General features: G+C 52.7%; 21 protein-coding genes across 63 annotated transcripts in view; 12 read left to right on the top strand and 9 right to left on the bottom strand.

Moving 5' to 3' along the window:
- Positions 1-2,251: 2,251 nt before the first annotated feature.
- GADD45GIP1 (GADD45G interacting protein 1) lies at positions 2,252-6,370 on the top strand. Its single transcript, XM_002761789.5, has 2 exons — positions 2,252-2,612; positions 4,944-6,370. Exons 1-2 carry the CDS (start codon positions 2,263-2,265, stop codon positions 5,260-5,262), a joined length of 669 nt encoding a protein of 222 aa, XP_002761835.1. The 5' UTR covers positions 2,252-2,262; the 3' UTR covers positions 5,263-6,370.
- RAD23A (RAD23 nucleotide excision repair protein A) lies at positions 5,829-13,734 on the bottom strand. 3 transcript variants are annotated; one of them, XM_002807800.7, is made up of 9 exons: positions 13,560-13,734; positions 11,596-11,757; positions 11,249-11,430; positions 11,055-11,110; positions 10,794-10,921; positions 10,442-10,520; positions 10,193-10,326; positions 6,637-6,801; positions 5,829-6,555 (listed from the first exon to the last, which is right to left on the bottom strand). In XM_002807800.7, exons 1-9 carry the CDS (start codon positions 13,629-13,631, stop codon positions 6,442-6,444), a joined length of 1,092 nt encoding a protein of 363 aa, XP_002807846.1. In that variant the 5' UTR covers positions 13,632-13,734; the 3' UTR covers positions 5,829-6,441. The 3 variants fall into 3 exon arrangements, with proteins under 3 accessions (XP_002807846.1, XP_008985629.1, XP_035142514.1); XM_008987381.5 differs by having other exon boundaries at positions 10,193-10,323; XM_035286623.3 differs by lacking the exons at positions 10,193-10,326; positions 10,442-10,520.
- Positions 13,735-15,707: 1,973 nt separating this feature from the next.
- On the bottom strand, positions 15,708-20,207 carry CALR (calreticulin). The gene is made up of 9 exons (XM_002761788.6): positions 20,046-20,207; positions 19,584-19,685; positions 19,194-19,397; positions 18,641-18,735; positions 18,333-18,542; positions 18,134-18,247; positions 17,894-18,037; positions 16,582-16,674; positions 15,708-16,493 (listed from the first exon to the last, which is right to left on the bottom strand). The coding sequence occupies exons 1-9, from the start codon at positions 20,134-20,136 to the stop codon at positions 16,293-16,295; spliced, it is 1,254 nt and encodes a 417-aa protein (XP_002761834.2). The 5' UTR covers positions 20,137-20,207; the 3' UTR covers positions 15,708-16,292.
- A 4,910-nt stretch (positions 20,208-25,117) lies between these two features.
- Positions 25,118-36,011, top strand: FARSA (phenylalanyl-tRNA synthetase subunit alpha). 3 transcript variants are annotated; one of them, XM_035286618.3, is made up of 13 exons: positions 25,118-25,288; positions 27,910-28,047; positions 28,130-28,228; positions 28,305-28,423; positions 30,028-30,120; positions 30,211-30,339; positions 30,417-30,532; positions 32,898-32,982; positions 33,069-33,168; positions 33,264-33,432; positions 33,541-33,618; positions 33,803-33,917; positions 35,603-36,011. In XM_035286618.3, exons 1-13 carry the CDS (start codon positions 25,142-25,144, stop codon positions 35,739-35,741), a joined length of 1,527 nt encoding a protein of 508 aa, XP_035142509.3. In that variant the 5' UTR covers positions 25,118-25,141; the 3' UTR covers positions 35,742-36,011. The 3 variants fall into 3 exon arrangements, with proteins under 3 accessions (XP_035142509.3, XP_035142513.3, XP_035142512.3); XM_035286622.3 differs by having other exon boundaries at positions 35,528-36,011; XM_035286621.3 differs by having other exon boundaries at positions 35,525-36,011.
- A 3,276-nt stretch (positions 36,012-39,287) lies between these two features.
- SYCE2 (synaptonemal complex central element protein 2) lies at positions 39,288-56,270 on the top strand. 6 transcript variants are annotated; one of them, XM_017968055.5, is made up of 6 exons: positions 39,288-39,322; positions 40,519-40,634; positions 51,503-51,677; positions 54,394-54,582; positions 54,936-55,049; positions 55,662-56,270. In XM_017968055.5, exons 1-6 carry the CDS (start codon positions 39,308-39,310, stop codon positions 55,701-55,703), a joined length of 651 nt encoding a protein of 216 aa, XP_017823544.2. In that variant the 5' UTR covers positions 39,288-39,307; the 3' UTR covers positions 55,704-56,270. The 6 variants fall into 6 exon arrangements, with proteins under 6 accessions (XP_017823544.2, XP_035142969.1, XP_035142966.1 ...); XM_035287078.3 differs by having other exon boundaries at positions 54,939-55,049; positions 55,662-55,967; XM_035287075.3 differs by lacking the exon at positions 55,662-56,270 and having other exon boundaries at positions 54,939-55,187.
- On the bottom strand, positions 55,079-78,817 carry GCDH (glutaryl-CoA dehydrogenase). Of its 8 annotated transcripts, none has more exons than XM_078360679.1 (12): positions 78,618-78,817; positions 64,118-64,246; positions 63,990-64,025; positions 63,524-63,667; positions 63,317-63,379; positions 61,782-61,952; positions 59,839-59,968; positions 59,547-59,763; positions 58,958-59,061; positions 58,547-58,672; positions 58,113-58,273; positions 55,079-55,579 (listed from the first exon to the last, which is right to left on the bottom strand). In XM_078360679.1, exons 2-12 carry the CDS (start codon positions 64,206-64,208, stop codon positions 55,506-55,508), a joined length of 1,317 nt encoding a protein of 438 aa, XP_078216805.1. In that variant the 5' UTR covers positions 64,209-64,246; positions 78,618-78,817; the 3' UTR covers positions 55,079-55,505. The 8 variants fall into 8 exon arrangements, with proteins under 8 accessions (XP_078216805.1, XP_008985624.1, XP_078216807.1 ...); XM_008987376.6 differs by lacking the exon at positions 78,618-78,817 and adding an exon at positions 64,315-64,355; XM_078360681.1 differs by lacking the exon at positions 78,618-78,817 and adding an exon at positions 64,315-64,355 and having other exon boundaries at positions 59,033-59,061.
- KLF1 (KLF transcription factor 1) lies at positions 72,015-77,257 on the top strand. The gene is made up of 3 exons (XM_002761785.7): positions 72,015-72,162; positions 73,063-73,888; positions 76,665-77,257. Exons 1-3 carry the CDS (start codon positions 72,076-72,078, stop codon positions 76,838-76,840), a joined length of 1,089 nt encoding a protein of 362 aa, XP_002761831.1. The 5' UTR covers positions 72,015-72,075; the 3' UTR covers positions 76,841-77,257.
- DNASE2 (deoxyribonuclease 2, lysosomal) lies at positions 78,357-83,598 on the top strand. Its single transcript, XM_002761815.6, has 6 exons — positions 78,357-78,593; positions 78,730-78,910; positions 79,003-79,081; positions 80,879-81,034; positions 81,118-81,315; positions 82,569-83,598. Exons 1-6 carry the CDS (start codon positions 78,505-78,507, stop codon positions 82,910-82,912), a joined length of 1,047 nt encoding a protein of 348 aa, XP_002761861.1. The 5' UTR covers positions 78,357-78,504; the 3' UTR covers positions 82,913-83,598.
- A 257-nt stretch (positions 83,599-83,855) lies between these two features.
- On the bottom strand, positions 83,856-126,973 carry MAST1 (microtubule associated serine/threonine kinase 1). 5 transcript variants are annotated; one of them, XM_035287072.3, is made up of 27 exons: positions 126,810-126,973; positions 121,834-121,939; positions 119,645-119,733; positions 119,133-119,208; positions 116,621-116,699; positions 111,040-111,200; positions 110,791-110,866; positions 110,421-110,630; positions 106,556-106,657; positions 106,345-106,477; positions 106,197-106,264; positions 100,779-100,858; positions 100,481-100,689; positions 94,123-94,261; positions 93,890-94,022; positions 93,587-93,752; positions 92,954-93,055; positions 92,663-92,785; positions 91,971-92,080; positions 90,765-90,943; positions 90,439-90,686; positions 89,278-89,484; positions 88,838-89,067; positions 87,816-87,938; positions 87,590-87,726; positions 85,299-85,486; positions 83,856-85,200 (listed from the first exon to the last, which is right to left on the bottom strand). In XM_035287072.3, exons 7-27 carry the CDS (start codon positions 110,824-110,826, stop codon positions 83,939-83,941), a joined length of 4,185 nt encoding a protein of 1,394 aa, XP_035142963.1. In that variant the 5' UTR covers positions 110,827-110,866; positions 111,040-111,200; positions 116,621-116,699; positions 119,133-119,208; positions 119,645-119,733; positions 121,834-121,939; positions 126,810-126,973; the 3' UTR covers positions 83,856-83,938. The 5 variants fall into 5 exon arrangements, with proteins under 5 accessions (XP_035142963.1, XP_008985613.1, XP_054105195.1 ...); XM_008987365.5 differs by having other exon boundaries at positions 121,834-121,865; XM_054249220.2 differs by having other exon boundaries at positions 121,834-121,862.
- RTBDN (retbindin) lies at positions 126,237-134,804 on the top strand. 5 transcript variants are annotated; one of them, XM_008987369.5, is made up of 6 exons: positions 126,237-126,327; positions 130,875-131,061; positions 131,887-131,971; positions 132,076-132,186; positions 133,731-133,827; positions 134,355-134,804. In XM_008987369.5, exons 1-6 carry the CDS (start codon positions 126,316-126,318, stop codon positions 134,580-134,582), a joined length of 720 nt encoding a protein of 239 aa, XP_008985617.1. In that variant the 5' UTR covers positions 126,237-126,315; the 3' UTR covers positions 134,583-134,804. The 5 variants fall into 5 exon arrangements, with proteins under 5 accessions (XP_008985617.1, XP_035142973.1, XP_008985618.1 ...); XM_035287082.3 differs by lacking the exon at positions 126,237-126,327 and adding an exon at positions 130,179-130,267 and having other exon boundaries at positions 130,887-131,061; XM_008987370.5 differs by lacking the exon at positions 126,237-126,327 and adding an exon at positions 130,179-130,267.
- Positions 134,805-140,108: 5,304 nt separating this feature from the next.
- On the top strand, positions 140,109-140,415 carry LOC108589542 (large ribosomal subunit protein eL37-like). The gene has a single exon (XM_035285971.2). It carries the CDS (start codon positions 140,109-140,111, stop codon positions 140,397-140,399), a length of 291 nt encoding a protein of 96 aa, XP_035141862.1. The 3' UTR covers positions 140,400-140,415.
- Positions 140,416-143,998: 3,583 nt separating this feature from the next.
- On the bottom strand, positions 143,999-150,367 carry RNASEH2A (ribonuclease H2 subunit A). 2 transcript variants are annotated; one of them, XM_035284267.3, is made up of 8 exons: positions 150,151-150,367; positions 149,872-149,943; positions 149,621-149,747; positions 149,403-149,490; positions 145,893-146,030; positions 145,672-145,759; positions 144,320-144,443; positions 143,999-144,199 (listed from the first exon to the last, which is right to left on the bottom strand). In XM_035284267.3, exons 1-8 carry the CDS (start codon positions 150,275-150,277, stop codon positions 144,061-144,063), a joined length of 903 nt encoding a protein of 300 aa, XP_035140158.3. In that variant the 5' UTR covers positions 150,278-150,367; the 3' UTR covers positions 143,999-144,060. The 2 variants fall into 2 exon arrangements, with proteins under 2 accessions (XP_035140158.3, XP_035140164.3); XM_035284273.3 differs by having other exon boundaries at positions 150,117-150,183.
- Positions 150,368-150,430: 63 nt separating this feature from the next.
- THSD8 (thrombospondin type 1 domain containing 8) lies at positions 150,431-155,188 on the bottom strand. 3 transcript variants are annotated; one of them, XM_054249219.2, is made up of 3 exons: positions 154,977-155,188; positions 151,505-151,710; positions 150,431-150,567 (listed from the first exon to the last, which is right to left on the bottom strand). In XM_054249219.2, the coding sequence occupies exons 1-2, from the start codon at positions 155,179-155,181 to the stop codon at positions 151,511-151,513; spliced, it is 405 nt and encodes a 134-aa protein (XP_054105194.1). In that variant the 5' UTR covers positions 155,182-155,188; the 3' UTR covers positions 150,431-150,567; positions 151,505-151,510. The 3 variants fall into 3 exon arrangements, with proteins under 3 accessions (XP_054105194.1, XP_078216813.1, XP_078216812.1); XM_078360687.1 differs by lacking the exon at positions 150,431-150,567 and adding an exon at positions 151,081-151,211; XM_078360686.1 differs by lacking the exon at positions 150,431-150,567 and adding an exon at positions 151,204-151,340.
- A 197-nt stretch (positions 155,189-155,385) lies between these two features.
- Positions 155,386-159,875, top strand: PRDX2 (peroxiredoxin 2). Its single transcript, XM_002761781.7, has 6 exons — positions 155,386-155,446; positions 155,922-156,026; positions 156,116-156,269; positions 156,862-156,984; positions 157,164-157,294; positions 159,531-159,875. The coding sequence occupies exons 2-6, from the start codon at positions 155,924-155,926 to the stop codon at positions 159,614-159,616; spliced, it is 597 nt and encodes a 198-aa protein (XP_002761827.1). The 5' UTR covers positions 155,386-155,446; positions 155,922-155,923; the 3' UTR covers positions 159,617-159,875.
- Positions 159,876-164,336: 4,461 nt separating this feature from the next.
- Positions 164,337-166,172, bottom strand: JUNB (JunB proto-oncogene, AP-1 transcription factor subunit). Its single transcript, XM_002761780.7, has one exon. It carries the CDS (start codon positions 165,879-165,881, stop codon positions 164,838-164,840), a length of 1,044 nt encoding a protein of 347 aa, XP_002761826.1. The 5' UTR covers positions 165,882-166,172; the 3' UTR covers positions 164,337-164,837.
- Positions 166,173-178,209: 12,037 nt separating this feature from the next.
- HOOK2 (hook microtubule tethering protein 2) lies at positions 178,210-194,981 on the top strand. 13 transcript variants are annotated; one of them, XM_078360673.1, is made up of 23 exons: positions 178,210-178,397; positions 178,972-179,035; positions 181,192-181,277; positions 181,348-181,420; positions 183,892-183,942; positions 184,024-184,156; positions 184,268-184,335; positions 184,698-184,760; positions 185,445-185,525; positions 185,624-185,784; positions 185,872-186,012; positions 186,839-187,040; positions 188,456-188,566; positions 188,676-188,763; positions 189,110-189,179; positions 190,932-191,069; positions 191,155-191,242; positions 191,447-191,481; positions 192,377-192,459; positions 192,541-192,644; positions 194,209-194,319; positions 194,388-194,459; positions 194,553-194,981. In XM_078360673.1, the coding sequence occupies exons 1-23, from the start codon at positions 178,219-178,221 to the stop codon at positions 194,700-194,702; spliced, it is 2,352 nt and encodes a 783-aa protein (XP_078216799.1). In that variant the 5' UTR covers positions 178,210-178,218; the 3' UTR covers positions 194,703-194,981. The 13 variants fall into 13 exon arrangements, with proteins under 13 accessions (XP_078216799.1, XP_054105188.2, XP_078216801.1 ...); XM_054249213.2 differs by lacking the exon at positions 178,972-179,035; XM_078360675.1 differs by lacking the exon at positions 181,348-181,420.
- A 1,137-nt stretch (positions 194,982-196,118) lies between these two features.
- On the top strand, positions 196,119-197,430 carry LOC100398454 (tubulin-specific chaperone C). The gene has a single exon (XM_008987364.5). It carries the CDS (start codon positions 196,148-196,150, stop codon positions 197,186-197,188), a length of 1,041 nt encoding a protein of 346 aa, XP_008985612.1. The 5' UTR covers positions 196,119-196,147; the 3' UTR covers positions 197,189-197,430.
- A 5,023-nt stretch (positions 197,431-202,453) lies between these two features.
- On the bottom strand, positions 202,454-210,161 carry BEST2 (bestrophin 2). Of its 2 annotated transcripts, none has more exons than XM_035285898.3 (10): positions 210,003-210,161; positions 209,122-209,324; positions 208,194-208,288; positions 207,087-207,320; positions 206,841-206,995; positions 206,418-206,495; positions 206,109-206,261; positions 205,941-206,021; positions 205,586-205,740; positions 202,454-203,267 (listed from the first exon to the last, which is right to left on the bottom strand). In XM_035285898.3, the coding sequence occupies exons 2-10, from the start codon at positions 209,271-209,273 to the stop codon at positions 202,841-202,843; spliced, it is 1,530 nt and encodes a 509-aa protein (XP_035141789.1). In that variant the 5' UTR covers positions 209,274-209,324; positions 210,003-210,161; the 3' UTR covers positions 202,454-202,840. The 2 variants fall into 2 exon arrangements, with proteins under 2 accessions (XP_035141789.1, XP_035141790.1); XM_035285899.3 differs by having other exon boundaries at positions 209,122-209,281.
- Positions 210,162-213,902: 3,741 nt separating this feature from the next.
- GET3 (guided entry of tail-anchored proteins factor 3, ATPase) lies at positions 213,903-223,241 on the bottom strand. The gene is made up of 7 exons (XM_002761777.7): positions 223,072-223,241; positions 222,069-222,216; positions 216,435-216,583; positions 216,201-216,351; positions 214,921-215,028; positions 214,632-214,829; positions 213,903-214,253 (listed from the first exon to the last, which is right to left on the bottom strand). Exons 1-7 carry the CDS (start codon positions 223,230-223,232, stop codon positions 214,122-214,124), a joined length of 1,047 nt encoding a protein of 348 aa, XP_002761823.1. The 5' UTR covers positions 223,233-223,241; the 3' UTR covers positions 213,903-214,121.
- Positions 223,242-226,583: 3,342 nt separating this feature from the next.
- On the top strand, positions 226,584-230,565 carry TRIR (telomerase RNA component interacting RNase). The gene is made up of 3 exons (XM_054250145.2): positions 226,584-226,953; positions 229,787-229,864; positions 230,140-230,565. The coding sequence occupies exons 1-3, from the start codon at positions 226,609-226,611 to the stop codon at positions 230,245-230,247; spliced, it is 531 nt and encodes a 176-aa protein (XP_054106120.1). The 5' UTR covers positions 226,584-226,608; the 3' UTR covers positions 230,248-230,565.
- An 8,368-nt stretch (positions 230,566-238,933) lies between these two features.
- TNPO2 (transportin 2) overlaps positions 238,934-243,793 on the top strand; it is a 24,318-nt gene continuing 19,458 nt past the window's right edge. For 2 of the 3 annotated variants that reach the window (XM_035285292.3, XM_035285293.3), the window contains exons 1-4: positions 238,934-238,996; positions 240,506-240,617; positions 242,165-242,240; positions 242,324-242,473. In XM_035285292.3, the coding sequence (XP_035141183.2) occupies positions 240,519-240,617; positions 242,165-242,240; positions 242,324-242,473 (325 nt within the window). In that variant the 5' untranslated portion in view covers positions 238,934-238,996; positions 240,506-240,518. Of the gene's footprint in view, positions 238,997-239,458; positions 240,618-242,164; positions 242,241-242,323; positions 242,474-243,793 lie in introns of those variants that run through there. The other variant, XM_035285297.3, reaches the window with a different exon arrangement.

The raw sequence follows: 243,793 nt of genomic DNA, 5'->3' as shown, positions 1-243,793 counted from the left end.
GGATCACTTGAGGCCGGAGGATCACCTGAGGCCAGGAGGTTGAGGCTGCACTGATCATGCCAGTGTATTCCAGCCTGGGTGACAGAGTGGGATCCTGTCAAGAGGGAAGCGGAGGAGAGAAGGGAAGAGTAGGGAAGGGAAGAGGAAGGGAAAAGGGAGGGGGCAGAGGAGGGGGAGGGGGAGCCCAACAGTTCAAGATCAGCCTGGATAAGATAGAGAAACCCTGTCTTAAAAAAAAATTTTTAATTTAGGTGGAAGTAGTGGTTTATTCCAGTAGTCTACCTACTTGAAAGACTGAGGCAGGAGGATCACTTGAGCCCAGGAATTCAAGACTGCAGTGAGCTATGATCAAGCCAGTGCACTCTAGCCTGGGCAACAGAGCAAGGCCCTGTGTCAAAAAACAAATTTAATTTAATTTGAAAAGCAACCATGTAAGTCCTGCTTCCTTTGTTGCACATTATGCTTCTAAGAATCATCCATCTTGCTGTGAGCAGATGTAATATCTGCTCTTTCATTCCTGTGTACTAGTCCGTTGGCTGAAACAGCATAATTTAGGTGTCCATTCTACTTGAGATGGACATTGGGTGTGAGCTAGTTCCAGCTTGGAAATTACATATATATGTGATGTTCCTATGAACATTTATGTCTTGAGAAAAATTACAATTCTTTTTTGCAGGGGCAGAGAAGGTGTGCATGTGTGTGATTAAAAAAAAACAGGCTGGGTGTGGTGGCTCACGCCTGTAATCCTAGCACTTTGGGAGCCCGAGGTGGGTGGATCACCTGAGGTCAGGAATTCAAGACCAGCCTGGCCAACATGGAGAAACCCCATCTTTAAAAACAAAAACAACAACAACAACATTTGGCCGGGTGGTGGCTCACACCTGTAATCCCAGAACTTTGGAAGGCCAAGGCGGGCGGATCACTCAAGGTCAGGAGTTTGATACCAGTCCGGCCAACATGGTAAAACCCCATCTCTACTAAAATGGAAAAATTAGCCAGGCATGGTGGCTAGAGCTTGTGGTCCCAGCTACTCAGAAGGCAGAAGCTCGAAAATCCTTTGAACCCGGGAGGCGGAGGTTGCAGTGAGCAGAGATGGCGCCACTGTACTCTAGCCTGGGAGACAGAGCAAGACTCTGACTCAAAAACAAAACAAAACACAAATTCTTTTTCTTTATTGTGTATATTTTACAATATGAAACATACTATATTCTACATTATAAGCAATATTTCCCACTCCTCCACCCCCAGCCCCTGGTAACACCTCATCGACTTTCTGTCTCTATGAATTTGACTACTCTAGTTACCTCATATAACTGAATACAATTTTTATCCTTTTGTGACTGCCTTATTTCACTTAGCCTAATGTCTTCAAGGTTCATCCATGTCACAGCATGTGACAGAATTTTATTTTTTTTCTCCCAGGCTGGAGAGCAGTGGGGCAACCTCGCCTCCCAGTTTCAAGCGATTCTCCTGCCTCAGCCTCCCCAGTAGCTAGGATTACAGGCGTGCGCTACCACATCCGTCTACTTTTTGTCCGTCTCAACCTCTAACGTCAGGTGATGCCTGCCTCGCCCTCTCAGAGTGCTGGGATTACAGCAGTGAACCACTGCGCCCGGCCACATTTAAATTTTAAAAAGTAATAAATGCTAATATAAATGCATAAAAGTAAAATTAAAAATATTTTTTACCCAAAGAACACTGAACGCTTAAAAACACATTTTTTAAGTGTCAGTGTGCAGAGGAAAAAAAGTGAAAATTAAAAATGACTTTAAGGCCGAGCGCGGTGGCTCACGCCTGTAATCCCAGCACTTTGGGAGGCCAAGGCGGGTGGATCACGAGGTCAAGAGATCAATTGACCATCCTGGTCAACATGATGAAACCCCGTCTCTACTAAAAATACAAAAAAATTAGCTGGGCATGGTGGTGCGCGCCTGTAATCCCAGCTACTCGGGAGGCTGAGGCAGGAGAATTGCCTGAACCCAGGAGGTGGAGGTTGCAGTGAGCCGAGATCGCACCATTGCATTCCAGACTGGGTAACAAGAGCGAAACTCCGTCTCAAAAAAAAAAGACTTTAATAAGTAACTGTTTAAAAGTTAAAGCTATACTTGGAAATGTATAAAATCTATACTAACTCCTTCTCCTCACTCCCCCGAACTCAGGCGGCAGGCACGTCCCTCGCCCTGCCCTGGCCCCCACCTGGCCTCGCGCTCAGGCAGCGCCTTGAACAGCCCGGCCGGCGTGCGAGGACCCCGCACGGCCAAGATGGCGGCGTCCGTGCGACAGGCACGTAGCCTGCCGGGGCTGGCGGCGACGCTGGGCCTGGGTTCCCGTGGCTACCGGGCCCCCCCGCCCCCCCGCCGCAGGCCAGGACCCCGGTGGCCAGACCCCGAGGACCTCCTGACCCCGCGATGGCAGCTGAGGCCGCGCTACGCAGCTAAGCAGTTCGCGCGTTACGGCGCTGCCTCCGGGGTGGACCCCGGTTCGCTATGGCCGTCGCCGGAGCAGCGGAGGGAGCTGGAGGCTAAGGAGCGCGAATGGTACCCAACCCTGGCGACCATGCAGGAGTCGCTGCGGGTGAAGCAGCTGGCCGAAGAGCAGAAGCGTCAGGAGAGGTGCGTGCGTGCAGGAAGACGGGGAGCTGCCCTCTGTGTCCCTTGGGCGAACTGGGCCCCAAACCGTGCCTACCCCACTGGGGGCACCTCGCAGCATCTACATGTTGTACATTTATATATACGCTTACCTGGCCGCAAAACAAACTCAGTAACAGTCCATTTAGGCATTCATCAGCAAGTCGTTTTGTGTTTTTTTGTTTTTTTTTTTTTTAAGTCTTACTGTTGCCCAGGCTGGAGTGCAGTGGCGCGACCTTCGCCTCCAGGGTTGAGCGATTCTCTTGCCACAGCCTCCCGAGTAGCTGGGATTACAGGCGTGAGCCACCGCAACCGGCCATGATCAGCAAGAATTTACTGAGCGCATACCGTGTGCAAGAACCCGTCCCAGGCTGCACGCGGTGGCTCACGCCTGCTATCCTAGCATTTTGGGAGGCCGAGGCAGGCCCCAAAGGGCTCCTGAAGCCAGGAGTTCGAGACCAGCTTAACTAACATGACGAAACCCTGTCTCTACTAGATACAAAAATTAGCCGGGCATGGTGGTACACGCCTGTGATCCCAGCTACTCGGGAGGCTGAGACAGAATAGCTTGAACCCAGGAGGCAGAGGTTGCTGTGAGCTGAGATAAGGCCACTGCACTCCAGCCTGGGCAAGAGAGGAAAACTCCATCTCAAAAAAAAAAACAAAAAAACAAAATCCTGTCCCAGCAGGAAACAGGCGAGATAATATCAGATGGCCACAGTGGACTGCCTATTAGGAAGGTAAAAGAGTGAAGAGTGCCTGCCTGAGGGCAGCTTTGGTTCAGTACTCTCTGAGGAGATGATGATTAAGCCAAGACCTGAATAACCAGACTTAGCCATGGGGAGATCTCTTAGGTAAAGAGTTCCTGGTAGAAGGAATAGCTGAGGCAAATGCTCTGAGATAGGATATGCCTTAAAGAAGAGCCAAGTGGCCAGTGTAGCTGGGGAAAAGTGAGGGCAGGAAGGTGATGGGTCCTGGAACCAAGGGCAGAGGTCGGGTACAGAGAGGCAAGTCTGAAGGACCACAGGCTTTTTTTTTTTTTTTTTTTTGAGGTGGAGTTTCGCTCTGGTTCCCCAGGCTGGAGTGCCATGGTGAGATCTCGGCTCACTGCAACTTCTGCCTCCCGGGTTCAAGCAATTCTCCTGCCTCAGCTTCTTGAGTAGCTGGGATTAGAGGCGTGCACCACCACACCTGGCTAATTTTTTGTATTTTTAGTACAGACAGGGTTTCGCCCTATTGGCCAGCCTGGTCTCAAAACTCCTGACCTCAGGTGATCCACTTGCCTCAGTCTCCCAAAGTGCTGAGATTACAGGCATGAGCCACTGTGCCTGGCTGGATCAGGGGTATCTGTTACAGATAATGCCACTTCCTGGATGGCAGAGGGGGTAGGTCAAGTGTGTTCCTGGTATTTAACCTTCTGGTTTTCCCAATAGCCTTAAGAGGAAGAAGGGATTGCCCTAATTTTAGAGATGAGGAAACTGAGGCTTGGCAAAGTGAAGTCATGTGTCTGATCACCCAGGCAGGGAATGTTGGAGCAGGGACTCGTTTCTGCCCTTCCTCAGCCAGATGACCCTGTTATAGGGCAGCTTAATTCTTCACTTTTCCAATCCGTAAATGAGGCCATCATAAAAAAGAACGAGATCATGTCCTTTGAAGGGACAAGAAGGGAGCTGGAGGTTATCATCCTTAGCAAACTAACACAGGAAAAGAAAACCGAATACAACATATTCTCACTTCTAAGTGGGAGCTAAATGATGAGAACACATGGACACACAGGGGAACAACACACATTGGGGCCTTTTGGAGGATGGAGGGAAAGAATCAGGAAAGAGAACTACTGGATACTAGGTTTAATATCTGGGTGATGAAATAAATCTGTACAAAAAGTTAAAAAAAAATGGGGCTGTGACTGGTAGCTACAAACTCAAGTATTGATGGGAAATGTCTTTCTTGCTTTCACTCCTGTGCCTAGAATTGGGCCTGGCTACAGTAGGTACTCAGCAATGTCTGTGGAATAAACATGTGAAATTGTCCATGGGAGTGGCACTTGGTGGCTCAGTAGGTAGCTCAGTGAAATGTTGATTTGGCTTTGGCACATGGGGTACTGGGGCTTGACACACTCTTGTGATCAAATTCATGCACAAGTAACTCTCTTCATCTCTTCCTGTTTCTTCACTTGTCAAGGGCTTCTCCTGACAGTTAACCTTCTGGGGGAGTTGAGAAGGCTAGTGCGCAAAGACCTATGGGTGGGTTATGGTGGGTGAGCTCTGCCCTGGCTGAATGCCAGCGTCACGGCCCACTCTCCCTCCCCTGCAGGGAGCAGCACATCGCAGAGTGCATGGCCAAGATGCCAAAGATGATTGAGAAATGGCGGCAGCAGCAACGGGAGCGCAGGGAGAAGGAAGAGGCTGACAAGGAGAGGAGGGCCCGACTGCAGGCTGAGGCCCAGGAGCGCCTAGGCTACCAAGTGGACCCAAGGAGCACCCGCTTCCAGGAGCTGCTCCAGGACCTAGAGAAGAAGGAGCGCAAGCGCCTCAAGGAGGAAAAACAAAGACAGAAGAAGGAGGCACGAGCTGCTGCAATGGCTGCGATGGCAGCCCAGGACCCAGCAGCCTCAGAGGCACCCAGCTCCTGAGCCTTTGTCCTTTCCCAATAAAAGCCTGCTCCCTGGCAGTCCCCCTGAAGAGACCTGTGTCCCCTCAAAGTGTGCCTCTCTGGATCCCCTGGTTCCTCCCACAACACCTAGGGCTGGGCTGGGGAATCCCCAACTTGGCTCTACTCAAAAGGGGGACAGGGATTGTAGGCCCTGCTTACTGAAGCTTCAGGACGAGAAAAGGCGGGGGTGCAATGGGCAAATAATAAAGAAGCAGATGGCAGAAGAGAAGAAGGCTTCTGTTTACCAACATTCTTCTCCGGTAATTAGCCAATTATGGGGTGGGGGGGAGGGGAGAAGTATAGCCAAAACAGACTGTGGTGGTGATGGTGGGGGCCAGGGAGAAGCAGTCCTTGTAAGGCTGGGCTGGGGTCCACTGCCTGGAAATGACACACTGGGGGAGGAGACACTGGGAGCCCCAATCTGCAAGGACTCACAGACTCCTCTCCCACTTCCCGGCACCCATCACCACGCCTGCCTGTGCCCAGACAGCCCCCAGACTGAGACAGGCGGGCGTGGGGAGCCCCAGCAGGCACGGACCATAGGGCTGGTTTTTTAAACTTTATTCACTTCAAAACCTTTATTAGAGACACGGTTCTATTCTGGGGTGGGGGTAGCCTTAACACTGAGCTTATGTTAGCCCTTCTCTAGGCTGGAGGCCAAGGCCAGACTGGGGAGGGGGCCTTGAACCTTTCAGGGCTCACTCCAGATGGAAAGATTTGGGCTGCTCCAATGGAGGATCAAATTTTGGGGCTCCAGCTTCCCCTCATCCTAGAAGAGGATGGGGTGGGGGGTCCTCAGGGATTCTTCTGAAGATGGAGAAGCAAGCAGCCGCCTTTCCATCTGGTTGCAGGGAGCTGGGACAGAGGCCAAGAGGGGCCCATCTGTCACCTCCCAGTCCTGCCAGCTTCTCTGAGCAGGCTGGGCTGGGGAGGAGGGGACAGCTGTCTGGCCTGGGTCTTCTCAGAGCAAGATGGGAACAAGGGCCACTTTAGGAGGACGGGAAGCTGGGCTTTTTGCTCACTGTTGTGTTTTTTTAAGGTTTTTGATTCTTTTTCCCACTTCTTAAATAAACATGTATATATATATATATTTTTTTCTTTTATAAAACTTTCATGGAGTAGGGGTAGAGTGGGGGTTTGGTGGCCTGGCCTCCTGGCATCACTCGTCATCAAAGTTCTGACTCAAGAGGAAGTTGGCAGCCAAGTTTTCGTTTTTTTCACACGCGAAATAGGCCTGGATAACCAGGCTCTCTGGGAACCCCAGGGCCTTCAACTGTGGGAAGATGGGTAAGTGTGAGCAGTAGAAGGTAGGGGTCCTGCCCACCTGCAGTTCCCCCATATCCAGACCTCTTACCCTCTCTATAGCTTCTTTCTCCTGCGGCGTCACCTGGATGTAGTTCATCTGCGGGGCCTCCTCTCCTATGGCACCCACCTCTGCCTCCACATCTGAGATGTCCGCCAGCTCCCCAGGGGGTTCGTTCAGCATCTGGATGAACTGCTCCTGGTGCCGGCTAATTTGCTGCAGGAGAGGGTGGGGAAGGGAGGGTAATTCACAGCCCTTGCCCCCTCCTCTCCCCAGGTCTTCACAGCCCTTGCTTTTTCATTCAGTCAGGCAAATCTCCAGAGGAGTCTATTCTGGCCAAACACAACAGACAATGTAAGCCCTGCTCTGGTGGAGCTGACCATGGGCTTTAAGTGAGCCAAGAAATGGGCCAGGCCTACTGACTCATGCCTATAACCCTAGCACTTTGAGAGGCAGAGGCAGGTGTATCACTTGAGATCAGGAGTTCGAGACCAGCCTGGCCAACGTGGTGAACCCTTATCTCTACTAAAAAGAGGAAAAGTAGCCAGGTGTGGTGGCAGGCGCCTGTAATCCCAGCTACTCAGAAGGCTCAGGCGTGAGACTGAACGTAAGAGGCAGAGGTTGCAGTAAGCCACTGCACTCCAGCCTGGACAACAGAGCAAGACTATCTTGAATAAATAAACAAAATAAAGAAATAGGCCAGGCACAATGGTTCATGCCTGTAATCCAAGCACTTTGGGAGGCACAGGCAGGCGGATCACTTGAGGCCAGGAGTTCGAGACCAGCCTGGCCAACATGGCAAACCCCATCTCTGCTAAAAATACAAAAATTAGCTGGGTGTGATGGCACATGCCTGTAGTCCCAGCTACTCAGAAGGCTAAGGTAGGAGAATCCAGGAGGCGGAGGTGGCAGGGTGCTGAGACTGCACCGCCACACTCCAGTCTGGGTGGCAGACTCTCAGAAATATAAACAAATAAATACATGAGCCAATAAATGAACCAGACGACTACAAGTGCCTGGCTAGAAAGGAAATGCAGATGAGGACTGGAGAGGTCTGCAATATGGAGGATGCAGAGGGTTTCCTCCAGGTAAAGCAAACAGCAAGTGCAAAGGCCCAGGGGGGATGCATCTGGAAATCTCAGAAGCAAGAACAGAGTGAACACGGAAGGGAAGACGGATGAGGCAGATAATAAGACCAGAGCGGAAGACCCTTTGGTCTTCTCAAGTCAGACCCATTTTCCAGAGCAGTGGGAAGCCACGATGATGACAGTTATTCAGGAAAATATGTGGTCTGAATCTTTTAGAAAGGTGAACTTGGCCAGGTGTGGTGGCTCATGCCTGTAACCCTAACAACTTGGGAGGAAAGGCAGGAGGAACTGCTTGGGCCCAGGAGTTCAAGACCAGCCTGGGCAATATAGACCCTGTCTCTATTCCCCGACTCCACTCCCCCGAACCAAAAACTGTGAACTCATCTGCGTGTTGGATTTGGGTATGTGGAAGTTCATTTGTTTGTTTTCGTTTCTATTCTTTTTAAGACAGAGTCTCACTCTGTCACCCAGGCTGGGGTGCAGTGGGGCAATCTCGGTTCACTGCAATTTCTGTCTCCTGGGTTCAAGCAATTCTCATGCCTCAACCTTCGAAACAGCTGGGACTACAGTGGCCTGCCACCATGCTCAGCTACTTTTTTAGTAGAGACAGGATTTCACCATGTTGGCCAGGCTGGTCTCAAACTCCTGACCTCAACTGGTCTGCCCACTGGTCTCCCAAAGTGCTGGGATTACAGGTGTGGGCGCCACTGTGCCCAGCCTGGGTATCTGGAAGCTCTGATACAACTCTCTCTACTCTTGTCTACATCTGACCATTTTCACATTAAAGAAAGTGTTGGCCGTGCTCAGTGGCTCAAGCCGGTAATCCCAGCACTTTGGGAGGCCGAGGCGGGTGGATCATGAGGTCAAGAGATCGAGACCATCCTGGTCAACATGGTGAAACACCATCTCTACTAAAAATACAAAAAATTAGCTGGGCATGGTGGCGCGTGCCTGTAGTCTCAGCTACTCAGGAGGCTGAGGCAGGAGAATTGCCTGAACCCAGGAGGCGGAGGTTGCGCCATTGCACTCCAGCCTGGGTAACAATAGTGAAACTCCGTCTCAAAAAAAAAAAAAAAAAAAAAAGAAAAGAAAAGAGTTTTTCAGTCAATGGACTGTGGTACTGTGGAGTGGCAGAGGCCCTGGAGAAGCCTGCCAGGGAGCTGGAGTGCAGGGAGGGGCTGGATGGGGAGAAGAGACAGGACAAGGGGAGGGACCTCAGCTGGCCCCCACGGCCTGAGGCTGAAGCAACCCCAGGCTGGTCCTTGCAGAGATGGGGGAGAACTGGGGAAGTCTGTTCAAAATCTTAGAAGTCTAGTCTAGAGAGCACTCTGGGCCGGGCGCGGGGGCTCACGCCTGTAATCTCAGCACTTTGGGAGGCTGAGGCGGGCAGATCCTGAGGTCAGGAGATGAAGACCATCCTGGCCAACATGGTGAAACCTCATCTCTACTAAAATACAAAAAAATTAGCCAGGTGTGGTAGCGCACACCTGTAGTCCCAGCTGCTCAGGAGGCTGAGGCAGGAGAATCACTTGAATCCAGGTGGCAGAGGATGCCATGGGCCAAGATCTGCCACCGCAACAGAGCAAGACTCTGTCTCGGGGCAGGGGGTGGGGGGAAGCACTTTGATGGACAGATTAAGCCAACCATGGAGTATGGCACTGAGAGAGACTTGAGCTGGTTATATAGATTTGGGGGTCCTCAGGCCAGGCATGATGGCTTACGCCTGTAATCTAAGCACTTTGGAGGCCAAGGAGGGCGGATCACCTGAGGTCAGGAGTTCAAGACCAGCCTGACCAACATGGTGAAACCCCATCTTTATAAAAATATATATATTTAAAAAAAAAAAAAAGATTTGGGAGTCCCCATACAGACTGAAGGCCCCAGGACACTATGAGGGAGGACTGAGTGCAGATGAAGAACAGGACCGGGCAGGAGAAGCTGGCAAGGGGCTAAGAAATGAGAGAAGGGGCAGACAGCAGGGTCTTGGGTCAAGACAGGTGGGCACTTCACAGAGGACCCAGAGGAACCTGCACTCAGAGGCCCACGCCCCTACTCTTCCTGTGAACATTCAAAGGCCAAGGTTGAGCCTCACTGAGCACAGAAGTCCCAGAGCCAACTGGGACACAGCTGTCCTGGGTGATGTCATGCCACCTTACAGACATTTACGTAGTGCCATCTGTATGTGGAGCCAGAGCCAGAGCCCCAGCCCAGGACCCTGAGGCAGCAGGCAGACACACACTCTACCAGCTGTGTGGCCCTGGGAATGACAGGCTGTTCTAAGCTTCTAGTGTCTTCTTCTGCAGGAGGTGATGTTGACAGCACCCACACCTCACAAGGCAGTTCGGAAGACTAAGAAACCGTGGGGGTCGACAGGTCACAGGAAGCATGGGGGTGTGGGGGAAGAATGCGCTTAGTCCTGCTTTCCAGGATTAGAACGACTTCTGTATGTTATGGACTCTGGTGCCCGCAGGGAAGGGAAATGGTGGCTGCCCTGGTTCCCTCTGCCCCTGGGACCACACCTGCAAAAGCTGAGGGTTCTCCTGGCCCAGCTGTTGGAGCAGAGCAGGCAGCAGTGCAGGGTTCTGCTGAATCACCTGCCGCATGTTCTGGAACTGGGGCTGGTCCCGCAGGAACTCCAGGGGGTTCTCTCCTGCTGGTAGTAGGAAGGGGTGCAGTCAGACACTGCACTGGGCTCCCAGGAGCACTGCGGGGTGGAGTGTGGTGTGAGTCAGGTACCTGGAGGGCAGATGCCGCACGTGCACACCCACCTGCTTCCGTGGCCGGCTGCTCGGATACCTGGCTCTCCTGGACAGAACCGTGTTCTGGCTCGGGGCTCCCAGGAATTCCCTGTCAGGGGTCCTGTTTAGTTCTAATGCACAGAGCTCCTGTTGCCACCCTCCTCCATGCCCTGGCAGGACACAGCTGAGGCGTTGGCCCTGCCCTCCGGAGGCCCCCCCATCGCTCACATCCAGCCTCCTGTGGGACAGCGTTAGCGGCTGCAATCACTACCCAAAGGCTTTTCTGGGCAGATTTTGCCTCTCCAACTGCCCATGAGGGCAGTGAAGCCCGTGGACTTGGACTCCCTCAAGGCCTCCCCGGGAGGCGGCAGCCCCACCTCACCGTGAGCAGATACTCCACGGCTCGGTGGGGGTTGTTGTAGCTGGCTCTCAGGGCGGCCACGACCCGCTCCCGCTCATAGCCCATGGACATGATCTCCGTGAGCATCGTCTCATACTCAGAGCCCGTCACTGTGGAGGGAGCAGCAAAGCCTGGGTTACCAGGAAGAGGAAAGGGCAGCTCCCAGGCCCTCCCGCACCCAGACAAGGCCCAGCTGATGGCTGGGGCACCCAGTCACCTCTGCCCTAGGGACCACCCACCCACCTAGCGTGGAGGCTGCGTCTTCCTCTCGCCCGCTGCTACCTGAAGAGGGAACAGAGCTGCAAATTCAAGAAAGAGAAATCGGATCCTGCCTTCTGGCGGCCTGCCCTCCCTCCAGGTGTGTAGGACCACATATGTGGGCACTGGAATGTGCTGGAAGGACAGGGCCCAAGCTGGGGCTGCTGCCCACGCCTTACCCTGACACGGACTCTGGGGACGTCGTGGGGGCGGATTCCTCCGACGGGCTCTTGTCCTCTCTGGCGGCAGGTGGGGGATGGGACATGCCTGAGGTAGGGGCGGGCAGGAAGGATGTAGAGGACTCTGGGGCAGCTGTGGGTGAGGCCTCTGGGGGTGCTGAGGTACCCTGGCCAGCTTTGGTCTGCAACAGCAAGAAAAAGAGCTGGCATCAGCAACCCTATCAGACCTAACAACCCGCTCTGCCGTGGCCCCACCCTGTTCATAGCTAATCTCTCCTGGGCAAACAGGCTCTTTGCAAGCTCCCCAGCTCATCCACCCACCCTTCCAGCCAGCACACGTCACCCACCTTGGTCACCATGACGACTACAAAATTCTTCTCATCAATGCGATAGTCCCTGATGGGAACATCATCGCTCAAGATCTTGCCGGCATAAATAAGTTTCTGTCCAGCCACGGGGAAAGCATCACGACCTTTCTCTGCTTCTATCTTCTCCTTTAGTACCTTCACCTAGAGGGAGGGGTACAGACAGTCACTGGCGAACCCAAGATTCTCTCTTCCCTTCTAGTTTAGGACGGAGAGGCTGCAAGCCCTGACGGCAGAGGCAAGCAAGATTTTTAAAGTTTTCTCAGCATCTAAAACATGCTAGACTCGAATTCATTCAATCATCATGCCATTCAATACGGTATTTATTAATATTAAACACCTATTAGGTGCCAGGTGCTGTTTTAGACATGGAGGCCACAGCCCAGCAACAAAAAACACAAGTCCCTGCTCTTACGGAGAGAACACTAATGTGAAAAAAATGTAATTTCAGGTGGTATAAAGTATGAGAACAAAACAGAATAAAGGGGACAGCCCCCCAACCCCACATTCTACCTTGAACAATAACAGTGACTAGCAATTAATAGTGCTTTTTTTTTTTGAGACAGGATCTCACTGCTGTCCACAGTGAATTGCAGTGGTGCAATCATAGCTGACTGCAGCTTCAAACTCCCGGGTTCAAGTGGTACTCTCACTCAGCCTCAGGGGTGGCTGGGACTAAAGGTGCACATCACCACTCCAAGCTAATTTAAAAAATTTTTTTTGTAAATAGAGTATCCCTATGTTAGGCTGGCTGGTCTCAAACTCCTGGCCTCAAGCTATCCTCCTGCCTCTGCCTCCCAATCATTAGGATTACAGAGGCATGAGCCACCATGCTTGGACAATAGTGCTACTGTATATGTGTACCTATCCTACTTTTTAAGCTTCCTAACTATCAAATACGTTATCACTGGCCTCATTTTATTCATTCACTTTTGTTTCTTCTTTTTGCGGACAACAGGGTCTCGCTGTGTTGCCAGGATGATCTCAAATTCCTAGGCTCAAGGGCTCTTGTCTCTGCCTCCCTAAGTGCTGCGATTACAGGCAGAAGCCAGCAGGCGCCCGGCTCATTTTATATTTGAGAATGAGAAAACGGAGGCACAGAGAGGTTAACTTCTCCAAAGCCAAACAGGTGAGCTGATCAAAAAATGTGAGTGTTTCCCTTTTACAAAAAGTGGACTTCAATGTCTCCCTCACTGTGCAAAAAGTGCCAAGTACCCAACAGATATTCAGTATGCTTGAATTAGGTCCTAATTCTACTTTCGGCTAAAAGGGCATCATAATGTTTATATCGTGGACGCTCACACAAGGCAGAACCTAATTTGAATCCGAGCTCTACCATTACCTGTGTGTGGCTGTGGCAAAGTTCCTTAAGCCCTAGGTTTCTACATCTGTAAAATGGTCAGAGGTCCCCAATGACAAGCCCGTTTTGCAGAGCAGTAAAACGATCGGTGACTGATAAAAAGTAAACGGTCAACAAACACGAACCACCAAAATTATAAAGACTGAGACCCGTTTATTATCATTAACATCATTGTTGTCGTCACTACTCGGTATCTCCTGGTCATTACTCCTAGATTCGACCACCAGTGTCCCAAGGAGATGCCTGCAAAGCTGGGAACGTGGAGCCCCAGTACTGGAGAGCCTGGCCTGCCCACGAATCCGAGCCAATAGCTCCCGCGCCCCACGAGAGCGCTGACATTGGAGCCGCGGCCTGGCCAGCGCCCCGGAGGTGGGGCCTTGTCCGGAGACCGGCCCAGGAGCGCCGCGCGATCCGCTGAGAGCTGTGCCAAAGACCACCGTGGGGGGATCCAGTTAAGTCCGGCAGGTTGGGGGTCTGGGTAGGGCCCGGCCCGCGCCGTCCTCCCAGCCCCTCCCGTTGGGATCCCAGCCTCCCCGCCACCACCCCACCCCCAGCACCCGCCCCCGGGCTCCGGCCCGGCCCGCACCGTCTCGTCGGGCTCCATGCGGATCTTGAAGGTCTGCTGCTGCAGCGTTTTGAGCGTGATGGTGACGGCCATGGCGGGGCCCGAGCAAACGCGGCGGCCCCGGGATCCTCACACAACATGCAACTCACGCCGCCGCCATTTTAGCGCCCAGCCGCGCCGCACGCCGACCGCTTCCGGGGCAGGCAATGCGCGCGCTGACCACCAGCGCACGTGACCTGCGCTCGCCTGCCTCCTTGGCCTTTGTGGGCATGCGCACAAGCGCGTTCTCGAGCGGAGCATGCGCAGACTAAACTCCGCGCTGTGGAAGGGAGGGGGCTTCTGGCTCTGCCAGCACACACGGTCTCATGAGGGTGACGCCATGCCCATTAGCGGTGATATCATGGGGCTACAAATGACTCTGGTGTCCCCACTTACACGCTCAAATGAGTTTTCTTTCTTGATATTTAACACAAATTTTCATGTACTTGCACTTGTTATAGACATACATATTTCTTCTGTAAATATATTTTCTGCCTTTTCCAAATGAGTGTCTCTGTCACCCAAGCTGGAGTGCAGTATTGAGATCTTGGCTCACTGCCCTCTGCCTCCCCGGTTCATGCAATTCTCCTGCTTCAGCCTCCCGAGTAGGTGGAATTAAGGGGCCCCCAATCACGCAAAGATACTTTTTTTTTTGTATTTTTAGTAGAGACTGGGTTTCACCATGTTGGCCAGGCTGGTCTCAACATCCTGACCTCAGGTGATCCACCCGCCTGGGCCACCCAAAGTGGTCGAATTACAGGCCTTGAGCCACTGTGCCCGGCCCCCAAATGAGTTTTATTCTGGTATGGCCATCCTGGCAGCAACCCTGTAGAGCAAAGTGTAAGTTACTGAAAACTAGAAATACCTGAAAGGCCACCAAGAAGCACAGAAAAAAAAAAAAAAAAACCTTAAGTTGGAAGTGGGGACAAGGGGTCATTTCATACCCTCATTCTTGAGGCATTTGGGTTTTTTTTTTTTTTGAGACGGAGTTTCACTCATTACCCAGGCTGGAGTGCAATGGTGCGATCTCGGCTCACCGCAACCTCCACCTCCTGGGTTCAGGCAATTCTCCTGCCTAAGCCTCCTGAGTAGCTAGGATCACAAGCGTGCGACACCAAGCCCAGCTAATTTTTTTTGTATTTTTAGTAGAGACAGGGTTTCACCATGTTGCGCAGGATGGTCTCGATCTCTTGACCTCGTGATCCACCCGCCTCGGCCTCCCAAAATGCTGGGATTACAGGCGTGAGCGACCGCGCCCGGCCTGCATTTGGATTTTTGAAATGAACCTACAATTTTAGTTCCTGGGTCTCCTGCCAGTACTTTTAATATGACCCCAAAAAGTATTTAAAGATGTTAACTTTCAAAGCCTTGCTATATTAAATACAGAATTATTTCCATAAATCCCTTGGATGTACCAATCATGGAGGCTTCCCAGAGGAGCTGGGCTGAGCCACAGGACCCCAAAAGGAATTGAAGCATGAAGGAGGCCAGTTTAAGGGGCAAGGTGAACCAGACTGTGCCATTGCACTCCACAGCCTGGGCAACAGAGCAAGACTGTCTTAAAAATAAACAGAGCTCTCGGTGGCTCACGCCTGTAATCCCAGCACTTTGGGAGGCCGAGGCGGGTGGATCACGAGGTCAAGAGATCGAGACCATCCTGGTCAACATGGTAAAACCCCGTCTCTACTAAAAATACAAAAAATTAGCTGGGCACGGTGGCGTGTGCCTGTAATCCCAGCTACTCAGGAGGCTGAGTGAGGCAGGAGAATTGCCTGAACCCAGGAGGCGGAGGTTGCGGTGAGCCGAGATTGCACCATTGCACTCCAGCCTGGGTAACAAGAGTGAAACTCCATCTCAACAAAAGTAAAAATAAAAATAAATAGAGCTCAAACTTACCCGTTAGGTTCAAGCGTCCACTGAGTTGATACGTATTTACAGCAGCAACAGGCATTCCCTCGTTGGTTTTGAGAGTTGTGGGATAAATAAGGGACCCTGGAATTTTGTGGAACACTCAGCAACAGCTGAAAAAGGAGATATACTGGAAAAGCACCCCCTCCCCCACCGACCACCACTCCAAAAAGACCACTGCTGGCTTTCCTGAAGTCTTTCCCCAGAAGGAGACGCAGGAGGGAGACACAAAACTTAATTTAATAGAAATTTTGTTTGTAGTTCTTACATTCTCAGTGTGAGCCGATCTGGGACCCACTGCCCCACCCAGAAGTGGCCCAGTCCTGGGGGCAGGGGAGAAAGGGAGGGGTGAAATGAGAAGAGCCCCATTCTTCCTCAGTGCTGGGGGACTGGAGATGCCACCCCCTTCTTCTGCCCCCCTCTGGGCTCCAGGAAGGAGAGCAGATGTAATCTTAGGCCTGCGGCTTCTCCACACCACTGCCCCCCAGGTCGGAGGGGAGCTAAGAGATACGGTGAGAGAAGGGGACAGAAGCAAGAGAAGATGTTGATCAAGAAAGATGAAAACCGTGGGCAAGGGCTGAAGGAGAATCAAAGATAAAACACCAGTTAAAAAAGAAAAAAAAGAAAAGAAAAAAAAAGGCACGGGGATAGGAGGAGTGGGAGAGGGGAACAAAACCAAAATCCACCCCAAATCCGAACCAGCCTGGAAAAAAATGAAAGTTCTCGAGTCTCATAGAGACATTATTTGGCGCAGCCGGCTCTGCGGCGGGAGCGCTCAGGTCTCAGTCCAGCCCTGGAGGCAAGCCTCTACAGCTCGTCCTTGGCCTGGCCAGGGACATCTTCCTCCTCATCTTCTTCCTTGTCCTCCTCATCCTCTTCATCCTCATCTTTGTCCTCGTCATCGTCCTTGTCCTCTGCCTCCTCCTCCTCTTTGCGCTTCTTGTCTTCTTCCTCCTCCTTAAGCCTCTGCTCCTCATCCTGTTTGTCCTTCATTTGCTTCTCTGCTGCCTGCAGGCAGAGCACATACCTCAGGGCCTAGCCCCCGCCCAGCCCTGCCTGCCTGCCCCCCACCATCAGGACTGGGACCAGGCCTCACCTTTGTTACACCCCACGTCTCATTGCCAAACTCCTCAGCGTATGCCTCATCGTTGGTGATGAGGAAGTTGTCAAAGATGGTGCCAGACTTGACCTGGGGGATGAACGGGAAGGATGGTCAGAGGTGACACCCGACAGCCCTTGCTTTGGACAGGATTTCCACCTGTGGTCCTATAACCACTAAACCCTACTGCCTGCATCTGCAGAGAAGACCAGGAACACTGCTGACACTGGCAGCTAAAAAGATGGGAGAGACAGCCAGACACGGTGGCTCATGCCTGTAATCCCAGCACTTTGGGAGGCTGAGGCAAGCAAATCACTCGATACCAGGAGTTCAAGACCAACCTGGGCAACATGGTAAAACCCTGTCTCTACTAAAAAATATATATATATAAATTAGCCCAGCATCGTGTCGCATGCCTGTAATTCCAACTACTCAAGAGGCTGAGGCATGAGAATTGCTTGAACCTGGGAGGCAGAGTGAGCCAAGATTATACCACTGGGCTCCAGCCTGAGTGACAGAGCAAGACTCAAAAACAAAGATGAAGAGACTCAGGTGCTGGATGCCAGACTGCCTGGTTCAAACCCCGGCTTTGCAGTTTCCTGCCCCTATGACCTTGGGTCACTGACTTCACTTCTCTGTACCAGTTTCTGTTTCTCTCTCTTTCAGGTATGTACTACATGCCAGGCACTGTCCTGGGCACAGAAGGTATTTTAGTGACCAAAAAATTCAGTGCCAGCTTTTTTTTTGAAACAGGTTCTCACTCCATCACCCAGGCTGGAGTGCAGTGACACAATCATGGCTCACTGGAGCCTCAATGCCTCAGGCTCAAGTGATCCTCTTTCTTCCTAGATAGTTGGGATAACAGGTATGCATCACATCTGGCTAATTTTAAAATTTGTGTAGAGATGAGGTTGCCTCACTATGTTGCCAAGCAAGGTTGAGTTGTCAAACTCCTAGCCTTAAGCAATCCTCCTTCCTCAGCCTCCTAAAGTACTGTGATTACAAGGGTGAGCCACTGCGCCCAGCCCCAAACTTTCTGTGTTACCTGACCACCTTCTAGCTTTTTAGGGGTATTTAAAGAAGTTGATTTGCATAAAAGTACTAGGGGAAGTACTTGGTGCACAAAAAGTACAACCTCAAAGGGGCTGCTGTGAGGACTCCATAAGGACAGACCAGGAAGTACTGTTTAGAGAAGTACCATCTTGAGTCAGACCTTCCTGGGGTGTGATCCTACCCTGTCCCTTTCCTCCTGGGTGATGGTAAGCTCTCGAGGTACCCCAGGGATCCTCCTTTTCCCTCCAAGTCTCACCTGCCAGAGGTCCAGGCCCAGCACACCAAAGTTATCATAGGCATAGATATTGGGATCAGGGGAATACTCGGGATTGTCAATTTCTGGGTGGATCCAAGTGCCCTTGTAATCTGGGTTGTCGATCTGTCGGGGCTTCCACTCACCCTGCAGAAGGCATAAGGGAGAAAAGAACCAGAGGGTGAGTGAGGTTGGTGGACTCCCCACTGTGAGCTCCAGCCCTGCTCAGAACCCCAAACTCACCTTGTACTCAGGGTTCTGAATCACTGGGGGTTCCCACTCTCCATCCATCTCTTCATCCCAGTCCTCAGGCTTCTTGGCATCAGGGTCAGGAATATGCTCAGGCTTGTCCCAGTCCTGGGGTGTAGAAGAGGTCAGAGTTGGCCCAGCTGTCCTACACACGCTCCAGTGTGGAAAGCAGAGCCCCTCCCCAAACACCTACCTCAGGCTTGGAGTCTGTGGGATCATCGATCTTGGCCCGCTCATCCCAGTCTTCCGGTTTTGAAGCAGCAGGATCCTTTATCTTCTTGGGTGGCAGAAAGTCCCAATCGTCCTCCAAGGACCCCGACTCCACCTGGCTGTTGTCGATCTTCACCTCGTAGGTATTGTCCGGTCGCACAATCAGTGTGTACAGGTGTGTAAACTCATCATCCTGAAGAAGGAAGGAGGTGAGTGGGGCCCCCCGCAATCAGACCGACCTCTGAACTTCCCATGACAGCCATCATTTGCCACCACCACCCCCAGGCACACCTTGCAACGGATGTCCTTGTTGATCAGCACGTTCTTGCCCTTGTAGTTGAAGATGACATGAACCTTCTTGGTGCCAGGGCCACAGATGTCAGGACCTAGGTGGGAAACACATCCAGTTAAGAGTCAGAGACTACCCACCATTTCAAGGCCCTCTCCCCTCTTTACAAAAGGAAAACCTGGTTCTTAAACTTGGTCTGTCAAGGCTAAAAAGAGGGACTCAGACCTTGATGCTGTCCTGAATGAACTGTGGCTGGAGCCTCAAGTTTAAAGAAAAAAAATGAGCGTTCTAGAACTCAACATCCTCATTTGTAAGATTGGGAAGTAACTATATACAATCATACAAATTAAATTAACAGCCTAGATCTGGGATAAGGCAATAAATTGTTGCTAACTGTGACCTATTCTTTTAGCTCTCCTTCCAAAGAAAATCATGATTAGTAAATGCTTTCCATCCTCTCAAAAATCACTTTTCTGGGATGTAAGGAACTCAATGGGGTCTGAGTCTCCCTCCAACTAATGGGACAGAGATCAGCACCAGGAACCAGCCCCTCACCGAACATGATGTTGTATTCTGAGTCTCCGTGCATGTCCGTCTGGTCCAAACTACTAGGAAACAGCTTCACATAGCCGCCCCCACAGTCGATGTTCTGCTCATGTTTCACCGTGAACTGCACCACTAGTGTCTGCCCTTTGTTGCTAAAGGGCTCAAAACTGGCCGATAGAGCATAAAAGCGTGCATCCTGGCTTGTCTGCAAACCTGAAACGGAATAGCAGTGAGGTCACCGTTGGGCCCTGACCCCCGAGGACCCAAGACCTAGAGAATACAAACGACTCCCCTTTCCTCCACCTGCTCTCCTCCTAGGGGACTGTCCCAGCTGTGTGCAGACAAGGACTTCTGCCAGGAAGTCCTCCCGGATCAGAGCACCCACTCCTAGGCTCTTACCTTTATCTTTCTCCTGGTCACCGTAGAACTTGCCGGAACTGAGGGCAAATTTGCCAAAATCTGACTTGTGTTTGGATTCGATCCAGCGGGAAGTCCACCCATCTAAGTGGGAGGTTAGAGGGGGGAGGTCAACGCGGTTGTGCCGATTCCCCACCACCAAACATCTGCCGAGAATCAAAAACTGCTGGGGACAGGGAAGGAGATCCCCGACTCTCCCCACCCCAACCTCTAGTTTGACACCTCAGGTGCCTTAAGAGATCCTCAGGCGAACCCTAACTCCCGCTGCGGGAGGCCGCTGCGCCTCTGCGCTCCCCAGGGACGCAAAAGAGGAATAGCCCTCGGCTCTAGGCCCTGGAGGCCACCATGTTGGTCCCCAAAGCAGTAATTACGGGCAACAACGCAGATCCGGGATGGGGGCCAGCCGCGTCGGCGGGGCAGCCTCGAGGCGAAATCAGGCGTTACCTCCGTCCAGAAACTGCTCCTTGAAATAGATGGCGGGCTCGGCGGCAGCCAGGCCGAGGAGGCCGAGCAGCAGCGGCACGGATAGCAGCATGGCGGGCCGAGGGGGCGGCGGCGCGCTGGCCCTTTAAAACGACTTTGGGGCAGCGGCTCTGCAGTACGGACGGCCGCCGCCGCCCGCCTTGCACCTTTATACCCATCCGCCTCTCAAACCAACCTGACCAAGCCCTTGGGCCCGCCCTTGACACTTTATCATTGGTCTGCGCTCACGATTGTCTTTTTCCATTGGATCTTTATCGGTTCACCATGTTAGGCTGCGCCTCGGAACGCTGGGTTCCCAGATGGCCGATTTCTATTGGCCTCACCGCTGACCAATGAGAGTCGACCACGCGTTGTGGGGGACGCCCTCTGGTGGGGCGGGGGCCTCGAGCCCCTCAGGCCAGGTCATGTGACCAGATCTAAACCCAACCCCGCCCTCGCCCGCGTGCGTCTTTCCTCATCTGGGCGTTTAAAGCACTGGCGCGAGCGCAGGTGTTTCCACGCGGGACCGGAACCATGTCCCAACTTCTCTCCCTCTCATTCCCTCTACCTGGAGGGGCTGGGCAAGGCTTTTCTAGCCATTCGGGAACCAGTACCCTACAGCCGCTCCCCCATCTCCGCCCGGGATTGAACAGAGCTCAGGGGTTGTGGCCCTGGGGCTTCGCTGCACCCCAGTGCTACAGCCACGCGGGCCAATGGGAAAAATGCCAACTCTCTCCTCCTTCTGCCCCTAGTGCCCTGGCAGCCTATCGGACTGCTGCTGTGCGACCTGGGGCAAGTCACTTAACCTTTCTGAAGTGACAGACGCCCCTGAGCAGCCAGAGGGGACGACCCTCCCTGGTCAGATGCTACCCAGCCGAAAGGCTTTTAACGTTTTGAAAGCTGTCCTGGGACAAGAGGGAAGGAAGGCTTAAGGATGTGACTCCTGGGGTGGGGACAGGGTTATTACCCAGGTTGCAGCAGCCCCTTTACTCTCTTCTCAACCGGTAAATGAAGGGGGTCGATGTCTTGTGGTCTCCCACAAACGGCCTGGCTTTTGCAATTAAACGTCTATAGGCGAGAGGGCCGGGGGTTCCGTTTGGGGAGGGAAAAAAGACAGACGGTAGGGACGATAAGGTGCTAGGGAGATGGGCAGGACCCCCCCCCCCACCTCGACCTCGACTGAGTCTAGTGCCTTCTTCTGAAGCTAGAGAGACGTGACTGACACCAGCACCCTGCCCCCACGCTGCAGAAAGGAGGAAGGAGAGCTGGGGGTTTTCCAAAGTCTAGGCAAATAAGCCCTGGACCTGGGAACCCGGGAGTGGACTGTGGAAGGAGGGAATGAAGGGGATCCAGGAAAGAGGGCGGGGAGGGTTGCTTCCTAGCTAAAGATAGTCAGAAAAGGGAGGAAGGAACAAATTCTTTAAAAGGGAAAACAAAGTTGGAAGGGGGGGAATAATCTGGCAAGTGTTTTTGGTTAAAAAAAAAAGAAAAAGAGGCCGGGCGCGGTGGCTCAAGCGTGTAATCCCAGCACTTTGGGAGGCCGAGGCGGGTGGATCACGAGGTCAAGAGATCGAGACCACCCTGGTCAACATGGTGAAACCCCCGTCTCTACTAAAAATACAAAAAATTAGCTGGGCATGGTGACACGTGCCTGTAATCCCAGCTACTCAGGAGGCTGAGGCAGGAGAATTGCCTGAGCCCAGGAGGCGGAGGTTGCGTTGAGCTGAGATCGTGGTGGCTCAAAGTCTGTAAAGCCAGCACTTGGGGAGGCCAAGGAGGGCAGATCATCTGAGATCAGGAGTTCAAGACCAGCCTGACCAACATGGAAAAACCCCATCTCCACTAAAAATACAAAAATTAGACGGTCGTGGTGGCACACACCTGTAATCCCAGCTACTCAGGAGGCCAAGGCAGGAGAATCACTTGAACCCAGGAGGTGGAGGTTGCAGTGAGCGGAGATTGCACCATTGCACTCCAGCCTGGAGAACAAGAGCAAAATTCCGTCTCAGAAAAAGAAAGAAAGAAAGAAAAAGAAATGGTGGCCGGGTGTGGTGGTGGGTGCCTGTACTCCCAGTACTCAGGAGGCTGAGGCAGGGGAATCACTTGAACCTGGGAGGCAGAGGTTGCAGTGAGCCAAGATTGCAACACTCCACTCCAGCCCACCAGTCCAACTGATAGAGTGAGACTTTGTTTCAAAAAAAGAAAAATGAGGGCCTGGCACGGTGGCTCACACCTATAATCCCAGCACTTTGGGAGGCCAAGGATGGTGGATCACGAGGTCAGGAGATCAAGACCATCCTGGGCAACATGATAAAACCCCGTCTCTACTAAAAATACAAAAAATTAGCTGGGCATAGTGGCACGTGCCTGTAATCCCAGCTACTCAGGAGGTTGACACAGGAGAATTGCCTGAACCCAGGAGGCGGAGGTTTTTTTTTTTTTTCTGTAAAGATTCTCCTGCCTCAGCCTCCTGAGTAGCTGGGACTACAGGCACACAACACCATGCCCAGCTAATTGTTGTATTTTTAGTAGAGACGGGGTTTCACCTTGTTGACCAGGATGGTCTTGATCTCTTGACCTCGTGATCCACCCTCCTCGGCCTCCCAAAGTGCTGGGATTATAGGTGTGAGCCACCGCACCCGGCCTCAGAAAATTTTTTTTCAAGACCCAGGCATTGTGGTGCCAGCCTGTGGTCACAGCTACTTAGACGCTGAGGCAGGAGGATCAGGATCACTTGAGCCCGGGAGGTTGAGGCTGCAGTGAGATGTGTTCCTACCACTACATACTCTAGCCTGGGTGACAGAGCAAGACCGTCTCAAAAATAAATAAAAATAAGCCAAGCATGGTAGTTCACACCTGTAATCCTAGCACCTTGGATGCTAGGTTCACACCTATAATCCTAGCGGAGGCAGGCAGATTATTCAAGACCAGCCTGGGCAACGTGGTGAGGAACCTTGTTCTTACTAAATACACACACACACACACACACACACACACGCCAGACAAGGCCAGGTGCAGCGGCTCATGCCTGTAATCCCAGTACTCTGGGAGGCCGAGGTGGGTAGATCATGAGGTTAGGAGTTTGAGACCAACCTGGCCAAAATGGTGAAACCCCATCACTCCTAAAGACACAAAAAATTACCCAGACACAAGCCACTGCACCCAGCCAGCAGATCTAGGATTCTAATCTACCTGTGCTGACATAGTCACCACTGCCTACATGTGACGCCTGACCATTTGCAATGTGGTTGGTCTGAACTGAGATGTGCCGTAAGTGTAAAATACATATCAGATTTTGAAGATTTAGTATGAAAAGAAGTACAAAACATTTTATCAGTCAAGCTTTTTTTTTGGTAAGAGTCAGGGTCTGGCTGGCTTCGTGAGGTGGGTCACACCTGTAAAGCCAGCACGTCGGGAGATGGAGGCAGGAGAATGACTTGAGCCTAGGAGTTTGAGACCAGCCTGGGCAAGATGGTGAAAATCCGTCTTTACAAACAGCAACAAAAAACAAACACACACAAAGATTAGCTGGGTGTGGTGGCTCACACCTGTAATTCCAGCTACTCGGGAGACCAAGGTTGGAGGATCGCTAGAGCCTGGGAAGTCAAGGATACAGTAAGGGGTAATTGTACCACTGCACTCTAGTATGGGTGACAGAGCAAGACCCTGTCTCAAAAAAGAAACATGTTTTGCATTATATATACACACACACACACACACACACATATATATACACACACATATATATACATATAATTTCTTTCTTTCTTTCTTTTTGAGACGGAGTTTCACTCTTGTTACCCAGGCTGGAGTGCAATGGCGCGATCTCGGCTCACGGCAATCTCCACCTCCTGGGTTCAGGAAATTCTCCTGCCTCAGCCTCCTGAGTAGCTGGGATTACAGGTGTGCACCACCACGCCCAGCTAATTTTTGTATTTTTAGTAGAGAGGGGGTTTCACCATGTTGGTCAGGCTGGTCTGAAACTCCTGACCTCATGAATTGCCTGTCTTGGCCTCCCAAAATGCTGGGATTACAGGCTTGAGCCACCGCACCTGGCCTTTTATTGTTATTGTTGTTATTGCAGTTTTGCTGTGTCCCCTAGGCTGGAGTGCTGTGGCTTGCTCTCGGCTCACTGCAACCTCCACCTCCCAAGTTCAAGAGATTCTTTTGCCTCAGCCTCCTGAGTAGCTAAGATTACAGGTGCATGCCACCATGCCCAGCTAATTTTTGTATTTTTAGTAGAGATGGGGATTTCATGATGTTGGTCAGGCTGGTCTCGAACTTCTGACCACATGATCTGCCCACCTCAGCCTCCCAAAATGCTGGCATTACAGGCATGAGCCACCGTGCCCAGTTGGAAGGTTTATACTTTATAACTTCATTTCCAACTCTCTGCAGAACTTTGGGCAAGTCATACCACCCTCTGGGCCTCAGTTTTGTCACCTGTATAATGGAGTTATATCAGGATCTACATCGTAATGTTTTGGAGAGAAAATGAAATAATGCCCAAATTTGAAATTAGTACTTAGCCCATAACTAAGTACTACCACATAGGAGGTAGTCCACACAGATTAGCTGCAACCTTGACTTACTAGGTGAATCCCTTTCCCCTCTATAAAAAGGGATGGTCCCTACCCAGCCTACTTTTGAAATTTTAAAACTAGCTGACATCGCCAAAATGACCATCTCTGGAGCCCACCACCCACCACCCACCACCTCTCGGAGGGCAAGAGAGAATACCAGAAGGGCAGAAGTTTCTGTACCCAGAGAGGGTGAAGTCCAAGGTCACATAGCCTGCTCGAAGTGAGGCTAAATAAAACCCAAACAGGGCGGTGCTTATGACCTTGAGATAATAAATTTTACCTCTCTGGTCAACCAGACACCACTGATGGAGCCAGGGCGGAGGTGGGAATCAAGTCCCGAGCACCTTTTGATTGCTCAGGCGCCACTCTCAAGATGACTACACATTAAGACCTGCTCTGCGGTTAGACACGTTCAAGATGGCGGTGCACGCTCCGGATTCCGGTTCCGGTGGCTCAGGCCCCGGCCGGGACACTCTGAATACACTGGAAGCAGCCATGGCGGATGGTCCAGTGGCGGAACTGCTGCTCCGGCGGTTGGAGGCGTCCGATGGCGGCCTGGACAGTGCGGACCTGGCGGCCGAGCTGGGCGTGGAGCATCAGGCGGTGGTGGGCGCCGTGAAGAGCCTTCAGGCGCTGGGCAAGGTGAGCTGGGTTGCCTTGCCCTTGCACCTACAGCCCCCTTGCCGCGAGGTCCCTACGTCCAGGCCGCCATCAAACCTAGTTGGGGGTGGCAGTATACGTGCCCAACCCGGGACGAGTGAGGGCCCAGACGCAGGCATGCAATAAACGTTTATTAACCTCAGCGTGGGTAGGGGGTACGATGACGGACAAGGAAGACGCAGCGTGCAGGTTACGACCTAATAGGAAGGTGCTTCAGTAACCATAGTGATCAGGGGAACACAGGGGAACCAGCGGTGACCTGGCGACTCAGCCTTGGGGGTCAGGGAAAGCGGACTGGTGCAGGTGACGGCTGAGTCGTGTCTCTGCACTGTGGCAGAAAGTGATAGCGCTTTAGAGATCAGTGGCCGGGAGTTTGGGAGGTGGCAGACGGCGAGGGAGACTAGAACAGCTGTAATTGCAAGGCCTCTTAGGTCTTTACCTCATGGGGGAACTGGGGAGCCATAGCAGGAGCCAGAGCGGGTCAGATGAGTGTGCTAGCTGCATCACCTTTGGGGAGAATTGGCAGGGACAGAACTAGAGGTGAAGGGATGAAAGCAGAGGCTGGTACTTGTCCAAGCTGGAGGGCATGATGTATGGCTCTGGGAAGGCAGCTTGGGGGAGGTGGGGAAGGCCTGGGATTCAGGACAAGGCAAGGGGAGCACAGATGAAGTCCCACCTTCTGGCTTGGGCCAGTGGACAGTGACAGAGGCTGGATCCATGAAGCCAGGATCTGAGCCGTTTATCCACAAAGCTCATGTTCTGTGCCCCACCGTAGTCTCAGCTTGTTTGTCCAATCCCTTCCATAATCCTAGGCTGTTGACCATGTTATTCCCATTTTACAGATGTGACAGCTGATGGTCAGTAACATAATCAGTGTGAATAGAAGGGACTGATGAGCCCAGATTTGAAATTAGGCACTCAGGCTGCAGAGTCCATAGTCCTCAATGCAGAGGAGAGATAGCAGCTATGTTGTGTGGGGTGACAGTGCCTTCATCAATATGATTCGACATTTGTATATGTCACAGAGGGTTAAATAATATAAGAGATGAGGTTCAATCTAATGACGATAATAGCCAAATAATAATTATGGTAGTTAGAATTTATGCCAAATTTATCACATGGTAGGCACTATATATTCTGAGTATTAATTTACCTACTCCTTGAAATCATCTGAGGTAGAACCTATCACACCTTTCTTTTATGGTTGAGAAGAGTCACTCAGAAGTTAAGCAACTTTCCTGAGGTCACAAAGTAAGTGAAGGGCAGAGCTGGGATTAAAACGAAGTGAGAGCTAGGCCCTGTACACCCTACTTATCCTTGTTGTCCTTGTCTGCATGGCTCTGGACCTGGAACCTCAGTTTTTGTTTGTAATGTGGACCTCCAGAGCCCTTCTCTGACATTCTGGGGACTGACATGTGAACATTTTCTGTTTTGTTTTTTGAGATGGAGTCTCGCACTGTTGCCTGGGCTGGAGTGCAATGAATGGCATGATCTCGGTTCCCTGCAACCTCTGCCTCCTCGGTTCAAGCAATTCTCCTGACTCAGCCTCTCAAGTAGCTGGGATTACAGGTGCCCACCACCATGCCCGGCTAATTTTTTGTATTTTTTAGTAGAGATGGGGTTTCACTATGTTGGTCAGGCTGGTCTCAAACTCCTGACTTGTGATCTGCCCGCCTTGGCTTTCCCAAAGTGCTGGGATTAAAGGCATGAGCCACTGCACCTGGTGATATGTGAACATTTAAATATGGAGACAGACTGGAGGTGGTGGCTTATGCCTGTAATGCCAGCACTTTGGGAGGCTGAGGCAGGAGAATCACTTGAGGCCAGGAGTTTGAGACCAGCCTGGACAATATAACAACACCCCATCTTTTTTTCTTTTTTTGGAGATGGAGTCTCACTCTGTTGTCAGGCTGGAGTGCAATGGCATGATCTCTGCTCACTGCAACCTCTGTCTCCCGGCTTCAAACCATTCTCCTACCTCAGCCTCCCGAGTAGTTGGGATTACAGGTGCATGCCATGCCTGGCTAATTTTGTTTATTCAGTAGAGAGTGGGTTTCACCATGTTGGCCAGGCTGGTCTCAATCTCCTGACCTCAGGTGATCCACCTGCCTTGGCCTCCCAAAGTGCTGGGATTATAGGTGTGAGCCACTGTGGCCGGCCCACTCTGTCTTTAAAAAGTAATTTAAAAATTAGCCAGGTGTGGTTGCAAGTGCTTGTAGTCCCAGCCACTCGGGAGACTGAGGCAGAAGAATGGCTTGAGCCCAGGAAGTCGAGTCTGCAGTGAGCTGTGATCACACCACTGCACTCCAGACTAGTGACATGGTGAGGCCCCCTCTCAAAGAAAACGAAAACAAAAAAAGGTGGAGACAAATCACTTCACCTAATTTTTCACATTAAAATCAATCATGGGTTCAAAACTGACAGTGAGAATTTGTCATCTGCCAGGTAGCATCCTTAGTGGTCTGCTTTACCCTGGGAGTTGTATAGCTGGGATGCGAAACCAGCTTCAAGGGCTGTGCTTTGAACCTGGGACCCAGTGCTGCAGAAAGGGGGTGCCTGGATCTGAGCCTCACCCCTGCCCGGACCCCCTCATTTCCCTGCAGGTCATCGAGGCTGAACTTCGCTCCACCAAGCGCTGGGAGCTTACTTCGGAGGGCGAGGAGATTGCCCAGGAGGGCAGCCATGAGGCCCGTGTGTTTCGAAGCATCCCCCCCGAGGGCCTGGCCCAGAGCGAGCTTATGGTAGGATCTGCAGGATGAACAGGGAATGGGTGATGGGGTGAAGGCGGCCCTTGTGCCCCACTCACTGCAGCCTCTCTTCCAGCGACTGCCCAGTGGCAAAGTGGGGTTCAGCAAGGCCATGTCCAACAAGTGGATCCGGGTGGACAAGAGCACGGCCGATGGGCCCCGGGTGTTCCGAGTGGTGAGTTCCTACCGGCTGGCCAGCGGGCATATGGACCAGCACACAGGCCCCTGGCTCACACCCCTCATCCTGACAGGTGGACAGCATGGAGGACGACGTGCAGCGGCGGCTCCAGATGGTCCAGCGGGGACAGGCTGAGAAGCTGGGGGAAAAGGAGAGGAGTGAGCTGAGGAAGAGGAAGCTCCTGGCTGAAGTGTGAGTGGGTACCCCACCAGGCTCAGGCTCCCACCACCCACTTGTGTGGCATGGTGGAGGCATGGTAGGAGGGAGACACCTTGACCACTCCAGACACAGGTGTGGCCAGTTTCCTCCTAGCCCACTTAATGTCATAGTTGTCAAGCCCACACACCTTGGGGTCTTTCCCCATGAGGACCCTTCTGCTGATCTTCAAGGCAGGCTCCTCATCACGTCTCACTCCTGCGTCTCAAGGGGAGAGGAGGGTTCCATGAAGCCCATCACTCCTAGTCTTCATTCTTTGGTGCTTGTCCATTTCTTTCACTGTCCTTAGCATGATCTGAAGTTTAATGAATGCACACCAGACAGGCTTCTGGAACCTGGACGGGCTGGGGGCTGTCCTCACACAGGACAGATGTCCCCTTTGTGCAGACACAAAGTGGCAGAGAGAACAGATGAGAGCTGGGATGCCTAATTGAAGTCCAGGCTCTGCCACTTAACTAGTTGTGTGACCTGGCCTTTGCTGGTCTCAGTTTCCTTATCTATAAAACAGCCTGGGCCAAGTATAATCCCAGTTACTCAGGAGGGTGAAGTGTTAGGATCACTTGAATCCAGGAATTCAAGGCCAGCCTAGGCAACATAGAGAGACCCCATCTCAAGAAAAGAAAAAGGGGCCAGGCACAATGGCTCATGCCTGTAATCCCAGCACTTTGGGAGGCTGAGGCTGATGAATCACCTGAGGTCAGGAGTTTGAGATCAGCCTGGACAACATGATGAAACCCCGTCTCCACTAAAATTACAAAAATTAGCCAGGCATGGTGGTGAGTGCCTGTAATTCCAGCTACTGGGGAGGCTGAGGCAGGAGAATTGCTTGAACCTGGGAGGTGGAGGTTGCAGTGAGCTGAGACTGCACCACTGCATTCCAGCCTGGGTAACGAGCAAAACTCTTCTCAAAAAAAAAAAAAAGAAAAAGAAAAGAAAAGAAAAAGGAAGGTCTGGCACGGTGGCTCACGCCTGTAATCCCAGCACTTTGGGAGGTTGAGCTGGGTGGATAACCTGAGGTCAGGAGTTCGAGATTAGCCTGACCAACCTGGAGAGACCAGTCTCTACTAAAATAGAAAATTAACGGGGGGTATGGTGGCGCATGCCTGTAATTCCAGCTACTTAGGAGGCTGAGGCAGGACAGTCACTTGATCCCAGGAGGCAGAGGTTGCAGTGAGCTGAGATTGTGCCATTGCAGTCCAGCCTGGGCAATAAGAGTGAAACTCGTCGAAAAAATATAGAAACAAAAAACTACTCTTTCAGGAGTTTGTGGGAACTACTGTTCTAGCAGAACAGAGCGTGGCACAGAATAAATCTGGTAGACTTTCCCTACTATCATCACTCAGTCGTGTCCTTACCACCTGGCATACATTAGGTTCTCAATTAGTGTTGAATGAATAAGTGAGTGAATACGAGGGATAGAACATGGCCACATAGGAGGATTTCAGGTAGTGATAAATGCCAGGATGGAAATATAGCAGAGCGACTTGGTAGATGGCATGGGGATCCTCATCAGATGGGAGATCAAGGAAAACCTCTAGGAGGAGGTGGCAGTGGCATCCCCTTGCTTTCCCTGGCCGCAGGACCCTGAAGACCTACTGGGTGAGCAAAGGCAGTGCCTTTAGTACCAGCATCTCCAAGCAGGAGACAGAGCTGAGCCCAGAGATGATCTCCAGGTAGGGGGCAACCCCAGGTCAGGGAAGTTGGGAGCTGGGGCAGGGGGCGGGGGTGGGCAGCCCTTACCAGGCCCTTGGATTCTCCCCCAGTGGCTCCTGGCGGGACCGGCCCTTCAAGCCCTACAACTTCTTGGCCCAAGGCGTCCTCCCTGACAGCGGCCACCTTCACCCCCTGCTCAAGGTCCGCTCCCAGTTCCGACAGATCTTCCTGGAGATGGGGTGAGCATGGGGCCGGGGGTGGGGCCTGCTGCCGCCGCTGGGCACAAGCAGGGCAGTCAGGCCGCGTCTCCCACCAGGTTCACCGAGATGCCGACCGATAACTTCATTGAGAGCTCTTTCTGGAACTTTGACGCCCTCTTCCAGCCCCAGCAACACCCAGCCCGTGACCAGCACGACACCTTCTTCCTTCGAGGTGGGTCAGCCCCTGGAGCCTCGCTGAGACATGAAAGATGCCAGGCCAGGGCGGAGCCTTTACAGGATGGGCATTCCATTTTATCAAATTAGGTCTAGAATTGGGCATGGTGATGTGCACCTATAGTCCCGGCTACTTGGGAGGCCAAGGCAAGAGGATTGTTTGAGCCCAGGAGTTCAAATCCAGCTCAGGCAACATAGGGAAGAGTCTATCTCTAAAAAAATATATAAGATGTAATCCATCCTTGTGGCCAAGAAGGCCCAAGGGAGCTGATGTGTCAAGCTCTGTTCTCATTCCCCGACCTCCAGTCTTTTTTGAGACAGGGTCTAACTCTGTCATCCAAGCTGGAGTGCAGTGGCATGATCTTGGCTCACTGCAACCTCCACTTCCTGGGTTCAAGCAAATTCTCCTGCCTCACCCTCCCGAGTAGCTGGGATTATAGGCACTTGCCACCATGCCTGGCTAATTTTTTTTTTTTTTCATTTTTAGTAGAGATAGGGTTTCTCCATGTTGGTCAGACTGGTCTTGAACTCCTGACTGTGTGACCCGCCCACCTCGGCCTCCCAAAGTGCTGGGATTACAGGGATGAACCCCCACATCATGCCTGACCCCCAGTCTTCTTTGGTCATGCCAGGGTGTGCCCACCTCGGGGCCATTGCTTATGTTCTGTCTTTTGCCGAGACCTGTTTTCTCCCAGATCTTCAATGGAGGCTGCAGCATCAAACGTCTACTCACAGGTCACCAGAGACAGGCCAACCTGACACTCCCAGCCCCACCCCCAGTTCTGCAGAAGCCCTTCACCCCTAGTTTTGCTCTTGTTCCCCAGGCTGGAGTGCAAAGATGCAATCTCGGCTCACTGCAAGCTCCGCCTCCCAGGTTCAAGCAATTCTCTTGCCTTAGCCTTACCTCCTGAGTAGCTGGGATTAGAAGCGTGTGCCACCACACCTGGCTACTTTTGTATTTTCAGTAGAGATGAGGTTTCTCCATGTTGGACACGATAGTCTTAATCTCCTGACGTTGTGATCTGCCTGCCTCAGCCTCCCAAAGTGTTGGGATGACAGGCATGAGCCACCGCGCCAGCCCCATCTTTTTCTTTTCTTGCCCTTACCACTATCTGAAATGGAATGACTTTCCACAGTGGGTGGCCTTCCTGACCAAGAGGGCAGTTGAGGTCACTGGGTGCTTGCCATCTGGCCAGGAGGAGCAACATCATCCTCGTCATCACTGTCATAGCACCCAAAACTTACTAAGCAGTTGTCACATGCTAGCCACTGCTCTAATCTTTCTGCCAACTACTGGAAGCATACTTGTACACCTTTTCACAAAGAAGGAAACCTGCCCAGGCTCAGTGGGTATAATCCCACTGTTTGGGAGGCCAAGGCAGGAGGATCACTTGAGGCCAGAAGTTCGAGCAACATAGAAAGATCCCATCTGTACAAAAAAAAAATTAGCTGGGCATGGTGGTACACACCTGTAGTTCCAGCTACTCAGGAGGCTGAGGTGAAGGATTGCATGAGCCTGGGAGTTCGAGGCTACAGTGAGCTATGATTATATCACTGTACTTCAGCCTAAGCAACAGAGCACGACTCTGTCCCTTTAAAAAGAAAAAAAACGGCCAGATGCTCTGGCTCATGCCTGTAATCCCAGGACTTTGGGAGGCTGAGGCAGGCAGATCACCTGAGGTCGGGAGTTAGAGACCAGCCTGACCAACAGGAAGAAACCCTGTCTCTACTAAAAATACAAAATTAGCCAGGCATGGTGGCGCATGCCTGTAATCCCAGCTACTTGGGAGACTGAGGCAGGAGAATCACTTGAACCCGGGAGGCGAAGGTTGCGGTGAGCCAAAATTGCGCCATTGCACCCCAGCCTCGGCAACAAGAGTGAAATTCTGTCTCAAAAAAAAAAAAAAACAGGCCAGGTATGGTGGCTTGTGCCTGTAATCCCAACACTCTGGGAAGCCAAGGTGGGTGGATCACCTGAGGTCAGGAGTTCGAGGCCAGCCTGACCAACATGGCAAAACCCCATCTCAACTATAAATACAAAAATTAGCCGGGCGTGGTGGCAGCCACCTGTAATCCCAGCTACTCAGGAGGCTGAGTCAGGAAAACTGCTTGAACCTGGGAGGTAGAGGTTGCAGCAAGCCAAGATTGAGGCATTGCACTCCAGCCTGGGCAACTGAGCAAGACTCTGTCTGCACACACACACACACACACACGAGAAAACTGAGGCATGAGAATCGCTAGAGGTTGTAGTGAGCCCAGACTGCACCACTGCACTCCAGCCTGGACAACAAAGCGAGACCCTGTCTGAAAAACAACAGAAAGAGAAATGCTCATTGACTGACCTCATGCTCTGCCCTCCCCAGATCCAGCCGAGGCCCTGCAGCTCCCAATGGACTACGTCCAGCGGGTCAAGCGGACCCACTCTCAGGGCGGCTATGGCTCACAGGGGTGAGGCGGGACTCACCTGGTGTGGAGGGGAAGGAGGCTGGGGACCCCTAGGCTATGGCATGGACTTCCCGTCTTCCCTTCTGAAGGTACAAGTATACCTGGAAACTGGACGAGGCCCGGAAAAACCTCCTGCGCACCCACACCACGTCAGCCAGCGCCCGTGTGCTCTACCGCCTTGCTCAGAAGGTGCGGTTGGCCCGGGTGGGGGCCAGAGTGGGGAGAGGGTTCTGTCAAAGGGACCTTCTGACCCATGCCGGGCCTGGCTTGACTGTCACCCCTAGAAACCCTTTACGCCAGCCAAGTACTTCTCCATTGACCGAGTATTCCGGAACGAGACCTTGGACGCCACACACCTGGCTGAGTTCCACCAGATCGAGGGCGTGGTGGCAGATCACGGCCTCACCCTGGGCCACCTCATGGGCATTCTGCGGGAGTTCTTTAGCAAGCTGGGTGAGCAGGTGGGCAGGGGTGGGCGGTGGTGGTGCGGCAGCAGGCAGGCACGTTGGTCACCAGCATTATCCAAACCCCTGCTCGCCTGCCCGCCCCCACTCCCTGCAGGTATCACCCAACTCCGCTTCAAGCCAGCCTACAACCCATACACGGAGCCCAGCATGGAGGTGTTCAGCTACCACCCAGGTCAGGGTGGGCCCTGGTACTGGGGTGGGGAGGGAGCACTCAGGCTACCATGGTTCAGCACAGGTCCCCCCACTGCCAAGCCTGTAACCCACCTTCCTAGCTCACCACCAGACCCAGAAGCTGTACCAGCAGTGCCCAGAAACTCACACGCACTGGCCCTGTCTTCCCTATCCCACCCCTGCAGGCCTGAAGAAGTGGGTGGAGGTTGGAAACTCAGGGGTGTTCCGTCCGGAAATGCTGCTGCCCATGGGGCTTCCCGAGAATGTGTCAGTCATTGCCTGGGGCCTCTCCCTGGAGCGGTAAGTGCCCAGGCGGGAATTCGGGGTGTCCAGCTGCCTCAGACCACTCTCTAGGCATACAGATCTTCGTGGTTCATTCATTCATTCATCCACCCATTCATTGATTCAGTGTACAAAACTTTTTTTTTTTTTTTTTTTGAGACAGAGTCTTGCTCTGTCACCCAGGCTGGAGTGCAGTTGCATGAGCTCGATTCACTGCAGCCTCCGCCTCCTGGGTTCAAGCAATTCTCCTGCTTCAACCTTCCAAGTAGCTGGGATTACAGGCACCTGCCACTGCACCCAGCTAATTTTTATATTTTTAGTAGAGACAGTGTTTCACCGTGTTGGCCAGGCTGATCTCAAACTCCTGACCTCGTGATCTGCCCACCTTGGCCTCCCAAAGTGCTGGGATTACAGGTGTGAGCCACTGTGCCCAGCCACAAAACTTTCACAGGAAGCACAAACTAAATGCCTGCTCCTGTGCTGTGAATATGACAGCTCACATCGCTGCCTATGTGAATCGGGGGTCCCAGTGGAGCGAGAACTGTAACTCACAAGACCAGTAAGTACATCAGGCCAGGCATGGTAGCTCACACCTGTCATCCCAGTGCTGCGGGAGGCCAAGGCAGGAGGATCGTCTGAGCCAGGAGTTAAAGATCAGCCTGGGTAATAGAGCAGGTCTCTGTCTCTACAAAAAATAAAAACAGGAATGGTGGCACATGCCTGTAATCCCAGCACTTTGGGTGGCCATGGCAGGTGCATCACCTGAGATCAGGAGTTTGAGACTGGCCAACATGGTGAAACCCTGTCTCTACTTAAAGTACAAAAATTAGCCAGGTGCAGTGGTGCGCGCCTGTAATCCCAGCTACTTTGGAGGCTGAGGCAGGAGAATTGCTTGAACCCAGGAGGCAGAGGTTGCAGTGAGCTAAGATCATACCACTCCAGCCTGGGCCACAGAGCAAGACTGTGTCTCAAGAAAAAAAAAAAAAAAATAGACCAAGCACAGTGACTCATGACTGTATTTCTAGCACTTTGGGAGGCCAAGGTGAGCAGATCACCTGATGTCAGGAGTTTGAGACCAGCCTGCCCAACACGGCAAAATCCCATCTCTACTAATAATACAAAAAAATAGTTGGGTGTGGTGGTAGGTGCCTGTAATCCCGGCTACTCAGGAGACTGAGGCAGGAGAATTGCTTGAATCAGGAGGCGGAGGTCACGGTGAGCCAAGATCATGCCACTCCACTCCAGCCTGGTGACAGAGTGAGACTCCGTCTCAAAAAAAACAAAAAACAAATGCACTTAACAAATAAAGACAAAAATGTGTACCGGGGCAATAAGTGACAATATGGAGGTCTAGGGCGACTACGTGGCCAGGGAAGGCGTCAGGGAGGAAGTGCCATCATAGCAAAACCTGGAGGTAGATGAAGGGGTGAAGCGTGACAGTATCTGGGGAAGGGTGTTCTAGGTAGCAGTCACAGCCAGTGCAAGGCCCCGAGGTGGGAATGTGCCTTGTGTATTAGAAGAGGGAGGAGGCCAGTATGGCTGAAGGTGGAGAGTGAGAGGTGATAGGGCAGATGGCGCAGGGCCCTGTGGGTCATGGAGCAAACTTGAGCTTTTTTCCTCTGAAGAAGATGGGAGCCATGAAAAACTACGCAGAAGAGCACATGTGCTGACCTCATGGTAAACTCTGTTCCCTCCCCCGTAAGCCCAACGATGATCAAATATGGCATCAACAACATCCGGGAGCTGGTGGGCCACAAGGTGAACCTGCAGATGGTGTACGACAGTCCCCTCTGCCGCCTGGATGCCAAGCCGAGGCCCCCTCCTACACAGGAGGCTGCATGACACGGACCACTCCAGGACAGCTCACCCTCCCCGAGTCCCTGCTGCCCCACTCCTTTGTATCCCTGGGCCAGTGACCTTGTATTTATGAGGCCTCTGTGAGGCCAGCCCCACCTTCCTCTTTCCCACCCGTCCCAGGGCCAGAATCCCAGGGACAAGAGGACTGGGTAGCAGGTTCCTTCTGTTGTCCTGTATGGTGTGTCCACTGTGAGGGTGGGCCCTGGGGAGACCTGTGGGTCACCTACTGTCTAATAAAGTGGGTAGTTGCCCCCATCTGGTGCCTTTCCTTAGGGGTGAGGGGTCTTGTTGGGTCCCCCTAGCTCAGTGTACCACTTGATGGTCAAAACTCTGGGTACTGGGCTGGGCGCGGTGGCTTATGCTTCTATGCTTCTAATCACAGAGCTATGGGAGGCCAAGGTGGGTGGATCACTTGAGGTCAGGAGTTCAAGACTAGCCTGGCCAACATGGTGAAACCCTTTCTCTACTAAAAATACAAATGTTAGCCAAGCATGGTAGTGGGCGCCTGCAGTCCTAGCTACTTGGGAGGCTGAGGTGGGAGAATCACTTGAACCCAGAGGTGGAGGTTGCAGGGAGCTGAGATCACGCCATTGCCCCCCAGCCTGGGCCACAGAGTTAGACCTGTCTCAAAAAAACAAAACTTAGCTCAGCATGGTGGCTCATGTAATTCTAAGTACTCCAGAGATTGAAGTAATCACTTGCGCCTGGGAGGTTGAGGCTGCAATGAATGGTGATTACACCACTGCGCTCCAGCCTGGGCAACAGAGTGAGACCCAGTCGTTAAATACATACTTACGTGTCTAAATAAACACAAGTACCCTGGAATCTGTTACCATGTCTATCAAACCTGAACCTTGGCCATATAGGGATGAAGAGCAAGCTTCCTTATTGCCCTCTGAACTTCCACTGAAAATCACTGACAAAAGGCAGATTAATAAAGAGAAAAGGTATACAAATTTATTTGATCATAGTCTCACCTAACAAGCCTTCAGAATCAAGACCCAGAGATATAAGGAAAACTGTTTTTATTGTTTTGTTTTTGAGATGGAGTAAGGCTGTTGCCTGGGCTGGAGTGCAGGGGCGACCTCAGCTCACTGAAACCCCTGGGTTCAAGGGATTCTCCTGCCTCAGCTTCCCAAGTAGCTGGGATTATAGATGCCTGCCACCACATCTGATTAATGAAAAGTGTCTATTTTTGTGCTTAGGTTTAACAAAGTTTGAACACCCAGGTAGAAAACTGATTGGACAAAAAAGGGTTTGTCACGGTTCATGCTTATAATCTCAACATTTTGGGAGGCTGAGGCAGGTGGATCACTTGAGGCCAAGAGTTTGAGACCAGCCTGGGCAGCATGGAAAACCCTCATCTCTACTAAAGATAACAAAAATTAGTTGGGGATGTGGTCCATCTGTAATCCCAGCTACTCGGTTGGCTGAGAATCACTTGAACCTGGGAGGGCAAGGTTGTAGTGAGTCAAGATCTTTACTACTGCACTCCACTGTTGCCTGGACAACAGAGCAAGATTAAAAAGAGTTGGGGGTGGTTGTCTGATACAAATAGGCTGAGTAGATAAACCTAACAAGGCCTGGGTGTCCGGATTCTTCTTGGAATATAAGGAATGCATGCTCAGAGAAGCCAAGAATCCAGATAGATAGGCCTTGTGTGGGGCAGAAACTTCTATGACATAGGGGTCTTATGACCTAGAGTCAATAGGGTAGGTCAGATAATTTCTTTTTTTTGAGACAGTACTTTGGGAAGCCAAGGCAGGAAGATTGCTTGAGCCTGGTAGTTTGGGATCAGCCTGGCCTCAGCACAGAAAGATCTCATTTCTACAGAAAATATATATATTTTTTGAGACAGAGGAGTCTTGCTCTGTCACCCAGGCTGGAATGTAGTGGCATGATCTCAGCTCACTGCAACCTCCGCCTCCCAGGTTCAAGCGATTCTCCTGCCTCAGCCTCCTGAGTAGCTGAGACTACAGATGTGTGCTACCACACCCAGCTAATTTTTGTATTTTTAGTAGAGACAGGTTTTGCCATGTTGGCCAAGCTGGTCTCAAACTCCTGACCTCAGGTGATCCACCCACGTCAGCCTCCCAAAGTGATGGGATTACAGGTACGAGCCACTGCACGCACCAGAAATTTTTTTTTTTTGCGATGGAGTTTTGCCCTATCTCGGCTCACCTCAACCTCCGCCTCCTGGGTTCAGGCAATTCTCCTGCCTCAGCCTCCCGAGTAGCTGGGACTACAGGCATGCACCACCATGCCCAGCTAATTTTTGTATTTTTAGTAGAGATGGGGTTTTACCATGTTGACCAGGATGGTCTCGATCTCTTGACCTCATTGATCCACCCACCTCGGCCTCCCAAAGTGCTGGGATTACAGGTGTAAACCACCATGCCCGGCCGCAGAAAAATATTTTTATTTATTTATTTTTGAGACGGAGTTTTGCTCCTTACCCAGGCTGGAGTGCAATGGCGCGATCTCGGCTCACCGCAACCTCCGCCTCCTGGGTTCAGGCAATTCTCCTGCCTCAGCCACCTGAGTAGCTGGGATTACAGGCACGCGCCACCATGCCCAGCTAATTTTTTGTATCTTTAGTAGAGACGGTTTCACCATGTTGACCAGGATGGTCTCAATCTCTTGACCTCGTGATCCACCCACCACCTCGGCCTCCCAAAGTGCTGGGATTATAGGCCTGAGCCACAACGCCCGGCCATATTTTTTAAATTAGAAAGGCATGGTGGATGACATTGGTAATCCCAACTACTCAGGAGGCTGAGGCAGGGGGATCGCTTGAACCCAGGAGGTGGAGGTTGCAGTGAGCCGAGATTGCCCCACTGCACTCCAGCCTGGCGACAGAGCAAGACTAAGTCTTAAAAAAAAAAAAAAAAGCTGGGTGCGGTGGCTCACACCTGTAATCCCAGCACTTTGGGAGGCCGAGGCGGGTGAATCACGAGGTCAAGAGATCGAGACCATCTTGGTCAACATGGTGAAACCCTGTCTCTACTAAAAATACAAAAATTAGCTGGGCATGGTGGTACGTGCCTGTAATCCCAGCTACTCGGGAGGCTGAGGCAGGAGAATTGCCTGAACCCAGGAGGCGGAGGTTGCGGTGAGCAGAGATCGCGCCATTGCACTCCAGCCTGGATGACAAGAGCAAAACTCCGTCTCAAAAAAAAAAGAATTTGTTACTGAGAATATTTCCCAAGGCAGAGCACATAAAGTTAGAGCGGATAAAGTACAGAATAAATACAAGACTCTCTGATAGCCCTATAACCCGGGCGCTGCATGGGACCCTGAAGTCTCCCACAGCCACACACGGGTGGCCAAACACGCGCACGCGAAGCCTACCCTACTGTTCCTCGGCAGCGCCTGCGCGTGCAGCCCCTGGACCGCCAAACCGCCGCTTAACCGTCGGCCCCGCCCGGCTGGTCGCGGAGTTCTCAAGGGGGCGGGGCTAGGAGTACACGCCAAGCGTGCGAGCACAGCTCGCCAGGGGCGGGGCCGGCGCATGCGCAAAGGGTGCGAGTTAGAAGGCGGGAAAAGACAGAATGGAGCGACAGGGAGTACGCTACGCTTGTTTCCTTCGCGCGTGTGGGGCGGGCGGACAAATGGGCAGAGAACGGCTGCGATCCGAGCCTTCTCCTGCGGACCCGAACCCGGCCACTTGTCTTTTGCCATCGAGGCTGCCTCTCATCAGGCCTGGCCCCAAATTTCCTGACTGACTGAACCTGGCCCTGACTGACGCCCTGACAGTCTGATTTCCACACATAGCGCCTGGCCTGAGTGGAGTAGAGAAAGGCACAGACACCCACGCACCGTACCCGGCTTTCTTTCTTTCTTTTCTTTTTTTTTTTTTTTTTGAGACGGAGTTTCACTCTGTCGTCCAGGAAGGAGTGTAGTGGTGGGATCTTGGCTCACCACAACCTCCGCCTCCAGGGTTCGAGCAATTCTCCTGCCTCAGCCTCCCGAGTAGCTGGGATTACAGGTGCCCACCACCACACCAAGCTAATTTTTGTGTTTTTAGTAGAGACGGGGTTTTACCATGTTGACCAGGCTGGTCTCGAACTCCTGACTTTGTGATCTGCCTGCCTCGGCCTCCAAAGTGTTGGGATTACAGGCATGAGCCACCGTGCCGGCCTCATGTCTTTTCTATTGTTTTTTTGATTCAGAATCTTGCTCTGTCGCCCAGGCTGGAGTGCAGTGGCCTGATCTCTGCTCACTGCAACTTCTGTCTCCTGGATTCAAGCGGTTCTCTTGCTTCAGCCTCCCGAGTAGCTGGACTTACAGGCACGTGCCACCATGTCTGGCTAATTTTTATATTTAGTAGAGACGGGGTTTGAACATGTTGGCCAGGCTGGTCTCGAACTCTTGACCTCACAATCTGCCTGCCTCAGCCTCTCAACGTGCTGGGATTACAGCATGAGCCACCTCGCCCTGCCCCGACTTCATTTCTTTTCTGCTACCTCTTTCTCAAAGGACTCCAGTTGACACACATACCAGTTAGGAGCCCAGGCCCTCCAGTTCTGCTCCCACAGCCCTGCCCGCATCCAGCCCCTCCAGGTCTGGTGTCCAGGCGTTCCCCAGGGACAGAGGGTCCTTTCACCCCACACCCCTATCCTCATGGCACCACCCTAGCCCTGCCCATCTCTCCTTTGGGTCCCCACCATCCTGCAGTGGCACATCAAGGTGCCCAGCGTTGAAGAGTCCACAGGAGGGTACTCTGTTTACTCCTCATCCCCACTCCTGACTGTGCTCACAGGTGGACATGCCCCATGTAAAGTGCAAAGACCAGGAGCTGCAGCCCTTGGGGGAGAGCAAGGTGCATCAGCAGTTCGAGGAGAACCGTGAGGAGGAAGCTGGTGGAGGGCCAGATAGGTGAGGAAGATCCTGTCCCAACGGGTCCACATGGGCCCCTGGGTCCTTCTCGTTCACCCTTTTCTTCCACAAGGTTCTGCCAGTGTTTACTTTTTTTTACCCTCTTCCTGACACAGCATCTTGCTTTGTCACCATGCAGTGGTGCAATCATGGCTCACTACAGCTTCCACCTCCCAGACTCAAGTGATCCTCCCACCTCAGCCTCCCAAATAGCTGGGACTACAGGTATGCCAGAACATCCAGTTAATTTCTTAAAAAATAGTTAGGCCAGGCATGGTGGCTCATGCCTATAATCCCAGCACTTTGGGAGGCCAAGGTGAGTGGATCACTTGAGGCCAAGAGTTCAAGACCAGCCTGGCCAACATGGCCATCTCTACTGAAAATACAAAAAATTAGCTGGGTGTGGTGGGGGTGCCTGTAATCCCAGCTACTTGGGAGGCTGAGGCAGGAGAATTGCTTGAACCCAGGAGGCAGAGGTTGCAGTGAACTAAGACTGTATCACTGCACTCCAAGCTGGGCGACAGACTGAGACTATGTCTCAAAAAAAAAAAAAAAAAATTTCTGTAGCCTGGGCACGGCAGCTCACTCCTGTAATTCCAGCACTTTGAGTGGCTGAGATGGGTAGATCACAAGGTCAGGAGTTTGAGAATAGTCTGGTTAATATGGTGAAATCCCAAAACCCCATCTCTACTGAAAATACAAAAATTAGCTGGCATGGTGGAGTGCTCCTGTAACCCCAGATACTTGGGAGGCTGAGGCAGGAGAATTGCTTAAACCTGGGAGGTGGAGCTTGCAGTAAGCCGAGACTGTGCCACCGCACTCCAGACTGGCAATGGAGCAAGACTATCTAAAAATATATATATATATTCAGTAGAGGACGGGTGTGGTAGCTCACAACTCTAATCCCAGCACTTTGGGAGGCCGAGGTGAATGGATCACTTGAGGTCGGGAGTGCAAGACCAGAATGGCCAGCATGGCAAAACTTCATCTCTACTAAAAATACAAAATTAGCCAGGTGTGGTGGTGCATGCCTGTAATCCCAGCTACTTGGGAGGCTGAGGCGGGAGAATCACTTGAACCCGGGAGGTGGAGGTTGCATTGAGCCAAGATTGTACCACTGCACTCCAGCCTGGGCAACAAAAGTGAAACTTCGTCTCAAAAATAATAAGGCCAGGCACAGTGGCTCATGCCTGTAGTCCCAGCGCTTTGGGAGGCTGAGGCCATCAGGTGGATCAAGAGGTGAGCAGTTCAAGACCAGTCTGGCCAACATAGTCATACCCCATCTCTACTAAAAATATAAAAAATTAGCCAGGTGTGGTGGTATGTGCCTGTAATCCCAGCTACTTGGGAGGCTGAGGCAGGAGAACCACATGAACCCTGGAGGCGGAGGTTGCAGTGAACAGAAATCATGCCATTGTACTCCAGCACAGGCGACAGTGTGAGACTCCGTCTCAAAATAATAAAAAGATATGACTGCTTTATAGAGAATGGTTGGGAGGGAGAATGAGTGGATGTGGGGAGGTCCAGTGGGAGGCTTCTTCAGGGGGTGGCCGTTAGCAGGGCAGATGGAGGAAGTACTTTGTGCCATGAGGCACAGGAAGAGGATGAGGGAGGATGTCTCCCGGCTGTGGTGGCTGGAGCTAGCTCCTACCACCTTGCAAGAGATGATTCTACACACCTCTTCTCAACTTGGCATTTAGCGTCTTCATGTTGGTAGCTTGAAACTGGCTATGGTGGGAGTCTCTGTACCACAAAAATTGGCAAACGCTCCGAAACAGGGTTTCCCCCCATCACAAAGCCAGTTGCTAAATGCTTACCAGCACATCACTGCTGCCTGCCTTCCAGCTTGTGGTGGTTTCCAGTAGGTGGTGGCTTTTTTGGCAGAGACAAGAACACAAGTTCTGTGTTGTCCTTGTTTTTCTGGGCCATTTGAGGTGGCCAGGGACATCCACATGTCCAGGATACAGTTGGACTTTCTGACCCGGATCTCGGGGTGGGGTGAGGGGCTGGAGATGGCGCCTTGGGAGTCACTGTTTCAGCAGCAGCTGTGGAATGAATGAGCTCACCTGGGGAAAGAATGAGAGGAGGCTCAGGACAGGGCCCTGAGGACCCCAGCAGAAATGAAGCCAGCGTCCCTGGCCCCCCACATTCCTCGGTTGTAAAGTAGGCCATGGGGTGGAATGGTTTCTAGGTGTGTGCTATCAATTGGATACCAAAAAAAGGGAAGCAATGGCTGAAGTCGTTTGTTTGATAATACCTTACTTCGGAATAGCGTGTTTCGACCAGGATCTGTGTGGTGAAGAGACACAGCCTGCTGCAAATCATTTAGAGACTTCAAGGAGCTCCAGAGGAACTCTGGGCCAAAAAACAGATGGATTAAAACCAGTGCAGGGGCCAGTTAATAGATCCAGCAGCAGATACTCAGCAACATGATTAAAATGTTAACACGTTTCCAGAGAGAAAAGAAGAGGTTGAGGAACTGGCTCATCAGCTTCGATTCAAACGTTCCCCCCTTCCTGGCTGTACTTCAGCAAAACATTGTTTTGCCCAAGCGCCAGAGATTCTGTTGTGTTCCCCCCTTGAATGTTTGATTAGCTTGCCTGCTCTCCTGAGACTACCGCCCGCGGTGGTCATAAGTGGCTGGCGGATTGTTTACTTGTATATCTGTTAGAGGCCACGGAGGGAGGGCCCCACCAGCGGGCGGCTCTGGCTCAGTCGCCTGCCAATCACAGCTTTACCTGGAGCGAACAGATGGTCTGTACGCTTAGACCCATTTCCTCCGCAGCTCCTGGGCCCCCTGCCAGCGTGGGCCCTGCTTGGGAACTATGTCCTAATCCTTGCAGCCAAATTAGGGACTTCTTAGAAGGACAGACCATACATAATAGACGAACGCAGCGATGTGTTCACAGCCCCCAGCCCATTGCCCAATCCCCGCGCAGGACAGGCACGCGCGACGTGCTGTGTTGGGCTGACTTTGCATTCTCTGGCCTCGGTTCAGGGTTCGGCAACAGAAGCCGGCCCAGGAACCTGGAAAGCCAGCAGCGAGGACACCGCGCATTTTGTTTATTAAAGTTAATTGGTGAATGCAGGCCCAGGGAAGCCTATGATGCATTAGCATCCTCATTAATATGCAGCTACTGAGTATTAAGAAAAATGAAATCGAAAGGAATAAATCCCCAAAGGAGAGGTTGGAAAAATAAAGAAGCTCTCAGCAGACATCTGATGCAGGTCTTTATCCTACCATGAAACTTGAATTAGCTGAATTCAAGTGCTTTTTTTTTTTTTTTTTAACTGTTTGCTTAGCTGTGATGAAAACCGGTTCCAGCCTCATCCCTTGAGCCTTAGAAAGAAGCCGCTCTGAACCATTAGCAGCTCAAGCAGGTTGTGAACAATCACACAAAAAGAAACACCTGGTGCTCTCATTGATTTTAATTTTAGGGTCTGAAACTTGAGAGCATCCAGGAGAGGTTCAGACAACAAGGCAAACTGGGTAGGAGGAGGTGTGGGAGCCCCAGTGTCAGTGCTGCATTCATTTAGATATTCAGCAAACTAATGTTTTTGGGGTGCTGAAAAACAGATGAATAGGGTATAGTCTGCACCCTCAAGATGGTGTGTGCTGGAGGGCACTGATATTCATAAACTGTAGCAGCTTTGTGACCAGCAAGACCACAGTGTTGTGTGAGTAGAGAAGAAAAGTTCCAAACGTTCCATTACGAAGGAGGCAGGAAAGGAGAGTCATTCCAGGCAAAGGCTGAAATGTTTGGCGAAATCGTGGAAGGTCCCCGATTGCTGCAGATGGAGGGGATGTAGAAATCAGTAAGGCTGGGCTCAGTGGCTCATGTCTGTAATCCCAGCACTTTGGGAGGCCGAGACCAGTGGATTACGAGGTCAGGAGTTCAAGACCAGCCTGGACAACATGGTGAAACCCCGTCTCTACTAAAAATATAAAAATTAGCAGGGCGTGGTGGTGGGTGCCTGTAATCCCAGTTACTCGGGAGGCTGAGGCAGGACAATTGCTTCAACCTGGGAGGCAGAGGTTGCAGTGAGCTGAGATCACACCACGGTGCTCCAGCCTGGGCAAGAGATCAAGACTCCGTCTCAAAAAATAAATAAATAAATAAGGCAGCACTGGGTGCGGTGGCTCATGCCTGTAATCCCGGCAATTCGGGAGGCTGAACTGGGTGGATCACCTGAGGTCAGGAGTTCAAGACCAGCCTAGCCAACATGGTGAAACCCCTTCCCCACTAAAAATACAAAAATTAGGCATGATAGCAGGTGCCTGTAATCCCAACTACTCAGGAGGCTGAGATGGGAGAATCCCTTGAACCCAGGATACGGTGGTTGCAGTGAGCTGAGATCTGGCCACTGTACTTCAACCTGGGCAGCTGAGTGAGACTCTGTCTCAAAAAAAAAAAAAAAAAAACAAAGCAAAAATTAGCTGGGTTGGTAGTGGATATAGTGGGTACCTGTACCAGCTACTGGGGAAGATTGGGGTAGGAGAATTGCTTGAACCTGGGAGGTGGAGACTGCAGTGAGCCAAGATCACGCCTCTGCACTCCAGCCTGGGCAACGGAGCGAGACCCCATCTCAAAAAAAAAAAATTAAGGCTGGAATAGAGGGTGGAGGTCAGGGCCCTGGAAGGCCTCGTATGCTATGTGAAGGAATTTAGGCTTGATCTCGTGGCCAGTGGGGGACTGTTTTAGGCTGACCAACAGGAGCAGGAAATCGGATTACAGTGTAGAAGGTCAATAGGGACTGACACTGTGGCTCATGCTTGTAATCTCAGCACTTTGGGAGGCCAAGGCAGGATTGCTTCAGGCCAGGAGTTTGAGACCAGCCTGGGCAACATAACGAGACCTCCATCTACACAGAAAAATTAAACAAAATTTAGCCAGGAGTGGCGGTGCCCGCCTGTAGTCCTAGCTACTCAGGAGGCAGAGGCAGGAGGATCATGTGAGCCTGGGGGAGTTCAAACTGGCAGTGATCATGCTGATGCACTCCAGCCTGGGCAATGGAGCAATCTGTCTCTTAAAAAGAAAAAAAAGGGCCGGGTGTGGTGGCTCACGCCTATAATCCCAGCACTTTGGGAGGCTGAGGCGGGTGGATCATGAGGTCAAGAGATCGAGACCATCCTGGTCAACATGGTGAAACCCCATCTCTACTAAAAATACAAAAATTAGCTGGGCATGGTGGTGTGCACCTGTAGTCCCAGCTACTTGGGAGGCTGAGGCAGGAGACTTGCTTGAACCCAGAAGGCGGAGGTTGTGGTGAGCTGAGATCATGCCATTGCACTCCAGTCTGGGTAACAACAGCAAAACTCGGTCTCAAAAAGAAAAAAAAAGGTCAGGCACAGTCCCTCATGCTTATAATCCCAGAATTTTGGGAGGCTGAGGCAGATGGATTAGTTGAGGTCAGGAGTTTGAGACTAACCTGGCCAACATGGTGAGACCCTATCTCTACTAAAAATACAAAAATTAGCCGGGCATGGTGGTGTATACTGTAGTCCCAGCTACTCAGGAGGCTAAGGCAAGAGAATGACTTGAGCTTGGGAGGCGGAGGTGGCAATGAGCTGATTTTGCACCACTGCATTTCAGCCTGGGCAATAGAGTGAGAGTCTGTCTCAAAAACAAAATGACCAAAAAATTTCTTAAAAAAGAAAAATAAGGCCGGGCGCGGTGGCTCACACCTGTAATCCCAGCACTTTGGGAGGCTGAGGCGGGTGGATCACGAGATCAAGAGATCGAGACCATCCTGGCCAACATGGTGAAACCCCGTCTCTACTAAAAAATACAAAAATTAGCTGGGTGTGGTGGTGTGCGCCTGTAGTCCCCAGCTACTAGGGAGGCTGAGGCAGGAGAATTGCTTGAACCCAGGAGGCGGAGGTCGCAGTGAGCTGAGATTGCGCCACTGTACTCCAGCCTGGCGCCTGGCGACAGAGCAAGACTGTCTCAAAAAAAAAAAAAAAAAAAAGAAGTATATAAAATAAAGGTCACTATGGCCTAGTTGAGAAGTGCAAGTTATAGAGCTGCTAATGATGGTAGATTTAGAGAAATTAAAAAGGTAGGTGATCACGCCTGTAATCCCAGTACTTTGGGAGGCCTAGGCAGGCAGATCACCTGAGGTCAAGAGACTGAGACCAGCCTGATAAAAATGGTGAAACGCTGTCTCTACTAGAAATACAAATATTAGCTGGGCATGGTGGCATGCGCCTGTAATCCCAGCTACTCTGGAGGCTGAGGCAGGAGAATCGCATGAACCCGGGAGGCGGAGGTTGCAGTGATGTGAGATGGCACCACTGCACTCCAGCCTGGGAGACAGAGTGAGACTCCGTCTCAAAAAAAAGAGAGGGTTTTGAGACAGGATGCAGAGGGACAGAGAGAAGCCAGACTCTAGGCTTGCTGCTAAGTTTCAGGCTAGGGAACTAGGTGGCTTTTTATGTCATTCACTAAGGGAAGGGAGGATGAAATCGGGTTGCCAGGGAGATGATGCTGTTGGTTGTGCAAATGTGGAGTTTCAGATGCCTTTGAGACAGCCAAGTGGGGAGGCTGGGAGGTTACTTAGAATGTTCTTGGGAGCTCAGGAGAAAGGCTCAGGAGAGAGGACTGGGATGACAGAATTCAGGTGATCAAATTCGAGTGTGGATGGTAATGGAAAGTACTTTTGCAAGTTATTTATTTATTAGCAGAACATTTATTGCTTCTCCCATGAGGGGTAGATTCTGAAGATACAAAGATGAATGAATGAGACAGGGCCCTGGCCCTCCAAGAGACCAGAAGGGGAGGCCAAGGTGTAGACGGTGACACCATAGGTGCTGTGTGTACCTAACCCAGCCAAGGAACACTTTTTTTTTTTGGAGATGGAGTTTCACTCTTGTTGCCCAGGCTGGACTGCAATGGCATGATCTCAGCTCACTACAACCTCCACCTCCTGGGTTCAAGCGATTCTCCTGCCTCAGCCTCCTGAGTAGCTGGGATTACATGTATGCGCCACCTGTTTTTAAAGCAGAAAACAAGGCATTGGCAGCACAGTCTATATGCAGAATTTTTCTAGATTTTTATGATCTTTGCCTCAATTTTAGTTATCTCCTCCATACCCAAGTGAAGTTCCATTTTATTACATTGAATATTATGAAGTTATATAACATTACCTATTACTCAATATTTTTCATTCTGTTTAGCTTTTTAGACAGCTATCCATCTTCTGCCACTATTTCAATGGTTAATACAATATTTGAATACATAATTACAGTTACATGCATGGCGTGGGACAACTTTGTGTGTGTGCGCATTTCTTTAAATGCTCTTCTTTTTTTTTTGTAGGATGGAGTCTCACTCTGTCACCCAAGCTGGAGTACAGTGGTGCAATCTCGGCTCACTGCAACCTCCCCTTCCTGGGTTTAAGCGATTCTTCTGCCTCAGCCTCCTGAGTAGCTGGGACTACAGGCATGTGCCATCACAGCCAGTTTTTGTATCTTTAGTATAAAGATAAGGGTTTCACCATATTGGCCAGGCTGGTCTCAAACTCCTGGCCTTGTGATCTATCTGCCTCGGCCTCCAAAAGTGCTAGGATTACAGGTGTGAGCCACCTTGCCCTGCCTAAATGCTCTTTAAATATAATTCAACAGGTAGTTACCTCACTATAGAGGTGCAGATACACTATAGCCCCAGGCGGTCAACATCACCCTGTAGGTTGGGAAAGGGATGCAGCAGGTTAGTGACAGGAAAGTCACTTAAGAAAGCATCAGCCTGGGCACAATGGCTGACGCCTGTAATCCCAGCACCAGCCAAGGCAGGAGGATCACTTGAGGTCAGGAGTTCTCGACCAGCCTGACCAACATGGTGAAACCCCATCTCTACTAAGAATATGAAAATTATCTGGAGGTGGTGATGTGTGCCTGTAACCCAGCTACTCAGGAGGCTGAGGCAGAATGGCTTGAACTTGGAAGGTGGAGGCTGCAGGAGATTGCTGACTGCATCAGTCAGACACAGTGGCTCATGCCTATAATCCCAACACTTTGGGAGGCCAGAAGATTGAGAGCAGCCTGGACAACACAGGGAAATCTAGTCTTTATTTAAAATTTTTAAAAATTAGCTGCGCGTGGTACCATGTGCTTCTAGTCCCACCTATTCAGGAGGCTGAGGTGGGAGGATCACTGGAGCCCAGGAGCTTGACACTGCAGTGAGCTATGATTGTGCTACTGTACTTCAGCCTGGACAACAAAGCAAGACCTTGTCTCTATTAAAAAAAAAAAAAAAAGTAAGGCTGGAGATCCAAGATGGCTGATCGCTAACAGCTTGGGATTGTAGCTCCCAGTGAAAGCGCAGAGAACGAGAGGACGCCACACTTTCAGATGAATTTTCGTCACTCATGGACCAGAAGATTCCCAGTGGAGGAGACCCACGGGTCGCCAGCGCAACTCTTGTGGCCGGCGCAGCGGTTTTGATGGCGCCTCGGCATGACAGCTCTTCAGGCAGAGTAAACGGGAGGAGATTCCCGGGCAGAAGAGCACCATCAATCTTATCGCTGCTGTTTTGGCTGGCGCAGTGGGTTGCTCGGATTCCAGCACTGGGAATCAATAAACTGGACGTCCACTCAGAAACCCAACTAGAAAGGTGGTAATCGTAAAGACGACAAATGGATAAATTTATAACAAAGGGAAGAAACCAGCCTAAAAAGGCCGAGAATACCCAAAATCAGAACCCCTCTCCCTCTACAGGGGATTACAGTTCCTCATCAGCAACGGAACAAGCCCTGATGGAAAAGGACTGTGTTCCATTAACAGAAGTAGGCTTCAGAAGGTGGATGATAAGAAACTTCTGGGAGTTAAAAGTACTTGTTCTAACCCAATGTAAAGAAACTAAGAGCTTTGAAAAAAGGTTTGACGAAATGCTAACAAGAATAGACAACATAGAGAGGAATATAAGTGAACTAACGGAGTTGAAAAACACAACACGAGAACTTAGCAAAATATGCACAAGTTTGAATAGCCAAATTGATCAAGCAGAAGAAAGGATATCAGAGGTCGAAGACCTACTTAATGAAATAAAACAAGAAGACAAGAATAGAGAAAAAAGGATAAAAAGGAATGAGCAAAGTCTCCAAGAAATATGGGACTATGTGAAAAGACCTAATTTACGTTTGATAGGTGTACCTGAATGTGACAGAGAGAAATAATCCAAGCTGGAAAATACTCTTCAGGATATTATTCAGGAAAACTTTCCCAATCTAGCAAAGCAGGACAATATTCAATCCCAGTTAATTCAGAGAACACCACAAAGATATTCCTCAAGAAGAGCAACCCCAAGGCACATAATCGTTAGATTCACCAGGGTTGAAACAAAGGAGAAAATACTAAGGGCAGCCAGAGAGAAAGGTAAGGTTACCCACAAAGGGAAGCCTATCAGACTTACAGCAGATCTCTCAGCAGAAACTCTACAAGCCAGAAGAGAGTGGGGGCCGATATTCAACATCCTTAAAGAACAGAACTTTCAGTCCAGAATTTCATATCCTGCCAAACTAAGATTCATAATTGAAGGAAAAATAAAATCTTTTATAAACAAGCAAGTACTCAGAGATCTTATTACCACCAGGCCTGCTTTACAAGAGCTTCTGAAAGAAGCATTATACATAGAAAGGAACAACCAGTATTAGCCTTTCTAAAAATATACCAAAAAGTAAAGAGCATCAACATAAAGAAGAATTTACATCGACGAATGGATAAAACAGCCAGTTAACATCAAATGGCAGTAATCCTAAATTTAAATAGACTAAATCCCCCAATCAAAAGATACAGCCAAAACCTAACGGTATGCTACATCCAGACCCATTTCACATCCAAAGATACAAAAAGACTCAAAACAAAGGGATGGAGAAAGATTTACCAACCAAATGGAGAGCAAAAATAAATAAATAAATGAATAAAAAGCAGGAGTTGCAATTCTCACATCTAATAAAATAGATTTCAAAGCAACAAAGATACAGTGGAAAAAGGATCAAGGCAACAGTAAGAGCTAACGATCCTAACACCCAGATACATAAGACCCATAAAGAGAGTTAGACTCAACGAGACAGAAAATTAATAAGGATATCCAGGACTTGAACTCAGATCTAGAACAAGTAAACTCAATAAATATTTATAGAGCTCTCCATTTAAAATACACAAAATATACATTCTCCACCTTAAATACACAAAATACTGATTGGCCATTATTAATACCCATTTTCAGAATAAAGCAACATTCCTGTTCTCCCTCCCTCTTTTTCTTCCTCTTTCCTCCTCTCCCTCACTCCTTTTTTTTTTCTTTCTAAAAAAAAATAATAAAAAAAGAAGGCATTCCTGTGAGAGGAAAGAGCCTGGCAAATGCCCTAAACTAAAAACAGATATAATACCTTCAAGGAAGAGTGAGGAAAAAAGATTCGTTCAAGAACAGCATTCCTGCTGGGAATAGTGGGTAATATTTTTTATTAGAAAAGGGGCACACACACACACACACACACACACACAAAAAGTAAGAAAGCATTGATACTATTATTGGTATTCCAAAGAAGTAAGTTGGTGTCATAAAACAACAGTGGGCTTTGGGGACAGATAGCTCTCCTTGGTCTGGAACTTTGGGCATATTCGGTTATGCCTCTTGGTCTGTTTTCTCAGCTGTAAAACGGGGGTGCCATTCTCATTGTTGACGGTGTGTGTGTGAATGGAATAACCTAAGAAGCATGCCTCATGTCACCCATGGGAGGCAACAACACCGGTCCCCTTCTACCATGTAGCTCTTTCAGATCAGCCGCTCTTGGGAGAGTTTGGTGCTGATTTCAGCGTCCTTTATGTTGAGAAGTCAGGTTTCTTGCCCTTGTGTCGCCAACTCCAGTGCCAGCCGCCAGCTGACAGTGCTGGAAGGGAAGTCGGGACTCTACTTCTCCTCTCTGGACTCAAGCATCGACATCCTGCAGAAGAGAGCCCAGGAGCTGATCGAAAACATCAATGAGAGCAGGCAAAAGGACCACGCACTCATGACCAACTTCAGGAACAGCCTGAAGACTAAGGTGACAGACTCCACCCAGTGTGTGGAGGGGATTCCTTATGCAAAAGGGGAGGGAATGAACCGATGATGAATGTCTGTAGTACCAGGCACGATGCTAGGCTATTCATACATAGCACAGGCACTCCTCCACTTACGATGGGGTTACATCCCAACAAACCCATTCCAAATTGAAAATGCTCTAAGTTGGCTAGGAGTGGTGGCTCACGCCTGTAATCCCAGCACTTTGGGAGGCTAAGGTGGGCAGATCATGAGGTCAGGAGTTCAAGACCAGCCTGGCCAGTATCGTGAAACCCCGTTTCTACTAATAACACAAAAATTAGCTGGGCATAGTGGCATACACCTGTAGTCTCAGCTACTCAGGAGGCTGAGGCAGGAGAATAGCTTGAAACCAGGAGGCAGGGGTTGCAGTGAGCTGAGATTGTGCCTCTGCACTCCAGCCTGGGCAACAGAGCAAGACTCTGTCTCAAAAAAAGAAAGAAAGAAAGAAAAAAATGCTGTAAGTCAAAAATAAGTTGAACCATAGTAAGCTGCAGACCATCCATATCTCAATTTACCCTTAGAATAGTCCTACAGAGAAGCTACTGGACCCATCTTATAGATAAGGCTTGGAAATGAATGATTTGCAAGACAAGAGAGCTAGGCTGTGGGAGCGTGCATTGGATGACCTCGTGCCTCCAATACTCAGCCCTCTTACTTCACACAAGGTCGAGTAAGGGTACAGGCAGCTATGGGAGTAGGGGGTCAAGGCACAACTTGCATTGTCACATCTGTCTGTCCTGCAGAAGCCATCAAATGGTCTGTGACTGGAGAGTGTCTGTGACTGGAGAGTGAGGTTCTTCAACACACCCAGGGCTTATGTCTTGCGAAAGCTGGTGTTATGTTCAGGTCTTCCATGAATGGTTGCGCCTGATGCCTCTTGAGAATTTGGATTGGGGGACAGGCACAGTGGCTGACACCTGTAATCCCAGCACTTTGGGAGGCCATGGCAGGTGGATCACTTGAGGCCAAGAGTTAGCACCTGGCCAACATAGTGAAACAAAAATTAGTCAGGCGTGGTACCCTGTACCTATAGTTAGGGCAAAAAGTTAAAAAAAAGAAGAATATATAATTGATTATGTGAGTGGCACAGCTTGCTGATTCCAGTTGTCTCAATGACAAATTGACTTTATGACTTTATTTTCCTTTTTTTTTTTTTTTTAAATAGAGACAGGGTTTCACCATGTTGGCCAGGATGCTCTCGATCTCTTGACCTCGTGATCCTCCCACCTCGGACTCCCAAAGTACTGGGATTACAGGAGTGAGCCACCATGCCCGGCCCTTCTTTTTTCTTTTTTTTTTTGCTTGGCAGGCTCAAAACTATTTTTTTTTTCCTTTTTCTATTTTTTTTTTTCTGAGACGGGGTCTGCTCTGTTGCCCAGGCTGGAATGCAGTGGCATGATCTCAGCTCACTGTAACCTCCGCCTTCCAGGTTCAAGCGATTCTCTTGCCTCAGCCTCCTGAGTAGCTGGGATTATAGGCAAGCACCACCATGCCGGGCTAATTTTTGTGTTTTTAGTAGACATGGGGTTTCACCATGGTGACCAGCCTGGTCTCGAACTCCTGACCTTATGATCCACCCACCTTGGCCTCCCAAAGTGCTGGGATCATAGGTGTGAGTCACTGTGCCAGGCTTATTTATTTATTTATTTTTATACACTACCCAGAAGCCACTTTGTTGGTTGCCTCTTCTAGTCCCTGTTCTGTGTACTTCCATCCTAACTTGGCTGAGCCTGTACTGCACAGTTCTGTGACATGTGTCCCTAGGTGACTCTGTCATCATTTGAACATCATAGAATGAATTTACACAAACCTAGATGGTATAGTCTACTACACGCCTAGGCTATGTGGAAGAGACTCTTGCTCCTAAGCTGCAAACCTGCACAGCATGTTACTATACTGAATACTATAGGCACTTGTAACACAATGATAAACATTTGTGTATCTCAATATATCTAAACATAGAAAAGGTACAGTAAAAATAGGGTATTATACTCTTATGGGCCATCACTGTATATACAGTCTGGCATTGGCCAAAATGTCATTATGCAGCACACAACTGTATATTTTTGCCTCTTAAAAAAAAATGTTACATATAGGTAGTCTTGACCCCAGTCACTGCACTGGGTTTTGGTGTGTTTTTTTTCTTTTCTTTTTTTTTTCTTTTGAGGTAGGGTCACTCAGGCCAGAGTGCAGTGGTGCGATTATGGCTCACTGTAGCCTCCAACTCCTGGGCTCGAGCAATTTGAGGCTGGCTTCAGCCTTCCCAGTAGCTGGGACTGGAGGCCCACATCACCATGCCTTGCTAATTTGTTTTGTTTTTGTTTGAGAGTTGCCCATGCTGGAGTGCAATGGCTTGATCTTGGCTCACCACAACCTCTGCCTCCTGGGTTCAAGCGATTCTCCTGCCTCACCCTCCCAAATAGCTGGGATCACAGGCATGTGCCACCAAGCCTGGCTAATTTTGTCTTTTTAGTAGAGACAAGGTTTTTCCATGCTTGTCTTGAACTCCTGACCTCAAGTGATCCAAAGTGCTGGGATTACAGGTGTGAGCCACTGCACCCGACCTATTTTGCCATTTTCATAAGGTAATTTTTAGAAATCTAAAAAACCCACTTAATACTGATGTCTGGTGATGCCTCTTGTTTGATTTTCCAAAAATAAATCTTATTCTTTAAAAGGTTTCGGATCTGACAGAGAAATTAGAGGAGAGGATCTATCAGATTTATAATGACCACAACAAGATCATCCAGGAAAAGCTCCAGGAGTTCACCCAGAAAATGGCAAAGATCAGCCATTTGGAAACAGAGCTCAAACAAGTCTGCCACAGCGTGGAGACTGTGTACAAAGACCTGTGTCTCCAGCCTGAGGTATGACCAAACTCACCCCGGGGGGTGCTGCCTGAGGAAGAGGGCAGGGATGGCCCAGCCAAGAGCAAATGTGAGCAGAAACCAGGCACCCACCCCTGAGCCAACCAGGACACAGTCCCTGCAAAGCCCTTGGTGCACTCGCCATCTTGTTTGTGGTCCCCTATGTTAGGTGTGTCTGAGCTGAGAAGCCAAACTGTTGTCATGTCCCACTGTTTTATGAGTAGCTCTGTGGTGACAGAAAGGACAAAGTCCCCTGCACCCTGCAACTCAGAAACCATCCCCTCTGCCCACAGCCCTGAGCCCCGCAGCCCTGGCACAACCCAGCACTGCTAACCTGGGTTTCTTTTTTACAGCAGAGCCTAAGACTCAGACGGCCAGACCACTCTAGAGGAAAGTCCCCACCATGTCCCAGCGACTCACAGCCCCCAGACGTGTTCGTTTCTTCTGTGGCTGAAACTACTTCTCAGGTGGTTACCAGTAAACTGACACCTTGGGGTCAGACACGTAGCTCTTTATTTTCCTCTCCCTCACTCTGCTCCAACATCCAGCATAAGGCACTACCCCTAGGCAGGAGGCTGGGAGGGCACACTGTGAACTTGGTGTGAGGGGGTCTGCTGGAGCAGACGGAGTTGCTTCAATGTCAGTCTCCTTTCAAGAGAAGTTGCTATTTCAGGGTAAATGGAGTTAGCTCTCATCCATGGTTAAAAGTGGATTGAGACACTCTAGAGAATTCCATCTTCTTTTTAAGGAACACAGCTGAACGACTTCAGAAGGGAAATTTTGATATTTAAAAATCAGTGTCTCTCACTTCCCACTCCATCCGCCACCTCCCTTTCTAAGCTCAGAGCACAGCATTTCTGCGGTCCAACCAGGCATCTCTCCAGGAAGGGGCTTCAGGGTTTTGGGCCCCTCATGGAGTGGGCTCACTTGCTGGCCGTGAACGCCTGGATTCCTGTGATAGCTCTCCCAAGGATCAGGGCGTGAATGTCATGTGTACCTGGACAAGATTAATACAGAGTCAGTTTGGAGTCTTCACAGCTCAGAACTTCCCTTTAAAATCAATTTTTATGTCCCCCCAGGCCACTGTTTTAGAACAGACCCACAGAGATGGTGAATGCTGACAGCTGCCGGGAGACCCACGCCTTAGTGACAGCCTCCAGGAGAAGGCTGAGAGGCCACCATTTGGGCCACACTGAGAAATTGTTTTTCAATTTTCTATAATGCATCTTGGCAGGAAAAAAAACAAAAACCCAAAGCTCCTTGTGCTAAACTTTGCAGCAAGGAGCAAGTCTAGCCCCTGCGTGGGCCCAGCCTTCATGCTCCCTACACTTGGCAAGTTCACCGTCACCCCCACCTCAGTTGATTAAATGTTTGATTTTCAACCCAGCCATGCTTCCTTGCACAGAGGCTGAAAATACCCCTGAGCTCCAGGGCAACACAACAGGCCCTTTCTTACTCTCAGGAGGGTTGGAAGCGACAGCACATCAGAAATGCAGTCAGTTGCCTCTGCTGACCTCTGCCCACCTAAGGCCACCCCTCCCAGGAAGTCCCACACCCCACGACCTCAGGTCTCATCCTTTGCTCCTCCCTGGCTCCTTGGGGCAGAATGCAGATTGTAGCCTCCCTTTTAGAGCCAATTCTGTTTACTTCCCAAAGCACAAATCTATTTTTTTTTAGATAGGGTTTCACTCTGTCACCCAGGCTGGAGTGCAGTGGGGTGATCATAGCTCATTGTAACCTCAAACTCCTGGGCTCAAGCAATCTTCCCACCTCAGCCTCCCAAACTGCTGGGATTATAGGTGTGAACCACTACGCCCAGCCCCTAAAGCACCAAATCTGACCTATCCCCACTCTGCATAAAACTGTCTCCCAGCCCCCTCTGCTTGTCCTCAGGGTCATTCCCACCCTTGTAGGATCCCCCCAATTCCTAGCTGCCTAATAGATCTGGGGCTGTGGGGGTGCATGGGGAAGGTACCACGCCTGCATATGCTGTCCTGTCTGGAAGCCTCTCTGCCCAGGGGTTCCTCATACCTCCCTTTTTCTTTTGAGACAGAGTCTTGCTCTGTCGCCAGGCACCAGGCTGGAGTGCAGTGGCATGATCTTGGCTCACTGCAACCTCCAACTCCTGGGTTCAAGCAATTCTCCTGCCTCAGCCTCCTGAGTATCTGGGACTACAGGCACGTGCCACCATACCCAGCTAATTTTTATACTTTTTAATAGAGACAGGGTTTCACCATGTTGGCGAGGATGGTCTCCATCTTTTGACCTCATGATCCACCTGCCTCAGCCTCCCAAAGAGCTGGGGTTACAGGTGTGAGCCACCGCACCCGGCCACCTTCCTCTTTTTCTGCATAGCTCACACTGGATTTGCATTTTTATTTATTTATTTATTTTCTCTCTCTCTCTTTTTTTTTTTCTTTTTCTTTTTCTTTCCACACTATGAAGCAATGTGATATTGATTGATTGAGACTGAGTCTTGCTCTTGTTACCCAGGCTGGAGTGCAGTGGTATAATCTCAGCTAACTGTAATCTCCAACTCCTGGGTTCAAGTGATTCTCCTGCCTCAGCCTTCCGAGTAGCTGGGATTACAGGTGCCTGCCACCACTCCTGGCTAATTTTTATATTTCTAGTAGAGATGGATGTGGTTTCACCATGTTGACCAGGCTAGTCTCAAACTCCTGACCTCATGATCTGCCTCAGCCTCCCAAAGTGCTGGAACTATAGGCATTAGCTACTAAGCCTAGCTGCAGTTTTTTTTTTTTTTCTGAGACGGAGTTTTGCTCTTATTACCCAGGCTGGAGTGCAATGGCACGATCTCGGTTCACCGCAACCTCCGCCTCCTGGGTTCAGGAAATTCTCCTGCCTCAGCCTCCTGAGTAGCTGGGATTACAGGCACACACCACCATGCCCAGCTAATTTTTTGTATTTTTTAGTAGAGACGGGATTTCACCATGTTGACCAGGATGGTCTCAATCTCTTGACCTCGTGATCCACCCGCCTCGGTCTCCCAAAGTGCTGGGATTAAAGGTGTGAGCCACCGCACTTGGCCCAGTTTTTTGTTTTTAAGTTTCTTTTTCCACATCTGTCTTCCCACCAAGCAAGGGGTTCTGGGCCCCCCCATTAAAATCATCATCAGTTGCAAGGTGCACACACCATAGTCTGAAGATGACTTTTCTTTTTCTCTTAAAATGGAGCAGTGAGTCCTGCGTGTAACTTCCCTCACTCCCTCACATCCACCAGCCTGCTAGGAGTCGGGCCTCATCCCTGGGCTGCCCTAGGAGCTTACTTGTTTCAGGAACATTCCTCTTCCCGAGTATGTGGGAGAAAGAGCTGGGAGCCCCTCGAAAGGCCTGATGGGGCCTCCCATCACTTCCACAATCCCCGTGTGAGCAACTTCAAATGAGGGACAGAGGGTGCAGCTCGCCCTGGCTCACACTGTCACTTGGTGACAGATGGAGTTGGACTCAGGCCTGTCCCTGTCCCACACAGCTATTGAGGCTGCAGTGGGCCCTCCAAAGTTCAGCTCCCACCTTCATAGGTGTTGACGGCCTCCAGGTTCATGGCATGCCGGATCACGTGATACTCGTCAGAAATCCCATTTCCTCCCAGCATGTCTCGGGCCTGGCGGGCAATGTCCAGGGCTTTCCCACAGTTATTCCTCTTCAGTAGAGAGACCATCTCTGGAGTGGCCCTGGGAGAGGCACATACAGGTAATAAACGTTGGGGATCCTAGCTCCCGGTGCCCCAGGCAAACCTAGCCCCAGGTGAGGATTTCCCGATGCAGCCAAGCTCCCAGTGAGGGACTCATGGGGCTGTCCCCAGCCCAGCCCACCAAGGACAAGAGGGAGAGCAGAAGGTTCGGGTCTCTGATGCAACTAGGCAAGAAGGACTTTTATCTCTAGGAAGGACACAAGATCCTCCACCCACAGCTGTGGGCTCCCGACCCCTACCACACAGCCCCTACTTGTCCTGGTCCTTCAAGCGGCCGAGCTGCAGGCAGGCGTGAAGGCCCAGGGTGATCTCAGTGAGCATGTCTGCCAGCTTCTTCTGAATCAGCTGGTTCTTGGCCAGCGGGACACCAAACTGAATCCTAGATGGGCAACAGCTGGGTAAGGGCAAGGGGAGGCCCACTCTCCCACTCCATCCCTGTCCTGGGGCCCCCTGCTCCAGGAAGCCTTCCCAGGCTGCCTCAGTGCCCCTGAGCCCACCCTGGCCCTGCCATTGACTCAGCCCATGGCTGCTCAGAAGGACATCACTGGTCATTCCAGAGAAGGAACTCAGGCCTGGTAGGTGGGGGATGGGGAGTCACCCATGGGGTAGAGAATGAAACCCAAGCTGCCCACACTCCCGGGGATCTCATTGTGACCCCCCACACCTGTCCAGGGCATACTGCCGGGCTGTGTGAAAGCAAAACTCTGAAGCTCCAAGCACGCCCCACGTGATGCCGTACCGGGCATTGTTCAGGCAGCCAAAGGGACCCTGTAGGGTTGAGAGGACGCCTTAGCACCACCCAAGAGATACCAAGAGGCCCTATGCAGAACCAACTTAAGCAGGTAAAGCTCCCTCCCCAGCCACCCACACAGGCGGACTCAGGTTGCCATTCAAATCACAGAGGGCCCTGGCACTGAAGCTTGGTGCCTGCTTACTGGGTTTGTACACAGTCCCACCCAGCCTGGGATTGGGGTTCCATGCTCAGAGCTAGGAGGCTGATGGAAGCCCGAAGACGCACTGTGAGTCAAATGACTGAGCTGGTTCAGGCCCAGGTGTCCCGGGCAGAGCCAGGATGAGCAAGTTGGTCACCAAATGGGGGCAGGTTTCAGTACATCAGTGAGTCTGGCTGAGTAAAAATCACCACTGTGTGGGCTCCACAGTACACAGGGAGCTGGGTCCCCAGCACAGAGCCTGCCTGACAAAGGTGTACTGGCAGGTGACCCACACCCATTCCCAAAGTGGCTGCCACTCACTCCGAGGCTGGACGCACCAGGGAGCATGTTCTCTTCTGGTACCTCCACGCTGTCCATAATGATCATGCCTGTGGCCGAGGCCCGCAGTGAGAACTTGCCCTGGATCTTGGGAGCTGAGAGACCCCGCATCCCCTTCTCCAGCAGAAAGCCGCGAATGCAGCCATCTTCACACCGAGCCCACACCACAAACAGGTCAGCCATAGGTGAGTTGGTGATCCTGGGGATGGAACAGTCAGTGAGGGGTCTGGCCCTGTGCCCTGTCCACCACCTGCCCACTGTCCAGACCCCTTACCAGGTCTTGGTCCCATTGAGGGTGTAGCTCTTGTTGGATGAGTTGTAGCGGGCTCTGGTCTCCATGCTGCTGGGGTCACTTCCGCAGTTGGGCTCTGTGAGCCCAAAGCAGCCCAAGAGTTCCCCCTTGGCTGCAGGCACAAGACAAGGTCACAAGGCTGCCTGGTCCCTCATTCATTCCCCCATGCAAAAATATCCTCAAGGTGGGGCGCAGTGGCTCACACCTGTAATCCTAGCACTTCGTGAGGCCGAGGCCTCACAAGGTCAGGAGTTCAAGACCAGCCTGGCCAAGATGGTGAAACCCCGTCTCTACTAAAAGTACAAAAAAAAATTAGTTGGGCATGGTGGCACATGCCTGTAATCTCAGCTACTCAGGAGGCCAAGGCAGGGAATTGCCTGAACCTGGGAGTTAGAGGTTGCAGTGAGCTGAGACCATGCCACTGCACTCCAGCCTGGGTGACAGAGCAAGACTCTGTCTCAAAAAAAGAAAAAAAAAAAAGCAAGTTGTGGTGGCAGGCACCTGTAATTCCAACTACTCAGGAGGCTGAGGCAGGAGAATTACTTGAACCTGGGCAGGAGAGGTTGCAGTGAGCCAAAATCATGCACTGCACTCCAGCCTGGGCAGCACAGCAAGACTCCATCCCACCCCCCACAAAAAAAAACCAGCCTAACCAACATGATGAAACCCCATCTCTACTAAAAATACAAAAAATTAGGCCAGGCATGTTGGCTCATACCTGTTATCTCAGCACTTTGGGAGACCGAGGTGGGCAAATCACCTGAGGTCACTTGAGTTTGAAACCAGCCTGGCCAACATGGTGAAACCCCATCTCTACTAAAAATACAAAAATTAGTTGGGCATGGTGGTGTATGCCTGTAACCCCAGCTATTTGGGAGGCTGAGGCAGGAAAATTGCTTGAACCCGGGAGGGAAAGACTGCAGTCAGCCAAATCAGGCCACTGTATTCCAGCCTCGGTGACAGATGAAGACTCCATCTCAAAAAATAAATAAATAAAATTAAAATACCAAAATTAGCCAGACATGGTAGCAAGCACCTGTAATCCCAGCTCTCCGGCAGGCTGAGGCACAGAATCACTTGAACCCTGAAGACTGAGGCTGCAGTGAGCTGAGATTGCGCCACTGCACTCCAGCCTGGGGGACAGAATGAGACTCCATCTCAAAAAAAAAAAAAAATTACCCTCGCCCCTGAGCTAGGCCTCATAACCAAGGTGGATCTGGCCCTGCTTTCAGGGCATTCCCAGGTGGTGGAGGAGACAGGTTACCCCAAAGCCATAATCACAATGCCAACATGGGAAGGAGGCCTCAGGGAGTTGGGAAGGAGTCGGCCAAACTGGAAGGGCATGAGGAGTTCAGCAGGAGGAGGCTGTGGGAAGAGCAGTCCCAGGAGAGGCAACAGGATGTACAGAGGCCTGGTGGTACTTCTGGAGAATCTGAAGTAACTGAGTATGGCTGGGAGGAGCACTTTAGTGGCCAGAGATGATGTGGGAAGGTCAGTCAGCAGAAACCTGGTCACACAGGGCCTTATGGGTTTGTTTTTAGGAGACATGGGGTCTCCCTATGTTGCCCAGGCTGGTCTCGAACTCTTGGGCTCAAGGGATTGTCTCACCTCACTCTGTCAAAGTGCTGGGATTACAGATGTGAGCCACTGCACATGGCCAGCAGAGACCTGGTGGACTTTACACTTTGGGCTGGGCTAGGGAACACAGAAAGTATAGGGAGATGACAGTGGTCACAGAGGGGGACAATGAGGCTGGCCAGGGATCAGATGTCCAGGTGAAGCCCAGGTTCTACTAGAAAGTCCAGGTGGCCACTTATGCTACCTTTGAGATAGGGACAGAGTAGGCACAGGGGACAGCCCCACCCTTGAATTTCAGACCTCAGGGACTGTCTTCCTTCCACCAGGCCCCATGGGCAGCCACTCACCCAGCTGGGGCAAGTACTTCTGCCGCTGTTCCTCGCTGCCATAGGCATAGATGGGGTACATGACGAGGGAGGACTGGACACTCATCGCCGACCTGTAGCCACTGTCTATCCGCTCCAGCTCTCGGGCCAGGAGCCCATAGGCCACAGATGAAACCCCAGCACAGCCATATCCTGGTGGCAGTAAGAGGGGAAAGCAGGACAACAGAGAACACAGCCCTGCCCAGCTGGGACCCAAGAGACAGAGCGGGATAAGGATGCACGGGAGATGGGCATCAAGCCAGCCCTAGCTGAGGTTTATTCATCTCGTCTCCATAGCCACTTTCTTTTTTTTTTAAAAAATATTTAACTGAGGGGCGCCCGCCCAAGGCTCTCCGAGTGGAGGTAGGGTCTCCATAGCCACTTTCAGAGGGTGGGACAATAGCCCCACTTTACAGACTGTGAAACTGGATTAGGGAAAGAAGGCGGTTTCAGAGAGGCAGGAGGATCACTTGAGACCAGTCTGGGCAATATAGCAAGACCCTGTCTCTAAAAAACAAACCAAAGGGGCCAGGTGCAGTGGCTCACGCCTGTAATCTCACTACTCTGGGGGGGGCTGAGACGAGTGGATCACCTGAGGTCAGGAGTTCAAGACGAGCCTGGCCAACATAGTGAAACCCTGTCTCTACCAAAAATACAAAAATTACCCTATAATCCCAGCTACTCGGGAGGCTGAGGTGGCAGAATTGCTTGAAGCTGGGAGGCAGAGGCTGCAGTGAGCCAAGATCATGCCATTGTACTCCAGCCTGGGCAACAGAGCAAGACCCTGCCTCAAAAAAAAAAGGGCCAGGTGTGGTGGCTCACACCTGTAATCCTAACACTTTGGGAGGCCGAGGCAGGTGGATTACCTGAGGTCAGGAGTTCGAGACCAGCCTAGCCAACATGGTGAAACCCCATCTCTACTAACACAAAAAAATTAGCCAGGTGTGGTGGTGGACACCTATAACCCCAGCTACCTGGGAGCCTGAGGAAGGAGAATCACTTAAACCAGGGAGGCAGAGGATGCAGTGAGCCAAGATGGTGCCACTGCACTCCAGCCTGGGCAACAAGAGTGAAACACTGTCTCAGGGAAAAAAAAAAAAAAAAAAAAGGCCAGGTACAGTGGCTGACACCTGTAATCTCCCAGCACTTTGGGAGCCCAAGGTGGGTGGATCACCTGAGGTCAGCAGTTCGAGACCAGCCCGGCCAACATAGCAAAACCCCATCTCTACTAAAAATACAAAAATTAGCCGGGCCTGGTGGCATGTGCCTGTAATCCCAGCTACTGGCAGGGGCTGAGGCAGAAGGTTCGTTTGCACCCGGTAGGCAGAGTTTGCAGTGAGCCCAGATTGTGCCACTGCACTCCAGCCTGGGCAACAGAGCAAGACTCCGTCTCAAAAAAGAAAAAAAGGAAGAAGAAAAGGAAAGGAAAAGAAAGAGAAGGAAGGAAAGAAAAAAGGGAGGGAGGAAGGGAGGGAAGGAAGAGCCTCTGCAGTATGTGGAGAGGCACTTGTTCCTACCTTTGATGGTGGGGCCCAGCACACCCAACTCCCCCATCTCCGAAATGATCTCCCGATGAAAAACTGCAAAGGGACAAGTGCCGAAATTCAGGCCCAGCGCTAGGCCAATGGAGGCCCCAGCCCCAAACACAGAGGGGCCTTGAGGTGGGCTGGGTGTGGCTCCAGGAGAAGGAGCAGCCTCAGAGCACCACCCGCCTGCTCCCACACCTTCGTTGCGATTGGCCAACAGGATGCGAGGCATAAGTCTCTCCTGGCAGTAGGTGCGGAAGGTGTCCCTGATGAGAATCTCATCTGTCGTCAGCTGCTCCTCCAGCACCAGCGGATCCTGCCAGTCAAACTGGGGACGCAAGGCTGGGGAGGGGAGCAGGATTTCACCTCGGTCCAGTCCGCCTGACCACTGCGCCCTCCCTTATCGAACCCTCAGCTCTACCCCTCCACACCGATGTCGCTCCCCCACCCAGGCTACTGCCAGTTGCAAACGAGACTGAGCAGGTGACGTTTCTCCAGCCCCGCAGGCACAGCGCACTCACGCCTCAGTGCCTCTGACCCTGGCCACGACCCTGCCACCCCGCTAGGGCAGCCCGCGGATTCTGGGACAGAGTCCACCTGAGGCAGACTGACAGCTTGTCCAGGACAGGGGCAGCAGACACACGGCGCGACCAGGAGTCCTTACACTTGGTCGGTCGGCTCTGTGTCCTCCCGCCTTTCTCTGCAAACACAGAACGGGTCAGTCACCCCCAGAAAGTCCCTAAACCCCCAGTTCCTTCCTCCTTCTCTCCACACTCCCGACCTCGCACTGACCTGTCTGCGCCGCCGTCGAGACCCACGTGCGAAGGACGCGCAGGCCGGGTCCGCGGCTCAGCAGCCGCGCGGAGACGCCTCTCAGAGCCATGTTCTCTCAGGGCGAGCTAGCGGAGCAACGATGGCGACCTACAGGAGCGGGGGCGTCAGAGCAGAACTCCCCTCAACCACCGCTCGGGTCACCGCACCTTCCTCACCTGTCCCTGACTGGGCTCACTGACGAGGCTACGGTGCAACTGACCAAGGCCTTCGACCTCAGCAAGAGATGGGAGGAGCGGAGGCAGAGTGAGCCTTCTCATTGGTTCCTCCTAGTATCCGGCCCCGCCTCAGCTCTGTGTTTTAAACGGGCTACGGCAGCCTTGCCTGTGGAGACAGGGGCCCCCAGACAGAGGAAGGTTAGCCCCTTTAAGAAGCGGCCGGGGAAGGGGAGGAAGGCGAGTGCGGGAAACCGATTGGCCAGCTGGGTTTCTACCTCTTATTGGCCGTATGGTAGCATTTGACCCACTCCTGGTTGGTCAGTTGCAGGGGGTGTGTGCGGAGGAACCAGGAATTAAACAAAGAAATTCAGGCACGAGGACTAGGAGTTCCTCCTGAACCCAGGAGGCCAGACTCAAGTTCTCTAGTTGGACACTGGTTGTGGGGAAGATGAGCGCCAAGTGGGCGATCTTAGCAAACCTGCCTGCCAGTCTGTGTTTTTTGTTTTTGTTTTTGTTTGTTTTAGATCGAGTCTCACTGTGACGCCCAGGCTGGAGTGCAATGCAATGGCGCCATCTCGCCTCACTTCAACCTCCGCCTCCCGGGTTCAAGTAATTCTCCTGCCTCAGTCTCCCAGGTAGCTGGAATTACAGGCGCACACCACCACGCCTGGCTAATTTTTGTATTTTTAGTAGAGACGGGGGGAGTTCACCATGTTGGCCAGGCTGGTCTCGAACTCCTGACCTCAGGTGATCCGGCCCCCCTCGGTCTCCCAAAGTGCAGGGATTGCAGACATGAGTCACCGCACCTAACCTTGTATTTTTTTTTTTTTATTATTAGACAGGGACTCGTTCTGTCGTCCAGACTGGTGTGCAGTGGCGCGATCATAGCTCACTGCAGCTTCCATCTCCTGGGCTTAAGCGATCCTGCCACCTCAATCTCCAAGTAGCTGGGACCACTGAAGCATGCCATCCTGCCTGGCTAATTTTTTTTTTTTTTTTTTTTCTGAGATGGAGTCTCATTCTGTTGCCCAGGCTGGAGTGCAGTGATGCAATCTCGACTCACTACAACCTCCATAGGCAGAGCAGGGCTGCTGGTTGCCCATTTTTATGGTTATTTGTTTATTTATTTGAGAAGGAGTTTTGCTCAGTCGCCCAGGCTGGAGTGCAGTGGCGAGATCTCAGCTCACTGCAACCTCTGCCTCCCTGGTTCAAGTGATTCTCCTGACTCTGCCTCCTTAGTAGCTAGGACTACAGGCACGTGCCACCACGCCCGGCTAATTTTTTGTATTTTTAGTAGAGACAGGGTTTCACCTTAGCCAGGAAGGTCTCAATCTCCTGACCCCATGACGCACCCACCTCAGCCTCCCAATGTGCTGGGATTAAAGCGTGAGCCACAGCACCCATCCCCATTTCTTTTTTATTTAATTAAACAAATTAATTAATTTTTTTTTTTTTTTTTTGAAACAGAGGCTTGCTCTGTCACCTGGGCTGGAGTGCAATGGCGCTTTCTCAGCTCATTGCAACTTCCACCTCCCCGGCTCGTGATTCTCATGCCTCAGCCACCCAAGTAGCTGGGATTACAACTCTTTAGTAGAGATGAGGTTTCCCCGTGTTGCCCAGGCTGGTCTTGGACTCCTGACCTCAGGTGATCCACCTGCCTTGACCTCGAAAAGTACCAGGATTACAGGTGTGAGCCACCACACTTGGCCCTATTTTTATGGTTATTTCTTGATGATATGCTTGTAGGGTTCAGCCCTACAGGATCATGAGATGTCCCCTATCGCTGTGCTGAGGCACAGGATCCGAGAAATAAAGAGACGAGACACAGAAGGACAAAGAAAGCGCAGCTGGGCTCTGGAGAGCCACGCCACCTACCAGCGGAGATAAGTGAGGCCCCAAACATCCAGGAGCATCTGTATTGGGTATAGGTTAGGGGGCAGGGTAGTGAGTGAGATCATCTTTAAGGATAGTGATAGGGTCAAGACATTCACATGAGCGATAAACAATGGGTCCCCCCCCAATTAGGTCATCTAGGTTAGGAGGTGGGCAGTGCACAGCAAGGGGTCCACCCCCATTAGGTCACCGAGGCAAGGAGGTGAGCTGTGCACAGTGAAGAAGATGCAGTGTGCAATATCTCTTATTGGGGGAAGCTACTTCTAAGGAATTCTATAGGAGGACGCTTTGAGTCAGCACAGCAGCTAGAGAGCTGACAGGGAATACAGCCGCCAAGGTGAGATTATACCAAAGGGGTTTTAAGCCCTCGGACACTCTCGAGCTTGCCAGCCTGAGGCCAGCTTTCACAAGAACTGGATGCAAGGTACTGCAACTCCTTTTCAGGAGGACTGACTCTTGCTCCAAGCCTGCCATACAACAGGTATCTTTACAATACTGACCGCTGCCACCTGGGCCAGCCTGCCATGTAGTGCGTGTCCTTCCAGGCAGAGGCACTACTGCCTGGGCCATAGATTCTTGTCCTGGTATAACTGTTTTTCCCTTAAATCATGCTCTGCACCGTGTCAGCTCTAGACATTCCTCCGACTATAAGCAAGATATGATTATATATATATAAATATATATATATATGGCTGTTTATTCTTTAATTCATGCTCTATACCATGTCTGCTCCAGACATTCCTCCTATAAAATAAGATATATAAATATATGTATATATAAAGGAAATAACTGAGTAGTAAGATATTCTTCAGGCACTAATTGTTCCAACTATAAACGAATACATGATTATATATAAAAGATTATATAAAGGAAAGAACTGAGTAGTAACACTACAAACTAAGATATTCTTCAGGCAATAATTGTGCCAGGGGTCTGCTTAGCTCTCCTTCCTTGGTGCCCAGAAGGGGGGTTACCCACAATGCTACTAAACAAGGGGTAGATTATTCATGTCTCCCCTTTTTAGACCATATAGGGTAACTTCCTGACATTGCTATGGCACTTGTAAACTGTCATGGTGCTGATGGGAATGCAGCAGTGAGGATGATCTGAGGTCACTGCCATTGCCATTTTGGTTTTGGTAGGTTTTGGCCAGCCTCGTGGCTGCAAACTGTTTTATCAGCAAGGTCTTTATGACCTGTATCTTGTGACCTAGTTTATAATTTCTAGATCACTTGAGCCCAGGAGTTTCAGACCAGTCTGGGCAACATGGCAATACTATGTATCTATAAAAAGTACAAAACTTAGCCTGGCAGGGTGGCATGGATCTGCACTCCCAGCTGCTGGGAAGGCCACATGTCCTCAGCCACAGGGAGCCAGCCACACAGAGACATCTAAACTGTCATGCAGACCCAGGGAGACAGACCACCAAATAAACAGACTCAGTGGACACTCATACAAGCTCCGTGGTGGCCCTGGACAGCAGGAAAGGGCGTGGGGTGAGGCTTCCCAGGGACCCCAGTCTAGAAAGGGGCTTCCTACCATGACTTCTCCTGAAGCACTGCATGGTGACTGGCATCAACTGTCAATGGTTATGGGTCATATAAAAACACCTCTCCTGGATTGAGACCATCCTGGTCAACATGGTGAAACCCCGTCTCTACTAAAAATACCAAAAAAATTAGCTGGGCGTTGTGGCGCATGCCTGTAATCCCAGCTACTCGGGAGGCTGAGGCAGGAGAATTGCCTGAACCCAGGGGGCGGAGGTAGCGGTGAGCCGAGATTGCGCCATTGCACTCCAGCCTGGGTAACGAGAGCGAAACTCTGTCTCAAAAAAAAAAAATACCTCTCCTGGGCTGGGTGCACTGGCTGACACCTGTAATCCCAGCACTTTGGGAGGCTGAGGCAGGTGGATCACTTGAAGCCAGAAGTTCAAGACCAACCCGGACAACATGGTGAAACCCTGTCTCTACTAAAAATACAAAAACTAGCCCGGTGTCATGGTATGTGCCTGTAATTCCTGCTGCTCAAGAGGCTGAGGGAGGAGAATTTCTTGAACTTGGGATGCGAAGGTTGCAGTGAGCCAAGATCGCTCCACTGCACTCCAGCCTGGGCAATAGAAAAAGACTTTGTCTAAAAAACAAAAAAAAAAAATCTCCCAGCCTGGGTGTGGTAACTCACCCCTGTAATCCCAGCATGTTCAGGTGGGTGAATCACTTGAGTCCAGGAGTTTGAGACCAGCATGGGTAACATGGCAAAACCTCATCTCTACAAATAATTAGCTGGGTATGGTGACATGCACCTGTAGTCTCAGCTTCTTAGGAGGCTAAGGTGGGAGGATTGCTTGAGCCCAGGAAGCAGAGTTTGCAGTGAGCTGAGATTACACTACTTAACTCCAGCCTACATAACAGAGTGAGACCCTGTCTCAAAAAAAAAAAAAAAAAAATGGAAGAAAGAAAAATATCCCTGACCTCCCAGATAAAGCTTCAGCATGGGCCTCAATTTTTGGGTTTTGGGGGCTGTAGGATGGCAGGAGGCTGTAACAACAGAGGTCATATTAGAGGGCCTTACACACCCTCATCCCCTAAACTTCAGTGACACCCCTCACCTCCAACAAGCCCCTCGAGCACCGCAGGCCTGCTGTCCTCTCTTCTTTCGACCAGGTCAGGCTATACCATCCTTGTCATCTGCCTCAAGCCCCGGGGACATTGACAGCAAACATCTCTCTGCATTTAGAAGTCCATAGCCTGTGAGTGCCCAGGGTGTTCATCTTGCCCCCTGCCCAGATAGAGCCAATTTATCCAGACAGGGGGATTGCAATAGAGAAAGGGTTTAATCCACATACAGCTAGCTAAATGGGAGATTATTACTTGAATCAGCCTCCCTGAAAATTCAGGGGCTAGGGTTTGTCAAGAACAGTTTGGTGGGCAGGAGGGCTAGGGAATGGGTGCCTTGGATGCAGTCATGGGGGTGTGGGAAACAGTTGCTGCATCGGCTTCTTGGTGGGGACCATAGAGTAGCTGCTAGCCCTGGTGGGGTCACCCAGCTGTCAGATATGCAAAAAGCCTAAAAAGACATCTCAAAAGGCCAATCTTAGGTTCTGCAATAGTCATGTTATTTACAGGAATAATTGGGGAAGTTGCGAGTCTTGTGACCTCCGGAATAATGGCCATCATTTAACTATACATCTTAGCAGAATTCAGGCCCCTCCCGTCCTCCTAACCTAGTGCCTTTCCATTAGTTCCACAAAGTCAGTTTAGTTTTGGAAAGGGCTATGATCACTTATTTATTTTATTTTATTATTTATTTATTTATTTGGAGGTGGAGTCTTACTCTGTCACCCAGGCTGAAGTGCAGCAGCATGATCTCAGCTCACTGCAACCTCCACCTCCTGGTTCGAGCAAGTCTCCTGCCTCAGCCTCCCAAGTAGCCAGGATTACAGGCGCCTGCCAGCACATCCAGCTAGATTTTGTAGTTTTAGTAGAGATGGGGTTTCACCATGTTGGCCAGGATGATCTAAATCTCCTGACCTCATGATCCGCCCACCCCGGCCTCCCAAATTCGCCCTCGGCTGGAATTACAGGTGTGAGCCGCTGCGCCGGCTATTTTTTATTTTGTATTTATTTATTTTTGTAGTGGAGTCTTGCTCTGTCACCCAGGCTGGAGTACAGTGGCACAATCTCCACTCACTGCAATCTCCACCTCCTGGGTTCAAGTGAGTCTCCTGTCTCAGCCTCCCAAGTAGCTGGGATTACAGGCATGCACCACCATGCCTGGCTAATTTTGTATTTTTAGTAGAGACAGGGTTTCTCCATGTTGGTCAGCCTGGTCCTAAAGTCCCGACCTCGGGTGATCCACCTGCCTGAGCCACCCAAAGTGCTGGGATTACAGGCATGAGCCACCACACCCGGCCATAACTGTGTGTGTTTTTTTAAGAGATAGAATCTTGCTATGTTGCCCAAGCTGTTCTTGAACTCCTGGGCTCAAGCATTCCTCCTACTTTGGCCTCCCAAAGTGCTGGGACTGCAGGCATGAGCCGCTGTGCACAGCCTGTTTTGTTTTTGTTTTTTAGAGACAGGCTGGCATGCAGTGGCATGATCTTGGCTCACTGTAACCTCTGCCTCCCAGGTTCAAGTGATTCTCGTGCCTCAGCCTCCAAAGTAGCTGAAATTAGAGGCATGTGCCATCATGCCCAGCCTATTTTTATATTTTTAGTAGAGACAGGGTTTCACCACGTTGGCCAGGCTGTTCTCCAACTCCTGGCCTCCAGTGATCTGCCCTACTTGGCCTCTCAAAGTGCTGTGATTACAGGCATGAGCCACTGCGCCTGGCCCCCTGTCTCCCAGTTTCAAGCAATTCTCCAGCCTTAGCCTCCTAAGTAGCTGGAATTACAAGCATGTGCCACCACACCCAGCTAATTTTTGTATTTTTAGCAGAGACAGGGTTTCACCATGTTGGCTAGTATGGTCTCAAACTCCTGGCCTCATGTGATCTGCCCACCTTGGCTTCCCATAGTGCTGGGATTACAGGTGTGAGCCACCACTTCGCCTGGCCTTGTTTTTGTTTATGTCACCAAGGTTGACCTGCCAGAAATAAAGATAGCCACTCGACTTAAAAAAAATTTTTTTTTCCAGCGACAGACCCCCCCAGGCTGGACTGCAGTGGTGTGATCACAGTTCAGTGCAGCGCCCCCCTCCTGGGCTCAGGCGACCCTTCCACCTCAGCCTCCTGAGTAGCTGGGACTATGGGCATTCACCCCCCCACCCCGCACCACCCCCCACCCCCACTTTTCTTTGGACAGACAGGTTCTATGTTGCCCAGGCTGGTCTTGAAATCCTGATGTCAAGTGATCCTCCTGCCTGTCTCCCAATGAGTGACTATGAATTATGTCTGTAATATGTATCCATGTCCCCTTTTCAGGCTCCCAGGGCACCAGAGTGGAGATCCCTGTTGCAAAAACTCAGATCCTTTCCTCACATTGGGCAGAATCAAGGAGCAGCCAGGCCCAGAGCCAGGATACAGGTCTCCTGCAGGTCAGGTAGTTCCCATGACTTGGTACAACATTCCTATCCCACCCGGGAGGAGACAGGGTCACTTTACCCTCGGCTGCCCCTGTTGCACTGGAGCAGCTGGCACTGAACCAGTCTCCATGCAGATCCACATAGTGCCACCCGAGGGTCCCCTGTAGACGATGGTGGGCCAGTTGGCAGGGGCTCCCTCCTGCTGCAGAGCTAAGACCCTGGGAGGTCCCAACGCAGGCAAACTGAAAGCCAGGCTAATTTAAAGACCCAACCCCCAGGCCTCCCACTCACCGGAGGACAGCGCTCTGGCTGGCCTGGGCCACCCTAGATAGCAGCCTCCAGCATCTGGGGTGTCTGATAATGCTTGGCAGGGAGTTTGTGCCAAGTCCCGCCATCAGTACAGTTGTTGTTTAGTGGGGAGGGGGAGGGCTATGGAGCCTCAATCGGGGGACAGGGGTCCCACAGCTTCTCCTCAGAATACCCTTTCTGCCTGTCACCCCTTTTCCAGGAAAGTAAACTGAGAACAGGCCCCCAAGTCTCTCCTTCTTTGGAGACCCAATGTCTCTTTTTACCTAGCACCTGGACCCTCAAACCCTGAACCCCCCAACCACTGATATTGACTTGGCTGTGGATACAGGGTTACTCTTTAAGCCCCAGCCCCAAACAGGCCAATGTGAGGTTTGTGCCCCAGAAACAGTGACCCCCGCCTTGCCTTGCCTCCCCTTATCAGAGTCTGCAGCCAATCAGCTAAGTGCAGAGAGCAGCCCTCCAAGGGGCTATTACAGCCTCAGAGTTCACGAGGCAGCTGAGGAAGAGGAGGCCTGACACCCAGAGTGGGCACCAGCCAGCCATGGCCACAGCTGAGACCGCCTTACCCTCCATCAGCACACTGACTGCCCTGGGCCCCTTACCGGACACGCAGGATGACTTCCTCAAGGTGGGGCCTAGAAGGTGGGGTCTAGGTGGGCTGGCTGGGATCCAGGGTCACAGTCACAGATCTTGGGGTCCAGACCTGCATCTTGCCCTGAAATCAAGAGACCTAACCAGGACTGAGGTACTCTCAGTCCAGGTGAGGGGGTCTCAGCTTAGTCTGGCAGGCAGTAGGGATGGTCTAGGGGTTTGAGGTTCTAGGTGTGATCTATTTCTGTAATAGAAAACAAAGGTAGCCTGGGCCATGGTGAAACCCCATCTCTACAAAAAAATATCAGAAGAATTAGCCAGGCATGGTGGCATGTGCCTGTAATCCCAGGTACTTGGTAGGTTGATGCAGGAGGGTCATTAGAGCTCAGAAATTCAAGGATACTGTGAGCCACACCACTGCACTCCAGCCTGGGCGAAAAGAGTGAGACCCTATCTCAAGAAAAAAAAAAAAAGGAAAGAGATCTAGGCTCAGAGACAATCTTCTAGATCTCACCAGGAAATGGTGAATGAGTCTGGGGGACATCCAAAATTTCGGAATTAATCTTGTCAGGAGACAGAGAAGGAGAGGGATGTTCTGGGGGGAAACTGAGTCAAGGCTGGCACCCCTCCCCCATCCCCCACCAGCTTTCCATCTCCAGCGGCTCTGCTACCCCTTCCCCCATCCCCAAGTGTGGTACCAGATAATGGAAGTCTTATCTCCTGTCTCCAGCCAGACCTGATCGACTCCTGTCCCTGGAGCTGGGGAGGGACTGGGGGTTAGAGGGGAAGTGTTGGTGGGGCGGGGCAGACAGGCAAACAAGACCCCTTTCTAAGGTCTCTGGCCAGCCTGTCCCTGTCAGAGTGCCCAGCCCGCGATGTCCATGGGCAGGACACCCCAGGGTCCACTAAACCTGAAGCTGCCTGCTCCCTTCTGCAGTGGTGGCGCTCTGAAGAGGCGCAGGACATGGGCCCAGGTCCTCCAGACCCCACTGGGCCGCCTCTCTACGTGAAGTCTGAGGACCAGCCCGGGGAGGAGGAGGACGATGAGAGGGACGCGGACGCCACCTGGGACCTGGATCTCCTCCTCACCAACTTCTCGGGCCTGGAGCCGGGTGGCGTGCCCCGGACCTGCGCTCAGGCGCCCAGCGAGGCCACCGGGGCGCAATACCCGCCGCTGTCTGAGACTCTGGGCACCTATGCGGGCCGCCCGGGGCTGGTGGCTGGGCTCTTGGGTTCGGAGGATCACTCGGGTTGGGTGCGTCCTGCTCCGCGAGCCCCGGTCCCCGACGCCTTCTTGGGCCCAGCCCTGGCTCCAGCCCCGGCCCCCGAGCCCAAGTCACTGCAGCTGCAGCCGGTATACCCGGGGCCCGGCGCGGGCTCCTCCGGCGGCTACTTCCCGCGGACTGGGCTTTCCATGCCTGCGGCGTCGGGCGCCCCCTACGGGCTCCTGTCCGGGTACCCTGCGGTGTACCAGGCGCCGCAGTACCAAGGGCACTTCCAGCTCTTCCGCGGGCTCCAGGCACCCGCTCCCGGTCCCGCCACGCCCCCTTCCTTCCTGAGTTGTCTGGGACCCGGGACCGTGGGCACTGGACTCGGGGGGACTGTAGGGGATCCAGGTGCAATAGCCGAATCCGCGCCATCCAAGCGCGGCCGACGTTCGTGGGCGCGCAAGAGGCAGGCAGCGCACACGTGCGCGCACCCGGGATGTGGCAAGAGTTACACCAAGAGCTCCCACCTGAAGGCGCATCTGCGCACACACACAGGTGAGGGGGCGGGACCCGGGCGCCGAGACGGGGCTGGAGGTGGGGCCCGGGGAACGCGGAGCCGGGAGCAAGGGGAGGGTCCAGAGTCCAAGACCAGATTCTTGGGGTAGACCTGTAACTCCAGAGGCGGGGCTAAAAGCAGTATCTCAGAGCAAGGGGCGGGACAGAGGCTGCAGCTAGCAGGTCGGGCACCTACTGGCCAGGGCCAGAGGACAGGATCCGGGTAGGGAAGGCAGATGGGCAGAGACAGGGTCTGGGAAACCTGGGGAGCATTTTAAGGCTGGGGACTGACGAGTAAGACCTGGGCCGTGGATGGGCAGAGGAGCAGAAAGGACAAGTGGCCTAAGGGGTTGGCTTGAGGAGGGACTGCAGGAAGGGAACAAGTGAAATGCCAGGGGCTAGGCCGGGCGTGGTGGCTCACACCTGTAATCCAAGCACTTTGGAGGCCAAGGCGGGCACCTGAGGTCGGGAATTCAAGACGAGTCTGACCAACACGGTGAAACCCCGTATTTATTAAAAGAAAAAAAAAATCAAAAAGAAATGGAAAAAAAGAAAGAAAGAAATGCCAGGGGCTGTGGAGCCATAACCTGGGGTATTCCCAGGCACGAGGCTGTGGCTGCTTCTTTTCTTTCTTTCTTTTTTTTTTTTGAGACAGAGTTTCGCTCTTGTTACCCAGGCTGGAGTGCAATGGCGCAATCTCGGCTCACCACAACCTCCACCTCCTGGGTTCAGGCAATTCTCCTGCCTCAGCCTCCTGAGTAGCTGGGACTACAGGCACACACCACCATGCCCAGCTAATTTTTTGTATTTTTAGTAGAGACGGGATTTCACCAGGTTGACCAGGATGGTCTCAATCTCTTGACCTCGTGATCCACCCGCCTCGGCCTTTTTTTTTTTTTCCCGAGACGGAGTCTCCCTTTGTCGCCTAGGCTGGAGTGCAGTGGCGATCTCGTCTTACTGCAACCTCCGCCTCCCGGGTTCAAGCGATTCTCCTGCCTCAGCCTCCGGAGTAGATGGGACTACAGGCACGCGCCACCATGCCCGGCTGTTTTTTTGTTTGTTTTGTTTTGTTTTGTTTTGTTTGTTTTTGGTATTTTTAGTAGAGACGGGGTTTCACCATGTTGGCCAGGATGGTTTCCACCTCCTGACCTCGTGATCCGCCTGCCTCCGCCTCCCAAAGTGCTGGGATCACAGCCATAAGCCACCGCACCCTGCAGAGGTTGCCTCTTATATAGGCGGATCCAGAGGTGGCAGGGGCACATCCGGGTGAGACCTAAGGGCAGAATCAGTGTCAGGGGCCACTCAAAGAGGAAGGGGCCCAGATCAGGCACAGGGGCTTAAGCCTGCACTTTGAGAGGCACTCCCAGTGCTTTGGGTGGCCGAGGCAGAAGGACTGTTTGAGCCCAGGAGTTTGAGACCAGCCTGGGCATCATGGTGAGACCCTGTCTCTACAAAAGAAAAAAAAAGGGTAGGGACCCAGATGTAAACGGCTGGTTTGGGAAGGCAGGAAGAAGAACTGGGAAAGAGCAGAGGGGTGTGGCATGGAAGGAGAAGCCCAATGAACAGAAGATGAGGTGGGGCTAAGAAATGGAGGAGGGATGAGGACTGTGCCTAAAGGGGTCAGGACAGAGGATGGGGCGAGGTGTACAGACCCGTCTGGGGAGGGGCGGGGGAGGGGCCAGGCATAGCAGAGGGAGAGAGTGTGATCACTGGGGACAGGATCTGGGGGACTAGAGTGGATTTCCAGGCTCAGAAACCAAGGTCACAGGCAAAGTTGAGCACTAACTGGGGAGACCCTTGGAACAAGGAATGGGCTGGAACACAGGAAGCAGAACAAAAAAATAAGGGAGGGATGGCATTAAGATTCAAAGCTGGGGCTGTGTGAGGTGGCTCACACCCATAATCCCAGTACTTTGGGAGGCCAAGGTGGGTGGATCACCTGAGATCAGAAGTTTGAGACCAGTTTCGCCAATATGGTGAAATCTCATTTCTACTAAAAATATAAAAATTAGCCAGGCATGATGGCAGGCACCTGTAATTCCAGCTGCTCAGGAGGCTGAGGCATAAGAATCACTTGTACCCAGAAGGTGGAGGTTACAGTGAGTCAAGATGGTGCCATTGTACTCCAGCCTGGCTGACAAGAGCTAGACTCCATCTCAAAAAAAAAAAAAAAGGAAGACTAGGTGCAGTGGCTCACACCTGTTGTCATCCCAGCACTTTCGGAGGCTGAGGCAGGTGAATCAGCTGAGGTCAGGAGTTCGAGACCAGCCTGGGCAACATGGTGAAACCCTGTCTCTACTAAAAATACAAAAATTAGCCAGGCATGGTGGCATGAGCCTGTAATCCCAGCTACTTAGGAGGCTGAGGCAGAAGAATCGCTTGAACCCAAGAGGTGGAGGTTGCAGTGAGCCAAGATGAAGCCACTGCACTCCCTCATGGGCGATAGAGTGAGACTCCGTATCAAAAAATAGAACAAAAACAGATTCAAAGCTGGGTTACCAGGACACAGAAAGTGGGGCCAGGAGTGTAGGGAACTGGCTTGGGCCCAGGACGTGACAAAGGGCATGGCACCCAATGCAGTTACAGAAGAAGGGCTGCAGAGGGCGGGACTTGGACTTGGCCTTGGCCTCTGAGAGTGAGTGCCTCCTTAAAGTTTGTGCCCTAGGGGCCTCCCTTTGCTCATCCTAGTCCCAGCCCAGGCTGAGTGAAAGGGTGTTGCCTGATGCAGGGGACCTGGGGACAGGACTGGGCTGACAGTGGCTTTCTCATCTCCTAGGGGAGAAGCCATACGCCTGCACGTGGGAAGGCTGCGGCTGGAGGTTCGCGCGCTCGGACGAGCTGACCCGCCACTACCGGAAGCACACGGGGCAGCGCCCCTTCCGCTGCCAGCTCTGCCCACGTGCTTTTTCGCGCTCTGACCACCTGGCCTTGCACATGAAGCGTCACCTTTGAGCCCTACCCTGGCACTTGGACCCTCCTGGGGACTGGAGATGGGACAAGAGTGGATCAACACCGGGTGGTTTTCCCAAGACCCTCACCTGGACTCCCAGTCCTACAGATCCACCAAATATCAAACATGGACCCATAGACAGCTCTCAGGGAGCCTCCTACAGAAACGCTGACAAGTCCTCAGCCACAGGAAGCCACGCAGAGATGTCCAAACTGTCATGCAGACCCAGCGAGACAGACTGCCAAATAAACTCACTCAGTGGACACTCAGCTCAGCTCCCAGATGGCCCTGGACAGCAGGAGGGGGTGTGGGGTGAGGCTCTCCAGAGACGCTGGTCTAGAAGGGGGCTCCTGAAGGCCCCTTATGGTGGTCGACATTAACCGTCAATGGCTATGGGTCCTATAAAAATGCCCCTCCCAGATAAAGCTTCAGCGTGGGCCTGAGTTTTTCAGTTTTGGGGGCTGAAATATGGCAGGAGGCTATAAACCTAGAGATCATCTTAGAGGGCCTTACACACCCTGGTCTCCTAAACTACAGTGACACCCCCTCACCTCCAACAAGCCCCCTTGGGCACCACAGGCCTTGCTGTCCACTCGTTTCCTGCCCACACCATGCTTGTCTAATGCCTTGAACCCTGCGGACATCGACAGCAAACATCTTTCCGCATTTAACAGTCCACATCCTGTGGCCGGGCGGAGTGGCTCACCCCTGTAATGCCAGCACTTTAAGGGGCCGAGGCAGGCAGATCACAAGGTCAGGAGATCAAGGCCATCCTGGCTAACATGATGAAACCCCGTCCCTACTAAAAATACAAAAGGTTAGCTGGGTGTGGTGGCATGCGACTGTAATCCCAGCTCCTTGGGAGGCTGGGGCAGGAGAATCACTTGAACCCAGGAAGCAAAGGTTGCAGTGAGCCGAGATCATGCCACTGCACTCCAGCCTGAACCACAGAGTGAGACTTAGCCTCAAAAAAAAAAAAGCCTGTGTGAGGTGGCTCATGCCTGTAATCCCAGCACTTTGGAAGGCTGAGGCAGGCAGATCACGAGGTCACGTTATCGAGACCAGCCTGGCCAACATGGTGAAACCCCATCTCTACTAAAAATACAAAAATTAGCTGGGTGTGGTGGTGCGCGCCTGTAATCCCAGCTACTCAGGAGGCTGAGGCAGGAGAATCGCTTGAACCCAGGAGGTGGTTGCAGTGAGCCGAGATCGTGCCACTGCACTCCAGCCTGGCGACAGAACGAGACTCTGTCTCAAAAAAAAAAAACAGAGAGAGAGAGAGAACAAATGTCACAAGAGTTGGACCCAGGTTGCAGGGCTAGGAAAAAATTCAAACTTGGGCCTGGTCCAGAAACGGGGCAGGAGTGGGTCGGACAGAAGAGCATGGCTGGGATTAGCTACAACGAAAAGGAACAGTGGCCAGGCTGGAAGAGACGCCGGAGCGCCTGGCCCGTCGTGGGCGTGGTCTGAGCAGACCCGGGGATGCCTGTCCAAAGCGCAGCGTCGCGTCTCGGGGGCGGAGTCTCTGCCCTCGTGATGTCCCCGCTGTGGTTCCTGGGCGAGTTTTGGAGAAATGAAAGCCGCTAGGGGCCAGGCCAAGCCTCTTTCGTAACCCAGCGCCCCGCAGTCCCGACACAGATTCCTGGATCTCAGCCCTATAGCAGCGATGATCCCGCTGCCGCTGCTGGCCGCGCTGCTGTGCGTCCCCGCCGGGGCCCTGACCTGCTATGGGGACTCCGGGCAGCCTGTGGACTGGTGAGTGCGCAGGGGGGCGCCTACCATTGTCCCGGGGTCCGGCGGGGGTCACTCGACCGGATGGCTGCCTCCTCGGGGAAGCCTGGGGTGCATTCTCTTCCCTCTCCCCCATTTCTGTGCATTCTCCGGCCTCCAGGTTCGTGGTCTACAAGCTGCCAGCTGCCAGCCGGTCCGGGGAGTCGGTGCAGAGCGGGCTTCGGTACAAGTATCTGGACGAGAGCTCCGGGGGCTGGCGGGAAGGCAGCGGACTCATCAACAGCTCGGTGGGGGCCGTGGGCCGAAGCCTGCAGCCGCTGTACCGGAGCAACAACAGCCAGGTGAAGGGGCGCCGGGCCAACCAGGGCTGAGACTCTAGGGCGGCCGGGCCTGGGGAGGAATTTCACGTTGCCTCCGTTTATCCGCCCCCCAGCTCGCCTTCCTGCTCTACAATGACCAACCGCCTAAATCTAGCAAGGCTCACATGTCTTCCAACCGTGGGCACACGAAGGGTGAGGCCTGGATTGAGGGGCTGGGGAGAGACTCGGGTTTCTTTCTTTCTCTTTCCCTTTCTTTTCTTTTCCTTTCTTTCTTTCTCTCTCTCTCTCTTTTTTTGTTAAGAAAGAGTCTCGCCCTGTCCCCAGGCTGGAGTGCTGGAGTGCAGTGACGTGATCTCGGCTCACTGCAACCTACACCTCCTGGGTTCAAGCGATTCTCCTGCCTCAGCCTCCCATGTAGTCGGGACTGCAGGCAGAGACTTGGGTTTCTATACATTTTCCCAGGCTAAGCCCTGACCTGCATGGGGTGAAGCGGGGAGATCTGTGCTATCAGATCCTGGGCATCCATTCCTCACCAACTTTTTTTTTGAGACGGAGGAGTCTCCCTTTGTCACCCAAGCTGGTGTGCAGTGGCATAATCTTGGCTCACTGCAGTTTCTGCCTCTGGGGTTCAAGCAATTCTCCTGTCTCAGCCTCCTGAGTAGCTGGGATTACAGGCGCCTTCACATCTGGCTAATTTTTGTATTTTTAGTGTAGACGAGGTTTCACCATGTTGGCCAGGGTGGTCTCAAACTCCTGACCTTGTGGTCTACCCACCTCCCAAAGTGCTGGGATTACAGGGATGAGCCACCTTGCCCAGCTAGTTCCCTATACATTTCTCCAAGCTAACCCCTGACCTCCATAGTACGTTTGGAGATCTGTCTTGTCAGACCATGGGCATCTATTTCCTCTCTTTTCTTCTTCTTCTTTTTTTTTTTTGAGTCAGAGTCTCGCTCTGTTGCCAGGCAAGAGTGCAGTGGCACGATCTCGGCTGACTGCAACCGCCCCCTCCTGGGTTGAAGTGGTTCTCCTGCCTCAGCCTCCCATGTAGTTGAGACTACAGGTGCGCACCACCACGCCCAGCTAATTTTTGTACTTTTAGTGGAGATGGGGTTTCACTATGTTGACCAGGATCGTCTCGATCCCTTGGTCTCATGATCCGCTCGCCTTGGCCTCCCAAAGTGCTGGGATTACAGGCATGAGCTACTGCGCCTGGCTCCTCTTTTATTTTCTTTGAAACAAGGTCTCAGCCAGCGTCACCTAAGCTGGAGAGCAGCATCACAGCTCACTACAGCCTTGACCTCCCAGGGCTCAGGTGATGCTCCTACCTCAGCCTCCAAAGTAGCTGGGTCTGCAGGTGCCTGCCACCACATCTGGCTTTTTTTTTTTTTTTTTTTGCTACAGTCTCACTCTATCACCCAGGCTGGAGTGCAGTGGCACAATCTCAGCTCACAGTAACCTCTGTCTCCTGGGTTGAAGCAATTCTTCTGCCTCAGCCTCTGCAGTAGCTGGGATTACAAATGCGTACCACCACCCTGGCTTTTTTTTGTATTTTTTAGTAGAAATGGAGTTTCACTGTATTGGCCAGGCTGGTCTTAAACTCCTGACTTCAGGGGTTCCACCTACCTCGGCCTCCCAAAGTGCTGGGATTATAGGTGTGAGCCACCTCACCTGGCCTCCTTTTCTTTTCCCCCTGAGATGGAGTCTTGCTCTTGTTGCCCAGGCTGGAGTGCAATCTCAGCTCACTGCAACCTCCGCTTCCCAGGTTCAAGCAATTCTCCTGCCTCACCCTCCTGAGTAGCTGGGATTACAGGTGCCCACCACGTCTGGCTAAGTTTTGTATTTTTAGTAGAGCCGAGGTTTCACCATCTAGGCCAGGCTGGTCTTGAACTCCTGACTTCATGATCCACCCGCCTCAGCCTCCCAAAGCGTTGGCATTACAGGCGTGAGCCACCTCACCCAGCCTTCTCTAATTGTCTTCTTTTGGTCCAGGTGTCCTGCTTCTCGACCATGATGGGGGCTTCTGGCTGGTCCACAGTGTACCCCAATTCCCTCCACCTGATGCATACAGCTGGCCTCAAAGTGCCCATACCTACGGGCAGACCCTGCTCTGTGTGTCTTTTCCCTTCAGCCAATTCTCGAAGATTGGTGAGTGGAGTCAGGGACATGGGGTGAGTCATGGGTTTCCTGACTAGAACCTGGAATGATCTCCTCCTCCCCTTGTCCTCCAGGCAAGCAGCTGACCTACACCTACCCCTGGGTCTATAGCTACCAGCTGGAAGGGGTCTTTGCCCAGGAATTGCCCGAGTTGGAGGATGCGATCGAGGGCCACCACATTGGCCAAAAACCGTGGAACAGCAGCATCACACTCACATCCCGGGCCGGGGCTGTTTTCCACAGCTTTGCCAAGTTCCGGAAATTTGGAGATGGTAAGCCCTGCAGTTGAGTGGTGGAGAGCTTCTTGTCTGTAGAGTGGGTGTCTGGTGTGGCCATGGCTGAGTGCAAGTCAAGGGTAGAGACTAGGTCTGTTTGGGAGCCGTAATCACATAAAAGTTGAACAGACCTGGGTGCAGACTCTGGGTTCTGGCTGTGTGATGTAACTTTCACCTGAGCCTCAGTCTACTCATCTGAAAAATGGGGATACTGACATCTACTTAAAGGATTGTTGTGAATGAAGTGGTGCATATAAGGCATTTGGGCACCAGGAGCGGTGCCTCACTCCTGTAATCCCAGTTACCTGGGAAGCTGAGGCAGGAGGATTATTTGAGGACAGGAGTTGAAGACAAGCCTGGGCAAAATAGCAAGACCCCATCTCCATAAAATTAAAAATTAGCCAGCCAATTTGGGAGACTGAGGCAGGAGGATAAATTGAACCCAGAGTTTCAGGCTGCAGTGAGCTATGATGACTCCACCGCAATCCAGCCTGGGTGACAGAGCAAGACCCTGTCTTTATTTAAAAATAAATAGGTCAGACGCAGTGGCTCATGCCTATAACCCCAGCACTTTGGGAGGCTGAGGCTGGAGGATCACTTGAGCTCAGGAGTTTGAGAGCATCCTGGGCAACACAGTGGGAATTCATCTCTACAAAAAAAATTTTAATTAGGAGGTCATGGTGGCATGGTGGTGGAGTCTCCACTACTCAGGATGCTGAGGTGGAAGAATAGCTTGAGCCCAGGAGGTGGAGGCTGTAGTGGGTCATGATGGTGCCACTGCACTCCTGCTAGGGCATCAGAATGAGACCCAATCTCAAAATAAATAAGTTAATTAATTAATTAAAAACATTTGGGGCCGGACGTGGTGGCTCATGCCTGTAATCCCAGCATTCTGGGTGGATCACTTAAGCCCAGGAGTTCAAGACCAGCCTGGCCAACATGGTGAAACCCCATCTCAAAAAAAAAAAAGAAACCCTGTCTCTATTAAAAATACAAAAATTAGCTGGGCATGATGGTGGGTGCCTGTAACCCCAGCTATTCAGGAGGCTGAGGCAGGAGAATCACTTGAACCCGGGAGGTGGACATTACAGTGAGCCAAGATTGCACCACTGCACTCCAGGCCTGAGAGACAGAGCAAGACTCAGTTTCAAAAGAGAAATTTGGAAACTGAGTTGAGAGAGGGGAAGTGGTCTAGGGACTCCCTAGCTGTGGCCCTGACCCTATCTGTGCCCTCTTTCCATCCTTTGCAGACCTATACTCTGGCTGGTTGGCAGCAGCCCTTGGTACCAACCTGCAGGTCCAGTTCTGGCAAAAGGGTACAGGCATCCTGCCCTCCAACTGCTCAGGGACCTGGCAGGTTCTGAATGTGAACCAGATAGCCTTCCCTGGACCAGCCAGCCCAAGTTTCAGCAGTACAGAGGACCACTCCAAATGGTGCGTGTCCCCACTTGGGCCCTGGACCTGTGTGGGTGACATGAATCGAAACCAGGGAGAGGAGCAGCGGGGTGGGGGCACACTGTGTGCCCAGCTGCCAGCCCTCTGGAAGGCCTTCCAGCCCCTGGTAAAGACATGGCAGCCCTGTAATAGCTGGTAAGAGCGAAGCCTCATGGCCAGGTGCAGTGACTCACGCATGCAATCCCAGCACTTTGGAATCTCAGCTCAGCCACTTCCCAGCTATATGACCTTTGTGTGCCTTAACCACTCTGTGACACAGTCCACCTATCCGCAAAATGAGAAACGTAATACCTGCCATCAGGATTGTTGAGGAGTAAATAAATGGAGCTGGGCACGGGGGCTCACTCCTGTAATCCCAACACTTTGGGAGGCCAAGTCGGGCGGATCATCTTAGGTCAGAAGTTCGAGACCAGCCTGACCAACATGGAGAAACCCCATCTCTACTAAAAATACAAAAATTAGCTGGGCATGGTGGTGCTCGCCTGTAATCCCAGCTCCTCAGGAGGCTGAGGCAGGAGAATTGCCTGAACCCAGGAGGCGGAGGTTGCGGTGAGCCGAGATCGTGCCATTGCACTCCAGCCTGGGTAACAAGAGCGAAACTCCGTCTCAAAAACAAACAAACAAAAAAACAAAATTAGCTGGGCATGGTGGCACATGCTTGTAATGCCAGCTACTCAGGAGTCTGAGGCAGGAGAATCTCTTGAACCTGGGAGGTGGAGGCTGCGGTGAGCTGAGATGGCGCCATTGCACTCCAGATTGGGCAACAAGAGCGAAACTCCGTCTCAAAATAATAATAATAAAAATAAATAAAAGGAAATTGGTGGATGAGGTAGTTAACTTTTTCCTGGGGTGGGCTCTGGGACACAAGAGGATTGCAGGATCAATTCTCCCCCTAAAGTTTTGGGGGGCAGTTGGCAAAGAGGTGAGACCAGAAGTGGGACCACAGGAGGTGTCTATCCAAAATTCCCTCCACATTCCATAATAACCAGAACTGGAGTCCCACCTCCAAAAATGCACCTGGGCATGGGGCTGGGGTCCTGTGATATTTCACCTTGCCTGGAGAGGAGTGAGCCCCAGAAAACTCACGAAGCACAGAAGCACTTTATTTATATGTGTACATATGTATACAGGCAGCTGTACAGCGTGGGGCCAACGCCCCCCTTGGCTATGGGCCTGGGGGTGCGGGACTAGATACCCCTTTTTTGGTGAGGCCTGCTGGGAGCACAGCTTCAGCAGGGCACCGGGAGGTCAGCCCCACTTCAGGCTTGGTGCCCGGGCCCGAGAGGGAAGCCGGTGGGGCTGGGGTTACTGCACTGCTGGGTGCACTGCACTTTGCTGGGGCTAGGGAGGGTGTCTGGGGCTCTGGGGAGAGCTTGGGGGAGGAGGGCTTGGAGCGAGGCCCGCTCAGCGTTGTTCGCTCCTCCACCACCTCCAGCACCCAGCGCTCCCGGCCCCGGGGTACCTCAGGCACAGAAGGCGCCAGGGATGTGGGTTCCTGTAACCCCTTGGAGTCCGCTCGCAGAGGCTGGGGCGCCTCAGCCTTAGCCCCAGGCCGCACAGGCTCTACGACAATGGGTACCGGGGGCGTGCCCGCCTCGCCAGAACTGCTGCGCCTGCCCGTCTCATGTTCCTGCACTGGGCTCAGCGCCGCCTTGGCCACAGCCCTGGCCACCCCGCCAGTGCCATCCTCCGTCTGCACGCTCTGATGCCGCGTGCAGCCGACGTCCCGCTCTAGGGTCCGGCCCCCGGGGGTCGTCGCACGGGGCTGGGTGCAGGCCTCGGCGCCCCCCGGGGATTCCTTCTCCTTGCTTGACATTGGCGGCCTGGAGGCACCCTCGGGCAGCAACGGGTCCGGGCCCATGCTTAAAGGTGACTCCTGTCGGCCCAGGCGGCGGACAGCGACCTGCCGGGGCGCACCATGGCCCTCGATAGGGGGCGTCTCGCCATCGGACTCGGCAAGGCTATGCAGCGCCAGCTCGCCGTGGAAGTCCTTGCGGAAATCCGGGTGGCCCACCTCGAGGCTGTGCTTGCGCAGCGCGCCCTTCTTGTCCGCACTCATGGAGGCTCCCAGCTTCTCCGCCGACTGCACGCGCTTGAGGAGCGGTGAGCGAGGGGGCTCGGCACTCTTGGGGCGTGGGCGCACGACGGGAGGCGATGAGTGCAGTTTGGCCGGGAAGCTCTGCGTCGTGTGCGAGCTGCCCACCGTGTGGCCAGGCAGCGGCGGCGGTGACGCCTGCGTGGGGGACGGCGTGTGTGCCAGCGGCGACAGAGGGATGTTGCCGGCTGACTTGCATCGAGCAGAGCGGTACTGGCGGTGGAGCTTTGGCGACAGCCCGTGCAGCGTGCTGGGCCGAATGTGGTGCGACGCCGACGACGCGGGCGAGTTGGGCGTGCTCGAGGCTGGGGAGCTGCTCTGGGACGAGGCGCCTGCGGGCGAGAACAGGTGGAGCGAGTGAGTACAGCCCGAGCACCACCCAGGCCACCCTGCGCCGCTCGGTCCCGGCGGAAGGTGCAGGAGCTAATACCTAGGTAGGCGGAGTCAGGCGTGGAGCGGTAGCTGTGCGTGGGTGAGCGCGCAGGCAGCCCGTGCGTGGGCGAGCCCGGGAGACTGTCGCTGGACGACAGCGAGCGATTCAGCGACGACAGAGAGCGGCTAGTATGCAGCAGGTTCGACTGCTTCGTGATCTTCCGGAACAGGGAGCTGCGCTTCTTGCTGCGGGACAGGGAGGGAGCCACGCATCCTTGACCTGGGAGTCAGAGCTCAGGGCTCTTCCCACTTCAGGGCCTCACAACAGCCCCTGTAACCGCCCACCCCTTCTGGCCCCTCCCTCTCAGCTACAACCCACCAATCAAGGCAAAACTTCTTTTAGCTCAGTGCTGCTTGGCTCCTCCCACTATAGTCCCCACCCACACCCTTTGGTCTCTAGTAGTCCAAACTAGAAGCAACCATCCAAACAAAACCAACCTATTCCACCCTGCCACCTCTCTAGCTCCTCCCTCCTCCACTACAACCCACCTATCAAGATAGAACTTCCCTTAGCTCAGTACTTCTTGGCCCCTCCCATCTCAGGCCCCGCCCAACATTAGGCCCCTCCCAATCCAGGCAACAAACACCCATCCAAACAAAACCAACCAACTCTGTTTTTGTTTTTAAGACAGTGTCTTGCTTTTCTCGCCCAGGCTGGAGTGCAATGGTGCGATCTCGGCTCACTGCAACCTCTGCCTCCTGGGTTCAAGCGAGTCTCCTTCCTCAGCCTCCTCAGTAGCTGGGATTACAGGTGCCTGCCACCACGCTCAGCTAATTTTTGTATTTTTAGTAGAGACGAGGTTTCACCATGGCCAGATTGGTCTCGAACTCCTGACCTCAGGTGATCCAACTGCCTTGGCCTCCCAAAGTGCTAGGATTACAGGCGTGAACCATCACGCCTGGCCTTTTTTTTTTTTTTTTGAGACGGAGTTTTGCTCTTGTCGCCCGGGCTGGAGTGCAATAGCATGATCTTGGCTCACTGCAAACTCTCCCTTCCGGGTTCAAGCAATTCTAGTGCCTCAGCCTCCAGAGTAGCCTCCTGGGCAGCTGGGACTACAAGACTGAGCCACCACTTCCAGCTAATTTTAGTATTTTTAGTAGAGATGGGGTTTCACATGTTAGTCAGGCTGGTCTCGAACTCCTGACCTCAGGTGATCCACCCACCTCGGCCTCCCAACGTGCTGGGATTACAGGCGTGACCCACCTCTCCCGGCCAAAAGCCACCACTTCTGGTCCTGCCCACCCCTCTAGTCCCTCCGTCTTTCACTACAACCCAGCTATCAAGACAGAACTTCCCTTAGCTCGGTGCTGCTTGGTTCCTCCCTCCTCCCACTTCAGGCCCCGCCCAACCTTTTGGCCACGCCCAGTACAGCCTAGAAACACATCCAAACAAAACCAACCTGGTCCCACCCGTCTCTAGTCCCCCTCTTCCACTACAACCCACCTATAAGTGCGGGCAAAAATGTACTTAACTCAGCCACGTCTGGCTCTTCTCACTCAAATCCCTGTACTTGTTTGGGCCAAACTCACTGATCAAAACAGAACAGTTTTCTGGCCCCACCCGCCTCCTTCCTAGGTCCTCCTATCTATAAGGGAAGATAGGATTTCAGTTGGCTGCATCTTGCCTGGCATACTCATTCCAGATAGATATTTCTTATTCTAGTCTCTCCCAGTTCAGCCTAAACACATCTAACAGATAGGACGATCTCCTGGACCCCTCCATCTTTGGACATCTTTCTTTCCAGTTCGCATCTGCTGGGCCTGCCTACATGTGCAAGACCCTCCTACAATGCATTTCTCTGATCCTAGAAACCTGGCACAGCTTCTGTTCTTGGCTCCTCTCACTTTTACAGCCCTTTTTTTTTTTTTTTTTTTGAGACAGAGTCTGGCTCTGTTGTCCAGGCTGGACTGCAGTGGTGAGATCAGAGCTCACTGCAGCCTCGACCCCCTGGGGCTCAAGTGATCCTCCCACCTCAACCTCCCAGTAGCTGGGACCACAGGCATGTGCCACCAAGCCCAGCTAGTTTTAGCCCAGCTAGTTTTAAAAAATTTTTGTAGAGGTGGGGTCGCCCTATGTTGCCCAGGCTAATCGAGACTCCTGGGCTCAAGTGAGCCTTCTGCCTCAGCCTCCCAAACTGCTGCGATTACAGGTGTGAGTCATCCCAGCCCCTCTTGTCTGTTGTTCCCCCCACCTTTCCCGTGCTCTTCCCTGCGATGACCTCATCTGTGCCCCTCCCACCTGAGTTCCACCCTCTCCTCAAAGACCAGGCCGTTTACAGCTGTGCCAACCTCTCCTGGCCCTCTTTGGCAGAGGGCCGCTTGTTCCTCCGAGCCATTTTGGCCTTGTAGCTGCTGCGCCTTGCAGGGCCGATTCGGATAGAGGTATTTTCGAAGGGCGTTGTGGTCACCGCTACCTTGTTGCCACTCTGGGGGAAGAAAGGGGGGAAATGCCCTGCTGGGGGTTGCGCAGACCTGCCCCACCCTCCGTCCAGGGTGCCTCTTTCCCAGCACTCACCTTAAGAATCAGCTCCACGACCTCAGGATGCACCATGCCATGCACAGGCTCCCCATTCACGTGGGTGATGAGATCTCCAGCACAGAGTCCTGCTTCCTGGGCTGGGCCTCCTTCCTCCACGTGCTGGGGAAAGAGCACCCCACAGGGGCAGGGTTAATGGGACTGGTAACAAGGAAAGCTCCTAAGCTTATGTGCGGGACACTTAGCTCTGCCTGCACAGAATCCTCATAACACCTTGTGAAATAGTAATTCTTATCCCCATTTTTTTTTTTTTTAGGTAGAGTCTCGCTCGATCACTGAGGGTGACACTGGCACTCTCTTGAGTGCCCTGGCACTATCTTAGCTCACTGCAACCTGCGCCTCCTGGTTTCAAATGATTCTCCCACCTCAGCCTCCGGAGTAGCTGGGATTACAGGCATGTGCCACTACCTCCGGCTAATTTTTTTTTTCTTGAGACAGAGTCTCACTCTGTCATCCAGGCTGGAGTGCAGTGGCGCAATCTTGGCTAACTGCAACTTCTGCCTCCTGGGTTTAAACAATTCTCTGCCTCAGCCTGCTGAGTAGCTGGGATTACAGGTACATGCCACCATACCTGGCTAATTTTTGTATTTTTAGTAGAGACAGGGTTCTACCATCTTGACCAGGCTGGTCTTGAACTCCTGACCTCATGATCCACCTGCCTCGGCCTCCCAAAGAGCTGGGATTACAGACGTGAGCCACCGTGCCTGGCCAATTTTTGTATTTTTAATAAAGATGGATTTTCACCATGTTGGCCAGGCTGGTCTCGAACTCCTGACCTCAAGTGACCTGCCCACCTCAGCTTCCCAAAGTGCTGGGATTGCAGGCCTGAGACACCGCACCTGGCCTATTCTTCCCACTTCGGAGATGAAGAAATAGGCTCAGAGAGGGAAGAAGCATAGAGGGTGACAGAGGAGTCTCACCCAGGCTGCCTGGTTTGAGCTGGAGTGGCCTTCTCCCCCTAACCCTTCACTCTGGGATAGACTCCACCCATGAGTACTCACCCAGACAATGTGGTGGACACTGTAAACATCCGAGTCACCCATGTAGACACGGATGGCACGCAGCGTGAAGCCATACTTCTTGCCTGACCGCTGGATGGTGATGGGTGAGCGGAGCCCACTGACAGCTGGTGAGTAGTCCCGGCTGGGTGAGGAGTCCCGTGAGGATGGGTTGGAGGACAGAGATCGTGGCGACATGGGACTAGCAAGGGGTGAGCTTCCATGTGGGTCCACTACAGACACACAACCATGATCAGAAGTCAGAACCAACAAGACACACGTCTCCCTGTATCTGCTCCTCCCTCCTCCCAAGTCTAAGTGGCAGAGCAGTCTCTGATTGGTCCATTCTGGAGCCAATCACTGTGGACAGGAAAATGCATCATTTTCATTGGTCTGCCCTGCCTGAGGCGGCCCCTCCCCTGCCAGGTGGGGCCCAGCATTACCTGCAGGAATCATGACAGATAAGGCAGTGGCTGAGGCTGACTTGATGACTTTGCCCCCAGTTCGAGAAGGCCTCTTCTCTACTGCCGCGTCCCCTGACATCTGCTGGTGCCGCGCCCGGCGCAGAACCAGGTCATTGGTAGCCCTTGGGCCTGATGCATCCCCATCCTTCGAGGGTGGGCAGAGGTCACCTGGGCGTGAGCGGTCAGCTGCAACAGAAAGCAGGTGTGTTAGGGATCAGTCCAAGACCAGGGATTTCCCACAGGTTGTTTCCTTGTCTGGAATGTTCCTCCCATTTTTTATCTCCGACGGACGGTGAGTTTCATCCAAGCAGGTAACCTGCATCCCGCACTGCTGCTCATACAGTGATACAGTCTGTATCACTGAGTGACCGTGGCATTGGGGTGTTTCTAATGTTAAAAATCCCAAATTAGGCCGGGCGCGGTGGCTCACGCCTGTAATCCCAGCACTTTAGGAGTCCGAGGCGGGTGGATCACAAGGTCAAGAGATAGAGACCATCCTGGTCAACACGGTGAAACCCCGTATCTACTAAAAATACAAAAAATTAGCTAGGCATGGTGGGGCACTCCTGTAGTCCCAACTACTCGGGAGGCTGAGGCAGGAGAATTGCTTGAACCCAGGAGACAGAGACTGTGGTGAGCCGAGATTGCGCCATTGCACTCCAGCCTGGGTAACAAGAGCTAAACTCCGTCTCAAAAAAAAAAAAAAAAATCCCAAATTGGGCTGGGGGCGGTGGCTCACACCTGTAATCCCAGCACTTTGCGGGGCCAAGGCAGGCAGATTACTTGAGGTCAGGAGTTCGAGACCAGCCTCGCCAAAATGATGAAACCCCTTTTCTACTAAAAATACAAAAATTAGCCGGGTGTGGGTAGTGCGTGCCTGTAATCCCAGCTACTCGGAAGGCTGAGTCATGAGAATAACTTGAACCTGGGAGGTGGCGGTTGCAGTGAGCCGAGATCACACCACTGCACTCCAGCCTGGGTGATGGAGTAAGACTCTGTTTCAAAAAAAAAAAAAAAAAAAAAAATCCCAAATTGGAGTGTGAATAGTAGCGAGATCTTGCATAAACAGCACCAGGCTTATGGGATGCACACTATATGGCCAGTAGGACATTGGGGAAGGCAGCACGATAGGGCACTCACGGGCCTCGGAGTCCCCGGCGCTGGAGGGGCCTTCTCCTTGAGTCTCCTCTTTGGGAGCGTGTGCATCCAGCGAGCCAGGGGGATCGGAGCTGGGCCGGGGAGGCCTGCGCAGCCTGGCCTCATCCTCGTCCTCCTGGGGGGCGCTGAAGCGGCTGGGCTCCAGCAGCGCCGAGAAACGGCGGCGGGCGCCCAACGGGGGACTGGCCTCTCCCTCCAGGAAACTGGCCTCGGACGCGGAGAATCGCTTGCTGCAGGGAGGGGGTATGGTCAAGGAAGACACGCCCCCTTCAACCCCCGCCCCCAAACTCCGCCATTCCCCAGCTCACATCTCCGGAGAGCCCCCTCTCCAGGTCTTCTCACGCAGGGTCAGGCCGCCCAGCCCCTCCCGCTTGCCGGCCACCTTCTCCTCGGGGCCCTTGGTGCTTGGCTCCCGTTTGCTGCTCCCTGCAGCCGCTATTGGGGTCTTGGGCTCGTGCTGAGACAACTGCTCCATGCTGCTATACACCTGTAGGTGGTGGTGGAAGGCAAGTCCAGTCCCGGGTTCCACCTTCACTCCAGAGCTAATCAGCTTCCTGGCACTAGATCCCCCGCAAAGCGCACTTCACCTTCTGAGGCCTGGCCTCGCCCAGTTTTTCATCACCACCCCACAAAGTTATGCCCTGCATTTTATTCTAGGCTCTGCCCCCTACAATGCCCTGACCAATCTGCTCTCCACACAGCCCCATCTTCCCAGCAACCCCCTTAATTTAGCCTCTCCCAGGCTAGGCCCTGCACCCCTCTACAAGTTGCTTCTCAAAGCAAGACCTATGGCTTCTCTGCTACTAGAAAAAAATAAAAATAGCCGGGCTCAGTGGCTCAAGCCTGTAATCCCAGCACTTTGGGAGGCCGAGGCGGGCGAATCACGAGGTCAACAGATCGAGACCATCCTGGCCAACTTGGTGAAACACAGTCTCCACGAAAAATTCAAAAAAATTAGCTGGGCATGGTGGCACAAGCCTGTAGTCCCAGATACTCGGGAGGCGGAGGCAGGAGAATCGCTTGAACCAGGGGGAGGAGGTTGCAGTGAGCCGAGATCGCACCACTGCACTCCAGCCTGGCGACAGAATGAGGCTCCGTCTCAAAAAAGAAAAGAAAAGGAAAAGGAAAAGAAGAATAAATAAATTTGACATTTTGGGCTGGATGAAAAATAAATAAATAAATGAATGAAAGCAAGACCTCGCAGGGCTTTGCCCCGCCCTGGCTGCTGGCCTCATTCCCACGTCCTGACCCCGCCCCATCCAGACCTAGCCCCGCCCCACCATGGCCTCATCTGCCCTACTGTCCTGATTGCTGTTAGATTCCACTCAATGCAAATGGCCCGTCCCATAGACTCCCGAACCTGCCTCCCGCGTGGCCTTACCACTCAGACCCCTGCCCCATCAATAACTTCCGGCACTTGAGACCTTGGGCACCAGGGAACCTGTTTCTCACCATCTCTCCAAGCCCTATCCCTCCAGGGGTCTCGCCCTGTCCCACACCCAGCCTTGGCACACCTTGCTGAAGCGCGGAGAGCAGGAAGAGAACTGGCGGATTTCCACGGGCTCCTCCTCCGTTGTGTCATCCTCGTCATAGGAGTTCACGTGGTGATACCTGTCTGAGCGGGCTGGGGACGGGGTATGGGCTGCGACTGCGGGTATGGCTTTCCTCTTCATATCACACCCTCACAGGAGCCCAGTCCTGGTCAAGCCAGGTCTACAGGTCTGCAGGTCAGGCCACGCCCCTGCCTCATTAGTGAATTTAATTTAGGCTCCGCTTCCAGGTTAGGTCCTTGCCCCATTCTCAGTGGCACCGTCTATCCCCACCTCCAAAGAGGCCACGCCCCCAGATCCCACCTACAGCATTCTGCACCCTGGCCTCACCCCAGGACATTTTGAACTCTAGCACCTCTCTCTAGCTCATATCCAGGCTCACCCTCATACATAACTCACCCCTGTCCAGGCCCCATACCTACCCCAGTCTCAGGTTCTTACCTACATTTTAGCCGGAGCCCCACCCATGTGTTAGCTCCGCCCCACATGGCCCCGCCCCCGAGAAAGTCCCGACCCCACCAAAAATACCACCTTTGCACCTAGGTATCACATCATGGTACCTAACCGGGCCCTATCCCAGGCTTTACTTACCCCAGGGTCCCTCTTCCCGGAGCCCACCCCTCGACCCAGGCCGTGTGCCTCGTGTCCCCGCTCACTGTCAAAGTAGCTAGTGTCATCTTCCGACTCTAGGTGGGGAATGAACTCGGCCTTCTGCCTCAGCAGCCCTGTCCAGTCCAGGTCTCGAAAGAAACTGTGCTGCTTCACCTCAAAAGCACCGCCTGGGAGGGAAAGAATTCCAGCCACAGCTGATGACCAGCCCAGCAGCCCAGTCCGGAGTTCCATTTCTTCAGCCCCAGGGCCACAGCACAGGTTGAGCCTGGGGTTTTGGAGTCCTACTCTCCACCACTGGGGCCTCTGCCCTCAGCTCCTCTGCATGGCAGACTTACCTGCCCCAAGCCTGACTAGAGGGTTGGTCTGCAGGAGGCTGGATATGAGGAGCTGGGCCTCTGTGGGTAGGGCCTCATCTCCCTCAGGCCACAGGATGTCATCTGCAAAACAAAACGGAACTTGGGGGTGTCTTTTTATTTTTATTTTTTTTGAGACAGAGTTTTGCTTTTGTTGCCCAGGCTGGGATGCAATGGCATGATCTTGGCTCACCACAACCTCCGCCTCTTGGGTTCAAGTGATTCTCCTGCCTCAGCCTCCTGAGTAGCTGGGATTACAGGTATGCACCACCATGCCTGGCTAATTTTGTATTTTTAGTAGAGATGGGGTTTCTCCATGTTGGTCAGGCGGGTCTTGAACTCCCGACCCCAGGTGATACGCCCACCTTGGCCTCCCAAAGTTCTGGGATTACAGGCATGAACCGCCACACCCGACCTTTTTTTTTTTTTTGAGACAGGATCTCTCTGTGTTACCCAGGCTGGAGTGCAGTGGCACGATCATGGCTCACTGCAGCCTTGACCTCCAGGGTCCAAGGGATCCTCTGAGGGGTCACTTTTGAAGTCCTTGGAACCCTGGGCCAGTCCATCTCCCCTTGCACCCCATGCCCTACCCCTGTACACTGCAAAGCCACATACCACTGATGACCTGTCCAAATAGTTCTTCTGGCGTATCTCCGAAGAAGGGCACACAGCCCACCAGGAACTCGTAGAGGATGATCCCCATGGCCCACCAGTCCACTGGCTTGCCATAGCCTTGACGCAGGATGACCTCGGGTGCGATGTACTCTGGGGTCCCACACACCTGGGGGCAGGCTGTCAGCCCACGCCCTGGCCACAGGAGGGCCCTCGAGGGAGAGCTCTGCCCCCCACCAGGCCCTGGGCCCCTGAGGTTCTGCCAGGTCACTCCACCCGAAGCGACCCCCATGCCCGCACACACACCTGTTTGTCCAGGAACTCCCGGGCGTCCTTCTCGATGTGGCCTTCGTACAAATTGGTCGTGAGGCTCATGAGCCCCATCTTGGAGAGGCCGAAATCTGTGAGCTTGATGTGACCCATGGAGGTGATAAGGAGGCTGCAGGCAGAAGCGGGGGTCTCAGGGACAAGGCCCTTTCACTCTGACTCCTGGCCTCCCGAGGAGCAGAGAGGAAGTGATGGGAAAGATCAAAGCTCACTTGTCAGGCTTGAGGTCGCGGTGCACGATGCCATAGTTGTGTAAATACTCCAGGGCTAGTACCGTCTCAGCAAAGTACATGCGGGCCATCTCTACGGGCAGCGCTCCGATATTCTTCAGCAGGGTGGCACAGTCGCCGCCTGCAAGCCAGGGAACGGGCCCATGTAAAGAGGGAGACACTCCTCCCTCTGGACGTGCGCCATAGCCCCAACTTCTCATGTTATGTTGTATACCCATTTACAGATAAGGGAAACTGAGGCTCAGAGAGGAGCTTCCCTCTCTCCAGGTTCTCTACTGGGTTCTCCTTGTCCTGTTAGCCATCCTCCAAAGTTGGTGTCATCAGCTCATCTTATACACAAAGGGATGGAGACTCAAAGAGAGGCTGGGTCATGCAGGCAGTTGGTTGGTGGAGGTGACATTTAGTTGGGGAACGAGACTGCCCACTTATCAACTGCATCTGGAAGCACCTCTAACTCCTGATGTCTGAACCTTGACACTGGGAGCCTTAGGTGCATATTCTTGGCCTTCTCCAGATTTTTTTTTTGAGATTATTTTTTCTTTAACCATTGCCCAGGCTAGAGTGTGGTGGCAAAATCACAACTCACTGCAGCCTCGACCTCTTATCTCAAGCAATCCTCTTGCTTCAGCCTCCTAAGTAGCCGAGACTACAGATGTGAGCCCACCATGCCCAGCTAATTTTTTAAAAATTTTTCTTTAAGGCCGGGCGCGGTGGCTCACGCCTGTAATCCCAGCACTTTGGGAGGCAGAGGCAGGTGGATCACGAGGTCAAGAGATCGAGACCATCCTGGTCAACATGGTGAAACCCCATCTCTACTAAAAATACAAAAAATTAGCTGGGCATGGTGGCCCGTGCCTGTAGTCCCAGCTACTCAGGAGGCTGAGGCAGGAGAATTGCCCGAACCCAGAAGGCAGAGGTTGTGGTGAGCCGAGATCGCACCATTGCACTCTAGCCTGGGTAACAAGAGCGAAACTCAGTCTCAGAAAAAAAAAGTTCTTTAAGGCCGGGCATAGTGGCTCACACCTGAAATCCCAGCACTTTGGGAGGCTAGGACTACTGTCATGAGCCGCTGTACCTGATCTCCAAATGGATTTTCTTAACACATAAATCTGATCATGTCAAATCTACTTAAAACCCTCCATTAGCTTGACATGGTGGTGGCTGCCTATAGCTTCAGCTACTTGGGAGGCTGAGGTGGGAGGCTCGCTTGAGGCCAGGAGTACAAGGCTGCCGTGAGCTGCGATCTCATCACTGCACTCCAGCCCCAAGAACTCAGTAAAAACGAAACAAAACAAGGCCAGGTGAGGTGGCTGACACCTGTAATCTCAGCACTTTGGAAGGCCAAGGTGGTTGGATCACTTGAGGCCAGGAGTTCGAGACCAGCCTGGCCAACATGGTGAAAACCCATCTCTACTAAAAGTATGAAAATTAGCCAGATGTGTAGGATTATACACACCTGTAATCCTAGCTACTCAGGAGGCTGAGGCAGGAGAATTGCTTGAACCTGGGAGGCAGAGGTTGCAGTGAGCCGAGATCACTCCACTGCACTCTAGCCTGGGTGACAGTGTGAGTGAGAATTCACCTCAAAAAAAAAAAGAAAAAAAGGAAGGAAAAGAAAAAACAAAAAGCAATGCTCCAGTGGCCTTCTGTTTTCCTCAGAATGAAATCCACTGCCATTCCAGTCTCTGGAATGTCCTCCTCATCCAGCATCCCTTCACCCTCATCTCCCCTCCCTTGCTTGCTTGGCTTCAGCTCCTGTGGGCCTCCTTGTCACTCCTCCAAATCCAAATTGTCACCTAAGAGACTTTGCACCACCAGATCATTTATCCCATCATAATCCATGCTCTAAAAGCTCCCTGCCTGCCTTCCCATCACCTCCTCCACCCTCATGGACCTCCTGTCCTCACTATGAAATGTCCTAGTCGGGTAAGGTGGCTTATACCTGTAATCCCAGCATTACGGGAGGCCAAGGTGGGCTGATCACCTGAAGTCAGAAGTTCAAGACCAGCCTGGCCAACATAGTAAAACCCCGTCTCTACTAAAAATACAAAAGTAAGCTGGGCACAGTGGTGGTGCACCTGTAGTCCCAGCTACTAAGGAGGGTGAGGCATAGGAATCGCTTGAGCCTGGAAGATGGAGGTTGCGACGCACCGAGATCGTACCACTGCACTCCAGCGTGGGCGAAAGAGTGCGACTCCATCTCTAAATAAATAAATGAAATGTCCTTATCGCCTTTGGCTTGCTTTACTTGTTTAATGACTATCTATACAAACCAGAATGGCCTGGACCCCTTCTGTGCCACTGGCACCTAGCACAGCATGTGACCTGAGGAGGCATTGTTGAGTGACTAGATGGCTGACTGGAAGGCTTGGAGGTGGCACAGCTGAGGCCCCAGGGATCATGTGTGTGTCCTAATAGCCACACCACGTGTGCTTTTGAATAATAGATGGCTTAACATTTTGGGTGAATACATGCACAGATAGATTGATTAAAAACAATATATAGCCATGCACTGTGGCTCACGCCTGTAATCCCAGCACTTCGGGAGGCTGAGGCGGGAGGATCACCTGAGGTCAGGAGTTCCGGACCAGCCTGGCCAACATGGTGAACCTGTGTCTCTACTAAAACTACAAAAATTAGCCAGGCATGGTGGTGCATGCCTATAATCACAGCTACTTGGGAGGCTGCGGCAGGAGAACTGCTTGAATCTGGGGAGGCTGAGGTTGCAGTGAGCTGTGACCATGCCATTGCACTCCAGCCTGGGCGACAGAGTGAGACCTTGTCTCAAAATCAAAAAAAGGTAATGGACAGATGGACATGGAATAATAGATAAATAGGGCATTGGCAGATTGACTGATGGTGAGTGAGTAGATGATAAACGGATGAGCAAATGAAAAGATAAATATATTCAAAGGCCAGGCACAGCGGCTCACGTCTATCATCCCAGAACTTTGGAGGCTGAGGCAGGTGGATCATCTGAGGTCAGGAGTTTGAGACCAACCTTTCCAATATGATGAAATCCAGTCTCTACTAAAAATACAAAAAAAAATATCCTGCCTCAGCCTCTGGAGTAGCTGGGCATGGTGGCATGTGCCTGTAATCCCAGCTACTCCAGAGGCTGAGGCAGGAGAATCGCTTGAACCTTGAAGGCAGAGGCTGCAGTGAGCCAAGATCAAGCCACTGCACTCCAGCTTGGGCAACAAGAGTGAAACTTCATCACAAAAAAAAATACAAACACACACACATATACAAAATTAGCCGGGCATGACGGCACACACCTGTAATCCCAGCTACTCGGGGAGGCTGAGGCAAAGGCTGCAGTGAGCCGAGATCATGCCACTGCACTCCAGCCTGGGTGACAGAGTGAGACTCCATCTCAAAAAATAAATAAATGAAAATAAAGATGGATGGCTAAAAAATAGCCATATAGGTTCGACCAGCTGGACCTGCCCCTGGCTTCTTCCTCAGAACACAGCCTTTACATTTTGTTGTTGCTGAGATGGAGTCTCACTCTGTCACCCAAGTTGGAGTGCAGTGGTACAATCTCTGCTCTCTGCAACCTCTGCCTCCTGGGCTCAAGCAATTCTCCTGCCTCAGCCTCCAGAGTAGCTGGGACTACAGGGTACATGCCATCTCACCTGGCCAATTTTTGTATTTTTAGTAGAGATGCGGTTTCACTACGTTGGCCAGGGTGGGCTCAAACTCCTCATCTCAAGTGACCCACCTGCTTCTGGGATTACAGGATTTAATTACAGGATTACCCACCTGCTTCTGAGATGAGCCATCTCACCTGGCTAGTTTTTTTTTGTTTTTTTGTTTTGTTTTGTTTTTTGTTTTTAAATAACAACAGACCAGGCATGGTGGCTCACACCTGTAATCCCAGTCCTTTGGGAGGCCAAAGTGGGTGGATCACCTGAGGCCAGGAGTTTCAAAAAAAGGTTACAATGACAACAATAAAAATAGATGTACAATAAAGTCCTAGTGTAAACTATGGACTTTAGTCAGTAATAATATCACTATTCGTTTATCACTTATAATAAATTTCCCACACTAACATAAGACGTAAATAAATATGGCAAACTGGAGGGAATGTGGGAGTGGGTATGTGAGAACTCTATGTGCTATCTCATGAATTTTTGTGTAAACTAGAATTTCTCTAAAATAATGAAGTCTTAATTTAGAAAAACAGGCATATCATGGTAAACAGACATACGGATGGATAAACAGATGGACAACCACATAGACAAATGGATGGATGGATGGATGAACAGATACAGGCTGGGCACGGTGGTTCATGCCTGTAATCCCAATGTTTTGGGAGGCTGAGGCAGCGTGATCTCAGACTAGCCTACGTGAAGTGGTGCAATCCTGGCTCACTGCAATCTCCGCCTCCCATAGTGATCCTCCCACTTCGGCCACAGGAGTAGCTGGGATTACAGGAATGTGCTGTCTGGCTAATTTTTGTATTTTTAGTAGAGAAGGGGTTTCGCCATGTTGGCCAGGCTGCTCTCAAACTGCTGACTTCAAGTGATCTGTCCGCTTTGGCCTCCCAAAGTGCTGGGATTACAAGAGTTAGCCACCATGCCCAGCCTAAAAAAGATTTTTTTTTTTTTTTGAGATGGAGTTACACTCTTTTTCCCAGGCTGGAGTGAAATGGCATGATCTCAGCTAACTGCAACCTCCACTCACCGTTTTCAACAATTCTCCTGCTTCAGCCTCCTGAATAGCTGGGATTACAGGTGCCCACCACCACATCTGGCTAATTTTTTGTATTTTTAGTAGAGACACGGTTTTGCCAGGTTGGCCAGGCTGGTCTCGAACTCCTGATCTTAGGTGATCCACTTGCCTCGGCCTCCCAAAGTGCTAGGATTACAAGCATGAGCCACCTCGCCCAGCTTAAATTTTTTTCTTTTTCTTTTTTTTTTGAGGTGGAGTTTCGCTGTTGCTACCCAGACTGGAGTGCAATGGCACGATCTTGGCTCACTGCAACCTCCGCCTTCTGGGTTCAAGCAATTCTCCTGCCTCAGCCTCTCGAGTAGCTGGGACTACAGGCGCACACCACCATGCCCAGCTAATTTTTGTATTTTTAGTAGAGACGGGGTTTCACCTTGTTGACCAGGATGGTCTCGATCTCTTGACCTCGTGATCCACCTGCCTCGGCCTCCCAAAGTGCTGGGATTATAGGCGTGAGCCACCGTGCCTGGCCAAATTTTTTTTTTTTTTAATTAGCTGAGTGTGGTGGTCCGTATCTGTAGTCCCAGGTATTTGGGAGGTGGGGGTGGGAGGATTTCATGAGCCCAGGCATTCGAGGCTGCAGTGAGCTGTGATCACACCACTACACTACAGCCTGGGCAACAGAGTAACATCTCGTCTCAAAAATAAATAAATAAAATAAAACAGGCCTGGCACAGTGACTCATGCCTATAATCCCAGCACTTTGAGAGGCCCAGGCAGGCAGATCACTTAAGGTCAGGAGTTTGAGACCAGCCTGGCCAATGTGGTGAAACCCTGTCCCTGCTAAAAATAGAAAAATCAGCCAGGCATAGTTGCACAGGCCTGTAATCCCAGCTATTTGGGAGGCTGGGGCATAAGAATCACTTGAGGGCTGGGCGCGGTGGCTCATGGCTGTAATCCCAGCACTTTGGGAGGTCGAGGCGGGTGGATCACGAGGTCAAGAGATCGAGACCATCCTGGTCAACATGGTGAAACCCCATCTCCACTCAAAATACAAAAAATTAGCTGGGCATGGTGGTGCGTGCCTGTAATCCCAGCTACTCAGGAGGCTGAGGCAGGAGAATTGCCTGAACCCAGGAGGCAGAGGTTGCGGTGAGCCGAGATTGCGCCATTGCACTCCAGCCTGGGTAACAAGAGCGAAACTCCGTCTCAAAAAAAAAAAAAAAAAAAAAGAATCACTTGAGCCTAGGAGGCAGAGGTTGCAGTGAACCGAGATCACACCATTGCACTCCAGTCTGGGCGACAGAGCAAGACTCTGTCTCAAAAACTAAATGAATAAACAGATAAAATACAAATAAACACGGTCATGGATGTATGGATGGAAAAACAGATGGATTAGCAAATCAATAGACAGAAGGATGGATGGATGGATAATGGGTCATAGAATGAATGTATCTCTATTGAATGAAATGAAAAACAAACCCGTAGATGACTGAATAAATATATAAGTGAAATGGAGGGACGAATCAATGATGGGAGAAATAAATAGGTGGCTAAACATACAGGCCGATGAAGCAATGTGGTGACAGTGGCTCAGGCAGGCCACCCGCAGGCCTGAACAGTGAGCATGGCCCCATCTTCCCTGCAGCCCCGCAGGCAGCCACACCTTCCACATATTCCATGACCATGCAGAGGTGGCGCCGGGTCTCGAAGGAGCAGAACATGCCGACCACAAACGGGTTCTCGGCGAAGGTGAGGATGTCGCGCTCCACGAAGGCCTGCTGGATCTGGTTGCGGAGGATCAAGTTCTGCTTGTTGATCTTTTTCATGGCGAAGCGCTGCCGCGTGTCGCGGTGCCGCACCAGGTAGACAGCGCTGCAGGGGGAGAGAGCGAGGACCGGCCGTCACCTCCGAGACACCCGGCCTCCGCCACCCTCCCCCCGCCAGAGCCCCGGGTGGCTCACCCGTAGGCACCATTGCTTATGAGCTTGATGGTATCAAAGTCATTCTCCCCGGGTGGTTTCTTGGCCTTGTTGCTGCGGCCCTTCGGGGAAAGATGGAGACCACCACCGTCATCATTATGAGATTAGGATGCTTATTATTTCACTTTACACATGGGGAAACTGAGGCACAGAGAGGGTAAGGGAGTCCTTCATCCAAGTGCCACAATCAAACAGAAACAAAGTTAGGACTTGAACCCAAGGCTGACTCTGAAGACAAATTCCTATCTCCTTCCATTAGGAAAGATAGCAGGAAACCTACAAAATGGTCAACCTAATATATAAAAATATATCAATCAGTAACAGAAGCCTAACAGTTGAAGAGAAAAAAGTGGATGAGGTAAGACAACTACAGTTAGAGACTTTTTTTTTTTTTTTTTGAGAGAGTCTCTCTCTTGCCCAGACTGGAGTGCAGTGAAGCAATCTTGGCTCACTGCAACCTCTGCCTCCCAGGTTCAAGTGATTCTCCTGGCTTAGCCTCCTGAGTAGCTGGAATTAACAGGTGAATGCTACCATGCCTGGCTAATTTTTGTATTTTTAGTAGAGATGGGGTTTCACCATGTTGGTCAGGCTGGTCTTGAACTCCTGACCTCATGATCTGCCTGCATCAGCCTCCCAAAGTGCTGGGATTACAGGTATGAGCCACCACACCCAGCCTCTTTTTTTTTTTTTTTTTTTTTTAGCTAGGTTCTCACTCTGTTGCCCAGGCAGGAGTTCAGCGGTGCAATTCCAATCACGGCTCACTGAAGCCTCCACCTCTTGGGCTAAAGTGATTCTCCTGCCATAGCCTCCCAAGTAGCTGGGACCACAGGCACACACCACCATGCCAGGCTAATTTTAGTATTTTGGTTTTGTCATCTTGCCCAGCCTACTCTTGAACTTCTGGGCTCAAGCAATCTGCCTGCCTTGGCCTCCCAAAGAGTAGGAACCACAGGCATGAGCCATTGCAAACAGCCAGTTACAGCTCTTAAACGTATTAAGATTCTCGGCCAGGTGCTGTGGCGCATGCCTGTAATCCCAGCTACTCGGAGGCTGAGGCAGGAGAATAGCTTGAACCCAGGAGACAGAAGTTACGGCAAGCCAAGACTGCGCCACTGCTCTCCAGCCTGGGCAACAAGAACAAAACTCCATCTCAAAAAAAAAAAAAAGATTTTCAATCTCACTTATAATAACAGAAAGGCAAATTACAACTACCACAAAAATATTATTTTTCACCTAGCAGATTGAGGGAAAATACCCCAAATCTGACACCCTCTATGTGCAAAGATGTGGGTAAACATACCTTACTGTTGGGAATGTAAGCTAGTGTTTGGTACAGATCAGAAATACAAATAAATGTTCCCTCTGACTCAGCAATTTCACTTTTGAACTTATGCTACAGATATGATTGCACATGTGAAAAATGGCATATGTACCATCTTGTTCATTGTGAGATTGGAAATAATAATCTACATGTTTATCTATAGGAAATTAGCTAAATAAACACGTGACACAGTTATATAAAGAAACATGTGCCACTGTTAAAAATAATGAGAAAATGCTCTGTCTATGGATTTAGAAAGTTATCTAAAGTTATTTTGTTTATTTATTTATTTTTTTTGAGATGGAGTCTTGCTCGGTCGCCAGGCTGGAGTGCAGTGGCATGATCTTGGCTCACTGCAACCTCCACCTCCTGAATTCAAGCGATTCTCTTGCCTTAGCCTCCCAAGTAGCTGGGACTACGGGCATGTATCACCATGCCAGGGTAATTTTGTATTTTTAGTAGAGAAGGGGCAGGTACCCAATATCACAGGACCACCCCCACTCAGCTGGTTCCATCACAGTATTATTAGAACTTCTTTTTTCTTTAAAATGTATTTATTTATTGAGATAGAATTTTGCTCTTTGACCCAGGCTGGAGTGTAATGGCATGATCTCGGCTCACCACAACCTCCAACTCCAGCGTTCAAGCAGTTCTCCTGCCTCAGCCTCCAGAGTAACTGGGATGACAAGTATACACCACCACACCTGGCTAATTTTTGTATTTTTAGTAGAGACAAGGTTTCTCCATGTTTGTCAGGCTGGTCTTGAACTCCCATTCTCAGATGATCTGCCTGCCTCGGCCTCCCAAAGTGCTGGGATTACAGGCATGAGCCACCGCACCTAGCCCATTTTTTTTTTTTTTTAAGTTGAGACAGGGTCTTGCTCTGTTGCCTAGGCTGGTCTTGAACTCCTGGGCTCAAGCAATTCTGCCACCCTGGCTTCCCAAAGTGCTGGGATTAAGGCATGAGCTACTACACCCAGCACTAGAACTTCTGACTTTTCAAGAGAAAGACCAAACACAGGTTTTGAGGCAAAATCTTTCCATTTTTATAGTTTGCTTCTTTTTTTTTTTTTTTTTTTGAGATGGAATCTCACTGTCTCACCGAGGCTGCAGTGCAGTGGCACAATATTGGTTCACTGCAATCTTTGTCTCCCAGGCTCAAGCGATTCTCCTGCCTGAGTAGCTGAGATTAAAAGTGGGCACCACCATGTCTGGCTAATTTTAGGTTTGGGTTTTTTTTTTTTGAGACGGAGTTTCGCTCTTGTTACCCAGGCTGGAGTGCAATGGCGTGATCTCAGCTCACCACAACCTCCGCCTCCTGGGTTCAGGCAATTCTCCTGCCTCAGCCTCCTGAGTAGCTGGGATTACAGGCACGCGCCACCATGCCCAGCTAATTTTTTGTATTTTGAGTAGAGACAGGGTTTCACCATGTTGACCAGGATGGTCTTGATCTCTTGACCTCATGATCCACCCGCCTCGGCCTCCCAAAGTGTTGGGATTACAGGCGTGAGCCACCGCGCCCAGCCATTGTTTGTTGTTTTTTTTTTTTTTGTTTTTTTTTTTTGAGACAGAGTCTCTCTCTCTTTCTCAGCCTGGAGTGCAATGGCCCAACCTCGGCTCACTGCAACCTCCGCTTCCCAGGTTTAAGTGATTCTCCTGCCTCTGCCTCCCAAGTAGCTGGGATTACAGGCATGCACCACCACGCCTGGCTAATTTTATGTTTTTAGTAGAGATGGGGTTTTACCAGGTTGGCCAGGCTGCTCTCGACATCCTGACCTCTAGTGATCCACCCACCTCAGTCTTCCAAAATTCTGGGATTACAGGTGTGAGCCACCACCTCCAGCCCAAATTCTTGAAAAACACTAGGCAGTTCAGAGAAAACACATGTGTTGCCATTGGGGTAGACATCTCCACTAGACATCTGGAATATCTGCCAAAATGTGGCTGGCCTGGGAATAGAATTGCCAATTTTCCCCATGTTGGGCCGCCATTAACACATACAGCCAGTTAGCTTGCTTGAAAGCCCATGCAGGATTCTTTAGTGAGTTAAACATGTCTTATCAATAAGTGCAGAGTAGTGAAAAAAAAAAGAAAAAGAAGTTAAACATAGAGCTCCCAGCCAAGCATGGTGGCTCATGCCTGTAATCTCAGCACTTTGGAAGGCTGAGGTGGGCAGAGTCCGGAGTTCAAGACCAGCCTGGCCAACATGGAGAAACCTCATCTCTACTAAAAATACAAAAATTAGCTGGGGGTGGTGGTGCTTGCCTGTAATCCCAGCTACTCAGGAGGCTGAGGCAGGAGAATCCCTTAAATCCAGGAGGTGGAGGCTGCACTGAGCCAAAATCATGCTACTGCACTCCAGCCTGGTGACACAGCAAGACTCTGTCTCAAAAAAAAAATTTAAAAAAAGAGCATATGACCCAGAAATTCCACCTCTAGACGTATACCCTAAAGAACTCAGAACAGTTGTGCGGCCAAATATTGTATACTCATGTCCGTAGGAGCGCTATTTACAACAGATGAAAGATGGACAACCCCATGTTTACCAGTGGATGAATAGATCTATCCATTCAATGGACTATTACTCGGCCATAAAAAGGAATGAGGCAGTGACACACGCCACAACGTGGATGAACCTCGGAAATGTTATGCTAAGTGAAATAAGCCAGACACAAGAGGCCACAGAACATGTGATCCAATTTATATGAAATATCCAGAAAAGGCAGATTCACAGAGAAAGAAATAGATTAGTAGTTGCCAGGGGCTGCCGTAAGGGAGGAACGAGTAGTGAATGCTTAATGGTGTGAGGTTTCCCTTTAGAGTGATCAAAAGTGCTGCCGCTACACAGATCTAATGGCCGTACCACATTGTGAATGTAAGAAATGCCACTGAATTGTTTGTTATTATTATTATATTCTTTTTTCTTTTCTTTTTTTTTTTTTTTGAGATGGAGTCTCTCCCTGTTGCCCAGGCTGGAGTGCAGTGGCACAGTCTTGGCTCACTGTAACCTCTGCCTCCTGGGTTCAATCGATTCTCCTGCCTCAGCCTCCCGAGCAGCTGGGATTACATGTGCATGCCACCATGCCCAGCAAATTTCTGTGTTTTTTTTTTTAATCTTTATTCTATGAAAAAGTTTTTCTTTTTTTTTAGATGGAGTCTTGCTCTGTAGCCCAGGCTGAAGTGCAGTGGCACAATCTCAACTCACTGCAACCTCCACCTCTGGGTCCCAGTTCAAGCAATTCTCCTACCTCAGCCTCCCAAGCAGCCGGGATTATAGCCATGAGTCACCATGCCCAGCTAATTTTTGTATTTTTTAGTAGAGACGGGGTTTCACCATGTTGACCAGTGTAGTCTTGAACTCCTGACCTCGTGATCCACCCACCTCAGCCTCCCAAAGTGCTGGGATCACAGGCATGGGTCACCTTCCCTGGCCTATTTCTGTATTTGTAGTAGAGGTGGGGTTTCACCATATTGGCCAGGCTGGTCCTGAACTCCTGATCTTCTGACCTGTCCGCCTCAGCCTCCCAACATGCTGGGATTACAGGTGTGAGCCACCGCGCCCAGCCTAATTTCATTTTTTGAGACAGGGTCTCACTCTGTTGCCCATGCTGAAGTGCTGTGGTATGATCATGGCTTACCAAAGCCTTGACTTCTTGGGATCAAGTGATCCTCCCACCTCAACCTCCAGAGTAGCTGGGAATACAGGGGCACACCACCATGCCCAGCTGATTTTTTACGCTGCCCAGGATGGTCTCAAATGCCTAAACACAAACAATCCTCCTGCCTCGGCCTCCCAGAGTGCTGGGATTACAGGCCTGAGCCACTGCACCCAGCCCCAAATTGTTCACTTTAAAATGGTTAAAAAGGTAAATTAAATTTTATGTTTCATGGATTTTAATATGACAAATAAGAGGCCACAGAGGAAGAGCTATTATTAATCCCATTTTAAGGATGGGAAAACTGAGGCTTAGAGCGCAGACCAAGAGATCCGCATAGCCTGAGGGCAAAGAAGCTGGAGATGAGCCCCACCCTACCGTCCCAGGAACCAGGGTACTGACCACTTGGCAACCCAGCCTTACCTCGGAGAGATCGTCTTGCTCAGGAGTGTTGGAGCCACCACTGTCCTGTTCCTCCAGGTGCACCACGTCTAGGGAGGGACTGAGAGTCAGCACAGGCTGGGGTCCGGGCTTGCTCACCCTCAGTCCCCCTGCACCCACCAGCCGGCACCTGGAAAGGGGTCACGGGTGAGGCCCAGCTGGCGGATGATGTAACGGGGGATGTCCGTCTTGACAAGGTGGCCCTCCTTGGCGTGTCCCTCGGCTGCCTCCAGCAGATGGTAGAACTCCTCGGGGTTGAATTCCTGAGGCAAGGCAGGAGGGGGCTCACCGCAGGCTCCCAGGGTCCCCCCACCCGCCCAATGCATGCCCAGCCTTCTCACCAGGCACTCCAGCAGCCTCGCAGGGCGTGAGATGATAATAAGCAACTTCTTCACCAACTGAGTGACGAAGGCCACCTCCAAGCTCTCAGAGCGTTCATAAGCCTGTGGCAGGGGACACAGGGGGACAGGGATTACAGACACCCTGCTTCAGCCCAGTCCCTCTCTCAGCTCTTTGGAATACACACTGCTGCTACTGTCCCATTTTACAGATGAGGAGACTGAGGCCCAAGCCACACAGTAAAAATAATGAGGCCGGGTGTGGTGGCTCACACCTGTAATCCCAGCACTTTGGGAGGCTAAGGTGGGTGGATCACTTGAGGTCAAGCATTTGAGACCAGCCTGACCAACATGATGATACCGTGTCTCCACTGAAAATACAAAATTCACCGGGCATAGTGGCAGGTGCCTGTAATTCCAGCTACTTGGGAGGCTGAGGAGGAGAATCACTTGAACCTGGGAGACAGAGGTTTCAGTGAGCTGAGACCATGCCACTGCACTCCAGCCTGGGCAAGAGAGCGAAACTTCATCTCAAAAATAAAATTAAATTAAAATTAAAAATACAAAAACTAGCTGGGCATGGTGGTGTGCACCTGTAATCCCACTACTCAAGAGGCTGAGGCAGGAGAATCTCATGAACCCAGAAGGCAGAAGTTACAGTGAGCCAAGATTGAGTCACTGCACTCCAGCCTGGGATAGAGCCAGACACCATCTCGAAACAAAAGCAATAACTAAAAAACAAACAACAAAACCATAGCAAGACCCTATCTCCACAAAAAGAAATTAGCCAAGTGTGATAGTGTGCACCTGTAGTCCTAGCTACCTGGGAGGCTGAAGTGGGAGAACTGCTTGAACCCCGGGGGCTGAGGCTGCAGTGAGCTGATTGTGCCACTGCACTCCAGCCTGGGTGGCAGAGAGAAGCCCTGTCTCAAAAACAAACAAGAACAAGAGGCCGGACACGGTAGCTCACGCCTGTAATCTCAGCACTTTGGGAGGCAGAGGTGGGCGGATCACTTGAGGTCAGGAGTTTGAGACCAGCCTGGCACACATGGTGAAACCCCTTCTCTATTAAAAATACAAAAATTAGCTGGGTATGGTGGCACACACTTGTAATCCCAGCTATGCACGAGGCTGAGGCAGGAGAATCGCTTGAACCCAGGAGGTGGAGGTTGCAGTGAGCCAAGATCACGCTACTGCACTCCAGCCTGGGCCACAGAGTGAGACTGTCTCAAAAAAAAAAAAAAAAAAGAAAGAAAGAAAGAAAAGAAAGAACTAATATCTAGGCCGGGCACGGTGGCTCAAGCCTATAATCCCAGCACTTTGGGAGGCCAAGGTGGGTGGATCATGAGGTCAAGAGATCGAGACCGTCCTGGTCAACATGGTGAAACCCCATCTCTACTCAAAATACAAAAAATTAGCTGGGCACGGTGGCGCGTGCCTGTAGTGCCAGCTACTCGGGAGGCTGAGGCAGGAGAATTGCTTGAACCCAGGAGGCAGAGGTTGCGGTGAGCCGAGATTGCGCCATTGCACTCCAGCCTGGGTAACAAGCTCAAAACTCCATCTCAAAAAAAAAAAAAAAGAAAGAAAGAAAAGAAAGAAATAACTAATATCTTATTGCAATACATGAAAAACCTAAAATTAGTTCCAAAAATCTATCATAAGCAAAATATCAAAAATTAAGATGTGGTGGTGCATGCCTATAATCCCAGCTACTTGGGAGGCTGAGACAGGAGGACTGCTTGAGCCCAGGAGTTCAAGACCATGTTGGGCAACGGCCGGGCACGGCTCACACCTGTAGTCCAACACTTTGGGAGGCCAAAGTGGGTGAATCACTTGAGGTCAGGAGTTCAAGGCCAGCTTGACCAACATGGAGAAACCATGTATCTCTACAAAAGAAACCATGTATCTCTACAAAATTAGCCAGGAATGGTGGCGCATGCCTGTAATCCCAGCTACTTGGGAGCCTGAGGCAGGAGAATAGCTTGAATCCAGGAGGCAGAGGTTGTAGTGAGCTGAGATGGTGCCACCGTACTCCACCCTGGGCAACCAGTGTGAAACTCCATCTCAAAAAATAAAAAGAAAGAAAATTAAATAAAGACAGAATCCAACAGGCTGTGCCTAGCCATACTGTAACTTGAGGCAAAAAAAAAAGTGTGTACCAACCTATATGTGTTTTAACATGTCTTTAAAAATGTCTAATGGTTTGGCTGGGCGAGGTGGCTCATGCCTGTAATCCCAGCACTTTGGGAGGAAGAGGCGGGCGGATCACGAGGTCAGGAGTTCAAGACCAGCCTGGCCAAGATGCTGAAACCCTGTCTCTAAAAAACAAAAAAAATTTCTAATGGTTTCAATGAAAATATTATTCATTAGTTTGCTTTCATTAAAACCACAACCAAAGACAATTTTTTATTCTATTTCCAGTTGATTTCCCAGCTTCTAGGCTAGGGCCAGGCGCATAGTGGGTGCTTAATAAATATTGGTAGGGGGCAGGCTAGGTGGCTCACACCTGTAATTCCAGCACTCTGGGTGGATCGCCTGAGGTCAGGAGTTTGAGACCAGCCTGGCCAACATGGTGAAACCCTGTCTCTACTAAAAATACAAAAATCAGCCAGGTGTGGTAGTAGGTGCCTGTGATCCCAGCTACTCAGGAGGCTGAGGCATGAGAATTGCTTGAACCTGAGAGGCAGAAGTTGCAGTGAGCTGAGATTGTGCCACTGCACTCCAGCCTGGGAAAAAGTGAGACTGTCTCCAAAAAAATTAAAAATTAAAAAATAAATAAATAAATATTGGCAGAATTAATGAATCATCAAGTGATCCTCCTCCCTCAGCCTCTCAAGTAGCTGGGAAAACAAGTGTGTGCCACTACACCTAGCTGATTTTTAAAAAACGTTTTAAAACTGTTTTTGAGATGGGGCCTTGCTATGTAGCCCAAGCTGGTCTCAAACTCCTGACCTCAAGCAATCCTCCCACCTCAGCCTTCTAAGTACCTGGGACTGCGGGTGCAGGCTACTGCAAATGGACATTCATGCATCAATTTACACAACATGTGTTGAGCACCTACTCTGTGCTGGATATCGTTCCAAATAGCAGGGACATAGCAGTGAACAGAACGCAAAACACCCCGCCCACCCCCACCACCTATGGGGCTGACATTGGAGGAGAGACATGAAATAAAATAAGCAGAAATACACAGTATGAGGGATGGTGCTGGATGTCAAGGAGAAACTAAGGATCAAGTGGGTGATAAAAGTGAGCAGAGTTTAATATTTTATTTTATTTATTTATTTTTTGAGATGGAGTTTTGTATTTATTTTTTGAGACAAAATTTCGCTTTTATTGCTCAGTCTGGAGTGCAATGGTATGATCTCAACTCACTGCAATCTCCGCCTCCCAGGTTCAAGGGATTCTCCTGCCTCATCCACCCAAGTACCTGGGATTACAGGTGCCTGCCACCGCGCCCAGCTAATTTTTGTATTTTTAGTAGAGATGGGGTTTCCTCATGTAGGCCAGGCTGATCTTGAACTCCTGACCTCAGGCGATCCACCCACCTTGGCCTCCCAAAGTGCTAGGGTTACAGGCATGAGCCACCGTGCCCGGCAGAGTTTAATATTTTAAATGGCTAGGGGCCACCTAAGAAGCCACCTGGGAAGGTGATATTTGAGCAAAGACCTAACGGAAATCAGGGAGGTGAAATTCCTGCGTCTTCACTTGGGAAGAGAACACTTTCCACCCCTGAGTCCTCAGTTCCGCGCCAGTGCCTGGCACGTGGTAGGAGCTCCCTGAATGGATGTGGGGTGAAGCAAGGGGTGCATTGGGCACATTTGGGGGTGCTGAGCCTGAGATCGGCCCAGCCTCCCTGTGCACTCACGTCTTGAAGGAGCTTCTCCAGGTTTTCCTGCAATTCGTAGAAGTAGACGGTGGTTATGAGGCCGTCGCGGGACTTGGTCAGGCAGTCCCGGGCCAGCTCGATGATCTGGTGGTGGATGAAGCTGAGCACGCCATCGGCCAGCGGCAGAACGCTGTCGGGTTCATAGGCGCGGGCGAAATCGCGCAGCTTCTCCTCCATCTGCGCGGTGGCCTGCGGGAGGGATGGAGGAGGGGCGCGGGGCTGTGCCCGGAGGCTGTGGCCGCCAGGAGCCTACGCTGCGCACGGAGGACGCCAGGGGGCGCGCGGGAATAAGGCGAGCGAGAGTCCAGGCCGCCCGGTCACCCTGCGACCGCCTCGGTTCCCACCTCACCTTCGGGAACCTCTCCTTGTAGACATGATTCATCATCACGATTTCGTTGTCGTAGGAGGAGGGGGAGCGCCCGGGGCTGCGGGGAGAGAAGCCCATTCTGTCCAGTTCCCTGTCTCCAAGCCCGCAGAAAGGCCCGCCCCGCCCCCAGGTGTAACCTGCGACCTAATTTATTCGCGGGGACAGGGGTCTCTCAATGCACCAGTCCCCAGACCACCACCTTGGTGCGAAGGAGAAGGGATGCCTGCTCACCTGAGGCTCCGCGAGCGGGGCCGCACGGCTGGGGAGCGACGGCCACCATCCTCGTCTGTGATGCTCTCCGTGCTCCCAAAGTGTTTGGAGAGGAAGTGGAGCTCGTCCACCGTGGGCTGGTAGGGCAGCTGGTGCAGGCGCTCCTGGGAGGAGCAGGAGGACTGGGGAGAGGGGCAGGGCCCGGGTCAGAGCCACCGTGGGCCCCCCAACAGCTCGGGACCCTGAGCTGGGACTCCCAGGGCTGACGGGCCCACTGGGCAAGGCCAAGATCAGGACCTAATTTATGATTTTCAGATCCAGGGTCCTGGCTGGGACTCTTGGCTACATACGGGTGGACAGGGACAGACAGGGGTGGAGACAGTGAGTCTGTTAAAGCTTGGGTCAAGTCCTGAGCCTCCTCTGTTCAGAAGAGGAGTTTTTTTAGTAGAGACAGGGTTTCACCATGTTGGCCAGGCTGGTCTTGATCTCCTGACCTCAGGTGATCCATCTGTCTCTGCCTCCCAAAGTGCTGAGATTACAGGAGTGAGCCACCCCACCCAGCCGAGTGGCTTCTTTGATGATCCTTGGACAAGCCAGGCAAGCTCCTTCCTCAGGGCCTTTGCAGTGGCTGTTCTTCTGCTTGGAACACATCTACTATGAATTCTTCCTTCTCATCCTTCAAATCTTTGCTTCAATGTCAGCCCTCAGGAAGACCTCCTCTGAACACACACCCTTTATTCCCTATCCCTACTCTATCTTGTTTCCTCTCGCTTTATTCTTATTTTCATTGTTATTTTAGAGACAGGGTCTCCACTGAGTATAGTGACTCACACCTGTAATCCCAGCACTCTGGGAGGCAAAGGCAGGAGAATCACTTGAGACCGGGAGTTTGACACCAGTCTGGGCAACATGGTGAAACCTTGCCTCTATTTATTAAAATTATCTAAAATTAGGCTGGGTGCCGGGTGCAGTGGCACGTGCCTGTAGTCCCAGCTACTTGGGAGGCTGAGCCCAGGAGTTCTGGACTGTAGTGCACTATACTGATCGGATGTCTACATTAAGTTCGGCATCAAGATGGTGACCTCGCAGGAGCAGGGTGCCACCAGGTTGCCTAAGGAGGGGTGAACTGGCCCACATCAGAAACAGAGCAGGTCAAAACTCCCGAGCTGATCCGTAGCGGGATCGTGCCTGTGAATAGCCACTGCACTCCAGCCTGGGCAACACAGCGAGACCCCTGTAGGGGGGAAACCCCACAAGTGCCGTGGCAAGGGTCTAAAGACTCAGCCTGTTCCCATATAAATATTGATTTAGAAAAGAATTAGAAATGTAGGCACATAGTTAAGCCTTTATATAATCATATATAATCTTATAGTTGTTACTTATAATCATAAAGATATATACTCAATATAACCTTTGATTTTACTAATGTCTATCGGGTTATGAAGCATGGAACTGAGGCGACATTGTGAACAAAGTGATCCTAAGGCAAGCTGCTCTGAGCCCTCTGTCACACCCGCATAAGGGCTGCTGGAGGGTAGCAGCGCCAGCGCTGTGAAAGTGCCCGCTGTCTAGCCACCTAGGGAAGGAGATGTCCAAAATGACCGAGACCTCTCCTTCCTGGGGGAGTTAGGAGAAAACTCTGCTTCTCCAAGCTCTTGTGGCAAGGCCTGATGGCTCTCAGGGAAGCCCGCAGACATCTGGGGGCTTAACTGTGTCTGTGTGATGCTGTGCTTCAGTGGTCACGTTCCATGCCTACTCATGCCCTGCTTCTGCACCTGGTTTCTCTTTTTCTCAGAAGATAAGAATTAATGTCCTTGATATTTGTGACAAATATGCAAAGAGAGCTGAAGCATCAGCTTTTCTCCTCTCCTTGGCTACTTGAAAGTCTTGGGCCCCCTATTTTCAAGACACGTGATTTACCTGACCCCATCACCGACCACCAGTACCTCACCCTGCCTTTCCTGCCCCCTGCTTTGTACTCAATAAAAGTCAGAGTGTCCAGGCACTTGGGGCCACTGAAGGTCTCCGAGCTTTGGTTGGCAGTGGACCCCCGAGTCCAAACTCTTTCCCTGTGTCTGTGTCTTTTATTTCTACAGTTTCTCATCTCTGCACCAGCAGGGAGGGGTTCATAGAACCCTATAGCGCTGGACCCTATAGACCCTGTCTCTTAAAAATATATATAAATAAATAAAATTAGGCCAGGTGCGGTGGCTCAAGCCTGTAATCCCAGCACTTTGGGAGGCCAAGACAGGCAGTTAATGAGGTCAGGAGTTTGAGACCAGCCTGACCAACATGGTGAAACCCTGCCTCTACTAAAAATACAAAAATTAGCCTGGTATGGTGGTACGTGCCTGTAATCCCAGCTACTCAAGAGGCTGAGGCAGGAGAATGGCTTGAACCCGGGAGGCGGAGGTGGCAGTGAGCTGAGATCATGCCCTTGCACTCCAGCCTGGGCAACAGAGCAAGACTCTGTCTCAAAAAGAAAAAAATATATATCTAAAATTTAAAAAAAGAGAGAGAGACGGTCTTGTGTCACCCAGGCTACAGTGAGGTAGTGCAATCATGGCTCATGGAAGCCTCGAACTCCTGGGCTCAAGTAATCTCCCCACCTCTACCTTCTGTGTAGCTGGGACTACACCATGCTTGGCTAATTATGTTATTTTTGCAAAGACAGGGTCTTGCTATGTTGCCCAGGCTGGCTTCCAACTCCTGGGTTCAAGCAGGAACACAGGCCTCTCAAAGTGCTGGGATTGACGGCTGGTACAGTGGCTCATGACTGTAATCCCAGTACTTTGGGAGGCTGAGGTGGGCGGATCACATGAGGTCAGGAGTTTGAGACCAGCCTGGCCAACAGGGTGAAACCCCATCTCTACTAAAAATATTTTAAAACTAGCTAGGTATGGTGGTAGGTGCCTATAATCTCAGCTACTTGGGAGGCTAAGGCAGGAGAATTGCTTGAAACCAGGAGGCAGAGGTTGCATGCAGTGAGCCAACATGGTGCCACTGCACTCCAGCCTGGGTAAGAGTGAGACTCCATCTCAAAAAAAAAAAAAAAAATGTTCTGGGATTACAGGCATGAGCCACTAGGCCTGGCCCTCCTCTTGCTTTATTTCTTTTTATTTTATTTTACTTTATTTTATTTTGAGACAGGGTTTTTGTTTTTGTTTTTTAAGATGGGGTTTCACCATATTGGTCAGGCTGGTCTTGAACTCCTGACCTCAGGTAATTCACCCACCTCAGCCTCCCAAAGTGCTAGGATTACAAGCGTGAGCCACCGCACCTGGCTGAGACAGGGTTTTTCTCTGTCCCCCAGGCTGGAGTGCAGTGGCTTGACCTCAGCTCACTGAAACCTCCACCTCCTGGCCTCAAGCAATCCTTACATCTCAGTCTCCTGAGTAGCTGGGACTGCAGGTGCAAGCCACCACACCTGGCTAATTTTTTTTTTTTTTTTTTTTTGGTAGAAACAGGGCTTCACCATGTTGCCCAGTTGACCAGGCTGGTCTCAAACTCAAGTGATTTTCCTGTCTCAACCTCCCACAGTGTTGGAATTACAGGTGTGAGCCACCATGCCCCACCAAATATCTTTTTTTGAGACAGAGTCTTGCTCTGTCTCCCAGGTTGGAGTGCAGTGGTGCGGTCTTGGCTCACTGCAACCTCCGCTTCTCAGATTCAAGCAATTCTCCCTGCCTCAGTCCTCTGAGTAGCTGGGATTACAGGTGCCCACCACCATGTCCGGCAAATTTTTGTATTTTTACTAGAGATGGGGTTTCACCATGTGGCCAGACTGGCCTCAAACTCCTGACCTCAAATGATCTACACGCTTCAGCCTCCCAAAATGCTGGGATTACAGACATGGGCCACTGCACGCGGCCAGAATTATATATATATATATTTATTATTTTTTTTTTTTGAGATGGAGTTTTGCTCTTGTTACCCAGGCTGGAGTGCAATGGTGCGATCTTGGCTCACCGCAACCTCCGCCTCCTGGGTTCAGGCAATTCTCTTGCCTCAGCCTCCCAAGTAGCTGGGACTACAGGTGTGCACCACCAGGCCCAGTTAATTTTTGTATTTTTAGTAGAGACGGGGTTTCACCATCTTGGCCAGGCTGGTCTTGAACTTCTGACCTTGTGATCCACCCGCCTCAGCCTCCCAAAGTGCTGGAATGACAGGCATGAGCCACTGGCGCCCAGCCATTAAACTGAAATTTTAGTACGATTTGATATAAAGAAATAAAGCCATTCCATGGCTCCCCCACTGGACTTAGAATAAGCCTCCCTCGCTGCTCTGCCTGACAAGGTTCCAGCCTGATCAGGGTCACTGGCTGCATCATCTCTATTCCTCCCCCGAGACCCAAAGTTCCGGCCACACAAGGCTACTTTCAACTTTCCAAACACTGCCAGTTCTCTGTGCTCTATAGAGGTTTGCGCATGCTGTTCCCCCACCTGGAACACTCTTCTCCCCTCTCTTCTACCTGCCAAACTCCTGCTGGTCCTTTGTCTTGGCTTCAATGTCACCTCCTCCAGGAAGCCTTCCTTAACAACCCCCCAAGCTGAGTCACGTGCCTCTCCTCTGCTATCACTTCACCTTGTGCTACTTGCATCAAAGTTCTGACCATTCTAACTGGACCTGGTGGCTCATGCCTGTAATCCTAGCATTTGGGAGGCTGAGGTGAGTGGATCACCTGCGGTCATGAGTTCAAGAGCAGCCTGACCAACATGGCAAAATTCTATCTCTATAAAAAAAAAAAAACCAAAGTTTTGACCATTCTATTTTGGGAATGCCTTCTTCCTGGCTTGTCTTCCCTTATGAGGGCTGCGGGAATATTTGCACTCTGGACCAGCTTATAGAACTCGCCTACTGTATGACAGTCTCATGATAAATGTCTGCTGAACATTGTGCCAACGGATGGAAAAGGGAACCAGGGGCATGAGTAGAAAAGGGAGCAGATGGAGAGACTTTGGGTATTGCAGGGGGTGAGCAAATGGGCTCTGGGTGAAAGCTGTGGACTGACGCAGCCCAGCTGCCGACATCAGGGTAAATGGCCTAACTCATAAAGCTTTATGCCACCAACTGTAAATGAGTGAGTCAGAAATGAGTAGGAAGGGCCCTCCCAGAAATGTGTTCAGGACAGAGAAGAGGGCTTTGGGTGGGGTGGACCCATAACTCTTTAATAGAGAGTCACGTGGACACTCTTGAAGAATGGGGAAACTCAAACTCTTTTTTTTTTTCCTCACTCTGTTGTCCCAACTGGAGGACAGTGGTGCAATCTCAGCTCACTGTAGCCTACACCTTCCAGGCTCAAGCAATCCTCCCATCTCAGCCTCCCAAATAGCAGGGACCACAAGTGTGTACCAACATGCCAAGCTAATTTTTAATTTTTTTGTAGGGATAAGTGTTGCCCAGGCTGGTCTTGAACTCCTGGGCTCAAGCAATTCTCCTGCCTTGGCCTCCCAAAGTACTGGGATTACAGGTATAAAAGCCACTGTGCCTGGCCCTAAACTGTCATCAAGCCCAGCCTGGACTGCTGGGTGTGGGTCTTCAGGCTGGAGGGGCCTCTGCATTCCTTACCCATCCGCCCACTCCACCCACTTGCCACACTCACCGAGACGGTGGAGCTGGGTGTGTTGGTGCCATAGCCAGATGAAGGGAGAGAGGCCAGAGACCACCGGCGTCCGTCCGCCCTGGAACCCAGCCAAGGTGCTCAGAAGCCACCAGGCCCCAGCAGTGCCCCCATTCATTCCTCAGGGTGTGGGTGAAGCCACTGGCCACGGCCAGGGTGGGGGCTGGGGAACATATCTGCACTCTGAGATTCCTCAAGGCCCTCAGAATCAAGGGGATAAAGAGGAACTCTTCCAGGCAGGCACCGGGAATTGGTGGGAGGATCCGTCCCTTCTCTCCTCCCTATGGTCCCTTCTCTTATCATCCAGAGTGGACACCAAGAACTGGAAAAGCTCCCACCCAATGAAGCCTTTCCAGAGAGATTCTAGAGTATCCCCCAAGTGAACACTCCATGAGAAAGCTCTCAGAGGGAGACTCTGCAGTCTTCTCAGAAAAGAAAGACCCCTCCCAGCCCCACACACACTCTGACGTAGGATCTTGTGTCCTTACACTCTCGGGCACTCAGACACAATCACTGTTGCAGCCAAACCCATTAATGTTGGTGTAACTATCAGGACAGGCTCACATACTAGCAGTGCACATATTCACACTTCACACACACCCAAGACACATGCACACGTGACTCCTCAACACAGACAGCCACACATATTCACTGTCCCATCCATGGACCGAATATCACACTCTCACACATTAACACACAATCACACGTGCAAGACCAAACATGCACTCACCTATTGACACTTGAGCTTACAGAAAGACTCAGACCCACAGACTGACCCAAACATACTCTACACTTTCACATTCACACAGATGCACATTCCGGACATCCGTGCTCACGCTACACATTGAAACCTGCACACAGTGACACACATTCACACTCGAACGCAGATGCACACTCACAGGGACACACATTGGCACGTGATCATGTGAGTGCACAACACACACTGGCATGTGCACCTGTGAGTGTGTGCCTGTGAGACAATAAACACTGGCCAGGTGTGGTGGCTCACACCTATAATCCTAGCATTTTGGGGGGCCAAGGCGGGCGGATCACCTGAGATCAGAAGTTTGAGACCAGCCCGACCAACCTGGTGAAACCCATCTCTACTAAAAATACAAAAAAATTAGCTGGACATGGTGGTGGGTGCCTGTAATCCCAGCTACTCGGAGGGCTGAGCCAGGAAAATTGATTGAACCCGGGAGGTAGAGATTGCAGTGAGCTGAGATTGAGCCATTGCACTCCAGCCTGGACAAAAGAGCAAGATTCTATCTCAAGAAAAGAAAAGAAAAAGAGAGAGAGAAACAGTGAACACTGTGACTTTGCGTTTACTATCTCAGAGCCACACACTCACACACGCTTACACCCACACAGATTGCACACTCACCTGGAAACACACCTGGCATGCTCCCTCACATATTCACAGGCGTTTCCAGTTCTACAGACACACGTTCACACTCGCAGACTGCATAGGCATGTGATCCCTCACACAGTCACAATTACACACACAGACACCAGCACACAGATTGCCCAGTTACAAGGACACACACACCCCATTCATTGGACTTCTCCCTTCCTCCTTCCTCCCAGCAGTGCCCTCACTCAGCCCTCCCCACTTGCGGATAAACACGTGAGACCCAATTCCAGAGCCTTGCCCCGGCTTTCTATTGCCCTCAGCTAAATTCCATGGTCAATAGGCGTTTCCCCCACTTTCCCAAGGGAGCTGTCCTCTGTTCCCACGGTGTCCCTTGACTCTCACAACACAGCCTTCATCAGTCTTTGCAGTGATCCCCTTTCTCTGGCCTGTCTGCCCTATTCAACTCAGGGTAGTGACAGGATGTCATTGACCCCATACGCCCATCTCCTAAGAACATAGCAGGTGTTTAGACACCATTTTTAGAATGAATAGAGTTCAAAGAAAAAGAGACAGTCCTAACCTTCCAGAAAAGTTTCTCCAGAAAACATCAGAGAAACCGCTCTGCCTCCCCCAGTTTCACCAAAGGCCTGAAGAAAATTCATTTAAGGACACCCCAGAAACCCTCAGAGACCCTTGGAAGGAAACCTGAGATTCCTCCCCTCGAGAAACAGCCCTAGTCGTCCTCCCACACCTCGGGGACCAAGAGTCCCTCCATGGGCATCGCGAAGTCTGTGCTTGCGCATCTCATCTTGGCTAGCTTGTCCTGTTGCTATGGAAACACCTGGCCAGGAGAGCGAGGCTCGGAGAGCCTAAAACCCCGCTCCCAGGGCGCAAGCGCTTTCGCGCCGCCGCAAAAGAAACCGCGCCCCCTTCCTCATTCCGGATCAGCTATTGGACCCCGCCTTCTTACAGGCCCCGCCCCGAAGTCTAGGCGCTCATTCCCGCTGGGACCTTGGGGCACTCGCTGGTCTCCTTCAAGCCCCAGCTCGGGTGCAATTAGGAGGAGAACAGATGGCAGCCCAGACGGTGGGTGGGGAGGGTCTGCACAGGGTTCTGGAGCCCTGGAGGGGAGGGACTCACCTTCTGGAAGAGGCAAACGAGAAGTGAGCGGGGGTGTTGGGGGAGAAGTTTCGGGGGCTGTCCAGGGGACTGCTGCCTGTGAGAGAAACGGGGGCAAATCCCGTCAGGCCTCTTATTCCCTAAAGCGACTTGCAAACAGCAGCCTGTCCTGTCTTTAGTCCCACTCATTGTGGGGAGACCACACCCCGTTCGCCTGTGGCCCCGCCTCTCTAAATTTTTTCGTTGCCAAATCAGTCCGACCCCTTCCAAGCCGATTCTGCCTTCATCTGGGATGGCCCCGCCCCCCCGGTACGACTCCTCCTTTCTGTCCCCTCCCGCTTGAGTCTCCGCCCACCAATGTCCGTCCCTCTGCGACTGACCACACCCACACACTCATGGTCCCGCCCCTTATCCAATCCGGTTCGCCTCCATCGAAACTGCGCCCCTTCTGTGGCATGACCACGCCTCCTCGTCTGAGGCCCCGCCTCCTGTGGGCTGGTCCTCACCCACCAAGTCTCTGCCACTGGTCTCACCTAGATGGCCTGGTAGAGGGGAGTGGGGTCTCGGCAGCGTGGGCGAAGTGCTGGTCAGGATGAGGCTTTTCCGGTTACTGGTGCGGCAGCTGCGGGGAAGGCAAGGCAGGGGGGCGGGCCGGGCCGCAGCCCAGTGAGTTCTTGAGCCTAACCAGCCGACCTCCCATCTCATATCCGTGCCTATCTCCCTCCGTGTGTGCCCCTGGGAGGACTTCTTGAAGGAGGTGTTGGAGGCCTCTGCAGGACTGTGTATGGCAGGCGATGTGCATATGACATGTGTGAGAAACTCTCAGTGTGGATTGTGTTTAGGGCACAGTGTCTGTCATGTGTGATGGTCATTGTGTCTAGGTGACACCATTGGTGATACTGTGTGTTTCCTTCAGTCTATGCGTGACATAGTATCCACGTGTGGCATCCACTGTATGAATTCAACAATGTGTGACGCTGAACGCATTCTGGTGTGATATGTGTGACGCCACCTGGGTTTATCTTGTGTGACACAATTTGCGTATTTGTGTGTCTCTGTGACACAGTGTGAAATGCCACTTGTTCATAACAATGTATGCTGTAACACAGGCAGGCTGCAGTTTTCTTTTTTCTTTCTTTTTTTTTTTTTTTAGTCATCATCTTGCTGTGTCGCCTAGGCTAGAATGCAGTCTGCAGTGGCTCACCGCAGCCTTAAACTCCTGGGCTCAAGTGATCCTTCCACCTCAGCCTCCTGAGTAGCTGGGACTACAGGCACCTGCCACCACGCCTGGCCAGGATGCATGATCCCCACTACATGTATATATATCTTTTTGTGGCATTCTGAGTCTGTGTCAGATACTGTCCTTCCATCTGGGTGTGACGTTCATCATGTGTGTCATGTGTCTGTAGCATCTATTGTGTGAATTTAACGTCTAGTGACACTGACCATGTCCCAACATGTCACCACATATGACATCCTCCAGGTGGGTCTTGCATGTGATCATGTGTGATTGCATGGTTCTGTCTCTGCATCTGTTTATCCTGATGTCAGTGTGACATAGTATGTGAGATACCTAGATATGATATCGTGTGTTGTGACATTGTTGGATGCATGGATGGGTTATTGCCACACATGTGTGCCTCTTGGATGACATAATTGTGTGTGGATCACCATGCGTGTGACATCTAAGTGTACACGACGTGGTGCCCCTGTGTGTCTGTGCATGGTTCTAACCTGTGGCAGCTGCAACGCTAGGTATGTGTGGCACCTCCCAGTGTATCTGGGCCACTAGGGCTGTGGTGTGTGTATGTGTGTGTGACATCATGTCCTGTGTGATGCTGTGTGTCACTATTTTCAGTGTATGGCTGTGTTCTTGGGGGGGGGGGTTGTGTTATGAACCCTCCCTTTTTTCTAACCCTCAGCATCCCAGTTCCCGAAGAGGGAGCCCCTGGCCCCTTCATCGTCCCCTCACCCACAGCCGCAGTGACTGAGCATATTAGCGCGTCCAGGAGCACGCGGCATGGGGGTGGGGGGAGGCCAGGCTGCGGCTATTGTTCTGAGGGTGCCAAGCCCCCCAGCCTCCCCTTCTTCTTCTACCTCCACCAGGCTTTGGAGCCCGCAGCGCCAGCAGACAAAGGCGCCACAAACCCCCAGTGGCGCAGCCTCCTCCCCCCGTGGCCGTCGTCTCCAGCGTGCAATCCCCCCAGACTCGGCCCACATCGACCCCCATAGAACCCCATCCCCGGCGGGAAGGCGCAGCTCGAGCACCTCTGGCGCAGCTGGACCGGGCGCAGCATCCCGGGCCCCGCCCTGCGGCAGCACCCGGAGCACCGGCTTTTGAGGGGAGGGCCGGGACAGTGTCTAGGGGATCGGGGGTCTACCTCTTGGTGCGGCGGAACATACTGCCGCCGGGGAAGGAGGGCATCGAGAAATTGGAAAGCGCGGTCCAGAGGGAGTCAGACATGACCCGGAGGCGGCGACATGGTGGCAGGTGCGGCAGCGGCGGCGGCGGCGGCGCGGGGAGCAAGCGCGCGGGGCGGAGGCTGGAGCCGCAGCGGGCAGGGGAGGGCAGGGAAGGGGAGGGCCCTGCGGCTGAGGCTGGCCGGGAGAGGGCGCTGCTGTGTGCCGGCGAGCCAGGCCCCGCCCGCGCAAGCGCCTGACGTCCCCACCCCGGCTGGAGAAGTGGCGGTCAGTCACCGCCAAGTATCTCCCCAAGGCTCACCTGCTGCTTTTCCGGGGCAGGGGCAAATCCTTCTGGAAGGCAAAGGGGCAAAACGATGAAGGTCAGCGTGGACCTGCCGTTGCTGCCCACAAGCATTCTCAGCTCTCTGGAGGAGCAGAAGCAGGGTAAGACAGGCCTCTCTTCAGCCTCCTCACTTTAACCCTTTGCCTTGCATTTCGAGCCAAGTTTCTTGTGGGAGAGGATCCCCGGGTGACTCCTCTCCTGACCCCCAGAGACCAACAGAGCCTCAAGTACACAGGCGAGGCCCCATATAAAGGCAAGTGAGTTGGCATCTCAGTGATTGTGCAAATGAGATAGGAATGTTTATTTGAAAACTATGTCTTGAGCACCTACTGTATTCTGACCCTATCATAGGCACTAGGGACATGGCAGTGAATAAGTTACAAAGCCCGGTGTGGTGATGTGCACCTCTAGTCCCAGCTACTTGGGAGGCTGAGGCAGGAGAATTGCTTGAATCCAGGATTGGACACCAGCCTGAGCAACACAGCAAGACTCTATCTCAAGGAGAAAAAAAAAATGTTTCTGACCTTTTGGGACCAGCATTTAGAGGGTAAAGGCGACACTAAAGATTAGTGTAGAAGTGAACGAAATAATTTTGGACAATGATGTGTCTTATGAATAAAATGAAACAGGTGATAAGACAGACAATGGCTGGGATGGAGACACACACACTGTCAGAGAGGGATGCTCTGTGGAGGTGACTTTTCAACTGGTTGCTGAAAGATAAGCGCCAGCCATGGGAGGCTCTGTGGAGAGAGCATTCCAGGTAGAGGGAACTGCAAGGACAAAGGCCTGGAGGCGGGAAGAAGCTTAGCATGCTCAATGAATGAATGAAAAGTTGAATAAATGAAAGGTTGAATGAATAAATGACTCATCTACACCTCAACAGATCTATCTGACTGCCAGCTAGAGTCACAGAGTTGGGGTAGGGGGTAGGTAGGTAGAGTGACTCAAAACTGAGATTTAAAATGGGAACTGGGGAGGCTGAGATGGGAAAATTGTTTGAGCTTAGGAGGTCGAGGTTACAGTGAACTATGATTGCACCACAGCTTGAGTGAGACACCCTCTCAATTAAAAAAAAAAAAAAACATAAAAGCTTTAAAAAATAAGGCTGGGTTCTGTGGCTCACACCTGTAATCCCACCACTTTGAGAGGCTGAGGCAGGTGGATTACATGAGGTCAGGAGTTCCAGACCAGCCTGACCAACGTGGAGAAACCCCGTCTCTACTAAAAATGCAAAATTAGCTATTGGTACATGCCTGTAATCCCAGCTACTCTGGAGGCTGCGACAGGAGAATCTATGGAACCCAGGAGGTGGAGGCTGTGGTGAGCCAAGATAGTGCCATTGCACTCCAGCCTGGGCAACAAGAATGAAACTCCGTCTCAAAATAAATAAAATAAATAAATAGTTGGCTTGGCATAGGGTCTCAGCCTGTAATCCCAACACTTTGGGAGGCCGAGACGAGTGGATCACAAAGTAGGCGCTCTAGACCAGCCTGACCAATATGGGGAAACCCTGTCTACAAAAAGTATAAAAATTACAGCCTCATGCCTGTAATCCCAGCATTTTAGAAGGCCAGCTTGACCAACGTGGAGAAACCCAACCAACATGGAGAAACCCTGTCTCTACTAAAAATACAGAATTCACCAAGTGTGCTAGTGGACGCCTGTAGTCCCAGCTACTTGGAAGGCTGAGGCAGAAGAATCATTTGAACCCCAGAAGTGGAGGTTGCAGTGAGCCGAGATCATGCCACTGCATTACAGCCTGGGCGACAGAGGGAGACTCCATCTCAAAAAAATAAATTAAATTAAATAATAAAATAGAAAGTCAGGTGATGGCCACGTGGGCATTTTAAATAATGACAATAATTATAATTAGTGGCTATTAACTTCATGTATCTGCATTTGAAGAAGGTCACGTTCCATTTGTCAAGCTCTCAGGAAGTCACTGTAGGGATCAGGAGATACGGGGTCTTGCCCCTTTTCTGAGTAAAGGAATGGGGGACAAAGGCAGCACTTTCCAGCCTGTTTTCTACCCACAGAATGAGGTGGAAGGAAGCTGAGCAGGGCTGCAGATAGAAAGATTTGAGGGAGAGTTTAAAAAGGCCTTCGGAGGAGACTCTTGTTCTAGACTATTTCCAGGATCTCTAAAAGCAGAAAAGCCTAGATTCAACTCATTTTTGCCTTTTATGACCTTGGCAAATGACCTTCCAATAGTCCCGTGTCTCCTTGAGGATTTTGTGAGTTGATGCAGATGCGTAGCCCCTTAGCATGGTGCCTAGTACATATCAAGCACTCAATGAATACTAAGTCTTGAGAACAGGAGTTATTAAGGAGGAACATGCTGCATGACAGAGGATGGGTCACAGGGTCCTCCCACCACCTTGTACAACGGACAAATAGTCAAGGCCAAAGGGCAGCCTTGCCCTCCTGAGCTACGGGTGACCGGTAATCCAAACCAGGTTTTCCCTCTGCCCTTGCATGATTCGCCTGAATGAGCAGCAGCTAAGACCAGTCGACCCGGCTGTGTGTCCGCAATGGCCCAAGCAAAATCAAGACCTGGATTTTTATGTCCACAGAGCCCAGGGGGTCCAGACCCGGGTAACCCGGGCTTGGAGGGCAAGCCTATGGGGGGCTTTTAAGCACCACCCGAAGAATCCTTAAGGGGGGCTTTTAAGCAGTAGCCAAATAAGTCCTCGAACCCAGCCCCATCCACTAGCGCCCCGGAACATTCTAGGGACGAAAAAAGGGTCATACTGGAGCGGCAGAAGTTCGGATCTTTGGCGTCAGTGTAAACGGACGCCACCTCCAACCTTAGCTGCAGAGCTGCTCTGCGTGGTGGATTCTGATGCTCCTGCACAAGATTAACAGTTGACACTGCAGAGAGGGCATTCGAACTCAGGATGCTATCTATGTATAAGATCCCAGGGCACGGTGGCTCACGCCTGAAACCCCAGCACTTTGGGAGGCCAAGGCGGGTGAATCACCTGGGACCAGGAGAGTTCAAGACCAGCCTGGCCAACATAGAGAACCCCCCTCTACTAAAAATACAAAAACTAGCCGAGTATGGTGGCGCATGCCTGTAATCCCAGCTACTTGGGAGGCTGAGGCAGGAGAATCGCTTGAATCCGGGAGGCGGAGGTTGCGCCAATGCACTCCAGCCTGGACAATAGAGAGAGACTCCCTCTAGGAAAAAAAAATTTTTTTAATCCCAGCTGTACACAGAGCATACTAGGCGCTCGGCAGTGATGCGACAATTCCTAAGAGGTTGCAACGATGTTTGTGGGTGTATCCAGGCAGCGAAATGGTTAACTAGCCAGAAGGGAAGCAGTGGGCACCGGACTCCGACAGGGGTCGCCGGACCCCTAGCACGCCTCTGGTTGGGTGGGTGGGTGGGTGAGTGGAAGCATCCTGGTTGGGGACGGTGCCTGGAGCAGGAGTCTAAAGTCCCGCGTGGCGTTGAGCCAATAAGAGCTGACGCCGGCCCGGAGGGCGGTGACACACCGTGCAGTCCCCGCCTCTTTCCTCCCTTTGCTCAGACCCGACGGCGCGGACCCAGCCAGGCTGCTGCAGCACTTTATTTAACTTTGTCTCATCTGCCTTCCTTTTCCCGGAACCCACTTTCCTAACCCACCCCTGGGAGGGGGAGAGAATGTGGGAGCACTTCAGAGAGAGGCCTAGGCTCCGGAGATCGGACCATCTGGGTTCTGAAAGTAAATCAGTTTTCCAACTCATGTCTGGTTCCAGCATTATCCAGATGCCTGGAAGGTCCTTCCTGCCGTCTGATCACCGTTTTTCCTGCTCCACTGACCGATCGTCATCCCTTGGTTTTCAACCTCGGGAATAGTGTGGGAGTCTAGAAATGGACGAAGCCCTAGGTGAGGGTTTGAATCCTCTTTTCCCAAGACTCAGGCTGGGATGGAGCCTGAGTCTGGGCCCATTCTTGGCTTTATCTAAACTCCAGATTACCAAGCCTGGGGCTGAGCTCCAAGAAGGCTGAGAAGGGCCAGATCCTAGGCAGAGCCTTAGGGCGCAGCTATCATCACCTTCCCCTCTGGGATGTTTGGGACCGAACCTCCGTATTAACCCTGAATTTCCGTATTAACCCCTCAGAAGAGCAGCTGAAGACAGGCAGAGGACCCTTCTCGGCTTCAGAATCCCTCCCCACCTTGGAGGTAGGACCTCCTGACACCTGAGTTTGTGCCCGCCTTCCCCACACTCCACAGCGATCCTCAGTGTCCCACTCCGTGCAGTGGACGCACGCCTCCTGCGCCTGCGCAGCCTCGAGACCAGTATCTTCTAAGGCTGCAAGGAGCTAAAAATCGCTCCCGCCCACCCACAAGCTGGGCTGGACTTGAGGATCGCGGTGGGGGGGGGTGGATATTGTAGTGGAGGAGGTGGAATGAAGAGTGAGAAAGCTGTCTAGGTGCCTGTCCAATTAGGGCAGTAGGAAGAATCCTGATGGCCAGGCAGGTGCGTGGGGGACGCAGGGCGTCCTGTGTCTCCGGAGGGGGCTCCTGGGGTGGTGAGGGGCGAGGCTGCCGCACAAACATGTTTATACCTGCAGCGGCGCCGGTGTCCCCGGAGGGCGCGAGCCCTAGGGCAATAACTTTGCTCTGCGCCCCCCTCACCCCCAGCCTGGCGAGGCGCCAGGGCGTGACTTCGGCCGCAGCCCCCTCCCGCTAGGGCGAGCCAGGCGCCCCTCAGGCGATCCTCGAGGTGGAGCGCTAGGCTGCACCCACTCCCGCAGCTCCCTGGATCGCCGGGCGGCGCCTGAGGGGCGGGGTCCCCAGCGCGGCAGGACGCGCCGCCACAGCATTCCCCGCGGTTAGCGTCCCGAGCCCATGGGAGGGGGCGCCCGGCCGACCCTGGTGCAAGTTCTCCCGCCTCCTGCCCGGCTCCGCCCCAGGGCGCCGACCTCTTGCTCTCCACCCGGGGCCCTGGCAGCGGCGTACCTGCAGCCTCCGGCGGCGGATGAGGCCCGAATCGTCCATGGCGGCAGCGGCGGCGACTTCGGCCGGGGGAGGGAGGAGGGAGGCGGCGGCGGCGGCGGCGGGAGGAGGGAGGAGGGAGGGAGTGAGAAGCCGTGGGGACCGCGGCGGCGGCGGCTTGGGGGGATGGCGGGGGCGGAGCGAAGTGGGGCGGGCCCGGCGCCGTCACTGCGTCTGGGAGCCGGAGACAGGGCTCAGCCACCACTGCCCGCTCTGGGGGGGAACGGGCGGGCGGGGGGGCGGAGCCTCCTGATGCCCCCATGGGAGCCAAGCTGCCGAGAGACCCCTATAAACAGAGATAATCCAGGGGAGAGACATTCTCAAGGGTAGAACCCCCACTCAAGAAACACCCCAAAGGAAGCCTTCTCCCTGAGATACAATCCCTTTACATTCGTTCCCCGGGAGACCCCGTTGGTGAGACACATTCCCAAGGGGAGATAGTTTCCACAGGGACGCCCTCTCCAATCAAGAACTCCCCCAACCCTGAAAATCATTTCTAAGAGATATGGTCCCTGGGAGGTGACATTCCTCTCAAAAGCCACCCCCCCCTGCCCACAGAAGAGGCATTCCCCGAAGATAAAGATCCCAAGAGTGACAATTCCCGTGGAGACCCTGGGGAGGATACCCCCAATCAGAGACCCCTAAAAGCCATATCCTCTGTGGGAAATTGTCCCCACCCATGAGACCTCCACAGCTCCAGGAGAGATGTCATTCATACAGAGTGACATTTTCACTGAGGAGACCCGTCCTCATGGGAGCTGCAACCTCAGTAAAACATGTGCATGCATATTATGCCCCCCACCCCCCGCAATCAGTCACCTTAGGGAACCCTGAAGCCCCTCTAGAGACCCCTCCCTCACGGTCAGGATTAAGGAGCCAGGCCAGGCCGTCTGTATTTATAGGAACGATTAGCTGGTAGTTGAAGAGGGGGGCAGTAAGGGATTTTCACCTCCCTGGACGCTCCTCCCTGTTCACACAGATGAGGCCAAACCCACCATGCTTCCCGAAGCTGGAGTGTCCGAGCCCTCAGCAATCCAAGCCCTGGCATTGGGGGACAGAAGGGCTTTCCAAGGGGTGGTGGCCGGTATCCGGCCCCAAGGTCCTGGAGGGCGCGGTCGCTGGGTAAGAGCGACCCCTGCTGGAAGACGGGGGTGACGGCGAACCTGGGTCCGGGTTTTTCCCCAGGAGCTTGTCGCCCTAAGTCCGCTCCTTTGCCTGGGTTATCTCTGTCTCACTATATGTTTGTCCGCACGTTTGTGTCGCCGTCACACTGAGTCCCTTGCTCCCACATCTCTCCGTCCATGGCCGGGACTCCGCCCCTGGCGACCTCTGTCACGAAGGCGACTGCGGGAGCTCTCCTTGGTGCTGGTCTCGCACGCTCCTGTCCGCGGTGCTGAAATCCAAGCGCAGGGTCGGGGCTGAGATTAGGGAAGGAGAGACGGTACGGAGGCTCTGGCGTGAGGCATGGCCCAGAGGCTGAACAGATCTGACCCACAAGCATCCTGGACCACCTCAAGATGGACCAGGGGAAGGCTAGATCCAGCAGGTCTTGTTTACGGAGGCCTCCAGCACATCACTGGGTGCACACAGAGGGACCCAGAGACAGTGTTTACTTCCTCACCACTTATTGAGCACCTACTGTGTGCAACGTAGTGTTTTGGGATCTAGGAGGGAGTACAGCAATAAAAGAGACACACAAAAAGCCTCTCTTGCCCTGAGATGAGAAGCACACGAACACTTACATACAATCACATGCTCTGCAAACACACACACATATATTCAAACATACATACTCCACAAATACAGATCCACACATACTGCAGATGTGTAATCCACAAATTAACACATGTACAAACACATACTCAGCAAATGCAGATACATACAAACATCCATAAATACAGATACACACAAACTCACACTCTGCAGCCATACAACACATACATAAAAAACACAGACATATACACACTCATCAAATGCAAACACACACAAATAACACATAAACATACAATAAATGTAAGCACAATCACATAGTTCCAAAACCAAGGGATGTCCAATTGCACACAAATTCTCATCTAAAACACAAATGATTCTCGTAATACAACACATAGATACACACCCCCATGCCCACTGCAAACATGTTTTTCTCATCTGATTCTCCCCCTAGAATGTCAGCACTATGAAGGTTGAGATTTTTATCTCCTTTATTTTTATTTTTTCAAGACAGAGTCTCATTCTGTCGCCCAGGCTGCAGTGCAGTGGAATAATCTTGGCTCATGGCAACCTCTGCTTCCTAGGCTCAAACTATTTTCATGCCTCAGCCTCCCGAACAGCTGAGATTACAAGAATGTGTCACCATGCCCAGCTAATTTTTTAAATATTATTTTTAGTAGACATGGGGTTTCACGATGTTGGCCAGGCTGGTCTCAAACTCCTGGGCTCAAATGATCCTCCTATTTCAGCTTCCAAAGTGCTGAGATTACGGGTGTGAACCACCATGCCTGGCTGAAATTTTCATGTCTTGTTCACTACTGCATGCCCAGAATCTAGCACACAGTAGCTCAATAAATGTTTGTTGAATGAATGGATGAGTTAAGGGAGGGTTGACAAGCAACACACATTTACAGAAACTTGAGAAGGACATAAAAGTGTGTACATGCTTCTACGAGCTGGTGGACTAAAAGAGAAAAAATAAAAAAAAATAATAATAAATAAGTAAAAAAAAAAGCGTGTACATGCAAACACACCTTGTTCAGCACGTGACATTTCCTTGTTCACTCATGGTCAACATCACAGTCAATAACCTTTATCTTTGAATTCCAGGATACAAAAAAAAAAAGGAAAAATATCTTTATCCACTGACTTCCAACATTTTTGCAGGGACACCAACCCGATCCTACATTCCCCCTTTCCACATTTATTAAGATTATGTTTTATTTAACTGCACACACATGGCTTGGGACACACAATCCTCACCCAGATTTCGAATGTACACATATATATACACACACACACAACCAATCCACCAAGAAACACACATAAACATAATTTCACACAACAAACACACACATACATGCTCAACACACACATAGCCATACAAAGACACAGATTCCCTGAACACACGCAGGTTGTAGGCCACACAAATACACCTTCCACACACACACACAAACTTCCACACACACGCAAACACACTCCCCACATATATAGATACAGAGCTTAAGCCACAAACTCAACATAAAAGCAAACACAAAGATATACAAATATACACATCAGCCCCAAGTCGGCCGGCCTTTGGTCAGCTGGAGTGTGGGCGGGATGGTGGGAAGTCCCGCCCCTGTATCAAACCACGCCCCTTTCAGCTGCCCGTTTCCTGGACTGGATCCTGAGGTGTCTTAGCAGCCTCTAGACCCCAATCCAACTAACAGGTGAGGGGCTGGAATCCGGGAGGCAGGAAGGGGATAGTCTTGTCTCCACAGACCCCCAGCTGTTCCTGCCCTGGGACTTTGGGCTCCAGTGACAGAACCTGAGCCCTGCCACACCACGCCTGGTCCCAAAGGCCCAGCTCTTGGTGCCCCCTAAGCCGATTGTGGGCTGAGAGAAGGTGACCCAGAGAGGAGCCAGCAGGGATCAAGAAGGAGGAGGGAGGCTGTGTAGAGAGGGAGGAATTACTGAACAGGAGAAGGGGATTGGAAGAGCTAGGGAGATCCCCTTCCTTCTGAGAAAAGAGGGGGTCCCTTGAGGACTAAAAAGGTGGGCGATCCTGCTGGATGGGGGGAGGGCCACTGTGGTCTAAGCTTGGTGAGGGTGGCACTAAAGGGACAGAGAGGACATAGGTCTGATGGGAGGGGGTCTCCTAGGTTGGAGGCAGGCTCTGGTAGTCTCCTGGGATTTGAATGTCCTTGGCCACTGCCCAGCCTTCTCCTCAGCTGCACTTTCCCTACTTTGCCTGGCACTGCTTCTTGGTATGCATGGGGTGGGTGCCACCCTGAGCTCACAGAAAGGGATGGCTGAACCCCACCCTATGCCTGCTAGCTTTTATCTCAGGTGGACATGGCCTGCAGGGTCCACATACGACCCATCAGCCTGGCCTGGGTCCTGCAACTGACCCTGGCATGGATCCTGCTGGAAGCCTGTGGAGGGAGCCGCCCACTCCAAGCCAGGTCCCAGCGACACCATGGGCTGGCAGCTGATCTGGGCAAAGGCAAGCTGCACCTGGCAGGTGAGCACCCCGGACCCTGCCTCATCACCAACACCCAGAAACCCACACCTACCCTCCCATGGCAATGTTAGAATTTCCTTATGAGAGGATCCTAGCATGGCCACCAGGGTGGGAAGCATAGATAGTACTGAAGAATGATGGTTAAGAGACTGCCTGGGTTTAAATCCCAGCTCTGCCACTTTGTAGCTGTGTGACTCTAAGGAAGTCATTTAACCTCTGAGTCTCACCTTGGCCCTCCAAAAAGAGAAATAGCAAACATACCTCGAAGAGCTATTGTACAGCAGGGCGCGGTGGCCCACGCCTGTAATCCCAGCAGTTTGGGACACTGAGGTGAGCAGATCACTTGAGGTCAGGAGTTTGAGACCAGCCTGGCCAACATGGTGAAATCCTGTCTCTACAAACAATACAAAACTTAAACGGGCGAGGTGGTGTGCCCCTGAAATCCCAGCTACTTGGGAGGCTGAGGCACGAGAATTGCTTGAACCCGGGAGGCAGAGGTTGCAGTGAGCTGAGATGGAGCCACTGCACTCCAGCCTGGGTGACAGAGTGAGACCCTGTCTCAAAACAAAAAAAAAAAAAGGAAAAATATTAAGCATATGTGTCACTACCAGTCACATGACAAATACTAAGCTGATTATTATAAATGAGAAATGATTATTACTACTTGAAGCTGCATTTGCATTCCAAAGGAAGGGTCTTAAGTTATGGGTTTGTGAGGATTGATGTGTGATTGGGGTCTCCCTTGTCCGGGGGATCCCCAGGCCTCAGTTCACAAACCTTACCTGAGGATCCAAGACTCTGGCTCACAGGGGTCCCCTTTGCCAGGACCTTGTTGTCCCTCAGAGATGGACACAACAGAGACATCGGGCCCTGGGAATTATCCAGAACGCTGCGGAGTGCCGAGCCCTGAGTGAGTACAGCACCCCCCAGCGTTTCCTCCTGTACTTTGCCCCACTTTCCCCGGAACTCCCCTCAGGTCCTGACGCATCGGACCCTATCTCTCCCAATGTCCAGGTGCGAATCCTTCCTGGAACACCTCCAACGTGCCCTGCGCAGTCGCTTCCACCTCCGGCTATTGGGGGTACGCCAGGCCCAGCCGCTCTGCGAGGAGCTCTGCCAGGCCTGGTAGGAGATGCTTGGGCAAGGGGCGTGGCTTGTGACTTGCGCGGGGGGAGAGGGCGGAGCCTGCGGTTTGCTTGGCCTTCTGTGTGAAGGAGAGTGGCCTCCAACACGACCAAGGTTTAAGAGATGCAGCTTAATGTTTAGAACCCAGGTAGAAAGGTGGGAGGCGTGAGAAGCCCCCAACTTTTAAGATACCTGCGTACTGCGATGTGGCTTTTCATAGCCCTGAGATTTTCTTTTCTTTTCTCTCTTCTCTTCTCCTCTTTTCTTTTCTTCTCTTCTCTTTTCTCTTTTCTTTTCTTTTTGAGATGGAGTTTTGCTCTTGTTGCCCAGCCAGGCTGGAGACCAATGGTGCGATCTCTGCTCACTGCAACCTCCGCCTCCTAGGTTCAAGTGATTCTCCTGCCCCAGCCTCCCTAGTAGCTGGGATTACAGGCGCCCACCACCACACCAAGCTAAGTTTTGTATTTTTATAGAGACAGGGTTTCACCATGTTGGCCAGGCTGGTCTCAAACTCCTGACCTTGATCCACTTGCCTCAGCAGTGGGGTTGGGATTACAGGTGTGAACCACTGTGCCAAGTCAGGCCCTGAGATTTCTTGAGGGGTGAGTTCTCCTGATTGAAAAAAGAAAGTGACGGGGCAGGAAAAAAAGAAAAAGAAAAAAGAGAAGGTGAAAGGGTTGGCACTTGTAATTTCAGTCGTTGGAGAGGTCAAGGCAGGAGGATTGGTTGAGGCCTGGAGTTCAAGACCAGGTTGGGCAACATGGCAAGACCCAGTATCAACAAAAAATTTTAAAATTAATCAGACATGGGCTGGACGCAGTGGCTCACGCCTGTAATGCCAACACTTTGGGAGGCCAAGGCAGACAGATCCCCTGAGGTCAGGGGTTCAAGACCAGCCTGGCCAACATGATGAAAACTTATCTCTACTAAAAATACAAAAATGAGCCGGGCGTGGTGTGGGCACCTGTAATCCCAGCTATGCAGGAGGCTGAGGCAGGAGACTTGTTTGAACCTGGAAAGCAGAGGTTGCAGTGAGCAGAGATCTGTCCACTGCCCTCCACCCTGGGCGACAGAGCAAGACTCTGTTTCAAAAAAAAAAAAAAAAAATTATTCGAACATCATGGCGCGAACCTATAGTCCCAGGTACTTGAGACACCGAGGTGGAAGGATTGTTGGAACCTGGAAGGACAAAGTTGCCAGAAGCCATGATCACACCACTGCACTCCAGCTTGAGTCACAGAGTGAGACTCTGTCTCAAAAATAAATAAATGGAAAATGAAACAATGAGGAAATACGAGGGACTGGCTTGGAACATATGGCCTGAGGTCTGCAGGGACAAGGCCAGTTGTGACATGACCCAGAGTATAGAAAGATCTGGTAGAATATGGGGCGGGGTGAAATCTGGAGAGATGGGTTAGTGGGGGAGTGGTTCTAAGAGGCGGGGCCTGCATCCGAGCGAGGAGCATAAACTGAACTCAGTCCTGAAGAGCCGGAATCCCGCTGAAACGTAGCCACAAAGCCATCTCTCCACATGCTATCTCCAGGTTTGCCAACTGCGAAGATGATATCACCTGCGGCCCAACTTGGCTCCCACTCTCAGAAAAAAGGGGCTGTGAGCCCAGCTGCCTTACCTATGGACAGGTGAGAGTGGGGCAGGGGGTGAAGGGAAGAGACTGAGAGCCTCCTCACCAAGTTCTTTCTTACCGTGTCTAGACCCCAGAGATCAGATTGGCACTCCCCAGGTCCCTGCTTACACCCTTCCCTAGGCCAGCCTCCGTCCTGGGTTGTGCCTGTTGACTCCAAAAGCTCTGAGAGTCCAGATTTGCCCTTCCCAAGAAACCGTCCCTGCTCTGGGCCCATCCACTGTTCATCCTGGAGTACCCAGAAGCCCAGTCACCCTCTATAAAACCCCAGCCTTGATAGAGACCTCTCTGCGCGCCCCCACTGCCCTCAACCCTGATTCAGCCCCCTAGGGCCCAGTAAGAACATTCACCCCCGCGCCAGGGACCTGCCCCGACTCTGGTCCCGCACACAGACTCCCAGGCCACACGCTTCCGCTCTGATCCCAATCCCAAAGGAATTGACAGGCCACGCCCCTGGGAGGAAGACCTGCCCCCCCCGTCTCTGGACTCCGCCCACTAAGACCCTAAAACCATCCTTTTTCCTAGACCTTCGCAGATGGGACGGACCTTTGTCGCTCGGCGCTGGGCCACGCCCTACCGGTGGCTGCTCCTGGCGCCCGTCACTGCTTCAACATCTCCATCTCCGCGCTACCACATTCCAAACCAGGACGGCGGGCCCGGGAAGCTCCCTCCCGGCGCTCCCGCCGCCCTCGCAACTCCATCCTGGACGCTGCAGGCAGCGGGAGTGGCAGTGGAAGCGGCAGTGGTCCCTAGCGGACGCGTGGCTGTGAGTGGGGGGCGCGTCCCTTCCCCCAGCCTTGCCCCTCAGACACCCAGAACTCACCCCTCTCCCTCTGGGCGTTCTGATAGTTTCCAGATTTGTGTCCCTTCTCCCTGGAGTTCCAGAGACTCACCTCTCTCCAGCTTATCCCAGAAGTGACCCAACTCTCTCTCACTTTTCCCTCTCCCTCTTGAATAAAGTCTCCAGCTAGAGCATGTGATGTGGCTGCTTCTTGGGGAAGTAAGTGGGAAGGAGAATTGTCAGAAAGTAATAAGTGTCTCAGGTCTAATTCTCAGATTCTAGAATTAGTAACTGATTCATCCTAGAGTGTAAATGATGGATAGCTTGTGCCCTAGAGCAGTCAACACAACTCAGAACACCCAGGTGCTGGAAATGGAGAGGGGGTCAGAAAAGGGGCTGACAAGGGCAGAAGTTCCTTCCCACTGTGTGCCACCAAGGATGTCAAGAAGCTGCCTAACTTGTATAGCCCTCAGGACAAACTTCAAGGCCAGGTGCAGCGGCTCATGCCTGTAATCCCAGCAATTTGAGAGGTCGAGGTGGGTGAATTGCTTGAGCCCAGGAGTTCAAGACTGGGCTTGGCAATACGGTGAGAACCTGCCTCTTAAAAAAGACAGAAAGAAGGAAGGAAGGGAGGGAGGGGGAAGGGGAAGGGGAAGGGGGAAGAATGAAGGGGGGAAGGAGAAGGGGGGAGGAGATGGGGTGAGGGAGGGAAAAATTTTAAATTAGCCCAGTGTAGTGGTGAGTGCCTGTACTCCTAGCTGCTCAGGAGGCTGAGGTAGGAGGATCACTTGAGCTCAGAAGTTCAGGGCTGCAGTGAGTCACGATCACACCACTATATTCCAGCCTGGTGACACAGTGAGATCGTGTCTCAAAAAAATAATAAGACACGCAGACACTGAATACCAAGCTGGGCATGGTGGTATGTGCTGTACTCTCAACTACTTGGGAGGCTAAGAGGATCACTTGAACCCAGAAATTTGAGTCTGCAGTAAGCTATGGTCCTGCACTCCAGCCTGGGCAAAGGCCAGACCCCAACTTTTATTTTATTTTTTTTTGAGACTGAGTTTCACTCTTGTCGCCCAGACTGGAGTCCAATGGCGGGATCTCAGCTCACTGCAACCTCCTCCTGCCTCAGCCTCTCTAGTAGCTGAGATTATAGGCACCTGCCACCACACCCGGCTAATTTTTTGTATTTTTAAATAGAGACAGGGTTTCACCATATTGGTCAGGCTGGTCTCAAACTCCTGACTTCAGATGATCCACCCACCTCAGCCTCCCTAAGTGCTAAGATTACATGGGTGAGCCACTGCGCCTGGCTTTTTTTTTTTTTCCAGACACAGTCTGGCTTTGTCTCCCAGGCTGAAGTGCAGTGGTGCAACCTTGGCTCACTGCAAACTCTACTTCCTGGGTGATTTTCGTGCCTCAGCCTCCAGAGTAGCCCAGGCTGGAGTGCAGGATCATAGCTTACTGCAGACTCAAATTTCTGGGTTCAAGTGATCCTCTTAGCCTCCCAAGTAGTTGAGAGTACAGAGTAGCTGGAATTGCAGGTGCAGACCACCATACCTGGCTAATTTTTGTATTTTTAGTAGAGCTTGTCCAAGACCTCATAACATATTATACACATACAGATTACAGAGTTTGATGGGAATGACCAGGAGTGGTGGTGTGTGCCTGTAATCCCAGCTACTTGGGAGGCTGAGGCAGAAGAATCACTTGAACCTGGGAGGCAGAGGTTGCAGTGAGTCGAGATCCTGCCATTGTACTCCAGCAAGAATGGGTGACAGATTGAGACACTTTCAGTTCTGGGCTTTGACTCAGTTCAGCTGGGCAGTTCTTCCTGAAGCTCTGTCATGTACTTGGAGATAGTGGCTGGGGCTGGAATCATGTAGTCTTCCTTGCTCATATATCAAGGTGTTGGCTGTTGCCTTGAACTTCTGCTCGGGCTGTTAGCCAGAATATCTGCACACAGCCTCTCTGTGGCTTGGGCTTCCTCTCAACATGGCAGCTAAGTTCTAAGGGAAATGTCCCATGAGAGCAAGCCAGGTGGAAGTTGTTTCACTTTTTTTTTTTTTGAGATAAGAGTTTCACTGTTGTTACCCAGACTGGAGTGCAATGGTGCGATCCTGGCTCACCACAACCTCCGCCTCCTGGGTTCAAGCAATTCTCCTGCCTCAGCCTCCCAAGTAGCTGGGACTACAGGCACGCACCACCGTGCCCAGCTAATTTTTGTATTTTTAGTAGAGACGGAGTTTCACCTTGTTGACCAGGATGGTCTCGATCTCTTGACCTCGTGATCCACCCACCTCGGCCTCCCAAAGTGCTGGGATTACAGGCTTGAGCCACCACGCCGGGCAGAAGTTGTTTCACTTTTGATGACTTAACCCTTGAACTCACAGTGTCACATCTTTCACTTTCTATTCACTACAGTGAGTCACTGAAGCCAGCTCATATTCAAGGAGAGGCCTCACAGACTCCACCTCCAATAGGAGGGATATCAAATAAAATGCTTAGAAAGTGTGGCACGTAATTATCAAAGAATGTAGACACCATCTATTATGATTGCTTCTTGTAGCTGTTAGGTAGTTATTGATGTTATAGACTGTGTAATTGTGACGAGGAGGAGCAAGCATTCAAGGAAGAAAAGTAAAGCAAGTCTTTGAAGGATCTCCAGTCAGATAATCAAGCCATGGAGGACATTCCAAGTCAAAGGCCTGGAGACGACATGTTCTGGAAACTCAGCTTCTCAGGAGGCCTGGGATACAGTATGGGAGATGAGGTCTGGTCCTGGAAGACACTGGATGCCAGGCAAAGGCACTTGAACCTAAGGATAGAGTGTGATGTACCAGGCATGGTGGCTCACACCTGTAATTCTAGCACTTTGGAAGGCCAAGGCAAGTGCATTGAGATCAGGAGTTTGACATCAGCCTGGGCAACATGGTGAAACCCCATCTCTACTAAAAATAAAAAAATAGCCAGGCGTGGTGGTGCACACTTGTAGTCCCAGCTACTTGAGAGGCTGAGGTGGGAGGATTGCTTCAGCCTGGGAGGTGGAGGCACCACTGCCCTCCAGCTGGGGCAACGGGGACCATGTCTCAGAAAAAAAAAAAAAAAAAAGTGTGTGTGATGCAAAGTTTGGCAGTCTCCGTTACTTGAGGAGCTGAGGTGACTGTATTGCTTGAGGCCAGGAGTTCGGAAATAGCATGGGCACCATGGCCAGACCTCATCTCCAAAATAAAGTTGCATGGAGTGAAGAAATGCTATGTTATGGGTTGAATGGGTCTCCTCCCATTCACATGTTCAGGTCCTAACTCCTAGTACCTCAAAATGTGACTGTATTTGGAGACAGCATGTTGAAAGAGATACCTAAGGTAAAACGAGGTCATATCTGTGAGCTCTAATCCAATGATTATAAAAAATTAGGACACATGGCTGGGCACCGAGGCTCATGCCTGTAATCCCAACACTTTGGGAGGCTGCAGCGGGAGGATCCTTTGGACCCTGAAGTTTCAGAGCAAACTGTGCAACACAGCAAGACCCCCGTCTCTATTAAAACAAATTTCTTTTTGAGATAGAGTCTCTTGCTCTGTTGCCCAGGCTGGAGTGAAATAACATGATGTCAGCTCATTGCAACTTCCGCCTTCCAGGTTCAAGCGATTCTCCTGCCTAAGCTTCCTGAGTAGCTGGGATTACAGGCGACTACCAAGACACCCGGCTAATTTTTGTGTTTGTAGAACAGACCGGGGTCTCACCATGTTGGCCAGGCTGTTCTCAATCTCCTGATCTCAGGTGATCCGCTTACCTCGGCCTCCCAAAGTGTTGGGGTTACAGGCGTGAGCCACTGCGCCTGGACAAAATTTTTTTAAAAAATTAGCCAGGTATGTTAGAGCACGCCTGTAGTCACAGTTACGCAGAAGTCTGAGGCAAGGAGTCCACTTCAGCCAAGTTCAAGGCTGCAGTGAGCTATGATTATGCCATTGCACTGCAGCCTGCATGAGACAGACCTTGTCTGGAAAAAATAAACCGAAGAAGAAACCAATCCTGCCGACACCTTGATCTGGAACTTCTAGCTTCCAAGACAGAGAATAAATCTCTATTGTGTGAGCCATCCAGTCTCAGGTAGTCTTGTTACAGTACCTCTAAACAACTAAAGAATACTCCACAAATAATACGCTCACATCATCCTGGGTGTCTGTCATCAGTGTTTCTTTTTCATTTTTTCCTAGACAGAGTCTTGCTCTGTCACCCAGGCTGGAATGCAGTGGTGTGATCTTGGCTCACTACAACCTCCACCTCCCAGGTTCAAGCAATTCTACCTCAGCCTCCCAAATATCTGGGATTACAGACATGCGCCACCACGCCTGGCTAATTTTTATATTATTTGTAGAGGTGGCATTTCGCTGTTAGCCAAGCTGGTCTCGAACTCCTGACCTTGATATCTGCCTGCCTTGGCCCCCAAAACCTCTGGGATAACAGGCGTGAGCCACCGTGCCCAGCCACAGCATTTCTCTAAAAGTGTTGACACCGAGCACGATGACTCACACCTGTAATCCCAGCACTTTGTGAGGCTGAGGCGGATGGGTCACCTGAGGTCAGGAGTTCAAGACTAACCTGGCCAACATGGTGAAACCCCATCTCTACTAAAAATACAAAAATTAGCCAGGTGTGTGAGCGCAAGCCTGTAATCTCGGCTACTTGGGAAACTAAGGCAGGAGAATCACTTGGTGCCAGCACCTGTAATCTCAGCCACTTGGGAAACTGAGGCAGGAGAATTGCTTGGTGGCCAGTACCTGTAATCTCAGCTACTTGGGAGGCTGAGGCAAGAGAATTGCTTGAACCCAGGAGGTAGAGGTTGTAATGAGCTGAGATCTTGCCACTGCACTCCAGCCTGGGTACGAGAGCAAGACTTTGTCTCAAAAATAAACAAATAAATAAAAATGAGGAAAAATAAATGTTTTTCAAAAAATGTTGGCTGAGCATGGTGGCTCACTCTTGTAACGGCAGTGCTTTGGGAGGCCGAGGCAAGAGAACTGCCTGAGCCAGGAGTTTGAGACCAGTCTAGGCAACACAGAGAGAACCTGTCTCTACCAATAATATTTAAAACATTAGTTGAGCAAGGTGTCATGTGTCTCTAGCCTCAGCTATTAGGGGGTATGAAATGGGAAGATGGCTTGGGCCCAGGGGGTGGACGCTGCAGTAAGACATGATGGCACCACTGCACTCCAGCCAGGGCGACAGAGCAAGTCCCTGTCTGAAAAAAAAAAAATTAATACATAAAATTTAAAAAGTGTTCAGTTAAGAGTCATCCCTTCCTTCCATTCTATTAAAACTCTCCCGGGGCTGGGCATGTGGATCACAGCTGTAATCCCAGCACTTTTGGAGGCCGAGGTGCGCAGAACACCTGAGCTCAGGAGTTCGAAACCATCCTGGGCAACATAGTGAAAGCCATTTTTACTAAAATACCAAAAACTTAGCTCTCTGGTCTCAGCCAAAGAAGCAAGATGACGAAGGGAACCTCGTTTGGAAAGCACTGCAGTAAGACACACACGCTGTGCTGCCACTGTGGCTCTAAGGCCTGCCACCTTCAGAAGTCGACCTGTGACAAAAATGGCTGCCCCACCAAGCGCAAGAGAAAGTATAACTGGGGTGCCAAGGCTGAAAAACGAAGTACCACCAGGACTGGTCGAATGAGGCACCTAAAAATTGTATGCCGCAGATTCAGGCATGGATTCCGTGAAGGAACAACACCTAAGCCCAAGAGGGCAGCTGTTGCAGCATCCAGTTCATCTTAAGAATTTCAACGATTGGCCAGGCGCTGTGGCTCAAGCCTGTAATCTCAGCACTTTGGGAGGCCAAGGCGGGTGGATCACAAGGTCAAGAGATCGAGACCATCCTGGTCAACATGGTGAAACCCCGTCTCTACTAAAAATACAAAAAATTAGCTGGGCGCGGTAGCGCGTACCTGTAATCCCAGCTACTCAGGAGGCCGAGGCAGGAGAATTGCCTGAGCCCAGGAGGTAGAGGTTGCGGTGAGCCGAGATCGCGCCATTGCACTCCGGCCTGGGTGAAGAGGGAAACTCCATCTCAAAAAAAAAAAAAAAAAACTCAGCCAGGCATGGAGGCACGCACCTGTAATTCTAGCTACTTGGGAGCCTGGGGCAGGAGAATCGCTGGAGCCTGGGAGGTGGAGGTTTTAGAGCACTAAGATCAGCCACTGCACTCCAGCTTGGGTGACAGAGTGAGACTCTGGTTCAAAAAAATCAAAAACTGAAACAAAAAAACTCTGGGCCAGGTGTGGTGGCTCATGCCTGTAATCCCAGTACTTTGGGAGGCCAAGGCAGGAGGATAACCTGAGGTCAGGAGGTCAAGACCAGTCTAGCCAACATGCTAAAACCGCATGTCTACCAGAAGTACAAAAATCAGCTGGGTGTGGTGGTGGTGCCAGTAATCCCAGCTACGTGAGAGGCTAAAGCAGGAGAATGACTTGAACCCAGGAGGCAGAGGTTACGGTGAGCAGAGACCACGCCATTGCACTCCAGCCTGCGCAACAGAGCCAGACTCCGTCTCAAAAAAAAAAAAACCTGTGGGCATGGTAGCTCATACCTGTAATCCCGGCACTTTGGGAGGCTGAGATGGCAGGACTGCTTGGGCCTGGGAGGTGGATGTTGCACTGCAGCCTGGGCGACAGAACAAGACTGTCTCAAAAAAAATGATAAACTACAAGAAGCTCAGCAGGGTGACTTGCACTTGTCATCTCAGTACTTTGAGAGGCTGAAGTAGAAGGATTCCTTGGTATCAGGCATTTGGGACCACCCTGGGCAAGAGACTGTATCTCTATTAAATATAAACAAATGACTAAACTGCAGGTCAAGCAACAACATAGGAAAGGGTCACACAGCCTCTTAGACGTCGTCTCTAGAATCCATTTGGTGAAGCCATAACGCGTACTGTCTAGGGTATACTTGCTTCCATTTGTAGACCAAGAAAAAAAACAAAATAGCCAGGCACTTATTGGTGGCTCACACCTATAAATCCTAGCACTTTGGGAGACTGAGGCAGAATCGCTTGAGCCCAGGAGTTTTCGTTTTGTTTTTTGGGTTTTGAGACGAGTCTTGCTCTGTCGACAGGCTGGAGAGTAGCACACCTTGGCTCACAGCAACCTCCTCCTCCCAGGTTCAAACAATTCTCCTGCCTCAGCCTCCCAAGTAGTCGGGACTAGATGCGTGTACCACCATGCCCAGCTAATTTTTGTATTTTTAGTAGAGACGGGGTTTCATCATGTTGGCCAGGATGGTGTCAATCTCTTGACCTCATGATCTGCCTGCCTTGGCCTCCCAAAGTGCTGGGATTACAGGCGTGAGCCACTGAAGGTGGCCAAGCCCAGGTGTTTGAGACTAGCTTGGGCAACATAGGGAGACCCTGTCTCTAAAAAAAGTCTGTTTTTTATTTTTTGATACAGAGTTTCGCTCTTGTTACCCAAGCTGGAGTACAGTGGCACAATTTCGGCTTACCCAGGCTGGAGTACAGTGGCACGATTTCGGCTTGCCCAGGCTGGAGTGGCACGATTTCGGCTTGCCCAGGCTGGAGTACAGTGGCACGATTTTGGCTTGCCCAGGCTGGAGTACAGTGACACGATTTTGGCTCACTGCAACCTGTCTCCCAGATTCAAGCCATTCTCCTACCTCAGCCTCCAGAATAAGTGGGATTACAGGCATGTGCCACCACGCCCGGCTAATTTTGTATTTTTAGTAGAGATGGGGTTTCTCCATGTTGGTCAGGCTGGTCTCGAGCTCCCCACCTCAGGTTATACACCTGCCTCGGCCTCCCAAAGTGCTAGGATTACACAGGCATGTGCCACCACGCCTAGCTAATTTTGTATTTTTAGTGGAGATGGGGTTTCTCCATGTTGGTCAGGCTGGTCTCGAGCTCCCAGCGTCAGGTTATACGCCTGCCTCAGCCTCCCAAAGCGCTAGGATTACAGGCGTGAGCCACGGCACCCAGCCAGATTTCTATTTCTCATAGAGATAGGGTCTATGTTGTCCAGGCTGGTCAAGATCCTCCTGACTCAGCCTTCCAAAGCACTGAGATTACAGGTATGAGTCCCTGCGCCCAGTCACATCATGTATTTTAAATATTAGATTAAATCAGCCAGGTGTGGTGGCTCACATATTGAGAGGCCGACGTGGGCAGATCACTTGAGTGCAGGACTTCAAGACCAGCTTGGGCAACGTGGTGAAACTTCATCTCTACAAAAAATACAAAAATTAGTTGGCCATCTTGGCATGTGCCTGGAATCTCAGCTACTCAAGAGGCTGAGGCGACAGAATTGCTTGAACCCAGGAGGCGGAGGTTGCAGTTAAGCTGAGATCCAACCACTGCACTTCAGACAGGGTGACACAGCAAGACTGTCTCAAAAAAAAAATTTTTTTTTAAGTAAAAATAAAAAAAGGAAGGGCATGGTGGCTCATGCCTGTAATCTCAGCAGTTTGGGAGGTCAAGGTAGGAGAACTGCCTGAGGTCAGGAGTTCGAGACCAGTTTCGCCAACATGGAGAAACCCCGTCTCTACTAAAAATACAAAAAAATGAGCCGGATGTGGTGGTGTGTGCCTACAATCCCACCTACTCGGAAGGCTGAGGCAGAGGAATTGCTTGAACCAGGGAGGTGGAGGTTGCAGTGAGCCAAGATCACATCACTGCACTCCAGCCTGGGTGACAGAGTGAGATTCCATCTCAAAAAAACGAAAACAACAATAAAAAGTAGCTGGTTGTGATAGCACACATTGGTAATCCCAGCTACTTGAAAAACTGAGGCAGGCGAAGCACTTGAACATGAAAAGTGGAGGCTGCAGTGAGCCAAGATTTTGCCACTCTATTGTAGCCTGGAGGACAGAGCAAGACTCCACCTCTCAAAAAAAAAAAAAAAAATAGGCCGGGCACGGTGGCTCAAGCCTGTAATCCCAGCACTTTGGGAGGCAGAGGCAGGTGGATCACGAGGTCAAGAGATCGAGACCATCCTGGTCAACGTGGTGAAACCCCGTCTCTACTAAAAATACAAAAAATTAGCTGGGCATGGTGGCGCGTGCCTGTAATCCCAGCTACTCAGGCGGCTGAGGCAGAAGAATTTCCTGAACCCAGGAGGTGGAGGTTGCGGTGAGCCGAGATCGGGCCACTGCACTCTAGCCTGGGTAACAAGAGTGAAACTCCATGTCAAAATAAATAAATAAATTAAATTAAATAAATGAATAAAATTAAAAATTTAAAAAAAATCAAACCAAATGAAATCAATCAACCAACATTCATTCTAATTAGGTTCCAAAAGGCAGCAGCTGGACCCGGCTGCAGAGCACACTCCCACCTCGCTCTGCCCCAAAAGTAGATCTCCTACATGTGGTTTTCCTTTAACAACTTTAATGTCTGGGTCAGGGAGACAGGTAGAGCGAGGAGAGGCAGCTGCTAGAGGCTGGTTGCTGACTCCAGGCCACGCTCCAGGAAATACCGGTGGGAAGCACGGGGACAGACTCGGGACCCTTCATTGAAGAAGTAGGATGTGATCTTCCCAAGTCCCTCCTGATCCTCGGGTGCTGAGTCCTCCCTGTGGGAGAGAGGTGATGTCAGCGACCATGTCCAGGGAGAACAGCACTCCCAGGCAGGGCTGAACCCTGGCCTCCCTCCTTCCTTCTCTATAACACCCCCAGACGCCCATGGTACCCACCATATAACATCTTTTGCCTCTTTCTCCAGGATGGTCTGGGCCGTGCGCCAGCTGAACCGGACAAACTGGGGGAAGCCGAACACAGGCTCCACGTGCTCCTTCAGCCACACTTTTGTCTTGGGATCTGGGGTAGGGTGGGCAACAGTGACAGTCCAAGTTGCACCATAACACCCAAGCTCCTTGCCACTCTTTTTTTTTTTTTTTTGCTGAGGCAGAGTCTTACTCTGTCACCCAGGCTGCTCACCACAACCTCCACTTCCCGGGTTCAAGAGATTGTCCTACCTTAGCCTTCTGAGTAGCTGGGATTACAGGCGTGTGCCACCACATCCAGCTAATTTTGTAATTTTAGTAGAGACAGAGTTTTACCATGTTGGTGAGGCTGGTCTCGAACTCCTGACCTCAAGTGATCCACCTGCTGTGGCCTCCCTAAGTACTGGGATTGCAGCCACTGCGCCTGGCCAAAACTATTTTTTTGACACAGGGTCTAACCTTGTCACCCAGGCTGGAGTGCAGTGGCATAATCATAGCTCACTGCAGCCTCGAACTCCTGGGCTCAAGCAACCCACCCACCTTAGCTTCCTGAGTAGCTGTGAGTACAGGTGGGTACCACTATAACCGGCTAATTTTTAAAAAAAATTTTATAGAGATGGGGGTCTCGCTATGTTGCCCAGCCTGGTCTTGGAACTCATGAACTCAAGCGGTTATCCTACCTCAGCTTCCCCAAGTGCTGGGATTACAGGCATGAGCCACCACGCCTGTTCTCCTTCCCCTTAACAAAGGGACAGGTGCCTACCTGGGGTCTCAGTCAGTCACTGGAGCTCCAGAGAGACAGCAAAGTGGGAATCAGAGAAGAGAGCAAGAATCCAATCGCCTGGAATCCAGCTCCATCACACACTGGCTGTGTGGCTGCGAACAGATGCCAGCACTGTCTAGAACTTGGCCTCTTCCACCGTGGATTGGGGTGACGAGAACAATTTAGAAAACCTCCAGCCAGGCACAGCAGTCCACACCTGTAACCCTAGCTATCTGGGAGTCTAAGACAGGAAGGTCACTTGAGCCCAGGAATTCAAGACCAGCCTGGGCAACATAGGGAGACCTCATCTCTTTAAAAAAAAAAAAAAAAAGGGTTGGTGGCTTACACCTGTAATCCCAGCACTCTGGGAGACCAAGGTGGGAGGACAGCCTGCCTCCAGAAGTTCAAGACCAGCCTGGGCAATGGGACAAGACCCCACCTCTATAAAAACAAAGAATAAACGAAATAAAATGATAAATGAAAGGAAAAAAAGAAAACCTCAGAAGCGTGTTCAGCCCTGGCCATGTCTACGTTAGTACCATGGTCACTGTCTGCTCACCATTGGGGTAGCCTGAGCCATAATCAGTATCCAGGTCCTGCAGTTTTTCCACGAACTGCCAGTTTTTCACCGCCTGGTCCCGGGCCACCTGTGGGCAGGACAGGCACCTGGAATCTCCCTCCTCCCCCGTGGTGGCCATGCCTGATCACAGAAACAGGGTCTCCATATGTTGGGGAGACACGGGGATGGTGGAAGCTGGCAGTGGCTAGTAGGGTACTGACCTTGGCACAGATGCTGGCAGCACTGACCACAGGGTAGAGGGCATCTGCTTTGGCCTTGACTGTCACCTCAATCCCGGGAAAACTTTGCTGCAGCCGCTTCTGGTATGTCTCTGGCATGCCTACGGTGTCCACAAATACCTGCCATGGCAACAGAAACATATTAATTGAACACAACATCTGAAAAAAAAACAACCGTACCAGTGCTCTAGCCGAAAAGCCCTGGCACGTACTTTCTGCCGCCCAGAATTCTCTTCTCACAGCTCACCCCCAGGCTGGACCTATCAAGGATTTCAACTAAACATCTCCTTCCAGGCCAAGCAAAGTGGTTCACACCTGTGGTCCCATCACTTTGGGATGCTGAGGCAAGAGAATCACTTGAGCCTGGAAGTTTGAGATCAGATTGGGTAACACAGTGAGACCCCATCTTTACAAAAACATAAAATAAATACAATAAAATAAAACAAAGAAAAAAAACCCTAGCACTTTGGGAGGCGGAGGCAGGAGGATCACCTGAGGTCAGGAGTTCGAGACCAACCTGACCAACATGAAGGAACCCTGTCTCTACTAAAAATACAAAATTAGCCGGGCGTGGTGGTGAATGCCTGTAATCCCACCTACTCAGGAGGCTGCGGCACTGCCACTGCACTCCAGCCTGGGCAACAAAAGCAAAACTCCATCTCAAAAAAAGATAAAAAGGCTGGGCGCAGTGGCTCACACCTGTAATCCCAACACTTTGGGAGGCTGAGGTGGGTGGATCACGAGGTCAGACGTTCAAGACCAGCCTGGCCAACACAGTGCCTTGGACGCAATCATGGGGATTTGGAAAACAGTTGCTGGGTCGGCTTCTGGGTGAGGACCATAGAGTAGTCGCTAGTGTGGGTGAAGTCATCCAGTTGTCAGAAATGCAAAAGCCTGAAAAGGCACCTCAAAAGGCCAATCTATAGGGCCAGGCATCATGGCTGACGCCTGTAATCTCAGCACTTTGGGAGGCCAAGGCAGGAGGATCACCTGAGGTCAGGAGTTGGAGACCAGCCTGACCAACATGAAGAAACTCCATCTCTACTAAAAATACAAAATTAGCCAGGAGTGGTGGTGCATGCCTGTAATTCCATCTACTCAGGAGGCTAAGGCAGGACAATGGCTTGAACTCAGGAGGTGGAGGTGCAGTGAGCTGAGACAGCACATCGCACTCCAGCCTGGGAAATGACAGCAAAACGAAACTCCATCTCAAAAAAGGAAAAAATAATCACCTCCTAAAGAGCTTTCTCTGATCACACTGCATCTACTCTACACTTATTTAGCACCTACTGCATGCCAGATGCCATTGTAGGAACTAAGGAGGTGACAGCAAACACACTAGAAAAAAACCGGCAGGGTGTGTTGGCACATGCCCATAATCCCAACACTTTAGGGGCCAAAGCGGGAGGATCGCTTGAAGGCAGGTGTTTGAGACCAACCTGGACAACATATGGAGACCCTGTTTCTATGAAAAATAAAAAATTAGCTAGGCGCAGCAGTGAAGAAAGGCTTGAAGGAGGTGAGGAAGTGAATCCATGCAAAGATCTGGGGAAGAGGGCTCTAGGTGTGAGAACAGACAGTACAAAGTCCCTGAGTGGGGACCAGGTTCATCATGCTGGACCCATGTATGGGGGCTTATGGCTGCAGCAAAGAAGTGAGGATCCTGGAGCTGCTGGGGGAAACTGCTGTCTCCACGGCGATACCGTTTTCAGAAACCATCTTAATTTTTTTTTTTTTTTTTTTTTTTTTACCAGCTGACCACCTTTCTGCTCAGGCTAAACCTGAAACCCCATGGGCAGGGCCCTTGTCTGTCTACCCCAGTTACTGCATGGTCAGCTCTGCATTTGGGTCTGGTCCTCAGGCCCCTCCTTAGCAAGGCCTACTTTGCTCTAATTCCTTTCTTTCTTTTTTGTAGAGATGGGGTCTTGCTATGTTGCCCAGGCTGGTCTGGAACTCCTGGCCTCAACGGATTTGCTCACCTCAGCTCTTCCCAAAGTGCTGGGATTAAAGGTGTGAGCCACCACACTCAGCATACAGTTCCTACCTTGAGGTTATTTTGCCTTATTATTCTCTCAAAACCGGTCTGTTCTTTCCCTGAGAGCACTCAAGGCAATGCTGATTTATGCTTTTCTCTGATAATTTAATGTAATTTTCCCCAACTGTGAATTTTCCTGATTTAATTTCCACTGAGATAGGAGAATTAAATGTCGAGATGTGCATTTCAAAAAGACTCCCTTCTGTTGCTGTACCGGGAACAGACTAGAGGGGATAGGAGGGTGGCGGATGAGAGATGAAGCTCAGCAGGTGTCCAGGGAGTGGGGGGTGTCCTGGGCTAGGACAGAGAGAGTTGGCAGGTAGGCACATGTGGAGACTGAGCCTTTAGGATGAGGGAGAGATTAAATGGAGATGGGACTAGGGGCTACACTGTGGTCCTGAGTGAGCCACACATTTAGGCCAGGAACAGCAGCATGAAATCAACAGCAGCAATGAACATGCCTGAGGCACTCCAGATATATCTGATGCCCAATCTGCCTATTGCAGGGTTTTGCCCCATTTTTATTTTATTTTTTTATTTTTATCTAAGGGCAGGCAACTTCTTCTTTTTTTTTAGATGGGGTTTCATTAGGACCGGGTGCGGTGGCTCACGCCTGTAATCCCAGCACTTTGGGAGGCCGAGGCGGGTGGATCATGAGGTCAAGAGATCGAGACCATCCTGGTCAACATAGTGAAACCCCGTCTCTACTAAAAATACAAAAAATTAGCTGGGCATGGTGGCGCGTGCCTGTAATCCCAGCTACTCGGGAGGCTGAGGCAGGAGAATTGCCTAAACCCAGGAAGCGGAGGTTGCGATGAGCCGAGATCACGCCATTGCACTCCAGCCTGGGTAACGAGCAAAACTCCGTCTCAAAAGGAAAAAAAAAAAGATGGGGTTTCACCATGATGGCCAGGCTGGTCTTGAACTCCTGACCTCAGGTGATCCACCCACCTCGGCCTCCCAAAGTTCGAGGATTACAGTCGTGAACCACTGCGCCGGGCTTTTTTTTTATTTTTTAAATTTTTATTTTGCGCTCTGTTGACCAGGCTGGAGTGCAATGGCTCGCTCGATCTCAGCTCAGTGCAACCTCCAATTCCCAGGTTCAAGTGATTCTCCCACCTCAGACTCCCCAGCATGTGGGATTACAGGCACCCACCACCATTCCGAGCTAATTTTTTGTATTTTTTTTTATAAATGGAGTTTCACCATGTTGGTCAGGCTGGTCTCGAACTCCTGACCTCAGGTGATCCACCCACCTCAGCCTCCCAAAGTGCTGCGATTATAGGCATGAGCCCCTACACCCGGCCTCCATTTTTACTTTTGAGTTGGGGGTCTTCCTCTGTCACCCAGGATGGAGTGCTGTGGCATGATCATGGCCCACTGCAGCCCTGAACTCCTGTTCTGTCCCCATTTTATCCTGAAGTGACCAAATGGAGACAACTCAACAGTTAGCTCACCTGAGTGACGTTCACGCCCTGGTCCAATGCATACTGTATAAGCCCAGTGGCTGTATCATGGGACAGGGAGTTCAGGTTGTATTTGACCCTGTGGTGGGGGACAGAGCCCAGTTAACCTCATTCTAGGAACAAAGCCCAGCCAGCCCATGCTGGCTGCCCCTCTCCCACAGCCCCTCCCGGGGACCCCTCTCCCACAGCCCCTCCCGGGGACCCCTCACCGCCCAAGCATGCTGGTAGAGATGAGGTTTGGAGACAGCACGTCCAGCGCCCAGCCCACAAAGTTCCCGTCCTCCTGCATTTTCCCTAAAAGCCTTTCCCGCTCACTCTCCGATAGGGTCTTTGAGTCTGGGAAAGAAAAGGGGAACAAATGTTTCTCCCAGTTCCTGCCCTCCCCTCCAGTTTTCACGTTCCCCCCAGTGGGATTACACATACCCAGTAATCCCTTCCCAGACGCACACCCCGGGCTCACCTGCCACTTTCAGGGCTTCCAGATCTGCCAGGCGGGACAGGGGACAATAACAGATTGCGTAGACCATTGGGCCTGGGAAGGAAGGGTGTCAAATTTTTGGGAACCGGGGTCCAATCACTGAGCCCGTGAACGTTGCCACCCATCCCTGTTCTATCATCACTTCTTCTTTGGGAGCTATGACCACTACCACGTCCCCTCCCCAGGTGCGGTACAATCCCGACTCCCGTTTCCGGCATCCCGCTTACCACGCCCCTCCCCTCCCTGGCCCTAGGGGCGCACCCAGCACCGGGCCCCGGCCCGCCTCATCGACGCCCACAACACAAGGTTCCTTGCCGCACACCGCAGGCACAGGGGAACTCAGGCGACAGCGGCCCGTATTGTCTCTCTCTAGCTCGCTGAGATCCATGCCACCTTGGCCGCCGCCACCAGCTCCAAGAACCAAGTCCACAGGAGCCGATCTCAGCGCGCGTTTTCCGCGGGCCTTGCGGCGGCGTCTGTTTCCGACCAATCCACGCGCAGAACACGCCCCTGACGCTCCTGCCGCGGGGACGCTTACGCAGCCGACGCCGACGTCGCTGCTGCGCGCCCTCCTGGGAATTGTAGTCCTGAAGGGTTATGGCCGAGCGCTTTAAGTGTGGCGAATTCGTTGGACTGGGTCGCTTTGCAAGCTCTGCTTCACGGTCTCTGGGGCCCCGTCTGCATTAGCCAGTGGGAAGAGAGGGAAATAAAAGGGATACTGAGGCGCAGCTTGGAAGACCCAGCCTAATGAGGAACTAGAGGGTCAAGTATCACTCCACTCCCAGGACACGGGTCCCCGCATGACTGGGGATGATCCCTGAATCCCCACCTGGATTCCGCGAGTGCAGTCCCTTTTTCTGTACACATTCTAAGTCCCCTGTACCAGGTAGCCCCGCTTCCACTGGGCTCAGGCTTTAGGATTCGGAGTCCCCAAACTCCCTCCCTTTGTTGCTCCCTCAGGCCCACCCCAACTCCCTTCAACATCTGTCTCCTCTTCGTATCCTCTTATTCAGGCCAAGCCTTCCCCACCCCCAATGGAGATCCCAGACCTCAGTCGACTCCTGCTCAGGGTCTCTGCCCACCATGGAAGCTCACTCCTTCCAACTTAGGATGAATGTCCCCTACCCCACCTCTCGACCTGTCTCCGTCTCTTTTGTTTTCTGTTTTGTTTTTCTGAGACAGGATCTTCCTCTGTTGCCCAGGCTGGAGTGCTGGGGCGCGATCTTGGTTCAGTGCAACCTCCACCTCGTGGGCTGAAGCGATCCTCCCACCTCAGTCTCCCAGCTTGACTACAGGTGCACACCACACACCACCAGGCCCGACTGTTTTTTGTAGAGACAGGGTCTCAGTATGTTGCTCAGGCTGGCTTCAAACTCCTGGGCTCAAGCGATCCGGCCACCTCCGCCTCCCTAGCTATCCACGGGGCTCACAGCTCCTGACTCAGCTTCCCCCTAACCAAATCAACCTCAAGTCACTCAAGTCTTGGAGCTTCAGTTCTCCCTTCCCCAAACTCGCCTCATACCTGCCCCGCATCGCAAGGTCTCCCTCCCCAACCACCCTGGGTCCCGCGGCTTAGGTTTGCCCTGGCCCTGCCGCCCGTGGGCCCCTCTCTCACCTGGGCTCAGAGCCTCCAGTCGCAGTCGAAGGGTTTGCAGGATGGACAATCCCGTTGCCGGCAGGGCCGTATCTGGATCAGGTTCTCCTGGTTCATGAAAACCGGACCCGGCCTTGTGCTTAGCACCTCGCGGCTGCGCTCCTGCTTGCCCTGGTCGCAGAGACACCGCCAATTTCCCCACGGGCCAAGGATCGAGTCCTCGACTTCTAGAGATAGAAGGTAAAGCTAAAGATCCACGTAGAGGGGGCATACTCCCAATCCCCTCTCCCAGAGTGGGAGAAAGATAAAAGATACTAACAAATAAAAGAAGTGCATATCCAGTCGATTCTGCCTCTATGCCAGGCACTCCAACACAGATTATCTGATGTAATTTTTTTTTTTTTTTTTTTGAGACAGGGTCTTGCCCTGTCGCCCAGGCTGGAACACAGTGGTCCAGTCATAGCCCACTGCAGCCTCAACCTCCCGGGCTTAAGCTATCCTCCTACCTCAGCCTCCCAAGTTGCTGGGACTACATGCCACCACGCTAGGCTAATTTTTCGTATTTTTGCAGAGATGGAGTTTCACTGTGTTGCCCAGGCTGGTCTGGAACCCCTGGGCTCAAGTGATCCTCTCACCTCAGCCTCCCAAAGTACTGGGATTACAGGTGTGAGCCAGCTACCATGCCCACACTTTATCTTTCCATGAGTCTCAGGTGGGGAAACCAAGACCCAGAGACAGGAAACCAACCTTCCAAGTTCACACATGGGGTAAGTGGTCCAGAGGAACTACAGCCTGACGCTTCCAAGCTGTGCCAGCCTGGCCAGTTGTGAGTGTGCCCTCACATCCTTGGGACAGCCGGGTGCGGTGGCTCATCCCTGTAATCCCAGCACTTCCAGAGGCCGAGGCAGGTGGATCCTGAGGTCAGGAGTTCGAGAACAGGCTGGGCAACACAGTGAAATGCTGTCTCTACTAAATACACAAAAAATTATCTGGGTGTATTCATGGGCGCCTGTAATCCCAGCTACTTGGGAGACTGAGGCAGGAGAATCGTGTGAACCCGGGAGGCAGAGGTTGCAACTGCAGTGAGCCTAAATCTCACCATTGCACTCCCAGCTCAGGCAACAGCAGGAGACTTCGTCTCAAAAAAAAACAAACCCACAAAAAAACAATCCTTGATGCCTGCCTTCTGAAGCTGACTTCTGTCTTCAGGGGTGTGACCAAGGCCCTACCTAGCAGGCATTATGCCACCTGACCAGCAGGACTGTCAAGTGATAAATGGCATAACCCACTAATGAGGGTAAGTAAAGCACCTACCGCTGTGTTAGCATATACAAAACAATTTATTATGATCAGGTTTTGTTTTCTTTTGTTTTTTTGAGACAGGATCTTGCTCTGTTACCCAGGTTGGAATGCAGGGACGTATTCATGGCTCACTGCAGCCTCAAATTCCTTGGCAAAAATGGTCCTCCTGTATCAGCCTCTTGAGTTGCTGGGACTACAGGTGCATGCCACCATGCTAGGCTAACTTTTTTTTTTTTTTTTTTTTTCATTTTTAAGAGACAGGGTCTCTCCATGTTGCCCAGGCTGGTCTTGAACTCCTGGGCTCAAGCAGTCCTCCCACCTTGGCCTCCCAAAGTGTTGGGACTACCAGCCTGGGCCATCAAGTTAGGCTAATTTTTAAAAAATATTTTTTTGTAGGAGAGGGGGTGGAACACACATGCGTGCGCGCACACACACACACACACATATATTTTGTAGAGATGGAGTTTTGCTGTGTGGGCCAGGCTGGTCTGGTCTTGGAGGCCAAGGGATCCTGTCACCTCAGCCTCCCAATGTGCTAGGACTACAAGCATGAGCTACTGCATCGGCCACTATGATCACTTTAAAGGGCTCTTTACTGAATCTGCCCCTTTTCGTATGAGACAGATCTCATCCCAACTCCAATCTTTTTTTTTTTTTTTTTTTTTTTTTGAGACAGAGTTTCTTTCACTCTTGTTACCCAGGCTGGAGTGCAATGGCATGATCTCAGCTCACCGCAACCTCCACCTCCTGGGTTCAAGCAATCTCCTGCCTCAGCCTCCCGAGTAGCTGGGACTACAGGTGTGCACCACCATGCCCAGCTAATTTTTGTATTTTTAGTAGAGACGGGGTTTCACCTTGTTGACCAGGATGGTCTTGATCTCTTGACCTCGTGATCCACCCGCCTCAGCCTCCCAAAGTGCTGGGATTACAGGCATGAGCCACCGCGCCCAGCCTCAACTCCAATCTTATCCCAACTCACTGCTCAGAAAGGTCTGACACGTCCTACCCTCCCACACCCATGTCTCTGCCACACCTCACTGACCTCTTTCCATTTTTCCTTCAAGCCTTTTCTTTTTCTTTTTATTTATTTATTTATTTGTTTGTTTGTTTGTTTGTTTATTTGAGATGGAGTTTCGCTCTTGTTACCCAGGCTGGAGTGCAATGGCACGATCTCGGCTCACTGCAACCTCCGCCTCCTGGGTTCAGGCAATTCTCCTGCCTCAGCCTCCTGAGTAGCTGGGATTACAGGCACGCGCCACCATGCCCAGCTAATTTTTTGTATTTTGAGTAGAGACGGGGTTTCACCACGTTGACCAGGATGGTCTCGATCTCTTGACCTCGTGATCCACCCGCCTCGGCCTCCCAAAGTGCTGGGATTACAGGCGTGAGCCACCGCACCCGGCTATTTTTATTTTTTATTTATTTTTTTGAGACGACGTTTTACTCTTATTGCCCAGGTTAGAATGCATTGGCATGATCTCGGCTGACCATAACCTCCGCCTCCCGGGCTCAGGCAATTCTCCTGCCTCAGCCTCTGGAGTAGCTGGGATTAAAGGCATGTGTCACCATGCCCGGCTAATTTTGCATTTTTAGTAGAGATGGGGCTTCTACTAAAAAAAAAAAAAAAAAAGTGCCTGTTGGTCAGGCTGGTCTCGAACTCCCGACCTCAGGTGATCCTCCTGCCTCGGCCTCCCAAAGTGCTGGGATTACAGGCATGAGCCACCGCGCCCGGCCCTCCTTCAGGCCATTTCACCTTGGCACTTGCTATTTCCTCTTCCTTGGACACTCTTTCCCCCAAATCTTTCCATCTGGGGCTTTTGCTTGTCGGTCTCGCTGCACTGGTCACCTGTCTTCTGAAACCGGGCCCTCTCTGACTTCCCAAGCTTGCCTGCCCCATTCTTTCTCTGTCTCTGCACTTCCTGGCACCTATCCCAGGGTTTCATGGATGTGTGGCTTCAGTATCCTGCCCACGCCCCCTCTTCCCCTGTGAGCTGCTTTAAAGCAGTATCTATTTCAATGTATCCAAGAGTAAACCGAGCCTCAGAACAAAGTACCCATCCCAAAGGGACGCCTCCAGTGCGGAGCTGGGTGGAGATTTGCAGTCCGCGGAGGAAGGTTCCTTTGCAGCCAGCTGGAGAAGTAGGGCAACGAGGAGCCTTTGGGCGTCGTCATCCCGGCCGCCTGCGGTTACCCTTTAGATGCTGCAGCCTCAGCTGCTCCCAGGTGTCACCTTCGCCCTGCTGGCCGAAGTACTGATAGTCCTGGTAGACCTGCGCAGGAGTCTCCAGCAATAGGAGTAGCAGAAGCGGCAGCAGCAGCGCCGCCGGGGTCCGGGCCATGCCGGATTCCAACGGCCCCCAGCGCGCTCCCAGGCTGAGTAGTGCGCGGAGCCGCATTACCCCCGCGGGCTGGTGCAGTGGTCCCGGCCAAAGGCAACGCGTCTCCCCCCGCCGCCCGCAGGCTCATGGACCGGGCCACACGCTCCCCCGCACCTATGGGATCAGTGGGCCCGACCGCTCCGCTCGTCCGCTCCCTCCCCCGCGCCCTGCACGTCTTGGTTCGGGCCGGGCATAAAAGGCTTCGCGGCCCAGGGCTCACTTGGCGCTGAGAACGCGGGTCCACGCGTGCGGTCATCCGTGCGGCTAGCCTTTGCCCACGCAGGTATGAACACCCAGAGTGCACCTGGAGGGGAGCCCCCTTCAAGCCACTTTGGCCTAATCCTGACCTCAGTGCTGGCCGCCTTTGTTTTCCATCCGCGGTAGTGGCCTCCTTTGTCCTTGCGAGGGAAACCGAGGCCACGGCCTTGCAGCGCAGGCCGGATCGCCCGGCTCCCCACCCCCTGCTCGTGGGGGCCTCACTGCCTCCTTCTGGACTGGGGGCTTGCGACATCAAGCTCCAGCCGACTCGCTATTGGGGTGCCGGTGGCAGTGGCTGGGTCACTCGTGCTCTGGTCGGGAGGGCGGGTCTCCGGCAGCCTCCGGACCGCGTAGACCCAGTACCCGGGAGGGTGAGGGTTAGTGCTATCGCCTCCGCGGTGCTGACTCAGTCACGGGGCCTAGCACGCAGCGCGACCTTGGGGAGGGAGGACAAAGGGTCTTCCCGGGCGCATTGACAGGGCGGGGGTCTCCGCTTTCAGTCATGGCCTCCGGTAACGCGCACATCGGAAAGCCTGCCCCTGACTTCAAGGCCACAGCCGTGGTGGATGGCGCCTTCAAAGAAGTGAAGCTATCGGACTACAAAGGTGAGCGCGACCCGGAGGGGGCCCAGGTAGGGACCGGACTGTGCATGAGAGAGTCTGGGCCCTAACTCCTCTTTGTCCCTCCTCCCTAGGGAAGTACGTGGTCCTCTTTTTCTACCCTCTGGACTTCACTTTTGTGTGCCCCACGGAGATCATAGCGTTCAGCAACCGTGCCGAGGACTTCCGCAAGCTGGGCTGTGAAGTGCTGGGCGTCTCCGTGGACTCTCAGTTCACCCACCTGGCTTGGTATGAGCAAGGGCCAAAGAGAAAGGCTGCAGCTAAGCTCACACCCTCGGGTCCGAGCCCCGTGGCTTCGTGGCCATTGCTCAACCTCTGAAACCTGCATTTCCCCATCTTGAAAATAATGGAAATATTGCCGCCCAAGTCTTTAAGGATGATGAGAGTCATTAGCATTTGGCAACTAGTTCCCTGGCATATAGAGTTGCAGATGCTTTATCTACTTAGTGCCCAGGAGGGAGGCTGTGCTGCCCTATTTCATGAAGAAGGAAACTCCAGTTCCCCTAAGGGAAGGGCTGTTCCCCAGGACAAAGTTAGAGGAGGAGGGGAACTCAACACCGGCTCTCTGCTGGCAGATGCTGCAAGTTACAAGCACATGTGAAGCCACTTAGCTGGAGCTTTGCCTCTCAAGCTTAGTTTTCCCAGCTGTGGGCATACAGTCCTTGCACGAAACCCAGGGTGGGGTGGGTGGGGCTCCCAGTGGCCTACTCTAAAACCCCTTTATCTCTGGCCTCCAGTGCTTATCACACTGGGCCCACAGGGTGAGGACCCTGCTGTGCCAGGCATCCTGAGGCCCCAACTCTGCCTCTCCTCCTCCCAGGATCAACACCCCCCGGAAAGAGGGAGGCTTGGGCCCCCTGAACATCCCCCTGCTTGCTGATGTGACCAGACGCTTGTCTGAGGATTATGGCGTGCTGAAAACAGATGAGGGCATTGCCTACAGGTACTGTCAGATCCTCAGCCTGGCACAGGGAGCCCCCATTCCCATGATGCTGGGACCACTCCTGTGCAATGTATTCTCTGCCCCCAGCCCTGGGGTTGGCAGCCGGTGGTTGGTAGTCCCTTCCTTGTCTCTGGCAGTGGGAGCTCCCAGCTCCTCACTGGGAACTCTGATGTCTTCAGGGGTCTCTTTGTCATCGATGGCAAGGGTGTCCTTCGCCAGATCACTGTTAATGATTTGCCTGTGGGACGCTCCGTGGATGAGGCTCTTCGATTGGTCCAGGCCTTCCAGTACACGGACGAGCATGGGGAAGGTGAGTGGGCACACACATTCACACATGCGTGCACACATGACACATGGGTATGTACTCAGCACCTCCGTCACTCGTGCAAACATTCACTGCCTGTCCTCTTACCTGTGCAGATGGGTGTTAGCGCCCCGCAGAAGATTCAGCTCAGGGCTTTGCCTGCAGGACGTTTCTACTGTGGTAGGAGAGATACCCCTGACATTCCACCAAGGTGAACAAAAGGGTCAGGCATATTGGCATGGTGGCTCATGCCTGCGATCCCAACACTTTAGGAGGCTCTGGTGGGTGAATCATCTGAGGTCAGGAGTTTGAGACCAGCCTGATCAATATGGTGAAACTTAAAATACAAAAAATTTGCTGGGCGTGGTGACGGGTGCCTGTAGTCCCAGCTATTCAGGAGGCTGAGGCAGGAGAATGACTTCAACCTGGGAGGCAGAGGTTGCAGTGAGCCAAGACCATCCCATTGCATTCCAGCCTGGGTGACAGAGCGAGACTCTCTCTAAAAAGAGAGAGAAAGATACCCCAGTACAAGACTGGGGAGCTGAGAGGTAATAGATCTATTAGATTGGGAGGCTGAGGCAGGAGGATCTGTTGAGCCCAAATAATTCGAGACCAGCCTGGGCAATATAGTTGGACCCCATCTCTACAAAAAGTTTTTAAAAGTTAGCCTGGCTTGTGAAGCATGTCTACAGTCCCAGCTGCCCAGGAGGCTGAGGCGGGAGGATCACTTGAGCCTGGGAAGTTAAGGCTGCAGTGAGTTATGAGTGCACCACTGCACTCTAACCTAAGTGACAGAGCAAGATCCTGTCTTAAAAATGTAGAGGTAAGGCAGAGGGGCAAAGATGGTTAAAAGGGGCCAAAAAGATAGCCAGCTGCTGAGTCACATGCCTGTAGTTCAGGGGCTCTGGAGAGGCAGGAGACTGCTTAAACCCAGGAGTTGAAGTCCAGCCTAGGCAACACAGGAATTCCCATCTCTTAAAAAAGGAAAAAAGACCAGGCTTGGTGGCTCATGTCTGTAATCCTAGCACTTTGGAAGGCCTAGGCAGGTGGATCACCTGAGGTCAGGAGTTCAAGACCAGCCTGACCAACATAGAGAAACCTTGTCTCTACTAAAATACAGAATTAGCCGGTGTGGTGGAAGGAGCATGCAATCCGGGCTACTTGGGAAGCTAAGGCAGGAGTATTGCTTGAACCCAGGAAACAGAGATTGTGGTGAGCCAAGATTGCACTATTGCACTCCAGCATGGGCAAGAAGAAGCAAAACTCCAACCAAAAAAAAATAAGTAAGAAGAAAAAGGAAAAAAAAAAGAAAAAGGACAGGTGGGTGGCAAGAAGAAACTGAAGAATTAGAGCAGGAAAAACACCAACTAGAAAATACTAAACTTGGCCAGGCACAGTGGCTAATACCTGTAATCCCAGCACTTTGGGAGGCCAAAGCGGGTGGATCACCTGAGGTCAGGAGTTTGAGATCAGCCTGACCAATATGGTGAAACCCCATCTCCACTAAAAATACCAAAAAATTAGCAGGTCATGGTGGTGGGCACCTGTAGTCCCAGCTACTGGGGAAGCAGAGGTTGCAGTGCTTCTAGCCGGCACTGCACTCCAGCCTGGGTGACAGAGCGGGGCTCCATCTCAAAAAAAGAAAAGAAAGGCCAGGCACAGTGGCTCACGCCTGTAATCCCAGCACTTTGGGAGGCCGAGGCAGGCGGATCACCTGAGGTCAGAAGTTTGAGACCAGCCTGGCCAACATGGTGAAACCTCATCTCCAAAAAAATAAAAGAAAATACTGGGGCCAGGTGCAGTGGCTCCTGTCTGTAATCCCAGCACTTTGGTAGGCTGAGGTGGGCAAATCATGAGGTCAGGAGATGGAGACCATCCTGGACCACATGGTGAAACCCTGTCTCTACTAAAAATACAAAAATTAGCCAGGCGTGGTGGTGTGCACATGTAATCCCAGCTACTTGGGAGCCTGGGGCACGAGAATCACTTGAACCCAGGAGACAGGTTGCAATGAACCAAGATGATGCCACTGCACTCCAGCCTGGGCAACAGAGCAAGACTCTGTCTCAAAACAAAAAGAAAATATTGAACTGGACTTGGAGGGCTTCTCTTAATATGCACGTTCCTGGTCCTGGACCACTTGCTTCCATCCAGCATTTGCTTCTGCAACACAGGCTCTTGCTTTGCTTCACCTTCAGCCTGGGGCTGTAGCCTTCATGTGCATCCTTGTGTCTTCCCACAGTTTGTCCCGCTGGCTGGAAGCCTGGCAGTGACACGATTAAGCCCAACGTGGATGACAGCAAGGAATATTTCTCCAAACACAATTAGGCTGGCCAACGGATAGTGAGCTCGCACCCCTACCTAGGTGCCTGTGCTGGGTGCCCACCTGTGCCCCCACCTGGGTGCCCTGTGCTGACCCAGGAAAGGCCAGACCTGCCCCTCCAGACTCCACAGTCGAACCCTGGAGGGCTAGGCCCAGGCCTTCTCATGCCTCCACCTGGGAGCTGAATAGTGACGCCCTCCCCCGAGCCCACCCAGCCGCACACAGGCCTAGAGGTGACCAATAAAGTATTAGGGACAGGTGTGAGTCTGTGTTGGTGTACTCTGACCTCTCCTCCCCTCAACCCCCATCCCTTCTCCAGGCTCCGGCGTGGGAAACTGACTGTAGTTGCGCATCATTGCCACGCGGTGGCAGTATTATCACATACTCAGTGCCGGCTCTCCTCCCTTGCGCGCAAGGCGGTTTCCGAGGGGTAGGGAATGCGGTTTGTCTCTTTCAAATCCCAGGATGCCCTACATCCAGAAATCTGGCCTTGCAAGGCAGCGCCCACATCTTGTCAACAGTCAGCCTGGATTCAAATGCCCATTAAGAGCTGTGATTGGGGCCGGGCGCGGTGGCTCAAGCCTCTAATCCCAGCACTTTGGGAGGCCGAGGCGGGTGGATCACGAGGTCGAGACATCGAGACCAACCTGGTCAACATGGTGAAACCCCGTCTCTACTAAAATACCAAAAATTAGCTGGGCATGGTGGCGCGTGCCTGTAATCCCGGCTACTCAGGAGGCTGAGGCAGGAGAATTGCCTGAACCCAGGAGGTGGAGGTTGCGGTGAGCCGAGATTGCGCCATTGCACTCCAGCCTGGGTAACAAGAGCGAAACTCCATCTCAAAAAAAAAAAAAAAGAGCTGTGATCGCCTCTGGATCTCTTCGGCTGTAAAATGGGACTGCAAACCCAGATCACCATAGGCGTGGTACAAGTGAAAGGAGATGTTATGTGAAGCTCAGGGCCCAGGCCCCTGTGTGGGGCCAAGTTCCTAGTTCCTAAGATGGCTTCCTCGAGCTGGAAGGAACCCAGCTCGGCCTAGTCTTAGGGGGAAGAGGGTGGGTACCTAGTCTTAAGAGTGGAACCAAGATTGAGAGACTGAGCTATGTGCAGAAGTCCCTGCTGTGAGCCCTGCCCCACCCCACCCTGGAAAGGTTGACTCTGCCCCTGGGTTGGGAGGGTGGCAGTTAGGCTACGAGACAGGTATTAGTAACAAGGCAGGGATCCCAGAGGTGCAGTTGAATACTTTGTTCGTTCAGGCAAATAGTTCTGCTACTCTATGCCCTAATTTCCTTCTACAGAATAGGACTAATAGGCTCATTTAATCCACAGATCCCACCATTAATGCTTGTACCTCGCCTAATACCCTCTCAGATTCACTCATTTCCCTTAGAATTGACACTCCTCCCCAAGGCCCCTGCTCAGTCTCCCTTGACATCTGCCCTTTTCACTATTCCAGACACGCTGGGTTCCTGATGTTCTTTCACAGACTGACCTGGCTACAGGAATTTTGCCATGTAAGAGCTGCTCCCAGCTGGGTGCGGTGGCTCATGCCTGTAATCCCAACACTTTGGGATGCCGAGGCAGGCGGACCACTGGCCAACGTGGTGAAACCCTGTCTCTACTAAAAATAAAAAAATTAAGCGTGGGCATGGTGGCTCATGCATGCAATCCCAGCACTTTGGGAGACTGAAATGGCTGGATCACAAGGTCAAGAGATTGAAACCATCCTGGCCAACATGGTGAAATCCCATTTCTACTAAAAATACAAAAATTAACTAGGTACAGTGGCTCATGCCTGGAATCTCAGTGCTTTGGAAGGCCAAGGCAGGAGGATTGCTTGACCCAGGAGTTTCAGACCAGCCTGGGCAACATAGCAGACCCCATCTCTACAAAAATAAAATTAGCCAGGCCTAATGGTGTGCACCTGTAGTTCTAGCTAGTTGGGAGGTTGAAGTGGGCGGATCTCTTGAGCACAGAAGGTCTAGGCTGCAGTTAGCTAGGCAGGCAGATCACTTGAGGTCAGGAGATCAAGACGAGCCTGGCCAACACAGTGAAACCCTGTCTCTACTAAATATACAAAAATTAGCTGGGCGTGGTGATGCACTCCTGTAGACCCAGCTACTTGGGAGGCTGAGGCAGGAGAATTGCTTGAACCCAGGGGGTGGAGGTTGCAATAAACAGATTGTGTCACTGCATTCCAGTCTGGGAGACAGAGGGACACTCTGTCTCAAAAAAAAAAAAAAAAATGGCTGGGCACAGTGGTTCATGCCTGTAATCTCAGCAGTTTGGGAGGCTGAGGCGGGTGGGTCACAAAGTCAGGAGTTCAAGACAAGCCTGGCCAAGACGGTGAAACCCTGTTTTTACTAAAACTACAAAATGTAGCCAGGTCCAGTGGCAGGAGCCTGTAATCCCAGCTACTTAGGAGGCTGAGGCAGGAGGCTTGAACCGGGGATCAGAGTTTGCAGTGAGCTGAGGTAGTGCCACTGCACTCCAGCCTGGGTGACAGAGTGAGACTTTGAATTAAAAAAAAAAAAAAAAATCTTCCCTCTGATGCTGTTGTTACCCAGGATTTTCTCAGGGCACCACTTCTTCAAATCTGTTAAAAAGTAATAGCCAGGTGCAGTGGCTCATGCCTGTAATCCCAGCACTTTGGGAGGCTGAGATGGGCAGATCACCCGAGGTCAGGAGTTCAAGACCAGTCTGGCCAACATGGTGAAACCCTGTCTCTACTAAAGATAAAAAATTAGTCAGACGTGGTGGCAGGCACCAATAATCCTAGCTACTCTGGAGGCTGACACAGGAAAATCGCTTGAACCCCACTGGCAGAGGTTGCAGTGAAGTGAGATTCCGCCACTGTACTCCCGTGTGGGCAACAGTGCAAGACTCCATCTCAAAAAAAAGTCACTGTAAGACAAGTGTGGTGGCTTACACCTGGAATCCCAGTGCTTTTTTTTTTTTTTTTTTTGAGACGGAGTTTCGCTCTTGTTACCCAGGCTGGAATGCAATGGCGAGATCTCGGCTCACCACAACCTCCGCCTCCTGGGTTCAGGCAATTCTCCTGCCTCAGCCTCCTGAGTAGCTGGGATTACAGGCACGCACCACCATGCCCAGCTAATTTTTTGTATTTTTAGTAGAGACAGGGTTTCACCATGTTGACCAGGATGGTCTCCATCTCTTGACCTCGTGATCCACCCGCCTCGGCCTCCCAAAGTGCTGGGATTACAGGCATGAGCCACCGTGCCCGGCCCCCCAGTGCTTTTGAAGGCCAAGGCAGGAGGATTGCTTGATCCAGGAGAAGTTCAAGACCAGCCTGAGCAACATAGCAGACCCCATTTCTACAAAAATAAAATTAGCCAGGCCTAATGGTGTGCACCTGTAGTTCTAGCTAGTTGGGAGGTTGAAGTGGGAGTATCGTTTTAGCACAGAAGGTCTAGGCTGCAGTTAGCTATGATTGCACCACCGCACCGCAGCCTGGGCGACAGGGCGAGACCCGTCTCTAAAATACAAAAAAGAAAAGTGGCCACATTAAAGATCCATGTTCCTACTCCATTTTGCAAAGCAACTTGCCTCCCTGCTCCACCACTGCCACCTTGACCTGGTTTTTTTTTTTTTCTCTCTCTCTCTCTTCCTAGCACTTACCACCACCTCCGAAGAATCATGTTTCCTTGTTTATTGTCTTGTCTGGAGTGGTCTAGGCTGTGTCTCCAGGGTGTAGTTGTTCTAGGCATTGTATAAATGAATTGATGAAGTGCCTGTTCCACACACCCTACTGCCTGTCTGGTTCTCTACCTGTTTTTCTCCACTGCTCTGGGGGCTTCCAGCTCCGAAGCCGGCCAGACTCCCTCCAGGCATGCCAGCAGCACCGGCACCCGCACCCCCACCCCCACCCCCAAGTGTCCCAGCTGCGCAGGAGGGAGCCCAGCGCAAGGGCGGTGGCGGCGCCCAGCGGCCCGAGCAGCCGCCCCGGCAGGACCAGACCTGGCAGTCGCCCCGCTCCTGGCCTGGCACCCGGGAGGGGAAACTGGCAGGCCGGCGCCGCCCTTCCTGGCGGGGGTGGGGGTAGAAGGGACGACGTCGGCAAAGCAGCCTAGGCAGCAACAACCCTCCGCCCCGGTCAGGTCAGACGGAGGGGGCGTGGGCGCGGCGGGGCCCAGGCGCCAGTGTCTTGAGTGGCACAGGGGTGGCTCCCGCAGCCCAGGAGCGCTGCCCGCCCACCGCGGCCGCTCTGGACCCAGGCCTGGGGCTTTCCGTGCCCGGGCAGCCGCCTGCCCGGGAAAATCCCGGCCCCCTTCCCGGCGCCGCGGCCCTGCCCGGCAGAGCGGGGGAGGGGATTCCCGGAATCTGCCCAGAGACCGCGGTCGCGTCACTGGGCAGAATCGGTCCTTATATGGGCAGCGCTTCCGCTGCGTCAGCGGGGAAAGCCCCGGCGCGCGCGGCTGGGCGGGGCCGCGCCTGCGCACTCCGCGTCTCGCGCAGAGCTCCCTGCCTTTTGCTACTGGGCTCCGAAATCGCGTCCCGCGCCCCGCGCCCCGCGCCCCGACCATCCAACCCTGGAGATCAGGAGGCGCGTATAGGGTGGGACTCCCGGGCGGGCCACAAGATGCCTGCGCAGAGCTGAAGAGGGGAACACACACAGGACCGAGCCACTTACAGCACTGAGCTGGGGCAAACCATTGCTTTTTTTTTCCCTCGGCCCTCCCAGCTTGGAAAAAAAGACAACAGAAATTAATAAAGAACCAATTTTTTTTTTTACTTAAATAGATTCAATAAAAAGAACAAACACACACACAAACACAAACACGTCTTAAAATAAACTCTTTAGAGACTAAGTGCGTGTTTCTTTTCCACAGTACGGTGCAGAGAGGGGAGGACAGGGGGCGGGGGTCCCCTTCCCAATGTCCCCGTGGGCTTGAGTACCGGACGGCGGGGCCAGCTCCGCCGCGATCGCCCCCTTCTCCCCTCCCTGTTAAATACACAAATATATTATATTCAATATGAATCGAGTCTGTTTCCAGCAGAAAAAACATACAAAAAAAAGTGGAACCGGGGGGGCTTGTAAACGTCGAGGTGGAAGGACTGGGCACAGGGCGGGAGGGCCGGAGTCCAGTGTGGTTAGCGGCGCTCCCAGGTCCCAGGGTAGGTGCCCACCGCCTGCCCCCTAGACCCCAGTGGGAGGCTTGCGCCCAGCCGTCCAGCGAGGGGGTGTCCGTAAGGGGGCAGGGGCGCTCAGAAGGCGTGTCCCTTGACCCCAAGCAGCAGCTGACAGCCGTTGCTGACGTGGGTCATGACCTTTTGTTTGAGCTGGGCCACCTGCTCCCGGAGGAGGCCGGCGGTACTCGACAGCCCCGCGTTCTCGGCCTTGAGCGTCTTCACCTTGTCCTCCAGGCGCGCGATGCGCTCCAGCTTCCGCTTCCGGCACTTGGTGGCCGCCAGCCGGTTCCGCAGCCGCTTGCGCTCCACTTTGATGCGCTCTTGGTCTTCCATGTTGATGGGGGACACCGGCGGCGTGGCGTCCCGGCTGCGCGCCTCCGGCACGGTCTGCGGTTCCTCCTTGAAAGTGGAGGCGCCGCGGCCCAAGCCCAGCTGCGCCGGGTGGCCACCGGCAAAGGGCGGCGCGTGTGGGAGGTAGCTGATGGTGGCCGTCGGGTACGAGCTCCCAGTCCCGACAGCAGCCCCGGCGCCTCCTGAGGACGCAGAGGCTGGGGAGTAGCTGCTGAGGTTGGTGTAAACGGGAGGTGGCTCCGGGCCGGCGTAGACGCCCCCGGGCCCAGCCGGGGGCCCCCCGCTAGCGCCCAGGGACACGTTGGGGGGTGTCACGTGGTTCATCTTGTGCAGGTCGTCCAGGGCTTTGACAAAGCCGTCGGCGAAGCCCTCCTGCTCCTCGGTGACGCCTCCCCCTGCGCCCCCCGCACCCCCACCGCTGCCACCCCCGCGAGGGTAAAAGTACTGTCCTGGGGGTGTAGGCGTCGTCGTGATCACGCCGTTGCTGTTGGGGACGATCAGGCGTTCCAGCTCCGAAGAGGCGAGCTTGAGAGACGCGCCGGTGTCCGAGCCCTGACCAGAAAAGTAGCTGCCGCCACCGCCGCCCTCTGGGCCGGATCCCCGAGCCCCAGGCGCTTTGAGACTCCGGTAGGGGTCGGCCAGGTTGAGCGCCAGGCCGGGTTTCAGGAGTTTGTAGTCGTGTATAGAGAGGCCACCGGGGGCCCGGCCGTATCCCGCAGGAGTGTATGAGTCGTCGTGGTAGAAGGGCTGTTCCATTTTAGTGCACATCCGGGCGGCCCAGGCGGTCGGGGGAAGGTCCCTGCGGGGCCGCCCCGGGCCTCGCTGCAGCGAGCGCCGCGCTCTCCGCTGCGGTGGCCGGACTGGGTACCTGGTCGCGCGTTCTCCGGGGCTGGCGCGGGCGGGGAGCAGCCAGCCGGAAGCTGTACGCAAAAGCTGTCAGGCTTCTCGAGTCCCCCTCACCCTCTTCGGCGCGCTAGCTTTCCTGGAGTGGTTTCCCCCAGCTCCCAGCTCCCGGCTCCCTGCTGGCTCCGAAGCTGGTCCGGCCGCTCTCCAGGTCCCAGCCGCTCAGCCTGAGCCACACGCCTTTATACAGAAGCTAGTCAGCCACGGAAGTGCGCTCTGATTGGCCGTCGCCGGAGCCGGGCCCCCGCGCCCCCCTCCTCGAGCGTGGGGAAGGGGAGGAGGCGGCTCGCGTCACTGTCAGGAAGCGCGTGTCCTTGTAAACAGCGGCCACGGGCCGGGTGGCTCGGCGGGGCTGCAGGGGGAGGGGCTCAAAGGACCCCGGGGTCCGCGTGGAAGGAGGTGCTGAGGGGCCTGGACACATGAGTGAGGGCGCTCAGGGAGGAGGATGATTTCCCTCCAGCCCACTGGGACAAATACCAGGACCTGGTACGGAGCAAATGGGGTGGAGATCCCAGGGTGTTCGAAGAAACCCTGAGGTACCCAGAGTACGAGAGGGGTGGAAGGACTGACAATTCATTGGGAGACCCCAAAAAGCAGAAATGAGGGTTACTAACGGTAAATCGGGAGGGGTAAGGAGAGACCTGACACAGGAATTGACTGGGGGCCCCAAGCACAGAGGGATGGAGTACTGGAATTTTCACAGGATGGAGGAGAGGAGAGATCAAAAGGGGACAGTGGTGGGCTGCATGACCCATTAAATTGCAAGAAATGAGTAGGGGTCCCGAAGCCCATGGGAGGATCTGAGAGCTCCCCATACGTGGGAAAGAGGAATTAGGAGAAATCTAGATATGCAGAAAGCGAATAAGGGTCCTGCTGTACACTGAGGCAGGTAAAATGTGCGGGGTAGAAGATGTAGACGTCTAGCAGAGATTGGGGACCACTGGAGTTATCCGCGAAGCCTGGATGAAGGAGAGATAGAAGGATCCGGATCCATCTTCGGAGCAGAGAAGACAGTAAGAGGGTACTCAGTTGACGTGAGGAGGGGGCTTTGGGGTCCACGCACCCGGACTGCTGATCTTCCATGACTGGTGCTCCCCCTCGTGGGTGACCCCTTAGGCATCTGCATTCCCTGTCCCCCATCCTAAAACTCTTCCCCTATTGACCCTGGGCTTTGCCCGACACCCTGTCGGCGCCTGGACCCAGCCCGACGGCTGGGGCGCGGTCGCCCAACCCCACACTCCCTTCCTTAGAAACAGGCTGGGGAAAGAGCGCCGAGGCAGGAAGTGTGGCAACAGCCCCGGGGGAAGGAGCCCGGCCCTGTCTCCGTCACTCGGATCCTACGGGACCTTGCGCCCCGCCCTGGGTCCCGCCGCATCCTGCGCCTCGGAAGAGGAACCTGGGCGTGCGAGCCCACGCGGAGGCCCTGGTGCTTGGAGCCGGCCCAGCAGCAGAAGCCTCCAGCTACCATCCTCTCCCCCCAGGCAATGGTTCCTCCCGCGGCGCCTGCTGGGGATCGCCGAGGCAGACAGCTTGGGGACTGTTCCATTGGACCGACAGCGGGAAACGCAGCCCAAGAGCTGGGCCTGGTCGCCATGGCAACAGGCGGGAGTCCGCCGGCAGGACTCAGGGCCGGGTGGCCCCCGGAGTCTCTCCCGCCGCCCATATTAGGGCACAGGAAGAGGTGGGACCAATGCTGTCCTGGGGCCCCGAGCCAGAAGTGGGGAGCCCGGGTATCTGCCAGGTCCCAGGGCGCGCCTGGGCCCCGGTACGGCTAGTCCGGACCAGCCCCGACCGCCGCCCCCGGGGCCCCCACGGCCGCCTGGCCCGGCCCCGCCCCACCCCGCCGCTCTGGGGCTGCGTCCTGCCAGGCCGGGCCTGGCCCAGCCCAGCCCGGCAGGTCCCCGCCTGCCCGGGGGCCTGGGTCGGACTTCGCCCCCGGCCGGACGGGGCGCGGAGAGGGCGGGTCGATGCCTTGAGGCGCCCCAGGCGCCTGGCCGGGCTGGAGTGGCGGCTGCCTCCTCCCTCGGGTGGGGTTCCCTTCTCTTCTGCCAGGAGGTCTGGGGCTCCTTCCCCCACACTCCTGGGGGCTGCAGATACCCCTCACTCACTCATATAGGTCTGGGGCCCCACTCTCGTTTTAATCTGCGAGTCCTATCATCCATCATCCAGAATACTTAGAGGGAGCCCCCACCCTTCCCTAGGGTGACTCCCTCATCTGAGGTCTTCCCTCCCCGAGTTAAAGAAGACCTGAAAATCTAAGTGGATAATATGAGGGAAGCCAGAGCCCCTTCCCCAGGAAGGACTTCGGGGAGGTGCAGATGGTGAGGCTTCCAGTTAGATTTAGGTGGGACTTCTGAGCAGTTAGTGTGTGAACCCACTAGACCAAGAGGTGAGAAGCCCAGTCTCTTTCTCTCTCTCTCTCAGTTTCCCAGGCCTCTGTCTTCTGGAGGATTAAGAGAGCCTCTCTCTTCTTTAGGGTAGAAAGGCTAAGGGTTGGGGTTAAACAGCCTTTCTGGGGCAGCCTAGATCTCACCAAGTGTGGGAAAGAGAAGGAAAACGAAAGAGGCGAAAAAGAAACTGAGCTATGTGGGGGCTAGGGGAAGTCCAGCAAGGCAGTGGCCTTGCTGGAGGAAGGTCCCAGCAGAAGCTGGGGGCGTCCCGTCCTTGGAGGGTCCCTGTGACCCCTAAATGCCCCCTCCCTTCTTCCCCTTCCTTGAATGGCTCCCCTCCCCCGCCCCAGGCTCAAGGGAGATTCCGGAGGCCTGTGAGTCTGGCAGGCACGCTGCCAGGCCAGTGTCTCCCGCCCAGGCTAATAACTGCAGCTGACATCTGGCCGGCCCCGCGGGGGCGCAGCAGGCAGTGTTGGGGGTTGGGCAGGGCAGGCCAGAGGGCAGCACCTCGGGAAGCCAACCTGCAGGTCCCACAAGCCAGGAGGCCATGGTGATTCAGCCCTGGCTAGGGCTGAGGGTGGCCATGCCAGAGGGGACTCCTAGAGAGAGGTGAGGCCATTCCAAAGAGTCTATCCCAGGGGGAGGGCAAGGAAGAGTGGGTGTAGGGGCAGGGGGTCAGGGCAGGGAGAGATGGCCAGTGAGACAAATGGATTCAAGGTTAGCATTGTGTAGACAGACAGCAAGACTCAGAGACACTGAAGATAGACAGGCTGAGAAATAATTATTATTTTAATAGCCAACACTTACATGGCTCTTACTGTGGGCGAGGCACTCTTCTAAGTGGTTAACATAAGTCATCGACTGCTTTCAACAACCCAGCAAAATGAACATTATTCGTATCCCCATTTAACAGATGAGAAATTGAGGCACAGGAGCTTAAGGAATTTGTCTGTACAGCTATAAGCACTAAGGTTAGATATGATCCATGCTGCCTGGCTTCAGAGCTTTACCACTATACTGCGGATGCTGACGATCGGGTTGCAAGCCCTCTCACAGAGGGTCTCTGTCATTTTGTTTTCTTTTATCTTATTTTATTTTTTTGAGACAGAGTCTCCCTCTCAGCCAGGCTAGAGTGCAGTGGAATGATCCTCAACTCACTGCAACCTCCTCTCCCAGGTTCAAGCGATTCTCCTGCCTCAGCCTCCTAAGTAGCTGGGATTACAGGTGCGCGCCACCATGCCTGGCTAATTTTTTTTTTTTTTTTTTTTTGAGACGGAGTTTCACTCTTGTTACCCAGGCTGGAGTGCAATGGCGCGATCTCGGCTCACCGCAACCTCCGCCTCCTGGGTTCAGGCAATTCTCCTGCCTCAGCATCCCAAGTAGCTGGGATTACAGGCATACGCCACCATGCCCAGCTAATTATTTGTATTTTTAATAGAGACGGGGTTTCACCATGTTAACCAGGATGGTCTCGATCTCTTGACCTCGTCATCCACCCGCCTTGGCCTCCCAAAGTGCTGGGATTACAGGCATGAGCCACCGTGCCCGGCCCTAATTTTCATATTTTTAATAGCTACGAGGCTTCACCATGCAGGTCAGGCTGGTCTCCCAACTCCTAACTTCGTGCTCTGCCCGCCTTGGCATCCCAAAGTGCTGGGATTACAGGTATAAACCACCGCACCCAGCCCTTTCTGATTTTTAAAAGAGAACCTTATTTTGGGCAGGCGCAGTGGCTCACATCTGTAATGTCAGAATTTTGGGAGGCTGACGGAGGATCACTTGAGCCCAGGAGTTTTGTTTGTTTGTTTTGTTTTGTTTTGAGATGGAGTCTCACTCTCTTGCCCAGACTGGAGTGCAGTGGCACAATCTCAGTTCACTGCAAGCTTTACCTCCCAGGTTCAAGCGATTCTCCCACCTCAGCCTCCCGAGTAGCTGGGATTATAGGCATGTGCCACCATGACTGGCTAATTTTTTGTATTTTCAGTAGAGACGGTTTCCCCATGTTGGCCAGGCTGGTCTCAAACCCCTGACCTCAAGTGAACCACCAGTCTTGGCTTCCCAAAGTGCTGGGATTACAGGCATGAGCCACTGCGCTCAGCCCTAGCCTTGGTTTTGCGACCATCCTGGGCAACATAACAAGACCCCATCTCTACAAGAAATTTTAAAAATTAGCTGGGGTCAGTGGGTGTGTGTAGTCCCAGCTACTCCGAAGATTGAGGCAAGAGGATCACATGAGCGATGATCTTGACACTGTACTCCAGCCTGGGAACACAGCAAGACCATCTCACTCTGATGCTCAGGCTAGAGAGCAGCTACGCAATCACAGCTCACTGCAGGAGGTGCAAGCGATCCTCCTGCCTCAGCCTCCAGAGTAACTGGGACTACAAGGACTCCACACCTGGCTAAGTTTTATTTTTTTAACTTTTTATAGAGACAGGGCCTCATTCTGTTGCCTAGGCTGAGCTGGAACTCTTGGCCCCAAGGGATCTTTTCACCTGAACCTCCCAAAGTGCTGGGATTACAGGTGTGAGCCCCCACACCCCGATGAAGGTCTCCTTTAATTGGGGGAGAAACGAGGTCACACACAGAGAGAGGGGCATGGGTCTCTGTGGACAGGCCAGCACGTGGGGTAGGGTCCCTCCAAGCACTCTGCATGGATGTTTGAGCAGGGGGTGGGGATTGGGCCAGCCACGGAGGGCGGGGGCCCAGCCAAGCTGGTACAGCCGGTTCCAGGCCTCTGCCAGTCTCACCCTTGTGGCCTGGGCACCACCCCCTCAAGCCGCCCCACTGGCGCCAGGCCGGCCCCATGAGGAGGAGGGTGGGTGGACAGCCCCCTCCCCCGTCTGGCCTGAGTGCCCAGACTGGCAGCTGGGTACTGCCCAGGTCCTGGGCTCCAGACCAGCACCTGGCTAAGAAGTCTGTGCCCAGGCTTCCCAGTGCCCCAGAGCCTGGGGCCTAGGGCACAGGATAAGGAGGAAGTTCACCCACCCCCACCCACAAGTCTCTTTGGGGCTTTTGGTCTTGGCACAAGGGACTTCTCCTTCTTATAAATAGCCTGGTGACCCCCCCTCCCTGCTGTCCCCATTGACCGGTGGGGCCCTCACTAGGAAACTGGGCTGGGGGCTACCCGTGAGTCAGCCAGTGGGCAGGCCAGGACGAGAACCCACAAGTCTCAGCACACAGCACCCAGCCTCCCTCCAGTGTCCCTGCCCCTGGGTGTGGAGCCAAGGCCCGACAGGAAGAAGCAGCAGGAAGAAGCCGAGAATCACAGTAGCCCTCCCCCAGGAGCTACTGGCTTGCCAGCCGCCTCCCTCTCCTACCTCTGTGGTTTGGGGGTCCCTCACCTCCTCTCCTGGAGAGGAAGCTGCTGGGCTTTCTTGGAAGCAGGAAGGAGAGCCTCTCTCTTTCTCTTTCTCCCCAGGCTGACATGGTTGGGCATGGGGAGAGTTTCCCAGGAAGCTGCTTCCATCCCTGCCACTGCTGGTGAACCCTGGGGGGCCTGGGCATCACCAAGACCCTGAGTGACCCCTTCATAGCAGGCCCCAACCACAGTGGGAGCAGGCGCTGCTGAGCTAGGTCTCCTAGGGGAAGTGGCAAAAACAAGAAGGAGGGAAGTGGGGGTGATGTTTGGAGAGAGGAAGTGCTAGGATCTCCAGGGGGCAGAGACAGGGTGGGGTGTCCGTCCAGTGCCCCCACAGAAGCTTGGCAAGGTCCGGGGGTGGGGGGAGCGTGCAGCTGGCCTATAGGGTACAGTGTGAGAGTGTGGTGCAGCCCAGGCCTGAGAGACAGGAGGCACCCTCTGCCTGCTTCTGTGCCAGCCCTGGATGCAAAGGGCTCTGTAGGACCTATTATGTAGGGTTCTGTTCTGCTGTGTGTGTGTGTGTGTGTCTGCGTGTGAGCTCTATAGGATGGGTTGCACATGGCTTAGATGTATGTGCCTGTAGGTTGTTTCAGAGTTCCTATGGCTAGCCTGTGTCTGTGTGTGTGTGTGCGTGTGGTCTGTGGCTTGTCTGTATGTGTGTGTGTATACAACCTGTAACTGGTGTGTGTGTGTGTGTGAAAAAGAGGTCTGTGGCTGGTTTGTGTTTGGTTGGTGTGTGTGTGTGGTCTCTGTGTGTGAGGTCTGTGGCATGCTTCCATGTATGTGTTCCGTGGCTGATCTGTGTATGTGTTGTCTGTTATGATCTCCGTGTGTGTGTGTGTGTGCGCGTGCGCCAGAAGGTTCTGTCAGGGTCTCTCTGTGCCAGTGTGTTTATGAATGTCCCACTGTGGCCTGTCCGTGCCTCTCCACATTGGGTGTGACTGTCTGGCCAGACCATGTCTGTGAATGTGTCAGTCTATCTGCCCAATTTGTTGACAGGTCCCACATGTGTGTGATCCTGATGAGATGGTGTATACGTCTAAGCCTTCAGCTTGGTGTCTCTGGAAGCATCTCTGATGTGTGTGCAGCAGTGGTGGTGCCAGGGACTCTGCCACACCATGAACGCATCTTCTCTGTCGCTAGGTTTGTCTCTCTTCTCTTCTGAGTTGGAGATCTGGGGCATGTGTGTGTTGCCTTCTCTTACATGTGGGGATCAGATAGTGGGTGCCTGTGGCTACATGTCTCTCATGTGGCTCTCAGGGCGCTGGTGTCGAAGGTGATTGTCTCTCCTATCAGCATGCACGTGTTGCCTGCTTGTTTCACAAACAACTCTGTGTGTCTGTCTTGCCCGTGTTTCTAGCCTGTTGCGTTTGTCTCCATGTGTGTGACATGCCACTGTGTCTGCTTTGCTGTGCGCCTCCCACCTGAGTGTCAGTCTCTGTGTTTGTCTATCACGCCTATGTCCTGGGTTGATTTATCCCTGCTGCACACAGCTTGCCTACATATTCTTGACCTGTGGATGCGTTGGTGTGTTTGACGGTGTGCATCTCTTGCTTCAGGGTTGGTCTGTCACTGCGTCTGTGTGTGGCAGTCATTGCTGGCTCATATTGCCCAGCTGTACGTCTGACCCTGTCTGTATGTCCCTAGCTGGCAGTATCTCTGTGGCCAAGGTGACAGGGTTTTTTATGTCTGGACTGGCTCTCTTGGGGTGACTGTGTGTGTGTACATTCCTACAGCCCCCCACCCGCCCCCTGTCTGGTCACCCTGGGCCATGTTTACTCTGCCCCCAGCAGATGTCTGCCCTGCCCTGGGAGGGGCTGACCCTCCTCCATCTGTCCAGCCAGCAGTCCACAGGATGTTCCCGAGACACAGTCTCCATCCGACGTCCCCTCCCTCAGGCCACCCTCGGGTCAGGACCCAGGCGTCCAGGGTGGCAGGGGTGGGGCTGCAGCGTGGGGGGGCCCTGTCAGGGCACTGGAATGAGGGTGGGGGGTGGGGAGGTGACGGGCCCAACAGGTTGTGCCTCATTCCTGCCCCGCCTCTCACTTCCTGGGTGCCTGCCTCGGGCAGGGGGTGGACAAGATGAACCCCATGGCCTTAGAGTGTCTGGGTGGGGCATGGCCTGGCGGGAAAGGACTGGCTTCTGCTGGGCACCCTGACACCCAGGCCTGAGAGAGAAGAGGAGCCCTCTCCCGGCTCCTGTGCCCAACCCTGCATGCAGAGTGTTCCATCTATTATTCATGTAATCCCCACAACAACCCAATAAGCTGAACATAATGATCCCCCATTTTCAGATGGGGAAACTGAGGTCCAGGCAGCAATGAAGCCAGAGACAGGATTTGAACCCTTCCAAGACCCCAGCTAGCTCACCAAGTGCCTTCCTCCCCTCTGTAAAAATGGCACATGTGAGGTGGAGTATGCACTCAGGCCCCCAGGAGGCCAGGCTCGAGGGGGACGCCGACTAGCTCTGAGTCAAAATGGGCCCCTGGATGAAATGAATAAGAAAACGGCTTTAACCGTTTCATCGCCGCGACAGACTCTGCCAAAACTTCCTGTGGGCTGGGAGGAGGGGTTGGAGGCTGGGTTCCCGGAGGTTTGCAGGGGTGGGGGCGGGGGGTCTACCAATTAATTCGGGGGCGGGGTGAGGTGGAGAGCCTCAGGCCTACTAAGGGGAATCGCTGCCCCGCGGATGCTCGCTGGTGGGGGACGTCTTCCCCGCGGAGAGCGAAGTCCCCAGAACTTGGTTGTCCGCCCCGCAGTCTGGAGGGGTCCCAGACTCCGCAGCCCCTTCCCCAGGGGCCTGAGTCACACACGGGGAAAGCAGGGAGGGGTGAGTCACGGGGGCGGAGAAGCGGGAGCGTGGCCAGCTGCGGTCAGAGGACCCCCGAGCTGGCCTGAGTCACGCACGCCCGGGCCATGCTGACCCCAGCCCCCTGAGATCAGCGGGAAGTGCATTGTCGATGGACTAGGCAGCTGGAGGAAAAGCAGGATGGCGGGGCGGGGAGAGGAAGCACGCGCCAGGCCGCGCTGGAAGCTCTGGTTCCCATGGCAACTGGAGGGTCTAAGCTCCAAGGGAAGGTTCCCTCCCCCAACAGGGACTGCCCTCCCGCCAGGCGCAGGGGAAGCCCCCGCGCGCTCCGTCGAGGGGCCACAAGTTTCGGATCGGGCAGGAAGGGGTTAACGGCGGCCCCCTCCCGGGTTTCACCGGCGCCCCAAGGTCCCGGCCGCGGGGAGGGGGGCGGCTGGTCCTGACCCGCGTGCCTCCGCGCGCCCAGCCCCCGCCACCGCCCACGCACGCGCGCACCCAGCCAGAGCAGAGCTCCTATCCTCCCTCCCCCAGCGCTCGCACGCACGACCGCGTCGAGTTCCACGCACGCAGCGACCCCCGTCGTGTCTCACGTCACGCACGACGCACGCGCCCACGCAGTGCGGGGAGGGGGCCCTCCTGGAGGAGAACGGCGGGGCGGGACGCGGGGCCCCTTGCGCACTTCACTGCCTCCGCGCAGCCTGCGGTCCTTTGTGACTTTGACTCCCACTTCCCGCTCCCCACACGCAAGGTCACAAACAAACTCCCCGATCCACAATGTCACACGGACGCAGGATACACCTGCCACATTTTGGCACCAGCCCTCTCTAGTCCAGCCAGCCTCGCAGCGAACTCGGACACACGTGGATGGATACGCAGATAGTCATGCAGTCACGTCAGTCACATAGCGTTTGTGATAGGGACGCAAACAGAGCCATATTCATACACAGGTAGGTGGCACATATATCCTGATAAAGCAACCCCATCTAGCCAAAGTAGGACGGGGGCAGCGGCTCAGGTCTGTATTCTCAGCACTTCGGGAGGCCAAGGCCAGAGAGGATCGTTTGAGGCCAGGAGTTCAAGGCTGCAGTGAGCCTTGATTGTACCACTTCACTCCAGCCTGGGCAACAGAGGAGACCCTGTCTCAAAAATAAAAGAACAGAACAGGCAGGGAGAAAGTCTTGGACACCAGGGCTTGGTTTGTCACACAGCCACACCTCTCCCATGAAGACTGTGGTGGCTCAGAGATACAGATACAGACACAGGACGGTCATGCCATCACCTGACCCCTGTTATCACAAATAGGCACAAAATAGGATATAGTCACAAAGACAAGGCCATGTACAGGGACACTCAGAATGTCACGTGGACATGGATAAACCAAGGACACTTATGACAGGGTCATATCTCAGACTATGAAGACAAAAGTAGGACATGGTCACAGACACACTAGTAAAGCTATGTTAAGGCACTGATTCTCATGCCTTCACTTCTCACCCAAAGAATGACACAGATACAAGCTGGGCACGGTGGCTCATGCCTGTAATCCTTGCACTTTGGGAGGCTGAGGTGGGTGGATCACGAGGTCAGGGGTTCAAGACCAGCCTGACCAACATGGTGAACCTGGTCTCTACTTAAAAATACAAAAAATAGCCAGGAGTGATGGTGCACACCTGTAATCCCAGCTACTTGGGAGGCTGAGGCAGGAAAATTGCTTGAACCCGGGAAGCGGAGGTTTCAGTGAGCTGAGAGTGTGCCATTGCACTCCAGTCTGGGCGACAGAGCAAGACTTCGTCTCAAAAAAAAAAAAAAATGACACAGATACAGACCCAAAGTGAGGTCCCATATAGACATATATAGTAGACACAGACGAAAAACACGTGAAGATTCAAACTCTGGCTGGACCATACAGAGATACACAGGGGCACACACTAGAGGCTCCCTAGTCACTCTAAATCTGGATGGTTTCTTTCTTTTTTTTTTATTTTTATTTTTAGGTGAGTGCATACATCTGAGTTTTTTTTTTTTTTTTTTTTGAGACAGAGTTTCGCTCTTGTTGCCCAGGCTGGAGTGCAAATGTCATGATCTCGGCTCACCACAACCTCTGCCTTCCGGGTTCAAGCTATTCTCCTGCCTCAGCCTCCTGAGTAGCTGGGATTACAGGCATGCGCCACCACACCCAACTAATTTTGTATTTTTAGTAGAGATGAGGTTTCTCCGTGTTGGTCAGTCTGGTCTTGAACTCTTGACCTCAGGTGATCTGCCTGCCTCAGCCTCCCAAAGGGCTGGGATTACAGGTATGAGCCACCTCGTCCAGCCTCCTGGATGTTACAGACAAGGATGTTAGAGACTCCCCCCTCCTCCAGTCCCTGAAAGCAACCCCCACCATCAAATCACACACAGCCTGCTGCACAAACTCCAAGGCCTTATGACACAATGGATGCAGGACACATGCCCATGTCACACAGTCACAGGCCCACCATCTCACACCTACAAACTCCGGCACATTTGGCCAAGCACGGTGGCTCATGCCTGTAATCCCAACACTTTAGGAGGTGGAAGCAGGAGGATTGCTTGCATCCAGAAAGTCGAGACCATCCTGGGCAACATAGCAAAACCCCTTCTCTCCCCTTCCCCCCAAAAAAACAAAACCAGCACATTTCACATGGACTCAGACACACACAGACATATGGAGCGGGGGACTGGCTAGGAGTTCCTGGCAGGATGTCAGTATCAGGGCTGTAAGGGGGCCTGCCAGAGTCCTCCATGGTAATGATGCATGTACTACCCAGTGGCTGTGGTCAGTCAGGGGAGTGGCAGAGGGTCACTGTTCTCCAGTTGTGGGACTGAGGGTCCCCTTCCCAGCCCTGGTGAAGACTGGGTCCCTGCCCAGATGTGAAGGCTGGAGGGGGCAGGCTGGGGTCCAGCTGTGGCCACAGGGAGGGGTTGAGTCAGCCACTTCCCAGCAGTACAACTCAGGCTGGGCCCAGCTGTTCCTGGAAACCAGTAGGAGGGGGTGGGGTCCCCAATCCAGCTGAGGATTGCTGGCCCAGACCTGCTCACCAGGGATCTGTGTCCCTACAAATGGAGGCCTTCAGACCATCCCCCAAAACGTTGGGGTTCTCTTCACTTAAAACAGAGGTTTGCATCCTTCTTCCAAAATGTGGAAGATTTTCAGCCCTTCTTGCTGAATTAAAGGTGCCTGGATCTCCTCACAGTGGGGCTCCCTGTATTTCAAAACAGAGATTCCTGCTTTCTTCCCTGCCAACATAGAAGCTCACTGCTTTTCCCCAGACTTGGGACTCCCTGCCCCCCAAAATGGAGGGTTGTGCTCCTCCAGAAACTGAGCACACCCAGACCTTTCCTTAAATCTGGGGACTGCTGGTTCCCGGAACATCTGGGATGCCCACAACATCACGCCAACATTAGGACAATTTAAGTCAATTTCCCTAAATATTTGAATTTCCAGATTTCCCCTAAACATCAAAATCCCTGCGACCTTCGCCCTAATGTGGTGATCTCAGCAGGTCCAGCCACCCAGGCTTCTAACAGCTGTGGTTCCTGGCTCACGTCCCACTGCTACCTGGGAACGGGGTGGCCCTGTCTCCCTGTATTGGCAGCACCCTCTCCTCTGGTGAATGCGAAATGGGGGAGCCAACGGCAGCTGTTCCCACGGCTGCCGGAAGACAGCCTGGTCCGGAAGCCAGTGCTGCCGGCCCTTGTCCCCTTCCCCCCACTATCCTCCCCACCCGCTCCCAGGGGCTGGAGTCTGGAAAACAACGAGGGAGGAGGTTGTGGGGTTGTGGACGAGCATCCGAGGCCGGGTGCGTACGACTGCGCATGAGTGGGCTGTAATCGGGTGTCTGGGGGTGAGTGCGTTCCTGCGATGCGCGCAGGGAGCAGCTGTCACTTTGCCCACCCAGCTCCAGGGCAAGGTCGTTGGCGCCACGATCTTCTGGGTGGATGGGAGAAGCGCCCCTCCCCTCCGATCTGGGCCCGCCCCCAATGCAGAGCCCGTCCCTCCCTCCGGGTACAGCTAATAACCTCTAATTAGAGCACATTACCCAGCCCGCCTACGGGGGAGGGGTTGCTAAGGGACCCTGGAGTCATAGTGCACGAGCCTGGGCTTCACCCTTCCCCTCAAAACCGGGAACCTCTGTTTTCTTGCCGGCAAAGCAGGGAATTAAAACAGCACTTGCCATCTAGATACAAGGGGATGATCCAATTAGTCTACGTATTCAAATCTATTGGCGCAGGGACTGCATACAGCAAGCACTCCATGCATGGTGACTGCAATTTGATTGTTAACTATAATTGGTATCACTTTCCATTGAGCCCCCTCTACCCCTCCACCGCCCCTGCGAGGGTCTCACCGCGGGCGCAAAATCTTCACCCTAGGCCACGTTCTGCAGTCTCCGCGCCCCCTGGTGGGCGCAGGCGAAGCGGCAGCTTCAGCGAAATCGTGAGTTTTGAGGTTGAGGGGTTACCCCGCGCGCATCTAGGTAGGGGAAGGCCCGAGGGGAGCATCGTGGAAGACGGATCCAGGCTGGGCAAGGGTGCCTGTCCATCAGCCAGGACATGTGTCTAGTTGACTTCCTGCCCTCGACCTAGGACCACAACCGTGTCCCCTTTTCTGCTCCTGGGGTCAAGAATGCGGGGAGGATCCCTTTATTTGTTGAGACAGGGTCTCCCCCTGACGTCCAGGCTGGAGGGCAGTGGCGCGACCACAGCTCACTGCAGCGTTACCTCGCGGGCTGAAGCGATCCTCCCACCTCAGCCTCTGGAGTAGCTGGAAATAGGCGCGTGCCACCACGCCCAGCTACTTTTTTTAAATTTTATTTTTGTAGAGACGGAGTCTTGCTGTGTTTCGAGGGCTGTTCTCGAACTCCTGGGTTCAAGCAATCCTCCCTCCTCGACCTCCCAAAAGTGCTGGGATTACAAATGTGAGCCATTGCGCCGGGCCTATTTTAAAATTTTTATTTTTCGTTTTTAGAGACAGGGTTTCACCGTTTCAGCCAGGATGGTCTCGATCAACTGCCCTTGTGATCCACCCGCCTTGGCCTCCCCAAGTGCTGAGATTACAGGCGTGAGCCACCGCGCCCGGTCTAAACATTTTTAGTTACTTTTTGAGACAGCGTCTCTCTCTGTCGCCCACGCTGGGGTGCAGTGGCCCTATCACGGCTCAAGCCATCCTTCCATGTCAGCTTCTGTAGTAGCTAGGACCACAGAAACGCCACCATGCCCGGCTAATTTTTTTTTTTTTTTTAGCCCAGCGGGGAGTTCTGTATTTTGGCCAGGCTGGTCTCGAACTCCTGACCTTGACCTCGTGATCCGCCCCCCTCGGCCTCCCAAAGTGCTGGGATTACAGGCGTGAGCCTCCGTGCCTGACCTACATGGCTAATTTTTAAATTTTTTGAAGAGACGCAGGTCTCTCCATGTTGTGCAGGCTGGTCTCGAACTCCTGGCCAAACTAATTTTCCCTGCTAGGCCTCCCAAAGCACTGACAGTCGAGAGCCACCGCGTACGGCGGGAAAACCCCTTTAGTATCCCCTCTCTGAAGCCACAGAAAGTGCCAGGGATCACCCACCGCCACCCCTCCGCCCCCTCACGCAGATAAAGACTCCGATGATAAAATGGTTAGACACATGAATTAATTTCAGTTGCAGGGAAGAGACGTGAATGCACTTGTGTAACAGGGTGGAGCAGCTCCGCCTCAAAAGGATCTTGAGGACCTCCCCACCCCAAAAAGGGCCAGGGGGAGGAAGGGAGGTGGGACTACCGTCAGATGCACAAGGCTGGGCCAGGCTGACCCCTAGCGGCAGGGCAGGGGCCCGAAGGTTGCCCGGATCCAAGATGGCGGGGCTGGAGGCAAGAGCGGGGGTGGGGAGGAGATTACGTTTTGAGGCGGAGCCTGCGTTTGGGGGAGGGGCGGGGCCTGCGCTAGGGGGCGGGACGGGGCGGCGCTCTAGGCCGAGCGGGAGGTCGGGGCTGCAGGCGCTCGCTGGTGGCGGACCCGGAGGCGGCTGCGGCGCGGGGGCTCTGTGGCCGGGGTCGAATCTGATCGGGAGCCATGAGCGTGGACAAGGCGGAGCTATGCGGGTCTCTGCTCACCTGGGTAGGTCATGGGGCGGGTTGGGGGAAGGTGAGCGCCCTGCTCCTCTTGCCCCGGATCCTGGCCCTGGTTCGGTCAGCCCCTTGGTGCTGGGGCTGGGAGGTGCAGGGGTCGTCGGCTTGCTGGACCGTTGGACTCTGGCCCGAGCACCCGCCCCCCTCACGTGGCAAGTCTGCGTGGAAAGGACAGGTGAGGCCCCGCCCCTCTTTCTGGGTCTAGTGGGGCGAGGGCACAGGTGAATCGGCCTGGTCACGTGGCGCCTGTAGGGCCCAGGTAACTCGTGATACCGTCCTGGCCTGGACGCGCAAGGTTTGTTGGGCAGAGGTGAAGTGAGGCCACGCCCCCTCTGGTCTCAGGTGAGCAGAAGCCACTCCCTCGCAGAGCTGCTGTGGCGGAGCAGCACGGGCTCCACCACGTGGGGTTTGCTGGCTGGAAAAGTCTGCAAAAGCGGAGTGGTTCGGCACTCCAGGCCCTAACTCTCCGTTGCCCTTTCCTTTACCCTTCAGTTACAGACGTTCCACGTTCCATCTCCCTCTGCCAGCCCACAGGACCTGAGCAGCGGACTTGCCATAGCCTATGCACTGAACCAGATGTGAGTGGAGCTGAGGGGGAGCATCCCAAAAGTGTCCCCCAGCCTGCTTATTTCACCTTCTTGCCCCTAGAGACCCATCCTGGTTCAACGAGGCGTGGCTCCAGGGCATCTCAGAAGATCCAGGTCCCAACTGGAAGCTGAAGGTGACAGGTGGACTCATGATTAGAGGACAGACTGGTGAACAGATGACCAGGGATGGGCCAGCTAGGCACATGTCCTGGGTGATGCCAGGAAGAGGGACAGATGTCTAGTGATCAACCATTTGTTCATCCATTCATCTATTGAGCACTCACCCTGTGCCAGGCTTCGGCATTCAGCAAGGAATAACACAGACAAACCTGCTTCACACAGCCATCATTCTAGTGACAAGAGACACATACACAACCATAAAAATTAACTTCCGGGCCGGGTGCAGTGGCTCACGCCTGTAATCCCAGCACTTTGGGAGGCCCAGGCGGGTGGATCGAGACCATCCTGGTCAACAAGGTGAAACTCCGTCTCTACTAAAAATACAAAAAATTAGCTGGGCATGGTGGCGCGTGCCTGTAATCCCAGCTACTCAGGAGGCTGAGACAGGAGAATTGCCTGAACCCAGGAGGTGGAGGTTGCCCTGAGCCGAGATCACGCCATTGCACTCCAGCCTGGGTAACAAGAGCAAAACTCCGTCTCAAAAATAAAGAAAGAAAGAAAGAAAAAAATTAACTTCCAGGCTGGGTGCAGTGGCACACGTCTATAATCCCAGCACTTTGAGAGGCAGAGGCGGGTGGATCACTTGGGGCCAGGAGTTCGAGACAGCCTGGCCAACATGGTGAAACCCTGTTTCTACCAAAAATGCAAAAGTTAGCCAGGTATGGTGGTGTGCACCTGTAATCCCAGTTTCTTGGGAGGCTGAGAGATGAGAATCGCCTGAACCCAGGAGGTGGAGGTTGCAGTGAGCCGAGATCGAGCCATTGCACTCCAGCCTGGGCAACAGAGCAAGACTCTGTCTCAAAAAAAAAAGAAAAAAAAATCCACACTTTAGATGCCAATAGTTCTATGAAGACAGTAAAAAAGCAAGGCCTTAAGAGAAAGCAATGAGATCATGGGTGGATGATTACGTCAGATGGGTTAATCTCCAAGTGAGATTTGGGGGAACAGTGTTCCAGGCACAGGGAATAGCAGATGCAAAGGCTCTGAGTTGGGAATAAACTTGGTGTGATGGAGGAATGGCAGAGAGGGCAGAACAGAGAGGAAGAGGGCAAGATTTGTAGAACATGAGGTCATCAGAGGCCTGGCAGGCCACAGTAGGGATGTGGATTCTATTTTTAAGTGCTGTGGAAAGTCAAGGCAAGGTTTTAGCAGAGCAAAGATGCAACCTGGCTTGGGCTTCATAAAGCTCCCCCTGGCTATGTGGAGCAGAATAAAATGTAGGCAGCAAAGGTGGAAGAGGAGAGGCAGCTGGTGCATGAATCCAGGTGAGAGGTGACGATAGATGGCCGTCACAATAGGGCTGAAGGATGGTGGGGCAGGTGGTGAGATGTGACTTGGTTCTGGGGATATATGAAGAAAGATTGTCACAGTGGCTCATGCCTGTAGTTCCGGCAGTTTTGGAGGCTGAGGTGGGAGGATTGCTTGAGCTCAAGAGTTTGAGACCAGCCTGGACTACATAGCAATACCTCCTCTCTACAAATAAAAAAAAGTAGTTCCAGCTACTACAGAGGCAGAGACAGGAGGATTGCTTGAGTCCAGGAGATCAAGGCTGCAGTGAGCTAAGATGGCACCACTGGCCAGCTGCAGTGGGTCACACCTGTAATCCCAGTACTTTGGGAGGCTGAGGCGGGTGGATCACCTGAGGTCGGGAATTCAAGACCAGCCTGACCAACATGGAGAAACTCTGTCTCTACTGAAAATATAAAAATTAGCCAGACATGGTAGCCCATGCCTGTAATCCCAGCTTCTCAGGAGGCTGAGGCAGGAGAAACCCTTGAACCCGGGAGGCGGAGGTTGCAGTGAGCCAAGATGGCACCATTGCACACCAGCCTGGGCAACAAGAGTGAAACTCCATCTCAAAAAAAAAAAAAGTTGGATGCAGTGGCACACTTTGAGAGTCTGAGGAGGGCAGATCACAAGGTCAGGAGATCAAGACTATCCTGGCCAACATGGTGAAACCCTGTTTCTACTAAAAGTACAAAAATTATCTGGGTGTGGTGGCATGCACCTGTAGTCCCAGTTACTCAGGAGGCTGAGGCAGGAGAATCATTTGAACCCAGGAGGCAGAGGCTACAGTGATCCGAGATCATGCCATTGCACTCCAGCCTGGGTGACAGAGTGAGACTCTGTCTCAAAAAAAATAAATAAATAGATTGCAGTACTGTACTTCAGCCTGGGTGACAGAGCAAGATCGTGTCTCAAAAAACTAAAGCAAAAAATTAAACAACACCTCGAAACAAAACAAAGATGAACAGGCAGACAAAAGGGCAGAAAGCCAGGCAGGTCACCGCAAGAGGAAGGCACATGCATGCAGAACAGGATGAGATGAGCAGGGAATGAGAAGTGAGGTGAACAAAGGGATGGGATGTACAGATTCAGAGTGGGGGTCCTCCAAACTTGTCCATAGCTCCTTGCTCCTCCCTAGGTCAGCAATCTGAAGACGGTCTTACGGAGCCTGGTAGAGTACTCCCAGGATGTGAGTAACTGTAAAAGGATTTAGGGTGTTGAGTTGGGAGGAGGGTGGTTCCATGAGCCCCTGACACCCCCTTCTCCCCAGGTCCTGGCACATCCTGTGTCAGAAGAGCACCTCCCGGATGTGGGCCTCATTGGCGAGTTCTCAGACCCAGCAGAGCTCGGCAAACTGCTTCAGCTGGTGCTGGGCTGTGCCATCAGTTGTGAGAAAAAGCAGGGTATGGGGAGCTTACGGGGTCCCCAGGGGCTGGCATGAGGAAATCCTCCTTCCTCCCCACCCCACCCGACCCGACCCGTGGGTCTCAGCCCCCCCCCACCTTGATCTCCAGAGCATATCCAGAGAATCATGACGCTGGAAGAATCGGTTCAGCATGTGGTGATGGAAGCCATCCAGGAGGTGGGTGGAGGCACTCAGTGTGGCAACTGGAAAATGTCAGGGGAGGGGACATCTCTAGGGCAGAGGCAACTGGGCACAGGCCCTTCCCTGGTAAGGTCTAGAGTGCCTGGGACTCAGCTGGCCAGACATCTCTGTCTCATGTGTCTGCCAGCTTCTCCCAGCTCTAAGTCACAATCTAGGAGGCTCAAGGGATCTGGCTTCCTTCTGTGCTGGAGGCAGAAGGGCAGCCACTAGGCTGGGGTTATTGGGCAGAAGTGGCCTTGATGACGGGAGTATGGAGAGGTTCTCAGGTTGGATATTAGATGCCATGAAGGCTGCCCTCAGATATCCAGTTCATCACAATGCCCCTTCCCACTCCCCAGCTCATGACCAAAGATAATCCTGACTCCCTGTCACCAGAGACATATGGCAACTTTGATACCCAGGTAAGAGATTTGGGGGAAAAGTGTTCCAGGCACAGGGAACAGCACATACAAAGGCCCAGAGTTGGGAATAGGTTTGCTGTGATTAACCTTATGACTTAACCTTGTTAAAGGTGCAGACCCCATACACATGCTCAGGGCTGCCTAAGGGGGAGGGGCTTGTCCTTAGGCCTGTAGGCCACGCCCATCTTTCAGGGTGCTAGCGACTTCTTGTGCTAGGTCTTGTGGAATCCCTCTTCCTTCCCAGCCCTGTTTTTCTTTTTCTTTTTTTTTTTTTTGAGACGGAGTATTCACTCTGTTACCCAGGCTACAGTACAGTGGCGCAATCTCTGCTCACTGCAACCTCCACCTCCCAGGTTCAAGTGATTTCCTGCCTCGGCCTCCTGAGTAACTGGGACTACAGGCGTGCACCACCATGCCCCGCTAATTTTTGTATTTTTAGTAGAGATGGGGTTCCCCATGTCGGTCAGGCTGGTCTGGAACTCCTAATCTCAGGTATTCCACCTGTGTCAGCCTCCTAGAATGCTGGAATTACAGGCGTGAGCCACCGCACCCGGCATCAGAACTTTTTTCGATCCTGAGGGTCTAGGGTTTCTTGGCCCCCGCCAGTCAACCCCTAGAGATCTCAGCCTCCCCCACCCCATCCTTCTCCTGGATCCTGAGTTCCTCTTCCCCTCATCTTCCTAGTCCCGCAGGTACTATTTCCTAAGTGAGGAGGCTGAGGAGGGGGATGAGCTACAGCAACGTTGTCTGGACCTGGAGCGGCAGGTAGGGCCCGTGGTGGGGGTGGGTCACTTGCACAGCGCCCCCCACACCCCCCCCCCACCCCCGCCAAGCCCCAGCTCATCTTCCTGCTCTGCCTGCAGCTGATGCTCCTGTCAGAGGAAAAGCAGAGCCTGGCGCAAGAGAATGCAGCGCTGCGGGAGCGGGTGGTCCAGCCTGAAGGCGAGGGTACCCCAGGTCTCACTGCCAAGAAGCTGCTGCTGCTGCAGTCACAACTGGAGCAGTTGCAGGAGGAGAACTTCAGGTGGGGTCAGCAGGGGACTGGGCCAGGGAAGCCAGCGGACAGGGGCGAGGGCAGCCCCCTCATGTGCCCTTTCCCTACCAACCCCAGGCTGGAGAGTGGCAGGGAGGATGAGCGCCTGCGCTGTGCTGAGCTGGAGCGGGAGGTTGCCGAGCTGCAGCACCGGAATCAGGCGCTGACCAGCTTGGCCCAGGAGGCACAGGCCCTGAAGGATGAGATGGATGAGCTGCGGTGAGTGGTGGGTTCCTGGGTCCCCACCATGGGGGGCGGGGGAGAAACCTGTTGCCAGAGTTCCCCTCTGATGCCATAGCAGCTCTGTAATTTTCCTAGGCCCAGAGAACCCCCAATATGCCCCCTAGACTCCACAGTACCACCGGAGCCCTACAGAATGCCCAAGGCCACATTGCACTGTCCTGAACTCCACACTGTCCCCTCTTATCTCACATTATGCTTCCAAGACCCTGTAGCGTGCCTGTGGTCCCCCAAAACACAGGAACCTCCCCCACAATGCTCTGCAGACCCCACTGCACCATTTTGGGCTTCATAATGTTCCTGGATCCCATGGTACCTTCTAGAAATTCACAATGCAATTACTTTGCAACCCCTTTTGACTCTACTGTGCCTTCTGTGACCACAAAGGGCTCCACTGGGCCCCTATAGCATCCCTGTAATGTAAGTCTTAGTGCACAACCCCATTGCACTTCTAAGGACCCCACAGTGCTCTTGTCCCACAGCTCCCGCAATGACCCCAGGGTGTCCTTGGCAGATGCTCAGACCTCTCTAGGCCCCTCATCACTCCCGGCTATGATCCCACAACCCTGTGTATGCCCACAATTCCACCCCAGAAGATCCCTGATTATACCCCTGGGCTAACCATTGCTGTGACGACTCTCAACAGCACCAGGCCTGGGTTGACCCTTGACCCTCGACTTTCATGAACCCTTCACCTTGAACCCAAACGCCTCGGACTGAACACCCTCTTCTGCGCCAAGGGCCCCTCCCAGCTGACCCTTTATCTAAGCTCCCAGCCTGATCCCCTCCCTTCCCCATCCCCCAGGCAGTCCTCGGAGCGTGCTGGGCAGCTGGAGGCCACGCTGACCAGTTGCCGGCGCCGCCTGGGCGAGCTGAGGGAGCTACGGCGGCAGGTGCGGCAGCTGGAGGAACGCAACGCCGGTCACGCCGAGCGCACGCGGCAGCTGGAGGAGGAGCTGCGTCGTGCCGGCTCCCTACGCGTCCAGCTGGAGGCGCAGCGGCGGCAGGTGCGGTGGGGGCGGGATTAGGGCCGGGGCCCCGCCCCTAGCAGCGAGTCCCTTCCCGTTGGCCCGCCCTCCGCGCTCCCTGAGCCCATCCCTCACTTGTACATAGGCCACGCCCTCCAGGCCTCATTCCCGTCCCGCCCCCCCACCCCCCGCACCCAGGCTGTTCCTCTGTAAGGGTTTGTAAGCCTTCCCTTAAGTACCTCTCCCCTAAATTCTTTAGGGCCAGTACTTCTGGTCCCACCCCTTCACCATGACCAGGCTTCATGGTGAATCGAATAGCAATTCGATTTACTTCAGGTTACCCATGTAACAAAAACTCCTCATAAACTGAAAATATCCTAAAATGCATTGAAAGGCCAGGCCTGGTATTCCAGCGCTTTGGGAGGCTGAGGCAGGAGGATCACTTGAGCCCAGGATTTCGAGGCTGTAGTGATCTGTGGATGTATCACTGCATTCCAGCCTGGGTGACAGGCTGAGGCCCTGTGTCAAATAAAAAGTCCAGGTGTGGTGGCTCGCCAAGGCGGGCACTCCATTATGCCTTCTGTAACCCCACATCACTTGAGGCCAGGAGTTTGAGACCATCCTGACAAACTAGCGAAACCCTGCCTCTACTAAAAATACAAAAATTAGTCCGGCATAGTGGCGGGTGCCTGTAATCTACTCGGGAAGCTGAGGCACGAGAATAGCTTGTACCTGGGAGGCGGAAGTTGCAGTAAGCCATGACTGCACCACTGCACTCCAACCGGGGTGAGAGGGTGAGACTCTATCTCAAAAGAAAAAATGAGGGCTGGGTGGGGTGACTCATGCCTATAAACCCAGCACTTTGGAAGGCTGAGATGGGAGATAACTTGAGGCTAGGAGTTCGAGAATAAGCCTGGTCAACATAGCAAGACCCCATCTTTTTTAAAAAATAAGAAAAAAGAAAATCCATTGCATATACCTTGCCTACGGAACATCACAGCTTAGCCTAGCCTACCCTAAAGATGCTCAGAAAACTTGTCTTAGCCTACTTTGGCAAAATCATCTACCACAAAACCTGTTTTATAATAAGGAATCGACTATATGCAGTTTATTGGAGACCGTAATTCATCGACATTGAAAAACAGAATGGTTGTATGGGTTCTTACCATTAACATTCACAGCTGGCTGAGTGCAGGGGCTCACACCTGTTATGCCAGTGCGTTGGGAGGCTGAAGTGGGAGGATCACTTGAGGCCAGGAGTTCGAGATCAGTCAGGGCAACAGAGCGAGACCCTGTCTCTACAAAATACAAGCAAAAAACATACACAATTGAAAGCACCATAGTAAAATCAAAAGATCATAAGTCGAACCATCCTGGATCGGAGACCATCTGTACTCAGCCCCTGCCCCTCCTTCCATCTCTGAAGTCCTCATTCCTCCCCTTTCCGTGTTCAGGTGCAGGAACTGCAGGGCCAGCGACAGGAGGAAGCCATGAAGGCTGAGAAATGGCTATTTGAATGCCGAAACCTGGAGGAAAAGTATGAGTCTGTGACAAAGGAGAAGGAGGTGAGACTGAGGTCCCACTGCCCAAGCCCCACCCTGCCAATCCTGGGGTTGCCAATTTCCCAGGAGATCGAGCCTGGACTGTGTGGTGTCTTGTTCCCTGTCCCTGCAGCGGCTGTTGGCGGAGAGGGACTCCTTACGGGAGGCCAATGAAGAGCTGCGCTGTGCCCAGTTGCAGCCGCGGGGGCTGACCCAGGCGGGTGAGATGAAGCCCCATCCCCAGGCCTTGCCTGTCCTGGGGTACTGTTTGGGCAGAACAGGTTGTGTCCCAGGGCATGTCTAGGCTGGGGACAGAGCTAGGCCAGGCTGGAGGTGACCAGAAAGAGGTGACAGGGTCAAATTGAAGAGAGAGGCTCATGGGCTCATGGGCTCATGGGCTCATGGAGGAGCAAAGGCAAAAAACCCGGGCCAACCATCACTGTTCTCTGTCAAGCCCTGGATGGGGCCGGCTGAACCTGAGCCCCAAAAGATGATCGTTGGAAAGAAGACCCTAGGGGCGGGGACAGGGATGCGAAGAGACCTGAAGACTTTTCTCGCCTCCTTCAGACCTCTCAATGGATCCCACCTCCCCAGCCGTGGATAACTTAGCCGCGGAGATCCTGCCTGCAGAGCTCAGGTATCCTGGGGTCACTCAAAACTCTGGCCCCACCCAGGCCTGCCAAGGCCCGCCCTCAGCCCCGCCCCCACCCTCCCACCTTCCACTAGCCCTGGTTGCTTGGTCTCAGCTCCAGGTCCTAGCCGGGCTCCTAGGCCCACTTACTCCTAATTTGGCTCTTACCTACCCAGGGCCCTCGCCCTACCAGACGACTTTGCCTCTCCAGGGTCTATCCTTAGTACACAAATTATGTCCAACACCTGTTTTCACTTCCTGCGCAAAAATCCTAACCCCGCCACTTTGATCCTTTCTCTCAGGGTCCAGCCCTGCCAGTGAGTTTCTTTTTTTTTTTTTTTTTCTTTTTTTTTTGAGACAGAGTCTTACTCTGTCACCAGGCTGGAGTACAGTGGCGCGATCTCGGCTCACTGCAACCTCCGCCTCTCAGGTTCAAGCAATTCTCCTGCCTCAGCCTCCCGAGTAGCTGGGACTACAGGCACATGCCACCACGCCCAGCTAATTTTTGTATTTTTAGTAGAGACGGGGTTTCCCCATGTTGGCCAGGATGGGCTCCATCTCTTGACCTCATGATCCGCCTGCCTTGGCCTCCCAAAGTGCTGGGATTACAGGCGTGAGCCACTGCACCCGGCCTGCTTCTGTGGGTTTTTTTTTTTTTTTTTTGAGACAGTTTCGCTGTTGTTAGCCAGACTGGAGTGCAATGGCACAATCTCGGCTCACCGCAACCTCCACCTCCTGGGTTCAAGCAATTCTCCTGCCTCAGCCTCCTGAGTAGCTGGGACTACAGGCACGCACCACCATGCTCAGCTAATTTTTTGTATTATTAGTAGAGACAGGGTTTCACCTTGTTGACCAGGATGGTCTCGATCTCTTGACCTCGTGGTCCACCCGCCTCGGCCTCCCAAAGTGCTGGGATTATAGGCGTGAGCCACCGTGCCCAGCCTGCCTTTGTGAGTTTCAATCCACTCTGCCCTGCCTGGAACTCTCCCATCCCAGGCCAGGCATGGTGGATCACGCTTCTAAATCCTAGCACTTTGGAAGGTCAAAGCGGGAGGATCACTTGAGCCCAGGAGCATCCTGGGCAACATAGTGGCCCTCTCTACAAAATAAAAATGATTTAAAAACCCCCAAAACAGCCAGGCGTGGTGGCTCACGCCTGTAATCCCAGCACTTTAGGAGGCTGAGGCGGGTGGATCACCTGAGGTCGAGATCAGCCTGGCCAAAATGGTGAAACCCGTCTCTACTAAAAATACAAAAATGAACTGGGCATGGTGGCACATGCCTGTAATCCCAGCTAGTCCGGAGGCTGAGGCAGGAGAATCACTTGAACCTGAGAGGCGGAGGTTGCAGTGAGTCGAGATCGTGCCACTGCACTCCAGCCTGGGTGACAAAGGGAGACTCCGTTCCCCCCCCACACACACACACAAAAAAACCCAAAACAAACCCAAAAAACTCTCCCATCCTAGTTCTTCCCATTCCTGCTTCCCGCTTTCCCACAGCCGCATCCCAGCTGTGCGAATCTGCTCCTGTAACTCCGCCCTTGCCCAGCTCCACCCCCTGCCCCAGCTTAGAGCTCCGCCCACTTTGACCCTGGCCGGGGAGCCTCAGCCCCTTGTAGGTCCTCGGTGCTCCTACCCCATGGTCTGGCTGGGCTCTTCCCCAGGGCTCTGTCCCGCCCCTAGCTCCACCCGCACGGAGCCCCAGTGGGCCTGCGGAGTGACTTGTCCCTGGCGCTCCTCTCTCCTCCCGGGTCTGCAGGGAGACGCTCCTGCGGCTTCAGCTGGAGAACAAGCGGCTGTGCCGGCAGGAGGCGGCCGACCGGGAGCGGCAGGAGGAGCTGCAGCGCCACCTGGAGGAGGCCAACCGCGCACGCCACGGGTTGGAGACGCAGCACCGGTGAGAGCCCGGGGACCCTGCGAAGTGCAGGGACAGAAGGGGCTGAAGGCGGGTGCAGGCACTAAGCGGCCCCCCACCCTCTCAGGCTGAACCAGCAGCAGCTATCCGAGCTGCGGGCCCAGGTGGAGGACTTGCAGAAATCCCTGCAGGAGCAGGGGGGCAAGACTGAAGACGTGAGTATCCCCCCAATCACCTCCCTGCCTGGCTCTCCCTCGTGCCCCAAAGTAACCCTCCTCTCTCTCCCATGCTGCCCGATGCCCCATACAGGCCATCGTAAGTATCATGGGCCCAGGGTGGCACCCCCTATCCTCACCCTGGGAAGGAGGTGTTAGGGCTTCTCTGGACCCCCCATTCACCTTGCCTCTTCTCTCCCCCAGTCCATCTTGCTGAAAAGGAAGCTGGAGGAGCATCTGTAAGTTGCAGAAAGAGGGCGTTCCTGGTGGGGGCATGGATTCGACATTAGTGGGGAGTTTCTTAGGCGTGTGCCACCATACCTGGCTAATGTTTTATATTTTTAGTAGAGATGGGGTTTCACCACATCGGCCAGGCTGTTCTCAAACTCCTGACCTCAGGTGATCCACCCCCTTTGGCCTCCCAAAGTGCTGGGATTACAGGCATGAGCCACCAGACCCAGCCTTCTTCTTCTTCTTTTTTTTTTTTTAACAGAGTCTCACTCTGTCATCAGGCTGGAGTGCAGTGGTGCCATCTCAGCTCACTTCGACCTCCCCCTCTGGAGTTCAGGCAATTCTCCTGCCTCAGCCTCCCAAGTAGCTGGAACTACAGGCACACACCAGCACACTCAGCTAATTTTTGTATTTTTAGTAGAGACAGGGTTTCACCATGTTGGCCAGGATGGTCTCGATCTGTTGACCTCGTGATCTGCCTGCCTCGGTTTCCCAAAGTGCTGTGATTACAGGTGTGAACCATGGTGCCCAGCTGCCTTTTTTTTCTTTTACCTGTCTGCTGGTGAAGAGATTTGTGTTCTAGAAGGTCTCTGGCTGCTGGATGGAGGGGTTCAGGGTAGAAGAGGCTAGCAAGGGAAAATGGTGGCTGGACCAACTCGGGAGCTATGGGATGGGAAGAAGTGGGCAGCAGAGGGCTGTTCCAGGGACACCTGCTGAAGGTGCAGGGAAGGTTGTGGCTCTGGCTGAGGAGATGGTGCGACCAGGGCACACAGCCCCCAGGCATGGGGGACAGGCAGATAGGTCTCTGTGGCCATGTAGGGGCATTTCTGGCTGGGCTACCACTGGGATGAAAGAGAAGCCAGCTCAGAGGTCAACCCACTGTTGCCCATCCGTGGTCCACAGGCAGAAGCTTCATGAGGCAGATCTGGAGCTGCAGAGGAAGCGGGAGTACATCGAGGAGCTGGAGCCGCCCACTGACAGCAGCAGTAAGTAGGACCTGGCAACCAGAGGGTGGGGAGAGCTCAGAGCCCAAAAGTGTGGAGCTGACGGGACACCTCTTCCGCCAGCAGCCCGGCGGATCGAGGAGCTGCAGCATAGCCTGCAGAAGAAGGACGCGGACTTGCGGGCCATGGAGGAGCGATACCGTCGCTACGTGGACAAGGCCCACATGGTGAGGACACTGGGTGTTCCCACAAGTCGCCTGCCCTGGCTCCCACTCTTTTGTGCCTCCCATTGAGTCAAACCTTCTGCTTGGACATCTGTGCCCCCAACTCCCACCTGTCATATCCCACCATGTGATAGACCCCACTGCCACTGATTGTCACATTAAAATACTGCACAGCCGGCCAGGGGCCGTGGCTCACGCCTGTAATCCCAGCTCTTTGGGAGGCCGAGGATGAGGTCAGGACTTGGAGACCACCCTGGCCAACATGGTGAAACCCAATCTCTACCAAAAATACAAAAATTAGGCCAGGCGCCATGGCTCACGCCTGTAATCCCAGCACTTTGGGAGGCTGAGGTGGGTGGATCATGAGGTTAGGAGATCGAGACCATCCTGGCCATGGCAAAACCCCATCTCTATTAAAATACAAAAATTAGCCGAGCATGGTGGCAGGTGCCTGTAATCCTAGCTACTCAGGAAGCTGAGGCAGAGAATTACTTGAACCTGGGAGGTGGAGGTCGCAGCGACGCTGCACTCCAGCTGGGGTGACAAAGTGAGACTCCGTCTAGAAACAAAAACAAAAACTAGCTGAGCATGGTGGTGGGCACCTGTAATACCAGCTATTTGGGAGGTTGAGGCAGGACAGTCATTTGAACCTGGGAAGAGGAGGTTGGAGTGAGCTGAAATTATGCCATTGCACTCCAGCCTGGGTGACAGGGCAAGACTCAGTCTTAAAAAAAAAAATACTGCACAGCCAGGCACAGTAGTTCATGCCTGTAATCCCAGCACTTTGGGAGGCTAAGGTGGGTGATCATGTGAGGTCAGGAGTTCGAGACCAGCCTGGCCAACATATAAAAACCCTGTCTCTACTAAAAATAGAAAAATTAGCCAGTGTGGTGGCACGAGCCTATAATCCCAGCTACTCGGGAGGCTGAGGCAGGAGAATAGCTTGAACATGGGAGGCAAAGGTTGCAGTGAGCTGAGATTGCGCCACTTCACTCCAGCCTGGGAACAGAGCCAGACTCCATGTCAAAAATAAAAATAAACAAAATAAAGTACTGCACAGCTGGGCACAATGGCTCACACCTGTAATCTCAAGACTGGGAGGTTGAGGCAGGAGGACTGCTTGATGCCAGGAGTTCAGGACCATCCTGGGCGACATAGGGGGACTCTGTCTCTATAATGAATGAAAGAATGAATGAGGCCAGGTATGGTGGCTCACACCTGTAATCCCAGCACTTTGAGAGGCTGAGGTGAGTGGATCACAAGGTCAGGAGTTCGAGACCAGCCTGACCAACATGGTGAAACCCCATCTCAACTTAAAATACAAAAATTAGTCAAGCATAGTGGCGGGCATCTGTAATCCCAGCTACTCAGAAGACTGAGGCAGGAGAATCGCTTGAACCCAGAATTTGCAGTGACCTGAGATTGTGCCACTGCACTCCAGCCTGGGTGACAGAGTGAGACTCCATCAAAAAAAAAAAAAAAAAGAATGAATGAATATACACACCCCAGTGTGTCCCAGGGGGTTTCAAGGCCAAAGTCACCTGGCTGTGACTTCCCCAACCTGTAGGTTATGCAGACCCTGGAACCCAAGCAGCGGCCAGCTGTGGGGGCACCCCCAGACCTCCACACCCTGAGGACAAAGCTCCGAGAACGGGATGTCCGCATCCGGCACCTGGAGGTGGGTGTCCTTGTCCCTTTATGCTGCCTCCAGCATATCCAGGCCCCTGAAACTTGCCTCCTTGACAGATGGACTTTGAGAAAAGCCGAAGTCAGCGGGAGCAGGAAGAAAAGCTGCTCATCAGTGCCTGGTATAATATGGTGAGTGTGAGGTCTGGGCTCTAAGATCTCATGGGTAGAGTATTTTAGGGGTCCTGTGGGCTCACCTGATCCCAACCACACCTCTTCCTGAAGGGCATGGCCTTGCAGCAGCGAGTCGGGGAAGAGCGGGCGCCTGCCCATGCCCAGTCGTTCCTAGCACAGCAGCGGCTGGCAACCAATGCTCGCCGTGGACCCCTGGGACGCCTGGCATCTCTCAGCCTTCGCCCCACCGACAAGCACTGACAGACCTGATGATCCAGCCAGCCGGGGCTCCATCCATCCTGGCTTCCTCCAACTCACTTGGCGCCCAGCATCGGGCTTCAGCCAGCGGCTTGAGAGCCTTGAGGTCATGACCTCCACCCTTCGCTCTCCCAGATTGGTGGGGAGGGAGGGTGGGAGGTAGATATAGGACTGTTCATTTTAGCAATGTGATTCTTAATGTTGATTCTCTCTCTGGAGTTCATGTGCTGCCTAAGGAGAGTCTGATTTTATATTTGAGAAAAATAAAGACTTTCAATCTTTGGCTGTGCTCTGGGCACCGTGGTAAGGGAAAGTGGGCTGGGGGCTTAGCCCATTGCTTTTAAGAAAAGCTTGATTTGGCTGGGCATGGTGGCTCACGACTGTAATCCCAGCACTATGGGAGGCTGAGGCAGGTGGATCACTTGAGGTCAGGTGTTAAAGACTAGCCTGGTTAAACAGGTTAAAAATACATATATTGAGTGAAATAGGTTAAAAAAAAAAAAGACTAGCCTGGCCAACATGGCGAAACCCCTGCTCTACTAAAAATACAAAAATTAGCAGAGCATGGTGGTGCATGCCTATAATCCCAGCTACTCAGGAGGCTGAGGTCAGAGGGGAGGTCCGGAGGTTACAGTGAGCTGAGATCATGCCATTGTACTCCAGCCTGGGCAACAGAACAAGATTTCATCTCAAAAAAAGAAAGAAAGAAAAAAGCTTGGCTTGGCCCCTTCCCTTTTCCCACCCCAGTAACTTCCTGCGGGGATCCAGGAGCCCCCAGGCCGCGCCGAACGGCAGTGGATGGGGGGAGGGGGGAAGGGAAGGATGAGTGCTACGGGGCGGCAGAAATGGGTTGGGGGAAGAAGGGGTGGTGGAAGGAAAAAGAAAAAACCGGAGGCATGCAGTCGGTTCCCTAGCCAGCTGTTCCAGCTGCTGCTTCCTCCGGCGCGGGCCGGGCGATGCAATATTCCCCCCCATCTTTCTCACCACTACCTGTCCCCCCATCCCACCACACGCACTCATCCCTCCCACCCACACCCCCAGTAGCGCATCTCCGGCCTGTAAGGGGGTAGTAGGGAGGAGCTGGGGGGAGGAGAGGCCTGCGAGTTTCTAACCTTGTTCTTATAAACCCACATGTGCAGCTGCCGCTGCTGCAACTCACCCCACTATCCCGGATATAGGTCCTGCCCCTTTAAGAGGGAAAAAAGCTTCCCCCGCCTGCCTCCCACCCCACCCATCCACTAGGACCTTTGTCTTCCCACCCCGCCTTGTCAGTCGGTCACGGCCCGTCTCCCCGCCCCGGCCAACCCAGAGGCACCAATAGGCGAAGACAATAAGGACAGGGGTATGACGTCACCATGTTAGGCCAATCACCGGGTGCGTTGGTGGGAGGCCTCACGGAGAGCGCGCCCGGAGGAAGGCAGGCAGGAGAGAGGAAGCTTTAAGTCGAGATGGAGTCTGCTGGTTGCTCCGCTGCTGCTGTCAGGACTCGGGACATGGAGTCCCAGAGGGACCTGAGCCTGGTGCCTGAGCGGCTTCAGAGACGCGAACAAGAGCGGCAGCTGGAAGTGGAAAGACGGAAACAAAAGCGGCAAAACCAAGAGGTAGAGGAGGAGAACCGCAACTTTTTCACCGCCGCCTTTGCTCGGGAGCGGGCGGCCGTGGAAGAGCTTTTGGAGGGCACGGAGTCGGTTGAGCGGCTGGAGGAGGTGGCCTCTCGGCTCCAGGGGCTGCAGAAACTTCTCAACGACTCGGTTTTGTTTCTAACCGCTTACGACCTGCGGCAGAGACAAGAGGCGCTGGTGCGGCTTCAGGCGGCCCTGGCCGAGCGGCGTCAGGAGCTGCAGCCCAAGAAGCGTTTCGCTTTCAAGACCCGGAGAAAGGATGCTGCTTCGTGTACCAGAGTCGGCGCGGCTCCTGGCATCCCCCCGGCAGCTGAAAGCATCCAGGACTCCCCGCTGCCCCAGAAGGCGGAGGGAGACTTCGGCTCCAGCTGGGTCTGCGGTTTCTCCAACCTGGAGTCCCAAGTCTTGGAGAAGAGAGCCAGCGAGTTGCACCAACGCGACGTCCTTTTGACCGAACTGAGCAACTGCACAGTCAAACTGTATGGAAATCCCAACACCCTGCGGCTATCCAAGGCCCACGGCTGCAAGCTGCTCTGCGGTCCGGTGTCCACCTCTGTTTTCCTGGAGGACTGCAGTGACTGCGTGCTGGCCGTAGCCTGCCAGCAGCTCCGCATACACAGTACGAAAGACACTCGCATCTTCCTGCAGGTGACTAGCAGGGCCATCGTGGAGGACTGCAGTGGGATCCAGTTCGCCCCTTACACCTGGAGCTACCCGGAGATCGATAAGGACTTCGAGCGCTCTGGTTTAGATAGGAGCAAAAATAGCTGGAACGATGTTGACGACTTTAACTGGCTGGCCCGGGATATGGCCTCCCCAAACTGGAGTGTCCTTCCTGAAGAGGAGCGAAGTATCCAGTGGGACTAAGCAGTAGTCGCTCCTCTTCACTCCGACCAAGTACTTTCCACGTTGGACTTTCCCCTTATTGCGTCTCGAAGTTTGCTTATTGTCACACTGTGTATGTTTTCGGTATTTTAAGGCTTGAGATTGTAATAGGCTCCTACTTGTAATTTCCATTAAATTATTAACAGGTGTAACACTAAAAAAAAAAAAAAAGCTTGGCTTGTATTCTTACTAAAGTATAAGTGACTAATAACACCATCTAGAAATAGGTGAGGATCTCATTTGTGTGTTTGTGAATTGTGGTAATTTCTTTTCTTTTTTTTTTTTTTTTTTTGAGACAGTCTTGCTCTGGAGTGCAGTGGTGCAGTCTCAGCTCACTGGGGCCTCTGCCTCCCATGTTCGAGTAATTCTGCCTCAGCCTCCCGAGTAGCTGGGATTACAGGCATGCGCCCATGCCCAGCTAGTTTTTGTATCTTTAATATAGACAGGTTTCACCATGTTGGCCAGGCTGGTCTAGAACTCCTTACCTTGTGATCTGCCTGCCTCAGTCTCCCAAAGTACTGGAATTACAGGCGTTAGCCACCACACCTGGCTTGGCAGTTTTTCTTTTTTGGTTGCTGTTGCTATTGTTGTTTTGAAACGGACTCTCCCTCTGTCACCCAGGCTGGACTACAGTGGCACAATCGCAGCTCACTGCAACCTCTGCTTCCCAGGTTGAAGTGATTCTCCTGCTTCAGCCTCCCAAATAGCTGGGACCACAAGCACATGTCACCACACCTGGCTAATTTTTATATTTTTAGTAGAAACAGGGTTTCACCATGTTGGCCAAGGTGGTCTTGAACTCCTGACCTCAATGGTTTGTCCACCTCGGCTTCCCAAAGTGCTGACATTACAAGCATGAGCCACCGTGCCAGGCCATGTACTGGTTTTTGAAGAAGCTTTAGACAGGCCAGGTGTGGTGGTTCACTCTTGTGATCCCAGCACTTTGGAGGGCCAGGGTGGGTGGATCACTTGAGCCCAGAAGTTCAAAACCAGCCTGGGCAACATAGTGAGACCCCATCTCCACCAAAAACAAAAATTAGCTGGCATGCGCCTATGGTTCCCGCTACTCAGGAGGCTAAGGTGTGGCTGGACACAGTGGCTCACGCCTGTAATCCAAGCACTTTGGGAGGCCAAGGCAGATGGATCACCTGAGGTCAGGAGTTTAAGACCAGCCTGGCCAACATGGTGAAAACCTGTCTCTACTAAAAATATTAAAAGTTAATCAGGCATGGTGGCAGGCATCTGTAATCCTAGCACTCTGGAGGGTGAGGCAGGAGAATCACTTGAACCTGGGAGGTGGAGGTTGCAGTGAGCTGAGATTATACCACTGCATTCCAAAAAAAAAAAAGGGGGGGGTGTCAGGCTCAGTGGCTCACACCTGTAATCCCAACACTTTGGCAGTTTGAGGCAGGCTAAATACAAATTTAGGCGGGCGTGGTGGTGCGCGTCTATAATCCCAGCTACTTGGGAAGTCAGGCAGTAGAATCACCTGAACTTGGGAGGCAGAGGTTGCACTGAGTGGAGACCACACCATTGCACTCCAGTCTGGGCAAAAAGAGCGAAACTTTATTTTAGAAAGAAAAAAAAGAAGGCAGGCTAGGCGTGGTGGTTCACACCTGTAATCCCAGCACTTCAGGAGGCTGGGGCAGGTGGATCACAAGGTCAGAAGTTTGAGAACAGCCTGGCCAATGTGGTGAAACCCCATGTCTACTAAAAATACAAAAATATTTAGCCGAGCATGGTGGCAAATGCCTGTAATCCCAGCTACTTGGGAGACTGAGGCAGGAGAATTGCTTAAACCTGGGAGGCAGAGGTTGCAGTGAGCTGAGACTGCTCCACTGCACTCCAGCCTGGGCAGCAGAGCAAGACTTCGTCTCATAAAAGGAAGGCTAAGGTGGGAGAATGGCTTGACCCAGAGAGGTGGAGGCTGTAGTGAGTAGAGATCAAGCCACTGCACTCCTGTTTTAGACAAAAATGCCTGCCTTCGGCCGGGCGCGGTGGCTCACGCCTATAATCCCAGCACTTTGGGAGGTCGAGGTGGGTGGATCACGAGGTCAAGAGATTGAGACCATCCTGGTCAACGAGATGAAACCCCCGTCTCTACTAAAAATACAAAAATTAGCTGGGCAGAGTGGTGCGCGCCTGTAGTCCCAGCTATTCGGGAGGCTGAGGCAGGAGAATTGCTTGAACCCAGGGGGCGGAGGTTGCGGTGAGCCGAGATTGTGCCACTGCACTCCAGTCTGGGTAAGAACAGCAAAACTCCGTCTCAAAAAAAAAATGCCTGCCTTCATGAAGCTGAGGGTTATAATAAAGACAGGCAGACATTAAAGTAGATAAAACAAAAGCTTGATGTGAGAAGAAGTGCCACAGAGGAAAATAAAGCTGCAATAAGTGATGGGGATAGAAGTGGTAGACCTGGGAGTTGGCAATTTATAATAAAAGGCCAGAGGCTGGGCATCATGGCCAAAACCTGTAATCACAGCATTTTGGGAATGAGGTGGAAGTATGTCTTAAGCACAGGAGTTCCAGACCAGCATGGGCAACATACTGAGACCTCGTCTGTACAAAAATAAAAAAAATTAGGGCCAGTGGGGTGGCTCATGCCTGTAATCCCAGGACTTTGGAAGGCCGAGGTGGGTGGATTACCTGAGGTTGGGAGTTTGAGACCAGCCTGGCCAACATGAAGAAACCCCATCTCTACTAAAAACGAAAACAAAAAATTAGCTAGGCATGGTGGTAAACTGTGGTTCTAGCTACTCAGGAGCCTCAGGTGGGAGGATTGCTTGAACCTGGGAGGTGGAGGCTGCAGAGAGCTGTGATTGTCCCACTGCACTGCAGCCTGGGCAACAGAGCGAGACTCCATCTCCAAAAAAAAAAGCCAGAAAAGGAGGCCTCATCAAAGAAGTGACATCAGTGAAGGAGAGACCTGAGGAAGAGGCCATGTAGGTATCTGGGAAAGATCCAGGCAGAACAGTTTGAGAGCTTGCTTGGTGTACCCGAGGAACAGCAGGGGCCATAGTGGAGTGGAGTGAATGAGAAAGCAGATGAGGGTGGGGATTCAGGGATTTGTGGGCTGCAGGGAGTACTTTAACTTTTTTTTTTTTTAAGACTGGGTTTCTCCAGGTGTGGTGGCTCACGCCTGTAATCCAAGCACTTTGGAAGCCAAGGCGGGCAGATCACCTGAGGTCAGGAGTTCGAGATCAGCCCGACCAACATGGTGAAACCCCATCTTTAAAAAAAAAAAGAAAAAAAAGACTGGGTTTTTTTTTTTAAGTGTAGTGGGAACCTTGGAAGATTCTAAGCAAAGGAGGGATGTGACCTGACTCGGGTGTTCATAGGCGCTCTCTGGTGGCCACTCTGAGAGAAACAGGCTTAGGATGCCAGGGCCAGAGGGGCAAGACCCGGTTGGTAGACCATGTGGGTGGGTGGGTGATAGTGAGGGTTCTGGCCAGGTTGGGAGCCCTGGAGTGAGAAATGGTTGGATTCTAGATACGATTTAATGGTAAGGCTGGCAGGGTGCGGTGGCTCACACCTGTAATCCCAGCACTTTGGCCAACATGATGAAACCCCATCTCTACTAAAAATACAAAAATTAACTGGGTGTATTGGTAGGCACCTGTAATCCCAGCTACTTGGGAGGCTGAAGCAGGAGAATCACTTGAATCCGGGAGGCAAGGGTTGCAGTGGGCTGATTGCTCCATTGCACTCCAGCCTGGGTGACAAGAGCGAAACTCCATCTCAAAAATAAAAAATAATAAAGGCAAAGCTGATAGGATTTGCTGCTGGGTTGGTGTGGCCACTGGGTTGATGTGATGGCCTGTGACAGGAAGAGAAATCCACATGACTACTTTTGACCTCATTACCTGGAAGGACACAGCTAACACACAGGGTTGGGCAGACTGGGGAGTTGATTAGGAGCTGGATTTCAAGTGTGTTAGGTTTGAAGTGCCTGAGAGATTTCTGCAAGGAGACTTCTAAGAGGCAGTGGCTTTCTGGGTCTACAGTTAGAACAGGGATCCTGGCTGGATTTCTTCTTTCTTTTCCTTTCCTTTTATTTTTTTTCTTTTTGAGGTGTTTTTTTTTTTTTTTTTTTTTTTTTTTTTTTTTTTTTTTGAGATGGAGTCTTGCTCTGTCTCCAGGCTGGAGTGCAGTGGTGAAATCTTGGCTCATTGTAACCTCTGCCTCCCAGATTCAAGCAATTCTCCTGCCTCAGCCTCCTGAGTATGGTCTCAATCTCCTGACCTCGTGATCCACCCGCCTCAGCCTCACAAAGTGCTGGGATTACAGGCATGAGCCACCGCACCCAGCCTTTCTTTTCTTCTTTAGATGGGGTCTCACTCTGTTGACCAGGCTGGAGTGTAGTGGCACAATCTCAGCTCACTGCAACCTCCACCTCCCGGATTCAAGTAATTCTCCTGCCTTGGCCTCCCGAGTATCTGGGATTACAGACATGTGCCACCACACCCAGCTAATTTTGTATTTTAGTAGAGATGGTGTTTCACTATGTTGGCCAGGCCTGTCTCGAACTCCTGACCTCAAATGATCCACCTATCTCTGCCTCTCGGCTGGGATTACAGGCATTAGCCCCACCACAGCAGGGCTTTTTTTTTTTTTGAGACAGGGTCTTGCTGTGCTGCTCAGGCTGGAGTGCAGTGGTGAGATCACAGCTCACTTCCTTGGCTGGACTTTTATATTCAGGAGTCATCAGGAGTTCATGTGATTACATTAGTAAGACCTGAAGCCCTGAGGGCCTGAGAATGCAGAGGCTTGGGGTAAGAAGCAGCCATGATCCTGGGACAGTGGCTGGCTCATTAATGAGTAATGCCAGGGCACTGATGCGGGTATTTTCAGAGAGCAGAGCTTGGGAAGAAGTAAGCAGGGCACCATCATAAAAGCTGGAAGAGGTGAGACCCCGTCTCTACTAAAAATACAGAAAGTTAGCCAGGCGTGGTGGTGTGCACCTGTTGTCCCTGTTACTCGGGAGGCTGAGGCATGAGAATCACTTGAACCTGGAGGTGGAGGTTGCAGTGAGCCAAGATTGTGCCACTGCACTTCAGCCTGGGTGGCGAAGTGAAACTCTGTCTCAAAGGAAAAAACAAACCTAGAATAAGCTGGGCTTGGTGGTTGTGGTGGAGGAGGAGGAGGAGGAAAGAGAGAAGGAGGAGAAAGAAGAAAAAGAAGAAAACTGTAAGAACTCCCAAATCTTACTTGGCATAATGCCTGGCAGGAGAAATCAGACTAACAACGTTTGAGCAAAAACCACTAGCAATTTATTGAGCACCTACTGTATACCAAATGCGTTAATGTCATTCTTCCATTTCATCCTCAGGACAGTTCCATGAGGTAGTCACTCACTTCCCCACTTGAAGGAAAGAATTCAGGCAGGACAATGATGGAGACCTCTCAGGCAGTGGGGGTTGGGAAGGAGGGCTGGTGGTCAGGGTGGGCTGGTCCAAGAGTCTGGAAGAACCCCCGCCCCAGCACAATGCCAAACCCCAGCGTGCTGCGAGAACTGGTCAAAAGTGCAGGTGGACTTGACGAGGGTACACACGAGGCTTATGCAGACCTGGACTCCTGCCTGTGTGCCCTGCAGGGACCTGGTTCCCTGTCCTTAGGAGGCTGGGCTCTTAGATTTCAGGCCAGATTCTCCTCCTCCTCGCCAATAGGGCTGGGCAGCCAGGGTGGCGCCGGACCCCGGGGCCCGGGCACGGTCACGGTGGTAAAGGGCTCAGCAGGCCCAGGGATGAAGACAAGCGGTTCAGGACCCGCAGGGGGCGGGGGCTCGGGATCCGGCAGGCCGGGGTCGAGCGGCGGGTCACCGCAGCTGCACTCCGGAGCCGCGCCTTCAGGGACAACCGCGCATGAGCAGCTGGCCCCGGTAGACGCCTCCGACACGCAGCTGTTCTTGCGGAGCAGAAAGGACAGGCGCCGGCCCAGCGGGCCTCCCCCGGCCATGCCCGCGCCCGCCGGCAGAAGGCGCTGCAGGAAGTCGCCAGGCGCCTCGCCAACCGGCCCATCCAAGCCGTCCAGCCGCTGGAACTGCATGTCTTCTTTGGCCAGCCTGCGGGACCGACAGTGGGGTGGGCCAGAGCTGCGGCCTCGCTTCTTGTTGACAGAGCGGGGTCCCGGGCGTTCAGATTTCCCTGACTCCACTCACCCCTTTGTCCCACTTATCCCCAAAGACTTTAGCTCCTAAACCCAGAGCCTGGCCTCACCCTCTGTTTCCACTTAAACTTAGATCTCAGGCCGAGTACAGTGACTCACACCTGTAATCCCAGCACTTTGGGAGGCCTAGGTGGGCGGATCACGAGGTCAGGAGTTCGAGACCAGCCTGACCAACATAGTGAAACCTTGTCTCTACTAAAAATACAGAAATTGGGCCGGGCGCGGTGGCTCACGCCTATAATCCTAGCACTTTGGGAGGCTGAGGCGGGTGGATCACGAGGTCAGGAGATCGCGACCATCCTGGTCAACATGGTGAAACCCCATCTCTACTAAAAATACAAAAAATTAGCTGGGCATGGTGGTGCGCGCCTGTAATCCCAGCTACTCAGGAGGCTGAGGCAGGAGAATTGCCTGAACCCAGGAGGCAGAGGTTGCAGTGAGCCGAGATCGCATCATTGCACTCCAGCCTGGATAACAAGAGCGAAACTCCGTTTCAAAAAATATATATATATATACAGAAATTAGCCGGTAAGGTGGTAGGCACTTGTAATTCCATCTACTTAGGAGGCTGGGGCAGGAGAAACGCTTGAACCCGAGAGGCAGAGGTTGCAGTGAGCCGAGACCACTCCATTGCACTCCAGCCTGGGCGACAGAGCAAGACTCCGTTTCTTTTTTCTTTTTTTTTAAGACGGAGGTTCGCTCTTGTTACCCAGGCTGGAGTGCAATGGCGCGATCTTGGCTCACCACAACCTCCACCTCCTGGGTTCAAGCAATTCTTCTGCCTCAGCCTCCTGAGAAGCTGGGATTACAGGCATGCGCCACCATGCCAAGCTAATTTTTTGTATTTTTAGTAGAGACGGGGTTTCACCATGTTGACCAGGATGGTCTCGATTTCTTGACTTCGTGATCCACCCACCTCGGCCTCCCAAAGTGCTGGGATTACAGTCTTGAGCCACCGGGCCCAGCCGAGTCCGTTTCAAAAAAAAAATCTGCCCTCCTCGGCCTCCCAAAGTGCTGAGGATTACAGGAGTGAGCCACTGCCCCCAGCTGATTTTTATTTTTTGAAATGGAGTTTTATTCTTGTTGGCCAGGATGGAGTGCAACAGCATGATCTTAGCTCACTGCAACCTCTGCCTCCCAGGTTTAGTGATTCTCCTGCCTCAGCCTCCTGAGTAGCTGGGATTGCAGGCTTGCGCCACCAAACCCGGCTAATTTTGTTTTTGTTAGAGATGGGTTTTCACCATGTTGGTTAGGCTGGTCTCGAATTCCTGACCTCAAGTGATACACTCGCCTTGATCACTCCCACACCTGGGATTACAGGCCTGAACAACAGCCCCTGGCCTTTATTTTTATTTTTTTAGAGACAGGCTCTTTCTCTGTTGCCTGGGCTGGAGTTCAGTGATGTCATTATGGCTCACTGCAGCCTCGCACTCCTGGGCTCAAGCGATCCTCTCACCTCAGCCTCCTAAATAGCTGGGACTACAGGTGCACACCACCACGCTTGGCTAATGTTTTATTTTTAGTAGAGATGGGGGTCTCATTATGTTGCCCAAGCTGGTCTGAACTCCTGGGCTCGCTCAATGCTTCCACCTTGGCCTCCCAAAGTACTGGGATTACAGGCATTGAGCAACTGCTCCTGGCCTCAGCCCTCATCTCCTTTGCATGTGTGACTCCTCCGATCCTGGATAACCTGAGCCCTTAGGTCTGTTCCCACTCAGGGGCCCGGTCTCAGACCTTGACTCTGTACCCTCACTCCTACCTTTGCCTCTGCCCTTATCACAGTTCTGAGAATTTTGCTCTTATCCCCATCTCTAGAGTTGAGTCCCCTTAATTTTTTTTTTTTTTTTGAGATGGAGTTTTGATCTTGTTGCCCAGGCTGCAGTTCAATGGCAGGATCTCGGCTCACTGCAGCCTCTGCCTCCCGGGTTCAATTGAGTCTCCTGCCTCAGCCTCCAGAGTATCTGGAATTACAGGCATGTGCCACCACACCTGGCTAATTTTGTGTTTATAGTAGAGACGGGGGTTTCTCCATGTTGGTCAGGCTGGCCTCGAACTCCCGACCTCAGGTGATCCACCCACCTCTGCCTCCCAAAGTGCTGGGATTACAGGTGTGAGCCACCACACCAGGCCCCCTTAATCTTTTCAATCAGATGCGTCCTGCAGAGCCTTAAGCCCTGCCCCAGGCAGCCCTGCCCACCTCCCCCACTAGCTCACGTGATGTCGAAGGTGGAGCCCTGGAAGGACGGCTGCCGCAGCTGGCAGACCGTAGCCACCGTGTAGGGGGCGCGAGCCTCCGCAGAGTCCCAGTACAAGTCCTTCTCCAGCACGGCCAGGTCGTCGTACATCTCGTCCACTGCCAGCATGGACACCTGTGAGTGCAAACACGCAAGGTAAAGTAGGGGTAGGGCAGTGCACCGGGACCACAGGGTGAACCCCTCTGGGTGGGTGGGGACCACAGAGGGAAGAATGGTCCAGGGTGAGACTTGGCAGGCCTGGGACCAGGACCCTGTTGGGCATTCTGGAATGGTCTCACCTGGAGCCTGGGTCTCAGCTGGATCCTGAGTCTCACCTGGAAGTTTCGGTCGATCAGAAAGTTGGTCTCAAAGTCATCGTCATCTTCTCCGAAGGGGTTGATGAGCTGCTCAGCTACCTGAGTGGAGAGGGAGAAGTTAGGTGGAAGCTTGGGAACCCCGTGCCCGCGCCACCCATGAAATTCCAGTCTGGAGCATCCACCTACCTTGAGCCAGCCGGCGTAGAAGAAAAATTGCAGTAGGGTGAAGATGGGCACACACAGGTCTAGGTCATGGTCTTTGTAACCCTGAGCTGGGTCCAGGAATTGGCGACCAATGAGGCAAGCCAGGAAGTAGCTGTACAGTGCGATGGTCACCACCTGGGCAGTGCGGGGCAGGGCTCAGGGCGGTCATTGAGGGCTAAGGCTAGGATTGGGCACCATTATGACGGGGGCCTTAGCTAACTCTCAGTTTCTCCTTGAAATCATGCACCAGAGCCACTGACATCGAATATCAACAGAGGTTGATGGGGTTACCTGGGTGTAGACGAGGGGTACGCTAATCCAGTCGTAGTGAAATAGCATTCCACATTTGCCCCGAAACACATTCAGCTCCTGGGGGTGGATACAGGTCATGAGGTGGCCTGAATGGTGAGCTCACACAGGGATATTGAGTGTGGGTGTCTGGGTTGGAGGTGGGTCGTCACCTGGTGGGAACTGGGAATGTGCTTTGGGGGTTCTAGGGAGGGTATTTTGTGGTATATGTGCACCTGGGGTAAGGGACCATGCACCCAGGGGCTGCTCCTGAGGGCGTTGGAATCTGCCCATGGAGGTAAGTGTGCACCTGGTAAAAGTGCTTGAAATCGGCCTCGTCAGGGTGCGCGGCGGGCCGCCGTTGATACAGCTCCAGGGGTACAATTTCCCTGGTATTCTACATGAATGACCTCCCAGTGGGCCCACCTCGAGCAGCAGCTTAAGGGCGCTGTTGTCGCGGATTCGGCCCTCGCGCCGCGCCTGCGCCGCCAGGTTGGAGAACCAGACGCACGGCACCCAGTACTTGTTGTAGGACGAGTTCAGGTTTTCGAACTTCTTGCGCTCCTCGCGGGTCATAAACCCTGGAGGAACGAGGTCAGGGATAGCTCGCCCCTCGCCCTCCTCCACCCAGTCCTTGCCCGATCCCCTCGCTGCCTCTGGCCGGGGACTCACCCGCCTCCACCACGTGGTCTATGGTGGGGAAGCGCTTGAACACCGCGGTGCTGACGGAGCGCAGGATGAGCACTGCCGAGAGCCCTGCGTAGCGCATGAGTGTGCGCCGGTAGAGGCGGCCGCGCTCGTCGCGTCCGTGCACGGTGCCCGCCACCACACACATGAGCGCGTCGGGCAGCGGCATGCATAGGTACTGGTTCCACCAGCGGTGCACCACCAGCGTCACGTAAAAACCTGCAGGGGAGCGCAGAAGGGGGCTCAGTGGGGACACCAGGGCCAGGGGTTTGGGCACCCAGATTGTGGGAGAAGGGGCAACATAGGGGTTGCATCAGGGAAACCTGAGTGGGCTCGCCAACCTGACCAGCTTGGGCTGGGAACTTGGGGGTCCAGCCCTGAAATCAGAAAGGCCAGAGCAGCCCTTTGGGTCACTGGCTACTTGGGAGTCACCTCGGATGTGGCATTGGGATCCCAGTATGGGGACAGAGACACAGAACCCATGTTAGGGGCATGTGGACAGACTGTCGCTTGCTGTGAGGGTGTAGGAACCTAAAACAAGGAGAGGGGGGCCTGGTTTGTGGGGGTGTACATCAGGGACACCTGGTCAGGCTTGTCACAATAGCCACACCCAGCCCCTGAGTCAGGAACTTCTGAAGGGGTTGGGGACAGGGTCTACATCAGGGAGCTTTGGGCAGGCTGGGGTCACATGTGGTCACTGGGGGACCAGGGCTTGTCAGAGAAATGCCCGCAGGCTGGAATTGAGAAGATGGAGTCCTATGGGGTCCCTGGAGGGTTAGAGGGTTGTCCCCCCACAACAGACACTGTGAGAATCCCCAGGGTGACCAGAAATAAGCCTATGGGTGAGATGGAGCTCTCCTGGAGGCACCTCAGGGGGCACTGTGACCTAGGTGACACCCCAGGTCTCAGATGTGTGGGGCCACATCTGGCATCTTCATGGCGTGGGTGGATCCAAAACTAGAGGGGTGCGGGGGGGGGTAGGATTTGAGGAGAGAGTCTCAGAGGGGCAGGAATGGGGTCTCCTCAAAAGGCATGAATGGAAATGGGTTTCTCAGGGACATAGGAACGGGGGACTTGGGGGCTGGACCGCACCAAGCACGAAGGAGACAGGAATGAGGCTGGCATACTGGTCGCAGTAAATGACAAGCTTCTCAAAGTAGCGCTTCTGCCCTTCCTTCAGCACAAAGCTGCAGGGTAAAGAAGAAGGGTCACAGGTCACAGGGGCGACTCTGTTCCCAGCTTCAGATCTCTCTTGCTGTACCCCTCTCCCTGACCTCCTCTTATAATAGCTGCCCCCAGCCAGGCACAGTGGCTAATGCCTGTAATCCCAGCACTTTGGGAAGCCGAGGCAGGAGGATCACTTGACATCAGAAGTTCAAGGCCAGCCTGCCCAACATGGTGAAACTCCATCTCTACTAAAAAAACAAAAAAATTAGCCAGACATGGTGGCTGGCATCTGTAATCCCAGCTACTCGGGAGGAAGCTGAGGCAGGAGAATTGCTTGAACCGGGAGGCAGAGGTTGCAGTGAGCCGAGATTGTGCCACTGCACTCCAGCCTGAGTGACAGAGTGAGACTTCATCTCAATTAAAAATATATACTGGGTGCGGTGGCTCAGGCCTGTAATCTCAGCACTTTAGGAGGCTGAGGAGCGAGAATCACGAGGTCAGGAGTTAGAGACCAGCCTGACCAACATGGTGAAACCCTGTCTCCACTAAAACTACAAAAAATTAACCGGGTGTGGTGGCAGGCAGGCGCCTGTAATCTCAGCTACTCGGGAGGCTGAGGCAGGAGAATCACTTGAACCCAGGAGGTGGAGGTTGCAGTGAGCCGAGATCCTGCCATGGTACTCCGGCCCAGGTGGCAGTGTGAGACTTTATCTCAAAAATATATATATACATATTATATATAGTGCAGAGAAGGCTAAAAAAAACCAATATATATTATATATATTTATTATATATTATATATATGATAGCTGCCCCCCTCCCCTAGAACAGGAGCACCCCGGGGCAGCCTCACCGGTAGGCGGCACTCAGTGCCATGTAGAACCCAAGGAAGCAGAGCAGCTCTCGCCACAGGAGTTTGTAGATGCTCCCACGCCACAGCAGCAGCAGCTGGGAGAAGCCCCCGAAGCGGGCATTTGCCACTCGAGCTGTGTAGGTGACGGTCATCGTGGCACCTGGCAGGTGTGGCCAAGGGAGAGTGGGTGGCCCCAGTGGTGGCTGAGGGTAGGGGTGGAGAAGTGCGGGAAGAACAGCACAGCGACCTCACCCATGTTCCGGCCGGCCGGCCCCAGTCCTGACCCTTGCTTGAGTTGCCTTCTCCCAGCTGTACCCAGTCCCAGTCCAGCCCCCAGTGCCCCTCCCTGATCCTAGTCTCAGGCTGTGTCCTTCCCTGGACTCCTGGCGCCAGGCTCTGTACCTGCCATCCCCCACCACCAAGACCCTTAAGTCCATGCGGTCAGCTCCCAAGTCACCCCCTGACCAATCCCCTTCACCTAGAGGCCACCTATAGCATCCTCCAGTCCGAGAGTCCCCAGAGCCTGAGTTTCTAGGTTCTCAAGACTCTACCTCACCCAAATTTTCTCCCTCAGCCCCAATTTCTGGCTCCCCTTTCTCTACTTCCCCAGCTCCCGGTCTTGACCACTCCCTGAGCTCCCTCTGAAGCCCTGTCCCTAAACTCCGGGTCCCCTAGCCCCCATACCCCAGCTTGTCCACCGTCCGCTGAACGCCCCTGGCTTCCCCGACTCCCTTTTCCTCCCGGATCCACCTTGATATTTCCTCTCTCCAGCCTTCCAAGCCCTCTACTCCCGGGCCCCAGAGGACTCCGGATGCATTCCTGCCCGCAAGTTCCCTATTCCCTCAGGGCCCCCTATTGCCCCAAGCCTGGGCTCATCTCACCTGTGTTGAAGGTGGCCGGTACAGGGACACACCGTGACAGGGATGGAATGGGCGGGTGGCTTCGGTGTTGGGTGGGGCTGGGGAGTGGGCGTGCCGCCCCTTCCTGGTCCTCCTCTCTCGGCTGGGCTGCAGCTTCAGAACTTTTGTTTGAAGTTCCACAAGTTTGTTACCTGGCACTGGGGGAGATATCTGCCTCGTCCTCCCTTGCCCCTCCCTGTTTCCCTCCCAGTCACTCACTGGCAGGTCCTAGGGATCTGGAACCCAGAGGTTGGGGGAGGAGGCAGGGATGGTCTTTTTCCCAGTCCCAGACACACACACACACACACACACACACACACACACACACACACAGAGCTCAGTGAGGCTGGGTCACTCCACAGTCACCTGTAATCCCACAATGTCACAGAGATGCACATAGAAACACACATCATAGTCCCAGACACAAACCCAGCTGCTCTGAAGTCCCAGACACAAACCCAGCTGCTCTGAAGACAGCCTCAGCCAGGCAACATGGCTCACACTTGTAATCTTAGCACTTTGGTAGGCGTAGGTGGGAGGATCATCAGAGTCAGGAGTTCAAGACCAGCCTGGGCAACATAGTGAGAGTCCCCATCTCTCTTGAAAAACCAAAAAGCCGGCCGGGCGCGGTGGCTCACGCCTGTAATCCCAGCACTTTGGGAGGCTGAGGCGGGTGGATCACCAGGTCAAGAGATCGAGACCATCCTGACCAACATGGTGAAACCCCATCTCTACTAAAAATACAAAAAATTAGCTGGGCATAGTGGTGCGTGCCTGTAATCCCAGCTACTCAGGAGGCTGAGGCAGGAGAATTGCCTGAACCCAGGAGGCGGAGGTTGTGGTGAGCCGAGATCGCGCCATTGCACTCCAGCCTGGGTAACAAGTGAAACTCCGTCTCAAAAAAAAAGAAAAACCAAAAAGCCTCACATAACTATAGTGACCCAGAGGGGCAGTACACACTGTCACAGAGGCTTCTGGAGTCACACAAGACCACCTACCTTGACCTCCCCATCACGCATGTATAAGGCAGGTGAACTCTGACATAGCAGCCTCTGCTCTCATATGCAGTGCTCCCAACAGTCTGATTCCCTCATGATCACACCATGTAACAAAGACACCCACACAACCAGCCAAGTGCCGACCCCACCCAGACCGCAGAATGCCTTCACACGCAGTCTTACACCATTGCAGCGAAGTTGGTTTTTTTTTTTTTTTTTTTTTTGAGATGGAGTTTCACTCTTGTTACCCAGGCTGGAGTGCAATGGCGCGATCTCTGCTCACTGCAACCTCCGCCTCCTGGGTTCAAGCAATTCTCCTGCCTCAGCCTCCCAAGTAGCTGGGACTACAGGCACGCACCACCGTGCCCAGCTAATTTTTTGTATTTTTAGTAGAGACGGGGTTTCACCATGTTGACCAGGATGGTCTCTATCTCTTGACCTCCTGATCCACCCACCTCGGCCTTCCAAAGTGCTGGGATTACAGGTGTGAGCCACTGCACCCGGCTACGATGAGGTTTTATTCCCGAGTTCCCCTGTGCAAAGATGCACCCATGATCACACCCCAAATGCAAAAGCCCCTTCCTCAGCACAGCGATACACAATCCCAGGATCAGAATGGGGCTCTGGTGGTCCCTGAGGTTCCCTAATCTAGCAAAGACACACACAACAGCGAACATTCTCTCAAGGAACCCCTAGCTGTCACTGCTAGTGAAATTCACCAGCATTTGCCCATCAATGTGTGAAGGCAACCCCCTCCCCAATGTTCCCTCCCAGCGGCAAGCCCAGGCCCATACACACAGGTCCCAGACACTCTCAGCGTTGCCACGAACACACGACCTTGGGGACACAAAACATTGTCCCGAATTTGGCATGGATTCATGGCAGATGTTCGTTCTTCACAAACACACCTGTAAAGGGGGCACTCCCAGCCTGGTACAAATGATACCCTCTTCCCCTCCATTGCCCAGCTTGGAGGACATTCACACACAGATTGGTGTGGGAGGGGCAGAGGCTCAGAGGTAAAACCCTGGGACAGGCATCCTAGAGTGCTCAGGAGCCCCTTGTGCATTCTGCACAGCTCCACCCGAGGTCCCAAGCTTGGCAGGCCAGGACAGGACACTGTGTTCCCAGACTGGCAGATGTTCACCCTGCCCAGGGTAATTAGGAACCAGCCTGGGCTGGCCACTCTCCGACCTGCACCTTCGCTGTCCAGCTGCCCGGCAGCCCATAAATGGGGGCGAGGGGGAAGCTGGGGCGGTGCTGTGCCGTCAGCTGCGGAAGCTGGCAAGGAGGTGGCGGGTTGGGTGCTGAGGAGCTCAGTCACAGATCAGCAGCCCCCACTCCCTAGGAAGTGTCTTGCATTCACTAAAGCCGGCTCCTCCTTTTCATCCTCCCTCCCGAAGCTGACCCGCAGCCCCACACACTTCCGACAGCTGAACTCCCGCAGGGGCTGGGGGCAGGTTTCCTGGGCTAGTTGACAGGCTTACTAATTGTGACAAGGAAAAATAACAAACATTTCTTGGGGTTTCCTGCCTGGTGCTGGTATAAATGCCTTGTGTGTTTCATCTCATGGAATCTTTACAGGCATACTAAGTCAGTCAGTTTACTACCCAAGTAGGGAAACTGAGGCTCCGATGTCACATCTCATCTTGTTCATAGCACAGCTGGGATTTGGATCCTGGCAGTTTGGCATGAAGCCGGCTGTACCATTGTGTGTGTTTTACACATGCCACCCCAACAGGCCCACACCTGCTTGTGCACACCCTAGGGAGTTGGGGGGACAAGTCTAGGCCCCTGGTGGGGTTCCCCTTACACACACACCCTAACACACCCAGACTCTGGATAGGCACGGTTTAACCATTTTTTTTTTTTTTTTTTGACACAGGATGTTACTCTGTCTTGGCTCACTGCAACCTTTGCCAACAGGGTTCAGGAAACTCTCCTGCCTCAGCCTCCCAAGCCCCGCCGCCATGCCGGCTAATTTTTCTATTTTAAGTAGAGATGAGGTTTCACCATGTTGGCCAGGCTGCTCTCAAACTCCTGGCCTCAAGTGATCCACCAGCCTTGGCCTCCCAAAGTGCTGGAATTATAGGTGTGAGCCACCGCGCCCGGCCTGAACACCACTTTCTGATTCGCGTGTCCTCAGGACCCCCTTTCTGTCCCCCTAGCCAGCTCTGGCTTGGAACTTGTAAACTCTCAAGGTCATGCCCCATCCTGAGTCTCCCAAGTGGGGACAACAATAGCAGCAGAAAGCAGTGGCAGAGGGAGGAGCTACAGGCAGGGGATAAGGGGGCCCACTAGGTACCTTCCAGGCCTGTGTGCCCACAGCCTGTGAAACTGCTCAGGAGTCAGGATGGGACTTCAGGAGCCCCTCCAGCCAGAGCCCACTGTCACCCTGCCCACAAACCAGCCCCCTTGCTGCAGCCTTGTTGGGAGGGGCTGATGCCATCCCATGGGGGCAGGAATTGGGGGGTGGAGACTGTTAATCCCCAGTCTGGCAGGCCCAGCCTCTGCCCAGGGCGCCCACTAATTCCCAAACCAAACAGCAGGCAGCGGCGGGCCCACTGCCGGCCTAATCCGCTCCCTGCCAGCCTGGGGCTGGCCAAGGGGCCTCCCAGTTCCCACACTCTGAGCCTCCAAGGAAGTGGGCAGATGCCCATCTTCCATTCCAGGGTTCACAGCCCCAGCAGGGACACCTAGGGATACCTTAACTCACTGAGGAGACAAAGCTATCCCTCACCCAAGACACCCTCCTTCCCAAGTTGTCACAATAAACATGCATCTCTATTAGGTCTCTGTTGTGAATGGGCCCCTCTAGATGTGCACAACCTGTGTAACTGTACATTAAGGTGCTTACCCTCACCTCCCAATGCCAACAAATACAGCAGTTTAAGATCATTTTATTGAAGAGCAAGAGGTGGGAGAGGTAGGGGGCAACTACAATCCCCCACTAGCCCCACCAGGGGGAATGGACCCCTCCCTGCCTCCTGCCCAAGTGGCTCCCCCTGTACTAAGGGGGGGACTTTGTGCAAACTCTGCCCCGAGGGAGTGGGGAAGGTGGAGGGTGAGTGTGAAATGGCAACAGTTGGGGCTGGCAGCAGTGCTACTGGGCACTGGGGGGCTTGTAGGGCTCCAGGAGGAGGGCTGAGAAGGTGTTGACCTTGTCTGCCCCCCGCACCTCGTGGGGTAACAGCGGCAGCTTCACGATGTGGAAGTCTTCATACAGGTCCTCCATCTGCAGCCAGGGCAGAGGGTAGAAGGCAGTGGTCAGGGGCAGGAAAGCAGAGACAGAGTGTGGATCAACAGAAGGGGTTGAGCTAGGAGGCTTCCGGGGTCAGGGAGAGAATCCAGGGCAAGAGCTGAAGGTGTCATAAGTGGGAGTTGGGTCAGTATGGTCAGAGATCACTGGGCTAGACCCCCTGTTCTTCAGGGTCACAGGACCTAGGCCAGGACAGCCACAGTTTACTATGGCTGGAATAATGGCGAAGGATCTGAAATGTGGGGGAAAAGGGCAGGAGGCCAGGGCAGAGGGCCAGAAGGCAGAGCAAAAGGTCAGAGAATAAAGGGGCAGAGGTGCCTCTGCGGAGCCCCAGTGCTGGGTGGGTGGGCACACCTGGTCCAGATACTTGGCTTGGATCTTGTGGCGGGCCTCACACATCTTGCAGGGCTTCTCAGGGTCGGGAAAGACGAGCTGGTTGACAATGATATTGTGTGTGTCGATCTTGCATTTGGCCAGCTCCTGGATCAGCCTCTCTGTCTCATACAGGGACAGGAACTCAGCAATGCATACACAGATGAAAGTTGTCTGCTCCTGCAGGGCACAAGAGAGGACAGTGAGGGGCGGGTTCTGGTGCTGTCCTCAGCCCCCTGGGCCTCTCACCGCCTGTCAGACCACAACTCACAGGGTCCTTGAACTGTTCGCTGACAGAGCGGATGACAGGCAGCGTCTCCTCCAGCTTGGAGGCCAGTTGGTCTGCGTTCATGTCCCCCAGGCCCAGCATGTTGCACATCTGCAGGGAGGATGTGGAAGGGCTCAGAGCTTACCTGGGGCTCATTCGATCCCCTGGGTTGGGGTTTGCTAAACACCTGGGGGTATGCCACCACACCCAGCTAATTTTTGTACTTTTAGTAGACAGGGTTTCACCATTTTGGCCAGGCTAGTCTCAAACTCCTGACCTCAGGTGATCCACCTGCCTTGGCCTCCCAAAGTGTTGGGATTACAGGAATGAGCCACCTTGCCTGGCCTCAGCTTTGCCATTTCTGGGGAACCATGGCTAAGGGGCTTGACCTCCTGGAGCCTCAGTTTCCCAATCTCTAAACTTTACCTCCAAGACCTGTTGTGCCAGATGAGCTGATGCATATGATGTGCTCAGAATAGTGGCTGGCACAAAGAAAGTGCTCAGTGTTACCACCTGAGGCACAGGTCCCCACAGGGGACAAGCACATACGCACACATGCACATACACCATGGGGTGTGGTGCTGGTGGAGTGCTGAACGGTGAGGCTTTGGGTTGTCATCATAATAAACCATGGGGGCTGGGCGCAGTGCCCCACACCTGTAATCCCAGCACTTTGGGAGGTGTATGCTTGAGGCTAGGAGTTTAAGACCAGCCTGGGCAACATGGCAAATCCCTGTCTCTACAAAAAATACTAAAATTAGCTGGACATGGTGGTACACGTCTGTAGTCCCAGCTACTTGGGAGGCTGAGGCACGAGAATCGCTTGAACCCAGGAGGTGAAGGTTGCAGTGAACCAAGATCACACCACTGCACTCCAACCTGGGTGACAGAGCAAGACTCTGTCTCAAAAAATAACCCATGGGGCACTCTCATGATCTCCATTTGCAAGATAAGGAAGGTGAGGCCCAGAGAGGTGAAGTGATTTGCTTGAGGTCACACAGCAGTTGGGTCACACAGTGAGTGCAGAGAAAGGCAGGTCACCTGGGTCTGGAATATGCTTTCCAGCTCTTGTCTAGGGCATTTAGTGGGCAGGGGCAGGGACACTGAGTCCTGCCTGTCGGGGAGGAAAGACAGCTCCCTCCCATCCCCTCCAAGGAAAAGTAGATGGGGTGGTAAGGAAAGGGAATTATTAGCACACATCTGAGGGTCTGAGGGACCAGGCCCACTCCCATTCCCACTCTCAGCTGCCTGCATGCTGCAGGTGGGGGCCCCTCGAAGCCTGCCTGTGAGATAAACGGGCTGATCTGGTTCTTGATCTGCATAAGCCGGCCCAGGCCCCGCTCCACGATGGTGGGGAAGTTGAGCAGCCTCAGTGTGTGGCCCGTGGGTGCCGTGTCAAACACCACCACGGAGAAGTTCATGCCCTTCACCAGCCTGAGGGGAGACAGGGGTCAGGCCCTCTCTGTCCACTCTTCCCCTTCCCCAAGCAGCCCCCACCCCCACTGGCTGGGCCTGACCTCATGACCTCGGCATAGCTCATGGCCTCATCAATGCCGGGAAATGCACTCATGGCCTCCTGCATCATCTTCTTGCCCATGCTCAGCATGTTGTCTTCCTCGAAGAACTCGTCAGGCAGCTCTGCCACGCCCAGGCTGGGGTCAATCTCCTGGGGGCCAAGGGGATGAGACTCAGGTCGCTGCTACTGCTTGGTGGGGGGCGGGGGGGCTGCTTCCTAGCCAGGCACAGGGTCAGAGGGAGCCTGTGGCTGACTCTGTACAGTTGCACAAAGGGTCAAAAACAAGGGGAAAATTGCAAGCTGTGCCCAGGGCCCTCAAAGGGAAGCTGAAACCCACTTCGGGCCATTAACACTGCTACTCCCCGCCTGCAACCACAGAGACTCCCATGACTAGACCTCTTCCAGATCACTCTTTCCTCCACCCAGAGATCCCCTGACCACCCTAAATAAAAGCACAGCTTCTCTGTCACCCCCTGCCGGCCTTCCTTTCTCCTTAGGTTTAGCCCCTAGGAGCTAGGCAGGATGGCTCACGCCTGTAGTTCCAGCTACTCAGGAGACTGAGATGGGAGAATCACTTGAGCCCAGGAGTTGGACACCAGCCTGGGAAATATAGTAAGACCCATCTCAAAAAAAAAAATAATAATAATAATTAGCCCTTCCTCATATCCCACATAGTTCCCTTATGTTTATTGTATGTCTCTACAACAGAAATGTCTGCCCCTCGAGGGCAGAGGTTTTACCAGCTAGCTCTGTCCCCAGCACTCAGCATGAACAGTTTCTGGCACATGGGTCAACAGCTATGTAGAATCCAGCTGGTCACAGTGGCTCACGCCTGTAATCTCAGCACTTTGGGAGGCCGAGGACGGCAGACCACCTGAGGTTGGGAGTTCTAGACCAGCCTGGCCAACGTGGTGAAAACCCGCATCTACTAAAAGTACAAAAATTAACCAAGCATAATGGTGGGCATCTATAATCCCAGCTGCTCCAGAGGTTGAGGCAGAAAAATCGCTTGAACCTGGGAGGCAGAGGTTGCAGTGAGTCAAGATCACACCACTGCACTCTAGCCTGGGAGATAGAGTAAGACTCTGTCTCAAAAACAAAACAAACAAAACAAAAGAAACATGTGGCCAGGCAGGGTGGGTCACACCTGTATTCCCTGTGGACACAGAGCCTTGGGAGGCCAAAGTGGGCAGATCACCCGATGTCGGGAGTGTGAGACCAGCCTGGCCAACATAGCGAAACCCAGTCTCTACTAAAAATACAAAAACTTAGCTGGGCACGGTGGCAGGCACCTGCAATCCCAGCTACTTGAGAGGCTAAGGCAGGAGAATCACTTGAACCTGTGGGGAGGGAGGTTGCAGTGAGCTGAGATTGTGCCACTGCACTCCAACCTGGGTGACAAAGCGAGAATCTGTCTCAAAAAACCGCAAGGAAAATCAAACAAAAAACAAACATGTATGTAGAAACCATGAAGGGATGGCCATGCCTGAGGTCCCTGGCCAGTCTCAGACTCAATGCCTCCCTCTTTATCCTTCTTGTGTCACCACTTGCTGGTGATTTCCCATGGGGAAGCACCCAACTCGCTGGCCTCAGGGGTCATTTCCTGTTGGGGAGCTTGCCCACTCCTCACCACGTCCTAGTACCCACTCTCTAACCTTAACCTCCTCTCATGCCTCAGTTATTCTAAGCCTCTTGGACCACTTTATCCCCTCACCTGGCCCCTTGTAAGCTGTCAGTGCCCCTCTTGACTGGCACCCGTGTCCAGCCCAGCCTCCATAGGTTACCTCTGCAAACACTCCCTTTCTCCCTGCTATTGGCAAAATTCCCCACCCTGGTTGCTTCCAGTTTTGTTTTGTTTTTCTTTAAGAGATAGCAACTTGGCGGGGCGAGGTGGCTCACACTGGTAATCCCAGCACATTAGGAGGCCAAGGCGGGCAGATCACTTAAGGTCAGGAGTTCAAGACCAGCCTGGCCACTATGGTAAAACCCCATCTCTACAAAAAAAAAATTCAGGCCTAGCATGGTGGCTCACACCTGTAATCCCAGCACTTTGGGAGGCCAAGGTGAGTGGATCACAAGGTCAGGAGATCGAGACCATCCTGGCTAACAAGTGAAACCCTGTCTCTACTAAATATACAAAAAAATTAGCTGAGTGTGGTGACACCCGCCTGTAGTCCCAGCTCCTTGGGAGGCTGAGTCAGGAGAGTCGCTTATACCCGAGATGTGGAGGTTGCAGTAAGCGGAGATCATACTACTGCACTCCAGCCTGGGAGACAGAGTGAGACTCTGTCTCAAAAAAAAAAGAGATAGTGTCTCATTCATAGCTCATCGAAGCCTCAAACTTCTAGGCTCAAGTGATCCTCCTGCCTCAACCTCCCAACTAATTGGGACTACAGGCATATACCACCACGTCCAGCTAATTTTGTTTGTTTGTATTTTGTACATAAAGGGTCTCTCTTTGTTGCCCAGGCTGGCAATGAGGCCTTGAACTCCTGGCCTCAAGTGATCCTCCTGTCTCAGTCTCCCCAAGCACTAAATTACAGGTGTGGCTTTCCAGCTCTTTCATCACTGCACTCGAGGGCCTGAACACTCTCTTAAAGACTATTCCCATCTTACTTTTTTTTTCCGTCCTTGTTTTTTTTTCTTGAGATGGAGTCTCACTCAGTTGTGCAGCTGGGGTGCAGTGGCACAATGTAGACTCCCTACAACCTCTGCCTCCCGGGTTCAAGCAATTCTCTGTCTCAGCCTCCCGAGTAACTGGGATTACAAGTGCCCACCACGCCTGGCTAATTTTTGTATTTCTTCTTTTAGAGATGGGGTCTTGCTATGTTGCCTAGGCTGGAGTGCAGTTCACAGGCGCGATCCCACTACTGATCAGCACAGGAGTTTTGACCTGCTCCATTTCCAACCTGGGCTGGTTCACCCCTCCTTAGGCAACCTGGTGGTCCCCCGCTCCCAAGAGGTCACCATACTGATGCCAAACAGTGTGGACACCCAGTCAGCATAGCGCACTACAGTCCAGAACTCCTGGGCTCAAGCAATCTTCCTACCTCAGCCTCCCAAGTAGCTGGGACTACAGGCGCCCGCCACCGTGCCCGGCTGTTTTTTTTTTTTCTTTTGTGAGACGAAGCCTGACACTGTTGCCCTGTCTGGAGTGCAGTGGCACGATCTTGGCTTAACCTCCACCTCCCAGGTTCAAGTGATTCTCCTGCCTCAGCCTCCTGAGTGGTTGGGATTACAGGTGCCTGCCACCATGCCTGGCTAATTTTTTGTGATTTTAGTAGAGACAGGGTTTCACTCTGTTGGCAAGTTCTCAAACTCCTGACTTTGTGATCCACCACACCCAGCCTAATTTTTGTATTTCTAGTAGAGACAGGGTTTAACCATCTTGGCCAGGCTGATCTTAATCTCCTGACCTTTTGATCCACCTGCCTTGGCCTCCCAAAGGGATTACAGGTGTGAGCCACTGTGCCTGGCCCTTGCTCCCCTTTTCTGAACACAAATTTCCAATGGGCACTTGATGAACTGGATAATTCTGGTTCCCCCTGCTACCTTAAGAAGTGTTTATGGCCAGGCACAGTGGCCTGGGATTACAGACGTGAGCCACTGCACCTGGCCACACTCACCTAATTTTTTGAAATTGTTTTGTAATGACAGGGTTTTGCAGGCCAGGCACAGTGGCTTATATTTGTAATCCCAGCACTTTGGGAGGCCAAACAGGTGGATCACTTGAGGTCAGGAGTTTGAGATCGGTTTGACCAAGGTGGCAAAACACCATCTCTACTAAAAATACAAAAATGAGTCAGGCATGGTGGTAGTAATCACAGCTACTCGAGAGGCTGAAGCAGGAGAATCACTTGAACTCGGGAAGTGGAGGTTGTAATGAATAGAGACTCAGCCACTGTACTCCAGCCTGGGCGACAGAGTAAGAGTCTGTCTCAAAAAAAAAAATTAATAAATAATAGGCTGGGTGCGGTGGCTCACGCCTGTAATCCCAGCAGTTTGGTAGGCTATGACATTGCCCTGATTAAAACAACTTCCCATTAAACCTGGAGTCAATGCCCAACTGCTTACAGTGCACTGACTCAATCTCAAAAAAAAAAGAAAAGAAAAGCTGTCTGAGGCTGGATGCAGTACCTTACACTTGAGGCTGAGGCAGGAGGATTACTTCTCCAGCCCAAGAATTCGAGACCACCCTGGGCAACATGGCTGTGTCTTTTTTTTAATGTCAAAAGACTCTGTGTCTTTTTTTAATTTTTGAGACAGAGTCTCGTTCTGTTGCCTAGGCTGGAGTGCAATAGCACGATCTCGGCTCACTGCAACCTCTGCCTCCCAGGTTCAAGTGATTTTCCTGCCTCAGCCTTTCGAGTAGCTGGGATTACAGGCATGCATCACCAGGCCTGCCTAATTTTGTTGTATTTTTAGTAGAGACAGGGTTTCACGTTGGCCAGGCTGGTCTTGAACTCCTGACCTCAAGTGATCTGCCCACCTTGGCCTCTCAAAGTGCTGGGATTACAGGTGTGAGCCACCAGGTCCAGCCTTCACACAGCTTTAAATGCTACCTTTGGGTCAGTGACTTCCAAATCAGTAACAATCTCCTCTGAGCTCCAGACTCACGTAAACAAGCTACTGTCATGATGTTTCCACTTGGATTTTCAGTGGGCACCTCAGATTCGCTGCGGACTAAATGACATTCTTGACTTGTCCCTTCTAAACCTACTCCTTTACTAGTTTTCCGCATCCTAGCTGCTCAGAAAATAAAAACATGTAACTAGTTCATTTATTTTTCTCACCCATTCCGACCAAGTAATCTCACTAATTTACTTCTGTTAAATAAGTCCCTGGTGCGATGCGGCTCATTCCTGCAACCCCAGCACTGTGGGAAGCCAAGGCAGTCAGATCACTTGAGGTCAGGAGTTGGAGACCAGTCTGGCCAACACGGTGAAACCCTGTCTCTATGAAAAATACAAAATTAACAGGGCATGGTGGCACATGCCTGTAATGGCAGCTACTGGGGAGGCTGAGGCAGAAGAATTGCTCGAACCTGGGAGGCAGGGGTTGCAATGAGCTGAGGTTGCACCACTGCACTCCAGCTTGGGCAACAGAGGAGTCTTGACTGTCTAAAAAAAATAAGTAAATGAATTCCCAAATCTGACTGCTTCTCCCCCAACATTCTGTCCCACCACAGTCCAGGATGCTGTCATCTCTCAACTGGTTACAGCCCCAACCTCATTACTTTCCTTGACAACTGAATCTCCACTTAGCTGTCAGAGGGTACTTTTCAAACATGAATTTGGCCATGACACTGCCCTGCTTAAAACAAACAACTTCCCATTAAACCTGGAGTCAACGCCCAACTGCTTACCGTGCACTGTAAGGTCCCACACCATGTGGCTCTGATTGGTCTTTCCAACTTCTCCTTCCCCTACCCTGGCTCTCTAAGCTTCAGGCACTCTGGTGTCCTTCCTGCTCCGCAATTCCTCATTCGTTCCCTTGTGAGTATGTTGAGGAAGGGGTGAAACAGGAGAGATACAGGATACAGAATGGATAGGACATGGTGGCTGCTGATGTGTGTGCACAAGAAAGGCTGGAAGGGTCTTTCCCAGAAGTGGGAGCTAAGCCCTGCTCCACTCACCATAGCAAAGAGGTTGTCATAGCCTTTGACCTTGGTAGGCACCTTTGAGAACTTCTGGTCAAAAGCATCTGAGATGTTATGAGCTGGGTCTGTGGAGATGATCAGAACACTCTCACGTCCCTTGGACAGCTGGACTGCCAGGCTGCAGCTGGGTAACGGAAAAGTCAAAAGATGGGGGATGAGGGGTTGGGCTCTGTTCCCTGGGTCTGCAAGGGGAGTGACAGGTTCCTTAAAGCAGGTGACCCGGATCAACAGGGGCCTTGAGAGAAGAGTATGGGTTACCGTGGGATTAAGCCTCAATCCCTAAAAAGGACCCCTCTCTGATTTATCTACTGAACCCTCAATCTGGACTAGAGAGTTAAGGTTCAGCTGACTGAGTCCATCTGGCCTTGTGCCCGCTTCTTCTTTGCTGGGCACACAGTGGTATGGCCCCGCTGTCCAGCCAGCATAGCGTGACTCTGTGCCACCTTCCTTAATAAGCTGGAGGGGGGGGGGGTCCCTTCCATTCCTTGCTAAGCACAGGATGGTTCAGTCCACTTGTCCAGGATAATCTGCCCCACGGACACTTCCTGCCTGCAGCTACCTGGGACACTCTGATCATGTGCCCTCTCCCTCCCTTTCCGCCCTCACTCTCGCCTTGGGCGTAAAACAGCAAGGTTCACCGAACTAGGATTGATTGTTTGGTCCAATCCCTACCCACAACTTTGATTTCACTCAGGTACGGTCCAGATGATGGGGATATCTAAGTGCTCCCCCGTCCCTCGAGCACTGAGTTCACTGTGGTTCAGCACTTGAGCCCCAACAGTGATGGTCCAACTCAGAGGGTGCTAGGCCTGCATTGAGGAGTTATCTCCCATTTGCTCCAGGTAACTTCTAGAGTGTGAAACCAAAGACCCCCGCCACCCGCCTTGCCCCGCTCGTGGTGGAAAAGCCGGTACTTGGCCTCCCCTACGCCCAGTGGCATACCCTACCCGGCTCCTGGCTCCCGCAGCAGGCTCCGTACCTGCAGGTGGTCTTGCCCACTCCACCCTTGCCCCCGACGAAGATCCACTTCAGGCTGCGCTGCTCGATGATGTTGCTAAGTGTAGGCTCCAGCGGCTCCACATCAGGCGCGTCTTCGAACTCCTCTGCCTCAACCCCCCACCCGGCCACCCCTGCCGCCATTTTGGAACTGGCTCACGTGATCAAGCGGAGCACACCATGCGAAGCACCTACAGGGGAAATCCTCTAGCACATTCCCATCGAGGCTATAAGCATGAATTAATTTCCTCATGACTTGCCTTTCAGGAGAAATATAAATTATGTTTTCACTATTCTTTGCTTCCAGGGTTCACTTTGTTAACCTCTGGTCTGTATTTCTCCAAGGACTCCCCTTACCAAATGAGCACATCAGTACGGTCCAGGGTACTCCTCTTCACTGATTGGGCCATAAATCTTGCGGCGCTCTTTTCATTGGCTAGATCTTTTCTTACTTTCACCAATCACTCTCACGTTCCGGTAGCGCCAACCTCTCCTTAGCAACCAGCCAAACACCCAGTCCTTGCCCTTTCGGAGAAGTTAGAGTCCAGGTCCGCCTTGGCCTGACTCCATAGGTTCAATTTTATGTCCATCATTTTCCCTCTATTCTTCACGTTGAATCCGAACCTCCCCTTTGGTTCCGCCCCTTCTGTTATTCAATTGGTTGTTAGCCACTTGGTTCCTCCCACAATCCAATCATAGAAGAGTTGACTCGGCTGGAGATGAATCCCTGGGGCTGATAGTGGCTTAGAGTGTGCAAGTCCGCATTCTTAACCATTACTCCCTCATCTCCCATGCTGAGCAGGCTCCATGCCTGCAATTGCGCTCAGTTTCGCAGAAGGGACCCTAATTCCTAAAAGCTTCCTTGCATTTCTCCTGTTCAAGAGAAGACTCCAGTATACCATAATTCACGTTCGAACTTCTGTCCTGGAGCAGGAACACAAGCTGGGTTCCAGGCCCCTGATGAAGATCTCACCCCATAATACTTTTTTTTTTTTTCGCTGTGTGATCTTGGGTAAGTCACTTAGCCTTTCTGCGCTTCAAGTTCTTCATCTATCAAATAGGGGTAAATACAGAAGCATCTCTAAAGGTTTTTTTTTTCTTTAGACGGAGTTTTGCTCTTGTTACCCAGGCTGGAGTGCAATGGCGCGATCTCGGCTCACCACAACCTCCGCCTCCTGGGTTCAGGCAATTCTCCTGCCTCAGCCTCCTGAGAAGCTGGCACGCGCCACCATGCCCAGCTAATTTTTTGTATTTTTAGTAGAGACGGGGTTTCACCAAGTTGACCAGGATGGTCTCGATATCCTGACCTCGTGATCCACCAGCATCGGCCTCCCAAAGTGAGTGTTTTTTTTTTTTTTTTTTTTTTTTGTTTTTTTTTTTTTTGGAGACCGAGTCTTGCTCTGTCGCCAGACTGGAGTGCAGTGGCGCGATGTCGGCTCACTGCAACCTCCGTCTCCCGGGTTCAAGCGATTCCCCTGCCTCTGCCTCCTGAGTAGCTGGGACTACGGGCGCGCGTCACCACACCCGGCTAATTTTTAGTATTTTAGTAGAGACGGGGTTTCACCGTGGCCACGATGGATCTCCTCACCTCGTGATCTGCCCTCCTCGGCCTCCGAAAGTGCTGGGTTCACAGGCATGAGCCACCGCGCCCGGCCAATACTCTTAACTTTAGACAGAGACTAGGGCCTAGAGATAACCCCGACTTCATCTGAATACTACAGGTCATAAAATAAACTGGTTAACATGTATGTAGAATCCGGCCGGGCGCGGGGGCTCATGCCTGTAATCCCAGCACTTTGGGAGGCCGAGGTGGTGGATCACCTGAGGTCAAGAGTTCTGGACCAGCCTGTCCAACATGGTGAAATACCGTCTGTACTAAAAATAAATTAGCCCGGCCTGGTGGTGCGAGCCTGTAATCCCAGCTACTCGGTTGGCTTAGGCAGTAGAATCGCTTGAACCCGGTGAGGGGCGGAGGTTGCTGTGAGCCGAGATGGCACCACGGTACTCCAGCCTGGGCGAAAGAGTGAGACTCCGTTTCAAAAAAAAAAAGCTGATTCTCAGGGACCTCAGCTCCACAGAGCAAGCTATGTCCTCATTAAATGTAAGCTTTATCCCAGAGATGGGTATCCAACCCAGAGATACCCCAATTTCTACGTGGGGGGCCCAGGCTAGAAATACTCTCTATTCCTAGTTGGGGACTCAAGTTCCTAGGTGTCAGCTGAGCACACAGCCCCAAATGAGGTGCTTCCCCTCACAGAGATTATTATTGGTGTCAGACAGGGATTCTAACCCTGCAAAGCGAATCTGCTCCTAGCCCCGAGTAAAACTACACTCCAGAGAGCAAGCTACAGCCTCAGTCTCAGACAACAGTCTCATTCTAGGGGAGCCCCTGTCTGGGGAACACCAGCTCGAGTACTGCTGAATTTTGAAAACCCGCGAGGCAGGGCTCGGTGGCTCACGCCTGGAATCCTAGCATTTTGAGAGGCTGAGGTGAGAGGATTGCTGGAGCCTAGGAGTTCGAGAGCAGCCTGGGGAACATGACAAAACCCCATCTCCACACACAAAAATTGGCCAGGAATAGTGGCGCATGCCTGTTTTCTCAGCTACTAGGGAGGGTGAGGTGGGAGGATCACCTCAGCTCTGGGAGGTCGAGGCTGCAGTGAGCCACCATCCCGCCTCTGCACTCCAGCCTGGGTGAGAGTGTGACTCTGTCTCCAAAAAACAAACAACAAAACCTCGCCAGACTGGGCCGAATGGCTAATGTCTGTAATCCCAATACTTAGGGAGGGGAGGGCAAGGCGGGAGGATCACTTGAGGCCAGGAGTTCGAGACCTAGCTTGGGCAGTATAGCCAGACGCCCGTCTCTAATTTTCTATTTTTCTTTTGTTTTTTTTTTGAGACGGTGTTTTGCTCTTGTTGCCCAGGCTGGAATGCAATGGTGCAATCTCGGCTCACCGCAACATTCACCTCCAGTATTCAAGCGATTCTCCTGCCTCGGCCTCCCGCCACTGGGCGTGGTGGCTCACGGCTATCCTAGCACTTTGGGAGGCCGAGGCTGGTGAATCACCTGAGGTCGGGCGTTCGAGACCAGCCTGGCCAACATGGCGAAACCCCGTCTCTACTAAGAGTACAAAAAGTAGCCCGCGTGGTGGCGCGTGCCTGTAATCCCAGCTACTCGGGAGGCTGAGGCAGGAGAATCGCTTGAACCCGGGAGGTGGAGGCTGCGGTGAGCCGATATCGCGCCATTGCACTCTAGCCTGGGCAGCAAGAGCGAAAACTCCGTCTCAAAAAAAAAAAAAAACAAAGAAACAAAAAAACCCGTGAGGCGGGGCCCCTCCCCCAGCCCCGCCTCTTTGGGTCGGTCCTCTCATCGCCCCGCCCCCTCCCCGCCTCAACTGCGGACTCTCGAGGGCCGGACCCCTCTTCCCATCATGCATTGTTCGGGACGAGAAGAGTCGGGCGCCAAGCGCGGGGCCGGAGCGGCTTTCCCGGAGTGCTTTGCGCGGCACCTGGCGACAAAATGGCTGCCCGAGGGAGACGGGCGGAGCCTCCAGGCCGGGAGGCGCCGGGCCCCGCGGGCGGTGGCGGTGGTGGAAGCCGTTGGGCTGAGTCGGGATCGGGGACGTCGCCCGAGAGCGGCGACGAGGAGGTGTCGGGCGCGGGTTCGAGCCCGGTGTCGGGCGGCGTGAACTTGTTCGCCAACGACGGCAGCTTCCTGGAGCTGTTCAAGCGGAAGATGGAGGAGGAGCAGCGGCAGCGGCAGGAGGAGCCGCCCCCGGGTCCTCAGCGACCGGACCAGTCGGCCGCCGCCTCGGGCCCCGGGGATCCGAAGAGGAAGGGCGGTCCGGGCCCCACACTTAGCTTCGTAAGGAGCCGTGGGGGTGGGGGCGGGCGCCAGGGCCTGTCCTGAAAGCGGGAGTCGGGGCCCGTGAAGGGGGATCGGGACCGAGGTTCACTTTCGGGGGGGGGCGTCGGGGTCACCCTCTGAGGATGTGGAACTTGGATTCCCGACAAGAGGGGGGCTGGGAGCGGGTGTGGGGGCGCCAGGAGCCTGCTGGTGGGGAGTGGGAGCCGAGTTGTATTGGATTCAGCACTGTGGAGAATGAGGAAACGTGGATGTCAGGATTCCTTCTTGCTTGAGTGGTACCTGGACCTCGGGTCATGGGACCACCACTGATTGTGAGAAAAGGGGGCAAATTCAAGTCTGGACTCTGAGCAATATGCATTAGACTGAGACCGCTAACCGTGTAAGGACAATTACTTACCTAGGACAATTGCTTGACTTCCTTGAATCTCATTCCACCAATCTCCATTTATTGGGCAATTTTCCTTGTGCTAGGCATTGTGCTAGGTGCTGGGTATGCAGTGGTGAGCTTGCAGAGAAGAGCGCTGCTTTCCTGGAGCCTCTGGGCTGCCTACCCTCATTTCCCTAGTTGCAAAAATAGACATCGTCGCATCTCTTGATGTGGTGGTGAGGGTTTTATGAGGTGATCCTGGAAAAGTGGTTAGCGCAGAGCCTGTCTTCCAGGAAGGGCTAAACTAGTGGTTCTCAATTGGGGCAATTCCCTCCACCCCCACATTTGGCAAAGTCTAGAGACATTTTTGGTTGTCAGAACTGCTGGAGGGGGTGCTAGTGACATCTATGGGTAGAGGCCAGGGATGCTGCTCAACTTCCTACCTTGTGTGGGGCAGCGCCCTCCCACCCCCAAACAAAGAATAATTCAGCTCAAAATGTTATGAGTGCCAGGTTGAGAAACTCTGGGCTAAATAAATAGGGCATATATTGATTTTTGGCTCTGAGCTTGCCATGTCTCTGGTGTTAAGATCAAGTCCCTGAGTGTGGAGGAAAAAGTGTTGACTTGAGAGTAACAGACTAGGGGCTCTATTTCTGGATCCAGCATGTGACTTTGGGCAAGTGATCTAACCTCTGCAAACCTCAGTTTCTTCATTTGTTAAAAATGGGTGTGGATTGGGTACAGTGGCTCATACCTGTAATCCCAACATTTTGGGAGTTCGAGATGGGTGGATTGCTTGGGCCCAGGAGTTCAAGACCAGCCTGAACAATATGGCAAAAATGCATCTCTAGAAAAAAATTAAAAAGTTAGCTGGGCATGGTGCTACACGTGCTTGGAGCCCCAACGAAAGTGAAACAGCTCCATTGTTAGCACCTCATAGGCCGAGGCAGGAGGATCGCTTGAGCCCAGGAGATACAGGCTTCAGTGAGCCATAATTGCACCAAGGCACTCTAGCCTGGATGACAGAATAAGAGACTATCTCAAAAAAAAAAAAATTGGTGTGAAATAGCAGGCCTGTAATCCCAGCACTTTGGGAGGCTAAGACAGGTGGATCACCTGATCTCAGGGGTTGGAGACCAGCATGGCCAACATGGTGAAACCCTGTCTCTACTGAAAATACAGAAATTAGCCAGGCATGATGGTACGTACCTGTAATTCCAGCTACTTGGGAGGCTGAGGCAGGAGAATCACTTGAACCCAGGAGGCAGAGGTTGCAGTGAGCCAAGATCTCTTATACCACTGCACTCTAGCCTGGGGGTTAGAGTGAGACTGTCTGAAAAAGAAATAGTCCCAGCAGCACAGGTTACTTAATGCCTGGCTGTGAAGCCTGTTGCAGCCCCTGGAACACAGGAAGCTCTCAATCAGTGGGAGAAGGTGGGATGCAGGATGTAAGGCTAGGGGAAGACTTCCTTTGAGGAAAGGGTAAAGAAGGAAAAGTGTCAGGACTGCGGTTGCTGTGACACCTGAGAGTGGAGGCTGCGTATCCCTTCGTGAATGGGAGTAGCAGTAGTTGTTGCATCTTTTTCGTTTGTTCATTGAGGGGCCATTTTGGTTGCACCCTCAAGTAGGCCATGCCAGGTTAGACACAGGGAAGGCAGTGGTGCTTGATGGATGAGTATGCTGTCGAGAGGCTTTGACCCACCTGACACTGAATCAGCTCCAATGTTTGTTGTTAGCATGACCTCTCCTTTTTTTTTTTTTTGAGATGGCATCTTGCTCTCATTTCCCAGGCTGGAGTGCAGTGACGCAAACTTGGCTCACGGCAGGCTCCACCCCCCAGGCTCAAGCAATCCTCTTGCCTCAGCCCCAGTAGCTGGGATTACAGGCGCTCACCACCACGCTTAGCTAATTTTTTTGTATTTTTAGTAGAGATGGAGATTCACCTATGTTGGCCAGGCTGGTCTCGAACTCTTGACCTCAGGTCATCCACCTGACTCAGTCTCCCAAAGTGCTGGGATTACAGGCGTGAGCCACTGCGCCCGGCCAAAAAGAAGGTGGTTGTAACTTCATCTTAGGGAAGCTGGGAAAGTGAAAGGAGATGATACATCCACAGCACTTAGCACTGGGCTTAGCATACAGAACGTGCTCGATAAAGGGAGTTGTTCCCACCTTTTGTGGTCCCTGCTAGGGAGGGTGGGTCCTTGGCATGGAAAGTGAGGACAGATCTGGTCTCCACTGAGGTGGGCATTCTTCTCATTCCCTGGGAGGGCACTGCCGGCCCAGGGCAGGCGCTGAGTCGCATGTGCTCCTCTCTGATTGCTGCGCAGGTCGGCCGGCTGGCGGAGCTGGGCGCGGCGTCAGGACGGGCCACCAGGCCGGGCTAGGAAGGTGTAGTGGGCCTCAGCGCCGCGACAGGCGGTCCCGGCTCCTGTAACCGTTGCAGTCTTCTGTCCCTTCACCCAGGTGGGCAAACGCAGAGGCGGGAACAAACTAGCCCTCAAGACGGGAATAGTAGCCAAGAAGCAGAAGACGGAGGATGAGGTGAGCAGGCTGGGTGTAGCGGGGCCACCCAGATTACCTTTCCCTTCCAGCCTTTTCGTGCAGCCTTCTCCCTCCCTGTCTGGAATCCAAGCCTTTGTTGAGTGTTCCTGGCAGGGTAGGAGGGCTGTCAACAGGTCCCCAGATAACTTGACTGTATGATCTTTAGCTCAAACCCAGAGCTTTCTGGGTGACACTGGGAATGGGGTCAGCTGTCTCAGGACAGTCCTGACCCTGGTTCCTGGCACCCCCCTCCCAACTTCATCCCCTTCCCACAGGTATTAACAAGTAAAGGTGACGCATGGGCCAAGTACATGGCAGAAGTGAAAAAGTACAAAGCCCACCAGTGCGGTGACGATGATAAAACTCGGCCCCTGGTGAAATGACGCCCCTCCCCCGCCTGCCCATGGCCTGGGACTCTCTGCGATGTACATAACTATTTAATGCAGTGGCAGCGGCGGCAGCCTTCCCCGAGAGGACTTAAAAGCAGAAGGAAACCGAGATGCTTCCCGCAGCCGTGGACGATTCTCCAGGACTCTTTTTTTACCTTGAGCACTTGTCTCATGAGACTTCATAGAACAGTGGTTTACTGTCCCCCCTCCTCCCACCTCCTCATTCTCTCTGGCTTTCTCTTCCTCTTCTCACCCTCCTTCCTCCCCTTAGCCATCACTTCTGGGAAGTAAAGAACTTGACTTAGTGCCGGAGCTGTGTGCCTGGTTTGTCTTCTTTGCGCTGTCAAACCTAAGCCTTTTTCCCAGTAGCCAGCATTGTACCTGTCAGAGCCTGGGTCTGGCCAGGTAAGGAGTGGGATGTGAAGGGTGTAGGAAGGACAGGGGCACATCCCCTCCTATAGGCCTGGGCTTTCCCCAGGACCCATCTCCCCTCACTGCTGCATCCCCACTGTGCTTCTCTTCACAGTTCCATTTTGGCTGAGCCAAAGCTGTTACGGTGCATTCAGCAGACACTTAGGAGTACTAAGTGCTCTTCAAGGCTCTGGGGCCACAGCTGGGAACATAATAGACTACACCCTCCCTGCCCTTACAAAAGGAGACAGACACAAACAAAAAGGGGAAGCCCTTTTGCAGTTGGGGAGAAAGGGGGTATATCTTTTAGGTGACATTTGATCAGAGTCTGAGGGAGGTGAGGCAGAGTCCCAGACAGGGAACCGCCAGGTTGGAAAGGGCTTGGGCCTGACGGGGGCCTCCTAAGTGAGGAGGAGGATTATGGGGGGAGATTTCATGATTTTGTGGCCTTTTTTGTTTTTTTGAGATTGTCTTGCTCTGTCACCCAGGCTAGAGTACAGTGCTGCTATCACAGCTCACTGCCTCACTGCAGCCTTAACTTGCCAGCCTCCTCCCGCCTTAGCCCGGCAAGTAGCAGGGACCACAGGTTCACGACACCATCATCTGCTAGTTGTTAAATACTTTGTCGAGACGGCTGGGCGCAGTGGGTCACGTAATCCCAGCACTTTGGGAGGCCGAGGCAGGTGTTTCACAAGGTCAAGAGATCAAGACCATCCTGATCAACATGGTGAAACCCCGTCTCTACTAAAAATACAAAAATTAGCTGGGCATGGTGGCCCACACCTGTTGTCCCAGCTACTCAGGAGGCTGAGGCAGGAGAATTGCTTGAACCCAGGAGGCGGAGGTTGCAGTGAGCCGAGATCACGCCACTGTACTCCAGCCTGGATAACAAGAGCGAAACTCTGTCTCAAAAAAAAAAAATTTTTTTTGTCGAGACAGGGTCTGCCTATGTTGCCCAGGCTGCTCGCCAACTCCTGGGCTCAAGCAATCCTCTCACCTCAGCTTCCTAAAGTGCGAGGATTACCAGTATGAACTCTTCTGGTCTGAGATTTTATTCTTGGTTGTTTTTTTCTTTTTTTTGTGGTGTCCACCATCATGCCTGGCTGATTTTTGTATTTTAAGTAGAAACGGTTTTCACCATGTTGCCCAGGCTGGTTTCAAACACCTGACCTCAGGTGATCCACCCGCCTCGGCTTCCCAAAGTGCTGGGATTACAGGCGTGAGCCATTGCGAGCAGCCTGGGATTTTATTAAGCGAGGAGAAGGCTTGGGAGGGTATTTGAGGTAGCAACATCATATGTTTTATATCTTGAGAGGATCCCTCTGGCTTCTGTGGGGAATAGACTGAAGGAGGGCTAAGGGCAGAACCTGGGAGACTAGGGAGAGGAATGGAGGGGACTGCGTCTTGGCAGCAGAGGAGGTCAGGAGCGCTGAGAGCTGGATTCCATGGGGCTATGCTCCACGCTGGGGGAAAAGGCCACTTGGTCCTCTACTTGAAGCCCTTTGAGGGTGGCTGGAGTCTGTCCCTTCCAGATGCATACACCCTCAAGAGAAGGAGGGCGATGGGGCTTCTCTGTCCTACCTTGCAGAACATGATCATTGGCACAGATCTGGCCCTTCCATGCCCTCCTCCTGGCTCCATTGTGCATCCTGGTGGAGTCGGAAGCTGCCTGGCTCCACCTGTTCTCCACCAAACCCACACAGATTTTAAGATGTCTTTGCCTCATCTCAAACCTGCTGGACGTGGAGCAACGTTGGGAACCCCAGCTATGGGCTCCCCCTAGTCTTCCCAGGAAGGAATGGCAGCAGCTGAGCAGTCTCCGCACTCTCAGACCTTATCTCAAAAAACAAAAAGCCGGGCGCGGTGGCTCATGCCTGTAATCCCAGCACTTTGGGAGGTTGAGGTGGGTGGATCACAAGGTCAAGAGATCAAGACCATCCTGGTCAACATGGTGAAATCCCATCTCTACTAAAAATACAAAAAATTAGCTGGACATGGTGGCACGTGCCTGTAATCCCAGCTACTCGGGATGCTGAGGCAGGAGACTTGCCTGAACCCAGGAGGCGGAGGCTGCGGTGAGCCGAGATCACGCCATTGCACTCCAGCCTGGGTAACGAGTGGGGAAAAAAAAAACAAAAAACTCCATCTCAAAAAAAAAAAAGAAAGTGGAAGAGGGCTGGGATTACAGGTGTGAGCTACCAAGCCCGGCCCATGGTTTCACCATTTTGACCAGGCTGGTGTCAAACTCCTGACCTCAAGTGATCTGCCATAGGAGCCACTGTGCCTGGCCCCTCCTTCCACTTTCAATCAAAAGATGACCAAGACTCAGAGAAACACGGCCTCAGGAAGCAGAAGGTGGAAGGCAGAGGGCTGTGGTCCTGGGAGTGGGCCTCCCACCCAGCACACCACAAGCTCTCAGATTTTGCCAAATGCAGTCTGTTCTGTAGGGATTGGGGCAGGGCACTGACTAAAGTAACAGATGATTAGCACCTGCTATGTGGAGTCAACTACCCAAACAGACAAAAACCCTGCCCTGCCCAAAATGGTGGCTCACATCTGTAATCCCAGTGACTGGGAGGCTGAGACACAGGAGGATCACTTGAACCTAGGAGTCTGAGACCAGCCTGGGTAATATAACAAAACCCTTCCTTTTTTTTTTTTTTTTAAGGCGGAGTTTTTCTGTGTTGCCAGGGCTGGAGTGCAATCACACAATCTTGGCTCATTGCAACATGGCAACCTCTGTCTTCTGTGTTCAAGCAATTCTCCTGCCTCAGCCTCCCAAGTAGCTGGGATTACAGGCACCCCCCACCATGCCCACCTTATTTTTTTGGTTTTGGTTTTGTTTATGTCCCCCTCCCCCCCGCCCCCATCCCCCGCAGTCCCCGCCCCCCCTTTTTTTTTTTTAGTAGAGACAGGGTTTTACCATGTTGGCCAGGCTGGTCTTAAACTGCTGACCTCAGGTGATCCACCCACCTCAGCATCCCAAAGTGATGGGATTACAGGCGTGAGCCACTGTGCCCAGCCAGCAAGACCTTTCTTGCTACAAAAAAAAAAAGCTGGTTGTGTGTGTGGTGGCTCACACCTGTAATCCCGGGACTTTGGGAGGCCAAGGTAGGTGGATCACCTGAGGTCAGGAGTTCAAGACCAGCCTGGCTAACACGGTGAAACCCCGTTTCTACTAAAAATACAAAAAATTAGCTGGGCATGGTGGTTCACACCTGTAATCCCAGCTCTTTGGAAGGCCGAGGTGGGTGGATCATTTGAGGTCAGGAATTCAAGACCAGCCTGGCCAACATGGTGAAACCCTGTCTTTACAAAAAGGACAAAAATTAGCTGGGTATGGTGGCAAGTTCCTGTAATCCCAGCTACTCAGGAGGCTGAGGCACAATTGCTTCATCTTGGGAGGCAGAGGTTGCGGTGAGCTGAGATTGCACCACTACATTCCAGCTTGGATGACAGAGTGAGCTATCTCAAAAAAAAAAAAAACCACATAATAATAATAGGCTGGGCACGGTGGCTCACAAGCCAGGTGGATCACCTGAAGTCAGGAGTTTGAGACCAGCCTGACCAACATGGTAAAACCTCGTCTCTACTAAAAATACAAAAATTAGCTGGGCATAGTGGCAGGTGCCTGTAATCCCAGCTACTCGGGAGGCGGAGGCAGCAGAATCTCTTGAACCTGGGAGGGAGGAGGTTGCAGTGAGCAGAGATCGAGCCGCTGCACTTCAGCCTGGGAATCAGAGCACGAATCCATCTCAAAAAAAAAAAAAAAGAACTTCTCCAGGTGTGGTGGCACATGCCTATAGTCCCAGGTGCTTCAGAGGATCACTTCGGCCCAGGAATTGGAGGCTGCAGTGAGCCGTTATCACACCAGTGCACTCTAGCCTGGGCAACACAGTGAGACCACTACTCCAATAAATAAAAATACATAAATAAATCAATCCCTGCTCTTGCCGATCTGACATTCTTGTGGGACAAACAGACAAGAAACAGAATAATACACAGAGCATATCAGATGGTTATACAATATAGTGGAAAAAATAATGTGTGAAAAGGGGGTACGTAGCATGAACGTGGGTAAGATGGCAATTTTTAGTAAATTGGTCAGGGATGACCTCCCTGGGAAGGTGACATTTGTTCCAAATCCTGCCCGAAGGAAGTGGAACAGGCAGTGAGGAACAGAAGGAACAGAAGATGCAAAGACCTTGAGCTTAAACTACAGCTGGCTTGTGGAAGAAACAGCAAGCAGGCTACCTTTCCCTTCTCACTTCCTGCTAACATACAATAAGGTTTTTCTGCCACATGCACTGAAAGGTTTCTCCCTCCTACTTTGGGGATGCTAAACTAGCCCAGGTGTGACTTTGGCTTTGGGGATGGGAATACAGGAAGCTAATGGAGCCATCCCTACCTCCTCCCCCAAAGCCAGCAGCAGAGACTGGATCTTTAAAAAGCAACACAAGCCTGAGAAGTAGGTCGCCCTGCAGCATCTCAGTGTCTATTCTAGTGTCAAGAGGCAGGAGGAGCTGAAAGTCCAGGCACCTCCCTTTACAGTACTTACCAGCTCTGACCTGAGAAGTCTGAAGAGGGAGGAGAATCAAATCCAGGTTTTGGTGAGTCACACAGCCCTGGCTTCAAACTATTCTGATGCCTGTTGCCTGTGTGATCTTGGCTAAGTCACTTAGGTTCCTCATCTATCAAATAGGAGTAAATACAGAAGCATCTCTAAAGATAAGTTCTTTTTTTTTTTTTAAATGGAGTTTTGCTCTTTTGCCGAGGCTGGATTGCAGTGGCTCAATCTTGGCTCACTGTAACCTCTACCTTCTGGGTTCAAACGATTCTCCTGCCTCAGCCTCCTGGGTAGCTGGGATTACAGGTGCACGCCACCACACCCGGCTAGTTTTTGTATTTTTAGTAGAGACAGGGTTTCACCATGTTAACCAGACTGGTCTGGAACTCCTGACCTCGCGATCTGTCCCCCTCAGTCTCCCAAAGTGCTTGGATTACAGGCATGAGCCACTGCGCCCAGCCTAGAGTCAAGTTCTAATGTAAGGGTAATATTCATATTACTTACCGTGTCTAACCCTGCCATTGTTTAAAACAGCTAGTGCTGGCCGGCTGCGGTGGCTTTCGCTTATAATCCCAGCACTTTGGGAGGCCAAGGTGGGCGGATCACAAGGTCAGGAGTTTGAGACGAGCCTGGCCAATATGGTGAAAACTCGTTTCTACTAAATATATAAAAATTAGCTGGGTGTGGTGGTGGGAGCCTGTAGTCCCAGCTACTCCGGAGGCTAAGGCAGAAGAATCACTTGAACCCATGAGGCGGAGGGTTGCAGTGAGCAGAGAACAGGCCACTGCATTCCAGCCGGGGCAACAGAGCGAGACTCCGTCTCAAAAAAAAAAAAGAAAGAAAAACCATAGAAAAAATAATGATAAAACAGCGAGTGCTTCTGAGGGTGAAGAAGTTTGCCTGCGTTTGGGGACTGTGTTGAGTCAGTTAAAATGCTGACCTTTGAACTTGGGGGGACAGTGTGATGAGATGCTGGGGCAGGGAGGCTGTTGTAAATTGAGAAGGCGTTTGGCATCTCAGATTCGAGGTTGGACACCAGTTCCACGAGTTTCTTTTTGCATGGAGCACTTCTAATTGAATTGAGGTAAGTTTGCCAGGCACAGGGCAGATTTGCATGAGGTAACATTTGGAAACTGCTTGACATGCAGCAGATACTTAAGAAATAGGAAAAAATAGTCCAGGCACGGTGGCTCACGCTTGTAATCCCAGCACTTTGGGAGGCTGAAGCGGGCAGATCACCTGACGTCAGAAGTTTGAGACCAGCCTGGCCATTATGGTGAAACCCCGTCTTTACCAAAAATACAAAAATTAGTCGGGCGTGATGGCGGTCGCCTGTGATTACAGCTACTCAGGAAGCTGAGGTAGGACCTGGGAGGCGGAGGTTCCAGTGAGCTGAGATGGCACCACTGTACTCCAGCCTGGGCGACAGAGTAGGACTCTGTCTCAAAAAAAAAAAAAAAAAAAAAAGGAAAAGAAAAGGAAAAAACAAAAGCCAAAACCCAAAACCTTGTCCTGATTCACTACTCAAATTCACCAGAGGGAGTGAGAAGAAAAAAATTCCGTGATCACACAAGGGCCAACAATGTAGACCACACATGTCACAGGGGCTTGTGTCGAGCCGCTGAAAATTTGCCATATTAAATGAAGGGGGTGAACCTTAACAAATTGTCTCCTGCATCCCAAACTCGCTCCCCATCTGATGCTTATCTGGGGCAGTCCCCAAATTTGACCAGAAAGCTCTTATCGTTCACATCCGCCCCAGGAACCTTGAAATTCAGTCGCAGCTCCCCAGTTTCACTCTTCCTTCTGCTCCCCATGCACCTCGGTTAATCTAGAGACCCTCCTCCCAATTTGATTCTCAGCCAAATTCTCAAAGCGCGGCGACCCTGGCGCATGGCAGGACGGGATTTGTAGTTTCAGGGCTTATCGGAGGGTGGGGGCGAGGGAGGTCTTTACGCATGAGTTGGTGGCGGCTTTCTGCACGTGTTTCTCAACGCAGGTTTTAGTCCAGCGGAACTGGCTACCCCAAAATCCCAACTGCTCCTTTAGGGTGTTTTCCACGATTCTGCCAATGGAGTTAGGCGCCTGCCCACACTTCCCTAACCTGGGAGGCCCCAGTACTTGCTTTTCATGAATGAACGGAGCCCGGACTGACTTTGCCTACCGCAAGTGGGTTGAGAAGGCTGTTCCCCTTCTTTAGGCAGGGGCAAAAATTGACCTGCGCCTTTCTTGAAGGTCAAAAAGTTCCTCAGGGCAGGCATGGGTTGTTCTTTGGGATTAGAGCCGAAGAAGAATTCATTAAATATCGGCTTATAGAGGGGGAATACAGTGAAAGAACAGCCTTGAGCCTTGGAGGGTAAAACCACGTTTGTTTGTCTGTTTGAGATGGAGTCTCGCTCTGTCACCCAGGCTGGAGTGCAGTGGCGCAATCTCAGCTAACTGCAACCTCCATCTCCCGGGTTCAAGCAATTCTCCTGCCTCAGCCTCCTGAGTAGCTGGGAATACCGGCGCACGCCACCACGCCCAGCTAATTTTTGTATTTTTAGTAGAGACGGGGATTTTACTATGTCGGTCAGGCTGGTCCCGAATTCCTGACATCGTGATCCGCCTGCCTCGGCCTCCCAAAGTGCTGGGATTACAGGCGTGAGCCACCGCGCTCGGCCTAAAGCCACGTTTTAAAAGAACAATTTAGGGCTGGCCAGGTCATATTAACTTGGATGATCTCTAATAGCGGAAACCGTTCTTAAACCCGTTTGACAAGTAGGGAACCTGAGGCTTCAAGTGGCAAGAGGTCGCCCACTTTGTTATCGGCAGGCCAGGGAGGGGAAACCAGGACGTTCCAGGGTCTCCAACTCTTTCCCATCTGCTCCTCTTTCAAGAGAAGGAAAAACGGTGCCTTACTGTCTTCAGACATCGCAAGGATCACAAAGATTTCTTTCTTCATGACCCTGCCCTTGCCAGAATTTCCTAGGCTGTTCCACCTCATTCAGCTTCAGGTAGGGAAAGGGATTAGGCCTGGTTCAAAGTTTATTAGTTAATTTCGTTTTATTTAAAAATTGATATCCTTGTGGCTTTTTCATCTCCTTGTAAAAAACTGTCAAACAGTACTGGAAAATAATGCAAAACGTGGCGGAGGTTTCTGTAGGAACCCAGGTTGTCTCAAGCAGTTACTTTGTCCTGCCTGCTTTCCTTTGTCTCTGGGGTGTGAAGACCACGCTCAGCTCTTTCATTGCACTCACACCTTGCACTCACACAGCGTACTCCTCCCAAGTACCTCTGGATGGGGGAAGGGAGGCACATTTCAATTTTTTGTGGAGGAAGTGACAAGGAGGCAGCTGGTTCTGGCCGAGGGGTTCCTGAACCCATCACACACTGAAAGTCCCTACGCGCTACCAAACTCCTGGCTCCAGGTAAAAGAGCTTGCCGTCAGGTCAGCAGGAGATGCTGAGAAAACGAGACGTTGGGAGGACCGCCTGGCTAGAGAGGCCAAGGAGGCGGCAACTCTTTCGTCACGTGACCGGGCCTCGTCTCAGCCCGGGTTTCCCCAGTGCCAGGGCACGTGTGAAGGTTGGACCTTCCGATTGGCTCGGCGGGACCAGTTTGAACGGAGTACGGGAGCCGCGGCGGCTCACCTAAGGCCGCGTTTTTCTTTTTCTTTTTTTTCTTTTTTTTTTTTTTTTAATTCTCTCTCTTTGGCTCCCTCCTTTCGCGCGAGTCTCTGGAGAAGCCGCAGCGCGAGGCGCCGCCGCTGCTGCCCGGGGCCGGGTAAGTGGGCCTCACTGAGAGCCCGACCCTCTTGGCCCCAGCTTGCGTCGACCCCCGCCGGGCACCGGGCCTGCGCCGCGCGCGGCCCGGGCGTCGGGGCCGCGCCCGACCGGGAAAGGCCGGGAACCCGGTTGGGCCCGATCCTGTTGGCAGCGAGAACGGGCCGGGCGGGGGAGGGGGAAACCGAGCCGAGCTTGGGGGGTGGGGCCTCGGTGCCAGGCCAGGTCGGGGCTTCGCGAGAAGAGGGCCAGTGGGGCTGCTGGGGTCGGGCTGGAGGGGATCTGATTGGGGAAAGCGTCTGGGGACTGCTTGGGGCCTGATTGGGGGACGTCGCGAGGATCGGGTGTGTGTAGGGGCCTGTTTCGGTGGGCCTTGGTTGGGTCTGATTGGGGGAGGCCGCACTGAAAAGTTGAGCTGGGCTGGGGGAGGGGAGCTTTTGGGGCCCTGACAGGGAGGGGCGTCAGACTTCGGCTTAGAGGGTTTTCCTGGATCTGACTTCGAGGCATCGCTGGGATCGGTTGAGGGGAATGCCCCGGGGGGTGTTCACCCAGGCCAAACTGGGGGAGGCTGCTAGGATCGGACCAAGGGGTTACCGACTCGAGGTGGTGGGGGGCTCCCGACTCAAGGTGGTGGGGGCCTCGGTTGAACTTGATTGGGAGAGGCTGCAGATATCGTCAGCAGGAGTTACTGCTGACGGAGGCGGAGGGGGTTTCAGGGAGAGCTTGGCCAGACCTTATTGGGGAAGGCTACTGGGATCGTCCAGGGGGCTCCTAGAGTAGGTTGGGTGGGCTTGGCTGCCTCTCATTCGAAGAGGCAACGGAGACCTATCGGGGGACTGCTTTGGGCCTGATTAAGGGGGATTGTTAGAATCTGACTCGGGCACAGAGTGGGGTAGCTGGCATCCACTGAGCTTGAAGGGCCGGGACAGGGGAGGCAGAAGAGATCAGGACGATCGTCTTGGAACCGTGCATCTGAGGAAGCTCATAAATTGGACTAGGGCAGGCAGCCTCTGGGATCTGGTAGAGGTTAAGGGCCGGGTTTCTGGAGAAGGGGACTCTTCAGGGACTGTGCCTGCACCTAAGAGACCACGGGGGCCGGGGCGCTATCACGGTCTGGGGCGGGGCCCCTGGATGTGGAGGCGGATGGGCCCTCGCCCAGCCGCTGCGAGGGAGGCGGAAGCCTTCGGGCTCGGAGTCGGGGTCGGCGGTATGGGCCACCCTGGGACGAGGGCTCTTCGCTGGGTCCCATGAGGATCCGCCGGGCCCCACCGCCGCCGCCTGTAGTTCACTTCCACATCCCCCCTCCCGCGCTCCCGATCCCGCGACTGCGCGGCCGAGGATGGCGCAGCTGGCGGGGACCCCGCACTTTGGCGGGCGTGGATCGAAGGCCTCTGCCTGTCCGCCGAGGGCGTTCCCGTCGTCATGCGGCCACCGCGGCCTCAGGGTCTCCACCTGGGTCTCACACGGAGCCCCAGAGACCCAGCGCTGACCCCGGCCCCTACCCCCGCAGCTTGCCTTGCGCCATGGACTGGCAGCCAGACGAGCAGGGCCTGCAGCAGGTCCTGCAGCTGCTCAAAGACTCACAGTCGCCCAATACAGCCACTCAGCGCATCGTGCAGGATGTATCCTTCCTTCCTTCCGGGGCTGGGGGGACCGGGTAGATGTCTGCAGTTTCTGAAGGCCAGAGGGAGAAAGAGAGGGACAGACTCCCCGCCAGTCCCTAGATTTTTTTCTGCTGTGGGGTGGATCTGCCCCAGAGAAGAATTAGAATTCCTGGGTCCCATTTCCAGAGCTGCAGGGATTATTATCGAAAATGATGAAAATTCCTAATGTTCATTGAACACTAACATCTATTCCATTAACTATTAAGGTAGGACCTGGCCCAACAGCGTGGCTCATGCCAGTAATCAGAGCACTTCAGGAGGCTGAGACAGGTAGATTGCCTGAACCTAGGAGTTTGAGACCCCCCGTCTCCACAAAAAAATAGAAAAGTTAGTTGGGTGTGGTGGCATGCCCCAGGGGATGTTCCCTCTCCTATTTTGTAGGCTGAGGTGGGAGGATGGCTCGAGGCTAGGAACTGGAGGTTGCAGTGAGCTGAGATTGTCCCACTGTACTCCAGCCAGCCTGGGCAACAGAACCAGACCCTGTCTCAAAAAAAAAGATAAATATGCTTGGCGCGGTGGCTCATGCCTGTAATCCCAGCACTTTGGGAGACCTAGGCAAGCGGATCACCTGAGGTTGGGAGTTTGACACCAGCCTGACCAACATGGTGAAACCCCGTGTCTAGTAAAAATACAAAATTAGCCTGGTATGGTGGCTTGAGCCTGTAATCGTAGCTACTCTGGAGGCTGAGGCAGGAGAATTGCTTGAACCCAGGAGGCAGAGGTCGCGGTGAGCTGAGATCATGCCATCACACTCCAGCCTGGGCAACAAGAGCGAAACTCCATCTCAAAAAAAAAAAAAGATATATAAAGATAAAAATTTTAATTCTTGGCCAGGTGCGGTGGCTCACACCTGTAATCCCAGCACTTTGGGAGGCCAAGGCGGGCAGAACACCTGAGATCAGGAGTTTGAGACCAGCCTGACCAACATGGAGAAACCCTGTCTCTACTAAAAATACAAAAATTAAGCCAGGCATGGTGGCGAGTGCCTGTAATCCAAGCTAATCTGGAGGCTGAAACAGGAGAATCGTTTGAACCTGGGAGGTGGAGGTTGTAGTGAGCTGAGATCATGACATGGCACTCCAGCCTGGATGACAAAGCAAGACTGTCGCAAAAAACAAAAAAAATTAAATCTATAAACCGTGAGCATGACTCACCCTAAAATTTGGATTCCCTCTTTTTTTAAAACAAAGCAAAACAAAAAAGCACGGCCTGCTAGTGGGGAGAGCTGACTAGCAGCTGCCACTTTAAGTGGAGTGGGATTCTTCTTCTGTCTCCTGCTCTGACTGGGTCTTCCGGAGTGGATGGGAAACTCAGATATTCCACCCAACTCCTTGTATGAATTTGATGTTTCTGAGGTGCTCTGTGGGCTTATTAGGGGTTTGATGAGCGGGATCCCCCAGGAGCTGGCAGCCTGGTCCCAGGGGTCAGAGATGGTGTCACGTACATAGTGAGGGGCCTGGCCTGGGGAAGGCCTCTGTCTTCGAAGTCCCTTAACAGCCTGGCAGAAACTCAAACAACTCAACCAGTTTCCTGACTTCAACAACTACCTGATTTTCGTCCTGACCAGACTCAAGTCAGAAGGTATGCCCTCTGCTCCCTTCCATGAGATCGGGACCCTGCTTTCTCCCCCGCAGGCCCCTGAACCTTAGCCTTCCTCCTCCCAGATGAGCCAACACGCTCTCTCAGTGGCCTCATCCTCAAGAACAACGTGAAGGCGCACTATCAGAGCTTTCCACCCCCTGTGGCGGACTTCATCAAACAGGAGTGTCTCAACAACATTGGCGATGCTTCCTCGCTCATCCGAGCCACCATTGGTGAGAGGGGCAGGGGGCGTTGGCCTCTGAGGACACACTGAACTCTCACTCTCAGCTAAGAGGCTTCTCAGCATGTTAAGTTACTGCTTCATGGAATGCTCCGGCACCCTATATGGTAGTACTATTACTATGTGACAGATGAGGAAACTGAGGCACTCAGCTATTAAGGGACCTGCCTGGGTAAGCAGCAGAATAGCTGAGGCAGTGCAGGGCCATGCTCTGGAACCACTCTCTCCTGAAATAGTCCTTCTTGCCTCTGAGATAGTCATGCAACATGTAGAGTTTTGAGTTAGGCCCTGGGCTGAGTGCTGAGGTTATAGCAGTTAAAATATGCAGGTATGGCTGGGCGCAGTGGCTCACTCCTGTAATCCCAGCACTTTGAGTGGCTGAGGTGGGTGGATTACAATGTCAGCAGTTCGGGACCAGCCTGAGCAACATGATGAAACCCCGTCTCTACTAAAATACAAAAAATTAGCTGAGTGTGGTGGCGGATGCCTGTAATCCCAGCTATTTGGGAGGCTAAGGCAAGAGAATTGCTTGAACCTGGGAGGCGGAGGTTGCAGCGAGCCTAGATCATGCCACTGCACTTCATCGTGAGCAACAGAGTGAGATTTCGACTCAAAAAAAAAAAAATGCAGGTATTTATGTTTCAGGTGTGACATGAATTAGGTTTTCAGTAGAATGTTTTCTGACTCCTGGAAGGTGGTCTGAGTAAGTTACAGAAAGATGACTAAGAATTGGCCAGGTGCGGTGGCTCGCACCTGTAATCCCAGCACTTTGGGAGGCTGAGGCAGGTGGATCACCTGAGGTTGAGTTCGAGACCAGCCTGACCAACATGGTGAAACCCATCTCTACTTAAAATACAAAACAATTAGCTGGTCGTGGTGGTAAATGTCTGTAATCCCAGCTACCCAGGAGGCTGAGGCAGGAGGAGAATCACTTGAACCTGGGAGGTGGAGGTTGCAGTGAGCCTTGAACTAGCCATTGCATTCCAACCTAGGCAACAAGAGCGAAACTCTGTCATACACAAAAAAATTAACTGAAGCAATTTACCTTAATTATTAATAAATATTTATTTATTTTGCTACTAATAGGTATTAACACTACTGATTGTTATTAACTTAAAGTTTTTTTTTGTTTTTGTTGTTGTTGTTTGAGACTGAGTCTCACTGTCACCCAGGCTAGAGTGCAGTGGCGTGATCTTGGCTCTCTGCATCCTCTGCCTTCCAGGTTCAAGTGATTCTCCTGCCTCAGGCTTCCGAGTAGCTGGGACCACAGGCATGCGCCACCATGCTCGGCTAGTTTTTATGTACTTTTAGT

The sequence above is a fragment of the Callithrix jacchus genome, chromosome 22 (genome assembly GCF_049354715.1).
Source record: "Callithrix jacchus isolate 240 chromosome 22, calJac240_pri, whole genome shotgun sequence".
Lineage (NCBI taxonomy): Eukaryota > Metazoa > Chordata > Mammalia > Primates > Cebidae > Callithrix > Callithrix jacchus.
This window is presented reverse-complemented; position numbering and strand designations above follow the sequence as displayed.

Coding starts and splice junctions, on each gene's coding strand:
- GADD45GIP1 (XM_002761789.5), top strand. CDS start 2,263: ATGGCGGCGTCCGTGCGACAGGCACGTAGCCTGCCGGGGCTGGCGGCG. Junction 2,613..4,943: donor GAGCAGAAGCGTCAGGAGAG/GTGCGTGCGTGC, acceptor CCTCCCCTGCAG/GGAGCAGCACATCGCAGAGT.
- RAD23A (XM_002807800.7), bottom strand. CDS start 13,631: ATGGCCGTCACCATCACGCTCAAAACGCTGCAGCAGCAGACCTTCAAG. Junction 11,111..11,248: donor TCCCCAGAGTCCGTGTCAGG/GTAAGGCGTGGG, acceptor TTGAATTTGCAG/CTCTGTTCCCTCTTCAGGTA. Junction 10,327..10,441: donor GCAGCCGGCCACGGAAGCAG/GTGGGTGTGCAC, acceptor TCCTACTACCAG/CAGGAGAGAACCCCCTGGAG.
- CALR (XM_002761788.6), bottom strand. CDS start 20,136: ATGCTGCTATCCGTGCCGCTGCTGCTCGGCCTCCTCGGCCTGGCTGCC. Junction 18,248..18,332: donor CCACAGACTCCAAGCCTGAG/GTAGGTGTTTGG, acceptor TCTACACCCCAG/GACTGGGACAAGCCTGAGCA. Junction 16,675..17,893: donor TGGGCCTGGACCTCTGGCAG/GTGAGACTTGGA, acceptor TTCATCCCCCAG/GTCAAGTCTGGCACCATCTT.
- FARSA (XM_035286618.3), top strand. CDS start 25,142: ATGGCGGATGGTCCAGTGGCGGAACTGCTGCTCCGGCGGTTGGAGGCG. Junction 30,340..30,416: donor CAGATCTTCCTGGAGATGGG/GTGAGCATGGGG, acceptor GTCTCCCACCAG/GTTCACCGAGATGCCGACCG. Junction 30,533..32,897: donor CGACACCTTCTTCCTTCGAG/GTGGGTCAGCCC, acceptor TGCCCTCCCCAG/ATCCAGCCGAGGCCCTGCAG.
- SYCE2 (XM_035287074.3), top strand. Junction 51,678..54,393: donor GGAACAGCCTGAAGACTAAG/GTGACAGACTCC, acceptor ATTCTTTAAAAG/GTTTCGGATCTGACAGAGAA. Junction 54,583..54,935: donor ACCTGTGTCTCCAGCCTGAG/GTATGACCAAAC, acceptor TCTTTTTTACAG/CAGAGCCTAAGACTCAGACG.
- GCDH (XM_078360679.1), bottom strand. CDS start 64,208: ATGGCTCTGAGAGGCGTCTCCGCGCGGCTGCTGAGCCGCGGACCCGGC. Junction 59,969..61,781: donor GAAGTACTTGCCCCAGCTGG/GTGAGTGGCTGC, acceptor TTGTGCCTGCAG/CCAAGGGGGAACTCTTGGGC. Junction 58,673..58,957: donor CGGCAGTATGCCCTGGACAG/GTGTGGGGGGTC, acceptor TTGCCCATCTAG/GATTCAGTTTGGTGTCCCGC.
- KLF1 (XM_002761785.7), top strand. CDS start 72,076: ATGGCCACAGCTGAGACCGCCTTACCCTCCATCAGCACACTGACTGCC. Junction 72,163..73,062: donor CGCAGGATGACTTCCTCAAG/GTGGGGCCTAGA, acceptor TCCCTTCTGCAG/TGGTGGCGCTCTGAAGAGGC. Junction 73,889..76,664: donor GCATCTGCGCACACACACAG/GTGAGGGGGCGG, acceptor CTCATCTCCTAG/GGGAGAAGCCATACGCCTGC.
- DNASE2 (XM_002761815.6), top strand. CDS start 78,505: ATGATCCCGCTGCCGCTGCTGGCCGCGCTGCTGTGCGTCCCCGCCGGG. Junction 78,594..78,729: donor TCCGGGCAGCCTGTGGACTG/GTGAGTGCGCAG, acceptor TCCGGCCTCCAG/GTTCGTGGTCTACAAGCTGC. Junction 78,911..79,002: donor ACCGGAGCAACAACAGCCAG/GTGAAGGGGCGC, acceptor TCCGCCCCCCAG/CTCGCCTTCCTGCTCTACAA.
- MAST1 (XM_002761814.6), bottom strand. CDS start 121,575: ATGTCTGACTCCCTCTGGACCGCGCTTTCCAATTTCTCGATGCCCTCC. Junction 92,081..92,662: donor TGACACTAGCTACTTTGACA/GTGAGCGGGGAC, acceptor CCCCGTCCCCAG/CCCGCTCAGACAGGTATCAC. Junction 90,944..91,970: donor GCTCTCCGCGCTTCAGCAAG/GTGTGCCAAGGC, acceptor CACCACCTACAG/GTGTATAGCAGCATGGAGCA.
- RTBDN (XM_008987369.5), top strand. Junction 131,062..131,886: donor AGGCAAGCTGCACCTGGCAG/GTGAGCACCCCG, acceptor CCCCTTTGCCAG/GACCTTGTTGTCCCTCAGAG. Junction 131,972..132,075: donor TGCGGAGTGCCGAGCCCTGA/GTGAGTACAGCA, acceptor CCCAATGTCCAG/GTGCGAATCCTTCCTGGAAC.
- LOC108589542 (XM_035285971.2), top strand. CDS start 140,109: ATGACGAAGGGAACCTCGTTTGGAAAGCACTGCAGTAAGACACACACG.
- RNASEH2A (XM_035284267.3), bottom strand. CDS start 150,277: ATGGATCTCAGCGAGCTAGAGAGAGACAATACGGGCCGCTGTCGCCTG. Junction 146,031..149,402: donor AGGGCGTGAACGTCACTCAG/GTGAGCTAACTG, acceptor TTGCCATGGCAG/GTATTTGTGGACACCGTAGG. Junction 144,200..144,319: donor GAGGCAAAAGATGTTATATG/GTGGGTACCATG, acceptor TCTCTCCCACAG/GGAGGACTCAGCACCCGAGG.
- THSD8 (XM_054249219.2), bottom strand. CDS start 155,181: ATGCGGCTCCGCGCACTACTCAGCCTGGGAGCGCGCTGGGGGCCGTTG. Junction 151,711..154,976: donor GAGGCTGCAGCATCTAAAGG/GTAACCGCAGGC, acceptor TTCTATCTCTAG/AAGTCGAGGACTCGATCCTT.
- PRDX2 (XM_002761781.7), top strand. CDS start 155,924: ATGGCCTCCGGTAACGCGCACATCGGAAAGCCTGCCCCTGACTTCAAG. Junction 156,027..156,115: donor GAAGCTATCGGACTACAAAG/GTGAGCGCGACC, acceptor CCTCCTCCCTAG/GGAAGTACGTGGTCCTCTTT. Junction 156,985..157,163: donor GATGAGGGCATTGCCTACAG/GTACTGTCAGAT, acceptor TGATGTCTTCAG/GGGTCTCTTTGTCATCGATG.
- JUNB (XM_002761780.7), bottom strand. CDS start 165,881: ATGTGCACTAAAATGGAACAGCCCTTCTACCACGACGACTCATACACT.
- HOOK2 (XM_078360670.1), top strand. CDS start 180,427: ATGGCGGGGCTGGAGGCAAGAGCGGGGGTGGGGAGGAGATTACGTTTT. Junction 186,013..186,838: donor GATGAGATGGATGAGCTGCG/GTGAGTGGTGGG, acceptor CCCATCCCCCAG/GCAGTCCTCGGAGCGTGCTG. Junction 187,041..188,455: donor TGGAGGCGCAGCGGCGGCAG/GTGCGGTGGGGG, acceptor TTCCGTGTTCAG/GTGCAGGAACTGCAGGGCCA.
- LOC100398454 (XM_008987364.5), top strand. CDS start 196,148: ATGGAGTCTGCTGGTTGCTCCGCTGCTGCTGTCAGGACTCGGGACATG.
- BEST2 (XM_035285898.3), bottom strand. CDS start 209,273: ATGACCGTCACCTACACAGCTCGAGTGGCAAATGCCCGCTTCGGGGGC. Junction 206,022..206,108: donor TCTACGCCGGCTGGCTCAAG/GTAGGTGGATGC, acceptor CTCTCCACTCAG/GTAGCTGAGCAGCTCATCAA. Junction 203,268..205,585: donor GGCTCCACCTTCGACATCAC/GTGAGCTAGTGG, acceptor TCGGTCCCGCAG/GCTGGCCAAAGAAGACATGC.
- GET3 (XM_002761777.7), bottom strand. CDS start 223,232: ATGGCGGCAGGGGTGGCCGGGTGGGGGGTTGAGGCAGAGGAGTTCGAA. Junction 216,584..222,068: donor ATGACAACCTCTTTGCTATG/GTGAGTGGAGCA, acceptor CTTGGCCCCCAG/GAGATTGACCCCAGCCTGGG. Junction 215,029..216,200: donor TCAGCCCGTTTATCTCACAG/GCAGGCTTCGAG, acceptor TCCTCCCTGCAG/ATGTGCAACATGCTGGGCCT.
- TRIR (XM_054250145.2), top strand. CDS start 226,609: ATGGCTGCCCGAGGGAGACGGGCGGAGCCTCCAGGCCGGGAGGCGCCG. Junction 226,954..229,786: donor CGGGCCCCACACTTAGCTTC/GTAAGGAGCCGT, acceptor CCCTTCACCCAG/GTGGGCAAACGCAGAGGCGG. Junction 229,865..230,139: donor AGCAGAAGACGGAGGATGAG/GTGAGCAGGCTG, acceptor CCCTTCCCACAG/GTATTAACAAGTAAAGGTGA.